This window comes from Apus apus, chromosome 2 (genome assembly GCF_020740795.1).
Source record: "Apus apus isolate bApuApu2 chromosome 2, bApuApu2.pri.cur, whole genome shotgun sequence".
NCBI lineage: Eukaryota > Metazoa > Chordata > Aves > Apodiformes > Apodidae > Apus > Apus apus.
Genome location: NC_067283.1, coordinates 85,313,316 through 85,601,673, shown reverse-complemented (window position 1 = coordinate 85,601,673; position 288,358 = coordinate 85,313,316). Strand labels below are relative to the sequence as shown.

Here is a 288,358-nt window from a genome sequence, read left to right as displayed (position 1 = left end):
TTGTCAGCACCATAATACAATGCATGCTTACAAGTAATCATCTGGTTATCATGAGTTTCAAAATCCACTGTAGAAACATGTCCATGCTAATAAAGCCTAAGCAGTCATTTAAAAAGGTCACATGAAAATTATCCTTGAAATTTGTAAAAAAGTTTCAATGAAATTTTTTCTGCCATTTGCTAATCTTAAGATTAGCACAAAACTTAAAAATTATAAAAACATTAGATGCTAGGAATTGTACTATAATCTGTTTCTGTAGAGAGCTATTTGAGGTTATAGTAAGGGAGTTTTTGTTCATTTTTGAAAGCCAAAATTATGTTACTTCACAGAACCCTTGCAGTCTGTTCTGTAATGGCTAACATTACATAATTTGAAAGAGCACAAGTCCAATCTTTAATTTTTTTTCCAGGCGGATTAAAAAAAATATCTCTTCAAATAGTTGAGCCAATGATATCTTTATATCTTTGCCAAAAGTGCTAAACTGTCCTTTTCCCTGTATAGATATGAAAAGATGTGGTCTTGCTGCTGGTGATATTTGCTCTGTGGGAAATAAGCTGAAATAATGTTCTAAACACACACTACAGATAACTTGGTCCTTTTGAAAATAACTCTCCCTGTATTGATTGACTTCAGGAGTAAAAGCCTATAGGACTTACTGAAAGTCAGCCACAAGCACAGATGAACCACTGCAGATTTTTTTAAGCAGGTAGCTTGAAGGCTTTAATAAATGCCAGCTGTGGATAGCAGGTAAGGGAGAATTACATAGCAGCTATGTATCTCCCTACCCCCAAACTTTTTTTTATTCTTACTCCTGAAGACATTGGTTTAAAAAGACCCTCTTCCTTTTTTAGGTCAGAGTTTTGCAATTGAGGATGAAATAATTGCTTAATAAAGTGATCATCCAAGTGACATAAAAAGAGAATGGTAACAAGGATTTTTAAGAAAACTTTCACCAGCGTTAGGGGCAGATATTTGTAATACTTAAATGCAGCCAGCAAATTACATACTTTGATTCCTTGAACATGCCTCTAACAGAGAAATTACTTTTTTTATAGAAAGACTGAATGTGAGCCTAATTGTCTGACTCACCACTTTAGAGAGAGCACATTGTCTCCAGAGCTTTTTGTAGAAACATAAATTCATCTTAGTTAATATTTAGTATGAAATCATATATTTAACTTTGCATAGCTAACCATTTGCTAGCCTGTTTGCTTTTTGCAGTGTAGGTACAGTTAAAATCTCTGTACCATTTCACACTGTGTACATATACACCCATGAGGCCTTCATATTTCTGCCCAACTGGGAGTCATGTTGAAAGACTGCCCCATACCAGTGGCCACACAGGTAAAATAACTGTTGCTTACAAAAAAAGGGTCTGATCCAGCTGAAATATTTTTCAGTAATCCAAATAGTCCATTACAGGGAAAGTAAGGACCAGAATCCTGCATGAGACTTGGATTCAGAAAGAGACAACTGCAAGAGTCATGGTGTAATTTTTGTGATTGAATTTGGAAAAACAAGGCTTACTGGTTCTGAGTCCAGTTTGATCAGGAAGATCTTAATATTTTTCATTATCAAATGCAATTTGAGATTTTACATCAAGGAGGTAAGAAAATTGTCACTTCATCACCAGTATGGATGACTGGTGGAAAGTATCCTACCTGTTTGTACTGCTGTGTTCCTTACAGGAGGGGACTGGAAGTCAGGCATCAGTCAGTTTATCTTAATTTAGACAAATACCTGTATAATGTAACAATGTTGTGTGCCCAGCCCTGTATCATCTGGATACTACAAAATCAACGTGTATTATTTAGATTTTGGCATGGTAGATGTTAGTGTTAAAGGTTCATCAGTCAGTATTAGAACCCCATACAAGTTTATAGTGTGAGCCCAGCTGAGACAGCTTTTCAGGTACAACTCTTCTGTCCTGTTCATTTAATTGTTCTAGTTCCTGTCAAGCTTAGGGGGGTACAACAATAGTAGTGCCTGCTAATGGATATATATACTTTTTAAAATTTACTAAAATTAATTCAGTAACTCAGTTCCTAAACTGAAATAAAATACTGTCAAATTCACCATCACTCAGCAGTCTTAAGTACAGGTAAGAAAGAAGTGAGGAGTAGGGGTTTAACTACCTTTCTGCAAAGACACCACTACTAACCCACTTTACACTGTCAAGTGATGGGTAATAAGTAGTAGTAAGATACATTTATTAGGCAAGCATGGAAATCAGAGCTTTATCTTGTAAGAGTTAATTGAGCAGGCTGTGTACTCAACATACAGTTACAAAGCACCATTCAGGCTGATACAGCTTCTGTAGAAATAGAAACTTAGATTTAATGACAGGGTTTCAGTGGAGAAAAGCCTCATCCTTGAATGGGCAGCAAAATCTGGCAAGTTTTCCAATTTCATCAACAGGGCTTGTACTCCTGATCAGGAGGAAAGAAAAAAAAACCAGAGAAATCTAAGGAGATTAAAAGCTGGCTTTTAAAGAGCATAGTCTCTTTTGTAGTCCTAACAAGGCAGACTCTTCTGATCAAGTATCTCCTTGCTCTGGTGAAATTCCAGACTGCTGAAGATCAAGGAGGAGAAAAAAAACCAACAACAAACCATCAATGGAAAAAGCGGAACAAAATTATGCATTTCAACCTGGGTTTGCAATTCTGCTGTCACTAGGGAGAATATGCAAACTGTCAGATTTCCCCATGCTAATAACCAAATTCAGAGGCTGATTGAAGAAGGGCAGAAAAACCAGGTGTCTGGGTTAAGAAGAATTGATAATAATTTGCCAGAATTTGAAACCTGTTCTTTCATCAGCAAAAGACAATTAAGCAAATTCAAACTTAACTGCTCTTGGTAATGAAAGTATTAGAGCAGCATAGATCCAAACCAAATAAAATCCACTCTTAACACTCAGGGCAGAATTCAGAATCACAAGGAAAATTGGTGAATTTCTCTAGGAAGAGAAACAAGACCCTAGGCAATGGAAACTCAAAATTGAGAAGGATGTCTAAAGTTAGGAGGAGAGTTCCCTGAGAGTTTACCTGCAGGTAAAGCTCGGAATTGGAGGATGAGAGCAATCCAATGCTTCCTAAAGTGAAGCAGTCCCTCTCAGACTTTCAATTGCAGAGCACAGTGAAAAGCTGACAGTTCAGGAAACTAAAGCAAAGACAATGGATTTCTTGCTGTATTTGTTTTGTCTGTAAGGAAAACTTACGTTCTACCAGGTAGACAGTATTTGCAGTAAAATACTGCATTGAGTTGTTTGAAAATCAACCTATACAGTGTCCCTAGCAACCAATAGCATTTCTTTGTGATCTGTAGTTTGGAGCAGGTAAGTTCAGAATCACCAGCCACAAAAACAGTGCTTGCATCTTTCTGAAAGAGCATGTCTTGCATTCCTAAATAGGAAAAACATCTTTGGACAAAACTGTAGACAGTCTCACAATGACAATACATGTTTCAACCCACAATAGACATTAGGCTTTGAGCTGCAATGTTACTGCTTGAAGCTAGCTGACAGATGGCCAGCAGCTGAGAGGAGAGGATGTGTCTTGGAATAGGGATGGTAGATGCAGGCCTGAGAAGTATCCTGATGGATATCAATTAGGAACCGGTAGGGTGCTGACGGATCATGACTCTAAGGAGGAGTAAAAAGGAGAAATGCAGGAACAGGGTGTGAAAATCCTTTTTTTCTGGCTGTCATGCATTATAGAGAGACTTCCTTTTTTGTTGTGAAGCTTGGCTGGTAACTCGACATTCAGGAGATACTGCAGCCACTAGGAATTTCCTTAAGAGGAATGAGTAACCTCTGAAGACCAGAAGCCACAGCAGTTGCTGATAACTGCAGAACAAGAGACATTCTATGACCTGAAAATATTAGTAGAAGGTGATAGAATAGCAGAATAAGAGCAGGATCCTTGATAGACATTAGAAAAGGTATGATGGCATTTTGGCTAACCACCACATCTCTGTAGTATGGTGTTACTGAGGGAATACTAACTATTGCACAGGAGACTTTCACTTCTGTGCCTTTATTGTCTTTTGAAGAGAGGGAGGTTTGTGGGGGGGGGGAAATTAAAGAAATACTCGAGAGTCATGAAAGCTTTAAATGATAAAGCCACTACCCACCTAATGTAGCTAGTTAGCTGACTAATGACGAATGGGGTAGAATTATGACAGGCAGAGAACATCCAGAATCTTAGTTGCAGACTGAGAGAACAATTTAAATAGCAAAATTGCAACACCAAGAAGTATTGACTGTGAAAGAGAGGGCAGTATTCCTCTTTTCCTGCTCTTCTAGCTGAGCACCTGCACGTTTAGTAATTGCTTTTTTACAGCACCGTTGTTATCATCAGAACCTTGAGCACAGACCACTGATGAAAATAAAATACTGGAGATTTTATGTTCTCTGGCACTCCTTGGTCAGGGAAGATTCCCTTCCCTATCCATATTTCATAAACAGTGATTTTGCCTAAAATTCAGCACACACTAAAGCTTTGTTAAAATGTTTGAGCAGTGCATCAAAAAGCTGCAAAATGCAAGGCTGGCAAAAGAGGATCCATATATGAGCCAGTGACAGTAATTGCTTGGATTAGCTAAGGATATTAAGGGTTATCTATTATATTCCCCATCTCTAGTTTCCAAATCAAGTAATAATCTTTATGGGTTTTGTTGTATGATTCTGCAGTCTTGTTTTTATAACTCTGGTCATAATGTTTGTTTATTTGTACCCTAAGTTCTTAAGAGAGTTCTCAGAACCATTTTTCTCCACAAAGAGCTATAGGAATATAAATTAAATGCTTCTGATGTATGGTATTCTGTGATTATAATGAAGATTAGTTGGTTCTTGTATAATTTCATTGTCACATTGCAGGTTTTGGTCACAAGTAGGATTTACTTTTATTTGGATATGTGATTTAATTTAGGAAAAACTATTTACTATTTAGGTAAAAATCAGAGCTTTCACTTTCTGATGCAGATTTTTGTGTCTGTTTTCTCTGAATTACCATCATCTTGAGGTTTACTCATAAGAATGTAGACTAAATGCAATATTCTGAAAAATGTGTTACGTGTGAGAGAGGCCTGCTTATGATGTGTCAAATACTAAAATCATGAAGTTAAACTTCTAAATGGAGTGGGTTGCTGTGTTTCAATGTAAAAAAAACCCCACATTGACTGAAATGTGTAAGCCTAAAACTTCTTCAAAGCAAGGAGCTTGTGATGTTTAAGTTGTAGGTTTTTTTATTTTCAAGGTAGGAATGGGTTTTCCTACCTTTGCTGATACTGAATAGCACCAAACACTGATCATTCATTTGTGGTTTCCCCTTGAGTGTTGCTATGCTTGTGTGTTACAATAGCATGCATAGAAGCTAGCACTGTTGAGCAGCTGATAAGACACATGCTTTCACCCCTGCTTATTCCTTCAGTAACTTGTAGCAGCAGGCAGAGGGGCTGCTCTTTTTTGAGGTATCAAAATTTCAATGCCTGCCTTGTGGTGGTAAATTGATGACACAGTCACAGAAATTTTTGTTACCAGGAACAAAAGACTTGTGGTTTTCATTATTTGTTCTGTTTCTTTTTTTTTTTCCTTTCTTAGCAACAATTTGCCTTCTGAGAAGCAGACCTGAGCAGACTTCAACTGGGACAGGCATTTGCAACACGAGGCGGGCTACCCAGTTTCTTACTTGGCTCTTAAATCTCTTAGTCTTCTGCTTGCCTTTTAATATTTCAGTATCTGCTAGCCCTTGGTCTTTACCTTCTACATTTGCATTTTTAACAAAGAAAATACTGACCTTGATGAAATTCTCCCCTTTTTTAAGCCAGGTACAGATTGGTTCATATGGATTTTCTCTGTATACATATGTTAGAAATCAAAGAAATCCATTCTTAAATTTTCAGTCACATTTACAAATATCTGATAACTGCATTTGCATTTTTGATTTTCTTTTGTTTTGTCCTGGCTTTTCTCTGAAAACCAGTACAGTTCTAAGTGCATTGATTTAATATAAGACAACTCAGTACTGTGCTGAATGAGTTTGAAAAATACAAGTAAAATACCATTTTCTACTTCTCTAAAGAAATTTAAACACATCTGTTTACAAATACTTCCTTATAGACATTTTGAACATGAAATGTCAGTGCACACATCTCTTAAGTCAGAAACTGGTTAAAGGCCAACATTTTATACTGTCAGAGTCTGACAAGTCTAGTGTTAATTACAATCTTGACATCCATGGACACACAAAAAAAAGAATGTGTGGTTGACTGGTAAAGCAGGAAATGTCAAACAAAACCCCACACATTTTACAGGTATTTACATTAAGACTGTTAAAAATACATTGACCATAAAGTAAACAGTACTAAGCTAACTGGAGAAAAAAATAGGCATTCATTAACGTTGTAGTTACGTCACCATAAGAATTGCGGGAAGAATTCACTTCTGACACTGAAAATTAACTGTTCTGGAACAAAGATATCTCATCCTGTCTTTCTAGAACTCCAGTAGCTGGAATGCTTTTGTGCTTAATTCAAAACCAGTTTGAGCATATAGCATCAGCTCTCCCTGGAAGGAGCTGGGACTGGGTTCTAAATTATAATAAAAGCCCCCACAAATTTAGCTTTCTTTTTTAGCACATGTATTGTAAATAGTATTTTGTCTTTTGTCTCTTAGATGTATGTTTTTCAAGTATATGAACCTATTAAAATAAGCACAGAATTTATCATATTTTTTAATTAAAACCAATAAAATAATGCCAAATTATATTAATTTCTTTATTCACTTTACATATTATTTTCAAGAATTGGAACCTAAATATATTGGGAATAGTATAGGATTAATTTAGCAGTGTATAACTGGTTTTGTATGTTTAAATCAGTAGATTTTTTTCTGTTTATTTCACCAAGTTATACCACCATTTAGTTGATATAATATAGCAGTGGATATGTCTCAGAGATTATACACAGTTTATTGTGACTTTGTGGTAGATAAAAATAAGGGAATTAAAAACATTTATGAAGAAGAAAACAACTCAACTCTGATAAAATGAAACTCAGCAACTTACTTTTGTAGGAAAGCGTTTGTTCCTTTCAAAAATGTCAAAAAGTGAATTACACTTAATTAATCAAACTCTTGAGTGATTCTCAATTAGTTTCCTACAGTTCCTTTGACAACTCTTTCCATTATTACAGAGTGTGGAAACAACAAGCAGAAGAGAATGACAGTACAAAATAGCCAGGAGAAATTTGGATATTACAACTTCATAAAACACTCTCTTCCTCATGCTCCAAATACTTATTTACATAAAAGTAAAAAATAGGTTTTTGTACACAAGCCAAGCAACATCTTTTTGGAATGCCTCTGGTAGCTTCTACCAGTGAAGGGACTGTCACAGGTAGTGACATGGAGTGCTCCCTTGCACCTATGATATCCTGCAGGATGGGAAATATAAAGCAATTTTCCTTTTAACTGAAATCTTATCTTAAATGTGCTCTAATTTCCCTAAGCAAAAATATATCATGGTTGGAATTCTGTTCTTGTTCTTGATCATCCTGCTGTTACTTAAACGGTGTTGTTAAAGCCAGTGAAACGACAGAAGTTGACCCTCAATATTTTCCTTTCTATCCTGTCAGGAACTGAGACGTTTCATCTAAGGTAACAAAACCAGCCAGGAAGTAAAAATGTAACTCATAAAAGTCAGTATTTACACAAATGTTAACTAAGATGAAAAAAATAGATTTGCAATATGGAGCCCATTCTTTCTACTGCATAAGTGGAATTTTTAGTTATTCTTTGTAGAATGTCAGCTCTGTCACTGAAGGAGAAACATTTCCAAAAAGGAGCTCTGTCATTTCCTTCTGTGTCAAATGTTACTGGTGCCTCCCATGCATGAGGATCACTGATGCCCTCACTTTCAGTTGCATCTCCCAGACTTGGACACTTCTCTGCATATATTTGTGCAAGTGCTTCAGAAATGATGAGCAGAAATCATTGTATTTGTTTTAAATAGTATAGTGTGCTATTGCCATTTCATGGATTTACTTTTCATTTTTCTGAAAGTGAAGACAGAATAATTCTGAGCAGTTCTAACTTATCTTTGCTTTTATTCTTTTATAAAAAGAAACTAAAAATGAATTTATCTTGAATGCAGCCTATCTGCACAGTATTTCTGATTCTCAATGCTTAATCATTGCCTTCTTAACCTTTAGCCGGTTTTAACAGAAGCATCCTTTGCACTATTGTTCTGGTTCTTGTGTTGGAACAGTTAATTACTATATGGACTGCATATGTGCTTGCAACCAGAATCTCATCTAAAAGTAGCATCTGGAAGTTCAGCTATCTTTCTTATTTTGTTCCCTTTACAGGAAATCTCTTACATCATAACCATATGTGCAGGCAACTTTCAAATCTCTGTCATTGACAGCTGCTAAATCTAGGGAGAACGCTGCTGAAAACACGCATTCTAAAACACAACTTCCTTACTAATCACAGCTTCTTGCTCAACAGTGTCTCCTCATGGAGCAGGATAGAAAAACATGGAAAATTAATTGAGAGGAAATGGACAAGAGGTGGCTGCAGGGAACCGCGTCATTGCCAGAGGAAATATTTCACAAATTATGAAAAGCTGGTAAAACTTCTGGAAAGTTCCTTAGGATTGATAGTAACAAGTTATTTGTTGCTTATCTTTCTTTGCTATCATCTGTCTAGGCAAGAATAAGTACCAAAACTGTGGTAATCAAAACTTCCAGCACTGGAATTTTCTAAAATTAATCAACTCACTTTAGGGATGTGACAATTTAGGTAGTTCTCCCCAAAGAACAAAAATATTACATAGTCACACTATGAACAGGTAGGCATAGAGGCAACAGTAACACATCTACATCAAAAGCTGCGGAGCACTTTGCAAATTGTGTCAGGACCTCCTTTCAGATGAGAAAAAGAGAGTTATGGTGAGAAGCAGAAATGTGTGTTGAGCCTACAAAAATAATCTGTTCAGTGAAGAAAGAGTGATAGGCTTGCAAATGTAGAGCAGTCTTGAACACTCAAAGTTTAGCATGGATTTGACCTAATAAAGTTATTCTGAATCCCTACTAGCTACCAGAAGTTAGTATCCTGAATACATTAAGTCCTAGATAGCACCCTCAGTGTGTGTTTAGTAGGGAAAGTTTCTCTGTTCAGTTATAAAGACCCTGTAGAGTTCTCCCATCTGACTTAGAAAGGATGCAGACCAGATGCAGCCACAGATTTCTATTGCAGTTTAATCAAGTCATGCAGGGCCAAACAGCCAAAAGTGGTCACTATTTTGGGTACCCAACATTAAAAAAAATAATAATTAAACCAATTTTCATCTATTCCAAATAAAGAATCTGGCAGAAGCAGAGTCAAACCTGCAGGATACTGACAGCTTTGACCTTAATCTAGAAAAGCACTTTGGCTCATAGCTAGTGTGACGCACGTAACAGTGTCAATAACTGCTCACCTAAACTGGATTATATGGTTTTAGGAAGAACAGGCAGAGAACTCTGCATGTTATTTCTGTTAATATTAATTATGGTTTTGTCCTCTTTGCAAGGATGCCATAGGCAAAACTGTTTGAGAACTGCTGCTTTGCTTTGAAGAAAATAAAAAAATACCAAAAAATGAAGAAAGAAAAAGGTTTGCCAAGTTAACTAAGGTCTTGGTATTTGGAAGAATTAATGTCCATTATCTAAAAACCTCTAGTAGTTGTCTCTCCTGTTATCCTCTGTCAACTCTTAAGTACCATTATTCATAACGAAAGAGCTTTGATTCTAGAATACACACTTTCTTTGAAGATCTCAGAATATCTAAAAAAAAGTAAACAGAGCTTTAAATCTTCAGTGTCTGCAGTAGGTAATAAAGATCATTACCATAGGGGAGGCATGCAACAGTTTTGTAGGCTGCTGCGCAAACATTGCCTGTAAACAGTTTCAGCCAGGGTTGCAATTAATTTTCATTTAACTGCAAACAGTAAGGCAAAAGCAAAGGATGTATCACTGGATTGGAAGCCACCTTTCCCTTTTTCTCCATGGTTTCTGGGACTTGGTGAAATTAGTTATATCTTTCATGGTAACAGTTTGCGAATGTCCATAAGATACACTTCACAGAATATAAAGTTTCTGAATTAAAAAAATGGGGGAAAATTTTACAAAAGTTGTTAGCTTTTTCTCAAAGAAGAGCTGGAAAAATATCTTTATTTTAGGTACTTCTCTGGAATGGCAGCAGTTTGCATGTAGTATCTAATTGAATGCGTATTCAGCCAGTACACTTGAACCTAGTCAGTGCTTAATAGACAATGTTTTGTGTTCCCATTTTTCCATATGATACAAGCTTTATTGTCAAACTGTCCCACCTCTGAAGAAAGATTTCAATCCATAACCATGTGTTTATTTCTTAACTATTTTTCTGTCTGACCACTTTTTTCTAATGAGTATTAAACTTTGCCCTGAGACTGAGAGAGAAACATACTGAAAAGATGGAATTCCTGATCAGATAAAATATTTTTTTTGTTTGATCTTGCCTACACTGACTTCATGCAGAACTTCTGCAGCGGTACTCTTTGTCAACATCAAAATACTTAAGGGAGAGATGATGGATTGGTAAATTTAATTAGTGTTTAATACTCTGTTACAGTAGTATCTAGAGACATCCATCTGCATTTGAGGACAGGGGGCTTATAGAAACTGTTAAAACTAATATTTGTCCCATGTAACTTGCAAGCAACAAAGAACCCTTCATTCAAGGCCTGTCACCCAACAGGGAGGTTTCCTGGGGACCACAGGTTTTGTGGGGACCACAAATTCCTGGCCTCTGAGGCCTCAATTCTAATGAAAAATGACGAAGAGTAATTGAGGTAATTATTGGCAGCATGGATATGGAGAGCTGCATTTTCACATGAGATCTTTCAGGTATTTATACACAAAAAACAGGTAGGCCATTTTTGTCATTTAGATCCAATCCTTCTCTAAAACTGTTTTTTTTATTTTCTCCATCTTTTCATCTACTTTGTTATTAGAAGGTCTTGTTATTGCCAGCCTATGTTGTAGCCTAACTTGTTTTGAGATGGCCTAGGGGTGGTAAGTACATAAGCCGGGAACTTCAGAGAAAGGTTAAGACTTCCATGTACTCATTCCACGTGTTCAAAGATCTTCCCTTTTTCTGCTCTTTTTTTATAGTATCACATGGATAAGTTAAGAAATAAAATATTTTTCTGGATAAAAAGCATTATGTAATTAAGAAACTGCATGTATATGGAAATCTGACACAAGTTAAATGAAGGAATACTTTTGGAGTGCATTTCCACACAATTAGAACCATCTAATCACTGAAGTTTGTCTGTAAGCCCGGATGAAGGAAAGAGATAACTACTGGGGGTGAGTAAGATTTGTGGAGGGGGAACAACTGTAAACAATACTTCCCCTTTTTGAATTTCATATATTCTCGTTAAGCACACACAAATGTGTATCTCAAACGTATTTTTTGGGGTTGTTTTTAACTTCTTGTGTTACTGTGAGAGGCTACATAAATTGGTATGTGATGTTGGTTTTGGGTATTCTGAGTGTGGTGTCCAGCAGCATGTGCTGAGTAATAGAATTTTAAGTGTACTATGTGGAAGATACTACAAAACTACAAATCCCTTTTTCTTCATGGAGTTTATAATCCTTAGCATGATTTAATTTTAGTATAGCTGTTTATAAGGCTATTTAGAACCTGATAGCAAAACCTTGCTATAAGCTTAAGCCAGTCTTCCCAGAACCTAATGGACAAAGAGAGGTAGGACTTGTGAGCATCATGGTCACATGGCAGGCGATCACATAGTTCAGTTTGATTTTATGCTGGTTCTGATGCCTACAAGCTTTAAGGGTGAGAAGATCTGACAAGAGTTGTATCATGACCTAGGCTGGAACAGGAGGCTATTGTCTTTGCTGGTGGGAACTATTGAAAAGAATTGCATGATTTTGGCAAAACTAGACTCAGTTGCAGTATTCAAAAGATAGTGTCTGGAATTAATTCCTTATCATAGAATGGCATTCTGTCTTACTCTGTAAAGGCACGGTGTGGTAGCAACAGTGTAGCATGGCTGTTTTTTAGGACACTAGTGCTTACTTACAGACTCCAAACAAAAGCACATCAAGTGCCTCTAGAGAGTTAGGCAATTAAAGGATAATGCTCAATTTATAGTGAGTTGAGCAAACAGACCTCTTTCCTACTCGTTTTGTCCAGTCCACCTTACCATAAAGGCAGGGCCAGCAGGCTATGGAATTTCTGGATGCATTTGTATAAATTCCAATACATCATCATCTTCTACTGTCTTTACAGAAAACTGTCCAAATCTTTCTCTCCCAATATCCAGCAAAGAAAGAATAAAACAGAATCCCAGCAGTCTGTAAATTGATAAAATCTGGAGAGAATTTCTTAGATCAAATATAAGCAAGGTATTTTGCAGTAATCTTTCAAAAGGAAACCTTAGTCCTAAAATACTGGGAAATACCCTTGAAAGGAAATGTTTAAAAAGTGAATTTGTTTTTCTTCTGTGCCTCTTTTAGAAAGCACCTAATTCTTAAATCTGACAGTTGCAGAAGACTTAATGCGCAGCAGATGTCCAACTCTAAAAGCCGCAGTCAGGAAAAACTGGCTTATTTATCAGCCCTTTACAAGGGGAAAAAGACCCTACAAAATTTTAATCTGTTCTCTTTATTTCTGTTTAGTTCCTTCTAACTTTGCAAAAATCTTTAGCTCCATCTTCAGAGCAGTAATGTACATTCACCTTCAAGTCAGAGAGGTAGGAATCTGTTAAGCTATCACAACAGGCTGGAAAGTAACAGCACAAATGCTTCAACACACAGTTGAAAACAGAATTTAAGCCAAGTATGAGACAGAAAACTTGGAAGTGTAACATTTCTCACAAATTGATCCTGATTCTGGCAGATACCTGTGCTAAGTTGGTTTGAGGAGTTCTCCTATGGCATAAACAAATGTGTCAATACTTCCTAGACATGATACGTTTTACCAGTGTGCACACAAAGATCACTGGAACTCTTGGCTGGGTTTCAGGGAAGGAGTAGGTAGTGCAGTGAAAAACAGTGATGTATTTAACCCAGTAAATTACTGGGTACTGAGCTGAGTGGCTTAAAGCAGCTGATGAAAGTTGACACTAGGCTGTTGATAGCAGAGGCTGAATACGTAGGAGCCTACTGTGTTTGAAAATAGGAAAGCCATCATTTGGTGGAGTTAATGGCCCTGTTGTCAGCTGCATGACAGCTGGGTTATAGAGTAGGAAGGCTGAGGAAGTCAGAGGAGTACAGAATAAACTAATACTCAGCTGAGAGTATAGTTGCTTCAAATGTCAGTACTTTAAAGGCATTTCATCATTTGGCTCTAAGTGCCAGCTCTGCTTTTGGCAATGGCTTCTCTTTTTTTCCACCCTTCATCCTACCAATGCAGCTTTTGTCTGAGATCAGGTGGAGCTAAGAGGTGTTCTGCTGAGAACATTGCATTTCCCCGAACTGCCAGTGATCACAAGGAAGTTCTAGTTCATTACTGTTTCAGTTACTTGGTTTGCAGTGTTTTCAGAACCTACTTCAAACAAATAATTCTTGCAGCTCATTAACCTATTTGGGATCTAGTTTTACTGTAACCACATGGGTGTTGAAGAACAGACTTAAATCCTTACAGGCTTGAGGTATACATACACATTCAGTTTTAATATGCTTCAAGTCTAGCCTTACAAAAGCAAACTTCCTCTTCTGAAAATTCAGGAAAGTATTTCATGCTGTAATTAAAAAGGCACTAAGGCTAAACCCCAAGAAAATTTATGTTTGCCTTGTTTTTTCAGTAAGGGCTGATTAAAGCAAATTTAAGTTTTAATAATAGCTAGGAGAACGGTACTTAAGACAATTCAAATTAAGCTGGACACATTATGTTCAAGGCAAGTGTCCCAAAGCAACCCTAAATAATTGCCAATTGTCCTCCTTTCTGCAAAATGTAATTCTTTCAGACTTAGGAAGATATATGTTGCCCTGGAGTTTGCTTGTGATCTCTGCATCTCTTCCTCAAAGTCAGACTGTAAAAAGAATAGCTTTAATGCCTATGAACTTGCTTTTGCTTCCGTTGATTTAGAACTGTGCAAAGAATGCTTGGATTGGTTCAATCAAGTATAAAAAAACAAAACCATAATCAGCTTGTGAGCTACATATTAAAATCTACTCCTGACATGCCATGCATATGATGTGTCAAAACAGCAGCACCTCTGGTAGCTCCAGTTCTATTCTCTATAGGTGCTGGATTGTGCCAAATACTGTAGGGACTACATTAAGTTATTCCTAAAAGTAGGCAATAGCCTACCAAGAAATAAAGACAGCAAGCACATGTATGGAAGTTCTCTGCTGGTTCAGAGCCCTGAGGGACAGAGTTTTAACAGAAGTACAGCTGCTCTCCCAGTCCTATGCTGACCTGAAGAAAAAGCATCCTCTCTTAGGAAAACACAAATTTATATGACACAAGAGCTGGTAATACTGGGAAATGAAGATAGTGTTCAGACAGTTCCCTGCCCTGAGACTAAAGCCAAACCATCAAAACTGTCCTAGCCAACAGAGAGAGCATTTTCCAGGATCTACCCATTCTCATCTGCTAAAATTCTCTACAGAGTACAGCAACTCCTGCCACGTGTAAAGTGTAGTAAAGGGAATAAGGATGGTTGAAGCAATGGTCAGCTAGGCAAATTATTTATACTCTGTGCTACTAGATGTGATACTCAAGTATTTACTGGGCTTATGTTGTATTTGGGTTTATTTTGTAGTCTTGTGGAACACTTTCTTAATAAGGGTCTTTCTGTAATTGTTTCTACTTAATTCTCAGTGCTGGAGAAAGTTCATATTTTGTAATTCTTAACTCTGGTTTTAAATAGTCTGAGCTGCCAATTCAATTATGTCAGCATAGTGATGTAAAATGAGAGGGATACACAAGCCAGATCCTGCAACTTGATGGCTAAGGGGTATTAATAGACACAGTTATGGATGTATTGTATTAGATATTATATATATATGATAGATATTATATATAATGTGTTATATTTTATATTATGTATTGTTACATAATATATTATATATTATTATATAGCTGAATATAATAATTTTAACATTCTGCTGACTAGTAGGTTTTGAGTGAGAAGAAGAATTCAGTAAATACTCTAGAGACACAAGAATGGAAAAAAATGGGGTTCAAACTGCTAAAGAAAATGTTTGTCTGGGTCAAACACTGCTAAATACAGCATGCAAATTCAGGTCCAATGAGACTAATTGAACTAGTCCTTTCCATCTTTTCTTATATAGAACAGATTAAAATTAGGGACCAGAAACTTTGTGGTATCACTTTTTCATATACAGTGTAATGGGCCAAACATCTATGCAGATGGTTTTGTATTACTTCAAATTTCCACCATTGCAGTATGCTATCCCCTCTATCAAGATGCATGAGGAACAAGGGAAGTCAGAAAAAAAGGAAAGTGGTGCCTCACTGTCTCATGGGACTTAATTGCCTGTGAGCTGCTGGAAAGCTGCATTGTCTCTTTCAACTCAGACACCTGGAATTTAGAAAGGAGCTCCAACATCAGTGGCTCTGCTGTCACAGACTACACTAAAGATTCAGCTTGCCATACTGGCTTGATGAGCCAGTTTCTGGAGAGTATAGACAATGGTTGTTAGCATTAGAAAATATCAAAATAGCAATATACAAATGCTTGTGTTCTTTGACCCCTTAATGTTCCAGGAAGAAAAGGAAGATGTAAGCCTTCAGTGGGCTATTTCTGGTTTTGACTACCACAAGTTCATTTTTACTTGAGTACTGGGGAGCATTTGCTCTCTCTCTCAGCTTTAGTATTTGAATTGGAGATGGAAACCCTGTCCTCATCCATGGACAGAGGAAAGAGAAATGAAGACATGTAAATGAATGTGAACAAGGTAATTCTGGAATTCATTGGAATAAACAGGAATAGAATATTGGTTTAATGGGACAGAGGATCGCTGTCTAGCAAGGCATGTTGCATTTCATTAAAAATACTTGTAGGAAGTACATCCCAGTTCAGTTGTTCAACATGACTGTGGGAAGGTGCTGCACTTAAATTGCCCATACTAAGCACAAAAAGGTGGCATTATTTGCTATCAGTGTGCAAGAAGAAACTGATTTTACATATTTATAGATTTTTTTTTCTGAGTGGAGCTGTAAGCATTCTGTGTATTCAATTATAAACATTGTAAATTAATAGAAGCTAGAAAAATGTGTAGTTTTTACCTGTGCTACTTTTCTACATATGCATATTGTGTATGCATTTAAGAGCTTTGTTGCTTTTTCCTCCTAGTAAGGACATGGACATGAGCTTTTACTAGTGTTCTTAGAATCGGCTGCTTCTGCTGAGCAGCATAACTTACAGCAAGTGCATAATCTCTCCTTACCCTGCTGAATTTATCTTGAGAAATTTCACACAGCTCAGCTTGCTTGCAAATATGGAATTCCTTTTGTTGTTTCCCCTGGTTCTTGCATTGTACCATGCATCATTCCATTAGTCCACAGCTTAGTGCTCATCAAACTATCATAATTCTTTTAGTGCTTAATAATGTGTACTAAGGTTTTAACAACATTCCTGCACACAATAACTGTAGCTAGCAAATGAAAAACACAGCCATTTCAGTGCAAAACAATTAGCTTTTACATATCCTTGAGACATTGCTGGTATTATAAAATGGAAGTTAAGAAGGAAGAAACCATGCATGTTAATTGGAAATAAACAACAAGTACATTACTGGTATGTATTGTGATGTAGCAAAATGTAGTGCTTAAACACTGCAATTAATAGGTTCGTTTCATAGAGAATATTTAAGTGCTTTATAGTCTTGCTTTAGAAGTCTGCAGAAGTCATTCTGCTCGTCATCTGTACTGTTGTAGTACTCCAGAGACTGACAGAAAATGATTGGCCCCTTTTTTTTCTTATTGCACCCAATAGAACTTGCACTCCTAGAACATCAATGTTCTTTGCATCCAGACAGGCAGTCTTTCGGTGAGACCAGCAGTGTGTATTCAGGGCTGGGTACTGGACACAGCCAGCATCACCAAGAGTGGCCCAGTACCAAGCTTTCTTTGAAGTCTAGTAGAAACCCTTTCAGAGACAGTCAGAACTCTATTCTGCAGAAATGCACAATAAATCCAGGAGGCAAAAAAAGCCATTTAAGTGGCCAGACATTCTCGTTTGCAAACCCTGGAGGTTGGAAGTGTGACAAACTGCTGCCACCTGCTGTTGGTTCATTTTCAGCCATCGAAGCTCCAGCAAACCGAATTCACAGGAGCCAGCGGAAATTGCAAATCATTCCGTTCTTCAGGGGAAAAAGGAAAGAAACAACCTGCTATATTTATCTCAGGAGTAGGCAGGCACTGCTTAGACCTGGGGCACTAGTACCAGTCCTATGGTTGCTAGCAGCCAGTACCTTGGCTTTTCTACCCTGCAATTGCTGCTCTGTCAGTGACTTAAATGTGTGACCTTGAAAAAGCAAATTAAGCTTGTTAATGTTATTTCTTGACCAGTAAAAAGGAAACAGAATTTTCAGTGTTTTTCAGAAGTTTCTAAAGGTCATTAATATAATGGTGTGTCTGTTCAGGAGTGTATTTTTGAATTATACATTCTTTCAGAAGACTATTTTAATAAAGCTCCCACTGTAAAAAAAAAATAGAGCTTTGTTAATAAGTATTAATAATCACCCGTAAGGCTCTAAGTCTGCTCCAGTCACACATGTAATAGGGTGAAAAGATCACAGCCTAAATCAGCAGGGGAAGGTTAGAGTTATACAATGCTTTAGTAAAGGTCTAAATCCACATATGTGGCTCTATGCAGGTGTCAGTGAGGTCATGAAAAAAAGGACAGTGTGTTTCTGGAGACCTGTTTTTTAAAGATGTCAGTAATCATTGAATTTAAAGTCAAAGCTCGAGTTGACATGTTCCACGTTTACTAATAGGTGCCAATTCATGAAGCCTCATAGTCTCCTAGAGGCAACAGAGTGAGTGCAGTATATACTTCATTAATACTTTTACCTCAGCTGAATATTAAAAACCACCAGAAATCCTGAGAAAATATAATCCTTTGAGATTTCCATGGAAACTGTTCATCACATGTTCATATGATCTGCAGAGTGGTTCAGCTATGCCAGTGAGACATCTCAAGTTTCTTGCTGGTAATCCTATTATGATAAAGTTTCATGCCCTCAGCCTCTAGTTTGAAAGAAAAATGCACTTGTCTGCTCTCTTGGGAGCTGGAAACAGCACTTTCCCAAGAGGGGAGAAACACACAGAAGCTGTTGGAATGTTGTGCTGGATCTCATTCCTTATTTTCTTTCTTTCAAAAATTCTTACTTGATAGTAGTGTGATACAGATTATTTAATTTCTGTTCATGTTACAAGGTTATATAATGATTCCCATCATGAGAGGAGCATGAGAGGAGTGCTTAGGTTCTTTCTTTATGTTTAAGTGGAATTTTCATAATTCATTTTGTGCTTATTGTGCCTTTTGTCCTGTTACTGGGCACCACTAAGAGTCTGAATCCATCTTTTTTTACTTCTTTCTCCATCAGGTCCCAGCTCTCTCAGCCTCTCCTATGACTGATGTTTAATTCCCTAATCATCTTTGTGGCCCTTTGCCAACTTGCTCCAGTACATTCAAATCTTCCTTGTGCTGGACCTAGACTCCAAGTGTGTCTCACCAGTGCTGAGTAGGAGAGGCGAATCACTTTCCTTGGCCTACTGGCAAAACTTTTACTATTTCAGGCCAAGATACCAATTGAGCTTCTTCACTGTGAGCGTGAATTGCTGGCTCATGTTCAACTTTGTGTCCAACTGGACACCCAGGTCCTCTTACAGCCAAGCTGCTTGTGAGTCACTCGGCATAAGCCTGTTCTGTAGCGTGAAGCTGTTCCTCCTGATTTGCAGGACTCAACATTTTCTTTTGTCAAACTTCATGAAGCTTCTGTCAGTCCCTCTGACTAGCAACACAACTGTGTGGTGTGTCAGACGTTGCTCTCAGTTTTGTATCCTCTACAATCCTGTCAAAGGTGCAGTCTGTCCAATCTGATTCAGGTAGGTGATTATACTGTTAAAGCATACTGACCTCAGCAATCCAGCTGCTGGGGTGCAGTGTTACAGACAAATCTCCTGCTGGAGTTCATGCCACCAAGCACAATCTTCTGAGCCTGTGAGGCTGGGCAGCTCTCGGTCCACCATATCCCTTTGCCTGTTTGTCTCAATCTAGGAAGAAGTTTTGAGAGACAGTGTGTTAATAAATTTGAGTTACGTAACATCCACTTGGTGTTTCATTATTTGAGTGTACTAAGTTTGAAATACAAGAATATATGAGATGCCATGGGGGAAAATGTGATATTGTGATGCATGACCTTTCTTACATTTGCTCACTCTAACACATACAGTGTTTTGGGATAGTCCAACTAGATTTACTGGCATGCAACAAATTTGCCTGATTATAACAGATGAAAAATATTGCCTAGACAATTGAAAGTGAGGGCTGTCAAGGTCATGGTTCTGATTATGGAATGCTTTTCAATGGCTCTCTCCGGATATGCTGAGTTGCTATAGTGATTATCCATCTGCTTTTACAGCAACTTCATAAACGTCAAGGAAAGCTAATCCATTTGCCTGTAATATTCATTCTGAATATTAAACTGTTATATGAAAGAGGCTGATACTTGACACTTCTACTTCATTAAAGGTTTCCCTTGACAGACCTGGAATGATATTACAGGGCATTTTGGGCTCTAAGTTTTTCAAACCTGCTAAGCAAGTAAGGAATCTACCCATGTAAACAAGAACAAGAAGCTGATAAAGGTTAGCCAGAATTCCTGAATGAAATTGTATGTCTATAGTTTATATGTACAGCCAAAGGAAACAGCACAGTGTGGTGTTTATTCTTTGCAGAATACTGTCATAAAACAGTTTCAGTGCACAATTTGAGATCATGTCTCTGTGTTAATTTAATTCAGGAACCCTGCATATTAGGACCTTCCATCTATTAACCGCAGATGGGTTGTAGCCACCTGGAAGATCCTGTAATTCAGGTAGTAGCACAAGGGTCTTAAAGGACAGGGATCCTTTTTTCCCTTGCCTTGTTGGGTTTCAGTTCCCTTTCTTTGTAACATAAAACGTAAATGATAAAACAAGAACTTTCTCAAGCTTCTGTAGAGCATTTCCATTATTGCTAATTTTTGATACATATTGCAAGGAAATACCTCTTCATTGTTGCAAATATAGGAAGGTGGATCCTGGAATCACAGCACATATATATGTATGTTCATGTATGTAGTCATACAGATACATTTTTTTTTCCTTTTAGAAGATTGGTAGGATTTTTTTTAGTTCTTACTAGTTTCTATACTTTTAACTTGAAACAACTCTTTGTAGGACTCTGGAAATAACATCTAAGATTTTCAGGTAACTCAGAAAAAGAAGTTGTCCTCTGACTAGGTAGTTTCACTCACAAAGAGACTTACTGGTTTTGTGTGTGGCTTCTCACACAGCAGAATAAAGTTCCAGAATGGGACATCCTGAAGAATCCTGTGATGTAATGAATAAATAATAGTGCCTGATCCAAAACCAATTAAAAGCAACTCAGCTTTAAGTCATACTTAACCACAAATGATAAATGGGGAACAGATCATAGCATCTTTCAATATACCCAACTGTTAGGTCTTGATAAACATTTTTTCCTAGCCAGGCATTTCATGACTTACAGTTTCAGTCCAAGCTCTTTAAGAAAGTTGACAAGAAACCTCTCAAAATGTAAATACCATCTCTCAGTCCCTAAAAAAAAAAAAAAAAAAAAAAAAGGAACCAGAAACACATTTTGGCAGGTTGTCAACAGCAGCTTGATACTTTGCAGCCTACTCTGAGGAATGTAAAATTACTGAAAGTGTTCAAACCGTACATCTAGAGTGGGACTGTGTAAAGTAGGATCACTTTAACGTATTAAAACATTTAAAATACTTAAGAAACAACAATCCTTTCTCTCAGTTAAAGATGTTTCAAAGATTTAAACCACTATGAATTTTAAACTTTTATATGAAAGACAGTGATACTTGACACTTCTACTTCATTAAAGGTTTCCCTTGCCAGACCTGGAATGATACTACTGGCCATTTTGGGCTCTAGAGAAAACCAAGAATATGTGGACATCTAACAAAGAGAGCCAAGTGTCCATGTTCTAACAGTAGCAAAAAGAAGTTGCTTAGAGGAGATGGGAAGAGAAGAAAACAAGATGAGCTTTTAGTAGCCCTCTAGCTTGTGTAGCATCTGGAAAAGCATTTGGATACCCAGTGGAGAGAGTATTTAGAAAAAAATACAAAGATCCTAGCAAATCTGAGACTCAAGTATCAGCAATAAGTTTTGTGATACCTGCCTATGCCTTCTTGGGAATTATGGCAACCAGCTCCTAGGATGAGGCATATAATAAATGTTTTTATTCACTACGAGTTTGCTACCTAGAAAGCACTTAATTCAGCACAGGACTAGGTATGTTGTTTAAGTGGAACGCTAAACAAAGCTAGCAAGATAACAGGCCAAAGATCAGATGGATAATCAGTTTACCTGGGCAGGGACTTGTGTGGTTTCTTCAGAACAAAATTTGAGTAAATGTAATAATTTAACAATGGGACTCATTGAAGCAACTAAGCTGTGTTCAGGCAGGTGGTGGGCAGATACAGTTCTTGGTGTAAGTGACTGGGCAGGTGGCTTTCTTGTAACTGCTTGGTGGCAGTGCTTTCCTCCTGACTTTCACTATGGAAGAATACTTATCCTCATATTGTAGAAATAGGTATTTACTTACCCATTCTGTTACTCAGATTTCAAGCAGGGGCTAAGAGACAGTGAATTGTCCTCCTCACTTAGGTAAAGGTTGATGGAAGAAAGATAGAGGTTAACTTAGCAAAGCTCAAGAAGCCAACTTGTTTTCTGGGGTTGACTATCTTTTTAGAGTGAGGAAGTCTCCTAAGACAAATAGGAAATAAAATAGCCTGTTCAGGTTTACACTGGAAATGTCAGTGCTACAAAGGCAGAATTCCGCAGATCCAGATCAGAAAATATAGTTTGTTTTTCTTCCCATCTATATGAAGGAAGCAGGTTTTTATGACTCAGTGCTTTGTTGTGGGTTGTTACGCACTTGAGCTGTAAGCTGTCACCGGTAAACAGCCTGAGACACAGTGTCACAACTGGATGAGTACCATTAAACTCCTACCTTTCACACAGTTCACATGCTCATTGTATTTCATGTTCATGAAAATACCAGGTATTTGCAGGTACCCAGATTCCAAAGTCTATTTGAATTTACAACATGTGCAGTCTTAATTTACAAATAAGAGTTAGATGGTTGTAAATACACTTTCAGTTGTACAATCTAGTTGTAAAAATTAGCTGTATTAGATAAAGAAATGGGTACTTTCTTAGCCACGTCTTTAAGATAGCTCATGGTTCAGACTTACCTTGGGGGTTTTTGTTCTCAGGAGGGTGGGAATGGGGAAGGAGCATTGGTGTCTGCCCCCTTGCAGGAGTTTCAGTAGCTGTCGTGCATTTTTTTCTCTGAGGTCCAATTTAGAATTTCCCTGAGATAAGTTAGAAGGGGGATTACAGCACTGTGTGAAAAAACAACTTGGCAAAATTTAAAGTTCTCTGACAGGAACTGTGGAAGTGGAAGAAATTGCTATATTGCACAGTATTATGCTCTATTCATAGTTTGTCTACCATACTTTTAAAAGCAGATAATAGAAGCTGAAGACGTTAAGGAGTTGTTGCCTGGGACTGTGTTGAAGGTACAATACACATTAAAGTGTCTCAAAAAACAGTTTGTTTGCCTCCTTTTGCACTTTATCTAATAATATTTTTCTGCCTCTTAACTGGCCTTTAAGGCCATTTATTTGGAGGATGACATGATAGCATTTTTTTGTGGTCAGAGGTCACCCACAGCCAAATGTCAGATTTCTTGTCTCTTCACTGGACTGATTGGCACTGGCACTCAAGGCTTTTGTTAGGGTTTCTGATTTCTTAACTATCTATCCATCAGACCCTCTGTTTATCGCCTTGCACAGCACTGAAATTGGACACTGAACAGTGCCTTTTGATGTTACATGTTTCAGAACAATGCAGCCCTTCCAAAGGGGAAAAAAAAAAAAAGAAAAAAAGAAAAAAAAAAGTTTTGGTTTGGGCTTTTATTGTTGGTATATTTTTAATGCTTTCATAGCAAACTCTGTATCCAAATCAGGTGTTTCAATTTTTCTGAGAACTGTTTACCCATGGTTCCCCTTTTGAACTTGATACAGGTCAGAACTGCTCAGCAGTGTTTTCCAACATTGTCAATAATTCACAAACTATAATGGAGCTGAGAATATTTTTTTATTGATAAAGCTTTTTTCTTGCATGGGAATTTCAGGCTTGGTTTATATATGGCAGGAATAATGTATGATGGGGTGTGAACTTTAATGGTTTATAGAGTATGCAGACCTCAGGTACGTCGTTCAGCAGAAGGCTGTGAGGCCACTTGCACTGGAGACGAGAATCTTTACTCATTAACACCACAGACCTGTACATGATGTGGCTGCTTACACAGTTATATTATTTCCACTGCATTGACCCTGTCAAGAAGTGTAGGCTTAACATCTCATCTGCCAGTCCCTAAAATGTTAAGACATTGTCAGAGAGAAAATCCATCAATATTGCTTTCCCTGAAAATACCGCACTGCCTGGTACTAATGGCTACTTTAAACTCTGCAGCAGTGGGCCTGTGAGAGCCCAGCTGACAGCACATGGCTCCAGGGTCTTCAATATCACACATTAGGGCAGGGAGCAATATGTCTACATGATATGGTCTTGTCTGGCTGCAAGGATGACAGGAGTCATTGACACCAATTTTGTGGGTTCTGATGACCTTGCACAAAGAGCACCAGATGATATACACAGGTCTGGCATCTCTGGGAGCTATGTGGCCACGCATACACATATTTTGGGACATGTGAGAAATCACCTTGTACAGTAGGGTTTTATTTGAGTGCATGACTAGGAATTAACATCTGGTTGACAGGAAACAGCCCTTCACCTGCGCTTTTCCCTCAGTTCATGACTGCCCGAAATCTGTGGTGTAGATTATGATCTGTAAGTGAAATCAAATATTAGTAATGTATCCATGTGTTCTCTACAGCTGCTTTTGTAAGAGATCAGAAGCCCTTAACCTAAAGGTGTGATTTATTGCGAAAAAATTTAAAACCAGGTGGATTTTACAGAGCCCATTTTGCCATTTATAACTGAGCTCTCTAGAAGAACTGAGAAACAACGGACATCACTGTTGCTGTATATAACCAAAAAGCAAACGATAAAATTCCCATCAGCTTAATCCCATTTAATAGTGAATCTAGAAAAGGAACTTTTGCAGCTGTCTGAGCAAACTAAGCAAACAAGAAGCTGAATGATATGTAACATTCTTTGCTGTAGAAAATAATACTATGTAATCATCAGTGATGCGGTTTGCAAAGACAGGTAATCAGTCTGTTATAATTAATATCCCACTGCTTAGAATCATAGCCTATGATTCTGCAGGGGAAGGTTGAACAGATTAAGCTATTCAGTTGACACATGGAGCTTAAGCAGGTCATCTCCCTAAAATTTTCATTTTAGTCAGTGGAGAGACATACTTCCTGGCAGCAATAGAGTACCAAAATCTCTTTTCTTCACTGAATCACCTCTGGGAGAAGCCAATTTCAAGTCTAGTTGCTCAAAATTGGGTGATCTTAATATTCCCCTATATTAAGTTACACTTAAATTTGGACAGCATCTCAGTGAATACTCCGTGGTATGTTTATTATCTGATTTAGACTAACTCCCTTCCGGAAGAGTAGAATCAATGAGGTGCACTACGTTAGCATCTGATGATACAATCCTGGCAGTCAGTTCCGTATTAACAAAAAGGAAGAATGGGGTTCCACAGTGGCAGTCTAAGCAAGGCTGTTTTCCTTCTGCAGTCCCCAGATGCTAGAATGCTGCTCCCCAGAGAAACACAGCAGGAAATGCTGACATTTTGTCCCCTACACTGGCAAGTAGTCACTGAAAATCGGCACATATTCTACTGTCAATCATCCTATTTAAAAAAAAAATAAGTTTTTTTTTTCAATCACAGTGCTGCAAAATCACCTTTTCTGCAATGTCACTTTCAGCTGTATTTTTAAGTGTTTTAATAGTGCTCCATATGTTGGATTGAGTGAAAAGGGAAAGGTTTCCTGTTTGTTTTTCAATAAATACAGAAATACGGTTTGGTTCAAATTTTCCCATTGAGTTATCCATTTACTGATGATTCACATGTATCAGGCCTTTGCTGAATTTCTGGGGCTCACTAGTTTATTTGGTTGGGAAATACTCCTGGACCATGAGTGAAAGTAGCTAGGGTCTTATGGGAACTACTATGCTTGAAGGCAGCAGACGGAGGGCAAGCCAGCACGGAATTATGGCTTCTTTTGTGAGGGGATTGAAGTAGCCTGCTTTGTCCATAGTGCCTCTAGTGACTGGCTACACATTTGGTCTTACAGGCCTGAAGCTAAAAAAACATTTAAGCATGTTGTCAGAGAGGATTGAGACTGCACGTAATTCACAGCTGGTGACAGGATAAAAAATAAGTTGCTTGCAGACTCAACCTGCAATACTAACATTCTGAGCAAAAAGGATCAGTTAGGAGACTGCTTTAATCAGATTCAAGTTACTCAACTTTTCTGCCTGTTACTAAGCAGAGAAGCTTGTAGTCAGGTAGGTTTTAAGGAATATAAATGCTCTTTGCTCTCGGACACAGTCAAGGTGAATGGAGTAAAGCATCCTGCACTAAGGAACTGTCCTGTTGTCCAGGTGCTAGTAGACAAAACAAAAAATCTCCAAAAAGCAGTAAAAATTAAGATTAAAAGCAACCCAGCAGTACTAAATTTATGGTTCCTGCTTTGTCCCAGTTTTTCAAAATAACCCCAGCTAGTCACCAATCCTAGATACTCTAAATTGTGTGTAGGTGTCCATCTCCCACAGGTTTCAGTGGGGAGCAGCCATCCATTGCTTCATGGCTCTAGGATTTAGTTTCTTCATAACAAACATATTCATTGGCATGGAATAAAGAGAATCATAGAATCATAGAATCATAGAATCCTAGGGGTTGGAAGGGACCTCGAAAGATCATCTAGTCCAACCCCCCTGCCAGAGCAGGGTCACCTAGAGTACATCACACAGGAAGGCATCCAGGCGGGTTTTGAATGTCTCCAGCGAAGGAGGTTTTCACTGTAGCCTGCCCTTCCCAGTATGGTATGATGAGGCTGAACAATGTGGAGCTGACTAGCTGACTAGCTGCTCTGCTGCAGCAGAGGAATCTTCCCTGGCCTCCAGTCCCTACCTAACCTAGACCTGCTCACCAAAACAGTGAAGAACATATCCAAGTGCTTTTCTGAATCATAGCTTTTGGTACAAATTAAGAGCAGTAGCTTTCATTGTGTTCTTCAGTCCTCTGAGAAAATGGAGGGACAATACTTGAGGTGAAGTGACTCAAGTAAGGAGATAAGTAGTCAATACCAGTGCACATCGGTATAGCACAGTCCCAGATTCCTTCTGTCTGGAAATACTAGTCATAGCAATCATTTATTTGAAAGTAGAGCAGCTGAAGGTTGAAGCAGCAGAAGGGAAAGCAGAGACCTTTTATTTTTATCTGTAAGATCACGAAATACAGTAACTTAGAAGAGGCAGAGGCTTAATTTTAAAATAAAGAATCATCATGTGCCTGTAAGTAAACTGTATGTTAGTCAGTGCTGTGCTGCTCCGAAGCAGAAGTTTGTGTCTTTAGTCACCGAGTTTTCGCAATGTTTGACAATGATATACAACTACTGGGTAAAACCCTTAAGTACAATGTTCTAAATCTATATTTATATTGAGGCAGATTATTTATCTTTTTGACAATATTAATCACCCAAAATATAATCTGTAAATTAAAAACTCTGTAACGTTGTTACCCAGAAATACTGCATCCTGCTGAGGACATTTGTCTTCTGTGTTGCTTTTCTATTAGAAAAAAGTTTCTACATGGTTCACTTAACTGTATCTCTATTAATGATGACCTAATTTTGCTATAATTTTCTCAAGTTTCTGTAAACTAAATTAAAGAGTTGTCTCCTTGATATCCTATGCAAATTCTGTGTTTTGAGATGGTGGGGATTTTTTAAGATTATACATATTACAAAGTGCTCAGACACAAATATTTTTAACCCTACTAATCTTTACTAAGCAGAATGAAACAATCTAATACAAAGCATATAACTTAAGGCTCTTGAATACATGTGCTAGTTAACATTCCCATGGGACCCTTTGATACCAAGGGCCTGGCATAAACTATTTCAACAATGCATCATAGATGCTGTTGCTGCTCTGCACAGACTTCATTTTCTCTATTTCTGCCACCAAAGCAGATATTCTGTAGTTGAATCCAGTAAATGACCACGTGTTGCCCTAGAGCAGTCAGCCACTGCAGGTTCCTTCCTGGGCATCTTTAGGATCACATCACAGTCCATGAAAATGTCAATGGGAAAGGAAAAGAACTAATAAAATTTGCAGGCTCTTAACTTGTCTCCAGAATCATCCAGTAGAAAGCTAATGCAATGCACCCCCAAAAAAAAAAAAAAATTTAAAAAATCACTGTGTTAGTGCTCTCCTAATCAGTTAGAATTTTATATGTAGCTGCACGGTAGAATTTGAAGTCTTTGCAAACCTAACTGAGAACTAGATTACAGAGAGAAAGTGTGATTAATTTGTGATCCTCAGGCTTATTGCACTAGATAAATTCTGATTCCTTTTCTTTAATTTTTTTCATTTTAATAGTAATTTTTGGCTGACAAATATCAAAGCCCTCTAAAAATTTCACAAAACAAGATTTATCTTTAGCTTGTGTAATATGTTAGGCCTATAGGCTAGAAATTATTATCAAGTGCCATGTAAGGTGGCATAACTTTTGTACTTTAAAAGTTTCAACCTCCCTATTCAGATGATTGACTATCAGTACGGCTATATTAATTCTCTAGCATAAAGAATTGGTTAGCTCTGGAAAGTATTTTTCACCAAGTTGGTTCTTTTAAATTTTTAACCCATTAAAAACCGCCATTTAGAGAGCCACTATAGAATAGAAGAGTGTCTTTGCTTGTCAGGTCCAGTTTAAATATCAAGCAAACTAATAGAAGGCATGTTTCATTTGTTTTTTCTACTGTGAGAGCAAGGCATTATTTTTCAGATTTTAATTTTTATTGCTTTTTTTTTTTTTTTGGCTTTGTTCCCTGCTGGTTTTCCAACTATCAGCGTGTGCATGGTCCTCACCTTCTGTATGTTTTGTATAGGTTCACAGAAGTCAATTGAACTATGTTCAGTTATTTAGTCTGTGTCAAATTTCATAGTTTAGTAGAATACGCTCTCTAAAAAAGTTAGAAGTCTTTTTCTATTCAGATTTTTGCTCTCCTGCTGCAAAAGAAAACAGAAGCCTAATTAAACTAACATTTGAATTCTTAGCAGACCACGAAACGTGAATGATGCTAGTACCTTTCCATCACTATATTTTTGCATTTTTAACAGAGCCTGCTGGGTGGAACATGAAGGCCCTCCACTGTGTCCACTAATTCCAGTGCTATAGTTTCATAACATGCCCTGTAGTCCAGGGATTTGGCTCATTAGCCCCTTGGTGTTGCTATCTGCAGTTCACAGGATTTGTTTCAAAGAACCGAAAACCTATCTTAACCCGATTGTTGATAAAATATTTCAGAGCTACCTGAAGCTGTCTGATTTTTCCCTTTTTTAATTCTTTTTTTCATTATTTTGAACAACAAACAAATAGCAAATATCTATATCATTAATTATCTTTTATTAGGCCTGATTCGGTTAATAATTTTACCCTCTGTTTTCTGGCTTCTCTGGTTCATTTTTCTCCAATGTAAGGTTCACCCCTTCTCACTGTACCTCTTTGTTCTGTACTCAACAGTTTTATTTGGTCGTGAGACTCGAGGTGATTCAGTTACATTAAATCATTATTTTATTATATTTGTTCTCCATGATAGATTATTGCATTACTCGCATGATTAGTTCTGCAAATCAGCAGTTCTCAAAATTTAACACCCTACAAGATCAGAAGTAGTTTGTGTATAGTTCTTCATTTTAGAAAGTAGAGTCATGAATAGTTATTGTTACACTGTGTTAGTTTTTAGTGCCTGGGTGTGAGATAATTGGGTTCTCAATAAGGGTTGGTCAAAAGCCCTCCCAGAAATCTCCCAGTAAATTCAATGTCAGTTTCACATAGGGAAAGCATAATCTACATAGAAAGCTAGACAATATAAAAAACACTGTAAAATTATTACTTTTAATCTTTTTTCTTTTAAGATGTGAAAGGAAAGCAGTTTATACTTAACTTGTACCGATAGGAAAAAAAAAAAACAAACAAAAAAAAAACTGTAATGAAAAACAGTATCTGTGCATGCATTTGTACTCACTACTGGTCAGTTTATGTAAGTGAATAAGACAGATTTTGGCATATATATACGCGCTTAGAAGTGAGGTGTCTAGTATGCTGTGTTTTTTATACTTCATTCCATAGCTCAGCTAAGCTGCAGTAAAGACTTGGAACTACCTAATCCGAGTGAAAAGCTTTTAGATATCCTTGTAGTTAAAGAAGATCTTATTAGAAGAGGTTCTTTTTGAATGCTCCAGAGATGTGTGTCCATAATTCACCAGGATCACAGGACTGAAATGATCATATAGGGAAGAATAATATAGATGCAATCTATGGCAGATTTACTCACAACAGCCTTAAAGGTAGAATACCAGGAAATGCCAGAAAAAAATAAACAGAATAAGCATCTGTATACTTGAATACTTCTTGCCTGCATTTTCAGAAAATAATGTGTTTAGTTTGTTATTGTCAGAGATATTCAGTTCTGTGACAATAATTACTGTCATGAGAAGGTATTCAAAATATTACTTTCCAGAACTTTTCAAAATTAGTGAGTACCCATGGAAAATAATTATCTTTTTCTCCAAGGTTTTAAGCTAGAGAAGAGAAAGAGTTAAACCTAGAAAAAACAAAACCTGTCTGCAGCTAATGGTGGGCAGCTTGGCATAGCTTAGTGAAAGAAGGGCACAGACCTGCCTTGGCCACCACTGTTGTAAACGGAGGTAAGGTCGGCTAAGAGACAGCTATATGCAAGAAAACTCCTTCAGCAAGAGTCCCTAGTCCCTGTTGGCCACATGGACAGCAGGGAATAAACTGCTTTATGAAAACAGGTCATATAAACTCCTCAGTTCTGTCTGTAAATCAAGAGCCAGGGAGAATTTGTAAACACACATTTCCTTGTTTGTTTTTCAGGTGGATTTTAAAGTCCTGCTATAGACCTTGAAGTTTTAACTGAATGTGACAAGGTAGCCCCACCTGAGGGCAGGAATATTTCAGAAAGGGCGAGGTAAAAACAGTGGTTATTTGGATTATGAGATTTCTTAATTGGGCCCTTGGCATCCACAGACTATTTAGTCACCTAGCAAGCAATCACTGAATTCAGAGACATTAAGCACCAAAGTATCTTTGATGCTGCTGGCACAGAGCAGGTATTAATAAATGCAGTGGCTAATTAGTAAATACAGTGCGACTGCTAACAGGGAGTGGCTTCTGTTTACAAAGAAGTGGGTCATGCCTTTATTGGAGAAAGGAGATGGGAGAGGTCTGGGGCATGAGGTTAAAAAGAGTCTAGAGATGGGAAAGAGACACAAAGCTGAGAGATACGTGTCTTCTTGGTTGCATGGCATGTGGATGAGGGAGAGGAACAGCCATTTAAAGGTATTTGCTGATTCGGGATTGATTTTAATAATGTGCATTCTTACTGGTTTGTAAGAAGATTGTGAGCTGCATAGGGTAACGTTAGAAATTGTTACAATTCCGTAACATCTCCCCTTTCTTACTGCTTTAGACAATTGTATCCATTGGAAGCCATGTGTTAACTTTGGACACAGTGAAGAAGGGGACTGGAGTCCCCAAACTTCAAATCAGTAAAACTTTGATTTGAACTCCCAGCTACCAGAAAAAGTTCATAGTCTATCTGTTACAAAAAGTCTGGAGAAAAAGGCAGGTATTGCTAAGAATTCCGTTCCAGTTTGAATTACAGATTTTTAATGCAAACTGATTAAACTGGACTGATTTCCACTGCTGGGTTCTGCCCTAGAATACTACCAATTTACTTCTCCATGGAAGCCAAATTTTTTCTTTGTTGGACTGAATTAGACATTCTGTAGACCTGTCAAAATGGTCAGTGTGATCAGCAGATGATAGAAATGTAGTTCAGGCTTTTCTTTCAAACTGGTCATCCGGAGACCAAGTAGTACCTCTAACATATTTGGTCTAATCAGTTTGATTTTGTGGATAATAAAAAAATGTGGAGCTTGGCTGGTACATTTGTCCTTTTCCCTTTCCAAGTCGGAGCTTGGTCAGTGAATTTTCTCAAAGGTATCAGAGCATAATAGACTTGATTTTTTGTAAACATTTTAGTCACCAAAATTCCAGGTTGAATTCAAAGTCTCCCATTCTTACATGTGGTAAAAGGTCATTTGAAATTGGATTTGACAAACTGAGGAAAGAAATCCCTTTATTCCAATAGTTCAGAGATTTAAACCCTCATCCAGATTATGGGAGACACCCCCACATTGGGAAAAAAAACAAAAAACAAAAAAAAAAAAACACCCACAAAAAAAAACCCACTTGAAACCAGCTTGATTCTGCTACGAAGTTGAGCAGGCAGTAAGACAGTGTGGGACATAGCTAATTCAAATGTGAAAGATGACAGGCTTTTCTGTCTTTTGATTAACACTTCACTCTTTGAATCTTGTGTTTCTCATGAGAATCACTTAACCAGTATACTGAGTTGACAAGTGAGGTTAGAGGTCAGAGATATGCTTTATGTTTTTGTTGATGCTGCCCTGTATTTCAAATGAAAACAAAACGAAACAAGTGTTTGCTCAAGCTGATGGTCAATGAAGTATCTTAACCCTCCAGCTTAAGGAAAAAAAAATATCTCTTCCTAACTGATGCTGCTCTCCCAGACTGTAATTTTCTGCATTTCTTTCTGTGTAATGCTAGCAAACTTTTAAAAATAGTTTTTAATTTAGATGTATAACCACAAAGTCATTTTTTCATAGAGATTTTATCAAAACCAACTCATATTGGCCTTTTGAAAATGTGTTGAAATGTATACCAAAATAAGTTCTTCAGTGCTGAGCATAAAGAGAAACACGGCAAAAAACACAAGATAACCACAACAACCACATTTTGTTGCATCTCATTAAATGGTCTGGCCACATACTGAGGAGCAAGGGTATTTAACTTTGGTAGGCAGGTACAAGACAGTGCACAGATATCTCCACTCCAGGGCAGAAAGCTAGGGAAGCGGTTTTTCCTAGGTCACAGTAGAACACAAGTGTCAGTCGTGTAACCATGCCAAAGCTGCAAGACCTGACAGATCTGTGTATACCTCTTTGTCACTGCTTTAAAATCCTTTTTGTGTTGTTTTTTTTTTTCAGCTGCAGCGTCTGCATGTGGTTTGTCCAGGTGTTGTTCAAGGCATGGCTGAAGGTCAGTCTCCACATCAGTCCATTATCACATCAAAGTGAATGATTGCTCTCAAGCTGGCCTGAGTCAGGAGTCAGCAATGAGCTACATTTATTTATCAGGCTGAGGTGTGTTGTGTGAAGTGTGGAGTACCAATATATGAGGAACATAAACTCAGTGTGTGTATAGGGTTCAAACTCTGACAAACATTGCTTTACCAATTGAGAAACCGCATTTATCCCTCTGTAGGCTAATGACTTACTAGTAAAATAATATCACATTAAGACATTCAAGAGGAACATTAGTAATTACAGAATAACAGAATAGGCAATAGCCAGGAAACATGAATATCCAGTTACTTCCTGCAGAACTTAATAAGGCCTCTTTAGAAAAGAAGGGAGAGACATGCTGGATTAGATCTTGGCACAACTAGATGCAATATTTGTCTTCTGTATGTTTTAGCTAAGTATTTTGCAACTATAATGTCCATATTCGGATTTTGTAACCAAGTTTTTATTGTCCGTGTACCTTAGTCCAACTTGTGATGAAGGTGATTTCAAGGTCATAGCAACACAAAGGTGTCCATTCTTGCAGGTTCATTGACCCATGTGTCAGGAGACTGGACAGGATGGCATTGCTGTGTAGCCAGTACTTGACACCAACTGACAAAACAGGCAGCTCCTCCAGGGACCTGGTGGATCAGAGAACTAGTAAACATAGAGCTTTATGTGGTAGAAATGACCTGTGTCAACTCTGTGGAAGCAGTAGCACAGTGGTAAAAGTGTCCTGGAATCCCAGCTCCCCTACAGAGTTTACTTCACTGGGGGAAAGAGTACAAAATGGCTGCTTTATAAATTAGAGCAACGGAAGATTTTTTTTTTAAACTGATAAATACTTGTAAATACCATCATTCTAGAGTGATAGCGAGTTAGAGGTCCTTTGTTTTAAGGGTATGCTAGACAACTTCTCCTTGAACTCTTCTGCCTTTAGATTACTAATAAGTCAGGATCTTAAAACCAGTACACTCACTATTACCCATCTCTTACGAAGGTCTAAATCATAGAGATAAATCATCAGCTATTGCCTAAGAGCAAATGGATGAAGATGGAGCTTGGTAGGTGAGGACTGTTCAGTGCACAGAGGAGCTGAAGCATCAGTTAAGGACTGGTATGTGACACAGGATAATCCTACACTTGCTCCTTTACTGCAGAAAGGTATGTGATTTAAGAAATCCTTGTGCCTCATCCACACTTTTAAGTATAGAATTGAAAGTATACTTTATTACTCTATTACTTCAAACTTGCCATCCTCTTGATTGCTTCATTTGCAGTAACTTCAATGTTTTTAACAGGAATTGACAGACAAGCTGTATACTTCACAGTATCTCTCTGGTTGGAAAAGAACTTCAAGATCATTGAGTCCAATCACTACCCTAACTGTGCCACATCCACCACTAAACCCTCTCCGCTGGCACCACATCTGTCTTTTTAGATGTCTCCAGGGACGGTGGCTCAACCACCTCCTTGGACAGCCTGGATCACCAAGTCCAACTCCCACCCCAGAACAGGACAACCCCAAAGTTCACACCATGACCCTCAGGGTGTTGGTCAAATGTTTCTTGAATATTGTCGGCTCAGTGCCATTACTGCTTCCCTGGGGAGCCTATTCCAGTGCTCCACCACCTTCTGGGTGAAGAATCTCTTCCTAATGTCCAACCTACTTACTCTTCATGCCCAGATCCTTACATATGTGTGCATATGTGCATATATGTGTGTGTGAGAGAGTATTAAAATTATGTATTTACTATAGTTTTAAATATTACAGTTTACTTTCTAATAAAATGCTATGTAGTAAAGTACTATGCATAGTGTAATACCATGTATGCATGTATAAGTTTTACTCTATTCCTGTTGTTAGTAATACTCTTGAATTATGCAATCTGAAATTAGATGGTTGAGCCTCTCATCTTAAATGATCAAAGAGAGTGGAAAGGTTGTAGCATATTTATTTTCTACATCAAACAGAGCTTTGTTGTTCTAAAGATGAGTTTGAATCATTTCAGCTGTTTATTCTCCCTGTGAAAGCTGCTAACCACTTATTTTACTGTTTAAGCAGGCACTACTTGCCATTTTCATTTACACTCATAGGTAGTGGTAGCATGTTCTATATTCAGCGCAACAGCTTCATTGCATTAGCTTGCCTTCTGTTGTTTTATATGGTTCTGCTCTTTCAAACACTTGTGTTTCAAAATGTATTTTCTTTTTCTTCTAACCTGAACCTCCTATAAATGTCACCTTTTGTTTGTTGATTCATAACTATCCTCACAAGGAGAAATTCTTCACAAAGGGTTATGGTCTTCACATTAATAAAATCTAGATGTAGGGATGCACAAGGGAAGAGCACCCATTTACAAACATCCATCTTCACTAATTAGGCACTTACAGGAAAACCAACCCTCAAATAAACGATAGATCCAAATGTTTCTGAAACTTGACTAAGCTCAAAAGTTCACTTCTAAAATATTCATCCTGCTGTCACAATTGTAATGATACCAAGAGATCGTTTTCAGAATCTATACCATAGGCATTGTATTTCATTCGTCTTTTCATTTCTTTTCCTTTCTTTTCTTTTTTTCTAAGGATAAGCACAGACTTTGAATTTCGGATGGTTATCTATGGACTATTAACAGAACAACACCTGCATTCAGAGGCTCACATAAGTGCAGTACCTTTTCAGTGAGTATATGGATTGTGCTTTTATTTAGTTGCTGCAACAGAAGTTGCAGCAATAAAGATTGATTGATTGATTGCATACACTGATTATACTGAAACAGGACTTAAGCTAGCATAAATTGAAGCAGCTAGACTAAGGACCTAGTCCATTAATTCAGAAAGCCTTTGTTCATTTTCCATACCTTTGGTCTACTGCCAATACACTAAGATAGCACTGATAACTGTATAAATTCAGCTGAGCAGCAACACAATGCCTAATTTAGAGCAGGTGACACAGAAGACCAGGAGGCAAGCAAGAATATCTATAGAGTTCATATGTATGTTTGCACAGTATGAATTTATCCATTAAGTAATAGCTGTAGTTGCTATTGGGACGTTACATGATTGCAAGTAGATGAGGATGTGCCCAGGGCAAAGGGAAAGTGAAGCATCCATTACAAAACATCTGCACTACAACATATTTGATGCTATTGTTCATATTCCTCTGTCTTTGATATTCTGTAAGTGCTTATTAAAAGACTAGAGTCGATTGTAAGGAAACTGCTACTTTCCAATTTCTAATTATTATGTTTGAGTGTTCACCTGTAAGAATTATAACAGAATTTGTGGAGAACATAAATTGCATTCTGGTATTTCACAGCAGTATTGGAAGTGCAGCCTATCAGGAATAATACATTAAAGGTAAAACAAACATGTTAACTGCATAAGTGTCGTAAATAGAAGTAGCTGTTGTGCTAAGTTGAAAACACTTTTTTAGATCCCCAAACATTCTCTAAAAAATTCAGCTTTGTTGTCAAATTCATGTTTATGACCCATACATTTACCAAGAGAAATATCTGTTCCTCAAATATGAATTTGAATAGTTATGTAAATTATTCATTGAATATTATGTTTTCACAAATAGAGGCTGTCAGACATTACCATACAAATACTAAATCCTCTGGAAAATATAGATGAGATGTTCTAAAAGTATTTGTGAATTTATGCTGAATGTATTTAATGTTTTCAGCTCAGAAAAGATGCTCTGTCATAGAAAACTGACCGAGGAGGAAATGTTTGAAAACTCCAGAGCCTTGGTGGTTGTGCTTGATGAGGGGAGAAACAGCAAGTGATGGCAGAAGGAACTGAAGGACAGTAGTGGGAAGGCTCAGCTCAGACTTCTGATATGACCTTTGCCCTCTTTTCCACCTATGCCATGAAGTGTATCACAGAGGTATGTTATTAGGATAGCAATTAAATGTTGTAAGAACAAGCTCTTTCTGAGTAACTGTAGAGAAGTGTGCTCCAGAACACCTTTAAGTGCTAGTATTAAAGTCTGCAGCATCAAGATCTGAGGTAGGGAAAGAGAATCCAGGGTTCTGAGTTTGACCTTCGATATTCATGCTGACAGACAGCAGAATTAATTTCTACACTGTTTTTCAGAGTATTTCAATTGTTCCCCACCTATTATGTTGCAGTGTCTGTATGCCTAGGATGATTCTGTTTTCTTTCTTCCTTGCTGCTTAAAAAAAGAAAAAAAATTATTAGTATAATTGCCTTTCCAAGTGGTTAAGGGGAACAGTTCTGCTGTCCTTCATAAAATGCTTTGCAGATCAAACAGTGTGACATGCAGTCAGCACCTCAGTAAATAAAGACGGTGATTATTTTTACTACATCTACAATTAGAGGCAAAATACCATATCTGCAGCAATTTAGTTCTTACTAGTAAGTACCATGCATATGAAACTCTATTTTTTAAAAACAGATTAAGTATTTGAACATATGTGCATACATATCCAGAAATAAGCATACGTAAAGTAGGATGAAGTAAATTTGCTTTAAGTCCTGTCAGTGTTGTTACAGCAGCATGTGATGTATTTATGATTGAGTTTCAGCAAGGTTAAACTACAAAATGCCTACTTAAACTAGTAGTTTGTTATGATTGCAAGCTCCTTATTGCAAACCACAGGCCTGATGCTCCTGTTATGCCAACATTATCTGATATTTCCATGTAGCCACTGCAGACTGACAGACAAATGAGAGTGAGCTATGAGCACAGAGCAGCAGCAGTGATAAAAATGGGGGCGAGGGGGCACTACACAGCACTGCAGCCTCTGCTGTGTGACAGCTAAATATTGTATTGATTGCTCAAGGGGACAGTAACAACTTGAGAGCAAAGCTGTATGTGCCACTACCCCTCTTGCTGTTTATCTTTGCCTGGCCTTTAAAACTAGAACTAGCTCTTCACAGGACTTGATTCTCACTGAGGTATTGAATTCAACTGGAATATAAGTAATCTAGTAAAAGTAATTGTAAAAGCTCTGTGAGAAAAAGTTACAGCTGATACAAAACACATTTTACTAAATCCTTCATATAATTCTGTAACCAGTGAAGAACTTCACTGGCTCTCAATTTATAAGTCCTGTGAAGAGAGACAGTTCAGCTTCAGCTTGGCCTTTCATACCTGTGAGATTTCAAGCAAACTGCAGACTATCAGCAGCAGAATCTCAAAGCTTGTTAATCAAGGCATTAGCATATTCCAACAGAGTGTTAAGAAAGCAGGGACTAAAATATGCAAACCAGTACTAGAAAGGAGAGGTTTCAGCATATTTATGTTCTGCAAATGCTAAATAGCACTCAGAAAGTAATTGCAGATCTCGGACATAATCCACAGAACTTGTTCTAGTATTAGAAGTGAATTGCGGTGAGTCTTTGTCTCAGGAACAGACTGATTAGGACTTCCTTGCAAAAAAAATGAAAGGCTTATCACCTGTTGCAGTTGTCTTATGCTTATTTGGCAGCTGCTAATCCTTTATATAAATTGCAAGTGAAGGGAATTTAGCAGCCAGGGTTGGTCTGTGCAGCTGAGCCTTTGTGGAATTGTTTATTAAAGACACTGCAGAAGGTTTCCAGCTGTTCCTGTCACCTGCTATAGTCTAAATCCTGGTGCAGAAAAATGGAAACAGCTGAGTTTAGATGCTCATTCTGGGATTCATTTCACCGTGGATCAGTACAAAGCATCTTGAACATATGAGGAATATGTGCCCAGTGTAAGGTGGCTGTCAGTTACCCATTTGTGTCCTCCAGGTGATGATGTCTGTGTAGGGAACAGTGAGAGAAATCTTAGCTGCTGATACTGGAATGTTGACTACCTTGGCCAACATTAAAGTGGTTTCAGTAATGCAGACTAATGCCCCCTAGTGCCATCAGGAAGGTAAATTCTGATCCTTAATGTGATGAGAACAGGTATGTAAATGGCATATAATCACTTCAAGGACTTAAGTAAACAAATGGCCATGCTGAACAGGTGAGTGGAATCAAGAAAGAGCCAAGGAGCATCCCCAGCTCCTTAGGTTGTTTCAAAAGCCATAGGTCCAAAGTAAGATTCTTACTGATGAAAAGTTTCAGGAGTATCTGATCTTAAAAGGGCCTTCCTGCGTGCAGAGAACTTTTTCTAGAAATTAAAATAACCGAAGGTGACTGCAGTTCAGTGTAAAGGAACTTGGCAGCAATTTCAGTTCAGCAGTCTAGATTGTCTGATTCTTCTCTGTCTAGTGAAATGTATAAGAATAGCTGTCAGCTTGGGACAAGATTATGTTGCTGTGAAAGGCAATCACACTTCCTTAATCTAAGGAGAATTATTAAATTGAAACATCAATGCCTGAAGCTTCTTGAAGAATACTAACCTAAAATCAGGGGTTAAAAATATGGAAAAATGAGTAATACAAAGCTCATAACCTTGTAGAAATTGCATGGGGATATAGGAGGTGTATGCCATATTAAAACTAAACCCAAGAAGTGATCCTTGCATTAATCTTCCATATCAGCAGCTTCTATCGCTACCACCATTAGCATGTGGCAAAAGTTGTCCTTTTCCTAGGGATGAAGAGACCATTTGCCCCTCAGATCTGGTATCCCAGTTTTTTTCCCCTGCGTCTATTATTTTACTTGTAACTTTGCTTTTCTCTCTCTGTTATTAGCTGTCTCTTGGTCTCCTTTTTCTATCATCTGTCTTCCCTATTTTACAGCCTAGTATTTTCACACTCTCCTGTTCACTCAGCATCTTCTTTGATTTTACTATTTTCTTTTGCTTTCTGATCTTTCTTCTCTCGAATGCAAACATCCTTTCATTACATAACCACTCCCTAATTTATGTATCTTGTTTCCCATTCTCATTTCCTTCTGTCTCATACATTGCTTTTTAATGTTCTCTTCTCATTGTAACTTACCTTTTCCCTGCTTTTCTGCCTGCTGCTCAGAGCTCTTTATATCTAGTGCATTGACTTTAACCTTTGCTTGGGAAGGAGTTGCCCAGAACTTACTAATTTTTACTTGAAAATAAAATTTGATCTGCTAATAGCTTGTTCTGTTTTAAAACAAGATCAAACAAGGTTTGGAAGTCTTCAGATGTAACTGAAATGCAGGTATTCTAGTAGGTAAAATAATTTTATTAAATAATCCTCTGTCTTCTTTAAATATTTAAAATCACTTTGCAACTCTTTCCCCACAGTATACAAGCAAAAGGCAAAAATAGCAGTCATTAACTTTGGAGATGCACTAAGCACAGCAGGTAGTATATATGATTCAAATTCAAACCATCACTTCCTAGAAGCAGTCTGAAGGGGCTATGGTTTCTGCAGTAGACAGAGGGAGTATCATCTGAATGCTTATAAAACATAAGGACTGATCCTTGTATCTTTATTGGGATGAGCAGACAAGAGTAATTTGGGACTTGAGACAATTATGCTTAAAAGGAAGAAAGAATCCTAATACAAAACCTAAAAAGAAAAATCTAAATTAATGAAATCAGCTAAATACTAGTTACCTGTATTACAGACTCTGTAAGGTGTAAAGTTGACCTTTGCAAATGTGTATATGGTAGGTAAAAGTCTTTAAAAGGTATTTTTATGATGGAAATGGATTGCTTCTGTTTTCAGTATGCAGAAGTACAGTATAGAATCATAGACTAGTTTGGGTTGGAAGGTACCTTTAAAGGTAATCTAGTCCAACTTCCCTGCAGTAAGCAGGAACATCTTCAACTAGATCAGGTTGCTCAGAGCCCCATCCAGTCTGACTTTTAATGATTTCAGGGATGAGGCTTCTACCACCTCTCTGGGCACCCTGTTCCAGCGTTTCACCACCCTCATTGTGTCCTCCTTATATCTAGTCTACATCTGCCCTCTTATAAATAGTTCAAAGCCATTACACATCATCCTATCACTACAGACCCTGCTAAAAAACTTGTCCCCATCTTTCTTACTGACTCCCTTTATGTACTGAAATGCCACAATAAGGCCTCCCTGCAACGTTTCCTCCTCCCAGCTGAACAACCCCAACTTGTTCAGCATTTCTTCATAGGAGAGGTGTTCTGTCCCTCTGATCATTTTTGTTGCCATCCTCTGGATCTGCTCCAACAGGTCCATGTTTTGTGCTGAGGACCCCAGAACTGGAGCCCCTGCAGGGCTTCTCCCAATTCTTTGATCCCCCAGCCTGTATTGATACCAGGCGTTGCCCCAACTCAACTTACACTTGTTCTTGTAGAACTTCATTAAGTTCACACAGGCCCATGTCTTGAGCTTGTCCAGGTCCTTCTTGATGGCGTCTTGTCCCTCAGGAGCGTCAACATCACCCCTCAGCTTGGTGTTCTCTGAAAACTTGCTGAGGGTACACTCAATCCCACTGTCTATGTCACAGCTGAAGATAATAAACAGTACTGAAATACAAGTATGTATTAATCCAATACTGTTTTAAACGTGTTTGATGCCTCTTGGGGAAAATATACATAGCTTATATTTGTAACAGAAGGTAAAAGAGTGTGCTATTGATTGGTCTTGCTGGCTGCACACTCTTTGCTATGTTAATTACAGCCACTGTACTTTTCTACCTGCTTCATGAAAGTCAGAATTTAAATTCCTGTCCAGTTCTTGTCCAAAGCAGTAAATAGAACCCATCTGACACCCCAAAAAATTGCTGTAAAGGTCAATTTTGAGTCCCTCATACCAGAGGCATGATCACAGTGCAGCTAGTCCCAGGAACCACAGGATTTTTGACAGGAGTACAGAGACTCCACATAGTTACACATTCAGTGGTGCCATTCAATGGTTTTATCAAGGGTAAATCATGTTTGACTAACCTCATAGCCTTCTATGAGGAAATTACTAGGTGGATAGATGATGGTAGAGCGGTAGATGTGGTATACCTTGATTTCAGTAAAGCATTTGACACCGTCTCTCACAGCATCCTTGTAGATAAGTTGATCAGGTATGGGTTTGGTGATCAGGTAGTGAGATGGATCAAGAACTGGTTGAAAGGAAGAAGTCAGAGAGTTGTAGTCAATGGGGCAGAATCTGGTTGGAGGTGTGTGACCAGTGGAGTCCCTCAGGGGTCGGTACTGGGACCGGTGTTGTTCAACATCTTCATCAACGACCTGGATGAGGGTATAGAATGTACCCTCAGCAAGTTTGCTGATGACACTAAGCTGGGAGGAGTGGCTGACACACCAGAAGGCTGTGCTGCCATTCAGAGGGACTTAGACAGGCTGGAGAGTTGGGCAGGGAGAAACATGATGAAGTTCAACAAGGGCAAGTGTAGAGTTCTGCATTTGGAGAAGAAAAACACCATGCACCAGTACAGGTTGGGGGCTGACCTGCTGGAGAGCAGTGTAGGAGAAAGGGACCTGGGAATCCTGGTAGACAGGAGGATGACCATGAGCCAGCAATGTGCCCTTGTGGCCAAGAAGGCCAACGGCATCCTGGGGTGCATTAGAAAGGGTGTGGTTAGTAGGTCAAGAGAGGTTCTCCTACCTCTTTATTCTGCATTGGTGAGGCCGCATCTGGAGTATTGTGTCCAGTTCTGGGCCCCTCAGTTCAAGAAGGACAGGGATCTGCTTGAGAGAGTCCAGCGCAGAGCTACAAAATGATTAAGGGAGTAGAACATCTCCCTTATGAGGAGAGGCTGAGGGAGCTGGGTCTCTTTAGCTTGGAGAAAAGGAGACTGAGGGGTGACCTCATTAATGTTTACAAATATGTAAGGGGTGAGTGTCAGGGAGATGGAGTTAGGCTTTTCTCAGTGATGACCAGTGATAGGACAAGGGGTAATGGGTGTAAATTGGAGCATAGGAGGTTCAAGGTGAATATACGAAAAAATTGTTTTACTGTGAGAGTGACAGAGCATTGGAACAGGCTGCCCAGAGAGGTTGTGGAGTCTCCTTCACTGGAGACATTCAAAACCCACCTGGATGCGTTCTTGTGTGATGTGCTCTAGGTGACCCTGCTCTAGCAGGGGGGGTTGGACTAGATGATCTTTCGAGGTCCCTTCCAACCCCTAAGATTCTATGATTCTATGATTCTATGATTCTAAATCTGTCAGTGACTACCAGGACGCAGAAGGTACTGAGCTGCCCAAGTTTGTTTCCTGCATGATAAAAACAACCAGGTTGTATTCCATTTAATTTCCCCTGGTCTCATGGAATCTCTGTATTGGCAAATATAAAAGCCACCACCACTGAAAGTATGTATGTGAAAGTAATCATGGAAATGTTAATGAGACATCAGTAAGGATAGGCTGGACCACAGGCACAGGTGGGTATTACAGAGGTGTGCATGTCAATCAGATGGGATTTCTGCAAAGCACTTACAGGCTTCTTTATAGGATCTGTGAGCTCCTCCTGTCCCCAGCCATAAGAAAAATGCTTTTGTTTGTAACACTACTTCTAGTGAAAAAATTGTGTACTGGCCTGGACTGAATTAGCATGTGAAAAAGGAAAGTTCTTTTAAAGTTGCTTAGTATCTAGGGAGTTAAAAAATACGTTGACTCTCAGTGTTAGAAAATTTTCCTGCTTACAAGCTCTTTGTAGTGTCCTCTATTATATGTGAGGAGTTGCTGATTCCAGTCTCCAGCTTAGCAAACAACTTTCACACATGAAAAAAAAAAAAAATCCCAGTTGATTTTAATTGGCTGCAGTCTCAACAAAAGTTCAAGGATTAAAAGTGGGGAAAAAAAAGAACTAGCCTTCTGCTTTTCCAGGTGCCCTGCCTGTATCTGGGAGGAGGGATGGTAGAGAGGCTGTTGGATAAAGTTCACTTGGCCTTATCCCATAGCTGCAGAACTATCTGTCCCAAGGAAGACTGTAAAGGACTTCACTGTGTAGGGATTTCAAGCATTCACCTTTCCTAAGCACTGCATTTCCCTTCTTGGTTTTTATAAATAATTATCAATATGCCATTGACTGTGGCATTGTACAGTAGCCTTCACCAAGTCAGGTCTTTCCATCTGTATCAAGCAAGATAATATATTTCAAAGTCAAAAGGAAAAAGGCATTAGGTAACATGATGGCAACTGTAACCCTTCTTGATCTATTGCACCATAAATACTAGGAGCCACCACAGTAGAGCTTTTATCAAATCCTGGGCCTTAATGTAAAAGACTGGCTTCCACAAATCAGAAAAGTGATAAAATAAATCACTTGTCCTGATGTCATATTATTCCAAGCTGCCATCCCTAAAGAACACAGGGTGGTCAATAGTTGATAAGACAACTGGACCAGCCACTGCAGTAGCATTGAGACATATACTCATCTTGGGTTAATCAATGTAAAGGGAAAAAATATCCAACTCTTTGATACAGTTATTCAAAGCTCCTGTTTGGCAGAATACTAAAATATATATGACTAATTTGGAATTCAGATTGCCTTCAACAGCAGCCTTTCAGTGCTTAAAAGTAGGCATGTATTTAAATGCCTTCCAGAAATGGAACTTAGAAGGGAAAATGGGCTAACAAAGATTTAGGTGTCTCAGATGACAGACTGACCGATTTGAAATTCAGATAAGGATGGTGCTTTTCATGTTCTAAGGGGGAAGGCACATATTGCTCATGTTTGCTACTTTGTAAGCAATCATATTTGCTCTGTTTGCACTGTCATCCCATAAATACTTCCCTTTTCCAATTAAGGCTGCAGCTAAAATTCTCCTTATAAATCTTTCTACCCCAGAAAATTCAGTTGCTCTTAGTCACCTCCACTGCAGTTGGCTGAGCATGCACTTTTAAATCCTGTTTCTTCCTCACATTCAAATGTGGGTTCATGTGCCGACTTTGAAATAAATTTTCAAGCAAAATGTAATTCACTGGCAACTCGGTTTCCATGAATGAACAGGATGTGAGCTGGTGTGACAAAGCCTTTGTGTAACCAAGTGCACAGAACAATAGCGATGCATTTAAAAGAAGCACAGAGATAGTTAACACTGTGTAAGCATTGTATAGCTGTGGCTAACTGACTCATCCATGGGCAAAGATGAAGTTATTACAGAGGAAAGCTTATTTGAAAAAAAAATAATCTTTCTGCTATGTTTTGAAACATGCAATAAATGAGTTTTTAAAAGGAAGAGCAGTACTAACTCTAAATAAGCTTTACAAAATCAATTATTTTCCAAAATACAGTTGGCAAAATAGCTATTGATAGCAATAGTTCCCATTTCATTATGTTCTCACTGATACTGCGCCATATTTATATGGGGTGAGGTGATTCTTTTCATTAGAGGGTCAGGCTACTGTGTATTTGTATGGTGGCTTATGTTTGACTAACACATACCTTCCAGTCTTCAATTCTTTTGGGGTTTTGCTTCAATGGCTATACTTTCTCATTACTTATGCATACTTCAGTTTTGAATGAGCCAGTCTTTAACTCATTTTCATCCTGAATTCTTCTTAAAAAGAACCAAGAACCCTTCGTTTTTCTTCCTGATTCATCAGTTAAAAAGAAAAAACAAATTCACTTTGCTCTGTCTTGGAGTGGCTCTTGCTTTGTGAACTTGTAGTTCTGAAATAAATTGGTTTATTAAGAAGGTGTGTTACACTGTTTAAGTATCTCAAGTGATTCCATAAAATTTATAAACATGCAATTATTTATATTGTAATCAGTGACCACTTTTAAATGACTCTAAAAGCCAGTAAAAGATTTTAGGGTTTAACATCAAAGTATTTTTCCTTTCCTCAAGTAATTTTGTCAACATTGAAATGCCTGAGAACTCTTTGCAAACCTTTTAAGTATTCACTGAGAATGAATGTGGTAGTAGGAGAAAGGAAGACCTTGAAAGGCCATAGCAACACAGAAAAGGTGGGAAAGGTTACATACACTTGTCTCTGCAAGACAGTTCATTTTGTCCACGGCAGAAATCTTGTATTCAGTTTTGGAGTCCACAGTTGAAGAAGTTGAAGAGAGGATTTTGAGAGTAAAAGAGGAAGATGCTTTATGAGTTGGTAAATTGCTCCATACTAACAAATTAAAGTGGTAAATATCTGAAGAACATGGGAAAACCTAAGGAGTGAATCGATCAAAGCTGCAGTATGGAACATTAAAGTGGTAACTAAAAGAGTCCTTCTGTTTTGCAAATTCAACAATATCAAGGAGCAAGACCCTAAGTGGTAGAGCTAGATAAACATCCAAATTATAATCATTAATCTTAAATTAAATATTAGTAAGATTGTGAATTCTTTCACTGGTAGTTCTTTCTATCAAGATTGAAAGTTTTTATTATAACTTAGGTTCTGCTTCATATATTGATCTTTAGCTATTTGTGGCATCTGTTCTTTAGAATATTGTTCTTTAAATACATGCTAGTGTAAAAAACCCTAACCTGAAAGCAAGCATTTAAGGTGGACCGTTTCCTTATTAAGTGTTTTTCAAGAGATCTCCATGTTCTCAATTTGTATTCTTTGCACTTGCAAAGCAAGATTGCTGCAACTTTTAAATTTTCTCTGAAAATGTCTGTTTCCTTATTTTTTATAAGCTCATTGAAAGAAATCTCCCTTAAAAGTTACATACTGATGGCATTTTGAAAAACATAGATTAACCACAGTGAAGTAGTAATTTATTACATATTCAAAAGAATGTATCCTCTCTATGTTTACTGTATTTATTGGTGCTCTAACCTTTGAAAGAGTAATTTCAAGTATGTTTGTGCTATACCTACACCTTTATGACACTGGATCTATCTTTCTTAACAGTTGTTCTTCTAATTAGTTTGTGATATATACTTACCAATATTTATTTAATGGCAGAAAGCCAAATTGGAAGGAGTAGGCTTTTCAGTCCTCAGTTCACAGCTATTATGGGAATTTCTTTTTCTAGGGGGTTCTCTGATTCATATTTCACAGTAGAAAGCTTGGCACTTACCTTTTCCTTTGTCCTTTACAGAGGTATGTCTATCATCTCTGCACATTCTGTGATTGTCTAAAAACATAAGTTGATTATGTGCTTTCTGCTAACCTTAGCCCTTTTTCTCCTCCCTATATGATAGAGTTCAGAGGCTTACCTGATGTTTGTTGTCCAACTTACTGGCTGGTGTTGCTTCATGTTGAAATAGTTTCTGTCTTTGATACTGAGACTTCGGGGTACCCACCCACAGCAATACCTGCCCTGATTCAGCTGAACTCTTGATTTTAATCATATTCCCAGATCCAGATAGTCTTTGGAGAAAAATTAGGTAAGGTTCTGCACAGCTTAGCTTGGTTAGATGTGGTTTTCAAGTTCAGTATAAACAAGCAATTTAAATATGTTTTTAGTCTAGTTATATTCTACACTGATTTTACTTCTGATCCCTTCCTGGTAAGCCAAATGCAGTATCCATGTTTTTACCTGTTCAGGGCAGAATCTAAAAGACTTGTGGAACTGGGGCATAACAGCCTCTCTTTGGGCAAATAAACTAAAAGACAGGCTCTGGGAGACAATAACTGTCTTACCAGACAAGCAGGAAATTCAGTTTCCAGGTGAAAAATGACCTTTTATTTCAAATGTTCCATTGCTGCATACCTTGACCTTTTTCTTGTCCAAGGACAGCAGGGTTTGGGACTCTTTCCCAGAGCAAAGTTGTTAATGAGACTTGGCTCAGGAGAAGAACAGGGGAAAGATTACCCAGAGCTAGAAAAAAACAGACACACCCCTTCCACGCCCCACCCAAAAAATAGGGACGCTAAATCCTTTCAACGAAGTTGAAACTGAAGTCTCAAGGAGAGAGACTGGTGCCTTATGTATTAACTGGAATTTTAGAAGCCTGCAAATATGAGAAGAAAGTCCTTTCTTTTGCATGGGATTTCAAGATTCTAAGATGTAGTTTCATTCCAGTGAAAGTTTGAATTCTGACATTTTCAAAAAAAAGTTAAAAATAAGAATCTAGGACAGCAAGATTCTTGATAAGGGATAAGGGGTGGTGGCTTACTGAATCTTTCCTGAATTATTCCTATGCTATCATCCCAGAGATTTCAGTTATCCCAAGATCATGAAGCAATGCTGTAATAAGGCATTGATGCACAGCACTCTGAATTGATGACTTAAATTTTTCTTGGTATATTCTTTCTGTCATATGTATTATGTAGAGTCAGTCAATTGACTATTTGGGTGAAGCTGTAACTACAGTCTGGCTTAGTTCAAACTATCCCTGTAACAGCAAATTTTGCTTTCAGTTTGAAGGCTCAGGCCCCATTTTCTGCCAACAGACTTTGAATTATGTATATATGTGTTATGTATATGCATATGGATATATGTATATATATGTATATAGAGACTATCAATGGGAACAGTACATACCACATATCTCTAAGCCTTTTAAAGTTTAATTTGTTTTTACCCAGAACTTCTGGCCTTTTATCAAAACTCGTGCCTTAGTAAACTGATAATCTGAAGATGGTTAAAAAGAAAAAAGTGTAAAATTATTGTAGTTAATGGACATATCTCCTGCCTCAGTGTCACTGTACTCAAAAGCTCTCCTGATTACTTATTAGAAAATAGCATTCTGTATGTTAAAAGCTGCCAGAAAAATAAGCCAGTCTAAATAATTTAGGTATTTCAAAGATACCACTTTGCAAGCAAAGTAGAAAGTTTCTGGAACTTGTGATACTGATAACAAATGCTGTTTGTTGAACAAGCAATTGAGTATTTTTCCAGTGAAGCACTGCTCAGAGCTGTTGCAGATTATTTTTAGTCCTCACAGACCTTTGTGTATTTTTCTATACCAAAAGGCAGTCAAGCAGTGACACCCAGTGGCTTCAGAATTCTCCTTTGTATTCTATCACAGGGTAGCCTTGTTTTTATCTCTTAGATTCAAATCCAGAGTTACTCAAAACGGGTAAATAATTACCTGCTGGAGAGGTAGCCAGAATCCAATAGTTAAACATGGTAATCCACACTTCTCTGCCTGAAAGAACTCTAGAAGAAATTATTTAGCTACTAGAAATATGGATACTTATCAACTCCAGGCACTCACGGAGTTACACAGGAAATAAATGGAAATTCACTCTGCAAATAAGCATTTAAATTAGCCTTTGAACAATCAAGGGTACAAAATCTGTACTTAAAATCCTTTACCTGTCAGAGAGAGAGAGAGTATTTAAACATTTTTAAAGCCTTTGAAATTCATTAATGGAAAATACAATGTAGATGCGAAATTCTATTAATATTTATGATACCAGTAAAAATAAATAAGGAATGGTATTAGTACTGACAGTTAGGATGACAGCTTGACATTCTCAAAGTCATCTGCAACTTAAACTGCAAAGCAAACCAAGATTCTGCCAAAACAAGTTTTCCTATCAAACCAGACTGAACTACAATTTCCACAGCAGCATACCTTGAAAACAAATTGTCAGCCTAACATAAGGAGTAAATATTATAAGTCTCATTTTGCAATCACTGTGTCTCAGAGATAAACAAATATGATGTTTTTCTTTTTTAAATCAATAGCCTGGCTTTATCAAAACAAGCAAAATGTGTTAGTTGCATAGTACTGGTGACCATAAGAACAAACTATTGATCATGTCTCTGCCTAGAAATTGTGTGAAGCATTTGTACCATGTGGAAGCTGCAGAAGAGGAATTCTAGCAGACTTCTTTGTTTCGCAGAGATGCTTCTCTACCAGTTCAGTGTAACCAGATGGGTGTATGGAAGTGAAGAGGTTGTGGACCTGCAGAGTGTACCTGTTTCAGCATATAGGCTATATGTTCTAATACAAGTTTTGTTAATTGAGTTCAGGAAAAAGATAAGGAAGTCCGTGTCCATTACACTCACACATGAGCGTTCTCTCAGATTTTCCTTAACTGCCCACTGCAGAAGAAGATGCAAGACAGGTACGCACCACAGCATTCCTGAAAACACCAATTAATGCCTATTTCAGGGGAGATTTGTGAACAGCAATCAAGACCCCATAGTCTCTACTCCCACAGTAATGGGAGGGAGTAGTTGCATCTACTTAGAAATTTGTAACTACTCCCAAACCAAAGTGTTAAGAATGCACACACTATTAAGATCTTTCCCAGGACATTTCCCCCCTTTCTTTAATGAAGGGAAGGGAAGAGAAGGAAAGGGAAGGGAAGGGAAGGGAAGGGAAAAGAATCAATCAATGAGAAGGTTCGGCCTTAAAACTAGATAACATAGCAATGGTGAACTTCAGACTGAAAAGAAGCCCCAGCACTTGCAGGCTTCAGGGACCTCACTCCGTGGCCTCCAATAGGCTCCTTGCATTGCACTGGCTCTACAGCTCAAAGGACTACAGGGCCATTCCTCCTCTCTCCCTTGGGGCTCTGTGCAGAAGAGATGGCACTTCTCCACAAGCAGGGACAGGGGACAGGGAAGAAGAATCCACGCAACACTTAGCAATCGTTAGCTCTTTTATGGAGTGCTGGGAGATATTGTGCAGGCCAGCTGAGCCTCCCTCTCCCGCCAGTGGGATGTCTGGATGCTTTACCCTCTCGTGGCCAATTTTGGGTGTGAGGGTCTGCACCACTTGCTGAGCACCAGGCTGGTGGGTAGTCGCTGAGGGCTCCTGACCCTTCTGGAGCACTGTTGCTACCATTTCATTCTCGGAACCCCAGGCATTGGATGAGAAGGGGGCCAGAGCCGTGGCATGCAAGGGAAGATGGAGAGCAGTCCCTGTGTCCAAGGGGCAGTAGAATGGCACAAGGGAGGGATCCCCAGGACAGGACTCCTCAGCCTTCCAGACACTCCCCGTTCTCCCACAGTAGGGCATTTTTAGGCCAAAGAACCTTCATCTCCCAGCAGGGCCAGAATTGGCCACTTTCATCTAGCAACACAGTGGTCTTCTGGTGTCACAAGCTATCTCAGTGCCTTCTGTTCTGGGCCCTATAAATAGAGGGACCCAGGCAGTTGGCTTGTAATTCAGTGAGCTTCAAAGCTCTAGGATGCTTCGTAGCAAGAGGCCTCAAGAGCAGAAAGGCAGGTGGCTGCCCACCTTCAGGGCAGCAGATATGTAACTTCAGGAACCGTGGTGTCAGAGGTGGGGCACTATCAACTATCAACTAGCAGTGGTGTTGAGCCCATTGAGGTAGGTCCACTTGAAGACCGAGAAGAGCCAATGGAAGTGGATCAACCTCCAGGATGGCTCAGCTGGCAGTTGGTATGGAGCCCATTAAGGTAGATCCACCTAAAGATGAAGAAGGGTCAGTGGAAGTGGATGAACTTCCAGGATGGCTCACCTGGCAGATGTAGTGGAGTCCATGGAGGTGACCTGAAGATCAGGAAGAGCTAATAGAAGTCAATAGAGAGTGGTTCTTTCGGAGAGGCAGAAAATGGCAGGAAGAAGTGCTGGCCTTCAGCAGTAAAGTGCCTTCTAGCTCCTTCATGAGATCTTTTCAAGGTTGGCCAATAAACAATTTTAAAACCCCACAATAAAACAGGAAAGAAAAAAAAAAAACAATAGAAATGCTTTCCTCTCTCATTTGGTGCTCTAGTGCCTGCATCTGGATCCCTCTGTTCCCTCCTGGTCTCACCAGTCCAGGAAGGGTGCTGGTGTGTGAGGTGTGGGCCCAGCCCAGGACCTTCAGTATGTTGAGGGGCTAAGGTGCACAGCACATGAGGGCAGGCTGAGGGAGCTGCCCTGGTCATGAGGGTGGGGAGCCCTTGGAGCAGATTGTCCAGATAAATTGTGAGTGTTCTCTCCTCAGAAATATTCAAGGTCAGGTTGCATGGAACTTAGAACAGGGGGGGTTGAACTACATAGTCTTTAAAGGTCCATTCCAACCCATACTAATCTGAGTGTATAAGTCTGTAATTCCTTGGTCAGCATCACAAAGAGAGTTTAGGGCCTGACTGGACAATATAGCTGCCTTCTGGGAGGGTCTAGAGAGGATGGATCCTGACTCTTGTTAGAGGTGCTCAGTGGCGGAAGGACGAGCGGCACCAGGCCAGCACTGGCAAACAGAGAAATCACAGATAAAAGGAAAGATTATCACCAAGAGGGTACTCAGACATAGAATGGGTGCCCAGGTAGGCTGCAGAGTCTCTGTCCTTGAGGGCCCTTGCTTCAGACAACCACCAGCATGGGAGACTGACCCATTTTTTTTAGATAAAAGCTTCAAGATCAAAGATGTCTCGGGCTAGAGAAACCATGTACTGACTGTCCTCTTCTTTCCCCTTTTCTCATAGCTAAATGCCAGAGGAGGCAGAATAGTGTTTACATAGCAAGTTGGTTGTAGATGAGGGCAGCTGTAAGGGTGGCTTCTGCAAGAAGACCCCAGGAGCTGCCCGCATGTTGGTCAGAGCCAGTGCCAGCCAGGTCCAAGAAGACTTGCCACTGGCCAAAGCTGAGGCCATCAGCAATTCTGGTCTCACTCAGAGCAACAGGAGGAAGTCGTTGCATCTACTTAGAAATTCCTAACTCTGAAGATGGAGGCCTGAAAATAAAAACAGACATTATTGAAGTTTTCCCAGGACATCTGACTCCCTCTTCTTATTTTTTTTTCTTGGAAAAAAGATTCAGTGGAATATTAGTATTGGACAACTGATGCTGACATGGCTTGTTCTATACTGAGATGCCAGCTGTTCCTCATGTTCTGAAAACAATGCCAAACCTGCCGTTATGAGACAACTTACAGTATCTTTTATCCAGTGATAGGTTTTTCCAAGAGGGCAATTACTCCCACTGAAGTTTTTCCTCTTTTTAGCAGACATTTGTTTTTACGCCAGAGGTCACTGCTGTTACCATTACCTGTAGCAACTGGATATTTGGAGGAATAAGCCATATGGCATTGTATAAAGCAGAAATACAAGTGAAGACCAAACAGCATTCAGCAAAAAGGGTAGTAAGTATTTCCATAACTGTAGCTACAGCTTCATCCGTAACTAATTCTACAAAGATGAGGGTTGTGGTGTGTACAGTGCTTTTAGTGAAAATTAGTTTGGCTTGGCAGAGTGAAGGCTCTTTCCCATGTACAGGAGTGATCTTTCACTAAAGTAATAAGACAGAACTTGTAGTGACCTTGCAAGAAAAGCATCAGTTTCCTCCTTTCTGCGTACATCTTCATGAACAACCAGCTCAGAGACAGCCTTCATACACAACACCTGATTGCTCCTTTCTCTCATTTCTAACTCTTCCCTTCCCCTTGTCTCATTTGTAACTAACACAACCAGTTTCTGGGCTGCGTTCAGTTATCTAACAGCAAGAGCTTGGGGCCCTTCCACAAAATCTACACGTATATGACCCACAGCAACTGCCAAATACCTGGAACCCATCCCACCAACCCTCAATTGTCTATTCACAACTCAGTCACTCCATGAGAGTAACTTTATTAAAACAGTGGTCATGATACTGAATGCAGACAGAGATTGGAAAAAAGACCACACAACTATAGGTAGATTAAAACCAAAAGGAAAATATAGTGTAATATAGGCTGTTCAGCAGCTGGTAGTAAAACCTTTTAATCTCAGAATATGAATTTCTATAATTCATATATCGCAGCATGGGGTGAAAGCTGCCAAGGTAATCTGGAAAAATTAAGAGTTGCAACATGCTTGAGAAAGTGTGAACAAGTTCTCAGAAATGAGATATTCTGGAGAAGCTTCTTTTAGAAAAAAAAATAGCTGTACTACATCACAGTCAGAATGGACTGATTGACAAGGCCATTGTTTAAAGGGAAAAAAATTTCAATCCTACATATAAAACTTGCTTTAGAAAAAGTTTTCTTCTTTCTCTTTTTCACTTTCTTTTAGCTAAAAAAGATATAAAATAGTTGGGAGACCTTCTTGTAATAAAAAGGAGAGGGGAAAAAAAGCTAATGGGGAAGAAAAATAAGGGAGAGGAGTAGTTCAGAGGACCCAGCTTATACAAGGTGCTGAATCCTTTTTCTCAAGTACTTTATAGGCCTGACATTCAGGTCGCTGTTAGCTAATGTTAGTTAGCTAGAAAATGCTACAAAATAAAAACTTAACAGTAACACCATTTCTCTGCATGATTTATTCTGTGGGTGGTGTTCCTCTTACCTGCTCTTGCTTAACCTAACCCTGAAGTCTTCCAGGTTAAGTACATCACAAAAGCAATGATTGTTTATAGTATCTGTTGCTCTTCTGTAATTGCCTTTACTCTTGCTAGTGAAAAATGGCTATGTATATTTAATATGAGTCCATTTACTACTTTGCTGCTTCATTCTTTTCATTTCTAGGAAGTTCTAATTGCTTTTGAAATGTCTTTTATGAATTATTCTGAAATATTGCTGTACCAATTTTGGTTTTTTTTAAATGCCCTGTATTATTTTATTGGCTGTGTTATAAGATCATGGGGATTTAAAAAGAACAGTAAAAGGGAAAAAAAAAACAAAACAGTTTATATAAACAGCTTGATATTTTTAGAGCAAAGGGTCAAGCAGATCAACTTTTAATTAGAAACAGATTAAACTTTGATCACTCCTGCAGAGCTCTCCAGCGTCTGACTGAGGGTAATCCTTACAGGCTTTGGAGTGAGCATAGTGGAGGTATCTTGCCAGTGACTTTGCATTTAGGATTAAGGGTCAGAAAGTCAAAGCAGCACATTAAAACTGAGAAGTCTTAGGTTCTACCAGGGCATGGACACAGATGATGTGCTGCTGGGGAACACAGAAGAAGGGCAGTCCAAGCTACAAATCGAATGCTAAAGTGCTCCTAAGCTCTGGAGGTCAGTTCACCTATTTATGGTAATGTATTAATGTCTATTTCAGAAAAACTTATATAAAACCAACAGTTATTGTAGTTCATATCTGAGGAATGGAAATATTTTTTTTTCTATACTTTTGGGTCACATAATCTTATAGTAGCTTCAAAATGCAACGGAAAGAGAGATTTGAATAACAATGTATATGTGTTTGTCATCTTAATAATATTTGAGGTGTTTATTGTGCTTCTACAGTAATCAGTTGCTTTAAATTGCTATATCCATGTGCCTCTTTGTACTTTAGCTTTTTTTCAAAAATATACTGCCAAAAAAAAGGCAACTTAAAAAAAAATAGAAGCCTCTTAAGGACAGAAGGATGTATATTTATTTGCAAGAGAAGCATTAACATTTACTGAAGAATATTCCTCAAAACTGCCATTTAAATAACATTATTAAAACAGGGTGAAACTGTAGTGGCAAAGATATCCCTGCAAGAAATTCAAAGTGATAAGATTGAACACAAAGCTTTCTCACTATGATTAACAGTAAAAATAAAATAATAAAACTGTTGAGAAAGCTCATTTTGAAAGCACAGTCATTTGTGCTTTATTTATTTTGTCGTGCTTTATTTAACTGTTTCTGAAACGTCTCTCTAGATGTTTAAACATCCTGCTCATGTGAGTGCACATCACTTAACATTACTTACTGTAAAATCTCACCGAAGTTCTCTTCAAAGCCATAGCAAGCCAGCAGACCTGAATTCTGTATGCAGCTCTGCTGGAATTCAGTTGAAACCGTTTTTCTGATTGTACTTACACTTTTTTGGGATACCTTGCCCTATAGGAGTACCACAGGCACATAGAATTTAATGGGATTATCTTGTTGGCAAATGATGTGATGAAGTATCTAACTGAGGAGCATCATGATTAGATAGCACAAAGGGGCAGAAGCAGTGGTGACTGCTGTAACCCTCTGCACATCTCCTCCAGGAGAGAGAGAGGCAGCCAGAAAGAGGCGAGCACCAGCCTTGCGGGAAGCTTTTTACTTGCCTATTCAGACTGAAATGTATTCAAATATTTATGATTACATAAAATTACTTTTGCAAGCAGCTTGTTTTTTACATAATTAATCGAAGGTGTGTTTCAATGTGTGTGTGGCCTGGCCCTGTTCTGTCAAGGTGCCGTAAGACTTAGGTAAGGCTACCTGGCAAATCATGTGTGTGTGCAGGAGCAGATAGGGCTAGAAGAGCATGTAGGTGTCTGTTCACATCCTAAAACCTGTTTGGTACTCAGCTTTATTCAGTTTAGTATTAATTTTTGAGATTTAACTTCTCCATATTAAATTGAAGTGAATTTAAGTGGGGTTTGTTTGGGTTTTTTGTTTTGATTTTGGTTGGTTTTTGTTTTGTTTAGTTTTGCTTTTTTTCTCTCAGGGCATCAGTCTTAAAATACATGCATTAGGGATAGAGTGTAGAAGTTCCTGACACTGAGCTTTCTCAGGGGAAAACTTTATTTATTTATTTATTTTCCCAAAATAATGTAGAAATTAAGACATACTGAATTCTAGGAAAACTTTTTTCTAGAGGAACAAATAAATATAAGCGAGAATATAAATTTTAAGTGCAAAGTTATTATTTTCCTAAGTGAGTTGATTGAATGCAGCGGAACTTTGAAAAACTGAATTGAGACTAAAAATCTCTTGACTTCACAGAAGCCAAGTGGTCTGATTAGTAAGAACTTCATTTTCAAGAATTTCTTAAACCAAATTTTCCAGGAAGACAGGAGAAAATCTCCAAGCAGAGTATGTGCACTGAATTCTAATTTAGTTTTTCAGTAAACATTTTAGAAAGGCACTGGGTGGGTAGACAGATGAGATGCATTTTTTTACTGTGTTGCAACTGTAAGTTGACACCTGTCCCTGGTCTCTCACACTGATGCGCAGTGACTGGCGTTTCACTGCCTCGTTCAGTGTCATACTTATATTTCTTAACAGCTTTTCCTGGCCTTGAGGCCTTCACCCCACCACAGTTCCACCTGCTAAAGCCAGGTGTGGGGACAGGTGACTGTCACTAGAGGGTGCTGCACGTCTACCTTTTATAGGATATTTTTTTCCCTTCCAAAGTAACTGACAGGCAGTAGCACTCTGGGTTGTGGTGTGTCTAACACGATTTGCTGCTGTTGTGGTTCTGAACTTTCGAGTAGTTGTGGGACATGTCTCATAACACTGATGAGAGAAAGATAAAACTTTAGGAAATGACTAGGAGATATTTTCTGCCTAGAGCTTGAGTGGAGATACTGTGTGACTATTACAAGCTCTCTTCTTGTTGAGCTTTGGTTAAATATCTGTCTGTCTGTGGCATCTTCTAGCTTTTGTCTTTAAAAATAATTAGACATGGATGGTTCCTTTTTTAATTCATTTTTCTTTCAGTAGTTGGATCTTAAATGGATTGATATGTTTTTATTTGATTCATATTTTCTTCCAATCATTTTTTAAAATAATTTTTGTGTAACCCAGCTGGATTTTCTGGTGAAGTGCAGAGTAGGTAAAGTAACAGGTCATGCTTATCATAATGTCCTACACCTGTAAATGTTGTTGCTTACTTGCTGTGAAAACCTGCTGGCACTTCATAACAAAAGCTGTTGGATATGCACAATGTAACTGTGATGTGCTGTGAAGCAAAATAAATATGCAACTAGAAAAACACCTGAACCCCCGTATTATTTCATTCATTTTCTGTCACCACTTGAAGCAAGTATTTGCCCTTTAAAGCAGACATTTGCAAGAGTGTGAATATGGCCTGTTCAGCATCATGTTAGAAGACACCCAAGTTAGCTCTCAAGAAGTTAGTGTGGCTGAACAGCATAGGCTGGCTCCTGCTGAGCCATCTGTAGGGAATTTAATGTAGTTGCCTATGTCTGAGATGAACTTGGCCTCTAGTAAGATTTGACACTTGGCTGCAGTGAGTTATATTTTAGGAAACAACTGATTGTCATACTGCATGGATAGAAGTGTTGGCACTTGGGTCAGCATGGCTGCAGGCTTTGTTTCATTGTTAAGCTAACTTCCCTGATCTTAGGGTAGTGTCTGGTTTGGGAATAGTAGGGCTTCAGCACCCAGTTATCTTGGAGCTTTTGTCACCATTTGAGAAATAAAAATACATCCTTATCACAGGACCCATCAGGAAGTTGGGTGAGGATTTTATTTCTTTTATCATGGTTATCCTAACCAAGGAACAGAAAGTGCAGGCATGCCAGTTGCTTCCTTGAGAGGGTAACACTTCTACCCTCCAGTCCCACTAAACAGAGTGGAGAATCTATGTCCATTCCTTTCATAGCTGTAGAGCTTTTCAGGGAAGTTTTTTTTAATGTCAGTATTAGGTGTTGCAAAGCATTCTGAGCTAGAAAAATGGCAGCAATAAGCCCACAAATTACATGTTTCTGAAGAGGGTTGAGGTTGGATATGCGGGCTTGCTGGGTATATGTTCTAAGTCACCACACGATCACTAGCTGAGGGATTTGGTGACTTCATGCTCCCTACTTTGCACAGGACCACTCTGAGTGTGCCATGGCTTTGGGGTGTTGTTAGAGAGAAAATACTGGATTGTTCTCAAACTCTGTTCTTTTTTGGATATGTTCTTTTCTGAAGACTCAAGCTGGCTGGAGAGCTGTGTTTTGGAAAATACTTCTTCCCTTCCAGCGTAGTCAGAACAGATATGCATCCCTTTGGTATAGAAATGAAGTGAGCATTTATCCAGTGAACTTTGTGCAGGATTGTTCCACTGGTGAGACACAACCGTGCTGGGATGTGCTATCCCACCTCCTCTTGGGTTCGGCCCACAGACCACTCTGTGCACATGAGCAGCTTGCGTCCCTGGTCATGTATTGCTTCTGCCTGGTGCCTCTAATAGGAATGGCTGACAAGAGGGGGAAAAAAAAATTTCCTCTGCTGGCAAATACTTTACAGTTAATTAGTTCTAATACAAAATGAATAGAGATCCTTTTTTAATGGGGCATAGGTGCTTCCCCCTGCCCAGGGGCTAATATTCTGCACATCTGTAGTGTACACACACACACACACACAGAGTCAGATGTCCATTGTATTCCTTTCCACAATAAATGCCAGAAGATATTTACATATTTTCTCCCCTTCAGCCAGAAGTCTGAAGTTGCTTTACAGCAATTGCTATATCCTGTTCCATTAGGTCTATGCCATGTAAGGTGGCCAGTTAATGACCTTGAATCAAAACAGACGTCATAGTCCCAAATATTTGTTTCCAGTGCCATTTAACACCCACTATTTGCCCAAAGATAGCAAGGGAGCTTTTCTTCTGGTCGTTTTTGTTTAGAAAAGCTCCAATTTAAACCTGATCTGATACAAAGAAGTAAGCTAAATCATGGAGAGGTTGCAGATAAAGTGAATGCATTCTTGGTGCCAAGAATAGCTTTGACAGGATCTGCATACCAAATCCTCCTGTGTCCTCATGGCTTAGAGGGGAAAAAGATTCAGGTGCTTGGTTAAGACTCGCCTTTGAAGAACTGCTTCAGAAACCTAGTCAGCTTGTTTCACTCTTACAATGGGAATTCTGAGGAGAGATTATCATCTATACATGATCTCATGGTTTAGACTCTGAACACCTGGGCAAAACTAAATCCAAGAAGAGAGAGAAGTAGGAGCTGCTCATGGTGCTTAGGGTTTTGGTTCTTGCTTTGAGTGTTCCGTGCTAGCAATGCATATTTGCTGAAGTTCAAGATCTGTCTTCTCAAATGCTTTTTATTTTTCCTCCAGAATGCAAGCATGAAGTAGTTAATTATATTTTCACTCGGGCTTTGATTTTGGATGAGGGGATATGTGCAAACTACCTCCACAGCTTGCAATGGTGTTTGCATTTGGCAACAGAGAAATAAACTGAGGTGAAGGAATTGAGGCAAATCTCTGATTGGTACAGTTGAAACTGTTGGCAGAAAGTCTTTGCCTAGGATTAGGAGTTTTGACAATTGCTGATCTTTATTACTTAAATTTTGCCTCAGACACTTAGTGAGCTTGTCAATGAAATTTTATCACTGATTTTTTTCATTACCCTCAGCATAATACTGCTTTTGTCAACTAAAGATTTTCTCTAATGAGGGCTTTTAAGTCCTAGTCCTTAGATCTTGTCCAACCCTGCATAATTTGAACCAATTTCCCATGAAAAAAGTATTTTATTTTTTTTTTAACACAGAAAATAAAATTTGGGAAGTAACTTTCCTCAGTATCCTCTATAATGTTATGTTCATCACTAATCTCTGAAAATCATAACAAAACCACATTATAGTTGCTAAAACACCACTGCTGAAACAGTGGCTTCCAATGCTTTTGCTAAAACATCACTGCTGAAACAGTGGCATCCAATGCTTAAAAATATGAGCTACTATAACTTTGGTCAGGTCAGTCTTTCTGCTCCAGTAGCATCCCTGCTTCTGCTATTTGGCTTCATTTCTCTTACTAAGAAATAGTTAATACTTCTGTTTGTAAGAGTACTTACAAAGATGCAGAAGGAATGTGTTTAACTCCTACTACAATTGACGTAGAGAAGTGCCAAACCTGTATTTGCATTTTCCCTGACAAGTATTTTGGGGATGGCTTTGGATTGGAGTCTACTAAGAAAGGGTGTTATAGCCATAATAAGAATTACAGATCCTTACAAAAAATATTCCATGACAAAAAAGTGATAATATCTCACTTGGGGAGGGGAGGATTAATTGGCCAAATCTTGTGAGCACCATTAGCTCAGGCACTAACTTTCTTTGATGACCTTCAGTGTATTTGGATATTCTTTGATTACTGTATTGGGACATCCCAAATATCTAACTTAGGACAAAATTAAACAGCCTCTATCTGATTTCTTCTGCTCCGATAGCTGGACAAAGAAAATTTGGTATTGATGGATGTCTGTGTCAGGAATTCAGGGTAGTGATACATGCTTCAAACATTACCTTTGTTTCTTGTGTATGTTTAGTAGTAGGCATTTTCATGATACCTTATGACAGCACATTACCTTGGTGACCTTTTTTGGCACAACACACTGCAATTCCTTAATTATTTTTAATCTCTCTATAATACCATTAGTGCAACTAGCATGTTCTCTACTGTCAGGGCAAGTGACCAGTGATAATCTTAAAATAGTATAGCCTGACTGTACCTGCTGTCTATTTTTATCATCTGTTCTTTTTGTGGGCCTATAAAAATTGGGCCAGGTAAGTGTTACAAACCCTGTCTGTCAGTTGGCATGGAAACAGGCCAGTTGCTCCTCAGGACTACAATGAGCAAAACTAGCTGTCCCTTGAAAAATGTCATCTCATCTGCTACCAATTCCTTTTGTGGTTCTACTCTTCAAAATCAGGTGGTATTCTTATGCATATGAGGCAAATGAATATTTTTGTCCCACTATGTAGGTGCTTTAATTTTTTCTAACTGAAGCAGAAGTGAGACATAACAAGTTTTCCCAGTCTCCCCCCAATAAAAAAAAAATAAAAAAAAAGAAAGCAGTTAATTCTCTTCCTGTCATTCGTATTTATCATTTTAGGTATTCATAAGCTATGAGATCAGGCTTGGTTTGACCAAGCTTAATTAATTTCTTTTACAGGATATACTTGGACACCTCAGTGAAAGGTTCTTTCTCATTTATTGTTTTTAATGACAGGTGCTGCTTTCTTGGGTTTTGGGGCTGGAGGCCTGTAGTTTGTTTCTTTTTTTTTTTTTTTTTTAAGTTGCAGCGGTTAAAACAATGGCAGAATTGAGATTTCTGAGAATCACGCAATTGTAATCAGAAAACCTCAGGATCAGTGTCCTAATTAGTACCTCTGAAAAAGAGGTGACTGGCCAAAACTCACTTTGCTGTCGCTTTCATTGGTTTGGTGATGTGAAAATAAAGAAATAAAAAAATGGTACTGCGAGTTCATCATATGGCAATCTTGCATCAGTAGACTAGAAATAGCAAAGGGAAGGAATAATCTCCGAGAAATTTACTTCAGAACAAAAAGACTTCTGAGACATCTGCTGCATCTCTAAACTAGTTAATTCTTTTGTCAAAACTTTTAAAATATTTTGGGAGTTTTTTTCAGGATAAGATTTCCTGGTATGAAGGGACTGGGTCCAGTTAGACTGTGTTCCTCTAGCCACATGTGCTCTGTTTTTTCCAATGTGATAGGCTTTGGTCCAAGCTGACCCCTCTAGGTAAAGGATGACAAAACCTGAAGAGAAGGACATGAGGGCATGTTTCAGCAGGAGACTTTGTACTGGAGGACTTGCTTTGGCTGCTTTAGTTCTGAGGGTCAAAAATCTGCTATTCTGTCTGTTGTATCTGGAGCACTGGCAGGGATATTTCCACTCCAGTTTACATACACATTCATTCCTGATGGCACATAACAGCAAGCAAAAAGCTGTGAAAATGAGCTTCCTTCACAAATAGAAACTTGTAAATTCATCTCCTTCAGAAATCCAAAGCTTGATGGTGCAGCTTTGAACACTATGTTGTCTTGTGAAAAGATGTCTTTGTTCTTCATAGCATCTGGAAGCCAAGGGTTAGAGGCCGAATTCTTCCTATGTTTTTTCTCAGGCTGAATCTCACCCAAGAGATTAACCAGATCCAGGCTTTTTGTTGGAAGCCCTTGGAAAAAAAAAAAAAAAAAAAAGATGAGTTCAACTTGGGAATGTGTGAGACAAGCCATGGGATAAATGAATGATAAGAGAAATATGAGGGAGAAAAAAATTTAACATCCATTTCATCTTTACATATAAACAAAGCACCTACTTGTTCATTTAGGATTCCTTTTTTAGCTTAATACCAAGTAATGGAGGATAAATTGTTCAGTCTCACTGAATGTGTTATCCCATTTCCTTGCAAGTGTGCCTCGAATACAATGTCTCCCCTCCAGTGCTACTCTCGACCCTCACATAAAAGCCCTGGGTCTTTGAAGTTCTGCCTTGCTTCTCAGAATAGCATTCCTTTTGTTTGGTTTCCCAACTGGAATGGTACCTGTGCCCTTAAGTATATTAGAAATGGCAGCTTCCCTTTTCACTGAAATAAAGACACAGTGCTGAAAGTCTATCACCAGCCTCTTTTGATTTTGATTCCAGCCTTGTTCTGCTACCTTTGAGCTTGACTGTCACACTCAGGCTTCCTAGAAGAGATGGTGTGTGTGTGTGTAGGTAACTGATGTGGAGGTAACCAAAAGTCCAAGATTTAAATTTAAAAGTAAGCTCATGTTTTAATTGGTATAAGCTGTGTGTGTTGTGCAGGTGTTCAAGGACTGTCTTTATTTCAGGTAATAGCAAGTGACATTTGAAGGTGAAATTTTGACTGCATCTTAGTATTTACCAGTAACTATTTTGCACTAACTTCATCTATTTATTTCTATTTTTTTGTGGAGTTCCAGGCTTGGACCATAATAAGAAATCTGTCCCACACTCAGGAAACATTTTGGTGTATTATTTCTGGAACTGATCCTTAGGGTAACCCTGTAAAGAAGGCACTCTTAATTTTCTGTGCATATAGCTTTCTGTGAACAAACTGTCATAAAATGAAAATATAAGCTCCTCTAAAATGATCAAAATGCACTTAGGGAAGGGCTTTTTACCATCCTGAAAACAGGACACTTGCCAACTGCATCCACTAACAGCTGCTCTGAACTTTTTATACAGCATTTTCTGAAAATGGTGTACTAGGTTATGTAGGACTATGCATTCTTATCCAAGTTCTGATTTTTCAGAGCTTAAGTAAATGGTTATGATGGGATTCAGAGTACTAAAATAGCAAGTAGAGTACTATAATAGTACATTAGCTAGTAATGCAGCCCCTTTGTATTAAGCCCAGAGCTGGAATTTAATACTGAATTGTAATTAAAAGGACAGTTTGGAATAGGTTACATTTATATATGGTAACATTTTCCTTTGCCTTGTAAAGTTTCATCTTAGATGCAGCATTGAAAACCAGTAAAACAGTATTTTTCTGTGGCTAGCTCCTTTTTTAGAGAAATGGTATGTGTGCACGTGTATGTATATATATATTTTAAATACTCATATATATAAATACATATTTCAGCTGTCATAGCACTCCCCAAAATTTCAATTGTGACATTTTTTGTGGAATTGAATATTCCTGGAAGTTCATTATTCAGCAGCTCCTGATACTGTTGTCATTCATACCTGAACTAAATCCTGAGGTGCTGGAGCCTCATGATTTTCTGAAAACTGAATCTTTCATATTTCATGTTCATGGTTTTGCTTTCTCTTAGTGAGCCCTGTGATTACAGAGCAAGAGAGTGCAAGGAGCTGTGAGAGCAGAAGGCATTTGTTGCATTTCCTGGAGTATGCAAATAATAATGCAAGGCAACATTAAGCCAGGGACCCTTTTTTTAGCACTTAACAGTGAGGATGATCACAATACAAAGTGAGGCATCGTTTGAGCCCCTCTTCCAACTTTAAGCTCATCAAGTCATATTAATCAAAAAAGAAAAAGTTTGGTTTTGTTTTGGGAGTCTCTTGGTAAGGAGTATTTTTTATAAGCATGGCAGTTTGTTTAAAGAGTGTCTTTGCAGGGAGGAGGACTAAGATATGCAGATTAAAGTCCTGGGGAAAGAGACCAAAACTTTACACTGAGTCTTACGGAAAGTCAAAATAGTCAGTGCATGAGTTTTATGGTAGAATGGCTTATGATTTTTTTTAAGCTTCTCAAACTAGTAATGTTGGGTCAAATTTGGCATCCTAAGCCTGTGCTATATATATATATAACAGTAAACAAGTTGAGGCCTGATGACAGCCTGGTGTTTCATTTTTACTAACTTGATCTACTCCCCTTCTAATTGCCATACGCCGTGAGAACAGTTATGCAGTTCCGGGTTCCCAGGTATCTGCTAGTTATGAATGAAGCTGTTATTCCCCCACTTCTATACATGGAATTGTATAGAAAACACAGTATGACAGACATCCTGTGACTGTCTCTTTTTTTCTTACTGCTTTTCTATGAAACAGCCTTTCAGGCTGTCAAATTAATGTGATTTTGAATTAGTAGCTTGTAATGTTTTCTAGTTGTTTTTTTTGTTAACAAAATTATTTAAATTAATTAAATTAATTAAATGTGCTATGGAACAACAAGCATAGGTTTTTTCCTTCTTCACCCAGAAAAAAGTACTGCAAGCTTACAAGAGTGCTGTCCAATCAGATTAATAGATAAAATATTGGGCAGGTGTTTGTCAACAAACCTTATTACCAATCATAAATTGCTGTATGCTGTAATTTGCTTTTGTCATTCTTTTATAAGCCTTGGGGCAAGGCATTGTGTGTGGGACAAATACTGCTTTATGTCCTTGCTGATGTCTGTCCTTTGGTTAACTTAAGGTGTTTAAACAATCTTGACTTGAAGGGCAGGTCCTGGTCAGGTGTAATTCCCAAGCATACAGTCAGAGAGAGTCCTTGTGAAAGGAGAAGGAAGAAAATGGCAGGTTCTTGTTCCTCTCCTGCCAACAGATACAGAAAAAGGGGCTAAAACTCATGTTAAAGTCTTCAGCATGTTCTCTATTGTTCTTGCTTACCAGATGTTTTTAAAAATATTCATTAACTATTGAGCTTTTGTACTGTATACTTTATTTCCTTTGAAAGTAAGTCCTTAAGTACCTTATACCCTCAGAAGAGGCTAGAGGTTTGTTTTTAGTATCTTTGTCAAAGCATGCTGGCTGCCAGTTAGACTTTAGATATCTGGAGTTATAAGCAGAGAAAACAAAAGATTATGTGAACTTGTGTGCCACTTCATGTTGGCTGCAAAATATAAAAGGAAGCAGGGAAGAGATTCAAAAGCATGTAGTAAAAAAATGTTTTAAAGACAGAAAATTACCTGTAATAGACACCAAGGCAAATATCCTTTAAAAACAAAGTAGGGTGGGGGAGGGGAAATGGTACTTCATGGTATCACTGTAGTCTATTGATCTTAATATATGTTCAAGGAGAACCTCAGAGCTGTGATAAGATTGGACTCCAGACTCTATCAGTGAGGATCTGAGTGCACCAGAGATCCCACAGATGGAGCTCCCCCTGCCTGTGGTACCACCCACCTGCTCCTGCAGCGTGCCAGCAGTGCTGAGCAGTGATGCTGGCAGCCTGGTGTTTGTCTGCAAGGATCAGCATTGAAAATGTGGGTGAACAATTCTTGTCAACAAATGTGGTGTCACCACTGACATTTAGCGAAGAGAGCACCTACCTGTATGAGCTGTCAAAAAGCTTCAGACTGACAGGTCTGTAACTGTTCAGCTGCAACGCTGAGAGTTAACAACCCAGACAGACTTCCAGTTTGCAGCCTAAAGGGATTTTCATATTTAACTTTGGTGTTCCTTATTTTTTACTCATTATTTAACCAAATTCCATCCTGACAATGTTTAACCAACTATTAAATCATAAATACAGACTATTATTTCAATAACTCTTCTTATTTACAGTAACTTTGTCTAGAGCCTTAAGATCCCCTGAAATAACAAGGGAATATCTTACCTCACTGAAACTTCCAAATTTAGAGGAAAATAAAATCTGACTTTTAGATTATAGTAGTCCTAGAACTATGAGGGTAACTCTTATGAAGGTGACTTCTAGGAAAGAGAAGCTAACAAATGAAATTGAAAAAGCAGTCAAGATTTTAGAGGACACATTTCTGTTTGAGAAGCCTTGATTTTTGATCCCAGATTGAGACAGTCTTAAGAAGACTGCTATGAGAAAAATACCCCAGCAATGTTAAACTGTCTCCATCTGCATGTTGAAGTAAATATGGAAATTCAATAAATAGCTAGTAGCTCTTGAAATGTCTATACATGTAATGGGTGAAGAGAATTTGGAATAACCGGAGAGGTGGGTGTTTCCACAGCAGTAGGGAAGATGTGATCCAGATCAGAATAAAAAGCAAAAGTAAGAACAGGACATGCATGAAATTGTATGAACATGATGAAACTGAAATATCACCCAAATCAAAGAAAAAATCTTGTTTACCTCTAGCTCAGCTGAGGTATGTGAATGGTGAATTAGGTGGGCTAAGTCACACTTGTTTATGCAGGATACTAACAAATAACTCATCTGCAGTGTTAACTGTGTACCTAAGGGGTGTCATCATGCCTTGCTTTCACAGGAGAATATCACAGTGCATTTCCATGGACACTAGTCAACACTTCTGAAAGGACGTAAGTGGCACCACATATTAGGAATACATATTTTACAAACTCAGATATTTGAGTGTGGCTTGAATCTTCTTTACAACTTATCTATTCAGGGTTTTTGTGTAAAACAGCAGTTGTATATATAGGAACAGGGAAAGGAGGAATCATCAAGTTTCTGTGTGGATTGTACTGTCTCACTTTATAGTTGTTTGTTTTTTTCTTGGCAAGAAATCTTCAGAAGAAATACAGTAATGTGTGTAGGTGAGGCACTATTACAAATGTGCCTCCTGAATAGAAAATGCAGAGTACCTTTGACAGCCCTCCAAGATTTATGCAATCAGCCAAATTAGTAGGGTTCCAACTAAAGCAAAAAGCTACATTGCCTGCCACATTTCACAGTTGTGAGATAGAGTCTCAACTGCTCATAGATGACCTCTATGGCTGCTGCTGCTTGGTGTCTTGAGCAAGCTAGCATTGCAGACAGCCAGGGGAAGTGGTGGCTCCTCCATTATTTGCTTCTGCCCCTGTCTTGTGTATCCCCAATGGACCTTCCCTCCAAGGGTCAAGAAAAGAAGTTATCTGGTTTGAGGGGTTGTAGGATTTCTTTTTATTATTATTTATTCCCTTGTGGTGGAGGGAGTGCCCCATACTTAATGCAGTTTGCAGTTTAACACATAAAGACAGAGAAACTGTTCTGAGTATGCAGAAATGAAGAAGGCTCTACCTTTGGACTCCTGAACTTGGATGTGTTGGTGCAGAAATAATTCTTCCTTAAGCCTTATGATATGACACCTATTGATGGCAGGAGCCATAGCCTGACAAACACATCTTTCCACAAAAATGTATTTGAATACTTAAATGTGCTTGCTTTGTACTAGAGCCCTGGTTGCATTTCCTTTCAACAAACACCCAACCAAGCAGTATTACTTGCAGAATATATCTGGGAACTCTTTGTTTGTAAGCAGGAATTTGAAACAGTTTCTAGAAAGCAAGACTTGATTTCAGAAAAGCAGCATTCTGATAATAAATAAATAAATAAATAAATAATGAAGGTTGGTTAATCATGTGAATAGGGTGCTTGTGTGCATTTTCAAAATATATTGAGAGATTCATCTTTCTCCATTAACGGTGCACCTAAAAAGGGTACTTTTCCAGAATGCCTACCTACACTTTAGAAGTGCTTGGGCTCCCAGTAGCAACTGATGAAACTACTGACAGAATTGTCTAATTGGAGAAACATTCCATTATGTTTTAATTCAAGTGGTTCTTTTTACTGAAAGAGTCCAAATGAACAATGTATTCTATTCACACTCCCAGCATGGGAACAGTCTTGGCACAGAAATGAATAAATCATTAAAAGTGTTTTTCCAGTCCATATTGGTCCAGATTTCAGCTAATTTTCTGCTTTAAACACTATTTTAGATTTTTTTTTCCTAAAAAAATTATTGTAATTCAAAATGTGCTGAAAAGATGTAGTCTCTTTGAAGATTTTCAAAAGTTAACTTTTTTCTTTGCCTAGAGGTCATTAGTAAAATTATTTTCAATGAAAACTGTCAGAAAACAATTTTAGATCTCAAAAGAATCCTTTACTTTCTGTGCTTCTTACAGGCTTTCATAAGTCTTCCCCTTTTCTATAAAACTGTAGGTGGTGAGCTTGGCTTCAATTATGCAGAAAGAAACTAACAAAATTTTTTCTTAATGAAAACAGTTTGGTTAGTTTTTGAGGTCAGTTTTGGTTTTGCTTAATCTAGTCATAAAGCCTTTTAAAAAGTAACAGTTAAAATCTTGTGTTGAGAAGCAAATTTCTCTGCATTCTTTTATTTAAAATCAAAAGTGTAGATTTTTTTTCTCCTCCCCGTTGAAGCTTTTATGAGAACCATAAGTTACTAATTTAAAGAAAAAAATAAGAACTGCTGTGTAGAAAAATGCCGGCCCACAAGCTTTAGTCTTTTCCTTGACTAAAGGTGTTATTTTAGTGACTTCCCCTGACCTCTCACAGGTGTTTCTCTTGATGGTTCCATTATGCTACTTTTGAAGTCAAAAGTTCTCCAACATTTTCAGCAAAACCAATATTTACCTGAAAAGTCTGGAAGTTTTTCAACACTTCTCAGACTAGAGCTGGGTATCACTGAGCAACCTGAGGGTAGTTCCCTTCTCTGCTCCCTCCCTGCCATGAATGAACAGTGGGATGCTCTCTGCATCTGGGATGGCAGAGATCCTGTGCGACCTTGCACTGATGCTGCCAGTGCACCCAAACCACAATTGCCCCATAGGGCCAATACCCTGGAGAACTCCCTCAATGCTGGGAACAGGGTGGCTTTGGAGCAGATTTTCTTGGATCATAGAATCATAGAATCATTAAGGTTGGAAGGGACCTTGAAGATCACCAAGTTCCAAACCCCCTGCCATGAGCAGGGAACCCTATCACTAGATTAGGTTGCACAAAACCTCATCCAACCTGGCCTTAAAAACCTCCAGGAATGGGACGTCAACAACCTCCCTGGGCAACCCATTCCAGTTCCTCACCACCCCTATGATGAAGACTTTCTTCCTAATATCTAACCTAAATCTCCCCTTCTCTGGAACCTCTCCAACAGGCCTATATCTTTCTTATGCTGAGGGCACCAGAACTGTACACAGTACTCCAGGTGGGGTCTCACCAGAGCAGAGTAGAGGGGCAGAATCACCTCCCTGGCCCTGCTGGCCACACTTCTTTTGGTGCAGCCCAGGATGCAGTTGCTCTCTGGGCTCCAGCACACACTGGCAGCTCATGTCAAGCTTCTCATCAACTACCATGCCCAAGTCCTTCTCCTCAAGACTGCTCTCCAGCCATTCTTCCCCCAGCCTGAATTTTGCCTGGGGTTGTGCCCACCCAGGTGCAGGATCTTGCACTTGGCCTTGTTGAACTTCATGAGGTTGGCACTGGCCCACCTCTCCAGCCTGTCAAGGTCCCTCTGGATGGCATCCCTTCCCTCTAGGGTGTCAACCACACCACACAGCCAGTAATTCCTATGAAAGAGGATATTGAATGTGTATCAGTCTATCACAATAAAAAGCTGGCATTTTAAAATTTCTTAATCCTGGTAGTTGAGGCTCATTATCTCTACAGTAGACTAAAAAAACAAAAAAGCAGTGATGGCTTTTTGGTTCTTGAAAAGAGGGGCTGAAAACAGTTGTGGTTTTTTTTAATCAGAATTTGCAGCATCTTTGTAAACATTGTGTGTAGGGCATCACAAATTTTGAGCTATGTGAAATTGTACCAATTTCTTAGTAATTGAATTATTTACATGCAGCAAAACAAGTAATTGCAAATTACAAGAATTAAAATGGGGGAAGAAAAACAACAGTGGGAAACAAAGACTTTTTGTGGGATGTACAAGAGCCAAACAGGTTTTTTTTAAAACCAGTTGGGCAGGCTAAATGTAAAGATGCTCTTTCTTTCAACAAGAAATCCCCGAAATTGTCAGTTGCTCTTAAACCCAGACAGTGAGTCATTGTCCACTGAATAAACAAAGTAAAAAGGCAGTTGTGAACATCGTGATAAAAACACCTTTGAGAAAAGCCCAGAACCTTGAGTACTGAGATTTGGGTGACAAACTGTGATACATCTCCAGCCTTAGCATTTTAGTAGCTTTCAGGTTTTTCCAAAAGGGTGGAGGTGTTCTCTCTCACTAAGGATTGTATTATAGTAACTAGCTGATTACTGGTGAATCAGGAGAGGAGGAAAAAAAAAAAAAAAAGTACCTGTATGTATGGTAGCATAATCTTTTTTAAGTTGGAGTGTTGATTTCACAGTTACTCCAGCTGTATGTTCACTAAATGTCAGGAATGTTTACATAGTGAAAACAATTTGTATTTTATGCTGACATGATGGTGCTGAATGGAAAAGCTTCAAATGATATTCTAATATCAAAAGTGCTGTAGCTGGTTCCTATTAGTTGATTGGTACTTAAGTCTGTTGAAAAAAGTATGAAAGAGATAATGAACTGTGCATTAGCAGTCTTGACGTAGGTCTTGTTAGATAGTTTATGTAAAAAAGCTTTTTTTTTTTTTCCTCCTCTCCCCCAGTATAGCAGTTAGAAGCGAGTGAGTACAAAGGCAAAGTACAGTAACAAATGACTTCGACACTTCTGCCCATTCTCAGGTGGGGAAAGCTTCTCAGCAAAAGGATGAGCTCTTCTAATTCAGAGGGCATCTTTTTAAGAGCACTGAATGGATAACAAGCAGATAGGCTATTTGAAGTGCAAACTATGCAGTCTTTTTGTAATCCATGCTATTTGATCTAGGAGAAATGAAAAACAGTGTTTTGCTGAACATCTGTGGAAAAATAGTAATATGTAGATTTATGTCTCTGCAAACTTTAAGACTTCTGCTTGTTAATGAATATAGTGAGCAGAAAGATAAGAACTTTCTGACTAAACCAGGCACTCCAGCACAGCACGTGAATTCATCCCTTCCTTGAGATGAAAGACTTCCAGTACATAGAGCTCCTGCCAGTGCATGAAAGCTTCTGTTGAAAACAAATACTGTGGTTGTCTAATGGGTGGACTCTGCATATAAAGTCAGAACAAAAATTTTCCAGTATACAGTCTGCTTCTAAGCAGTACCTATAAGCTATAAGAAAGGACTAAAATTGGGATAATGAAAAAGACTGAATTGTCTACTTTTTTATTAAAAATAAAATAAATAATTCTAATGTGCATGAAAGAGCAAAGAAGAAAAACATTTCTTATTGTAGGAAGAAATTTGGTTTTAAAAGAAAAACATTGGTAAAAGAAGCCCTGTTGAAGTATTCCACAGATGTTTTGAGAAGCACGAGTTTTTTCTTTGCATTCTTGATTCACTTGTTTCCTTGAGGCAAACAACTCAGGAACATGCATTTGACCCTCTCTTTAATTTTAGTTTAGCTTTTATGACAAATCCAGCCCTGAAGAGAGAGTTGATCAGAAGTCTGAACACCTACTACTGTGAGATTTTTCTCTATGTATATGGTAGGTTAATAGAACACTAATAAATTCTGCAATGAATAACAGAACAGTCAGCAATAAAACCACAATATTAAAAGCTGTCCTCAAACTACAGGCGTGACAGTCTTCTTATGAAATAAACTCTTCCTATACCCTACCCAAATTGTACGGTGCCATTAAAGATTTATGTCTTGCTGTGACTAGGTATTAAATTATGAAGTGAAGGCTGGAAGATATTATATAAAGACTGAATCTACTGTTTCATTGTCTTGTTCAGGCACCGTTCACCAGCTGATTTACTTATGCCGTGTGCCAAATTACATAAGAGCTTGTTGAAGAGATGAGTGGGTTTTTTTTTCTCTGCACTTGTGACTGGTTACAAATGCACCCAAAAAAAGTTTCCTGAGACTCAGATGCTTTAGTCTCTCTTGGGCATTTCTTATTTGCAACTGAGGTGAAGAGCTTTTAAAGATGAAACAGCAGTGGAGAAGTGGTTGAGAGGATGTAGTGGTTTTTTATTAAAAAGGGGGAGGCAGAACAAAACCTAATGTCAAGTGCTTTTAGCATTTTTAATCCTTGCTTGTAAAGTAGTTAATAGCATCCCATATGATAATGAGCTTTGCAAAAGCCATTGCTTTCCCTACATGATGTTATCTTTTACAATTGAAGAAAAGAAAATATTTAGTATGTGTATACTGTTAAAAAAAAAAAAAAAAAAAAAATCACCCACCCCCCCTGGAAGATCTTCCACTCCTGGCTTGAGAACCTGAGTTCTCTGCTAGCAGGGTCAGTCACCGTAACAGTTAAAGCAATACAAAAAAAGTAAATTCTCACGTGTTTATTTTCAGGTGCTGATAATGAGGGAAAACCAAAAGGCCACTCCATCAGATTTTACCAGGTACAGGTCTTCAGGATCAGTTCTTGGCAAGCTTAAAAATGTCCCACTTGTTTAGATGATAGACTTAATTTAATCCTAATTTAAGATCAGTTGCGTTAATTGAGAGCTGCTGGCTCAAAACTGGAGAGAACAGAGCCAGGTTCTTCTCAGTGATCTCCAATGATAGGACAAGGGGCAGTGGGTGCAAGCTGGAGCACAGGAGGTTCCACATAAGCATGAGGAAAACCTTTTTTACTGTGAGAGTGACAGAGCACTGGAACAGGCTGCCCAGAGAGTTTGTGGAGTCTCCTTCACTGGAGACATTCAAAACCCGCCTGGACACGTTCCTGTGTAACCTACTATAGAGCATCCTGCTCTGGCATGAGGGTTGGACTAGATGTTATTCTGAGGTCCCTTCCAACCCCTAACATTCTGTGATTCTAGGAATAATTTTCAGAGGTAGATAAGTATGCATGTCACAGGTAGTCAAAACTGGTTCAGAGTAAACTACGTCTGGCCAATGTGTAAGAGAAGTGTAAGTAAAATCACAAGATTGGTTATGAAAAGGACAGAAGAGCAGCAGGCTTGGGCTTTCTTCCTTTTGTTTCTATCTTGCTAAAAGTTCATGTGATACTTCTCTGGTTCTACATCAATTGAAGCAAACAAGATATTTTACTCCCAGGATGGTTTTCTTAAAATTGCAACATTTTCTATTTCTCTGCCACTTGTGTTTGGGAAGGCACCGATTGCCTTCTTTAGTTGTGTGCTATGGCTGTTCTGTTGGAAAGTGTGAGACTTTGGATTGTTTTATGAGGCACAAAGAGCTTCCTTTGGGTTGAGAAAGAACGTGTATTGCCTGCTCTAGCCAGTAAGACTTGAGATTCTAATGCATGATACAGGGCTGTCCTTTGCCTTATATGGATAAACTTCTGATGGGCACATGCGGTAAGTGTTCCATGTATCTTATACATCAGTGATTAAATAGCTGAACATCATGTGATTTTTGGATGCCTAACTCCTATCTAGCAACTAAATGTGGTGTTGGTCCAAACAACAGAAAACACTAAGAATTCATGTTGCTTGATCCGATTTTTACTGGTATTTCTTGTGGCCTGGGGTGATTAACCTATTTTTATTGGTTCTCTTTCCTCTTCTGTAAAGAGGGAGTAATTCTCAATGCCTGTACTATTGCATAAACATGTTCTAAAACTTGGGTAAAGCATTAATTGAGATGACTAGTAAAGCATATGAAGATTTACTGGTAAGAAGTGCAATATTCACTCTAGATATATTAACTTTTGAGGACTGTGTTTGTTTATTACAATGACAAGCCAGTGAGTTGAAGGTTAAAAAACATGAACAGAGGTCCTGTGGTATGTTTGTCTATAAATCAGTAGGAAGGAATAGAACAGCTAAAGAAAGCACTTAAGTAAAACCAGATTTCTCATTCCCTAGTGTTTTACTAGATATTAACATTTACTTAGAGCCTCTGTAAAGCTAACATATCAGCAAGATTGTGATGTTCCCAAAGCTTGCAGGAAGCAGTAAGTTACCATCAGATGAAATAGATCTTAGCCTTTAAAATGTTGTCTTCTTAGTGTGTGAAAAGTAGTTCCCTTCTTGCTGCTTTACCAGGAAATAATTGCATCTCTGGCAGTTTTAAATGGTTTTGATCCAAAACTTATATCTGAGTGCCATAGTTCCAGGACAGAACTTCATGCTAACTTTTTCCAGTGCCTTCTACGGTATTTTGCCTTTTTACTTTTTTTTCCTCATCACTTAAAAGCCATTAGTTTGTTTGAAACAGTCCCTCTTCCAGCTGAACAGATGCAAGCATCACATGAAAGCTCCAAGGAATGTTCCATGGCAGCATCTGGTGCTTTGCTTTAAAGCTTATTTTTAACACAAAATAGTTATGAGCATTAATTTGTAGCTGAAATGCTGTCTTCTCAAAGCAACACAATTAGGTCTGACCCTTCAACAGAAGCAGGAAAAAAATATGATGGCATGTGTTTTTAAGGCAGAGCTGTTACAAGTAAGCTGGTGACTTTGCTTTGTTATTCATTGCATGTTTGTGCAGTGGTGCATATCTATGTATATGAAATGCTAACACTTTCTTTGAAGTCAGGTTGTATCATGAGAGCTGCATCTTAAGAATCAAATCTTATCAGAAGCTTTGGCAAACTGTTGGGTTGTTGTTTTTTTTCCTGGAACTGTTTCTTATTGTAGTTTACAGTCTCCTTGATGAAGAAAATTTGGTGCCTTTAATAGGAATTTATCTCCTTCCTAATTTTAGTGTTACAGTGTCATTTGAATCATTGCTGCTATTGCTGTGCATAAAGCTGATGTCGCAGTGGTAGGTATGATGACATAAGATGAGAAGTGAGCTCTTGAGAGGCAGGAGAGGCAATACAACTGGCTTTGTGACAGTTCATAGGCCCTGGGGAGCCAGTGTGGTCTTCAGCATGGCTGGAGCACTAGGCATGAACCACTGTGGCAGCTGGAGCTGTGGGGTGCTGCAGAGCTGCTCTCTGCCCGGCTTCCTCAGCTGTGCCCTCTCCTTCAAGGCTGGGAGAAAAAGAGGGCCCTTTTTCTGCCTGGAGCCAAAAGGCAGCTCCCATCATTCAAAAGGGATTCCCAGAGCATGGCTTACAGCAGTTTTCCAGTCCTATGGTGCCAGGGACGGTGGAGCAGGAGAAAATCTCCAGCACATTATTTCCAGCCATGCAAAAGGACTGTCAGGAAACATATTTAAGCAGATGTCTTGGGTTTTAACAAAGTTTCAGTGAGTCATCTGCATGCCCTTGGGCATTCAACACACCAGACAGCTTTTTAATGAATGTGGCATCTTGCTCACAATATTATGCACACATTCCATACAGTTAAATTAAACCCACATCTTCAGCTGGGGAAGGTCTGTAACACTTTACTAACCTTGGTAAATTTGCTGTGCAACTGAGAACCTGGTACAAGAACGTGATGCCCGGTACAACCTCAGTCTGATTTGGTGTGGTTTTAACCAGAACCTGATTCTGGGCTGCAAGCAGCATTGCTGTAGGAATCTTTTGGGCACTTGTTGTCTTCAAACAACCCATGTAAACAAAAGACTTTCTGTGAGCTGGCTGTCAGCCTGGGAAGTACGTATGCAGCTGTGCACTGAATTCATTTTTTCCTTCTTTATCCCGACATGCCTCTTGGGGACTGACTCGAAGTGAAAAAGCAGTAAGATATTATTCAGATTAGTATTTCAGCTGCTAACAGCAGCAAGCTATTTTTCTTATATGGGTGCAAAAATTAATGTCCTCATCAGGTAAATCATGGTCTTGTATTTGACAATCTAGTGCAGCAGCTACTGCATATGACAGGGAAGTTTCTCTTTTCCCTCTGGCCTTTTGATACTCACTTGCATCTTCCTTCTCCTCCTGTCAGAAGTACAACTCCACGTGCTAGAGTCCCCAGTTAATGCCATCTCATTAATCAATCTTAGTTGCTAGTGTATCCAGCTAGTGATTCAGCTACTGAAAAGTCAGGGAAAATATTTACACACAACCATGGCCTGCACAGCTGACAATATACAACCCTGCCTGTTTGATCCCATACTTCTGGCCGGTCAATAAGCGTGTATGTGAAGCTGTGATTTCTCTATCAGCAGGAGCAAAGCAAAGCCTCACCTTAAATATTTGCTGGGATAATTGCAAAACACCTGTTTGCACATATGCTGTGTGTTTCATACATGAGATAACCTGATGCCATGAATTGATGCAAAACCATTCCTAGGAATAAACCCTAGCTAAACCAAAATGTGTTACAGGACCATGAAAAAAAAAAAAAAAGATGTAACAGTGACAACTTGTGTGAGAAGTAATGGGATCCATTTATGGCAATATGATGTCTAAACTGAATTTTATACCATGGCAGATCTGACCTTGGATTAGTATAATTTTGTGTTTATAGGCATACTTTCCTTGTTTCACACTATCAACTTAATCACTTCCCTTTAAAAGAGAAATAATGTTTTTCCAGCCACTATTTATTTTATAAAAATAGTTCTCCTCAAGTGTCATTTTTACCTATGATTATTATACCACACCGTCCATCTGTAGACACTGTTAAGTGTGCTGTGCTGGAAGTTATTTCAGGTAGAATCAAGCAGCAGGGGGTGTTTCTTCTCCAAGGAAACAAGGCCTCTTAGTTTCATCCTTTGATTAATTTCAGGCTAATTTTAGTAGACCTTGAACCTTGAATAGACTCTTCTCTGAACTGTGTGGAAACAATGTGCTGCTGCCTCAGTGTTGCTGAGTTTCTGATGTTTGCTTTCTCAGATTCTCTAGTGTCCTGCAGAAAATTCACATTGAATCCTAAATTAACAGAGATGTGATCTCACTTTCACCTAGATGTTTTCTCTTTGAAATCTCAAAATGCTGCAGCCTGTTCTGAAAGGCTTTGACTAGCAAATGCTGTTCCTGTATTGGAAACGGAACTGTTGCTATGTCAGAGGATGACTTGTCCTGCTATGTATGCTTTAATTTGCATTGTTATCAAGGAGAGGGGTGGAAAGGGCAAAATGTAAAGAGCATGGCTTTTGGAAATCTAATTTATTGCTGTTCTTGTGAAACTGAAGAGAAATAATTTCATACCGTACTACATTTGCAAAGTTTGATCCAACTTAACATCTGAGGTTACCTGTATGAATGACTCATGCCAGCATTCCTTACTTATGGTAATGGGCAATGAACTTGTATGACTTTAAGAGCCACATTGGTGGAACATAAAAGCATGATCCACATGAAGCCTGGCTTGCTATTGAATTCATTTGCTATGGAAGTAGGAACAACAATTCTTTCTTCATGTTGCTTGTGAGTTCTTCTCTTACTATAAGAAGAGTGTGTGTTGACGTAATTAGCAAACAGGCAGTGTAACTTACTCTACATGGTGTGTTTCTTGGGCTTCATTCTTTGGTATGAAACTAAACGGAGTACTAAAGCTCACACAGACATCAGTAAGCAAACATAACATATTAGAGACAGTCATGTATTTGACATTGTAAAAGATGAACCTGCATGCACCGGACAGTGACATCTCTGCATAGTGGCTGATCAACAGCTTCAGCATTACATCCTATATCAGAATTTTATATACCTTAGCTTTAATAGACATATTTGCATCCAAGCTTTTTTTTGGTAGCTGACAGCAATCAGTATCATATTTTTATTCTGACTCTGAAGATAGTTAGGAAACTTGGGTTTGTTGTTTTTTTGGCTAAGACCTATTTTCTGTTCATACTGATGACTAACAGGACTCAGTGGTTTAAATATTTTCCTGAAGGAAAAAAATACTCAAGATGTGAATTGCATTTACTCTGAATAGAAACCTACTCAATGAGGTCCTTGAGGACACTGTGGTTATTCACTGAGTAGGGTGATACTATGAATGTGTAACCTCCATCTTTTTCATATCAAATGTGGGCAAAGAGATATTGGCTCACTGACATTCTTAATCATTGAGATCCTGCTCAATGCTGATGGAAACCAGGTCTTTCTTTGAAAACAAACAAAAAAACCGAAACAAACACCAAAGCAAAAAAAACAACAAAACAAAAAAAACCCACCACCACAAAAACAACCCACACAAACAAGCATTGGACTAATTCAGCAATGAAAGATATACATGAAGCCTGAAGTATCCACAAAAGGGATATGAATGAGGAGGAATTTCCTAGGGCCTCTGTGAACTCCTTGTCACCTCACAGTAATGATATATAAAGTCTGCACAAATAATATAGCATGTAAGTATCTCTAATGCTTATGGAAATTCTTCAAAGGAAAGAAGGAGTTAATAGGAAAAGCAATATGCTTTAAAAATGCTAAAAATGCTAAGGAAGCAAAGGAAAGACTGTGAAGTTTTGCAAAATCCAAATATTGTAGAGCTATTAGTAAATTCTGCCATGGGTTTGAGTTAAAATGTTTAGTGGAAAATAACTTCAGCAAGATGCACTGTGCTAACTTCATTATCACATAAATTACATTAGCTGTGGAATCTCTTAACTGTATTACAAAGAAGAGCAATATTATTCACAACATTTATCCCTGTGCTGTTTGGAAATCAGCTGATTCTGGAAAATGTTAACTGGGAAATAAATTTTGTGGAAAGGTGCTTTTTTTTTTTAATGAAAATGAAAAAGAATCTTGACTATAGATTGAGTTATGTGAACAAAACCTGCCATGAAGAACTGCCAAAAAATGTTGTGAGGAATGTAAAAAACCCAAATTCTCCAATGGTTTGTGAGTGAGTAAGTACTCTTGATTCAAGCAGAATGGGGCTTATGATCCATGTTTCCCAACATCACCACCAGAGTCCTAAGCAAAGGGCTGGTTAACGGTGTATGGTGAAACAAGTCCCTCAGTGAAGTTTTCCTTCCAAAGTTGAAAAGGCTTAAGTTTCTAATGTAGAACATGAACACCTTTGATGTATTAAGTTAAGACAGAAATATTGTATCTCTAACTTTTTGCTAAGGACAAGGAACTGTTTGCTATACTCTTGCAAAGGTCTAAACGATCTGCAATTATGTACATTGAAGTTAAATCCATTCTGATTCTGAGCAGAAGGACTAGAGTGACAATTCTGTTCAATATCAGCAATTATTTAAGGCCCTTTGGTTTTGAACAGAATTGTGACAGTCTATCAGAAAGAAATTGCAACTGGAAGCATCCTTCTCTTTTCATATATGCAACAGGTAAAATTTGCACAGCTTTAACATGTAGCATGTACATTATATGTCAATCCTTCTGTAGAATCAAGGATTCCAGATCTGTAGGGTTGGTGTTGATCTCCTATATATTGTTTTCTGACAGTTGGCTGAAGATTAATCCACTTCCACTGTGTGAGTAACAGTAAGCCCTATATATGTATATAATATTGAAACTTTGCAAGAACTGGCTTGAAAGTAGCAGAAGGGGGTAGGGGTGGTAGGGGGTTTGGTACCATTTCCTGAAATGTGCATCTGGGATATGATGAATGGGTATCTTTTGGCTAGAAGCTCTAGCTGAGTGAGTTTGTGCTAGGAAGCTGTTCTTATTAAGTTTATTTTTTCTTTTTTTCTTTTCCCAACACAACACAACAACAAAGAACAGCCCCATGGCCACTCATTCAACTCCCCACACACACACACACACACACACTCTGGGATGAGGAGGACAAAGCTCATGGGTTGAGACAAAGGACAAGGAGGGTTCTTCACCGATTAAGGTCCCGGGCAAAACAGACTCAACTTGGGGGAAAAAAAATAATTTAATTTCAAACTCATCAAACACACCCAGGACACAGACAACACAGAGAGCAGGGCTTGCATATGTTCCCCACCCTTACCTTCTTCCCAGGCCCAAATCCCTTTGCTCCCGGTTTCTCTCCCTCCTTCCCCCAGCAGCACAGGGGGACAGGGGATGGGGTTTAGAGTCAGTTCACAGGCTGGTGCTTCCTGCTGCTCCTTCCTCCTCAGGAAGAAGGATTCCTTACGGTCCTTCCCTGCTTCCCCACAGGGTCCCTCCCTCCCATGGGAGAGAGTCCTCCACCAACCTCTCCCTCATGAGTCCTTCCCACAAGGTCCGGAGCTGCTCCAGCCTGGGCTTCCCACAGAGTCATGGGCCCCTTCAGGAACAGCCACCTCCCCTGGCACCAGGGTCTTCCACAGCTGTGCAATCAGAGTCCACTGGCAGCAAATCCACTGGCCACAAAATCCAAGTCCAGTGGCCAAGTTCACCCCTCCTGGTGCCTTCAGGGAATGTTCCACCACGTTCCTCCACAAGTGCAGCGGGACAGCTGCCATCTCGCCATGGGCTGCAGGGAAACTTCTGCTCGGGCACCTTCTTCCCCTTCTTCCTCACCAACCACCAGCACTGCTCTGCTTCTCCCTCTCCAGCACGGCTCTTCTCCTTTAAGTTCTTCTCTGCTCAGGTCTTACCTCAGTTCTTTTGTATGTTAATCGCAGAGGAGCATCTATTGTCCCTCTAATGGCTCCTTGGCTGGTTTTGGAGCAGGGGGAGCTTCTCAGCTTCTTACTAGAGCCACTTCTGGGGCCCTTCCCCCGCTACCAAAAAAACCCACCAATCCAGAATACCCTGTTTGCTTACACTGTCAGTAGTTGCTGTACAAAGGTTTCCTCTTCCATATTCGGATAGGTACCCAATAGGTCTGATGTTATGTGGATCTTAACATCCAACAGTAACTTAACCACTCAGTGAAGAGGTATTAAAAAAAATAATAATAAAAAAAATAATAATACCTTAACATAAATTTGTGCCATCCCCTCTGATAGAAATCCTTGAATTAGCACCTGTGGAATTAATTAGAGAACTGTTGTTTGCTAAACAGCAGATTTGGTTAATAAATAGCTTCAATTCTTTTCAAGTATTTTCACATGTGATTTTCATGCTTATAGCTGTGATTTATTTACAAATCAGGTAAGCTGACAAAGACTGTCTTTTGCCAAGCAAAAGCACAGAATAACAGCAAGGAGTGGAATTAATTGAAAGATGAGAAGCTGAGGGACAGGACTGCAACATTCAAGTTGTAGACTTGAATAAAGTTTCTTCCTTTTCTTACGCCTTTAAAAAACCTTTTGGTCTTAATTTATTTTGCACTTCATTTGGATTATCTTCCTTGCCATTTGATACCACTGAAATTACAAAGACATTACAGAAAATTTTGCTGGTTTTTAGGCAAGTGACTTGCCAAGAACTTCTATGCTGTTCTCATTCTATATCAGAAGTAGCTGGACTAAATTTTATAGGTCCTGTCCAGTTTTCCTCCCTGACATATACCCTCTCAGCTACCAGAATGGTATCTCCCTTATACTTCATGAAGGAGGAAAGAGGGATTCATCTTTCCGTACAAATCAAGAAGCTAGAGTGCTCTGAACTCAATTCCATCTCCTGGAGATATCTACAGTAAGAGAGGGTGAAATTAAAGTTGAATGCCTGAAGGTAACAATCCCATATTACCACTGACTTCAGTAAGAATTAAATATTAATTAGCACTAAAGAAGTACACAGGTCTTTGAGAGCTCCTAGTGAATAACTGAGATAACCAGCAGCTACCCTACAGCAAACAAGGGTTACTTTCAGAGCACTTCTACTTGACAGATACTTTCTTTTTCCTGTGGGAAATAAAACTTATTTCACAAGAAAACCTGAACTAGATTTACTGCTAAGACTAATGCAATCAAATACCAGCTCTGCAGTCCCTGTCGAGCCACAAGCACTATTATAGGGCAGGGTCACTGAGGGCATTGCTTTCCTCTGCTTCTCCCTTCTTTTTCTTATGCAGTAATTGTGTGAAGAAAGACTTTTTGCAAGCATCTCACACAGTCTAGTGGATTTTAAATGAGATACAGACTATCAGTGTTTAAAACTGTTCTGAATGTCCACCATAAATTTCACCTTACACATAAACATCTAAAGGAATTATTTTTTCCTTACAGCTTAAGAGGTGTCTTGTAAGAGAAACAGAGGTAAAATGGGTTTGTATGCAATGCTTCTGCTGCTATAAGGCTGAGCCTTGCAAGCTGTCTGAAAGAGTAGTGCTGAGTTCAGGAAAATGAGAACAGTGTATTATAGTTGTACTGAACCTTAAATGAGAATTATTCCTGTGAGCAAAGCATTGTCTTTAAGGAATGACTCTTGTTATACCTTCTGCCATTGTGTGTTTACCGAAAGTCCTTTTCAGCTACTTCTTTAGGGTCAGGGGGACTGCAGTCCATTACTGCAACTAAAGGTTGGTGTTGCTTGGGTAATCCAGAGGGTGCCTTTGGGATTTATGCATCTTGGCTTTTGTGTAGAGCTGCTCACACTTTTCAGCAGATATGTATGCATGCTGGAAAGACTGTAAGAAGAAAGATGGAAGAATGTGTGAGATGTTACTGTTTTTCTTATTATCCACTAAAGAAGACTGAGGACCCATGAGTATACATGCTCTCAATAAGGTGCATGGATTAATTACTGATAAAAAGGTTAAATATGACAATGCAAATGATCCTATCTAGTCATTCTGCTGTCTGACTGTTGATAACAGTTTCCCTGTTGATTTGGTGATCAGTAAGTAGTCACACACCTGGAAACACTCAAATGATCATTGTTCCTGTGCATGTTACAGAGAGCTACGGGGTTTATTTTTTGTGCTGTTTGACTGTTTCTCTCAGTATGTCTCTCCTTACTGCCACACAAAGGTGTTTTCAGATATGCTTGAAATGGGGCTACCCTCTATCAGCTCTGAAACCAGAGCTAGCAAAACTTAAAAAAAAAAAAAAAAAAAAAGGGGGGGGCAATTAAGCAGTTGAGTTTTGTTCTCTGTGTACATGTGGAGCTGTTTCTCTCTGACAGGCAGTGGCTGCCTGTGTGGAGATAATAATGCTAAGTTTGCTTTGTAGAGCTCAAAGTGATTTTGGTCAGGCAGTGTGGGTATCCTCCCCACTTACTAGCGAGGTGCCCTGCTGATGCTCTTAAGATCAGTTGTGGTACCTTAAGTGCTTGCCTGTTTAGAAAAAAAATGAGGGAGAAATGTCAATCGCCAAGAGCACATGACCCTCAGACTCTGCTAATATGCCTGAGAGACTAAGGATGAATAACTTCAGAAATGATATGAGCACTTCAGAGCTAACTGTGCAGACATGAGCCAAGTGTGATGTGATGTCTGCACACGATCTTATCTCAGTGCTCTTGGAGAGAAAGGGGGATTTTTTTCAGTTGGTGGGAATTTGATACCTAAGTCTCGGGAGTATTTGTTGGGAATCTTACTGAGACTTATCTGCTTAGGCATGCATTCAGACAAAATTATTTTTGTTTGGGGGGTTTTGCAGGAGGATTTTATCTGTCTAAGGATGGGAGCAGGCTAGGTTCCAAGTTTCAAACATATTTTTCTTTTAGATAGTAACAGATTCACTGTAATGATTGCAAAATAGAAACAAAGTCAGCTAATAAAATGTACTTTAACTGAAAATCTGCCTCTCTAAAGATACCTGATGCCAGTTAGAACACATTGCTACTTCTCTTATGGACACCTAAGACATGAGAAAATTGTGGGGCATGACTACAGTACCTTTTCTTTCCTTATGATGGACGGAGTTATAATTTGCCTGTAGCAAAATGTGTAACCTCTTTGCATAACTCAAACATTGGAAATGGAAACTATTTCCTTGGAGACAGACAATTTCTTATGTCTGCTCTGGTCAAATATGCAGTTTGTATCCAAGTAATGAAGTATGAAGAGAATGGTACTACTACTGTGACTGTAGTGATAGCAACTCTTTATATTATTTTTTTCCATGTGCTTCTGGATCCTCTCATTAAAAACATAATTCACTAAAGTGTGTATGTCTGGTTTTCTAGAGAGTGTAGAGAATGAAGACATAGAGACCTGTGAGCTCCATCCAGCAAACTGCTTTTAGAACCTCAAAGTGAAACTAGGATGTTGTTCAAACCATCCCTGCCACTTCTAAATGAAACAAAAGGGCTGAAAAGGGCATGGTAAAAAAGTTAATGGGCAAGAAAGGGAGATGCCACAAAACTTTATCCCTCCTTTCCACTGGGAAGGGAGGTATCTTACTTGTTTAGTCACATCGGTTGCCCAGACACGAGACAAAGCGGGTGTATGCAAGACTGTTATGCATATGAAAAGGTTCCAGTTCAAATTCTGTTAACTTTTTTCTGTGTATTCCCACTGATAGGTAGGAACTTTTTTCCTTTAAATTTGGATATTCTGGCTAGATGAGTTCCATTTGTCCTTAAATGCCATGAAGCATATGCTGAGAGTGTTATCAGTCATAGGAGATTCTTTTCTTAAGGTTGAACTTAATATTTCCAGAATGCTTGGGCATCCTGTGATGCTTGCAAGTGCTGATGCTTGTGTTAAGGCACCATATTAGCACATTGGCAATGTGCTCCAGCCCATCCATCACACTGTCAGGGCATCCATCTGCCTAGTAACCCTTCTCAAATTGAGGTAGCTGAGCAGCATTTATATTCAGATCTCATTTCTGCCTGAAAACAGACAAGTACAAGATGGTCATGTGCCAGGATTTTAAAAACAAAATCCCCTGTGGATCAGACCTGCTACCTTTCTGGAGGTTTACCTCCCTGCAGAAAATAGTGAGCAGGCAGTGTGAACTCTTGTCTGCAGAATGGAAATATCAAGCTGATCAACATTTCCGCATTGCTAGCAAGATAATCCTTCATTTGAGCTGCTTATCTGAAATCTGTCTCATGAATCTGATGGGAGGATTTATTTACCCTAAGAAGTTAATTATGGTATTGCTCCTTATTCCTTCACTTTAAGAAAAATCATGCAACTATAAAGACTGTAGGCCTCAATTAAAAACAAATGAAGTGTTATCTAGCTGAACACTTATTAAGGCACCTGAAATTATAATTTTACAGTTTTCCTGATCTTACTGTCTTCCCCAGATGCTCACTTTTGGTGGCCCCTGTCAGAGGGAGGACAGCAGGCTAGGTGGATTGTTAGTCTGAGCTCATCTGCTTGTCCTTAAAAAGTTGTGAAGCTTGGGGTTTTTTCTTGGTTTTTAGTATGTTTGGGTGTTTTGTTTGCTTGGATCTTTGAGCTGTCAGTTTGGTTTTGGTTGTTGGTTGTTGTTTTTTTGATCAGATCTTAGGGCACTCAGCTGGAGAATTCCTCCAAGTCAGGCTAAGCCCTGTCTGTTGTCCTGGCCTGAACTTGGCTGTGAGGGAAGTGCAAAGACAGAATAGAGACATTGCCAGATTAATTATTTCTAGGGCATGTGAGAGTCTTCTACTCTTTTACCCCAGCTTAAACTGCAAAGAGGAACCATGGTTAAGACATTTGTTTTTTAAGGTATTTTGTATCTAATTGAGATTTATGAGGAAGCTTTACTATGTTTTCAAAGTTTTAGTGCTACATTTGACTTCTAATGTGATGGTCATAAAGAACTGCTAAGACATGTTGTCAAACATGAAGGAAAAGTACTGTGATAATATGGAAAATAGTCTGGGGTTCATTACTCATGCACAAAATATGTTTTGTCCTTGAATAAATGTTTCACTGGTAATTTGGATTTCCCACCCAACTCTAGGAAGATCCTCTTTAAGTTCTCGTTGCACACCAACTTTATTTTCCCTCAGGGTGAGCTAAGGCAGTTAGGTCAATATATTTATCTTGGTGCAGCAACTGAATGAACATCCAGTTCCAGTGTGCAAGTGAGTCTGACTCAAGGTGGTCCTTCCTGTGTAGCTTAGCAAAACGTGCATCTTGTGACACATATAAGAAAAAGACTTGAATTTAAGTAATAAAAGGCATTTTCATACCATAAAAAAAAAAAAGTATCCATAAGGTTTAAGTTTTACTCAAACAGTTAGAAAAGCACTTGTTCTACTGAGCTGCTAAGTGGGACAACCTGTATTTCATGTGGTGGTGCTGCAGCCTCTTGGGAAGCTGTTGAGCCCAGCCTTCCTTGAAAGCTCTCCTGCCCAGAGCTGCAGGTATTGCTCTGTGTAACACAGCCCGTAGTAGAAAAAGGAGCAAAACATATTTGATTGTCATTTTTGATGCCCAGAACACACTCAGAGGCAAAAGTGGTTCCTATCCAACTTGCTCTCCTGTTGATTTCTATAAGAGGCTAAAGTTTCTCCTCAGAAGGTTTAAGACTTCTCAGGTTGCCTTTTATTAGCTTTACAACTGTAGCTTAATTCTGGATGAACCTCAGAAGTTCCAAATAAATCCTCTGGAAGCTTCAGTCTTTAGTATTTCAAAAGCAGAGGCATAAGTAAGAGTTTTTTGAAGGCATCTGCTTAGGCCTATGTTGTGTTTGTTGTTTGTTTTGTTTTTTTCTTTCCCCTCCTCCCACATTCATCAGGACAGGTGTTACATTGTTACCTCTTTCTCCTGTAAAATTTTTAGGAGCCTTTTGTTATGTAATCTATAGAGATTTCCCAAATGTGAATGCATTTGAATGAATCAATCTCCTGACTAATCCCTCCAACAGGCACTTTCCAGGACATGCTGAAGTGTTGTTGCAAGAGCTGTTCTTAAACCATGACCATAAGCTGTTTTCTTCTTCCCTCTGGATTTTGACAGTATTTTCTTGCACAGCATGTAAAATAACTGTTGCACAGGTCCTGGCCACTTATATCACCATGTACACAAGACCAAATATGGAATTATGGCAGATGTAGTATGAAAAATAGCTTCAATTTTTTGTTTACATTTAGTTTCTACTGAGACCTGGGCTCAGAGGTGTTACCAGCCCTCAGGCAGTAGGGTCCTATGTGTGTGACCAGTGGTTTGATGCGCAAAGAAGCTCATCAGTTCATGGAAATTTATGTTGGATCAGCTTGAAATCCAGTTACAGGGTTTTTTTAACTTCTATTGGTCCTTGCTACACCAGGTTGTCTTATTATTACAGTTCATTGCAGTTTTGTAACTTTAGCAACAGATCCCGCAAAAAGAATGTGAGGAAAGAAAATTAGTTTTCTCCTGCTTACTTGTACTAAGAAGTTATTTCCTAAGGCTATATACTTAGCTGCAGCTGCTGTCTGTGCCTGGAGATACTGGAAGAAAGGACATTATGGCTCAGCACAGTAGCTTAATCTCTGGTTTTGATTTCTACTGTATTTACCAGCAGGCCCTTTGGGGCCCTTGTACTTCCAAGATTGAGTAGATTGTTAAAACCCCATGCAGTGTCTGCTTTGTTTCCCCTTAACTGATTTTCATGGTTTGTGGCAGGAAAGCTTCTTGCCTCTCCTGTATGTGAGGTTTATGTAATTAATTGATCATAGGCAGTGCTCCCTCTGAACTTGTTCCAGGTTGGCAAAGCTTGGCTGTTCCTGAGTCACCACCACTCCCAGAGGAATTCTTCCTGGCTTCAGAAGTAGCGTGGTCAATTTCTGTCTCCTATGGGCATTATGAAAAATGTCCCCAGTGAGAATCAGGCTCTCAAATTGATCCTGAAATGACACTGTTGTTCAGGCACACTCAGAGGTTACAGAGTCTAAAAATACAGACCAGTTCTGACACTGGGACACTGCACTCAACTTTCTGCTGTGTGTGTTGTGCTTTGCTGAATGAGGTAGTATCTCTAAATGCATGTTCTAGATACCTCTGCCTGCTAGGGTCAGGCTGAATCTGCTTACACGAGTGTTTTAACACGTTGTCATTTATGTAATGTGTGTGTTTTTTCTCATGGCCACTTGTTTGCTTTCCCACAGACAAGATCTAACTGTATCCCCACTGTCCCAGCCAAATTGTCAAACTAAACTTTTCACCAAGAAGTAATAATCTTCTTGACAGATAACTCAACTGTCTCCTTTTCCTGGAAATATCTAGAAACTGAGCAGGTCAGCCTGGGATAACACTGATAAACAGCCAAAAACTCTGCAAATTGCAAGTTTGTCTTAGTGGTTACCAACCTGGGGCAGGCAAAAAGCAGAACGTACTGTAAAATAACAAGCAGTAAGTCCCAGCAGTTGCTAGAGGATGTGATATGCTGCTGACAGTCTGGTGGGCTTCCTTCACAGGCAATGGTTTTTACGAAGCAGGTGGTGAAAACTGGGTTGCCCTGAGAGGTGGTAGAAGCCCCGTCCCTTGAAACATGCAAGGTCAGGTGAGATGGGGCTCTGAGCAACCTGATGTAGTTGAAGATGTCCCTGATTACTGCAGTAGGGTTGGACTAGATGACCATTAAAGGTCCTTTCCTAAGACAAACTACTCTATGAAAGCACTCCAAAGTAGCAGGTCCCAACTACACTACAAAATCATCCTCACCCCAAAAGAACCCACCCCAACTGTGTGTGATTTGAACAGTGGAGTATGTTTATCTGAGTGTCCCTCTCAAGTTGTAGCTGTAGGCCAGGAAGGGTTGCTTGCTAGCAAGAAGGAAACTCCTTTTTTTCCTCTTTGAGTGTCTTTGGGAGTTTCTGATTCACTTCCTCATCTTTTAAGACACAAAGATAATTCAGCTTGTATCTAACTATTGCTGTGCACTTCCCTGGAGACATGGGCAAACATGGGTGTTCCCTCTCCTTAGTTCTCCATGGAGAATTTTCCTTCTTCCTCTCCACCAACAGATGGAGCAGGGACCTCTCATCAGGAACCCTGCATTAAAAATAGCACACTTGCTTGTTTGTCCGCCCAGAAATGATCCCCAATATTTACATTATTTGCCTGTCCTTTTCTGCCAACTTGCTTACATCACTTGTGTGTCTGTTCTCCTCCACTGGAAGAATGCAAATATACCAGATGGGACCAATCATCAAGGTCATTTTTTGTTCTCCTTCTAATAATTCAATGGTTGTAAGAGAAACTTCAAGGCACCCTTATTAACATATATAAATAAATACAGAAAGAAAATTGTTAACTCTTTAATGGGTGTAGCCCTGCATTTTGCATAGGAAACTTTCTTCCAGACCTATGCCTTGATCCTAAATTACTGAAAGAGTCCTTATAAATTGGTAACAGATTCAAACAGCATGTAAAAAGGTTGCACAACATACACATTCCTAAGAATTAATGTTTAACAATAGAGTGCCACTACTGAGATCTCTGTAAACAGTGCTTGTTTATATGAGAGCCCTCTGGCAGTGAAGAGCAGATCTTAGTGAAATTTACACTTAGGTAAGTATTTACAGTTGTTCAACTCTTCTACTGCAGGAGGAACGCAGCTTCCTGCAAAATGAGCATGTGACCTCAAATTATCCCAGGGGATGTTTTGTTCACCAGTCCTTTATTTGTAGTTTGTTTTAAAGTATCCTAAATGCGGCTGCAGTATTTCAGTTGCATTTTGTCTTGAGCAATTACCTGAAAACAAGCATAGATGTTCAACTGAGGTTATGCTCATGAAAATACAAACTTCAGGAAAAGCGGGACTAGGTGTATGCACATGGGCACATACTTTGGCTGTGTTTACTGAGTTCATTTTAGGATCCCTGATGTAGGATTAACAAATTCAAAACATAATTGAGGCCAAGGTTCCACTATAGTACCCAAAAACAAACACAGGGATGGAACGGTGTTGATATTTTAGTAAGCTGAATTATTATTTTTTTTAATATATATGGCAAAAGCACCCTTTTTTTTCCTCCATGGCTACAATAGATAGCATTTTGCTTGCCTGTGTTTGGACAAGTCACCAGTAGATCAGGGCTGATGGGCTGTGACCTCTAGAAGTTAATGTGTTACACACCAATAACATAAAACAGCATTAAGCTAGCAAATGCTGGAATTAGTGCTGACTCCAGGGCATTTTAAGCCCAAGTGTCTTAACTGCTCCCCTGTTTCACGGTACTCGGGGTGTGTTGCTGTACTGTCACCACTGCTTGAAGATGTCACTGCGTCATCCCTCCAACCCCACCCCAGACTGAACCAGGAAACCCATTAGCAAAACCCTTCTCTGTTGTTGATGTTTGGGGTTCTTTTTCCCCACTGTTCTCAGTATGGCTGTAATGTGGCAAGGAGCACAGGCAGCCTGAAAGTATGCTTCAGAGTGGTGGGATTGTCCTGGGCAAACCACCTGCCCTGCTGCATGCCACAGAGACAAATAGAGCTGCTCTGTGTGTGAAGGGAGAGGGAAAAGAGGAAAAAGGAGGGAATAGTTTGGCTGGGGACAGGCAGGTGAGACTGCTTCTTTCATGAACTGTGCCAACTTAGATTAGCTTGAAGTGACTATGAAACTGCATAAATTAAGTTTCATCCCATGTACCCAGAATTATTCATAATTATTCAGAGCCAAGGAGTCTGCTGGAGTCTGGGATAGTATTTAGTTAATTTAATACTTTACCCTTTTTTATTTCTATAATCTCCTTGTTCACTTCCTTTTCCCACTAATGAGATAGACTTCACTGCCTTAGTACTTCCTCAGACTGCATAGTCTCCATCTTACATACCAGTGGTGGCAGGGATCCTCTGGAAAAAGAAGAGTGTGGCCATTTCATGGAAACACTGCTCCTGTTGATCAGAGGAAACCCTCCTGCCACAACATGACTGGCAGCTACAAGGTCTGGATTCACATTGAAGGGAGTTGCTCTGAAAGTGGTGACTCGAGGACACACCTGGACAACTGGGAAAATTATACTGAACTAGTTGATTTTTCCTATTGGCAAACATGAATCAAACAGTTACAGTTTTTTTGTTTGGTTATTTTTTTTTTTTCTAAGAACAAAAACCTTAGCAGGTAGATAAAGAGAGTGATAGTAACTGACTCTTATAGTTAAAGAATAACTACAGCAGTTCATAGTCTTTTCCTCTAAGGGAGTAATTTCTAGGCTAGACCTTTCCCCATCATCTTCAGTAAGTGAAAGCTAAGTTTTATTGGGTGACAAACTGCTGTGTGAAGTAATGCTCTGCTAGCTGCTTAGCTCCCTGTGGTCGAGCCTCTAGCTGCAGCTCTGCCAATAGCCCCTCTGCTCTCAGCCAGCTGCTTCTGACCCGGCACAGCCACATGTACAATGTACTAAGACTCCTGCAGCTCGGCCAACAGATTCCAGGATTTCTACAGTGCTTCACTGCTGAGAAACACCCACAGCCATCAGCTGAACTGAACTGAATGGGGAACTGGGCATAGACCTTTGAGGAGCCTGGGAAATTGTTTTTTTCTGCCTCCTATGCTCATATAGTCTGCAGCACAAAATCTTGTGGCACCCTCCAAGCATAACTGCCAACGTGGCACCCGCTGTTGGACATTAGTTTTTGCCTTAGGCTGGAGTAGCCATTTACCCAGATACATTTCACAAAGCTACAAATCAATTGCAACACTATAAATATTACTGTTATAGCTGCAAACTTTTCCCCAGTTTGTAAACTCCGTTTCTCAGCAATGTCCCTCAAGTGGAGTAACACAATGTACAAAAACAGTACTTAGGGCATGTCTGTTGGGGCTCTCGCCCCACTGGATGGCAAAAGAGCATGTCCCTGGCTTCTCTCCCTGCTTGGGTTCAGAGGTGTCTGGGGTGGATAGTGTTCTTTGATTTTTCAGCCCAGCCATCAGGTTCAGGATTCAAACAGACTGAATTAAGGATCATTCTGCTGTCTGTGTGTTTTTCCTTTATTTTTTAAAACATAGAGTTCCTTGGAGTACATGAGACAAAAAAGACATGTCCTTCACAAGCAGCCACAAGTGCCACTGGCATGACAGGTGAAACTTCTGATTGCTGGTGGGTTCAACCATCCACTCATCAAGCAGCCACAAGCTCAGAAATTCAAAATCCTTTTGGTTATTTTTGTATGTCTCTCTCATTGAAACTGGAAGTTCCAATAACAAATCTACCCAGGGTGTCTTTTCAGCTTCCTGCTACAACTTTGCTTTTATGATGCTGTTAGCAGGATCTTTCAGTGTTCACCTCCCTGGAGCATCCTCTTCATGCCCACGCATTTCATTCCCATTTGAAGTAAAAAGTCAAATCTGTTTGGCTTTGTTTTGAGCATAGCTGGTGATTACAAACACAGGTATCATGATTAAAATAAAACCAGTCTGTTCTCTTTTCAAGGAGGTAGTGACACCTTACTTGCTTCATCACCTTGGCAAAGGACTTTACCCCTCCTTCTAGAGCTGTTTATCAGGACGATTGGCCCCATGTCCCTGGGGAACAGTGACAGAGTCTTCCCAGTGGAGGGGTGTTGGATACAAACGTTTTAAAGCCTAATTCTGCAATAATACCTTGGGGAATTTTTGTTGTTTTGGTTTTGTTTTGTTTTCCTGCTGCTTCCTCTCTTCCCTTTCTCAATCATTAGACCTTTCCAAACCTTAACCCAATAATTGAAATGTTATCAAGACTTGCCTTGGCCACTTTCTTATTACACATTGTCACAAGATTGTTGAAGAAATTATGCTCCTCAAAATTTCCTTCCCTGAGTTTTCCACAGCCTGTTTTTTGATTGTACTGTTGCTTACCAGCCCACTGCAGAACACATGATTTAATTTCAAGCTTCTATGATAAAAATTTAGACAAGGGAGGCATTCCTGTCTACTTTGTTTGTTCTACTACCCCAGTCTGTTTCCCTTTAAAATCTTTCATTTAGGAGTAAGGGATCTGAATCCTGGGATTCAGTTACGAATTGACCTCAAATGCCCTTAGTTTGCCAACAATGAATCCAATATTCTGACTTGCATGCACTAACACATATACCCAAATCCTCACTTGGGCATTCAAGAATCACACAGCGGTTTGGGTTGGAAGCAGCCTTTAAAGATCATCTAGTCCAACCCCCCTACCATGGGCAGGGATACCTGCCAGTAGACCTGGTTGCTCCAAACTCCATCCAACTTGGCCTCCCTTCCAGGGAGGAGGCAACCACAACTTCCCCTGGGCAACCTGTTCCTGTGTCTCAGCACGTTCATCATAAAGATTTTCTTTCTTATGACCAATCTAAACCTACCTCTTGTAGTTTAAATCTGTTAACCCTCATCCTGTCACTAAAGGCCCTGCTAAAAAGTTTGTTCCCATATTTTCTGTAGGCCCTCTTTAAGGGCCTCCAGTATTCCTGGAGCTTTCTCTTTTCCAGGCTGAACAACCTGCACTCTCTCAGCCTGTCTTCATAGGAGAGGTGCTCCAGCCCTCTTATAATTTTGTGGCCCTTCTCTTGGACCTACCCCAACAAGTCCATGTAATTCCTTTGTTGGGGACCCCAGAGCTGGATGTGGTAATCCAGGTGGGGTCTCAGGAGAAGCCACAGGTATCTGGAGCTTCCAAGTAAACCAGTATGCAAAAGAAACCACCCTAAAGAAAACAAAACTCTAGAATCATATAATTATATATGTATGCATAAATATATGTATTTTACAGTCTGTGTTACATCCATCTGAAAAGTCAAGGTCTAAGCCATATGTAGTTTTTATTCATTAGGAAGGAATGAAGCATTCATAAAGCAGTAGGGTAGCAAATACAGTTTTCAAGATCTGTACTAGACAGCCGTTTGGAAATGCAGTTGTAATGTATAAATGAACCACATTTTATAATTTGATAAGGAACCACCATAAAACTGAAAACAGAGGAACAAGATATTCTGGAAACAAACTACATTTGCAGTGACACTCTTGCGAACATTGTTTTTTCCCAAAGGGTTACAAATGCCACACCTCAAGTTTCACAAATATTCACCTGTGCCGTGACATTAAAATCTCAAAGAAGGAGAAGGTTATACCCGCACTGGGGTGACCGTGCACTGGAGGCCTACCTGTTATTTAAGGTACACTGTGAGCTTGGCAATGGTTCAGCTGGGATTGGGCAATCTTTTAGAGAAGGTTTTAGGTAGCAGCGAGCCAAGGCTGAGGTGAGAGAGAGCATGGAAACCTGCAGCTTGTGGCATGCACAAACATCCGCTGGCGGGAGCCCACCACGCTTTTGCATCAGTGCAGGATCCGAGGTTATCTTCTTCATTTTCAAGAACGAGAACAACCAGAGGTGCACCAGCCACCCTGAGAAACCTTCAAAGAAGTGATGACTTAGGCCAAAGAGGTTGCTGCAAGGCCCAGAGCTGGTTACTTTTGTGCATACCTACAGGGTCTGACCCAAGTGAACCTTTGCTTCATAACATTGAGCTGGCATGGCACGTCACGTGCAAGTACACAGGAATGAATGAAATGTCATTCTCTGGCCTTTCATTTTCCCTTGGGAGCTGCAAGGAACCTGTAGACAGTTTTCAAAATATATTTTGAGTGAAAGTCTACAAAGATTTCCCTGTGTGGTTTTTTTCAGTAGTACTCAATGGAGACAATGTGGCTTATCATAGAATCATAGAATAGTTTGGATTGGAAGTGACCTTTAAAGGTCATTTAGTTCCAACCCCGCAGCAGTAAGCAGGGACACCTTCAACTAGATGAGGTTTCTCAGAGCCCTGTCCAACCTGACCTTGAACATTCCCAGGGATAGGGCATCTATCACCTCTCTGGGAAACTTGTTCCAGTGTTTCACCACCCTCATTGTAAAAAATGTCTTCTTATGTCTAGTCTAAATTTAGCTTCTTTTAGTTTAAAACCTTTACACCTTCTTCTATCACTACAGGCCCTACTTTCTTGATCTCATCTTTCTTATAAGCCCCGTTTAAGTACTGAAAGGCTGCTATAAGGTCTTCCTAGAGCTTTCTCTTCTTCAGGCTGAACAATCCCAACTCTCTCAGCCTTTCTTCATAGCAGAGGTGTTCCATCCCTCTGATAATTTTTGTGGTCTACCTCTGGACTTGCTCCAACAGGTCCATGTCTTCCCTGTGCTCTGTGACACTTACATAAAAGGCCAACCAGTGCTGTGAAAGCATCTCCATAGTTGTTGCAAGCATTAATCTAATGCATTTTAGGAGGATTTACACTTTCACTTGTCATCTGCCATTAAAATAAAAAAAAAAAGTTGGTAAATTTGTTTCTTGACAATTTCATCAGGTTATGGATAGTTATAAAAATTAAACAAAGCATTCTGATCCTTTAAATCTCTACAGAAAGGTGCCTAGTTACTAAAGAGATTGTAGTTGATATTCTAGAGCCTTCATGGCTAGTACGGCCTTCCTGTGATAGTTGCATTGTGTGAAAAGATGGGTCTCTGTTGGGCTGTTGTTTTCCTCCCTTGTTACCCATCTGTGTTGAGAGAAGCTAAGGTGAAGAAAAGGTGGGGCTCTGGCTCACTTCCTACTCTGCTGGAAACTGGAGTTGTGCCAACAGACTGGGCACCAGCTGCTGCAGGGAGAGCTCTTGCTGTGGGGCCAGAGGAGGAACCAAGCACAGCCCTTTGCAATCGAGTTTGCTTTCTGGGCAGTCCCTGAAGCAGCACAGCAGCACACCACACCACGTAGCAATTTCACAGGAAGCTTTGTAATCTGCTTACTCTAGTCTGCTGCTGGTAGGAAATTGGTTTTCTCTGTTTAGAAGTTCAAGGTACTCTGTATTTATTTTTCCAAAGGAATTCTGTGGAGCTACTTTGTATTCTTAATGCCCTGAACCGGAGGTGACTTTCATGCTGTACATTTTCTGGATACCTGCAGATGACTCACCTGAAGAAAGGGAGTGTTGTTTCATGTTAATTATGTCATAATTCGTACCCCTCCCCTAGACTGAGATTGCAGGGTTAGAAGAGCTGGCAACCAGAAGACAGAGAAATAAAAATGTTCCAAAGGTTCATCAGTCACCTCATGTCAGGCACAGGCCATTTAAAACATAGGAGGAACTTTTTACCTTGATGTTGTCCTTTAGGGGCCAGTAAATGGCAGGGTCCTCTGAAGATTCATATAGCATCAGTACAAGTGGCTAGAGATTAAGATGTTCAAGAGAAAGAGGAGAAAAAATGAGAGAAGAAGGGTTGTGTAATATGCTCAGTCATTACTGCCCATGTTTGCAAGTGACTTGAAAGACTTGGAAAAACCAGTTGGAGACAGTAGAAAGCCTCCCATTAATATCAGTAGGCTTTGGATCAGGCCAGTGATGTTCTCAGATAATGTATGTTTCCTACACTCCTCTTTGCTGGCTTGTTTATCCAATCCCTTCCTTGTTAATTCAAGGAGAGTTTTTCTCATTTCTAATTATGTGTTGCTTACAGGAACAGGGAGAGGAGGTTGTCTGCAACCTTTTCTAAAGAAAGAAGAGTTACCCTGTCTGGTCCCAGTGTGACTGCACCTGTCCAATGATACCGTGGTGAACCAGCCGTGTACATCATCTCAGACCATCTCCTGGATTATTACCACAGGACAACTTCAGAAGATTTCCATTCCTCTTCTTTTGCCATACCCAGCTAACCCATATTTTCTGGAAAAAAGAGATAAGCATCAGGATTGGTCTCAAGGTATGTTAGCAAAAAGAGAGAAAAGTATTACTGTCTTGTCATTTATTGATATTGAGGTGTAAATGAAATACATGAAGGGAGAGGTGAGAAATTTTGCTGGCCTCAGAAGGGTGAGTGGTGGGGAAGCCAACCTCTGCACCAGGGATTGTGTCATGACAGGGTGGTGGCTAGAAAAAATTAGTTGTACATTATGTGAAACCAATATGCCCAGAGAGAATTCCTTGTTATAAGTTATTTCATTACTTATCCCCTCACATTTACATCCTGGGTATGAATTATATATTAGATTTCATGTACATCAGTCTTCAGACTTTGTCTGCCTCCTTCATATGCTTTCCTGACAACAGCATCCATTGATGCTCTGTCATCCAGGGGTATGAGTCTCATATTAATATAATTCAGTGATTTCAGAAGGTTTGTGAGGTCTGCATTTGGCATGGGAATGAATAAAAGGTAATCCTTTGGGGATGCATGTAGTAATTTAACAGCACATAGCACCAAGCCTGCCTAAGTTCAAGAAGTGTTTGGATGATACTCTCAAGCATATGGTGTGATTCTAGGGGTGCCTTACACAGGGGCATGAGTTGGACTCAATGATCCTGATGGGTGCCTTCCAACTCAGCATATTCTAATATTCTATGATTTTATTCAAGTCCCTGTTTGGTTTATGAAAAATTCTAGAGATTATATATTTGTCCACAAATGGTGGACAAACCAACTAGGGGAGGAGTGCTGCTGGATCTTGTACTCACCAACAAGAAGGGTCTGGTTGAAGCAGTGATGGTCAATGGCAGCCTTGGCTGCAATGATCATGAGATGGTGGAGTCCAGAATCCTGTGTGGGAGGAACAGAATACCCAGCAGGACCAGAACCCTGGACTTCCGCAGGGCCAACTTGGGCCTCTTCAATGAATTATTAAGAGAAGTCCCATGGGATAGGGTACTAGATGGTAAAGGGGCTCAAGATAGTTGGTCAACATTCAAGGACCACTTCTTGCAAGCTCAGGATCAGAGCATCCCAAAGGGTAGGAAATCAAGTAAGGGAGCCAGGAGACTCACATGGTTAAACAAGGAACTGTTGGGCAAACTCAAGTGGAAAAAGAGGATCTATGGATCGTGGAAGAAGGGGCTGCCCACTTGGGAGGAATATAGGACTGTTGTCAGAGGATGTAGGGAGGCAATAAGGAAAGCTAAGGCCTCCTTGGAACTAAACCTTGCAGGTGAGGTCAAAGACAATAGAAAGGGCTTCTTCAAATACACTGCAGATAGAACTAACACCAGAGGCAATATAGGCCCACTGCTGAATGAGGTGGGTGCCCTGGTGACAGAGGATATAAAGAAGGCAGAGCTACTGATGCCTTCTTTGCCTCTGTCTTTACTCCTGCAGACTCTCCCCAGGAGTCCCAGATCCCTAAAGCCCCAGAAGAAGTCAGGATGAAGGAGGAGTTTGCTTTGGTAGATGAGGATTGGGTTAGGGATCAGTTAAGCAATCTGGACATCCATAAATCGATGGGTGCGGATGGAACACACCCGCGGGTGCTGAGGGAACTGGTGGAAGTCATTGCTAGGCCACTCTCCATTATCTTCGGTAAGTCGTGGGCAACAGGAGAGGTGCCTGAGGACTGGGGGATAGCAAATGTCACTCCAGTCTACAAGAAGGGCAAGAAGGAGGACCCAAGTAACTATAGACTGGTCAGCCTGACCTCCATCCCCGGAAAGGTGATGGAACAACTTGTTCTTGGCACCATCTCTAGGCATATCAAGGATGAGGGGGTCATTAAGAGCAGTCAACATGGTTTTACCAAGAGGAAGTCATGTTTGACCAACCTTATAGCCTTCTATGAGGAAGTAACTAGGTGGATAGATGATGGTAGAATGGTAGATGTGGTGTATCTTGATTTCAGTAAGGCATTTGACACTGTCTCCCACAGCATCCTCAGAGATAAGCTAAGGAAGTGTGGTCTTGATGGTCAGGTAGTGATGTGGATCATGAACTGGTTGAAAGGAAGAAGTCAGAGAGTTGTTGTCAATGGGACAGAATCTAGTTGGAGGTCTGTGACTAGTGGAGTCCCTCAGGGGTTGGTACTGGCACTGGTACTGTTCAGTATTTTCATCAAGGACCTGGATGAAGGAAAAGAGTGTGCAAGTTTGCTGATGACACTAAACTGGGAGGAGTGGCTGACACACCAGAAGGCTGTGCTGCCATTCAGCAAGACCTAGACAGGCTGGAGAGTTGGGCAGGGAGAAACTTGATGAACTTCAACAAGGGCAAGTGTAGAGTCTTGCATCTGGGGAAGAACAACCCCATGTACCAGTAGAGGTTGGGGGGGCTGACCTGCTGGAGAGCAGTGTAGGAGAAAGGGACCTGGGGGTCCTGGTGGACAGGAGGATGACCATAAGCCAGCACTGTGCCCTTGTAGCCAAGAAGGCCAATGGCATCCTGGGGTGCATTAGAAAGGGCGTGGTTAGTAGGTCAAGAGAGGTTCTCCTCCCCCTCTGTTCTGCCTTGGTGAGGCCACATCTGGAATACTGTGTCCAGTTCTGGGCCCCCCAGTTCAAGAAGGACAGGGAGCTGCTTGAAAGAGTCCAGCACAGAGCCACAAAGATGATTAAGGGAGTGGAACATCTCCCTTATGAGGAAAGTCTGAGGGAGCTGTGTCTCTTTAGCTTAGAGAAGAGGAGACAGAGGGGCGACCTCATCGTTGTTTACAAATATGTTAAGGGCAAGTGTCAGGAGGACAGAGCCAGGCTTTTTTCAGTGATGTCTAGTGATAGGACAAGGGGCAATGGGTGCAAACTGGAGCACAGGAGGTTCCACATAAACATCAGAAAAAACTTCTTTACTGTGAGGGTGACAGAGCACTGGAACAGGCTGCCCAGAGAGGTTGTGGAGTCTCCTTGGCTGGATGCATTCAAAACCTGCCTGGACAAGTTTCTGTGTGATGTGCTCTAGGTGACCCTGCTCTGGCAGGGGGGTTGGACTAGATGATCTTTCGAGGTCCCTTCCAACCCCTAAGATTCTGTGATTCTGTGATATGTCAAAGGGTCTTACTTTTTTCTAAGCAATCAAACAATGTAAGTTAAGTGTAATATGCGCGAGCATATAAAACCTTGTATGCTTTTAAGGTGTTGCTCGACTAAGGAAATAATGAATTAAATAAGACAACAGAAATAGCAGCAGCGCCAAGCCTGCTACTCTGTTTTTGCACAAGTACATACATATTTGTCTTTATCTATAGCATATTAAATTTTATCTAAATACAGAACTAAGTTATGTTTTCATTTCTGTTGCTACCAGTCAGGATTAACTGCTTTAAATGAAAGGTGCATGAGAATGTGGAAGTGTGAAATGAGAATTACATAAGTAACTATGAATTTCTACCAGATTTATGTTGTTACTTATTCATCCCAAAACTCAAAAAAGAAACCTTGAGGTACCACTACCTCCTCATGATGGGAACTTTCTAGATTTCAGCAAAACACTGTACTGAAAAAAATCTGTTTAAAAGTGGTAGAAATTTTAACCTGGTCTGTGACCTAAAATACAGTTGTGGACTTTGTTAAAAAAAACCGTAGACAGTGTTGAATATTTATAGAGAGGACTGTGGGTGGATATAGTTCTTCTGATTATAGCTTGGCTGTATTATATACATGAGAATAGAAATAGCCTTCTTGAAATAGAAATCTTGCTATTCGGTACAGACACAGCTCACTTTAGATTTTTTTTCTAGGGGCATTTAGTCATTGCAGGGACTAACTTGCCTCAAGAGCGACTTCAGCAGTTAGTAGCTGAAGCCCCACATGAAAACCAGTATTTCAAAGGTGGCAGGAACCCCTGGCTGCCATCACTTGCAGCACCAAGTGTGTGTGCTGGGAGGAGAGCTGGGCACAAAGCATGGGAGAGGCACAGGCTGGTTGCAGCGGTGGAGCCATGTGGCATTGTGTACTCAATGTACTGCATAGAGAAAATTGGGAATGTGCATGACAGAAATTTGTTTTCTTCATTGCTGCACTAGACCACGCATGGAGCATCCCTCCTGCCATCCCCTTGTCAGGACTGCCCAGCTTTACATAAGCCTGGCTTGTCTGTACCCGAATGAGTGGAAAAGCCTCATGCCAAAGTAAAGTGCTCTGCTATGACTTCATGCCACTTCTAACTGAACTGTTTTTAAATCTGTGGAAAGATACTTATGCAGAAGTTTCCCTTTCTGCTAGTTCTGCTGGGCTGAGTAGTCCAAGAGCTCTACTTCTCTTCCATGAAAACACTTAGACAGTAATTTCAAGCATAGCACAACATGTTTTCATTGCAGAACGAGGTAAGGATGAAGGGAGTTGTAGTGGCACCAGCCTTTAGGAGGTGGTGAGTCACCTCTCTGAAATGCAGCTTTGACAACCTCAGTCTCTCCTTGGCGAGGCAAACAAAGAGCAAAAACCTCATAGTGTGGAGGGGTTGTAGCTGGGTCACCCTGACCAGCACACGGAGCAGGATTACCCAGCTCAGTACAGTGAATATGCATTTACATAAATTAGCTAATGTTTTTATTCAAATTTGGTTTGTAAGCAGGTTAAGCTGCTCAAAGATGGAGTTTTTTTCAGTCATATATAACATAAATAACATATAATATCACTTAAATACTAATGTTATATTTTCCCTGGATAATAGTATTGTCTTCTCTGACACTGTTCTCAGATGGGGAAGCATCTTACATTAGCATCTCACCTAGGAAGGGTGTCACCACAGCTGAGCCCAAAAACAGGAGCTCTGATCCAGAGGGTGAGGCCGGTAGTCTCTCCAAGTGAATATCATTTCATTAATGTCAGTTTAATTGCAGACTAGGCCTGGGGTTTTAAATAGTGAAGTGTGGATTGGATGATAGGGCAGTGACGTGGACTGGGAACTGGCTGAAGGAGAGAGCTGAGAGAGTTGTAGTAAGTCAGACAGAGTCTAGCTGGAGACCTGTGTCTAGTGAGGTGCCCCAAGGGTCACTACTGCATTCAGCCCTGTTCAGTATATTTATCAATGACCTGGATGAAGGGATAGAGTGCACCACTAGCAAGTTCACTGATGATACAAAACTGGGAGGGGTGGCTCACAAGCCAGAAGGCTGTGCTGCCATTCAGTGTGACACGAACAGGCTGAAGACTTGGGTAAGGAGAAACTTAATGAAATTCAACAAGGGCAACTGCAAAGTACTGCATCTGGGGAGGAACAACCCCATATAGCAGTACAGATTGGGGGCTGACCTGCTGGAGAGCAGCTCTGGGAAGAACCTCAGGGTTCTGGTGGAAAACAGGCTGACCATGAGCCAACAATGTGCCCTTTTAAACCAATTTTTAAAACAAAATGGCCAAAGGTCTACAGTCCTTAGATTTAAGACTGTGTCAGCATATTATATAGATATATGAGCTTCAGTCTGGGTTATGCTGAAATCTGCCATGTCCACTTTTAGCCATATTTTACATAACCTGGTTTCAATTTCATGATGGCTGCATAATTCACAGAAATTTCACTTATTTTATTCATGTCACAGTTCTAAACAGTTCCCCTATCTCCATTCCCTGCCCTAAATGTGTGCTCTGAGGTACTCTGTAAGGCAAAAGCACCTTCCTTTTGCAGAATGTTTTTACCTGGTGTGACAGTGCTCACACCCTCTGCCCTGCGGCTTCCAGGCATCAGCGTTGGGGCAGGGATGCATCATGCACCCACTCATCTGCTGTGCTGCATAGTCCCACTCTCCATCTCCCCACCTGCCAGACCACACTGATTTGAAGGCAGGAGGGGATGATCAAGCAGGGGTTTCCTCAACAGCCTTTTCATGCAGAGGCTGGGAAAGAGTCTCTAGCTTTCTCCATCACGCTTTCAATTCCTTTTTCTAGGTGTCTTAAGACCAAATGCCCTCCAAATTCTTAATTGACTTCAGTAAGTTATGGGAGATAAAAGAACAAAATCTCTGGAGGGATCTCTCTTTAAAATCAGAATAGATTGAGAGAGAACAAGGCAAAGGGAAAGCTCTAGTATTTCTACATAGGTGAAAAGTAATTACTTGACTGTTTAGAAGTAATCTGAACTATCTCAACTAAAGGTACGTAAACCAATATCCTTATCCATGTACCCTTCCGTATGGCTTCTTTGTCATGTTTTTGGATTATTAGTATCTTTTTTGTTGTTTTTTTTTTTTTTACTCTGGAGCCTCAATTGACATCCTGGATGTCTTACACTAAGTCTCTGAAACCATCAAGTAAACTAAAAATATCAGTACCAAAAACCCTAGGTTGTTCGGGGCAGGAGCTGTATGCTGTTTTCTAGATGCTGGACTAGTACAGTCTGGCACTGAGTCAAAAAGGAGGCTCCTTGGCATGACACAAGATAAGGAAGAGAAACAACAGATGAAGCAGAAACTTGTCAGTGATTTGCTGTCTGACTAAAGGCAGAGCCAAGCACAATATTCTCATTCTCTCTTGAATACCCCACTCATCAAGTCACGATGCCTTTCTAAAGCAAATTCAGCCTCTTCAGTGGTATTTGATAATGTTGTGTAAGTCTCATCTCATATGGACCAGCAATTACTTGGTATTTGTTCAGAACTACTCATTGTTTTTATTCATTATTTTGATGTGTTCATCTAAAATTGATATAATTTGCTCAGAGTTATTCCAGGTTGCTAATAAAAAAAAATAGCACCTGGGGGCCTAAATCCCAAAACAACCTTCTGAAGAAGGGTAGCTCTGGGATTCGAGGATGGTCTAGCAAACCTTGAAGATTTCATTTCCCTTCTTTTTTTTCTGCCTCTTTTTTCCTGTGACTAGCAGAAGAAAGAATTCTGTGAGCTTGGGCCTACACAGCTCCAATTGCTATAATTACAAAGCCAGGAATTTTTCAATGGTACAGTAAAACAAGTCTCTTTCAGGGACTAATGCTTAAATTGAAATTTCTAGATTGCTTAGAATGGGAAAAGGATTTATGTGGTTAAAAAATGTGTGTTTGTTATTAAGTGAACCTAACCACATTAACTAACTTCTATTCACAGTCTTTTCCTGCTATAAATTCAGGTTTGTCATATTTTTGTCTTGGTTTCTAAGCTCTAACTTGGTTTGCAATTCTAGGATGGTCCTCAAACACCTACATTGTAGGAAGACAAAAGTGCTAGACTACAGAAAAGGCTTGGTTAACTGGTGTATGTTGGCTAATGCTGAGCTAATTTTAACCTCTTTTTGATAGATCAGAAACTAATTATCTGGCATTCGACTTGTCCTACTAGATTCCTTACGTGTTCAGTTAAGTTTATACTACAAACTCAAATTCCTGAAACACCATAAACCAGTTTTAGCAGAAGAAGAATGTAGCCTTAAAGGTTTGATTCAGTAATATTTCTAGCAGTGAAGGTGAGGAAAAGTAGGAATAATATTTTGAAGACTGTATAAGAACAGAAATGTGGAAGTGCACTGGGGATTAACCTTTTAAAAAATTTTTTTCAAGGTCTAAACTATGTTACAGCAAGAATGTAGTAATCTAAATTAATTAATATTAGAAAATATATTAAGGAGGCCATCTAAATGGCACTGAAGCTATACAGACAGGAAAGGGTTAAAAAGCCAGTTTGGGTGGAACTGACCATGCTCAGTCTCATGGACAGTTTTATGAGATTGGCAAATGCTCATGCAGCCCCTCTCTGAACTAATGCCCTTTGCCTAAAATATGAGCATAGCACCCCGATTGTGAGGATTACAATGCACACTAGAAATGCTCCCTTTGCCCTTTTTTGAGAGCCAGGCCCAGTGCCAAAGAGCCTGGAGAAAAGCAGATTCCCGTGTTGCATCACAGAGTGCGCTCCCCACATTTTACCCAGTTTTTCCATCAGCTAAATGGGACTGAAGAAGTGGGGCTGTTGGCAGTCACTGCTGCTGCTCCTAGTGCTCTGGAGGTGTATTTTGATTATTTTGGTAATTAATAGGCTTTTGCTCATTTGCTGTGTTATATAAAAAGGAAGTGAACATAACAAACAAATTCTATTTTGTTGTTTTGTGCTTTGTTATGGCAGCCTCTACATACCTCCCAGAATAGTGTTTTGTAGGACTTGGAAGAGATGCTATCAGACAGAAAACGTATGCAGTGCTGATAGAGAATGCAAGTGAACTCATCAGGGATATCAAAGCTGAAGACAGCCTGGGCTGCAGTGATCATGCATGAGTACAGTTCACTGTCCTAAGGAGCATGAGGCAGATGAGAAGCGTAGTCAGGACTCTGAATTTTAGGAAAGCAAACTTCCAGCTCTTCAAGGAGTTAGTAAGTAGGACCCCATGGGAAACAGCCCTCAGGGACAAGGGAGCAGAAGAGAGCTGGCAGATAGATCTTTTAAGGATGCTTTCCATAGAGCGCAAGAGATCTCAATTCCCAGGTGTAAGAATTTGGGCAAGGAGGGCAAGAGACCAGTACGGCTGAGTCAAGACCTACTGGGTCAAACTAAAAAGCAAGATGAAACTACACAAGCAGTGGAAGTGGGGATAGGTATCCTGGGAAGAGTATAGGAACGTTGCCCGGTTGTATACAGACAAGGTCAGGAAGGCCGAGGCACAACTGGAGCTGAACTTGGCAAAGGATGTAAAGAAAAACATGAAGGGCTTCTACAGGTATGTAAACCAGAAAAGGAGGTGAAAGAAAGCGTAACTCCCCAATGAGCAACAGTGGTGAACTGGTAACAACAGACAAGGCGAAGGCTGAGGTTCTCAGCATTTTTTTTGCCTCAGTCTTCACTGGCAACCCCTCTCCTCATGGCCTTCAAGTTGATGGCCCACAAGACAGAGACCAAGTCCCTCACACCGTAAGCAAAGACAGGGTTTGGTGCCATCTGAGGAACCTGAACAGACACAAGTCCATGGGACTTGATGAGATGCATCCCAGAGTCCAGAGGGAACTGGCTGATGCAGTTTCCAAGCCACTCTCCATGATATTTGAAAAGTCATAGCAATCAGCTGAAGTCCCTAGTGACTGAAAGAAAGGAAACATTACATCCATTTTTAAAAAGGGTAGAAGGGAGGACCCTGGAAATTACTGACCTGTCAGCCTCACCTCTGTGCCTGGGAGGATCATGGAACAGATCCTCCTAGAAGACATGCTAAGGCACATGGAGGACATGGAGGTGATTCAGGACAGCCAGCATGGCTTTACCAAGGGCAAGTCCTGCCTAACCAACCTAGTGGCTTTCTACAATGGAATAACTGCATCAGTGGACAAGGGAAGACCCACAGATATCATCTATCTGGACTTCTTTGACACGGTCCCCCACAACATCCTTCTCTCTAAGTTGAAGAGATACAGGTTTGATGGGTGGACTGTTCAGTGGATAAGGAAGTGGCTGCATGGTCACATCCAGAGGGTAGTGGTCAATGGCTTGATGTCCAGATGGAAAATGGTGACAAGTGGTATCCCTCAGGGGTCTGAACTAGGACCAGTGTTGTTTAATATCTTCATTAATGATATTGACAGTGGCATTGAGGGCACCCTCAGCAATCCTGCAGGTGACACCAAGCTGGATGGTGCGGTCAATATGCCAGAGGGAAGGGATGCCATCCAGAGGGACCTGGACAACCTGGAGAAGTGGGCCCAGGTTAACCTCAAAGAGGCTCAACAAGGCCAAGTGCAGGGTACTGCAACTGGGCCAGGACAATCTGAGATATGAATACAGGGTGGGGGAAGACATGCTAGAGAGCAGCTCTGTGGAAAAAGACCTGGGGGTACTAGTGGATCGAAAGATGGACATGAGCCACCAACATGCAATTGCAGCCAAGAAGGCCAACCACATCCTGGGCTGCATCAAGAGAAGTGTGGCCAGAAGACAGGGATAAGTGATTCTGCCCCTCTACTCTGCCCTGGTGAGACCTCACCTGGTGTACTGTGTCCAGCTCTGGAGCCCCCAACAAAAGAAGGATGTGGACCTGTTGAAGCATGTCCAGAGGAGGGCAACAAAAATGATCAGGAGACTGCAGCACCTCTCTTATGAAGCCAGGCTGAAGGAGTTGGGGTTATTCAGCCTGAAGAAGAGAAAACTCCGGGGGGACCTTACAGCGACCCTCCAATATCTGAAAGGGGCCTTTAAGAAGGCTGGGGAAGACCTGTTCACAAGGGCATGTAATGATAGGAGAAGGGGTAATGGTTTAAAGCTAGAGAAGGGTAGATTTAGGTTGGATATTAGGAAAAAGTTCTTTACTATGAGGGTGGTGGATCACACTGGAACAGGTTGCCTAGAAAGATGGTGGGGGCCCCATCCCTGCAGACATTCAAGGTCAGACAGGCACTGAGAAACCTATTCTAGTTGGAGATGTCCCTGCTTATTGTAGGGGGGTTGGGCTAGGTGACCTTTAGAGATCCCTTCCAACCCAAGACATTCTATGATTCTGTGACATGGTGAGGTCACTAGGAGAGGGTGGAAGAAACTGGAACAGCAGCAGAACCATAGACATGTAGAGAAGATAGTGAGGTTGTGGCTTCACAAAATATGAGCAGAAGGACAGGGTCAATAGCAGTGAGTGTCTCAGGGCACACTGGTGGGTGCAAGAGGCAGGAATGGGAAAGGGAGAAGTGAGTGATATGTAGGATGAGCACACCTCCTCCACCTGGTCTTTTCACAACAGAGTGGGAGTTACAGCTGAGGCAAGGGAAGTTCCTTCAGGTTCTTGAAATAATTGCAGTAATGTAGTTTGCTAATGATCCCAATAAGGAAAGGTTTGAGGGTTTCTGTAGAGCTTTTAGTATTTATTCTAGGATAGGGAGGAGTCCATTAAATTTATAAGTAAGAAGAGGAGATGAAAAATGACTGAATAGGTTATGAACAGAACTACAAAATCAAGTTCCTGTGATTTAATAGCTCACCATTAATTCCTGGAGCTATGCTAACTGACAGTGTGCAGTCTCTGAACCAATCCACTTGCAAAATAAACTATGGAAGCTAGCCTATTTATTTTCATAAGGGCGCAAATTATCAACATGCACGTGGCTTGTTATCATGGCATGTGGCTCAGATAGCCTGGGTAATTACTGAACTGTGGTGGCTCAGTCAACTTCTACCCATGGTAACAGGGAAATTAAGAGATCAATGTTTTGCTTCTGCAAATTTGCATTTTTGTATCTCTACCTAGGGCTGGGACAGACAGCTGCCTCCCATGCCCTTATGCTGTGTATGTCAGGGATGGAGAGGATGGAAGGGAAAGCACCATTCTTAACTCTCTGCTGAGAAGATGGGAATTAAGGGGGGACCTCAGGCTGTCAAAGCAAGAGAAGACAAAATTAAGGATGACTATATTACAGTAAGTGTGCTGTTATACATTGTGGTAAAATACACAGAAACAGGTATTTTGATCATAATGGGAAAGCCTTTGTACAAGACAAAGGTGAGCATCACCATCAGTGGTCATCTTCCATTCATGTCATACAGGAAACATTAGTATGGCTGTTTTCTTTCTGTTACTTGCAAATTAATCTGATATCTGAATGTTTCCAAATACTTAAGATCTGCCTCGGGTGGGATACAACTTCTGACACAGTTTGGCCAAGTCTTGCTCCCTGAGGAGGGAACTCTAACTTTTAGGGCCGGAGAAGCTGATGGCATTTACTCTGGCAACTGAAGTTGAGAAGACACTTTTCTGATGGGCAGAGTATGCAGAGATACGAGCTCAAGCCTGACAGAAGGGAGGAGTTTGGGGAAAGGGATGACCAAGCTGTGCCAGGGGTGGTTTAGGTCAGATATTAGAAGTACTTTGTCACGGAAAAGATGATTAGACATTGGAATGGACTTTCCAGGGAAGTGGTGGAGGCACCGTTCCTGGATGTGTTCATGGAAAGGCTGGATGTGGCACTCAGTGCCATGGTCCGGCTGATGTGGTGGTGTTGGGTCATAGGCTGGACTTGATGATCTTAAAGGTCTTTTCCAACCTTGGTGATTCTGTGATTAATCAGAATGTGTGGGACTGTTGCCAAGGCAGCCAGGTGAAAAGGAAAGTCAAGCAGCATCTCCCCTTCTCCTTGCAGGCCTTCACCCGAGTTTCTCACTGTCATTTTACTCAGCCTGCTTGCTCCCATCTCCCTGTTTTGTCTCGTGGCCTGACGTGTCTTTCATCTTCACATCCTCCCAACATGGCCGGGAAAGCAAGGTGAAGCAGAGAGGCCTGAAGGGAGCAGAGAAACCCCTGAAATGCCCGAGGGAGACCAGGATGCCCCAACACGGGGCACATCCCAGAGCAGGCACACACAGACAGCAGTAGCAGAAGCCAGGCTCCCCGGCTGCCGGCTTCCTTCTCCTTTCACACACAGTTACTCTCCTGGGGGAAACAGCACAAGGGGCCAATTTCGAAAGAGCACACTGGGATTTTAGCGTGCGGCCCACACTGCTGCCCAGGCTGTGCCAATGGGCCCTGGATGGGGTGCCAACCCTGCCCGGGGTGTGAGACTGTGGGTGCTGAGGCCCGGCACAGGATTCCCGGGTGCTGGGCATGCCCGGCTGGGTTGAAACACCCTGGAGAAGCCTGCCTTGCTGTGCCTCCCGGTCACAGCCCTTCAGCCCCTCTCTTGACCGAAGCCACCACCAATTTTAAGAGAGCTGTTTGTGCCACCTTGAAAAAATACCCCAACAAAACCTAACTAAAAAAAAAAACCCAAAACAAAACAACCCAAACCAACCAAACAGAAAAACCCAAACCAAAACGAAACTCCATAAGAATAAAGGGAACAGGAATCAAGCGGTGCAAGGCCGTAAGGTTCAGGTGCTGGGCAGGGCGTGAGGCTCACGAAAAGCTTTCGCTCCCCGCGGGGCTCAGCCGCGGGGGCCAGCCACCCGGCAAGCTTCGGTTTTGCCAAGTTCGGCAAAAGAAGTGTAGGACGGTTTTCCGAGCTGGTGCTGGCCGTGGGGTTTGTCGCTCCCCTCTCCGGCGGGTTTCTCCATCTCCTCCTCCCCTCTCCTCTCCCCCGCCGCGGCGTGGGCGGCCGCCCCCGCCAGTGCCCGCCGCCGTGCTTGCATTTGTCCCGGCCAGTCACATGGAAACGGGCTGGCAGCGCCGCCGCCCCTGCCCCCGCCGGCCGCGCTCCCGGGCTGCCCGGGCGGGCAGCAGCCAGCCGCAGCCCGCACAGCCCAGCCGCTCGCCCCCGGGAGCCTGACCCCCGTCCCGCCGCGGCCGGGCCGAGCAGCCCCTTTCACCTGGGCTGCAGCCCGAGCTGTCAGTGCTTGCGGCGCGACTTGGCTTCCCTGCCGGCCCGGTAAGGCGGGCGGGGGGGGGGCTGCCACGGGCCGCTGCGTGCCGCCCCACCAGGTTATCCCCGCCCGCAACCTTCTGGGGAGCGGCGGCGCCCGAGGGCAGTGCCGCGGGGCGGGGAGCGGCGCCGGGCGGGGGAGGCGGGGGTGAGGGAGGGGGCGAGGCCGGCTCTCACTCTTCTCTCTTCCCTCCCTCTCGATCTACCCCCCCCCCCCCCCAACTCCCGCCGACCTTCGTCGCTGCCCCGCTACGGGACCGCGTCCGGCCCGGCCCGTCCCTTAAGAAGTGGTGAGGGAAGCCCGGCCATGGAGACCCTCGTCCCCCCCCCCGGGGCCAGCAAGCCTCCCAGCGGGTAAGCCACCCTCCGTCGCCCGGGACCGAGTGGTCGTCGCTCGCCTCAGCGGGCAGGAGCGGCTCCGAGCAGCGGCAGCAGCCGCGCTGGCCGGCGGGCCTCGGTGCCTTCTCCCTTTCCCTCTCTTAGGGCGGCGAGCCAACGAGATCGCAGCCGGCGCGCAGGTGTCCGCGTCCCCCCCGCGGCTGGGACAGCCCGCCCCGCGGGCGCTGGGGTGGCGGCAGAGAGGGGGCACGGCCGGGGAGCAGGGGGCTGCGGGACAAGCTGGGGTGGGAGAAGGTCAGGAGCGGGGAAAGGTGTCCGCTTCGCCTTTCCCCTTCGGAAGGGGCGCCCCGACCCTGCGGCCGCTGGTGCCTCTCCGTCGGCAAGGCCGGAGGGCTTAAAGGGCGGCTTTGGCTTTGGTGTTGGGTTCTTGCGTGGGCTGGCCCGGCGCCCCTCGGCCCTGCGGGTCGGCAGGCGGCTGTCACTTGTCGCTCCCGTCCCGGTTGCGGGCGGGGCGCTGGGCAGGGAGGTGGCCGGGGCCGCGGAATGGAGAGCCAGGGTGGCGGTGAGGGGAGCCGCTGCGGCTCTCGGGGCGGACCCGGCCGGCGGGCGGGTGCAGGGAAGCCCGCGGCCGCAGGCAGGAGTTCTCGCCTGTGTGTCCGCCTGTGTGTGTGCCAACAGGCAGCTGCCAAAAGCCTTGGAAAGGTTTATTCGGCCGCCCCAGCCGTGGGTGCCTCAGCCCCACCGCATAGCCGCGGCCGAGGAAGGGAAAACGCTGCCAACCTCGAATTACAAATGCTGAAAATTGCCAGAGGTTGGTTGGGGACCGCGGCACCGGCTGCTGGTCCCAGTGCCTCCCGACTTTGGTGACAGGCACTGCTCTCCCAGCGGTAACCCTAAACAGCAGTCAGCCCTAGTGTACACCACAGGTGGTATTTCAGGAGGAGAAACAAATACCGAATACGCCGGCGGTCAGTTTATTAGTCCGTTAATTAAACGACGAGAGCAACAGCGAGATGAAGTCCTAAGTGATCTCTTTTGTCAGAGCAGAAGCTGGGCAAGTTTAAAGAGCTGAGTTGTCTGCTTGCTGCAATTTACTGCTCTACTTCACACCGTCTGCACAGACTGAAACAGACTGTGATTGCTTCAGCATTCATTTTTTTTTAAATGTTTATATCAGATTCATTTGCAGCTTTGTGGAAAACAGCTTTAAAGTACATGCTGGTGGGCTACGCTACTTTTGTTAGGTTTAATTTCCCGAGTTGCCGTGTTTGATAGCAAGTCTCATAGTGCCCAACTCTGAAGGTGGAACAGAGAGTGATGGGTGAAGAAAAGATGCTGTTGCTAGTGCTGTAGTAATGAAGCCGCACATGTACAATGTTTCTTTGACTTGAAGAGCATAACATAGCTAGCTGCTTTTTTTTTGTAAATAAAATGCTTAATACCTGTTAAAAGTGAGCCTGTTTGGTTGTGACCTTTTAAGCTAACCTTTTATGGAAAGCAGTAGATGCAATGCGCCTCCCCTCTGTGTATTTACCTTATGTAATGGTATAGCTGCTTTCTGAAATCCTGATGAAGAGATCTAGAATGCCAGTTACATGTCTGCTTTGGAGAGTAACTAGCATTTCTCAAATGCAGTGCCGACAGAAAAGTTGTCTTGATTGCTTGGGGTACAAAGATCCAATAAGGAGTTTGAACTTGCGACGAGAAAGCATGTTGTTAGTGCATCTCAGAGGTGAGCACTGGAGTCTGAGGGTGTTTCTGAACAGAACTCATTAATCCTACATAGCCAGTTTCATCTGTGTAAACCTTTCTGCAGCCAGACATAGGAAGAAAAATTACAGTGACTGCATTAACTGCAGTCAGAGCACTCCTGACATGGCACAAGGAAGTGACTCGAGTTGTAATGTGAAGATAAGCTTGTGATATTTTGCAGCAAGGTGTGGGTGCTAATCCATCCTGTGGAAGCTGATGACAACACTGTCACGTGCTCCGACCGGGACTCCCTGTCTGTTTTATCTGAGCGGATTTCAACCTTGAGATACTTGTTGCCTTTCCTTGCAAGTCAGATGTCCCCAGCCTGGACGGTCTGTGCTGTTAGTAGTGGGCTTCAGTGAATGGCTTGTAATTCCCTAACGTGCTAACACCTGTACTGGAAACTATTGGATGTTTTGTCCCTAATGAGTTTTTACTCAGTCGTTGAGGAAACCTGCCAGGGCCAGGAAGCTGCAGCAAGAGGACAGCTTCGCGTGTCCTTCTTAGCTGCTGTATGAGTCCAGATGTGAGCTGCATCTATGGAGTGTGCCTGGGGAACGCTGGCTTTTAAGGCCACTTATGGCAGAAATACCTTCCTTTTGTGGCAGAAGAAATGCTGTTCGTGTTTCTAGCTTATTGATTGGCTTAGCTTGCAGTTACGAAAGCAAAAAGTTAAAGTGACCGCAACTTCACAATTTTTAACGAAAATTTAGGCAGAGCTGTTTTGTCTCTGTAAATCATTAACAGCAACGTTATGAGTTTCCCTTGTTAAACAGTGGACAAATTTAATATATAATTTGGTACAGGGTAGAGCAGGTCTGCTGTGTGCTTTACACAGATAAATTGCCCACATGTATTTTCATGGCACAGCTGCTCAAGGATTGCACATTTAAAAGTTATACTGTTATGTTTTTGTTATGGTTTTAAATGGCAAATTAAAAATGTGGTTTGTACTGGTGTTGCAGGGTTCTTCCCATTTCCCAGTTTCAAGTAGGCTTCAGCACCAAGACTTTTATTATTACTAATTGCTAGGCATTAGTTTTGTAAAGCTTTAACAAGTCCATGATGCAAGTTAACATTTCTTTTCACCTGTGAAGGTGAATTTAAGACAATCAGTAGCAGCAGCAGAAACTAGGATTTATTCTGTGATTGTGCAACAGGTGCTAGAAGAAAGAAATACACTTGTTTAAAACCTCTTGTTGTCTTCATCTGCCTTTTCTTCATTGGGGAGGGCAGAGCTAGGCCTCTGGGTGTCTGGAACATCTGATTGGTGACTCTTTTGACCATAATATGGCATAGTTGACATACTCTGCTCATAAATGGCTTAGCAGGCTCCAGCCTAAAATGAGGACTTACAGGATCAGTTCTGTTTGATCTGTTAGGAGCCTTGCACAGTGCACAGCTTCTTCTGTCACTGAAGTGTCTCCATCTCCCACCAAAACCAGTGGTTCATAGGTCATTCTCTATGCCTTTATAGCTTCTGCTATCGTCTCTGACAAATTCAAGGAAGGCTATTATGTTAAACAAGATGTATGAATGCTTTTGTTAATTAGGACCTTTAATTGCTGTGCTTCAGCTTCCTTCCCTATCTCACAGGGACTTACAGTAGTAACAGATCCAGGCAGAGACTAGCATACCTGCTTTGGAGGGACTTAACTGTTGGACTGAACGTGATGCTTGAAGTCATGTAAAGGCTGCAAAACATCAGTAATGCTTACACACAGAAAAGACCCCCCCCAGGTACAGAGCAAGTTGAGCATGTCAACTTGTTTAAACCTTTTCCTATTATTTTATCCCTACTCCACATAGTTAAGTAAGTTACTTTGTGAAGCTGCACATCCAGCTTTAAAAAAAAAAAAAAAAAAAAAAAGAAACAAAAAAATATAAAAATTGGGCGTTTGTTATGCTTATGTTTAGTGTATTATTTGTAAACCTTGCCTGGAGGGAACTGTTGTCATCTGAACATCTACATGAATGTCTGCATAGTAGAAATGTGGAGTACCAGTGAGGTACCTGGAATACCTGAGGTACCCTTTGAAGATTGCTGCCTTGGCCAGTTGCAAGGCTGGCAGTTGTGCTTTTGGCATTATCCTTCTTCTTGTGTCCACATTTGTATGTGCACCACTGATGAAGAATTCAGACAATGCTTCTTAAACACACACCTGAGACAAGGAGCTTCTCTGTAGTTTGTTTTCCTGGCACCATGGGCAGAATTTGTCCTGTCCTTCTCTCACAAGTAGTTTGGGTCCAAACTATTTCTTTTTTTTGTTACTGGAGATACATAACATTAAACAAAACTCAGGTAATGGCAATGGAAGAGTTCTGTTTGCTGTTGCATAAAATGAAACAAGGCAACTTCTGCTGTGTTTTGCACCTCTATATGAATATAACTGTAGACCTAATATACTGGAAGACATTTGTATTTTCAGTCATGACTAATATCTCAGGATTGCTGATGATAAGGAAGCTTAACTGTAAGAATAAGCTAAATGGTGAGATAAGCACAATGCAATCCAGTTCTGACAGCTGTCCTTTCTGAATTCCAGTTTCTCATTTCTCTTGTTTTATTTTCCGCCTTCCCTCCCAACCCTCTTACCTTTCTTTCAGAAATCTGTTAATCTTGTGACAGGGTAGAAGGATGAAATAGATGGCTTTTTAAAGTCTCTTTCATTTTTTGACTGCCCAGAATATTCAGGTTTTGTTTTCACTCTCTCAGTCTTTCAGTTGTCTCTTAATATGCCTTTCCCATGGATACCTGTTGTATTTTTTAATCTTGCATTGTGTGCTGCTCCTGCCACAGGTATATAAAATTGAGCCTTCTCTTTCCTACTGGTCTCTTTGGTTCTTCATGCTTTGAGCCTTCTCTTTCCAGTCTGTCGCTTTGGTTCTTCAAGTTTTTTCCTTGTAATTCCAGCTTAATTTTTCTACAGGTTTTGTTCCCATAAATTTGCACCTTAATCAAACTGCTTATCTTTATGAGAGCACCTTACTGGTTTGCAGGAGGTAGCACTATATTGTGGTGAGACAGATTTTACTTACCACCCTATCTTGGCAAGCCGCACCAATTTCCAGGATTGAATTACAGTGAATTTCCAGGATGCTGCACTAGATGAGGATGGGGGTTGGTAATTACAATTTTGAGCATTCTCAGGGGTGCACTTGTAGATGACCATTAAGGGAAAACAACTTCTTAAATATTTATTTTGAAGTCCATTCAGTAAATACATGGCTGCTTTGTGAGGAGTTAATCTTGCTGGAGAAGTGGTACATAGCTTTTTGCTGAGTAATTCAGATCACAGTACAACCATGATTATGGCCAGAATGCAGGGAATTTTTTGCCTTCAAAGAAATTAAGAGTTTTCTTCCATACGTGTACATATTATTAAATGTCTATGTTGTAGTAAATATTTCTTACAGCTCCTGTTGTCACAGGGTTGATTTGTTTTAGAAGCATTTATGAAAGTTCTTCACATTATTTTGGATTAAAGAAATGCATGTAGCAGAGTCCATTTTATTTATATAGGCAAAAGGCTGAACACATTTAGGTGACCTGCTCTGAAAGCTGCCAGGAGGCCTGTGGCAGAGTTAGGGAAGTAACTCACTTCTCCTGAATCGCAATTCAGTGCCTGAACAAGTATTCCCCTGTGTCTGGCCTTTAGCTACTACTCTTTTAGCATCAACAAACACTTGATTTTCTGGCAACAACTGTGTTCTGTATACTGCAGCTTTTCATGTTGCCCTGGCATTGATTTCCATGCAAATTGACAGCTTTCACACTTTAATGCTTCTTCTGAGAGATTCAGGGGTGTTTAGAAATTTATTTTTCTGTATTGGCTTAAGCCAGCTCCTGCACTATAGAAGGCTTAGAATCTGTGTTACCAGCTAAAATTGTGATTTAAGAATCTCTGAAAAGTACCTGCATTCCCACCTAATGGAAATTAAAACCCTTCTTAACATAATAAGTCTCTTAATGTATAGTGTTTCCAGAGCTGTTAGTTGCCCAGTGAGCCCGGCTGCTTATTGTTAAATGCTGGGAATAGTATATTGTTGTCGTAGTTTCAGCATGAGAGTGTCAGTGATGAGCCAGGGACTCAACCCATGCCAAGGAGTGAGTCACAGATATTGTGTGGCAGGGCCTCGCACATCATCTTTACCCAAAACGTCTTTTTGGTTTCATTAATCCCCCAGCTAAGGAGCTCTCTAAGATGCGGTGCATTTGTGCAGTGTAGTCATCATAATCAGAGAAATGGGAAAGCAAATGGTTTACTAATGTTTCTTCAGTTTCTTTTCCTTTCTTCTTACTGTAGCTTCCAGACAGAGTGTCCATAGGACAAAAAAATTTAATTTCTTACTACTGATCCTGTGTAGTTCAACCTGATATTCACATGCTAAGCTGTGCTTTGTGTGTTCCTTGTGATGTGTTGTATGGAAGAGAGTTGGTAGTCTCCTCTGACAGTTTCAGTGATGAAATTTGAGTTACAAAGTTTTTCCTGGCAGTCAAAAAATGATATAACACTGGTTTGCTTGCTTTTTTTTTGTTGTTTTTTTTTTTTTGTAAGGTGGTGAGCATCCTTAAAGCAGGTAGGAAAGGTGCATATGAAGTGAGAACTTGGTGTATAGTGGGCCTGAGGTACTTGCAGAGAGGTTCAGTAGACAGATTACATTTTCAGGTTTGGTTCTGCATTCTTTAGTGTAATTTTAATAATTACAGGTGATTGACCTGTGCATAAGTTATATGGTTAGTCTGTGAGTTGCTCAGCCTATCTATATATGTGTTACTGTGGTGTATGCAAAGAGAAACAGTTCAGGAAGGTGTGAGGATGATTAGGGAACTTGCTTAGAGAAAATCCACATTCAGGGACCTGCTTGGTGCAGGAAGGGCTGAAGATTAAACCAGTAGTAGCTTTTACTACACCAAATTGCCAGGACCACCCAGCAGCCTGGAGTCCTCCCTTTTTCTACAAGCAAAAAGTTGAATAAATGCAAGCCTTGCTATTCCTGAAGCTGTTGTGTTGCGGTTGATTCCATTGCAATTTCTAGCAGTGACTGAAAGGCTAGAAGAAAATAGTCTTTCTGAGACATGCTGGGGTTCTGGTGGTAACAGTGAAAACTTCATTTACTCAATAAAATAAACAGATGAGTCACAAAGTCATACGACTAGCATGGAGCTTGAGGAAGAAAATTACATTTTATGTTATCGGTGTTCTAAATATAGCTGCATTGTAAGGTTCAGCAGCAAGTACCAATCCAGAAGTACTTAATCAGGTAAGTGTTACTTGATCTTTTCAGCAACAGTGACTAACAAGCAGTACGGTTCTGTGTTTGCCATACCTGCTTTTCTTCAGGTTTTCTTTATATTAACACATGCTGATCCAATTGACTGTTACTGATGTTTTTACTCTGAAGTTGAGCCAGAAGGTTAGAGCTCTTGTTGGTTTTTCAGTAATCAAGGGTTAATGACTTTTTTTTCCCCTTCTTTTTTGAAGACCATACAAATACATAGAGATGTAAAATGGGTAGCATTGATGGTTGATGAGATACTTCCTGAGTTTTCAAACATTACTATAATAAACATACATGTTACTATTCATAATCAGACAGTATAAAACCTCTTTATATTACTGCTTTTTTATTAATAATTGTTGATGGTTTAGTTAGACTAGAGAACAACAAAATTCAAGAGCATGAGTATGAATGCACCACTGATGATCAGGGTCTGCTGTTTCTGAGGTCTGATGGTCATTCCTGTTAGTCTGCTGCTTTCCTATGAAAAGGCATTTTTTGGGGGGGGGAGTGAGACTGCTGGGTTTCTCCTTGGCATTTGTGTTACATAGTGTCTGGGGATCACAGAATCATTCTGGTTGGAAGAGACCTTTAAGATCATGGAGTCCAACTATAACCTAATTCTACTAACCATTAACCTAACTCTACCAAGTCCAGTGCTTAAACCATGTTCCTAAGCATCACATCTATATGTCTCTTAAACACCTCCAGGGATGGAGATTCAACCACCTCTCTGGGTAGCCTATTCCAGTGTTTAATTACCCTTCCAGTGAAGATTTTTTTTCTAACATCTAAACCTCCCTTGGTGCAACTTGAGCCCATTTCCTCTTGTCTTATTGCTTGTTACTTGGGAGAAGAGACCAACCCCCACCTCGCTGCAACTTGATGTGATTATGACACAGGAGGGATTTTGCCCTCCAGGGCTGCACTAAGGTCCTTGTGCTATGGTGTATGGAAGATCAACCAAATGCAGAATCGGCTAGGTCAAAGCCAAGTTCTCCAGGGACACAAGAGGAAAGCTGTAAAGAGCTCTGTTTTAGATTATCTAGATGACACTATTTTCAAAAGCTCATCTCTCTTCCTTCCTGTGGCCATTCTCCTGTGCTTGCCCTGGAGATCTCAAGAGAGCCATGGCAGCAGCTTTCTAGTGTGAGAGAAAATGAAGTAATGAATTCTGTTCAAGATCCTTTAAAATACTAACCTTAGTTTCTGTTGTGTAGAGCTGTTTTGGAGTGTAATAAGCATTATTGTTCCCCAAAATATAATAAGTAATTTTATAATAAAACATTTCATTTTTGTTCTTAATTCTGTGCTTAGATGGCTTTTCTTTCTGCCATTTTTTTCTTCGTTTTGCGTATGCCACAAAAATAACTACCTAGTCAAATACATCAAGGATGGCATGTCTGATCTTACTGTGCACAGGACGTGTCTTTTCGCTTCTGTTTTTGTCTTGGAGTGCCACAAGGGGAGTCTGCAAAATCAGTAAATAGTTTTGGCCAAATTTGAAAAATCTTTTCTGTGTTTTTCTTCGATCTCTCCTCCTGTGGCAGAGCTTTATTTCTGAACAGCACAGCAATCATTCTGAGTGTTGATGAGAGAATCTCTTTTGTCATTCCAAATTCCTGTTTTTTGTTTTTTTCTTCTCTTTTTTTTTTAATAACTTCTCATGATACTTGGTACTACAATTTCATGGATACTGCATAAATTACTCCCAGGTTGCCTGGGGGTGCAGCTCACGGGGCTTCTGGTGTGGTTGCAATCTCTCTGATGAATGCTCTGATCGATCCTTGCTGGGACTGGGCTTTCTCCTTTGGAAGGATAGCAACCTTTGGCTTCTACTGTGATTACAATCTTGGTACTCTGACACCTTCAGGTGCTCTGAAGACTGATTCTACCAATTAATTAAATACAGCTACAAATCGGTCAGATCATGTTGCTAAACTGCTAGTGTTGTAATTAACACAGTTATTTATTTTACTTGCTTTTAATTACTTCTGTTTCTCTGCCTGTGCTGAACTGAAGAGTCACTTGGTCACCTCATAGCAACACAGAGCAGCATTGCATGGTAAAATAATGTTACAGCATCAGATACGTATAAGCTTGTACTTTTTGAGACATGCAGTCTTTTTACTGTCTTGTTTTGTGGCTCCTTATTGTGCAGCTATTGTGCAGCTTGATTCCCTAGGTAGTGCCTTGTCCAAAGAGGGACAAACTGGGACCAGTCTTCTGTCCTGAGTGAGTCCCAAACTAACTCTTCCTGTGCCTGGGGAAGCTGCAGATCCTCCAGCACTGGGCTGTAGTGGACTTGCCTAAGGTCAGCCTGGCACGTGGACGCTGGGGAGAAACCAGTGTGCCAGGACATCCTCAAACTCCATAAGGGCTTTTATAATGCTGTGCTTACATGAGTAAGTCGAGGATTGCTGTCTTCAGATCAAGTCTGTTATTCCTGAATAAAATGTGTTACCGAAGAATTACTTTAATATCAATCTAGCTTTTCTAGTGTGAGACAAATACAGATATATCTGTGTGTGATGGACAGAGTCCAGGATCAAACTTAAATTAAAAAGAAGACATTTCAACAGCTATACCTCACCTTTTACATGGGTAATTACAGAAAAGTATATAATCTTAACTTCAGGCGTTTGTGGCTTCTCTGAATTTAGGAGGAGGATAAAAAGTTGTACTTAAGTTTTGAGTGATAAATTTAATTGGCTGTTTTGTCCCTCCATTTTGAGTCTTGTAAATTGCACCAACTTCGTAAAAGTATCGAGGAAGAGATTTACAAATTGTGAATTTTTGAAATAATCAAATACCAGTGGATGCAAGCTGTTATTTTATTTCTTTGCTTTTCATAGTTATATTTTACAGTAAATAAACAGTGTCTCATTAGGTTTTAGCACTTAATGCCAGGATCAAAATACAGGCTCTTCACTCTCTTGGCTCAGCTGTGTTTATATTTTCCTGTTGTGTTTTTTTTTTAAGGTTTATTTTCCTCCAGTCTCATATAGGGCAAACCAAGGTTTCATTTTTTTCTTAGAAGCGTCCTTCCTGTTTGCTTTCTTGTTTTCTCCTTTCTCTTCCTCCTTTTTTTCTCTTCCTCCTTTTTTTCTCTTCCTCCTTTTTTTCTCTTCCTCCTTTTTTTCTCTTCCTCCTTTTTTTCTCTTCCTCCTTTTTTTCTCTTCCTCCTTTTTTTCTCTTCCTCCTTTTTTTCTCTTCCTCCTTTTTTTCTCTTCCTCCTTTTTTTCTCTTCCTCCTTTTTTTCTCTTCCTCCTTTTTTTCTCTTCCTCCTTTTTTTCTCTTCCTCCTTTTTTTCTCTTCCTCCTTTTTTTCTCTTCCTCCTTTTTTTCTCTTCCTCCTTTTTTTCTCTTCCTCCTTTTTTTCTCTTCCTCCTTTTTTTCTCTTCCTCCTTTTTTTCTCTTCCTCCTTTTTTTCTCTTCCTCCTTTTTTTCTCTTCCTCCTTTTTTTCTCTTCCTCCTTTTTTTCTCTTCCTCCTTTTTTTCTCTTCCTCCTTTTTTTCTCTTCCTCCTTTTTTTCTCTTCCTCCTTTTTTTCTCTTCCTCCTTTTTTTCTCTTCCTCCTTTTTTTCTCTTCCTCCTTTTTTTCTCTTCCTCCTTTTTTTCTCTTCCTCCTTTTTTTCTCTTCCTCCTTTTTTTCTCTTCCTCCTTTTTCTCCCTCGAGGTGGGTTTGCATGTTTAGTTAATGATAGGTGAGTTCAGTGTCGGTATTCCCCTATGTTTTCCACTTGTGGTTGCTTCCCTTTTTTAAATGACAGTGAACTTCAAAAGTGCTGTCTTCCCGCTAGTATTTTACAGCTCAAGACCTCTTAGACACTAACAATAGATTATTCATACTGGTTAAGGGTAAAGAGGTTTCTGTTCTTCTCACTTGTTCTTTTTGCAAGACCAGATACTGCTAGTACTGTTTTGAAGAGCCTAATGTGTCATGCTAGTATGCCAGACTTATTTAAGAATACTGCTCATCTATATAATTGTTTATTATTGTGTATTCTTAAATTAGCAATAGTTATTTTGGAATGAAATATCTTTGCATTCAAGTGGTTAAATACCATACTTTCTCCCATTAAAAATGAGATCGAGGTCTACTGGAAAATATTTTACAAATATAAAATTGCCTGAAGTATTAAACCTGTTAATACAGATACCGTGGGTTTCTTGCCATGAAAAGCACCGTAAATTCCCCATGCAGCTTCATTTTCATAAGGAATTACTTGGAAAGAAATACTGCTTGGGGTGCATTGCCAATTATTTATATACTAATTTGCTACTGGAGAATAATTTCATACTTCAGAATTTGGTTTAGTATTTAAGTGATTGAGGGGGAAAACAGGTCTTAAATTACTTCACATTTTACAGTTTAGCTTAAATTTACTTGGAAAGAAACTGGCAATGCTGAATTATTTTTGGGGGGAGAATTAACCTTTTAAAAGAAAGTGGTGTATGTATTAACAGTTCTCAGTCATTATTTTTTAATGTGAATTCCCACTTACCTGTATTGTTACAGGACAATCAGCTCTGTGCTGCATATAAAATATTAAGCTGTCTTCACATAAATAGTCTCTGTGTGCAAAGCTTAGTTGCCAAATTTGGATAGGAGGCCAGGTACAGTGACTGGGGCAGAGCTCTGTTCTGCCGTCCTCAGAGAGGACACGCACGTCAGCCTCTACTGCAGATCCACCCTTTGAGTGAATGACCCAGATAGTTGGGGAAAAAAGGAAAGTGTATTCTCTTGCTTCTCTTTTATAGTTTGTTTTCAGCCTTTTGATTAATCTTGGAGAAATAAGGTAGCCTATGCTGTTCCTTTTTTTTCCTGAGGAGACGGTGACAAACATGTCTCTAGCATGGCGACTGAATTTTCTATCCCAGCTTGGCCAGGCATGGGTAGGCAGAGTTACTTGGGAAAACATAATGTGGAAGCTCGGATTGCAGAGAAACCCCTCATGCCCTGTTTAGCACCTGGCAGTACCTGTGCAACAGTATTCAAATATTTATATATATTTCATAAGCATTGTTTATATGAAGACAAAACCCCAATTCAACAGGGGTTTTCCTGCAGTAAGTTGCTTTCACCAAGCATTGTTTAAAATGAGAACCTTAAAACTCCCTAGGGAGAGTTTTCTCTAATTTTTTATGCCTTTTCCTTTTCTCAAGGATATTGTCCCTGTGTATAGAAAGAAAAACAGTATGTTAAGTGGTTTTCAGCTGTACTACAGGGATGCAATTAAGAGGGTAAAAATAGTATTGTTTTATCTTTTAGAAAGCAGATGAACGTCTTTATAAAAAAACTCAGGAAATTTGTTCTGTAGTGTTTATCACAGAAAATACCTCAGTTCTTCAGAATTGAATTCTATAGGTGTAGAGAGGAATCGGTTTTGGAGGCTGCTTTACCTGATGTTGGTGAGTAAAACTTGTGCAATTGCACAGGAGCTGTGTGAGGGAGGCTGAGGGTATAGATACTTAATGCACAGCTTCAGTCCTTGCATACAGGTAGTCTCACTAGCAAGCCTTTGTACCAGTGGGTAGCAAAAGGGAGGAGTGCATGGCACTGATCTATTTTTCTGCTTGTAGAATGAAATAGATTTTTCTTTCTTTTGGCTGGTTTGGTCAGCTTTCTCAGAATTTAAAAAGCCAATGTGTGACTGTTGTAGGATTCTTTGAAAATTGCAACCTATCTCTGGATTAATGTGTTTGTATTTCACATGGAGTTGCAGATGGAAGCTTAAAAGCTGTGCTTTGAGCAATGTGTGGGTAATACTCAAAATAAAAGCTACTATGTGGGACCTTGCTTTTGGTGCCAGCATGTCCACTGTCGTACAGCTGTGCCATTCCTTCCAGAATTGTTCTGCAGTGTATTTACATCGAGCAGATGTTGAAGTCATGAATGGATTTATGAGGATAACTATCTGACAGACTATGCAAGTTTATAAATTTAAAAATTTGCTGTCCATGGGGAAATTAAGTGTTCCACAATGAAACTTCCCTAATTTAGGGGGTTGGTGAGTTGAAACAAAATTTGGCTGGTGGCTTCTGTTCCTCAAAATGCTGATGGAAGATGAGGACTGAGGGATATCCATTTTTATTGCTGCACAGTAGAGCAGCAGCCGTGTTGAGATCTGATGCAGACTCAAAATTGCCTGAAATTCTGTATTGGCTTGTATTGCTCAGGCTCCCAAGACATGGTCAGTATGTTTCTATGGTTTGGCAATGGTGCCTGCAGATTTCACAAGCAGTGGAGTTCAAGTCTTCATGGTTTTATTAAAATTGTCTGAAAGTGCATGTATGTCCTGGGAGTTCAGAGCAAATAGAGCTCCCTTGGAGAAAACACATGGAAAAAATGAAACTGTCCCTTGATAGTGAATTTATTCCCGTGGCCTTTTTTTTTTTTTTTTTTTATTCTCTCTTGCATGTTTCTAATTTTATGGCATGACAGAAGAGAAGAATCGCGTACTTGCATTTTTATCTGGAGTAAAGTTATTGCCCCTCGGGGGCTGTGTTATAAAAGCACTGGAAGGAGATCCCTCTGCTGTGGCTTGCCATCTCATGGCTGTGCTCTGCTCAGTCTCCTGCTCTTTGGTCCTTGCAGGTCTCATCCACAAACCCCTAGCTCTGGCCAGAGCTGTGACTCCCCAGGTGGGCTTCAGCAGCTCTGTGATGCCTCAAATGGTCTCTACTGCTGATATGGGCCCAGAAAGTCCCAAATCCAGCAGACCCAGGGAGTACCTGTAGAGATGCAGCTGGGCATATGGTAAATGAAAGGTTTGGAAGTGCACAGCTGTGTAAATCACTTTTCTCAAGCCACTTGTCTTTTTTTTTTTTTTCCCTCACTACCTTTCAGTTCTCCCTGCTGTTTTCTCTCACCAGGGGTTTCCTATGCTGCAGAAAAGAGGGGAAAAATGTGTTCATGAAAGAACAAGTTAACTTGGTTAGGTATAGTAATAATCATAAAGTTTTACTACAATATATGTACATTTTACAACCAACATTAGACCAACCTTAGATTTAGTCTTATAGGTAGGATTTAGGTATGGACAGATTTACTTCTCTTTCTCACTTAGTCTGTTTCTAGCTATTTTCAAGCTTAGACAATATGAGTGTATTCTGATACACAACTTTGTAATTCTGTAAAATTGATAATGAGCCATATGACCTCTGGTTACAGATCTAAATATTGGCAGAGTTTCTTTTATTATGAATATGCCTCTGCCTAAATCTGTCTGTAATTCATAACATGCCATCTTTATTACAGTTTGCATAAAGAAATGTACTCTAATAGAACAGTATTTCAGTGAACGCTTAAATGAGAGAACTGAGAAGGTAATAATGCAGTTTTTTCCCAGGGAAAATGGTTTCCTTTTAAAGTAGCATTTAATACTTCACTGAATTAATTTTTTTTTTTGCCACAAAGTGGCTCAATTTTTTACACATATTCAGTAAATGGAGTTATATTGGTTTAGTACTTCAGTGCGTTAATTTTTTCTCCCTTCTCAAAACTTATTTATAATCAAACCAAGTAAATGTTGTGTAACTTTATAATATCATTATATGTCAAGAAGTTACATTTTAGTAATGCAATTAAATGTAATATACAAAGAGCAGGGACCTTTACCTCTACAAAACTGACTTAGTCTTGGGTGAAAAAGTTCAAAACTTTTCTTAACTGGTTGCAGCTTTGTTTTCCAGCAAAGCTGGAAGTAATGTTCTAATGTCTTAATCCAGTTATAGAAAAACCCCACACTTGTTAAAAACCAAGGTTTTTCACTTTTTACAGTAAAAATACATGGCATATCTTGCATGTTTTGGTCTCACAGGGAAGAAATTCCAGTTTAAATAAACTGCAGCAAGTTGCCTTATAGAGAAAGGGGAGGGGAAAATAGGATACTTTTCTCCCTGCCTAGATTAAATTCTAATACACAAAGCTTTCTTTCCTCTTTCAAATCTTTCCTGAAATTACCAAATAAAAAATACTTTTATGTTGTGGAGCCTGCTTTTGATTAATTTGATTTAATTTTATTTACCTACTTAATCTGAACCATGCCTCCTCCTTATCGTGTAAAGTCGCTTACTGTTGCTAAATATACCAGTGTATTTTAAAGAAGCAAAGCTGTGCGTGAGTACGACCCATTCAGAGTGGGGTTGTGGGGTAGGGAGGGGACCTGATGGTAACTTGAGAACAAGAGCAGATGCTAAATTAGCAGCTGGATGGTTAGTAACGAGTCCACAAATGTCTGCTGGGAAATGATCTTCTTCGGACGCATGGAGCGTGGGTGTGCAAGTTACTCGGAGTTTCTAGCATCTAGTTGCTCTCTACTCATGACTCAAAGGAAAGCCATGAAGCCACGAGAATTTTTATTTGTGGAGTGACTGGAATTTTTTTTCATCGAAAGTACAGGCTGCATTTATAAATTGTTATTACTGTGTGGCATTTTATGTTAAGGCATGAAATTGGTGAGTGACTGCAAGTGCAAGGAGATTGCTGGCAGTATTTTAGTTACAGAGTTAAATAAAAAAGCACAGAAAGACCCTTGGAAAAGCAAATAAATTATAAGGGCATCACTAATAATCCCAGGATTATGTTCTGTTTCCGCCTTTAACATTAATAGGTATTGACCATTGCCTGCAGTCAGAAATAGATCAGATTGTAACTGGATGCGACCCTAAATCGTGACTGAATAATGATGACTAGTAGGTGATGTATGTTAAGTGGTAGCCAAGCAGGAGAATCCAAATAAGTTAACATCACTGGGGAAAAAAGTAAGAGAGCTGTCAGAAAACTGCTATTTATTTGAGAGATGAAGCTTTAAATTGTCTAAGTCTGTTGCTAATATGTGGTTGAAATCTATCCACATGTTGATGTAGCTCACCGCACTTTGCTTTTTTGTGCCCTCCAACTACATTGCACCTTTCCCCTGTCTCAGTTATGATGACAAATATGTGTCTGGCTTTACTTTATGCTCAAAACAGATGCATTTCTTTATTCCTTATGCCAATGATAAGTTGTGTGCATCTACAAGTCACCATTTATGCCCATTGAACAACATGTAATTTCTGTTTGTTTTTTTTTAATGTAGTTTATCAATGTGGTGAAAATGTTTCAACTTTGATATAAACACGTATACCAGCTGACTAGAATGACTATACCAGTGACAGCTTTGTCATCAGGAAGATTATACTCAATAAAGTGAGTTTTTGGTATTCTGAGATAGTGGCTGTGATTTATAAACAAAAAATAAAAAGCAAACCAACCCCCTGCCCAAATGAACCCGCTCCAAACTCATGCCTAGACACCCACGCAACAGTGATTTAACATATGAAGGTGCTGTATCCTATTCATCTGGCCTCCTCTGGTATTTCAGCTTCAGTGCCAGGAGCTGACTGAAGGTCAGGAGGAAGGGAAGGCTTTGGGGCTGGCAGGGAGGTTTTCAGTTAAGAGGTCATGAAAGGCTCTGCATGTTGTAAAAACGATTCTGACAGGAGCCCCCTTCCATACTATACCGAAGCCTCTCTGCTATTTGAGACAGGGATACACAAGCTGGATCTCCAGATTGAAAATTTCCTATTCTAGAGAGGATGAAGAAGAAACCTTCAAACAACTTTTCATTTGTGCTAAACAACCTAGCAACTATATTACGTCTTCCCTCCTGAAAAATTAAGCATCTGTATAAAAGAGATTGAGTGAGTTGAAGTGACTTGAGTTTCTGTGCGAGTAGAGAAGACCAAGATAAAAAAGGTATAACCAGTTTTGGATTGTCTGGTAGCTATTTATGTAAGGCTAAGTATGGAAAAATGTTGAGTTCTCATAACTGGTCAGAAAAAGGCATAGATATTGTTTGGTTTTTGTGTGTATAAGTATACACAAACATAACATTATCAAGTTTTAATTAACATGTTAATGTATGTGGTAGAACACTACATAGGTGGGAAGACCAGACAGTGTTAACCAGCTCCAAGTACTTGCATGGGAGTGGTTTTATTTTGGGAGAGGAAAAAAAAAAAAAATCTACTCTCTAATACCATTTTTACAGGGAAATTAAGGAGTGTGATTCTTTAGTTGCCTTTCAGTGAGGAATTACTTTTCTATCTTCATACACATGACTGTAATTTAGCATTAATGGAAAAACAGAGCAGCTTGGTGTAAATTCTCCAGGCAGTACACCCCATTCTAGTGGGAATTCAAAATGTTCTGCTGCACAGCTGATGTGCTGGATGAGAATGCTGTCTTGTTGTGAAGCAAATGGGAAGGAGAAGGGAGAGACCCAAGCAGTGTTTGTGATCACCTGGCCAAGAGCAGTTACTTGTTGAGTGTTTGGGTTTTGGTGGATTTTTTCTCTTTTCTTTTTAATGTAATGTAATACTTTTTAAAAGTAGTTTCTGCCCCATACAGAAGTTTACAGTGAGCCTTTGTCACTAGCAAAGAAGATTCTGCAGGGTGACACTGATGTTTGGAGAGCGGTCAGGCTCCTTCTGTGTACTTCTGTACAGGTTAGCCAATTTGCTATGTATACTTTAATTTGCAGTGTTTTTCTAAATGGCAGTTCCCATGAAGCTATCATATATATATGCTTTAATGCTTTAAGCCAAACCAAAGGTTTGCTGTCTGTAAAATCCTGTAGTTATTCAAATACAAATAGGTGCAGCAAGAAATATCTGCTGTCTTATATCTAGTATGTTAGTTTTGAAGCTTTTGGGTACCATCTGGTGTTTTCTTATTTCCAGTGTTTAATATTGGGCTAAATATGAGAATGCATGTGTTTTTTGCAGGTGAGACAGTCTATATTACATTTGATTTCTGAGTTTAATTTGATTCTATGCACTTTGCTCAAGTCTGCACACTTCCAATATACCTTAACAATCATAGAACGATAGAATCATATAACAGTTAAGGCTGGAAAGGGCCTTAAAGATTATCAGGTTCCAACCCCCTGCTGTGGGCAGGGGCACCTCACACTAGAACAGGCTGTAAAAAGCCTCATCCAGCCTGACCTTGAACACCTCCAGGGAAGGGGCTTCCACAGCCTCCCTTAGTAACCTATTCCAGCACCTTCCTACCCTCATGGTTAAGAATTTCTAACCTAAATCTCTCCTCTTTCAGTTTAAAACCATTACCCCTTGGTCCTATCACTGTGCTCTCTGGTGAAAAGCCCCTTCCCAGCTTTCCCGTAGCCCCTTCAGGTACTGGAAGGTCGCTATAAGGTCTCCCTGGAGCCTTCTCTTCTATAGGCTGAAAAACCCCAACTCTCTCAGCCTGTCTTCATAGCAGAGGTGCTCCAGCCTTTTGATCATCTTGGTGGCTCTTCTCTGGACCCTTTCCAACAGCTCCATGTCCTTCCTGTGCTGAGGGCACCAGAACTGTACACAGTATTCCAGGTGGGGTCTCACCAGAGCAGAGGGGCAGAATCACCTCCCTGGCCCTGCTGGCCACACTTCTTTTGATGCAGCCCAGGATGCAGTTGCTCTCTGGGCTCCAGCACACACTCGTGGCTCATGTTGAGTTTCTCCTCTACTACCAGCCCCAAGTCCTTCTCCTCAGAACTGCTCTCCAGCCATTCTTCCCCCAGCCTGTATTTGTGCCTGGGGTTGTGCCAACCCAGGTGAAGGACCTTGCACTTGGCCTTGTCGAACTTCATGAGGTTGGCACTGGCCCACCTCTCCAGCCTGTCAAGGTCCCTCTGGATGTCATCCATTCCCCTAGGGTGTCAACTACTCCACACAGCTTGGTATCATCAGCAGACTTGCTGAGGATACACTCAATCTCGCTGTACTTGTCTCCAACAAAGATGTTGAACAGCACTGGTCCCACTTCTTGATCAATTATGTTTTCTTCATGAACAGGACTAGACGTTCAGTTTCAGAAAATTCCTGTTTGGCCAAATTAATTTAGTCTTGTTTGTACTAGTAATTTTTTAGTGCTTCCTAATTTAGTGTATGGTGTCTGTTATCAACATCATGCATGACCTATAAAGTTCCGGATCACCCCCTATGTCATTTTACAGTAGAGTGAAGAGGGAAGAAACAAGCTTTACTGTCTCCTCATTATGTATTATGAGTATTTCACTTTGAAATGGTGACTTAAGAGATAGCAGTCGCTGTTTTTTAAGTGATGTGGATTGTTAATGCAGCATATTAATATAAATTATATAGCAATTTTTAAAAGCACTATTAATGAAGAGAAAATGTTTCTGATTTTATCATAGTTAAACATCTCTTTGGGGATTGTGAGAGACAGTCTTGGAGGTCGGTCTCTTCAATCTGAGGCTTTGGTCTTCAACTCTTGGCTTGGATTGTGTACAAGAACCAGCAAAGTCAGTTAAGGAATGTGTAAGGACAGACCTTTTAAGATCACATAGGCATGAGCTTAAACAGCACTTGGGATTAAACTGTTTACCCAGGTGTATGCATCCATATGCTGTCAAATTTTATCTTCTTTGAAACTGTGGTTAAAGCAGACTGCTCCTTGGAAGTGGCTGATGGAAGTCAAGTCTCTCTGTAGAGTTTCATGTACAGACCCCAGGGCTGCTTCAGAGCTTCATCTTCTGGGAGAGAAGCAGCACAGAAATCAGTGAAAATGTGGTTTGATGCCTCCTTTATCCTTATCCTAGTTCCTGAGCTGCTGCAGAAGCTAAAATACCTGTTACGAGTTAGAGCAGCCCTTTGGAAAGCTTTATATATACATCTAAATGTTGTATATACCAATATTTTTTTTTTTCTTCAAACCCTTTGCACTGGGTTTGCAGTGGGAAATACTCTCCCTTAGCATATGACCTAACATTTTTGTAAAACCTTTGAAAATTAGAATTGCTGTGCAAGGACTACACTCAGAAATTGAGTCAGTTCGTGTCCCTAGGACACAGGTAAATTCTGAAATATAGGTGCAACAGCAGATGCCTAACGTGTGTGAACCCACGTCCTGCACAAAACCTGTTCCTGGGCCTGTCTTTTTTCTTGCTGGTTGTGGATAGGGCACAGATGATGCAGCTTTATTATGCGGTTCCGAGACTGCGAGGCTCAATTAAAGTAAGAACAATAACAAGCAAAAATGATTCCAATCCATCACTGCCATTAGAAAGGAGGAACAGTTTCCTACATTGCATATCTTTTAGTTTAATTATTCTTTTGTAGTATAATACTGTTTTGGACCCTTACCATGCGGTAAGTATCTATAACAGATTAGCAAAGGTGAGGTTTTTTATGTTGGAAATCACAGTGGATATTTCCAACAGATCCAGCTCTTGGAAATACACTGTAAGCCTTCACAAAAAATACTTGTGGTTTTTTTAACTCCTGTGAATGGAGGTGTTGAAGATTGAAGTAAAAAAATTGAGGTTTTATGCCACATCTAAGTTGTCTGAGTTCTGTTCAGGTTTCCAGAGTATAGGACAGAGGGCAAGGAGGCCTGACAGGCCTTAGTGAAGAGGAAGAGTATTAACAAATGTTCATTAGAAGGTGTCATAAGCCTCTGATTGGTATGGGAGTGTCTGCAGATGTTCCCTCCTTAAAGGCATTTCAGTGGTGTACCCATTTCACTCTGTTTTTTTTACACAGATCCAGTATGATGTAGTAGTTCTCCTCTTCCCCTGCTCCCCCCAGCATGTTTCATACCCTTTCAAGTCTGCGTCGTCCATCATGTTTCTCCTGCCGGCTACACCTCTCAAGCCTCCATCCTGCTTTTTTGCTGAGATGAGTTTCTGGCATGTCACAGCCTGCCAAGTTACTGCTTTGGCTCCATTGCTGTGTAGGAAAACCCATTCATGCTGACTCCAGACCCCTCAGCCAGGTTACGTGCCCCTCTGTGCTCAGCAGGCAGGCATAATAAGAGTTTGCTCCTGTGTGCAAGATTACTCTTGGCCAAAGTGTTTCTAAGATAACACAGGTGTTGCCATGTATAAACCCACTTCAGAGGGGAGGGCGTGAACTAGCTTTGAAACGAATGGGGCATAAACAAGGCAGATTCTGTGCATTTCTGTGGCACTGTGATCCCATGAAAACCTGCCCAGAAGTAAAGCCAGCTTGTGGTGAGATTGCTTCATGCTCTGTAAACTGGGGTTTGGCTCTGGGAGAGGATTCCTTTTTTCTTTTATTCTTTTTTTTTTTTTTTTTTTTTTGGAGGGTGGATCATTTCCCTTTTATATCCTTGGTGAAGGGAGACAGAGGAACTGTTGTGAGTTAGTTACCAAAGATTTGTTGATGATCAGCTACGAATATAAATCTGAGCTCAAGAAAAAAAAGTGGGGCTCCAGTCCCACTAAGGAAATGGTTTCTCTCTTATTGCCCTGTGAGGATGAGCAAAGGAGGCATGACACTGGAGCAGTTCAAATTAAGCTGCTGTTTGGAGTGAATTCAGGCAAAACTCTCCCCAGGTAGATCACATGGTGTACTGTATCTACCTGAAAGTAAAAATAGTGTTGTAAAGAAAGTAGCATAAATATGCGACTTCATAGTGGTCATTTTAGAAAAGAAAGGTGGCATAACTGGATTTTATATTTGAATAAACATGTACAGTGATATTCCTGAGATAGTAAGAGAAGGAAGTTTGTCCTTCTACTTTTTTACCGTTTCAGCTTTCAGGTTCATACTGCTTGTTGTAGTCCCCCAGGCAAGCAGGTAGGTGCAGAGGCTAAGGGCACAAAGGAAGATGCTTAAAAGCAAGCTGCTGCTTATCATAATAACTCATGTGGTTAGTACATATTAGATCTTCAAAGTACACAGGATTTGCATTTGGCTGGAAAGGGTAGTTGAAAGCAGAGACTTTACAGAGGTGTCATTTGCCAGTCTTGATTTGAGCAGAGGTAAAAGCACACAGGTAGTTAGCACAGGAGACCGCTGCTACCACAAAACAGAGCGGATAATTTTTGTTCAGCATCTCTTGTTGATGCAGCTATGAAAACTCAGGGATTTTATTTTTTGCTGTTGAATCTTCTTATGAGACAACATGAACAAGTAGCTTTTAATTAATTTTTTAGGCACTTTTTTTTCAGTTTGAGAAAACAATATACACGTGTTTTGTGTGACAGCTGTTTAGTGATGTGTCTGTCCCTTGTAATTTCAAATTTTCATCATATAATACAGAAGTAAAGATGAACTTGGAGATTATGGCAGCTGGGGACTATAAACTTTATATAGAGACGCAAATTTTGGAATCATTTTGAAAGTGGTAGTGTTCTGTATTTAGTCTGAGACCATAATTGTACTGGGAGTGAATTTGTGGCTCACTGCCAGGAATTCAATCAGACTAAATAGGACCAAACTTGCTCTGCCTATAGCAGAGTATCAGTGGCTTTTCTACAAGAATTTTATAATGATATGAAATATATTAAAAGCATACTTCAGTGGGATTCCTCTTATGCTCTCAGTAATAGCTCATCCATTACCTCATTGTGATCTGGGAATTCTTGTTTTAGCTTGTATTGTTCTTGGGGACTTGCATGTTTTTCACCTGCTATGTGCTTCATTGGTGAACTTCAATAGTTAAAAGAAGGCTGTTACTATCAAAAACAACTGAATTATTTTAACTAATGCTGCAACATGCCAACAGGGTTCTTCAGTTTCAAACTAGGGATCTCACTTGGATCAAATTTTGCGTTTGAGTGCATCAGAGAAAATGGTCTGGTCTGCTGCTGTAGCTCGTGAGAATGTTATTTCTTACCTTGGATAGATGTCAGATCTCTTTCCTTCTATTAGTCCATCTTTCAGCTTTTCTGCTAGTTAATTTTTTTTGAAGTTTTGTTACATGCAAGATCTAACAGCAGAGTGGGAAATAGCACTTTTTTTAAGGGTATCCCTAAGTGCAGAAAGTATTAATATCCTTTTTTTTTTTTTCTGCTCCTTTTTGAAGCTCATGTTCAAAGTTGAGTATTCTGTTAGTTTTCTGTGATAGTAGGTAGCATCAGATGGAGAGATCATGAGAAATCATGAATTATGATGCGGACTGACTTCAGTTCAACTACTGGCACTGCCAGGGTGTTCCACTATCTAGACCAGAACAGAAAATGAGTTAAGGATATCTAGTCAGGAATTAAACCAGATATGAGTAAGCTGATGTGAGGAGAAATGAACAACCACTGCTTCAGGATTTGGATCTAACTGTAGAGTAAGTATAACCGATGCAATACTAAGCATTTTTCTTTTGGTGAGCACTTTCTACAAAAATACTAATAAAACACACAGAAGCCAAATACGCTTAAGGAGTCTTTTTTTTTTTTTTAAATTCAGCAATTTCTTATTCTCAGTACCGTGAAACTGGATGTGCCCCATGATCTGCAGTTCCATTATGTTGATTGTAAAAGACCTCTCTTGTTTTCTTCTAGTTCCAAAATAGGGTATTGTAGAATAGTTACTGTATATGGAACAGGAATAGAGGCAGTAGGCTTTGTGGTTTGGTGTTTGTTTTTGTTGGTTGTTTTTTTTTTTTGCACACATTAGTTTACTTGTGGCACTGAAGATTAGCTCTCAGCACATTACTGAGAAAAAGAACAGATATGTTGGGTATCTGGCAGTACTGTTTCTCTGCAGACTCTTCAGCCAGAAAACAGCCTTGATTTTTCAAGTCTTCCATGCTTAAAAAATAATTGAAAACATAAAAGTGAGTTGTTTTAAACTGAGGCCCAAGTTGCAGAACAACAGACTTCTTATTAGCTAATGAAAATATTTGTAGGAGGTTAGGTTTAGAAAACCCCAACTCCCTAATCCCCCTGGGCAAAGCAGCAAAATCTAGTAGTTCATGCATCAAATTCTTCCAGCTGATTTTTGGAGGGAAGGGGCACCTTTCTACTCACTCTTATTCTCAGTTTCCATCTTAGAAAAAGGGATAGCTTGCCTGCCTGTTTTAAGTGGCTACAGATTTTGCTGAAAATGTAAAATGTTAGTCCTTACTAGGACACAGGTAAGAAAAGTGTGACAAGAGTGAGTGATTCAGTAGTATAAAATAATGTAAAATAACAGATGTTTTCAGAAAAAAGGAAAATGTTTTCAGAATATGTTTGTTTGTTTCAGAATGTTTTTCAAATGTTTCCAGAAAAAGTACTCCACAGTTCTTTTTCAGCATACCTTCTTACCCATGGTTGACAAGAGAGGGTTGATCTGGCAGGCCACATATCTCTTTCTTTAATTTTTACGTTCTTTAGTCCAACAGGTTATTTTTTTCCTCTTTTTTCCAGTTTGTACAAATACAGCTTTCATATTCTTTCTTTTTCTCGTGATGCCTTCCATCCCAAAGACATGACTCAGGGGCTATTATTCGGTCCCAGGCTGCCGGATTTTAGAAGGGTGACATTGCTGTTATTGTATCTTGGGTTTACTGTACAGTCAGGAAATGAGTATAAAAAATAAACTACTCGTTTCCCATTCCCTAAGTAAGAATAAAATGCTATAAATATGTTTCATGCATATTCACTTATATTTTTTAGTCATAAACATTTTTAGTTCTTTGTGTGTAATGATGACTGGAAACCTTTTTGAATCTTCAGGCCTTCTGTGTAGTTTCCTTTAATTTTGTAATATTTTTTTTTTAATATCTGTAAAGAAAAATGAAAGCTCTCAATTACACTGCTAGCTTGATGTGCAGACATTTTGCTCAGAAGTAGTTTTATTACAGGATTTTTGTATGTTAAAGAGATCCCAGGAGCAGCTTACTTACTTGGTTGAGGTAGGGTTGTTTTATGAATGTAATGGACTATGCTACTTCACATACAGAGGCAATTAAGCCTTTATCAGTGTTACTTCTGTAATGTTTTTTACAAAAAAAAGCCAGACCGCGTCGTGACCCCCGCCAGCCAGTACAGTCAGCTGGGATTCCTGTTTGCCTTTTGTGATTCGAGCAGGTTCGTTTTCTAACGACGGTGCGATTAGCCAAAGGGAAACAGCGCTGAGGAGTAGAAGGGAGGCGGCGTCTCCTCCGGGGCGCCGGAGCGGGGCGGGCGGAGCTGCGGGAGCTGCCGGTCCCGTGCGGCCGGTTCCGTGCGGGCCGCCCAGCCCGGCCCGGCCGCCGGGCTCCCCCGGGCGGCGCCTCCGCCCGCTTCTCACGGCGCTCGGGCCCCTGAGCGAAGCGTCCGCTCCCTAAAAACATTCACCGGCATCCAGACGAGTGTTCGCTATCCGTATTTTTTTTTTTTTATCTCCTTCCTTCCCAAGAGGCGCAGAACAGGCGTTAAAGCTCTGAAGCAATGTTGCAAGTGTGAGTTGTTGGAACTCGCTTGATGAGGTGTTACGCACCCAATTTACCGACAGGTGGCCACAGCGAATGAGCGGGAACCTCTTGGGTTCCTCAGGCCATGTTCCAGCCCCTGGAGCAGCTCTCTTCCGCCTCAGAACAGGGTGTGAGAATGTTAGCAGCAGGAGGGCTGCAGAAGTGCTGGTGCCTCAGTAACAGGGACAGGTACCTCTACATCATGAGTTGTTTTTTTTAAACAATGTGATGCTTTTGGAGATCCTGAGTTGAGCAGGAGTATCAGAATTTGGCTGTTTAAGGCTGCTGACTTAACCTGTGTCAGTATTTTAATGCTTACAATCCTTTGCTGTACTGGCATGTATGCAGTAGCGAGATAATTGAAAACCTGAAGTAAAAATACAGATGGGTTTTTGTAGATGGGCCACTACACAGAGCCTGGCTGACACCACCCAGATGTGTTGCTGCATCCCTGTGCTGTGCTGCTGTGAGGGGAAGTTGTAGTTTCCTTGATTCAGCCTTTGGTATTGAAGTAGCCATCTCTGAGTTGGCTTTAAGAAACTTCTGTTCATGCAGTTAACTTCTTTATGCATTTGACTGGGTGCTTGCTTATTTTATTTACATGTTCATGAAAGTTTCTTAAGTTTGTTTAAATTTGAGGGGTCTAGCTTATTTGAATGGTAGGCTTTCAGAGTTTGATTAAAGCTTGTCTCAAAGCATTCATAACTGATCACTTACGGGTAAAAAAATTCTGTATCACTAACATGCTAGATTTGAGTGAGGAGCAAAGTCAAGGCAAAGATCAAAGGCAACTTCAATTTTATTGAAATAATTGGAGATTTAGTGTTGGTAATGACTCTGTAGCTGTACTGCCAGTCAAAGCTGCAGGACACAGGTAAGGTTGAAGTCTTCTTGCCAAAATCCTCAGGCAGTGTTTCATCCTTTGATGGTGGCCTTAGAATGAGCAACTTGACCATCTTTGTACAGCAGGTGAAGCTTCTCATTGGCCTTCTTAGCTTTCTTGTGTGCTTTCATAAAGGACGTACTGTATTCAACATGGAGTGAGGGTGAACTGGGTGGCTCAGGGGGAGAGATGAACTGGCCCTAGTTTTGCACTGCTTTTAGTGTGTCACTGTCTTGGGCTCAGCATGATCTTGGGCTTTAGCAGGACCTGCTGATGTTGGTTTGTCTTCAATAGCCATAGACACTGTTGTCTCACACAAGACTTCTTGCATGCAGCCTGAAATTTAAACCACCTGTGGGTCTCAGGCAGCCCATGTCCTGCAGGTTGGCCTGTTGGGAGTTCAGTGGACAATTCATCAGGAAACCCTTTTTCTTTCCATTTCTACAGTGTCTGAGCACTTTGCTCTAGTATGTGTGTTGCCAGAGAAGCTGGATGAACTGGAAGAGGTGGAGGGATCTGCCTGGGTTATGGCGGGATCTGGCTGCAGCAGAGAAATGGGACCTCACTGGCCCACAAGTTCTATTTGTGCTTTAGCTGCAGGCTCCTGGGTGACTTTTCTTGACTGGAGAAACCAGATGGAAAGTGAAGCTTCTTCTCTGCTGTTGGGTGAGCTTTGGTGGGAAGATTAGCCTTTCTAGTTAGATGTGCAGGCCTTTATACATGTCCTTTAAATACTCTTCCCTTCCATCCCCCTTTATATCAAGAATATATCTAGGAAAATACTTGGAAATACGTAGCTTTGTTTGGGCTGTGTATGTCTGTGGCTATTCTTCAGACCGTGAAGTAGAAACTGCAGAGAGGTTGAATTAATTGGCCATAGAAGTTACTTCTTAAATAACACCAAATGAAGCCAGAATGATATTTATGTTAACACTAGTTGTTTCTTCTTTCAACAAGGAAGGTGTTTAAAGACTGACAGAAATACAAATTTTGTATGTGTTTGCATAATTAAAATGCAAAAGCACACTGCTTGTCTATTTGACGCGCAGTTCCTCATGGGTTTGTTTGCTGATTCAAGGGAGAGAATGCTAAATGAGGTTAAGGTTAGGCTATTTTATTGTTACAAGGTTTTCTTTTTCATGCTTGCACACTGATTCTTTAGTGTTAGTATCATATCCAGAGGTTTTTTCCCCATCCTAAGCCTGTCCCATCCTTTTCTGCAGCAGAAATTAAAAGGAGTAGTATGCTACGTGCTGTTTTCTCACCAATATGAGTGTAGAAAGTTTTTCCTTTTTTGTCTATTTCAGATTTCTTCTCTCTTTCAGTGCCATCTACTACTACCAGCAATGCAGACCAAGTGTGTGAAAAGGGTGTGTGGAATTACTTTGTAAGCCCAACCCAGATATTTTCAATTGTTCAGACTCTTGCAAGTTTAAAAATAAGTGGTTAGACTTGTTACATGACACTGTTCATATATATGTTTAATTTAGTTGTCATTTGTGAAGACTATTAACATGTCAGGTATTTGGTGAAGGATTAAACTTTTAATTAATTATTTACTTTGAGAGAAGAAGCAATGGTAAAATAAAATTCTCACTCTTCCTAAACCATCTCTTTGTACCTAATCCTGTGATCACGGACATCTGTGATAAAGCGTAGCTTGCTTTTGACAGCAGCATGGTCAGTGTAATTGGAATAAGGCTGATGCATTAATAAAGTCTTTAGATATTGACAGGGAAATGGGACTGGTTGCAAGTAGCATTTTGAATGATCTCCATATATGTGTGTATGTGGGCATGGATGAGTTTGGCTCAGGGTGGACTTCTTATGTTGTGCTTATGTCAGGCTTACGTTAGGAGTCATCTGCTTCCAGATATTAATTTGCTGCCTCGTTAAAAACACCAAAAATACATGATGCTTTATAGCAGGGAGCACAGTTTTTGGCACTCGCAGGCCAGGTGAAGGCTTCAGCATACTCTGTTACTGTGCTTATGGACCTAGCAGGCCCACCGCTCTGTCAAAAACAGCACATGCCCTTGTGAGGATTTAATATTGACAGTATAGTCAACAAATGACTCCATGATGTGTAAATGATTCCAGTGTCACTTTCCCTAGCTCTGAATGTGGGCAGTGATGACACACAGAAGGTTACAGATCTCTCAGGTCTTCCGTTATTGCGTTATAGTATTTTTGGCATATAGTAGCCTACTCAATCAGGATGGGAGAAGTGTGGTCTAGCAGTCTTCTGAACCCATCTATCCTGTACAGGCTGATCCTCTTCCCTAGTGCTGTGAAATTGAATTTATCCTGCTAGGAGGCCTGGGGTGGCTCCCTTTTCACCATTTGTGCTACTGTACTCATTATGGAAAACCTGTGACTCAGCTAGGACAGCAAGTCCCTTTGACTTTTGTTTTGGTAGATTTCACCCTGTGTTTCTCCTGCTGTCACTGTTTGACTCGGGTTCGACAGCAATGCTCTCGATTCCCTCTCACCCAGGTAGGGAAGGAGAGAGAGAATGAGAGAAAGACTTGGCTGGATTGAAAACTAAACTACACAGCTTTAATTTAACACTAATGATATAAGAAAATATACACAATTATATACAGATATGTTCAGATATGTTCAAAAGCCTCTTGCCTCCCCCCACCCCCAGCAACTCCCACCACACTCTCCTGAGCTGGAAACAGTCCCAAAAAATCCCAGAGCTGCTGCTGGAGAAAGCACAGAGTGATGAGGGTCAGGAGAGCTCGACGATGGCTGGATGGACCTGGGGGTTGACGATGCTGGGTGGATGGAGTCCTCCTCAGATGCCGGCCATGGATGGAAGAGAAGGGAAGAAGAAGGAAGTTGTCTTCTGTGATCTCTGACCTTCCTCTGAGCTTACGTAGGTACATGGAATGGAATATCTCTGGCCAGTTTTGCTGTCTGTCTTACCTCAGCCTCCTGGGGGGGGTCACAGATCTCCCCGTAGTGTCTGAGCTGGCAGAGTGAAGGTGCGACCTTGAAGCCCCAGCAGTTAGAAAAACATTCCATTCTTATCAGCCTTAGTTAGAACACACTGGTGCTAGTTAAAAGAAAGCTTTCTGAAGGAAAAAAAATCGGCAAAAGGAAAATTGGCTTCATCCTGGCTCAAACCGGGACACCTGCCATGCTGTTTTGTTTGAGTGCAGTTAGTGCTGGGCTCAGCAGAAGAGAAGTTTGTGAAGGAGCTTTTGCTGTGTAAACTGCATCCATGATTTTCCTGGCCAGGGAAGCCTGATAAACATCAGTGAGGATGCTAAGTCTGCTAGCAGTTGAGTGTCCTCATTTCTCTTTTGAAAGAATGGTGCCAGCATGTGTTTGTTGAGCAACTGTTAGGCTCTGGCTCGGGGTGTGCTCTTTGTATGCTGGTAATTTCACCCATTATCACTATGCTACTGACCTTCCTATTTCAGGGGAGGTGACCCAAGAGGTCATGGTGTGGCAGCTCTGACTTTATCTTGCATCCTCAGGTTTCCTTGACCTCTCTGACTGATTTTAGAATCGGAAATGATACAAAGTCAAGGTCATAATGCATAAAGACAGGTTTCTTTTCTTTTTAAAGTGATTTTTGCTTATCTCCATTTCTATTTTATTTTTTTTCATTAATTTTATTTGATACTTCAAGTTTTTTTATAAGATATAGCAAGAACATGAGAACTGTGCCTTTGCAGGTGTAAAAGGCAGCTGGTTGGATGCTCAGGGCAGTACCATGCAGTTGCTCGGAGCGACCCAAAGCTTCTTTAGGTGCTGTGCTGCTGTTGCTCGGCTTTGTCCTGTTGCTTGAAAGTTGTGTCCAGCTGGAGCAGGCAAAAAGAGGGGCTCTCAACACAGATGTGAAACTCAGCTCTGCTGAGGTTCTACCAGGTTGAAAACTTGGGATTCTGCAAAACTCCCATTGACTTCACCAAATCCAGCATTTCTTTGTTTTGGTTTTCATCTGGAGGAAGAAACTCTGTAGCTAAGCCCTTCTGAAATCTTCTGTTTTCATTCACTGTTCCCAGGTAGCAGCTTTCAGGTGGGACAGGCACCCTCGTTTCAACATGGTCTGCCAACAGCTTGTGTAGCCATGCAGTGCCAGATTTTAACTCGATTTTCATTTAAGATGAAGTTTATTTGATTATGTTCTTTGACTGTATTTTCTTGGAAAAAATGTAGAGTTTGTTGTTTTGTTGTGGTTTTGTTGGGGTTTTTTTTGGGGGGGGGGGGTTTGTTGTGGTGTTGATTTTTTTTCCAGTCATTTGTTTTATTTCTGTTTTATTAACAGAAAGAAATATAAGACTAACATAATAGCTTTTCGTAAGTCTCTGGAAAGTTGGTGGCTGGTTTAGAGGTTAGGCCTCACAACCACTCTATTGAGAGTCACCTTACTGAGAGAATAGCTTGCAGGAGAAGGTCTAGAGTTGAAGACAGTCATTAAATAGATGTTCCAGAATGGAGGAAAGCTTCAGTGAGATTTCTCACCTTTTTTAATATCAAAATCAGTCTGGACAAGACAAGGAAGCTGAAGGTAGTCAGACATCATTAATATTGCTGTTTGTTTTTGACAACGGGACAAAAATCTTTTCTCTAGGTTGAAAAGGCCGGCTCTAACTTATCACGGTTTTTTGGTGTTTGCATTTGAGTTATGTGCACCTCTTGCCATTTCTAGTCTAACTATGGCAGTTCATGTTGTAAGGTCTGCTTCTGTCCTGCTTCTTGGGTGGTTTTTGTAGGCTCTGCTGAGTTTGCCATTAGCTCAGGCATATGTACACACTCTTGCTGTCACTGCTGTGATGCCCCATCAGTATTTACAGAGCAGCCTCAAGCATGTTTCCATTGTTATCTTTGAGTAGCATTTAAAGCTCCTGAGTGGTAGATACTTCTGCTCTCCTGGTAATGTTTTCTCATTTACAACATGGAATAGCATTCCCTTGCCTTCCAGTCTGCTGACAGGGGTGACTCTAGGGCTTGGTTTTACTTTGTAAAGTCCGTAATGGTCCAGATTCTAGTCTGTCTGCTGTGTCCTAGCCAGTGCCACACATCAGTAAAATGCCCGGAATAATTCTCCTTGATTTGAATGCATGTGATAAGTAGGGAGGGTATTTGGCTGCTTCCTCTCTTCCTAGATACTGTCTGGGTGTGTTGATATGCCTCATTTATCAAGATTTCCTTCACAGTGTGCTCTAGTTTGGACTGCATGAGGCTGTTAAGTGTTCAGTTGATAATCACATCCTTTTTTTTTGTGAGATTGAAAATCTGTGAAGTACCACATGTGCCTACAGAATACATTAAACAGAATTTTAAATGGAAAGTACCTAAACAAATGGATTTTGCTGACGCTTAAAAATCATTAAAGAAAATCTGTTCTTACTTGATAAATGAAGATCAAACTTCAGAGTCCTACTAATCAGCTATTTGATGTTGTAAGTGTATTTTTGTATGTTAACATTTGCAATTTACTTTTTCATTAGACTTTCTGCTTTTATATTATTATAGGTCTCTTAACTAGAATTCAGAATTGGAGTAGGGCTTAGTATTTTGCAATTAAGTTTATTATTTGCTTTTAATAAATCAAAATACTGGAATTTCAATTCAAACTAAGAATTACTTTATTCCTGTGTCATTTAGAAAGAACAGAGTATCTTAAAAGTGAAAGCAAAATATATGTGGCTCTCATGAGTAATTTTATTTAGCCAATCATCACCTGGAAAATACATAGAAAATCACCTGAAGCAGTGGGATTTCCAGATGAAATAAATACAGGTCTGACAACAGTTAAGGCTGTTAAGACTGTTGTGTAGGATATTTCTTTATCTCATTCACACTGCATATTTGCTTTATTAATCTTTTTTAATATACTGATGTATGTGATTTCTTACTGTGTGATGGAGTACAAATTAAGACTGCATTATAAATGCTAATTAAGAAGATGATTAAGAGAGTAAGGAATGTTCTGGCATCTCTGATTCTATTCTCAGGATGTGAATGTAAACTGTATCTCTCAAAAATTCATCATTAGGTCTTTTAGGGGATTTCTTCTAGCTCTAAAGAAGCTTCTCAGCCCTATAGTTCTGGTACTGACTTCTTCTGTAAATGAAAAAAGGGTGTAGATTCCTTGTATGTTGCTCAGTGTTAGCAGCTCTCGACTTTTGTATGTATAGGAACACTTGGCATTGGACTTGGATGCAGCCTTTCTCTTCCCACCCCAAGAAATTTTATGTAAGGTCAGCTGCGAGAAGAACACAAGTGCTTCTCCAAGGAGACATGAACTTGAGAGGAAGCACAGAGACCCTCCCCTTTTAGGAGTGCTTAGTTCTGGAAAATATATGGCTTCTGTAAGTGGGCCTGCCATGGCTTGTGTCTCTCCTGTGTGGGACCGTCTAGCTTCATAGACTTAACTCCAGGTTTCAGAAAAAGTACAGACACCTTCTGGCCTGCAACCTGTAAAGACAGAGTTAGTTGCTGTTGATAACTTTTAACTTCTCCCTAGAAATATGTATTTCTAATGTTTTGGGAAGCCCTTTTGGATCTAAGGGGGGCTCTGGAATTGAGGGAAGACACTACTTTACTCTGTTCCACACCCTTGAACTTTTTGTTTGTGCCATCTTTGGTACATTAGGGTGTGTAGGTTTTCTGAAGTACGTGTGATCATGCCACCATATGTAGGCAGATGAATTAAAACCCTCTTCAAGGAGGTAGGTGATATAAGGTAGGTTTAATTCTGCAAATTCTCTTTCAACTACCATTGCCTGCCTGTTTTTGTGGCATCTGTATAAGAGAGAATGGGTGAAATGAACTTCGGTAGCATACTTCTAGAATATTCCCATGAAATGAGAAATTATGATCTTTCAGCTAATAGTTACTTGTGTTAATTTTTGCCATAGGTGTACTTAAGTAGATGATAATTCTAATTCTTTCCCATCTGCACATCAGATGGACACTGTTTTAAGGCCGGTTTTAGTTGAAACAGGTATTGATAGGAATATTTTTCTGTAGTAATATCAGCAGTTATCCACTGAAGTGCCCACCAACTTGTAAGCGTATCACAAAACTAGGAAATAGGGAGCACAGTAAATCGCATGAGAATTTCACTGGTTATGTGTGTGTGCTTTTTTCACTGATTCTTTTAAAAGCATTACATCTTCTGTGTCCCTTGTAAGCAGACAATAAAGAAAGCACTTTACTGCAGGAAAGCCTTAATCTACGGTCTTCAAGCCTCTAGAGGGTTGATTCTCAGTAGGCGGTAGTGAAGTTAAGAAGTTCGTGGGCACAAAAATAGAGCACAGTCGGGGATACATTTGCTCAGTAATACAGGGCAGATGTATCTTGAAGTTGCATCGTAATTGAAGGTGCAAGACACCACAGGAGATTTTATAAATCAGTGTTGCTAAACAATAAACCTCTGTATTTTTTATTTGAATCACCTTATTGAAAGTGATTGTTGGTAAGAGATTAAGAAAAGACAACCACACTGAAACCTGTGCAGCAACTGTAACTTCAGGGAACGTACTGTACAGTGTGAGTATTTCTGAGCTAGCTTCGGGCTTGCACAATCATATCTTTAGTCATTGACCCCTCTCAAAATAAATTACATTCTCATTGCTTTCATACTAATGTAATTATTGCATGATAATAAAACATATTCCAACTTACAAATTATCTTTCCAGACCTAAGAGTGTCAGTTAAGAGCTCAGCATGGAGTTGTGGCACAGTGAGTTGAGAGCTGTAGTGTCCTCAGAGAAACACGGCTGAAGGATAGTAGAGTGAGTACGTTTAAAGGATGTGTTTTTTCCCACAGCATGCAGAGGATGCAATGCCACCATGATTCCAGCCTGCTTAGAAATAGTCTTGGCTTTGTTTTCATGCTGGTGTTTTCCCACAGGTCGGCATGGTTAATAAGAAACCAGTTAGCTGACATGAACCTAACTTCATGAACAAGGGCATGTAGTGATAGGGGTAATGGTTTTAAACTGAAAGCAGGTAGATTTAGGTTAGGTATTAGGAAGAAATTCTTTGCAGTGAAGGCGGTGAGACACTGGAACCAGTTGCTCAGGGACATTGTGGATGCCCCCTCCCTGCAGGTGTTCAAGGACAAACTGGATGGGGTTTTGAGACCCTTGGTCTAGTGGGAGGTGTCCCTGCCCATGCAGGTGGGTTGGAACTAGATGATCTTTAGGGTCCTTTCCAACCCAAACCATTTTGTGATTCTATGAATAATGCTGAGAAATCTCACTGTTTCTCTCGCCAGTTAATGATACTTTAACCTTGTGGTTTTCACAGTTCAGCCGCAGGATTTGCTATCTGCAGGAAATTCAATGTGCAGTGGCTGTCTGCGTGGTTGTAGCCTGTCTGCTAAACTGAGCATCCTTAAAACAGCTCACTGTAGATCTGATAGCACTGAAAACATAATAGAGCCACCCGAGCAGTGGGGCTTGGTCATTTTACAGTATAAGCAGCAGTGTTCTGTATGTCACAAAGTATGTTTGGGATGTTAGCGTGGACCTGTGAATGCTAAAATGAGAATGCTAAAAATAGCATCATTCTCTTTTCTTATTTAAGCATACCATGCAAAGCAGCCTGATACAGGTGGGGGAACTGGACAGCATTTCAGATGAGCAACGTTGTGTTTCCCTTAGTGTTTTCTTTATTGTTAATATTATTATCATTATTTCATTTTTGCTTAGAATGGAATGAGACTGATAGCTCAGTACTTTACTAGTGGGGAAAAAAACAATGTGAGTCTGCGGATAACAGAGAAATAAGTAAAAAATACTGGTGAGAATAGGATTGTGTGGCTGGTCACTGAATGCTTTACACTAATCCATTTCTATTTTTGCTTCAGGTCACAAGCAGCCTTTTGATTTTGGTCAGTTGAACTGGCAGGTAGTTTTAGCTCAGATGCTGGTGGCTAAACATTTATGTCTTAAAGCCTAAATGTGTATTGCCTTTATCAGCATTTTGGTTCGCCTGAGTCTTCTCCTCTGGCACCCTGAGAAAAGAAAGGTTTCACCATCCCTACCTAGTGTGCTATTTTTCTGCTTTTGCTTTTCTACACCAAGTTTTTTTTGAAGGTGAGGCTTGTTAACCCAACCTCCGGTATGAATTGTTAGACATTTTGTTTTGATCACATCGTCCAAGCTAAAGAGTTAAAACTATTGGTTTATCTCTGGCTCAGAAATATGAATACCACAGTTCAGATAGCAGGATTTTAATGTTCCACAGTAGAGCAACTCATCTGTGCTTTCTTGCCTTTAACCACAAAAGAATTCAGTTTTTCTTTAGCGTGTATTTCAGCAGATGAGACGGATAATTGCGTAAAGCTGCTCTCCCATGTATTTCCTCTTTACTGCTGTGCAAACCTGATGGAGTTACACATGGTGGCACGAGCTCATAGTGTGGTCTTTGCCACACACTGAACATGTGGGTGGTATATCAAAAGTCCTGTGATACAGCTATTAGGCCAGACCTTGCAGTATTTATTCAGTCAGTGTTTTCATTAACTGCAATGGGCATCTATCCAAATCTTGGGATTTGGCTGGTTTTAAAAATATTTTCTCTAGGCCTTGTGTTTTATTTGTTTTTGGAAACTGATACAGGTAGATCTCTTGGGCTCTGTAGTGTGACTGTGGTTAATAGTAATAAAGTAAAAATAGTAATAAATAGATTTGTTTCTTTATCAGTTAAAGCCCATCTCATCTACAGATCCATCCTTGCTTTTGCTGAGGGCTTGCTAAAGTAGCAAGGGGGTGAATTGCATGGCATGTGCACTACAGGAAATCAGGTTATTGTGCTTATGGCTTCTTCTGGCCCTAAAAAATTACTGTATCATGAAACTGATACGTGAACTGCATTGTACTGGATCTTGCAGGCACGCCTCAATGACTGGAAAGAGAATTAGACTTTCATTGGAAGGTAACACACTCTTAATTGAAAGTGTGGGTGATGTAGAAAAAAAATGTATTTGAGGATACCAGCTGTAGGCTAACAGATCATTTGGTGTTCCTGCTAGAGGATGCACTCTTGATAGTTCAGCTACAGTGGCAGTGCAGGAGTCTGAGTCCCAGTGTGTTTTCTCTTGCTTAGCAGCTGTGCAGTGTTTCACAAGCAGTGAAGCAGCCAGGTTTCTGCTATGAGTTGGGACACATCTCATCTTCTCGTTAAATGGGTCAAATCTAGGGAGATGTCCCTGGTAGCAAATTTTACAGAAAATTTTATAGCAATGAGTTTATTCACTTGTACATTTGAGACTGGGAAACTGCGGAACAATGCTTTTTAATGATTGCTTAGTTAAGTTTGTGAAAAGTTTGAAATTAAGAGATACAACATTTGGAACTACTTCCATTAAACTGTCTCATCTCACCTTGACTCTTGTTTATTTTTCTTGAATTTTGCTCTTGGGCAGGCATGGTCATGTACTTCCATCTTTATTTCCTCTTCTACAAATGCTCTCATTCAGTTTGCTTGAGGTCTTTTTCTTCTGGCATTGAAACTTTCTTTTTAAAACATAAAGCTGTAGTGTTTCTCATCAGTGGAATCAAATGGAAGATCAAAAATAGAATTAAATAACTTTCATTTCTTTGCCAAAAACAAATTATTTTTTCTTGTCTATTTTGGGTGACTTTATCACCCCCGCAAGGAAATAATTTTCATCATGTCTGTCAGTGTGATCCTGCCTTAGAAACTGAATGATCCTTTAAAAGCAGTATGAAATTCAAATAAATGTTTGAAAAGAGACATGCATAAAATAATTATATACCCTAATAGCCAGGGAATTCACAGTAAAGGCTGTTTCAAAAGAAATCTTATTTAAGAACAACAAGAACAAAAAAAGAATGTAAGGAACTCTAATTGTTTCCTGAACCATATTAACATGGGGGTAATCCAGTTCATTAGATCTTAGTGTGTGCTGAGGGTTTCAGCTGTTTAGCAAGGGTAGTATTTTTGTAATATTGTAAATGTTAGGAAATGTAAAATTATACCAGAAACAAGGTACTGTAAGAGTAATATATTTTAGACTTGCTATTTACTTACTGTGTATGAGGCATTGATAGGTGTTTGTTACCTGTGTGTCACATACTTGTGAATCATTGTATGTTCCCTGTGAGATAGACTGAGTAAACTAGAGAATGTTCTTTTATTTATTTATTTTTTATTCTCCCCTCCTTCCCAACCCAAATAAAGAGCAAACCAAAACCTCCGTTTAATTGGTTATTTTAAGTGTTACAGATGGCAAACTGGAATGGAACTCTTGTTTTCCATGTTGTGCTGTCTGGATGAACTTCCTTTGTAGTAGTTAGTGACATCATGCTCTCCTGGTGTCTGTTCTCCATCTCTGTAGGATTTGTTTAACAGTTTTCCATTTTCCGAATTCTTGAGGTGGCTTTATGATAGTGCTAATCTGTTTGTGTTTCCTTTATGTTTGTGTTGAATTAGTTTTTCAGAGCATCTAGAAGCTGAAAGGATTTTACCTACAAAGGAGGAACTTGGCATACTATTAAATCTGTAATAGTGAATCATCCTGCCGTCTGGGTATTCTTTGCTTTGCTATGAGCAATACAGAGTGAAAAAGAAATGTTCTCTGAATAGTATCTTCTTTGCAGGCTAGATCAGTAGGCAGGAGTGACTTCTACCATACTATGTCTTGGTGGTTCAGAGTATGAGGTATGACTCAGGGCTGGGTTTTTAGCTTTGCTGTGCAAGTTGCTAGAGAGAAAGAATGAGTGAGAGAGAATGAGTGAATGAAGGTACTCATCTGCTTGCTTTTTTTTTTTTTTTTCTTAAATGGCATAGATTTTCTCTCAACAGATTGTAGGAGTGCAGTCACCTGAAAGTCAAGAATGTTTACTTCATTATCTCATGTTTTCCACTCAAGAGACACTGCTCTTGTGTACTCCACCTCATCGATGAACACTCCCTTGTTGGTTTATTCCTCCTAATTATCAATGGGTTTTACACTGCTGTGATGGAGAAACCCCCTGCAACTGTTCCAGCCTTGTGCACTGACAAGATTGCAATTGACTGGGTTGGAGATCCTGTGCTATTTGTTCACTATGTAAAAAATTAATATTGCCCATTATTCTGCTATATTGAAGACTACTCATTTTTTCTTTTATTAGTTTTTTTTGTTTGCCTTTTTTTTCCCCCTGTTTGTTTTGGCTTGGGTTCAGTTGTTTCTACTAAACTAATGGTTAGAGAGAGAACTGGCATAGAAAGGATGAGATTTTACAGTCTGGTATTGTGTGGAGTGTTTGACAAATTCCTGCAGATATCCGTGGGATGAAGTCTGCCCCCAGTACCTGTTAAGTTGCCTTTATCTTAAAGGAAAGAGTGGGTTCCAGAATTTTCTGAGCATAGTTGAAGTGTGTAGCATCCCTTTTTTTTTTTCCTTTTTTTTTTTTTTTTTTTTTTTGATGTTAGACCCTATGTGAAGAAAGACAATCTCTGCATAACACTGCTATGAGGGTGGAAGTGCCAGGGCCACTTAACAGGACCACTTCTGTTTGAAATAGAGATCATGTTTTTTCAGCATGGGATTGTAAAGTCCAGGTTGCATTCTATGGCTTGATAGTTACATATTAATAAAGTGTAGGTACAAAGGGCTTGTGTTACCTTTTCTTGAAGTTCTTAATCTGGTGAAACTTTTCTTCGTTGCCGTTGCATTTGTTCTACATGCTGTATTACAGAAGCACTGGTCTTGTTGGACAATCTGTGTGTTGTTTTTTCCATTTTGGGAAGCCTCGTGCTGTTGCTGAGAACAGTGCTGGTAGGTTATTTATGTATTCTGCCTGACTATTTCATGGCTATGTGCATTTTTGTCAGCTTACAGTAAAGTGAGGTAAACTATTTCGAGCCTCAGTAAAAGGCACTTTACATTGGTGTACTGAAATCAGATGGTTGCTTTTACTGTGTCTCCTTATCAAGGACTGGATCGAAGCATTCATATAACTGTGAATGCATCACAAGTTTGAAATGGTCCCCCTTGTAACTTCATCCACAGACTAATAGCAGGTAGGGGTGCTTAACTACTAGCTCAGTACAGACCACACTGAAAGATGTTTGTGGAAAAAAAAATCTCTTGAGCTGAATTTAGTTTGAATTTAGCTCATACTGAAGAAAGGTATGCAACTTATTTTACAGTATGTTGTGTTTATAGTGTGGAAAGTACCTGTGCTTAAAACAGGCTTTTAAGTTACATGCTTTCTCTGTGCATTATTTTAGTGGGGAAACAAAAATGCTTTTATTATGGAGTGCTTTTATATATTTTGCTTTATAGCCATAGTACTTCTGACAGAAAGCTGAGTTCTTATGGCTCATATTCAATAGTATTAACAGGCTTCTCAGCACCTTCTGACTGCCGTTGCTGGAGCCTGTCAGAAAGCAGCTGCTGGTGCAGATGCAAGTTAGAGCTAGTGCTCTGGATTTCGGTCTGTGGTTCATGAGTCAACTTTCTAGTACTGAGATGTTTCAGAAACTTTGCTAGGAAATGCAAATCTGTGCCATGTATCTCTCTACAAATGTGAACTTTAAAAGGATCTGCTTCTACTGAAGTAGTTTGAAATCTGTCATTTGGAAAATGTTGAAAACCAGGCATTTAAAGAAGTCGCAATGTTTCAAGAGAATGTGTCGTTGCTGGTGTGGAAAAGTTCATATGAGGTCACCTGAACGGTTACTAGGTTGGGGACTGTAGTGGGAATGTTTTCCCTTTTCCTTTCTCTGTTGTCTCTGAAGGAAACAGACATACACTGTCCTTTCTGCACAAAGTAAGTGAGTATTGTAGTATCTGAAAGGCTCTTACCATATAATGCCAAAAATAACACACATTGATACGTATTTTATGGAGGTAAAGTGAACATTGCGGATCAGTGTATAGCTGATGCTTCTGATGCTATGATGCCAGATTTCCTGATGCATGCCTCTGCCCCCAGCAATGTTGTACAAGTTGTATATCTGTAGAATTGTCTGTAAAGAGTACTTTAAAAGTGGCCAAATAAAAATTGCACTATCTCAGAGCTTAGTAGTAATAAATGGGTATTGAAGTGTCTGACCTTCTTTACTGTTCCTTCAGAGAACCAGATGCAGCTCGATGTTATTACTGGGGAACAAACACACTTGTGTAGCGTACTCCCAGTTTACCTCCAGCTCTTACACCAACTTCAAAACTCAGTAATTCACTTTTCCTCTGAAGTTTCAAGTCTCTTCAGTTTCAGCTGGTTTCAGTTTCATGGGTTTTTTTATTACCATTGCCTCTTTTTCCTCTATCACTGTTCACTATGAGATCTGGAATTTACAAGCCTAAGTAAATAATAATTTAAAAAAACTAGTTCTGCCAGTCTCAGGACACTTGCCTCCGTCTTTTCTTCCCACGCCGTTTGGCACTTTATACTGAAGATTGTCCCCCACATTATAGGATAAGTTAAAAAAACAACCAAAAAACAAACCAAGTTTATAAAAATCTTTGAAGCTACTTACATCAATGTAATTGATGTTGTGGAGGGCAAGAATTACCTCACTTGTTAATTGATCTGACATACTTAAAGGTTGCACTGCATGACTGTAATGCTACACTAGCACAATCTGGATTTATGCAAATTTCCTGTGTCTCTCACCACCTGCTTACAATTAACAACTTTTTTGTTTTATAGACAAGTAAATAACTCAAGAATCATAGAATCACAGAATGGTTTGGGTTGGAAGGGACATTATAAATCATCTAGTTCAAACACCCCTGCATGGGCAGGGATGCCTCCCACTAGATCAGGTTACTCAGAGCCCCATCCAACCTGGCCTTTAACACTTCCAGGGATGGGGTTTCCACAGCTTCCCCGGGCAACCTGTGCCAGTGTCTTATCACCCTCACACTAAGGAATTTCTTCCTGATGTCTAACCTAAATCTGCCCTCTTCCAGTTTAAAGCCAGTACCTCTTGTCCTCTCATTACAAACCCTTGTAAAAAGTCTCTTCCCAGCTTTCCTGTAGGCCCTTCAGGTACTGGAAGGCCTCTATGAGGTCTCCTGGAGCCTTCTCTTCTCCAGGCTGTACAACTCAAACTCTCTTGGCCTGTCTTCATAGCAGAGGTGCTCCAGCCCTCTGATCATCTCTGTGGCCCTTCTCGGGCCCCCTCCAACAGATTCATGTCGTTATTGTTTGACAAACAGTAAAGCCTTTAACTTTTTTATCATCACTTCCACAGGGAGGAATGTAGGAGCTGCAAGTTACTGACTGTTGACTATGAGACTCATTGGGTGCATATAGGATAAAAAGTGACAGTTCAGGAAAAATTTCCCATGGAAGAGAAATTGCTTTATGCTGGTAAATATGGCAGTAGCTCTCCCTGCGTACTTTTAGACAATGCTACTTGTTATGCATACAGGAAATGAAATAAGCATACTTACACTGACCTCTTACACTGGTCTGGCTGAAATGTGCATTTTCAGGGCAGTGTAGTAATTTTCTGCAAGTTGACAAATGTTGTAGAAACTGTTGGTCAAATGCAAATACTGATTAAAAAGTGTAGGGGAATTGAAGTGTTTCTGGACTTTTTTTTTTTTTTTTTTTTTGTGATGTGATGTCTTTTTCCCTCCCAGAAGCTTACACTGGTAACATACCAAATGGTGTGTTTAGTTTTTTTTATCTGTGAGAATATAGGTTATCTCTAATTAAAGAAGAGTTTGGTTTGGTATTAATCTTGTTCAGATTTATTTTTTCTTCCCCTGAACATGTTTGTCCCTTGGCTGACTCAACCACCAAGTTTTGCAGGCTTTAAAGAGTTAGAGTGGGGTTTTTTTTTTGTACTCTTCTTTTCTGGACCTTTGTTTATGTTGTTCACAGGGTGAAAACCATGTGCAGAATCATAATCTCTCCTCTTCCTGCACCCTAAAACCATGCAGATTAAAAAATGCAGGTAGTAAGCTTGGTTAATGATTTCTCAGTAAATATTCAGCTGCTTTCTGCATGTGTTACACTGAAATCTGACTTAAACTAAGCATACATCTAGTCAGAAGAGGTTACTGGGATATTTATCATCAGAATTAATCCTCTTAGACATATGCTTGGTATGAGGCCAGCTATTCAGAAGCTTTAGCAGCACACGTGTTGCTTATCTCTCTGGCTATTTGTAAATGAAGGAAACTTGGAGTTGATGGTGGGTTTATGTCTCTACAAAGTATGCTGCTTGTTTGGTACAAGTTGATGCAGCTTTTCTGTGTGTCACACAAGGCACATAGCCTGCTACGGAAGAATGAGTTCTCTTCAGGGTGCTTTCAATGAGCTATAGTCTCCTAGTGTTGCATGGCAAGAAGTGGTATCGTTCATGGCTGACCTTTTTGTGGTGCTTCCCTAAGAAGTACAATGAGCCAAATTTAATACTACTTACTCAGAACAGAGGAAGAGGCAATATTTCAAGTAGCGTAATACTGTGGAACCCAAATATAGCTGAATGAAACCTCACCCTGCCTCCACTCCTGCCGTTCTGACTTGGAGGAAACATTCATTTACGTAAATACAACTCTTTCTTGTCAGGTCTGGACTGGAATAGGCATTTCTGTTTCTCTCTTCGTAGGAGCATGCTTCATACTTGAGAGAATAGTGATTATTTCATATCCTAATTGTGGAACTCCTTCATCCCCTGGGGCAAGGAAAGCAAACTGTAGGAGTGAGTGCATCATTAAAAAATTAGTGTATTTTTAGGGAGGAGGTAAAAATAAAATGCAGCTCCATTGAAAAGTTCTGTGATAAAGAAAAATTACTTGCATTAGAACTACTCTTTAAAACAATCTGATACTATGACTAAAAGAACATATTTTCTTATTAATATATTTATCCTTTGCTTGCAAGAAATTCTTAATTTTCTTCTTGCCTTTATTTTTCAAGGAAAAGAATGAAAGCTCGTGCTCCTCCTCCACCAAATCAACCTTCTGCAGCAAGTAGAATTCACACTGAGCTGAAGTCACCTGCAGAGACAGCTGTAATTTCTGATCAGAATCTTGTGAGCCTGAAGGAGAACATGATAAACAGATCAGTGGACTTCACAGTCATTTTACCCAATGGGGTGGAGCAGAAGAGCACAGTACAAGGAAGGTAAGGCTTTGATTAGCTCTCACTTTCTGAAGCCCTCCATTCCCAGTGGGATATTTTCTGATGTCTCCATTTCTGAGTTGATGGGGTTTCTCTGCTGTGCTTCCCTCTGCATTTTATACAACTGTTGCACTAGAGAGTCCTGAGAGCAATGCATTAAGGACCCTCTCTGCTGAGGCAGGAAGGATTTAGCAGGTATTATCACTGTTTTCCGCATGGATCACCCTCAGGATATATATGGATCCTGTCTCTTCCATGTAGTATCACTGAGTTAGCCTTAGATTGCATCACATCTCATAATACAGAGAGGTTTTGCTGCAGACAAAGTAGGTGCTGCTGGATGGATGTTTCATCACATCCAGAGATCTTGCCCTCCTCACGAAGACATTGTGATTGTGTAAACAGCAAAGCATCTGCTGGTATTTAGGAAGCCTTTTTAATATAAAAGTGTATTGTTTTTTTTCCACAGAAGAAGGGGTTTGCCTTGTCACTGGGTATAATCGAAGGCAAATTGTATTGGAAAGGCAAATTTGAGATTTTCTTCTCCATGGGAGCTCTCTCTTCTCATCCTCTCTGTAACATTGTTTTGAAAGAGGGAAGCATACCATTTTAAGAAAGAATTTGGAAGAGTTTTAAAAATTTATTCAATGCTGTGATGGAATTGTGACAATGGTGTTGTCAGCAATAGTCAAAAAACTGCAGAAAATGATAATACCAGATTAGGAGAATATGTAGATTTTGTTGGTTAATCGGGGTGTGTGCTTACTTTACATTTGGGGCTTGCAGCAGTTAGTCTGCACTCCTGTAAAACTAGTCTTGGTCTAATGTATTAATGTGTTTTAACTGTTTGTCTGTTAGTATAGTTTGGTTGAGGAGGGTGCATACAGCAGGGTGCAGTCTCTGGTACTTCATTCTTCCCCTTTTTTCTTTTAGAAATTAATGTTCACTTAGCCACTCTCATGAGACTAAGTGCAACATGTGTGGGTTGGCTCCAAAACCAGAGTGGATGTTACAGGTTTTTAAGGAAAGCAGTGCTTATCAGAGCTCTCAAACTATACATTTAGTCATAGAGATTTTTAGGGGGAGATTTGAACTTAATGAGAAAAAGAAGAGAATAGGCCTGGAAATTAGAACAAGACATGAAACTCACCATTAGATCCCAAAGAAAGCTGGTGTTTCATTGGCAAGTGCAAGCTGCCTGAGAGCTACCAAGAAGCTGACCTTCATGCAGCATTTGGTGTAGAGTGATACATGATTGCCATATGGTAAGAAAATAATTTATTTTTCAAAAAAACCCTACAAAACAATCAACCAAAAAAACCTCAAACAAAACAAAACCAAAACAAACACTCCAAGAGTACTACAAGAGTAGTGTTTTCATGTAACCCTTTGAAGAACATACAAGCTACAGGAGCAGAGAACAAACAGAAAATCCCTTTGCAATAAACATTCTGTCTCTCACACAGATGTTTATTATCACTACCATTGCTAACACATACACTAGGACTGAGTATTTTGATTATTAGAATCCTTAATTTGTGGACTAAAACCTGAAGGAAATGTCAAAATTAAACATTAGACATTTATGTGGGGTTAATGGTATTGTTTCCGTTAAGCATTCTAAGCAGACAAAATGTTCTCTTTGTGGTTCTGTGAAAGTGCCCATTCTCTCCATTGGTTGCATGACAGGTCTAAGGACCCTGCTTTAGGCAGCAGTTAAAGTCTTGCTTTTTCGTATCTGCTAATCTGATTATCACCAGTGCCTAACACAGGTGGTAGGTGTTCTCCCTTAGCACTGTCTTGACACTTGGAATGGTTAGTGACAACTGTCAGGCATGGTTAGCCAGCTGTGGGAAGTAGAAGATTATGGAAACTCAGGATGGGAATAAATCATCCTAACAAGTTACAAAATATGGATACTCTCTAATGAGCACTATATTACAGTTGCATCAGTCTATGAACAGATCCTTGTGTGTTCTGCTGTTCTTTCTAATTACTGAAAGATGAAATTTTCTGTATATTAATACTGGTTAAGTTTTTAGGGTTGTGGAATACAAAAAATAGTCAAGAGCATCTGAAATTTGTTAAGGGATGGACAATTTTAACTCTCTGGGTTTGGGTAAAAGCTTTTTCATGATTTTCCATTTTTTGACATAGTGAACTGGACAGCTACAAAGTATAGTGATACTCAGAGGTAAACATTTAATGATGAAGATACTGGATTTAAAAAAAAAAAAGTGTTTTGTTTAGTTGGTAGCAAGTATGGGAACCAGTGCAGGTAATAAATTCTTTTCCTTGTTCACTCTTTTTATCTGTGGTGATATAATGAAAGGACATTTCAGACAAATCCTGCTGTTGTTTATAGTGCTATAAATCTTCAGTATTTTCATTGTCATCATTAAAACTACATTCTGCAAAATCTGTTTTTGAGTACCCTGGGGAAATAGCTTTTTTTTTTCTTTGCAGAAAAATTTGCAAAGTCTTGCCCTGGGCATTATCATAATGAAAAATGATTTTGTAATTTCAGGAAAGCAGTTTACAGCAATGAAGTACACTACAGGATGTTTGAAAATATAACTACTGTAGTTAATTAGTATCACTTAAGGTTATAATAAGTGAACCAAGTTTAAAGTAAAAATAATCTCTTTCAATCTGCTCATTGTATGTGAGCAAAGCATCATGCTCTTAATTTTAGTTTATTCTCTAAATAGAAGGCGTCTATGAATATCAGCAAGAGGGCAGAAAATTCTCAATAAATTATCTTGAAAGATAATTCAAGGAAAAATAGAAAGTGTGTGCTATTTAAAGATATTTTATTGGAATCTGGAATTTTAAAGTAGATTTATTCATAAAGTTAACTCAAGCTGCCAGTCTCTCTTAAAAAATGTATTGCCATCTTGAAATACACAATATACTCCAGATTTTGGAAATATGTAGTGCAGTCTTAAGGACAAAGTTGAGTCCTTAAGGAGTGTGTGCAGTAACAGAACAGTATTAAAAAACAATTTTCTCTTTTGAATTAGTTAATCTCTGTGATCTCTGCTGTAAAGCATGTGAAAGTATTAATGAAAACCTGTTAGCCTTCTCCCCCCTGAAAAGGATTAAAAAATACTTGCATAACTAATCTGTATTTGCACTGTTGTATGAGCAATGACTGATGTGCTGAAAGGATAGGCAGAGCATTTGCTACTGAGACATTTTATGCATATAGATCTGTGGCAGATGCACTCAAACTAACAAAGCAATGGCTAGACATTTACAAAGAAAGCAAGTGAAAAAGCTCACAAGACTTATTAGAAAGTTTCTGTTTGTGATGAATTTAAGAGTTGGTCTAGGTTAGTAGGTGGTTCAGTCCCAATCTTTTGCTGTCTTTAGTGGCTCTCTTCTGTGTGTGGCACATACCTCAGGTTACTTGAAATAAAACTCCCATTTAAAATCAAGCTGAAATGTATTATGGTTTAGAAGAAATTTTTTTCCAGTTGGTGAAATTGAAGTTTGGTAGAATAACTTCATTGCAAGGACTTCCCAGCTCTCTTACTTTCTCTGGAAATCTGAAAACACATGAATTTTGTTTGTAGACTGTTTTTTATTTTATTAATTTATTAATCCTTTTCAAGTTTTGTGGAAATTATTTTGCCAAATTTACATTTTGGCAAGAGCATACTATGCAGTTTGAAGTTGTTTCAAAAGCTTCAGAGATATTGCTTAATTTGTACTCGTGAATGATACAGATTAAGCCTGGGGATGCTTTTCATGGAACAGTTTTGCATTCTGAACAGCATCAGCTGGGATGGGATGTTGCCGACTTCCTTAAGTGTTTTAGTTAACATCCACCTCTTCTGTAATCAACAATAAGACGAACCCTCAAATTTGGATGGATTTTTATATTTTTTTATTGTCTGGACAAATCTGCTCAGCTTGCATGATTGTCTGCAACTTACTTTCTCAGATGGCTGGTGTGTATTCTAAGCTTGTTCCAGTGGGGGTACTGTTGCTGCTGAATGTATTTCCTAACTTAAGTGGAAGGTGCAAAATTTCTAAACTGTTCTTTTGACAAACTATATGTTTTTAAAGCACATGTCCTTTTAAAAAAGGTGGTTTTAATCACATAGTTTACCTGAGGTAAGATAATGAATTCTCACAATATTATGTGCTACAGAAATATATTGATGTTCCACCTTGAAGAGAAATGTCTAGCAAGTAGAACACAATGTGTTGTGGTTCTGCCGGGTTATTTGTTTTTCTCTGAAACAATAGTAATAAAAAAACACATGCAAATTTCACTTTAAAAGAGGTATGTCTGTAAACAGACAAGCTGAGATCTGTATCAGGCAGACTAAAGCTGACTACTGCACAACATAATGAATATTCATGTAAATATCAGTGTAGGTGGGGTTCTGCTATAGTTTGGTTTTAGTAGGTGTAAATGTTTCTGTTGGTTTGTGGCACATTACATATGAATTAAACGTGGTTGTGAAATACAGATGCTTGCAACTTGGGGACAGTGCCAGCATAAGATTACATGAAATGACCCCGTACAGTTCCAATTTAGAGACTACCTGTTTCTATTTAGATACTCTTCATGTTAGCAGTTAGGACAGTGCTCTATTTTTCTGAAGCCTTCTATACATATTAATGACATCTGTTTTCTTTGTTTTATCTTCAGTCATCGTCTTCTCACTGTGTTTGTCTCTTTTCAATGCAATCACCTATTTCAAATTTTCCACCCTTGCCACTTGTTAAGCTCACACTGCATAACTCAATCAAACTTGAAATAGGTTTTTGCAAAGAAGGTCTTTTCTCATCTCTGGCATGGGAAGAGCTGTCACCTACATGTGTTTTAGTCTTTTACCCCTTAGTAAGGGATCATTCTTGTTTTCCATTCTCATTATTGGACAGTGGATTGAGTGGATTGAGAACTGTCTAAATAATAGAGTCCAAGAGCATTGTGATCCATGATGCAGAGTCCAGCTGGAGACCTGTGACTAGTGGAGTACTCCAGAGATCTGTGCTGACTCCAGTCCTGTTCCACATTGTCATCAACAGCCTGGATGAAGGGACAGAGTGTATCCTCAGCAAGTTTGCTGATGATATGAAATGGGGAGGATTGGCTGATTCACTGGAAGGTTGTGCAGCCATTCAGTGAGATTTGGACAGACTGGAGAGTTGGGCAGATAGGAACCTAATGAGGTTCATCAAGAATAAGTGTAGAGTCCTGCACCTGGGGAGGAACAACAACATGCACCAGTACAGATTAGGAGCTGACCTGCTAGAAGGACCTTGGAGCCTTGGTGAACAACAAGTTATCCATGGGGCAGCCATGTGCCCTTGTCCCCAAGAAGGCCAGTGGTATCCTGGGGTGCATTAAGAGTGTGTTCAACAGGTCAAAGGAGGTTCTCCTCCCTCTCTGCTCTGCCCTAGTGAGACCCCACCTGGAGTATTGTCTCCGGTTCTGGGCTCTCCAGTTCAAGAGGGACAGGGATTTACTTGAGAGAGTCCAGCAGAGGGTTACAAGGATGATTAAGGGACTGGAACACCTGTCTTATGAGGAAAGGCTGAGAGATCTGGGCCTGTTTAGTCTAGAGAAGAGAAGACTGAGAGGGGATCTTATTAATATATATAAATATCTGAAGGGTGGGTGTCAAGAAGGAAAGGCCAATCTCTTTTTAGTCATGCCCTATGATAGGACAAGGAGCAGTGGATGCAAACTAGAGCACGAGAAGTTCCACCTCAACAGGAGGAAGAACTTCCTTACTATAAGGGTTACAGAGCACTGGAACAGGCTGCCCCAGGAGGTACTGGAGTCTCTTTCTCTGGAGACTTTCAAGACCTGTCTGGATGTGTTTCTGTGTGACCTACCCTAGATTCTGTAGTGGCCCTGGCAGGGGAGTTGGACTCGATGATGTCCGGAGGTCCCTTCCAACACCTGACATCTGTGATTCTGTGATTGTCTTACTTTGCTGTTAGCTCTCCAGGGTTCTTCACCAATTTTTTGAGCTGTTGTTGGCCAATAACATATACATAGAAAATGGGCAGGCCCCCCCAGAGTGGTTTCCCAGATGCAGACAGCTTGCAGTGGAAGGGCAGTTTGAGCTACAGATGTAATGGTGATAGCTAATAACTTGCAAAGGATTTTTTTTTCTTTGAATTTTCTTGCAGTTTGAATCTATATGCAGTTTTTTCCAGTTCACATGTTTGAAAAGGTGACTATTCCTTTGGCAGATATGCTGCATATGCACTTACTTTCTCTTTGGTTAGAAGAAAAATATCCCATGTATATGACAGGCTTAAGGTATGGCTGGTAATTTTTTTCAGCTTCTCGTGTTTTGACAGATAGTTGTTAATAAACCAAAACTTTTCAGAAACATAACTGGTTTTAATAAACCAGTTTTCTCTGATCTTGGATGGAATTTTAGGGAAGAAGGCTGAAAAAAAACCCCTTCAGTAGAAGAGAATTTCTGGGGTGCAGAGGAATATAGTTCCTATCTGCTGTGTCAGCCAGTATCAAGCTCCAGTGAATGTTGTTATTGTTACGAAATGGAGTACCTTCACGCAAAGACATGGTGTAAGACAGGAGTATCAGCTGACTTTTAACCTTGTGGTTTAAGAATCACATCTCCAGAAGGAGACCTTGATAATGCAAGTGCTTGAAACCATATGGGTTTATACTGGGTTAATATCCTTACCAAAATAAATATGGAAGGGGTCTCTTGTTCTTGGAAATTTTGCAGGTGTCAAGTGGATTTGGAGGAAAAGGAAAAAAATGCAGTTACAAGCTGGAAGAAAAGTCCTGTCTATCTTTCATTCCAGATGTAAATGCTCCATTTTTAATTGCTTTATGTGATGGTTCAAATCTTGTTTGAGTTTACCTTACCATGTGTGTATCAGAACAGGGCTTGAATTGGAGATTGTAATGTATGGATTTAGCAGATAAGATGCACTTTGTCCATTCTTGGTTTATATTTATTAGTGCTATTATTGGCACTGTTTTCTGCCTCATGGTGAATAGGTAATTGCTGCTCATAAAAACACACTGAAGTGCGAATGTATTTACTTCCTAGCAATTTATCTGATCTGTTTAGCATTTCAAAGCATTAACACTGTTCGTTCCCAAAGATGGTTAACTAGTGACACATCCACAGCTTGTAATGTCTTTTTTTCTCCCATATTAAAACCAAGGTAAATTTTGTAGTAACTGGTTTTTCTCATGCTAATGGTGAATGTCTTCTTCCCTACAGTAAAGCTGTGATGGATCTATTGGTTGATTTATGCAGCCATTATCATTTAAATCCATCCCAACATAGTCTTGAACTGAAGTCTTCAGGAACTCAACAACCTCTGAGCTACAAGCCAAACACTTTGATAGGCGCACTGGATGTACAGACAGTACTTCTGAAAGAGAAGGTCCCTGAAGAGAAGACAAAACGACCTCTGCCAAGGGTCCCTGAGGTTGGTACTCTGCAGGGCTAAAATGATGCCATGGAACATAATTTCATTCCTATTATTTCAAGCAGGTCTTTCAATCTTTGCAGCTTCAAACCAGATGAGAGAGGCTTGAGATGGACCTGCTTTACTAGCTGAACTGATTTGCATGCAGACTGGCAGGTGTCAATCTGGACTCCAGCATTTAGACAAAATGTTAGATAGTGTGTGGTTATATAGATCAAAATCTGTTCTTATAAAGACTTTTTTTTGACTGAGAACCGAGGTACTGAAATCTGCAGTGGTGGCTCTAATGAGCATGATGGGATTGTCTGGAAGTGGATTAAGTCCTGTTGGTATTCTGTGTGCCATCTTCATTGAAGACTTGGGAGAAGACTGTTAAAAAATGTATTGCAAAGCATAGTGAAGATTCAGAAGTAGCCATTTTCCAAAAGAGTTTGCTGAAATTTTGAGTATTCTGTCTCTTATAGCTGGCTACACTGTCACACCTTTCAAAGTAGTACTTGTAAACATTCACAAATTACAGCTGCCTCTGATTGCTTTTCCTTACTTGCCTGTTCTTGTGAATGTCTCCTCAGTGACATTTGAGTTCTAAGATTTTAAATTTTTAAAAAAATAATATTATTTGAAACAGAATGCCTGTTTACCTAAGAGGAGACAGAACAATGTGGAAGCTATCACGAAAGGAGGGCTGAGAGCTTGTGTTTTCTTCTGCAGAAGTCTGTGAGGCTGGTAGTGAACTACCTGAAGACGCAGAAGGCTGTGGTTCGAGTTAGTCCAGAGGTGCCCCTCCACAACATCATCCCAGCTATTTGTGAGAAGTGTGAAGTCAGTCAAGAGCACGTTGTTCTTCTGCGAGATGGCATCACTGGGGAGGAGCTGGAGCTTACCAAGTCCTTGGAGGAGCTGGGAATAAAGGAACTGTATGCCTGGGACAGAAAAAGAGGTGAGCTGAGCCTTAAAGGGGTCACTGCAGGGTTAAATGATGTGCTAGCAATATTATGGGCAACTTAAAAGCATTTTTGCTCTCATTCCTTTGGGGTACAACTGAAACAGCAGAGTGACATCTCAGTCCAGAGAGCAATGCAGGTCTGTTCAGTGAGCCATGCCCGAGGCAGCAGCCGGGACAGTAGCATGTGCAGCCATCCCTAGCTGCTCTTGGGCCCCATGCCAGGCTGGGCTGGCCCCTGGCAGGGTGGAGGTTGGCCTGGGGCAGGGCAAAAGGAGGAGCTTTGCTTCTTCCTGGAGTTGCTGTCAGTACAGGTGTGCATAACACAAGGGCCCCGTCCAGACAGAGCCTGTCACCTACTTATGCTGTGGGTTGGAGAGACAGAAAGAAGAGCCATGCCATAGTCATGGCAGCTGTGAAAGCTGAGAGGCAGAGGCGACAGGCTGGGGCTTATGAGAAAAAAACTGTGAATAGGTTCAGAGACGATTCCTCCAAAGACTGAAGTTACTGACAGCTTAATGAAGAGGAGCTGAGGTATTTGTATTTTAAATTTTGTTCCCTTCTTTGTTCAGCCTCACTTTATGTTCTTGTACATGGTATTGTAGCAGCAGCTTCTTTGGCTTGAGTTTTATCAGCTTGATTGTGTATTCAAATAGCATAATTATGTGATGTGCTTTAAAATATACCTGCCTTAAAAATAATCAAGTGCTACTTCCTTTGAGGTCAGAAAGTGATGTTCATTAAAATTGTCTCCTGCAGTTTGTCTCAATTGGTATCACTTCCAGCATAGTAAATGTCCTTATTTATTGTTTAGATAACATCAGTCTTGTAGGTGCTGAGCAGCAGCCTTATTTTTTATTTATACAGTTATTTATTTATGTTGACTTTCTGTCTCTTCTTTCAAACTCCTTTGGTAAGTGACAGTTATACCTCTATGTGAGTCAAATTTCAACTAGTTTAGACTTTTAAGTAAACTAGGTGTCTTCTTTTCCTTTGAATTGTTAGGGTGCTCAGAAAAGTGGCTGACAACATGTCATAACTCAATTGCATGTTTGTTTTTTTAAGACATGTTTACTGTAATTAAGCTAACCATTTTGGAGATATATGTTAGTTATACATAGTATTCAACAGGATTAATTCAGTATATTCCAGGGACAACTTACAGAGTAATTGGCCTAAGCCTTCCTCAAACTCTTTTCCCTTAACATGAAAGTGATGGTGTATATATTGGTGCATTATTGGTCCTTGAATCTTCTTGTAGCCTGCACAATCAAAAACAAGACTTTATTTCAGGACTGGGTTTTTAACAGCAAGTGATATAACATTTCATAGTGCTCTCTGCATCAATTTATTGGTTTGTTTGGTTTTTTTGTTTGAGTTTTTTAACCTTTCAGTATACCTTTGATTATGATAAAATCCCCCTTGATCCTGAGTGATTTCAGCCTTTGCTGCCTTCCTCTTCCTCTGTACCATGGTATCTGATGAAAATACGGGTAAATACACATAAAACTTACAGAAGGTTGCCTTTGTTCCAGCAAATTCCATCCTCATGTGTTCTCATCTGTTGTCTCCCAAGGGGAATAATCCTGTTGGTTTCAGTAGCAGTCGATCTATGAATTGTGCATTGAGTAGCTGTCCAGTCTATTTAGTTATCAGAACAGACATTTTAAAAACACATTCCCACTAATGAGTAAGTCATCAGAGGTGCTAAAAGCATAGGCTTTGCTTGTATGCACAGGTTCTAGAAAAACTTTGTGCTAGTCATTCTGCTGCTGCAGCACGGGGGTTGGACTTGATGATCTTCAGAGGTCCCTTCCAACTACTATGATTCTACGATTCTCCTTTACTGAAACAGAAGAACCAAGTGCTGACAGATTGTTAAAAGGCAAGCTCTGCTGCCACCTGCTTACATAATTTGATTTAGCAGCTGAAGCAGCTCCATGAGTAAATTAGTACAAACACAGCAACACTGCTTCTAGTAGCAGCTCTGCATATCTGCTGTTGGTCAACATTTTTTTTTCTGTAATGTTTAGGAAAACAAATACTAGGAATAATTAATGAATATTGTGGCTTACCAGGCTATACTATAACCTTAATATGTCTTCTCTTGTCCTTTCATTGCCTGCCTTTTCCAGTTCCTCCATCAAAAACTCAGTCTGAACCTTCTCTGAACTATAGAGGTACTGTACAATGGTGCTGAGGGAAAACGGGCTTTCCCTTCACACTACGTTTAATGTGGGCTTGGTAGATGAATCTTCCTCTACAGATGAGTGCTGTAGAGAAACAAGCTATTTTTTGTCTGTGCTGTCTTTAGTAAAATGTTGTTTGCATGTCTGTGCTTTTGGTGAGAACAAACACCTATCTGTGCATCCTGCTTCTTCACTAATTGTCATTAAAATGCCAGCAATTGACAAATCCCATCATTTAACTTTTCGGTGGTATGATATGTTTCCGTACAGTTTCCAAGCCTTCTTTAGGTTATCTAAAGCATGGTTAGTTGAATTCAGAAATACTAATATTTCAGAAGTCTCTTGGGTTCAAAGTTTATTTTCTACCAAGACAATATTTTGAGATCTACGAGGTTTTCCAATAATTTCAATTTACATGCAAAGAAACATTTTAATATCAAGCCTGTGTATACATGTTGGATAACTCAGAATAGATGTTGACTTCTGGATTGCTACAGTAGATGGAGTTTGATAAGGTTACGTTGGTGCCTCTTCTTCTAGATAAACAGAAAATGTGTATATTTAATATAGCCTTTTCCCTCATCTAGTCTGTTGTAATATGTTGATTAAATTAATTATCCTCAAGAAAGATATGGTTAATTTCTAGGTGGTGTTACTTCTTCACATTACCAGTAAACCCAACAAAGCCAAAATAAAATTGTGGATAAAATTTTCAGGAAAGAAGGAAATCCACCTCCGAGAGTTGACAGCCACTGAGTGAACCTTAGCTCATGGCCTGTTGCCTCTTGGCTTCACTAATGCCTAACCTGTCATTGCTTGCTGTGACTTCCTCTTAATCAGAGCACAATACCAGAGAGAATATCTACTGTATTTATTTAAGAAAAAATTAGACAGAGTTTTAGAGATTCGTTGTTGTTTTGAGATTATATGCTGTGTTTGAAGTCCCAGTTTATTTGGATTATACAATATTTGATGGTAATGTTGATGATCAGCTGTCACTGACATATCTTATGCTAGACCTTCATCATTATTGTTCATATTAAAAGACTATGTGAGGGCGGAAAACCAGCAATTTGTAGTGAACGAGCATAGGCAGGACTTAATATTTGAGGAAGGCATTAACTTATTACTGTATTTTTTTTTTTCAGTATTTGCAGCCTTTCTTGAGGATAGTTTCTTCCTGTTTTCCTTTGTTTTCATCACCTTTACTCTTTCTCCTGTGCTTTGAACTACTGGATGTACTTAACCTTCTAAAATTTAACATTGTTGATGCGCAGAGTGGTCTGTGTGAAAATAATGTGCTCTATGTGAAATGCAAATCAATTTTGCTGGAGTTGTGGGATTATGGTTTTTTTCTGAGGTAAACCTTTATTTTGTGTCAACAAACAAGTCATACTGCATTTGCTTCTTAATTGTTATTAAACAAATAAATATTTATAAGATAAAGCAATTTTTCTCTGCACATTGAACTTCCTGTATGCTAGTGGGGTACTCTGATGTGCTTGGAACTAGAGAGGAAGCTTTATAGCATTATGCAGTGTCCATTAAAAAAGTGGGAGAGTGTCTACATTGAATGGCAAGCCAGTGGTTGTTCCCTGTAATGCACAACCTCTTAAATGTTACTCACTAGCTTGGCTGGTGTGGAGGAAATTGAAGGGAGCCTGAACAATTTGAGAATTCATACAGTTCTTTAACTGGCTCAAGGAGGACATGCATGTTTGAACTGTTCCAGCCTGAGTATATATAAACTTGTCTGTCTTTCCACCTGAAGTAAAAGCAGCAAGGTGAAAAAAGATGAGCACAGCCAGCTGGTTTAAGTTCCAAGCCCTTTTTCCAAGGGAAAAGGTCTCTCCTCTTTTTGGAACTTTGTCCAAGTCCACATTGAGAGTCTTTCCATTAGCTTCATTGCGTGAAGTCAGGACCGTGAATTGTTAAAGGTATTCACCATGATCTTTTTGAAAAGTCTTTTTTTCAAGGTATTACAGCACACTATGAGTTTTAAGAGAGACATCTAACAAGCATTTCCAAAAACTAAGCAGTTTGCTTATGTTTTGCTTTTTTTATAAGGATTACTAAATTGTGATTGAAAACTTTCTGTAATTATTCCATTTACCTCCATTAGATTTTTGGAACAAAATCAGAGCAAATAAAAGTTAGATGAAAAAGAAAGTGCAGGGTCTGGAAGTTAGATAGTTCAGTTGATAGCATCTACAGCTCTTACAAAATACAGCATTAATGCAGGATATTTTAAAATACAGATCTTACGAATCTTTGTTTCAGAAACGTAAAAAATACTCCCTTTCAATTGTTTCAGAACCAAGTCAAAAGGCTTCAATAAGCAATGAAGCAATAGAAAAAGAAAAGACAAGACTTCTGGGATTGTTTAAAGCTGATAGAAGAAACAGCAAGGTAAGTGTTCAGCAGTGCTACCTCACTAAAGAGAATTGGGTTTTTCCCAGATATGTTTGAGCGTGGTAGGATTGGGGTTTTTTTGTTTTCTCTTCTGTTATCAGGTGAAAAAATTATTTTTACTCAGTGCAGCCTCATGGAGATACCAGCTGTTTATTGAAGGAGTCAAATGTGTTGACCATTTGGTTTTTTTATTTTTTACTTAAATATTGTGGGTTTGGTAGTTATTATCAAAGTGCAGTAGTTTCAAGCAGTTTATGTCCACTTAATAATGCTGAAACTACAAAATGTCTTTATGAAAGAACTCAAGTAATATAGAACGCATTCCTGTATCAAATAGAAATGTCTTACTGATTTTTTTGTGCATGGGTGATAATCTGTTTTAAAGCATTTCTATTGTTAGGAAGCTCTATGCAGTCACTCGATTGCCATCTTCAAGTCTGTACAACTTGTAAAAATGAATCAGGTGTGAGAAAAATAGCTTGCAATAATAAACTGAAGGATCAGTATCTGCTGGGGTGCATGATAGGCATTTTAAACTTTAATCTTGAGTTGGAAAATTGGAAAAAGAAATTTCATTTAAAACAATTATCTTTTGTTGAGATGCCTTTATGAAAATTTTCCCATTCATCACAGAAATTAAATACAGAAAAACTTTCTAATTCAAGAACACATTAAAGATACTGGGCTTTAACTTCATACATTTTGCATCCTTTGCTACAAATATGTGTCAACTGATTTTGATTATAAAGTATTTAATACTTCATTATGTCAGAGTAAAAAAGGAGTTTTCTTTTGTCTTGTTTAAAAAGCCCTCCATGGCTTTTGTAGTGAAATCATAAAATGTGTGTCTCATTAACTGCTGTACTAAGAAACATATGCTTGTTAATGGACCAGTGTTTCACTTACCCTTCCAGTCTTCTCAGTCCTGTTTTAAAACTGAAAATTTTCCAAAATCTTTATTAGTTCTCTTCTTTTTTGATTATGATCAAATTTGAAGTGCTTTTTCTGGGCAATAGTTTCTTTTATGGGCACTGGGAATTACTGCGTTGAAAGATACGATCTCTCATGGGTGCTGAGCTATTCCTCACATCTTGTAAAAGACTCATGGAAGCTGTGTTTTATGAGATAAGTAGTCAGTCAGTTTCAGAGTGTTTATCCTCTATAAGAACACATTTCCCATTAAGAAGGGAAGAAGAAAAGCATAACTGCAGCAAATAAGGCCATATCTGCCTGGAAGCATTGAGTAAACAAGGGAGCTCAGTTTGAGACTCTAGGCATGCTTCAGGGCTTTATTTCCTCTGGAAGAACCAAGTTTATTCCAGCACTCAGTTTTTGCATTATAGCTTGTCCCCTGATTCTGTTTTCCTGAACTTCGGTGTGTGCTTTTAGGGTTAAAACTCCTGAAGCAGGTCTAGATTTAACTGGTAAAATATTTGCACTTGCAACCTTAGAAAAAGTTGCTATGAAGCATCCTAGTTCTGTGGTTACTGTAGGGTGTTTCTCACAGCTGGCTTTAGGATGAATGTCCCAAGACTTGCAGGGTCCTCCCTTTTATTCTCTTCCTCATGCTTGTTAAACAGAAACATAGGAGGCGATACTCTGAGGTTTTTTAAAATGCAAATTTTAATAGATGTTAAGGATACTGAGGATCAATTAACAAGTTACAAGAAGTATTTACCTGGGAAAGCTAGGAAATGTACAAACAAGTACAAGAAATAGGTTCTAAATCTAAGTGTGAGTCTTTCTTGCTGCTAGTTCTGACAAGTAACTTTTCTTGGTCATTTCTTTCTTGGACTCTTGTTTTCAAATGGCTCTGTAGGAAAAGAAACTACTTGTTTAGTCCAGCAGGGAAGTAATTGTTGTCTTTTCAATACAAACCTCTAGGAGTTTGGACCTAAACAGGTGGAAGAATTACTGAAAACTGAAGAATAGTGCAGCACACAAGAGCAAGCAGGTGCTAACTGGCCATGATACATCTGGCTTGATATTGTGGAAGATTTCTAGCCAAAGCAACAGTGATACTGTTAAATAGACTTATTTAGCAGAATGAGTGCAAAATAATTAAGTTATTTTAAGAAAAGGATTTGATTAGTTTTATGAAGGGATTACATGATGGGATGCCCTGATTTCAGGGTACTGGGATCAGAAGCCCAGAGTTCCTAAACTCTGTTCTTTGTGGTTATTCTTAAATTTTTCCTCCTCCTCAAGACTTCAATTGCTTCTGCATATTTATTCTGTTATTTTTTTCTTTGTTTGCAGTATGATTTGCAGTGTTTCTGTCTACCTGTATTTTTGAACTAGTTGATAGCAAGAATTGCAGTCTTGCACAGCAGTAGGGCTGCACAACTGTAGGCGTTTACAAGGGGAAGGTGATTTATTTTGCAAGGAAAGGAGAGTATTAGTCTGTGTTGCAAAGTGTCCTGGATCAGGTGTCACTGCATGCTACATGCCTACGCTCAGATTTCCATGCCCACGCACATGCTTTATTTCTTAGCTAGCTCACTGAAAGCATAATAAGCATTGGGTAACAATACACTAGATCTAACTTTTTGAAAAAACTTTCTGCTGTATTAAAAACACAATGACACAGAATGAAAGCAGGGTCCTATTTGTATGGTTAATACAAATTTGTTGGAAGTATTTCTCTTGTTAACTTTGTACTGGCAGGCTTAATGCCAGATCAGGTATCATCTTGTTCTCTCCATTCTAATTTTATGCTGGATCAGTTACCCTCTGTTCTCCTGCAGCTGGCATAAAAAAACATAAAGGTGGCGTGAACTCCATATATTTTTATGTGAAATGTAGCCATGTGCCTGAGGCTAAATCGAGATCAAATTGGCACTGCTAAGCAATCCAGTAGAGCAGAGGTCCTGTGCAGACAATCACAGGGTCTAGGCTTAAGTAGGTTATATGCTAGTACACGGGAACAGTCCCACCATTGACAAGTGTCAGGGAAGAAGTTCTCTGCTTGTTCCTCTGTGTCTGTGGGTATAGCAGAGACTTGCGATCTAGACCCTAGTGCCACAGGAGTTGCTTAGTATCTCATCCTCTTTGCCCAAGAATTTTTTTATATTCTTGTTCTTAAATATTTTGCTAATGATTTCTTGCCTACGTCAGAGAAACTTTGCAGACTGAAGTTTCTCAGCAATCAGGTCTAGCACTACTGAGGGTTTGTCTTGGTTCTGTGATGAGGTTTCATGCTTTGCTGTGGCATGTTTTTGCTCTTTTATTTCCTTTGCTGCTGCTATGTAGGATACTTCTTTGTGTTGCAGACAGAAGAATATTTGATGGTGGACAGAGATTGTGGTGAGGAGGATGTTTTTAGTTCTACAAGTGAAGGAAGCTTGGATGTAAGTACTAACATGGCTTGTAGATGCTATTGCATTCCTATTAGATCCTGCAGTTTGAATAACCAGAAACCGCTGCAATTCCTGATGCTTAGCCAAGTAGAAGTAGCAGTAGTTTCCTTCTTAGCAGGCTTCGTTATGAGAGTGCACAGTTTGCATATTTTGATGAAGTTAAAATGCAGTGCAGTGTCTCCAAATAAAACTTGCTAGATTCTCTCTAAATAAAGTTTTAATTTATATTCTAAGCAGTTGTGAGCAAAAAGTGTTTTAACCAAGGACATAAGTGTTGTGACTATAAGACAGTGACAGTACTGCATGATGCAAGAGTATTTTTGCCTTATCAGTGACATGTAGAGGACACTTTTTTCTTCTAAAATGACACCTCTCATTTTTATCTCTTTACATTTCTTCTGCAGCATGGTAGCATTCCATTTGTTTCTTCAGTAGCTTGGGGGTAAAGAATACTTTCATTTTCAACACTGAAAATGACAGGGTTTTTCTTAAGTACTTGAGTAGGTTTTGGGCCACTAAAATCCTGTGAATCACATTTAGAAAAGTTTTTTAAGTGCCTAGCAGACTACTAAATTGTGAGGATTTAGGTATCTAATTAGGAAGAGTGAATCCTAAATATTTTTGTAAGGTTGTTTTGGTGGTTTAATAATCACAATAAATGGCGCGTCTTTTTGTTGCTTTTTTCAACTGCGCGGCTTTTTGTTATAATGTTTTCAAAACCTGGAGAAGACACTCTTGGTGACATGACAGAAGCCTGAAATCATAGAATTGTTTTAGTTGGAAAAGACCTTTAAGATAATCAAGTCCAACTGTTAACCTAGAGCCCTGGCAAGCACACTGCCAAGTCCACCACTAAACCATGTCCCTAAGGACCACATCTACATGGTTTTTAGATATCTCCAGGGATGGTGACTCCACCACTTCCTAGCGTCGTTATCCTCCTGATCCAACTCTATATGCGTTCATACATGTCCCTTCTTGAAATGGGACAAACTGTATACTATTAAGCTCATCTGAATCCCCTTTTCACAAACAAGTATATGGAAAAATGAGAGCCTGTGTGCAAAAAACCTACAGCTACACTGGCCCTGTGGCAGAAGGGGTGACAGAAAATTGTGGAAAAAATGAAGGAGTGAGAGAACAAATCTTAGATAAAAAGGATAATACAAAATAGGTCAAAACGGAGAAATAGCTGGAGAAGTGGTTGGCTATGAGGTTAAAAAACAATAACTCTGTTCTGTTTCTCCTTTTGCTCTTAAGAGCATTTGATCTTCAGGAACAATGTAGCTTTTGCTCAGTGTTTACATCTTTCACTTCTGGCTTGACATCTGTATTTGTATGAGCAATCCAGCTAAGACATGAGTACATACTTAAAGGAATGTATTGACATAGTTCCATTTAGTTTGGTACTATTCTGTTAAAGCTTGCAGAAGATGTACAAAAGAAGTCTAACATCTACTCAGCAGTATGAAACATCCATCCTTTGAATAGGCTAGATGGGCTTCAAGAAGAAGGTCAACAATTGTGATGTCTTAGGTGAAAAATTCTAAAATACTGTAAACTAGGCATAGATAGTGGGCATAGAAAATTTTATGTTAATGTAAGTTCAAGTGGAAATGCCAATGAAAGCACTTTATAATTTTTAAAATCCAGCTGAGCAGTTCCTTACAGGCTAGACTTTAAGACCCTTTATCATTCTGAGTAATTTTTTTATTCCACCTGCTCGACTGATGTGCTCTTATTTACTTCACTTGGAACTGAATATCCTTATTCAAAATAAGTAGTAGCTTACATAGCCATGTATGTGAAATACGTATTTAGAGCTCATTGTAGAAAAGCTTAATTGAGCTAAGGTAAGCCTTTAGGCAAAATGTCATCCAGTAGAGGTTTCCTCCTTTGCAGGTTTTCAGGCCTACTTTCTGTTACTATTTTGGGTCATCTTGAAAGTATTTTGAATTACTGTACAGGAACCAAAGCCAAAGTTTCAGATTTATTTCTGAAAGGAAAATAGTTTGCCATTACCTTTAGCATAGCACCAGGAGATACACTGGCTAGATCAGGAAAATTTTTCTTACCTATAGGTAAATAGGCAACACATGAAGTACACTGAGGTAAGGACATCAATTTTGGTATGCTTAATTTAAATCATTTTCTCAGGATTATGTGGCGGTGATGTGCACTGAACAGTAGAAAAAGTAGTTATTCTATTCTGGATATCATTTGGGGATTTTTTTTAAAGCAGGGCAATATGAAGGAGTGGAATAAAGGTGTAAGACATAAGAGATCCTTAGGATGTCTTCAGGCACAAGTTGTATTTCCTTTTTAAGCACCACACCATTCTCAGTGCCATATTGATCTAATTATTGTTTGAATTATTAATGCTTCTAAAATACTTTGTTGATGGGGAAGCAGAGTTTCAAAGTCAGGATGGGAAAGCCAACACTTATGCTTGAGGTGAAAAGACATTTATTCACAGTATCAACAAAAATAAAGGTGAAGAAAATAAGAATTTGTTAACACCTTGAGAGATAGTGTAAAAATGCAAGAGAAGAATTCTCCGTGACAATCTCAGAGGGCAGCGTTCATGATACCACATGTCAGTACAGGACCTGAAATCTAATGATATATTTTAAATTATGCAGAAATATTTTCCCTTTTTCTGTTCCTGTTTTGTGCTAAGCTGGTGAGTTTTATATGCGGGTTAACTTTTCACAGATCAAATACTATTGAAATAATTTGGTGTATAAATACAATATACAAATAAAGCAGTTGGAAGTTGTAGCACAGTTGACCAATTCTGCTTTTTGTGTGCCAAATGCAGACAGAGCTAAAATTTAGAACAGCTGGGCAAAGTGAGAGTTTTAAGTCATCTTTGCCGCTTGGTGTCACTGTCCTCAAATAAACAGTTGATCAAGCTGAAACCCGATATTTGGAACACAGAACTAAAATTAGCTGTTTTTATTTTTGAGGCCTTCATGTTTTCATAAATCAAGAGCAAAAAAACACATCCTAAGTGCTGAACAACGTGTATCTCTGATGTGGAATTTGTTTATGTAATAAATCAGCTTGGGACAAAAATATTTAGAAGTACAGCCAGGGACACTTATCAGAGGGTTTGAAACTTCAGCACTAAATCTTATCACACAAGGTTTCTTTAGTTCAAACAATGCTTCAGCCGAGCAATGTCAGAGGATTTTAATCAGGACCATTTTAAAAAAATCTGGTCTTCTGTGTATGTCAGATTATAGGTGTTACTCATAACAGGATCAGTGAACCTAAATGAAGCAGATAATCTAGTAGTTGCCTGCTATTTTTTATATGTTCATGAACAAAACTATTGGAGAAAAACAATGTCATTTTAAATTCCAAACAGTTATCTGATAAGTTTTCAATGGGTGTATGTTTTTTAAATTTATTTCATACTACCTGTATAATTGCAAGATACATGTTCCAGAAGAAAAATACTGTGCTAATGTTTGAAAAAGTCATAGGACTTCTAGTGCATTTTTGTAACCTTGGCAGTCACTTCTTAAATGGTTGGAACAGCTGTTTTCCGTATAAAGGCTTTTTATAAAAAAATGCTTTTTCAGGGCCTAGTTTGTTCTTAATGTACTCTAACGTTTATGCCCTCCTTGATGACAGGAGTTGTATAATTCATAATATACTTTCCCAATTTAGAAGTGGTTGGAAGAAGGATCAAGTACAGTTAAGTGAAAGTGATTTGAAATGTGATTTCTCTTCAACCAGGTCAGGGCCCAGGTAATAAGTTAATAACACCTGCTGTTAAGGATTTCACCTCACATGGCCAGGTACAGTTTGGAGTAGTAGGAATGAGAATACTGCTTATACAATCTATATGGAAGTTAACAACTATCTACTTTTAAGATTTCCTTTTGTCTGACAATTGCATTCACTTTCACTTCCTGTTTTAATCTTGTTTCTTGGTCTTCTGGTAATGCTTAGGTTAATGTTGGTTACTTGTGTTTATTTGTACTGACAGGGTCAAATTCTGGAATAGTTCAATTGCATTTTATACGGTTAAAAATATCCATGTGCACTATCAAAGGCATAGGTTGTGATCTGGCCTTGAAACAATTTTGTTTAGTGTGAATTTGTTTGCAGAATGGAGAGCTCAACAAACTGTGTATGGAGAGCTGTCTATATACTACAGCAAACTAGTCTGTCTGTAAGCCAGTAGTTAGATACCAGAGGATGACACTAGAGAAGATACGGTATAATTATAATTTTTTTTATTTGTGCAACTGTGTACATTATTAGACAAAAAAAAAAAATATTGACTACCAGATATCTCATGATAAGGTTCACCATCAGTGAATTGGTTTTGGTTTTATACACTGTGATAGTCTCTGAAAAAAAAAAATTTATTTCTTAATTTTCTTTAATTTTTGCTGAGAAGGGTTTGGCAGATCCATCTCGCTTGTGACTGGCATTCAGAGAATTCAAATAGGTAACAGAGATGACAGAAATCAACTTTCTTTCTCCTTTTCTACTAAGGGCAGGACATGATGTAATGTGCTTTACATATAGCAATGAAAATTTAACTTAGATTTTAGAGGGGAAAAAAACCCAAGACAACTAACTGCACTGAAGTTTCACAAGGGACAGGTTATGAAAGAGACTGAAATCCTTATCTAATTGGTAAAACCTCAAAAAATGTCTAGACTGAGCTAAACATACTTGATTGTGTCTTGGAGCAGAGGGATAGATTAGGTGAACCATGAAGTTGCCTTTCAGACAGATTATGGCTATTGAGGAGATGCAATTGTGCCCATCTTCTTTTGGGTTGTGCACTTACAGGGTGTTATGTGTCTTCCTTCATGTGAATTACAGATACTTTTACATAACATAATATCCTTAGATTTTTCTTACAATATGTGATAGTAGAAGTCAGGAGCCTGAAACCGTGGCTACCTGCCACCAGACTTCAAATTCTTGCTCCAAAGTGTGGTGGTACTAGACCTCTTCAAAGAAAAGGTTGTTAGAGTTTGTGTAAAAAAAATATATAAAAAAATAAATCTCAGAACCAGCTGAACTACTCTGGCTAAAAAAAAAAATTAAAAAAAATAGCCTGAGGCAGACACCTGGAATGGAAAGTCTCAGCATCTATGGTTAAAGCATTGGTAAAGTTACAGGCTATTAAAACAGTATCTGGTGAAGAGACATGTCATCTGACCCCTGTTGCATCTGTGCTACTTAGCTTCTACTACCACAGATTGCCAACTTCATGCATTCAAAAATCACTTGTCAGCTCTTGCCCTCCCCACACAGAAGTGGCTTAAGATCATGAGATTTGAAAACAAATAATTTAGCGTAGGCTTCTTTTCCCTCCATTTGACTTCTGAGCATTAGGTTTGTAGAGTTCTCATTTCCAAACATTTTTCGAAACCATGAAGGTTTTATTGAAAACAAAATATGATCACCTAGTCATTGATTGCCAGAACCTGCATTTTTACAGAAAATTGCATGATTCAGAGTAAAATCATCACAGCACATTGCATTCAAGTTGTTGCTTTTAAAAAGACAACTTGGAAACTTCAGTACCTTCAGTGGCTTTTGCAGGATGTTTTGAAGGAAATATTCTCAAGAAATGTTCTGAGATGAACAGAGAGAAATGGACCAAGTCAAGTTGAAAAGGCTTGAGTAGGGCCATATCTACAAGAAGAGTGGGGCACAACTGTTCCTGGCAGTGCCTGTTTTGAATACGCAGCAGTGTGGGCTTCTGTTGGATGTTGGATCTAAGCATCCCAGAGTCTGATTTCACGAGTTTTGACTCCACTGCGATCTGCACAGCAGCAGCTGAACATGAAACTCTGCCCACCTTTGGTGTCTGCTACCTGCCTCTGCTCAAGACTGAAGTCTTGAGTCACCTGCTAGATTTAGGTATTGAAAGCTTTTACTGTAAAAGGTTACCACCTACTCCTGTTAGCCAGCATGAGAGAGAGCTAAGTTCAGTTCCCTTCTCTGCCTTTGGAGATACCAGCCAATCTTCTATGATTCTCTCAGGACCTTTATTGAGAGAAATATTTCTTCCTTTGCAAATAAAACCAAAATACTTGCTGGGCTGGAGAATGCCTGGAACAAAACTATGAGGTATTATTGATGTGGGAAGCACCCTTTTGTAACAATACCCAAATATTCAGTGACTCAGAAAGAGAGAGCAAGAGCAAGCTTAACTATTCAGACCAGTAACGAAACAACTTAAGTGTGGTGTCAGCTTTCGGTTCCAGTGTCAGCACCAGAGATGTTTTTCTACGTTTTATGCTAAGCAGATGTTAGGTCCACCAAGTAAGTAGTCACTGAATCTAAAACTGGAGGAGCCAAAAGACTGTTGCTCCCTGCCTAGATGACTCCCCTAATATCTTTCTAGCTAAATTCATGTATGTCCTTGAACAGAATAGTGTCACTCTGCTCACAAGAGGGGGAAGTTTGTTGTTTTCTCAAGTAGAAGGTTTTGAACCTGGGTTAACCATGTTCTCACTGAATCATTGAACTTGGGCCAGGAGGAGGGACAAAATAGGAGAGAAATATCATGGCTGCCCTTTCTAGCAGCTATGTTTTTTGTGGAGCCAGGTTTCTTAGTTGTGTTTTAAGCACACCTATTGAATCAAATCTCTTGGCTGATGAAGATGGAGAGATTTGTCAATTTTATGGATCCTGATGAAGTTTAGGCAGGAAGTTAGAAGCATAGTTTCTGAGAAGTTTTCACGCTCAGCATGCCCAGAAAGTATGCACCAAATTCAGACACCGAAATGGAAGTGAGAACATCAGAAGGATATGTCAGGCTTATTGAAGGGATAGCCTAAAGTGTGAGTAAGGGAGACCCAAGCTAACAAGAGCACAGTAAGTTAGGCTAGTGTGAGGCAGTTTAGCTTCCAGACCTGGGCTGCATGGCATCGTTCTATATATGGTGGATATACCTAGTCATTCTGGAGTAAGTTGGCTCAGATATCTCCCTCGGATGTTTAATTAAGACCTGGTGACACACCCTTAACCACCCAAATCCTTTTATGTCTGATTCATCTTTTGTTACTGATTTCACTGAAAAGTTCTGAAGTTAACTCACTGGAAAAAAAAATAGAATAAAGCAGCAGCTAATAAGACCAATGGCTTTTAATTTGCATTAATAAAAGGACATTAAAAAAAACTAAAGACAAGCTTAAATTCCATTTGAGATTTTTCTAGTGACATCTCAACCACTCAGGCTTTACTTCCTTGGTATTTAATATTACTAGAGCCCCTTAATAGTGTTTAATAGCCTTGCAATTCATATTCAGTCATAATTTATTCAGCATATTGCTCCTACTATAACTGGCAAGCACGCAGTCCTGTGGAAAATACAACCTCTAAAGAAAACTTTATCCCAGGATCAGACTTTTTGGCAGTTGGATAAGCAGAGATGTAGGTCCTTTAAAAAGTGTTTCACATGTTTCTGTGTACATAAAATGCTTTTTGTGTTTAAATTTGGGATGGTCTGAGAATGAGTCAGGGAATTTTTAATTCCACTGCAAAGTATATTTCTGTTTGATTTAATGATGGATATCCAACATATTTCTTGTAAATCTTTCCAAATGTAACTACTGTAATGAAAGGATTAGAGTGTAGTAATGCCAATGTCTTAAACTAGATGAAATCAGAAATGGTTAATTGTATGCCATCGACTAAATATTTCTAATATACAATGGAAGAAAAAATCAGACAGTAACACCTGGTTTTGTAGTGGCATAATCTAAATCACACATAACCATAGATTTGTAATATTATTCTAAAATATCCTATTAGCATATGTAAATTTTAGGTACAGTGAAGATTTTCAACATTTGTTAATGTATAATTTCATTTCTTTTGCAAGCTTTTTCTGAGGCAGAAGCACTAATAGGATTTGGTTTTTCTCCAGCCTCTTCTGTGGACAGTGAAGACTCAATTTCATTAAAAGTAGTGGCAAACAATAACATTTCTTTTAATTAGATGATCTCATGATTTCCACACATTTCCAAACATTTGTTCTGTGTATTATTGTTCGTTGGCAAAACTGAGCTGCTTGGTAGCGTGTGAAACCAAATGTCTCAATAACTTCTTACAGCAGGTGAGGGAGGATTTGCAAAACAACATTTGCTGACAGGACACAATGCATTTTACTTTGATGGGGAAGTTTTCCAAATGAACTTTATGGCTTAGTTCTCTCATGCAAAGTCAACCTACATGAGGCTTAGTGGGCCTTACAGGTCTCCCTAAAAACTCAAGGAGGAGTTGTGGGTATGAAGCAAAGACTGTATAGCAGTTAAGTGCTGTGTGTGCTGCTCAGTTGTTCAACACTACAAAAAGAAACTTCCTAATGCTTCTAATCTGTGTAGTTGTTTCATGTTCTTTTTTCTTTTTTAATGAACTATTAAATTAGGCTTTATTGGTCTTTTACCTGCAGCTCCAATACTCTTTTTTCCCTTCTGAGCTTAGCAGAAATGATTACAAATAATTTCAGACTTTGCTTTTTCTATTACTCTCCAGTGTTTAATACTGTATTTGAACTTTCGGCATCATTTTGGGACACAAGCTGAAGAGGGGAAAGAGTGTGACAAATGGTAGTCAGTCTTCCTGAAGACTTCTACAACAACATGAAGTAGTAATACCTTCAATGAGATCCATTTTCTTGATTATTTTTTTTAAATTTATTTTTTTATTTAAATATTATTTACACTTTTAAGCAAATCTCAATAATTGAAGCTAAGGTTTCAGGTTTTATAAATGGTCAGCTGGAAGGCTGGAAGAGAAAGCAGATGAAGACGAACAGAAAGATGTAGCCCTGCAGAGTTCTTAAATAGATGAGTAGCTGTAGGCATAGGAGTTGGACCCACTGGCTTTTTCAGTGTCATAGCAAGCACCTGTTTAGGTGTTTTCCTGGTTGGATACCTCAGTGACCTGGTGAGAGATCCAGGTGCAACCAGTGTCTAGGACACGCGCTGTGTAGGCAGTGTCTGAAGTATACTGACCTAGTGAGATGGAGAGATTACTGGGAGATTGATGATTGTTAGTGTTTGGTTGCCCCACAACCCCTCCTCTGATAATATTTTCTTCTTTCCATCCCAGCAAATGCTCAGTCAGGTGCACATCTTGATTTTGATCTCTTCCAGTTCCAGCACAGACATGGTGTCATTTCATTGACTCTAAATGGAGGTGGTTCTGATTTAGAGTTGTTTGCACAGGACAAGAGTCAGGCCAATAAAGTGTGCTGTGGAGGTTTATCTTGTAAAAACCTGATGGCAATGGATTTGACAGAGGGGGGAAGGGAAGAAGAAACATTTAACTCAATTTATTAATCAAGAATTCCAGCAGCAAGGCTTTTCTTGCCTTGATTCTGGCAAATGTACAGATGAGAGATACTATGCAGACACCATTTCTGCACAGAGAAAGCCCTTAAAATATAAACATTCAAGCAGCTGGCATGGGAGATTAGTGCAGCAGCAGTGGGAAGGGGGGGTAATAGTGGATAGTGGTGCAGTCTAAATTTAACAAATGTTAAACAAGATCCTTGTTCAAGGGTTACAGGTCAGAAAGACAATATCGACTAAAAATACTATTAATTGGACAAGTCATTAACTAGTATTTAATTAAAAGCAACTTTCCAAAGTTGTGACACCTTCTTTCTACCCCCCAATTTTTAAATTTTTTTTGTAAATGATACGGTTTTGAGATAAAATAGTCTATGCAACCTGTTTGAATTACAAAAAATCCCCACTTTCCCATCTGTGGAAAGACATTTCTTTGAGACTTCTTAATGTTGTTGCTTTGGGTTGTGAACTTTCTTAATATATTTTTCTACTTTTAATTTCCTGTGGCTGAATATTACATCAAAAGAAAGCATCATGCCAGGGGTGAAAGTGGTGTAGGGTCTGTTAGCTTTGTGGACATGTGTTCATATGCTGTTTAACATCATCTGGGGAGGGAGAAAAGGGGGGGTGGCTGTGTTTTGTTTTTTTAAAGCCTCATCAAATATTTACACAACTAGGTGATATACATCACAGTATCTGATTGTGCATTGGGTTTTTTTGGTTTTTAACTTGCATTTTGATCATGCTTTTAAAACAGCTCCTTGCCTATTGGTTGTGATCAGATTTACACATGCTTTGTTGGAGCTGCTTTTTTCTTTCTTTATATCTTTTGAAGTAGAGACTAAAGTATGGGTATCTGGAGCCAAATTTTATGTTTAAAAAAATCAGAGTTATGCTTTCTCTGCTGGCACTGTTATAATTTTCATTGAGTTTAAAAGTATACCGAAGAAAAAGTTTTCCTGGAGAAATAGCAGTGGCAGCATAGCTGAGCATTACTGTCTTTTGGCATTGTAAAATTAAAGTGACCATCAGAGACCTGATGCAGAACTCACTAGAGCCAGTGGAAAAATTCCTGCTCATTTCAGCTGGCTCTGGACCATGTTCTTTATGAGCTGTTAGCCATTCTCTACAGTAGGCCCTTTTAAAATCATTCTTTCATATGCTACTTCAGGTTCTCTTTTGCATGGACAGAGATCTTCTGACACTTTCACTGTAATCTTTGAAAACATAAGACCTTTGTTCCTTTTCAGTAGATGGTTGACACAGATAAATCCCTTGAAGTTGCTTAATTTATAGAGCATTTTCTCACTGGGGAAGGAGAAAACCCCAAAGCAAACATGCTGAGTCTTGTAGAAGATGAACTGTGAACGGTGGCAAAGGGAGGGAGTGACTTTCACCAACCAATAATTTGCAAAAGCAGATTTTTCCTTGTTATCTGAAGGAGTGAATACTCAGAGAGGTAAGCAGAATTCTCAACACTTCTTGCCCTGTTGAAGATGTAGCTGTGCCAATAGAAGTCCAAGTGTTGTATCTATGTCCACAGTTTTTAATTTTAGTGTCAGTTAAATTTGGGACTGAGTGTGAAGTTTCTGCCACAGTTGCTCAAGTTGGGAGTGCATTCCAGTGGATTGTAATATTCCAGTCAGTAGGAATAAATAGATCAGAGAGCTATGATTTCTCAGTATTTCACACTAAATTCACAAAGTAAACAAGTGGGAACAGTACATAGTGGGAAAATTAGTATCCTAGGAATAACAAAACATTCACAAGTCAAGCTCTGGTGTCCTAAGGACGTAGTACTGAATTTTTAGACTTGAAGAAACTTAGTTGGCTATATGATATTGCAAAGGAAGACAAAAATTTGAAATCATAGTGGGAAAAGGCTGGGGTTGCTTGGGATGCAGCACAGCTTTATTTCCAATCACTTTGCTGTGTCTTATATTCTCAGTTCACTTTTATTTAGAAGGTGGGCTGACATGCACGAAGTCAGAGTTAAAATTGTAATCACAGAATCACAGAATGTTAGGGCTTGAAAGGGACCTCTGGAGATCATTGAGTCCAACCCCCCTGCCTGTACCACCACAGAATATAAGGCAGGTCACACAGAAATGCATCCAAATGTGTTTTGAAAGACTTCAGATAAGGAGTATAATCATAGGTGTTTTCTATCAAAATTCTTATTCTCCTTAATAGGTCAAGCTTTGTTTCTGTAGGTATTGATCTTCAGATGTTATGAAGCACAAGATGGATGTGTGCAACACCAGAATGTGCTCTATCCACTGTCCAGCAGGAGAACGTTGCCTCTAAGCCTTCTCTTCAGTTCAATACTCCTGACCACTGATGTTGATCTGGGACTAAATACTCATCTGTTACAGTCCAAAATGCTTTGTTGACATCAATAGCTGAGCATCAGGCTGTGGACATCATATGTCGAGTTTGTCTTTTGATTTCATCTTCTGCAGCAAGCTGTCATATCTCCTTAAAGGACTAGTCTGCTTTAGTGCCATTGCTTGCTGCCTGAAATTCTCAGCATGGAATATGCTTATACAGTTCAGGGGCTTGTTTAGGACACCTCTTAGGGTTTCAGACTCAGCCTGTTGGTACTCAGTGTGTGTAGGTATGTGTACATACATGTGCAAGTGTGCATACAGATGTCTGAAAGAGCTAATTGAAGTGTTTGTCTATGTACATTTGTGTGTACACACACACGTGTGCATCCAGACTTCTGAAGGAGCTGACTGAAACAGTAAAATTCCTGGCTGTAGACTTCTCTTTCATGTTGTTAGAATCCTCTTAGTGACTCTGTAATTAGGATTTGGTTAAGATTTGCACTAATTTCAGGGTTCAAAAGTGGATTTGTTATTCTAATTTAAGTTTTTAAATCTTCAGAGGTTGCATTGTCTTTCAGTAATATTTTTGGCAGTGTTTTATGATTAAAAAGTGTAAAGCTTCCTTTTTGAAAATTTACTTTGACAGTTGGATGATTTTATTTGCCTCCCTTTAGCTAAACACCTAGAGTTGCCATAGACTTCAAAGGGAAAAGCAGTTACACAACTTCATCCTAAATTAACAAAGTATTTGTGTGGGAATTGGATTCTAAGGACTGGAGGTAGAAGTCAGTTCCCTGAGCTTGAGTAAATCAGAGCAACTCCTTTGACTTCAGAGAAGCTCTGCACATCTTGGTGGAAATTCACCTTCGAATTTCAGTACAGATTTTCTCTATTTATCAGCAGCTATAATTAGTAGAGATTTTCAAAAGTCATGTGTCAGAATTTTCGCAGACACTGAAAGATAATGAGAAATTATCATTAATGTTTCTTGCTTCTGGAAAACTTGCATAAGGACAACACTTTCATTAAAATAAAGGAAAAACACTTTTTAAATTTAACTGGAATAAAAATACTTTCAGTAAAACCCAGGAATTATTTATTCAAAACCAAACAAATACACACCCAAAAAGCTCATGCCAGGAACTATTCCATTCATAATTCCAGCCTTCATAAAAATTGGCTATGCAGACATTAGTGCAAATATTTTTTAAATTGTATGTTTTATGTGAAGTTTCCATCTCCTTCTCCAGTATAAATTGGCATATTTACAATGACAATATATCGAAGATGATAACACTGGTGGTTTGATAGTTCCTTTATGTTAAAAGAATTTATTGCAGTAGTAGTTCATCTTAGTATTTTTTCAAAATATTTTGAATTTCAGTACATACATTTTGCAAATGCGGCAACTCCTGGCTTTCATGAACCAAACACATTGGCTGGTTGATTTTAAATAATTACAAGCCTAGAGAAAATAAACTCTTGCTACAATGACAAATTAATTTAGTTCAAGACCCCTGATCCTTTTTTTTTGTTATTTATGATTGATTAAGGCTTAATACCCGTGGAAATGACGAAATTTTTTTTTGCTGTTATTGGTCATTGACCTTTTGAACTTGTAGTTTCCTGAAGCCTGTTGCCAGAACATTAATAAAGACATATTTTGTTTCTGGCTTGGTTGTTCAACACTATTTGCTTGACCTAATCTATTTTCACTTAATACAAAAGTGTAAGTGAAAGGAGAAACCAGACTTAAAAAAATTTGGCTTCTTCCATCTTTACTCTTCCAAGATTACTCTCACTATATCTACTAATGGCCTTTGAAGGCCAAGTGTAAATGGCCTCTTTTCAAATGTTCCTTCCTTGTTTCTCCCTCTGGCTTGATATTTTATGATCTTCTTTCTATACTGGGATCAAACTGAATTTTGGAGTCCATGGATTTCCTCTGTAATTTGTTTTTGTTCAGATTTCTTTAAAATATAACTTTCTATTAGGGTCTATCATTGTTTTTTTTGATCTCTCTTGGTAGATTTTAAGATGTTTCCTTGATTATTTTCTCCATTCTGCCTAACTCTATGTCTTTGTATGTATTAAATCCCTACTACAGAAATATTTATTATATCGGGGTGCTTTAGAAAGGGTGTGGTTAGTAGGTCAAGAGAGGTTCTCCTCCCCCTCTATTCTGCATTGGTGAGGCCGCATCTGGAGTATTGTGTCCAGTTCTGGGCCCCTCAGTTCAAGAAGGACAGGGAAGTGCTTGAAAGAGTCCAGCGCAGAGCCACAAAGATGATTAAGGGAGTGGAACATCTCCCTTATGAGGAAAGGTTGAGGGAGCTGGGTCTCTTTAGTTTGGAGAAAAGGAGACTGAGGGGTGACCTCATCAATGTTTACAAATATGTGAAGGGTGAGTGTCAAGAAGATGGAGTTAAGCTTTTTTCAGTGATGACCAGTGATAGGACAAGGAGTAATGGATTCAAATTGGAGCATAGGAGGTTTAAGGTGAATATCAGAAATTTTTTTTTTACTGTGAGAGTGACAGAGCACTGGAACAGGCTGCCCAGAGAGGTTGTGGAGTCTCCTTCACTGGAGACATTCAAAACCCGCCTGGATGCCTTCCTGTGTGATGTGCTCTAGATGACCCTGCTCTGGCAGAGGGGTTGGACTAGATGATCTTTCGAGGTCCCTTCCAACCCCTAGGATTCTATGATTCTATGATATTTACAATTATATTATATACATATATACATATATATACGTATATGTATACATATATATATATATATTATATATACACAATATATATTAATTCCCTTTCCTTTCGGTACTGAATCTTTATCAGTTTGAGTTCTGTTCACATGACTTTTCCCGTACTGTCTTCATGTAAAGGAAGTGAGAATTAACATCACCGTCTTTCTCAGCTAACATAAGAGTAATCATTGAGTTTTCTTGCAGAATATGGTTTCTGTCCTGCTCAGTGTCCTTAGTTCATTGTCCCTTCCCTAGGGTATGAACCAGTACTCTATCATCACATTCACTGAAATCTTCTGCTTTTTGCTTTGCTTCTCTCCTTTTCTACATTTTTGTCTTTGAATTTCTGCAATAATTTCCTCTCTGGTCAAATCTGGTGAACATACTTCATTTTTGCCATAATTACTGTGCTTTTCTTTCTTTCCTCACTTCTTCCTGTGTTCTTTCCTTCTGCTTTCTTGTCTGCTTTTGTACCACTTGGACCCGAAAGGGACTTGTAGTGTTTTCCATGGTTTTTCCCTTTTTCTTTTATAACTCACCAAAATCCCTGCACATATCTTGTTACAGGACCATCTTCTGTCCCCATTTAATGAGACATTTCATCTCCAATAGATAAACATTTCCTTTTATTTAAAAATTAACTCTTCTGAGTTTTTTCTTGTTTGACATAGTAGCTAATAAATATTTTTCTTTGTCATCTGTCTATTGCACTATCAGGCAAGGATGCACTTACTTACCATATGTGCACATGGCTACCAGAAACAGCACAAGGGCGGCAAGTAGCTGAATTTGCTGACTGCCTATTTTTTGTCAGCCATTCCATTTTGGGAATATTTTTCATTTAATCTTTCTCCCCATACTGCCTTTGCATATTTGTATTTTTGACAGTGACAAAAAATCGATTTTCAAAATACTGTCTTTTTTTTTGTAGGCTGAAACATTTTGGCAGTGCATTGTGACAAAGAGTTGGACTCATTGAAGTTAAATTGTTAAGTCTAACCAGAAGGATGTAAATCAGCCCTGAGAGGGTGCATTTTATGTAGAAATGTATTCTGGTATTTTCCCAAAACAGTATTAAAAAAAGGAAAAAAAAAAAAAAAAAAAGTGGCATTCTAGCAAATGAGACACAAAGTTGCCACACAGTTCTGAAAGTCAAGATAAATCATATTACAGTCATACAAAATGCAAACAAACTTTATTCTAAGCATCTGCCAGCATCCCAGACGGTCACCTGCATTTTAACTTGACTTTGGAATTTACTTCAGATTGTGTTTGCAGCCTGCACTCCTACCTTGCACTCAAATGACGGACAGTAAACTTTTCATTAAACTAATAAGTAGGATAGAAAATATCTGATGCATAAATGTTTTTAATGATTGTTTTGTCTCACTGGGGTCTACTTACGCAAAACAAAATGCATTTACATTTTATGGGTTTTTCAAAATGTGTCTGTCATCTGGAAATTTTTTTAAAAAGCATATACTCAATCAGGACAGCTGTCATCCAGCTTGGTAGTATCAGGTGCATAGTGCAAGAGCATGAAGGAATCTGGCGTGTTCTGGAAGCTATTACAAGGAGCCAAGGAAGCCAATGGTATCTTGGGATGCATTAGGAAGAGTATGGCCAGTATGTTGAGGGAGGTCATTCTCCCCCCTTAATTCTTCCCTGGTAAGACCACATCTGGAATAGTGTGTTCAATTCTGGGCTCCCCAGTTCAAGAGACAGGGAACTGCTGAAGGGAGTCCAGCTGAGGGCAACAAAGATGACTGGGGGACTGGAGCATCTCTCTCATGAGGAAAGGCTGAGAGAGCTGGGACTCTAGCCTGGAGAAGAGAAGGCTGAGAGGAGACCTTATTAATGTCTATAACTATCTGAAGGGTGAGTGTACGGAGGATGGAGCCAGACTCTTTTCAGTAGTGCCCAGAAATAGGACAAAGGGCAACAAGCATCAACTGGAACACTGGAAGTTCCATCTGAACATGACAGAAAACTTCTTGATAGTGACAGTGACAAAGCACTAAAACAGGCTGTCCAGGGGGGTTGTGGAGTCTTCTTCTCCACAGGCAAACTGGATGCAGTCCTGAATAATGTGCTCTAGGCGATCCTGCTTTAGCAGAGGAGTTGGGCTAGATGATTTCTAGAGGTCCCTTCTAACTCTGACAATTCTGTGATTTATCTGTGATTTCCTTGTGAGGTGTCTGTCACTTTAATGTGTCATTTTAAGGGAGTGGACATGCATGTGTTTAAAAAAAAACCCATGGTGTTTAAACATTGGTTTATCCGCTTAGGAAAATGTCTGTAATGCACACTTACTGAATCTTGTGACTGTTTCATGGATGTCATTGGTTTTATACCGATGTTGAAATGTAAAAATAATTTTGTGTTTCATAGCTTTTTAGCTGTATTTCTGGAAATTGAGAAACTGATGGAAAGTAGCATATTAAGTGGAATATTATCTGGAATATTCAGTGGAAAATATATTGGATTGTGTGGTTATGAGTTGAAGTTTGCCTTTTTGAACACTCACCTTCTTGCTTTGCCCATTACACTTGTTTAGAAAAGAATGTTTCGCAACCTAGACTTTCTTTCATTTGTGTCTGAACAGCTTCAGATTTCAGTGTAACATTTTTTCATCTGTCACTGGAAGTACAGTGATAGAAACTAAGCAAAATATGCATTGGAAGGATTTCTACCAATGGTATTTTCACTGCCTTGAGTTGAGCCTGACTTGTCAATGCTAACAGCACTAAATCCAAGCAGATGCGTTTCTCTTCTTTTTAAAAAATTCCTCAATTCTGATTCACAAGGTTCACAGGATATCTGCTTGCTGGTTAACTGCAGTGACCTCAGTGTGTTCACATCAAGAGGAGAGCACACAAATAATTTATGTGCACCTTCCAAACATTGTTTTATACACTGGTCTTCTCAGCAGCACCAAGCAGCAATCATGCTTCCCCCATCTTCAGAGTTCTTCAGATACGGCTCTGCCTTCTTTTTCTTTGCCTCACCATTCAGTAAAGGTGTCTACCTTCTCCTGTGAACAGAGGTTTTTTTTGCTAATTCTCTTGGGATTTTAGGGTTTTTTTTAAACTATGGACTTACTTGAAACACACTATAATTTAAACAAATTATACTAGCATAGAGATGTAAATCAAGTTAGCTTGTCTTCCCTTTTCTTCATCTATTGCTGTGATGGACAAAAATCTTACCATCTATTCCCCTTGATACTGTCTTCTTCATTGTAGCAGAGAGACTTCTCAGATTGACATGAGTGATTTTGGGTAGCAAAGGCTTTGTTAAGCATAAATAGTAGCATGACCTGGGAAAATCTGAAGGGTGAAACATGGAAACAGGATAAATTATTTAAGGACAATACAGTGAATATTAAATCATCAGAAATGATTGAAAAGCTTCTATTTTCAAAGCACTGAGGAATCACATCTGTATACATCTGATTTTCAAATGGAAAATGAGTTTTGACTATTGCTTCACACACAAGAAGTATAAGAAAAACTATTGAAGATTCTTGAAACCCTCTGTGGTTAGACACCCTCTGTGTCCACCGTGTAGTGCACAGGGCTTGCTTTAATATGCACATTTGTTGCTACCTGGAGATTCTTAAACAGTGAATCTAAGCCCCTTGGTCTGTTTCGGAAAGCTTTTCTCCTGGAAACCACCCTTCCCTTCCTTGGGTGGTTGTTCTTTCAGGTGTTCTACTGGGAAAGAGGTTGGACACCCCAGAAGGTACAAAGTGAACATAGATCAGTTGGAGCTGGAAATAAAGGTTGCACTCCTAGCTGTAGAGACACAGAGATACTTCACATCCCATGACCTTACCTAAGTGAGAACAAGAAGTAATCAGATAAACTTCTAGGAAAGGAAGTTACAGGTAAGGTACAAAGAAAAAAAATATTGATAAGGATAGTTAAGCAATAAAACTGCATAGTTGCAAATGTTGTGGACATGTATCATATGAAGGTTTTAGTAACCTCTGCAGGGACAGATCAGTTATGCTACTTCAGTGGAAAGCAGATAACTTTGTAAAGAAGAGGTGATCTCCTTGCACCTGACACTGCTAGGATTTCTGATCAACAAACTGCTAAAATGAGATTAATGTGGATGGCCATGATGAGGCAAAACTGGCCGGGGCACAGGATAGAGAACATTCTTAGGCATTTCTTATTCTGGCTATGTAAGTTCTGGTGTCCCTGGCCCTGACCACAAAATCTAGAATTGCTAGCTAGATACTAAAACAGACTTACACAAGCATGAGATAGCATTGTAGTTGTACAGACTTCAAAGTATAACTGAAAACTTTCACAGTAAAACCTTGAAAGCTTACCAGACATAGAAAACCAACATGGTGCTACTGCCTGTGTAAGTTACTGGTGTGGAAATGAAATAGTTGCTTCTCATTTAATACTGTGATGGGTGACCAGATAATTTCCTACCAATAGCAAAATGCAACAAGGTAACAAAGTAAATTGCATTTAAGAGTGTATTTTTTTAGTTTAGAGCAGGAACAGGTTAACTTTTTTCCTTTGTGGCCACAGGCTGCATACAAGTACCATAATCACAAGTGCCTCATGGAGTACAAAAACCAAACTGTATTCAGTGTGGCTGGTTAAAGAGGAAAATCTGAGTAGACACAATTTTGTTTTTTGGGTGTTTTTGTTTGTTTATTTGTTGTTTGTATTTTTAGGGGAAAAAACAAAACACAAAACTAAAAACCAACAACAACTGTGTCTCCAAGCAGTCTCATGCCCACAGTATTGTGCTTTGATTTTGAAGCAGGAGCTTGGATAAATTCCGTTTCAGTGTTGTCAAATTTAGTGCTAGTATAAGGAATTTCAGTATAATGTTAAGGAAAGCAACCTGCAACTTTAATTTGTGTAGTATGCCTGACATAACCTGTCATTTTAAATGGCCAGTTGTGATCACTTATGGTGTCACTCAGCAAATCAATAAGAGTTTGCATTAATGGAGTTTAAATGTCCAACAGGCATACATATTCTTGCTGTCACTCAGTAGATGGATTTGTCTGCCTGCTCTAAATCTCACTGTTCATATTTACCTGTGATACACTTGCAAAAACAATTATTTCCTTTATGGCACTTTTATTCTTATTTTATTTTCTCTATTTTGGAAAAATAAAAACCTTTATATTTTGCTGATACATCTGGTACTTCGTGTGCCTAAGAACAGCTCAATTGATTACCTTTGATTTAAAAACTTCTCAGAAGGAAATTGCATAACAAGACTGGGAGCTCAAATATGTGAGTTTTGGCAAAGAGCTGCGGAAGAAAGGCCTGGCTATAGCAATCTCACAAGAAAAGAACTTGACATTTTGAAAAATTTTTATTGACCGGTGTGGACAGGGAACGGGAAGTAAGATCACTCTCACAGACAAGCTGCAGTCTCTTCCTTGCTGACCTTTAAATGCCACTTAGTATCATCAGAAAATCAAGGAAATGCTAATAACAGGGCTTGGGTAGGAGAGTTATGTATGAGGGCTATCTTTTGAAAACAAACATAAGCCGGCTTCCATTTTTTGTACACATCTATTTTTGTAAAAGGAAACTCTCACAGCAGTACAGTTATGCTTTTACTAGATGAATCTTGAATTATTTTATTAATAGTAACATTAAAATGTTCAGTATTCATAAGGTACCAGAACTTCTGTTCATCCTTCAAAAGGAGTACTTTGCAAAAGGCATTTTATAATAGCATTCTGGGTTGATGATCTTTGAACACAGGCTGGTCTGTGCTTTAGGTTCTTAATCGAGCTTGTGTTGAGTTCAGCAGGTTATAAACCTTGTAGAAAGTTGACTTCTTGGTGTCTTTTGAAAATAGGGCTGGTATGCCTAAGTCAACAGACTACTCTGAGCCTTCTGACTTTTTAACTCATACTTCTGAGTTTTGAATAACCCGTCTTTGGCCTTTTAGAACATTTTTGAAAGCTAAATTTCAACTAGAAGAACTAGTAGGAAAAGATCCTAAAATTAAACTGCTTTACCCTAAAGAAAGCATCTTGTACATTAGAAAAAGAGAAGGTTTCTGAGATTTCAGAAGTTAGTGAGAGTTAAAATGAAGAAGTTAATGAGAGGAAAAAAAACTTATCTGGCAAGTATAACATGAAAAAATGGATCCTTGAAGCATGGTGGCACTGTATGTAGGTACTGCAGCTGTTTCTTGCCTCTTTCCAACATCTATTTCATGAAATTGAAATGGCCTATAGTCCATGGTTATGGTTCAGTATATGTTCAAGAACCTTGCTTGACTAGATTATAACTTCTGACTTGTGCTGGTGTATCTGTGTTCATTTCCTTTTTTCTTGCTAGTTTGCTTTACTTAAGTGTTGTTTGAACTGCTATCAAAGTGCTCTAACACTAGTGGTCTATGAAAGACTATGATTTTACAAGTTTTTAAAAGCTCTTTATATAAGTCATTGCCATAAATTTGTTTCATGCTAACCTGTTTGTCAAATGAAACTGAGGAGAAGGGCTGACTTTTTTAGCCATCTGCATTTGCTGCAGTACTTTAACTTGGCTTTCCTCTGCCTTACACAGCTGTAATTTGAGTAATCCCGCTGTAATTTGAGTATGCCCACTGAAACTGATCCATTTATAACAAATTAAAATAAGAAATGAGAGATGGTTTGGGTAAATGGCATGTACATATCAGGTCCTTGCAAGTTTACTAAATTAATGTTGCATGCTCTTAAAAGTTGACTTGCTAACATGCCTGAAAACAAAACCCCCAAAATCCAGTGATTTGGAAGGAAGCTGCACTGCGTCTAACACGACATAAAATATAAAAGCTGGGTAAGGCACTGTCTCTCTAGATTATAAAACAAAGGACAAGTCACACCAGAAAAACTCATGTCAGTGGTTTGTGTTCAACTTTTTGTTTTCTCTTAAAGCTAATGAAAAGGACTGCACCCATAGGAGAGTTTGAAGGTCTGCCTACAGTTAGAGAAAGCTCTCATTACTACTTTGAAGTTGTCCTCATTCCATTCCCCTGGAGGCCATGGCAAGTTTTTATTTTAGGCAAAGAGTCTTAACATGAGCATTCTTGAAATGCTCACTCAGTAAATAATGGGCTTGATATAAAGGTTGGGACTTGGAAAAGAAAACAGATGAATTTGCAAGGTTTTGATTTTTTGCTTTCAATAAAGTCTTGTTATTACACACTATTTATAGTGTCGTGTAAGTATTACCTTTTTTTCCTGTATCTTCTGGTAGGAAATATGAGGGTTTTAAAAAAATAAAAACAGCTTTGAAATGTTTAGTTGCTCATCACTGTATTCCTTCACAGTGATCTGTTGCCTTGAAAAGGATTCTGACAGTTTTTCAGTCACAAGATTTTGAGGTGAAATTGAATAGAATATTAACTTAAAACTGGATACATCATATCTTCCTACTGGTACCCTGTATTTGTAATGCTGGGAGGGAAGTCTTAGGGGGTTTTTATTATTTGTATACATCTTTAAATCTCTTTAAGAAATTCTTTATCTCTATCCAGCAAGGAAAATCAAAGAATTAAAACAATTACAAAAGCATACCTGTAGAATACACTTTTAAATTATTTTGTTCAGTCATTTTATAAATGTGTGAAGACAGAGGAGGCTACTTTGTATTTCACCCTGTGAATCTTGTCATTTCTTTAGGAGTAAACATGGCTTAAAACCCGTAGGTTACAGATGAGAATTTTTTTTTTTTCCACTGGCCAAGATACAGGGCCAAGAAAAGAGTATATTTGTTCAGAAGATGAGACCTAACATTTTGAACTCCACCTTTGATTTTTCTTCATTTGATAGAAAGGTGAAGAAGCTATCGATGCTATTCAGCTCAGAGAAATTGGTGATGAAAAAGTTGTGGCAAATAGTATTTTATTCCTTCAGTAAAACTCCCGTAAATCAGACGAGACCAGTAATACGCATGCCCTATTTGTGCAAAATACACTGTTCCAAGATGAAGTCTGCTGTGCAGTGTCCAACATAAAAGATATCAAAAGCAACTAGCTGATAGTTGGAAGTCATTGATAGTTAACACATGCATAGTAAATGGAAGACCAGACACAGATCAATTTGCTGTCTGCATTTAGCATTTTCCATTGCTTTCACAGGAATTGACAGAACATGGAACTTTACCAGGCAGTCAGGAAAACCTGTATTACAGACATCTTTTTGCATTGCTGGTTTTTTAGCTCTTTATGCTTCATCATTGCTTCTTCAGCAGTTCAAATATTAAATTAATTGTCCTGTTGAGTGTGCTGACCATGCTTTTAATTTTTACCTGATTGCTCTTGACACTTGTGGAAAGGAAATATCATGCCATGTCACAAGTCAAATTCACTGCTACACTTCTATAGAAATCCAGATATCCACCACAACAATGAGGGAGCCACATAATAGAGACAAAGCATTTTCCAGCACTTCCCAGGTTGGAGAACTTGGGTTCAAAGAATTACCTCTTTTATATGGAAAGTAATGGGATTTGTGGTGGTCTTCAGTTTCGTACCAGTATGTATTCTCTGGTCTTGGGCAAAATTCCATCTGAGAGCATTATCAAGGAATCACACAGAATCACAGAATGGTAGGGGTTGGAAGGGACTTGTGGAGATCATCTAGTCTAACCCCTCTGCTAGAACAGGATCCCCTAGAGCAGATTACAGAGGAACACACCCAGGAAGGTTTTGAATGGCTCCAGGGATGGAGACTCCACAGCCTTCCTGAGCATCTTGTTCCAGTGCTCTGTTACCCTCAGAGTAAAGAAATATTTTCTTATGTTTGGGTTAAACCTCCTATTTACCGGTTTGTGACCATTGCCCCTTGATCTGTCACTGGACGCCACTGAGAAGTCTGGCCCCATCCTGACATCCACGCTTTAGTTATTTATAAGCATTAATGAGATACCCCCTTAGCCTCCTTTTCTCTAGGCTAAACATACTGACCTCTCTTAGCCTTTCCTCATAGGGCAGATGCTCCAATTCCTTAATCATCTTAGTGGCCCTGTGCTGGATTCCCTCCAGTAGTTCCTTGTCCTTGAACTGGAGAGCCCAGAACTACACACAGCACTCCAGGTGAGGCCTCACCAGGGCAGAGTAGAGGGGGAGGAGAACCTCCCTCGACCTGCCAGCCACAATCTTCTCAATGCACTCCAGGATGGCATTGGCCCTCTTGGCTGCAAGAGCACATTGTTGGCTCATGGTCAGCCTGTTGTCCACCATGACTCCAAGGTCTTTTTCTCCAGAGCTGCTTTCCAGCATGTCACCCCCTAACTTCCATGGTACATGGAGTTGTTCTTCCCCAGATGGAGTACTTCATACTTGGCCTTGTTGAACTTCATTAGGTTTCTCCCCACTTAGCTCTCCAGCCTGTCCAGGTCACTGTGTCCTCAATGGGTGAGTTCTTCAAGTGCAGTAGCATGTTCTGTTGTGAAATTAACAGCATTATCAACCATGGTCATCAGTCTGTCCAGAACAGGTATGCTACTTCAGCTCACAGTCACTTGGTATCAGTGGTGATTTTACAGACACCATTTCTGTGAATCATCTCATAACTTAATTAAAAAGTAAGTCTTCAGTTTAGTATGAAAGCTTCTCTTAATTAAAAATACCAAGAAGTGACTCACAGGTTTTGAGGGAAAACTTTTTGTAAGATCTTGATTAGCAGATTCAAAAAATAAATTATTTTGAATTTAAGTGCCAAAACTAAGTTAAAAATGCACATTTTCAGGCAACGTTTCCTACTCTTTCCGATTTCTAAGTTTACTACTATATGACTGCATATGTTTCTATTTGTATATTAACATAAAAATGTATTAGAACCTTGATCTGAAATCAGTGAAACTTCTTCAATTAACTTTATTAAGTTTTCAATGAGAACTAGAGTAATTTTACTAAAAAATAATTATTTAAATAGTTTCTGCTTCTCCTTTCATCTGGGCCTGTTAAAATCCAGGGTGATGCCAGTCAGAAGGACTTCTTTTGACCAGGTTAAATGGTTGCTTTCAGTAGATTGTAAATTCTTATGCTTGATTGTGGATGTAAATTGGAAATGGTTCAATGGGAGTAGAGTTTCTTTTATGTAAATCTACTCAGGTAAGTTAGGGGGATTGATAGTAAAATAGATAAGCCTGAGACACAGACATGATTAATACAGTGTTCTCATTTAAGAATAAATCTTACTTTCAGAAATATGTATTACTTGTGTAATTTAAATACAGTTGCAGATGCATCTGGAAGACCGTAATTGTGTCTTGATGAAGCTTGTATTTTAAACAGCAAACTGCGGTAGTGTTCTCATCTATAGTACTGTTAAACTGCTGTAGGTGCTCATTGTGCCCCCTGACTTATTAATATTGCCTGTAAACTTTGTTCTGGTTGAACTTTAGAAGCTTTCAAAAGTTACAGTTTGCAATTCAGCAAGTTTGGCAGAGGAGCATATGTGATTATTCATATCATTGTTTAAACAGTAACCAGATGTGTCTTGTTTTTCTTCTTTCTTTCCCATGTTTTTTTAAAAACTGATGTTAATTCAAGATGTTAATCCATTTACAGGGTTTTTCCACAGCACCAAATTCCCCTTTGGTGAATTCTCGTTCCAGTACCCTGGGTTCATCACTGTCCCTTGGTAACATCTCAGGAATGACAGCAAACCCAGAAGTGAAAAAGCGCAGAGCACCTCCTCCACCAGTTGTGGCACTTGCGTCGCAGAACATGGAGACAAGTGGACAAGAAAAGCCAGCAACACAGGTAACAGTGACACCACAGAAGGGGCTTCTTTGCTTGATGCACTGGCTGCCAGCAGTTCATTCATCAGAGCTGAAGTAATTCACAGATACTTCCTTTAGCCATTAACTACACTTCACCAAAACTCTTGAACTTAGAAAAGGAAATTATCAAAAGTCTTAGACTTTCCTAGATGTTTATTTGTGTTTATTGTACTGTTGTGTACAGTTCTGGTGCCCTCAGCACAAGAAGGATACAGACCTGTTGGAGAGGGTCCAGAGAAGGGCCGCCAAGATGATCAAAGGCCTGGTGCACCTCTGCTGTGAAGACAGGCTGAGAGTTGGGGCTGTTCGGCCTAGGGAAGAGAAGGCTCTGGGGAGACCTTACAGCAGCCTTCCAGTACTTGAAAGGGGCCTACAGGAAAGCTGGGGAGGGGCTTTTCAACAGAGAAGATAGTGATAGAACAAGGGGTAATGGTTTTAAACAGAGAGGGGAGATTTAGATTAGATATTAGGAAGAAATTCTTCACTATAAGGGTGGTGAGGAACTGGAATGAGTTGCCCAGGGAGGTTGTTGATGGCCCAACCCTGGAGATTTTTAAGGCCAGGTTGGATGAGGTTTTGTGCAGCCTGATCTAGTGGTGGGTTTCCCTGCTTATGGCAGGGGGCTTGGAACTTGATGATCTTCAGGGTCCCTTCCAACCTTAATGATTCTATGATTCTGTGACTCTATGATTGAGCTTTCTTGAGACTGCCCCAAGCTTTCTCCCATGTCAAGGATCTTTCTAAATCAGAATTGTGTTGCGAGGCATTCTGGTAAAAAGAGGGTGGCAAAAAAGTGAGGCAGAAAAGGGGGAAATGGTATAGGGTGATGAGGTATCTTTATTGTCCGTGGCAGATGTGGAAAGTGGGTGACAATTCTAAAGGGTAACAAAGATCTTCAGTGCTCTGTTTTGCCAAAGTTCTTGTCAGGTTGTTGCTTATGTTCTGATTTCTAGTGCTGCTGTGGGATACCAGCAGATCTGCTCTGCTTTCTTGGTTGTGCTGGGTGACCTTTTAAAGTGGTGCTCTGTTTTTGCTTTTAAAAAAGGTCACTGTTCCGCAAGACAGTTACCGAGAATCAAACAAAAATGGGGGGAAACCTTTCTGAGGACCTAACCCTGTGAAAATAATAGAGTTAAGGGAAAAGGAAATGGTTCTTGTTTTTATAGTGACATTCAGGTGTGTATGTTACCAAACATGAGCAAGCACATTAAGACTTCTGGTTCCACCATTAACAAAAAGTATTACATTCTAAATGTTAACTGTAAAAGTCAGTGTATAAAGTTGTATATGAATGCCAAATAAGAATGCAAGGAACCTTCAAGGTTGTGTAATGTGGACTTACACTATCTCCTTGGGGCTTGTCACCTCTACAGCAGACTGATCTTTGGAAAGCGAGCTGTATTGGTGCAGAATAGAGTCAGGAAGGAATCTTTAACTTCAGTATAGTGGAGGAGGAGGAGCCTAATGCTCGTTCTCCCTCCCTGTCGCTCTTTTATTTATCTGCACTAAGGCATACATTAAGTGCCTTCTCCAGTGAAGCATTGTTAAAGCAAATTTGTTGCATGCTTTTGTTAAAGAATCGTGAAATATTTTTGTCCCATTCTTAGGATATCTAAAAGAGTAATAGTTGGGAGATAGCAGTGTTCCATCTTTCAAAATTGGAATAGGTGCCTTTGAAATAGCATTAATTTATAGACACAACTGAAGAGAAACAACAGTCTTTTCTTGCATCATTTGGTGCACTTTTTAAAAAAAAATTTCTTTTTAAATTAATGCTATAAATATTATTATGAGGTTTCTTGTGTCCACCAGAGTTCAACATTTAATGTGTTTAAGATAAATAGATCTTTTCATACAAAAATACTATGACGTTATAACTCCTAAGTTTATACAAGTATGGTCATCACATGCAGTGTTATTCTGCAGGTCTGTTAGTTTATCTCCATGCAGTGTGACACTGAGATTTTAAATTTTGTTGCACAAAACCACTGAGAATCTATACTCTCTTTAAATGTGTTAACTTTTCTATTTCCAGCATTGCTGCAAATAGATTGGAGTGCTGACTTTCTCAAACCATTGAGAGAAAATTGTTTACTTATCACAGGTAGCATACAGTTCAGTGTCAATCTCAAATTCTCTTACTCTAAAGGAAAGCTATTTTGAAGAAGGGAAAGAATTGAAGTTTACATCAGAAGATTTTCTGTTACAGAGTTAATTTTGGGCAATAAAAGTGTCAGTGTAGTTGACAAAACCTGTGAAGAGAACAGTGTGTTATAAGCACAGTTACTAGGGACTGCTTGGATGCATTTTTTGGGTAAAGGACATCTTTCTGAAAATGGCTACGTGGGTCAAAATATCAGTTATGGTGTGCTTTTGAAGCTCCCATTCTGAAAGCTACTCACAGGCTGCCCTGTAGTTCGAAAACGAATGTGGAGTACAGTTGAAATGAAGCAAAATATCTATGAAGCAATCAAAACCTGAGGGAAGAGATTAATTGTTCAGTATTATGAGGCAAGGTAGCAACAGGGATATTGTTTATAAGAGAACCCAAACAGTTCTATTTTATTTATGTGCAGACTATCCAGTTTGCTGTGAAAATAGAGTAAAAGCTCTCGGGGTGTAAGTTTATTTCTTTAGTTTATGGGAAAGAATTAGAACTGATCTTTTCTTTCAGGGAAGGGCGTCAATTCCTTATTAGTGGACTTCCTTCCATAAAAAGATAAGATGTTTGTTTAGAAAACTTTATTTATGTGCAACTGTTACTAACAGGAAGATCCTGCAAAAGGAGAACATGTTTATTTCCAGTTAAGGTCGCACATTAATGAAAAGTGAAAAAGGTGATGTGGGAAACTGTCCTTTTCTTCCCCACATAACAGGTGGTATTCTGAACTTCCAGAAAGTTTCTTTCTTTAAATTATTTCATAAAGTTGTGTAGAAAAGACAACACTATAGCTGTTATGCATACCTGTAATTTTACTTTCCAAACTAATAAGTCCTTTATTTTTAACCTGTTATTAAACCCCGGGGCATTCAGTTTTCTTTACCACACAGATGATTCTTTAGGAATATGTATCTCATCTTCCTGCCTAGTGGTTGCAATCAGAAATTTCCATGTGTATAAGGACTAGAGTGTTTTAATTCATGTTATAGAATTAGATTTTTACTCCACTAACTTTTGGATAGGTGGATTACTGCAATATTACATTGCAGCTTTTGTTTCTGTGAGGCTTACAGTAATTTACCTCCTTGAAGGTAAGGCACCTGCACTAACTTTAATTACTTTTTAGTGCAGCATCATTAGTTTTCCATGACTATTTAAAGGTAGTGTTCCCTCTGTAACTATTTTAAATCTCTAAAATAATGCCCATTTCTGTTCAGAGCACAATTGAGCAATGTTTCAGAGTGTGCTGAACATGCACTAAGTAGTTTGCAAAGGAATGCAGAGTCAAAGAAATGAGTCTAAAGATTCCTTCCTTGGAGATTTTCCTCCTGTTTTTTTTTTTTAAACAACTCTCAAGTGATGCTATTTAGAATAATGAGAAGTCATTTGAAAAAATATTCTTCAAAAGGCCAGGGTATGGTAAAGTTTCCAGTATGAAATCCAGAAGTTTGGATGCTTTAGAAGCAAGGAGGTCCCTTCCTTGCTTAACTTGCAACATGGAGCCCACACCATGCAGAGAGTGGAGCAGAACAGTGCAGGGGGCGAGCAAAAACTGAAACCTTTTTGCAAACAATCTCTATTCTCTGTCACAGCACTGTGGGTGATGTACTAGCAGAATTGGGGGCTGCCTTACAGTAGATATAAACTGAGTCCCCACCCCAAAATGCATGCACCATACAGGCAAAATATATGAGAAAACCTATATGAGTATGCCATTTTAGCACACACATGAGCCACACATGAAGTCAGGCAGATTTCAACACATCTCAGAGTCTTATTCAGTGACCACTCTTTAAAAGAAAAGGAAGTGTGTTTGGAATTTCTTGAAAGAGCTGTGGAATTGACTGTTGGAGTCTTCTGGAGATCAAGAGCATTGTGCACTGGTGAATGGGTTTATGGGCATAGTTACTTCTTTCTGTTTTGTTTTGTGGTTTTTTTTAGCTTCTATGGGGGAATACAGTGAGGGGAGATGATAAGGAAGGCTTTGGGAATTTTCTGTAAGAGTTTTTTCTATGAAATGGAGTGGTTTATTCAGAACAAAATAGTGAGGCTTTTTGGAGGCATCAGAATTAGAAGAGGGCTCTTCAGTGCCTTCATCTGTATGAAGCTCTGATGTCAACTTCAGGAGCCAAAAATGCAACTTGTAGACTGTGATAAAGGAGCTATGTGCTATTTCAGCTACTGCAATTTTCAGAACAGAAGTACTTCTGTATAATATGTAGATGCAAAAGGAGGCATCTGGGATTTGTTACTAGCCCCTCAAATTTCTATGCTAACAGAGGAATATGGTGATATAACAGATACAGTATTCTAACATTCATTTAATAGATATTAATCTTAGTTGCCATATGGCAAGGACAGTGGGTTTAATAAAAATTATGCAATTGTTTTTAATGCAGGTGAGGAACTGGCCTCACACTTTCAGAAGGTTCCAAAAACCTTCTTATAAACCAGGACAATTTTCAGGTTTATTTCCATGCTTGTATTGATTGCTGGAGGTTGCTCTTGACGAAGTAACTTATGTGACATACTGCAGGTTTTGCCCTGCTTATGTTCCTTTCTTCTCCATGTAGATCTCAAACTTGGCTTGCTGAGGACAATTGTTGACTCCCCATTCTTGCTCAAGGCTGTACCTTTAGAGCAGACTACTTGTCCTCAGTGTTCTGTTTTTCTCACAAAGAATTACTTTCTCATTGAAGAGGCTTACTCACATGAATAAAAATGAGTATTGCAGCCAAAGAGATTAACAGGCTTACTTAGAACATCGCTCTCAAGTTTCCTCCTCCCTACCTTCAGTTTATTTTTGACCAGTGTTATGCCTAAATGAGAAGTTCAGCGTTAACACAATCATTTAACAAGAACAAATATAAACGAGACTTTCATATCTTCCCTGGAGCAAACAAGGTACACTCACACTAAAAAATTCCCAGATTTCTTGTTTATAGAGGAGATACTTTCAGTATTTGCTGTATGTCTTATGAAATGGAAGGAAATTAAAAATGTGGAAATACAGAGGAAATGTTGTTTTTGCCATCTTAGTCGATGATTTCTAATACTGACCACCACATAGAGTTTTTCTTCTTCCTCTTTTTTTTTTTCCTTTTCAAGAGCTTCTGTACTCCTGTTGGAGACATCATCCTCCTGTATCGTATGTTTCTCTGTCATAGTCCATATTGCACTTGAAAGAGTTATGATTCTGCTGGCAGCCACTGGTAGGACTGCAGCAGAGCTGGCAGGACACTGGCTTAGGCATCATAGCCATTTAATAGCATTTTCATGCCTTCAGTAGGGTTGTCTTTCTCACAACACAATTTGTGTTACAGTACTATCCACTGTCATTTTGTATATAAACCAGTATACATAAAGTAAACCAATAGATGGAAAGCTTAGGTCCTCTCTGGTTGATGAAGTATATTAAGAGATATTAAGGGAGAAATATCCAGTGAAATGCCCTGCTGAAAGCCAATGAATTTTTGCCTATCTGCAGGCAACCCTGAGATACTTTAAATGGCATTGCAAATAAGCACAGTATATAGTGAAAACTTACCTGGAATTCATTCTGCCAGCAAGAACAGAATAATGTTCATGTATTAAAAATAAAGAACAGGCAGTGAAAGAAATGTATTAATAAAATTATATTGAAATAATAGTTAACATATTGATTTTTCCTGTGATATTATTAAACCATATGTCACCATTTGACTCAGGTCCGACAACAATGCTCTCGAAAAGAAAAATTGGCTTAATCCTGGCTCAAACCAGGACACCATATTCTAACACAAATTTCCAGAATCGGTCCCAGAATTTCCAGTTCTTAAATTTCCCACGTGTATGTGCATATGCTACAAGCATGGAATTGGAAGCCACTTGGAAATGTGACTCATTATCTTCCCTAGAAGTAAAATGTATTTTAAAACAGTGGCCAAGATTTTTAGAAATCGTTAGCTCAGCTGTTTGTAATTAGAAAGCTGAATTTGTAGCTTGATGTTTTCTGAACTTTTGAGATGTCAGAAGCTACGTCTGGTTGCTCAGCAACTCAATATCTGGCCACTGTGATTTGATGTAGCATTCTTCACTTTGCACCTTCTGTTACAAAAGGAGTTGAAATTGAGATTTTTAATATCAAAATCTGAGCAAAACAGGCATTTCTTCTGCTAATGTCCCCCAGGGATAGAGGATTTTTTCCACTGGTACCTTCCTTGCATGTTTGCATGAAGTGATAACCACTCTTCCACCTTATTTCTTCATAATCTAATGCCACAGATTTCTGGTTAGCTGACTACAAGGGTAATCTTGGTTTGTATAAAATCATACTGTTAATTCTGTTCTCCTCAGGTTTTCAAAATGGCATATTTCCTCGTGGATGCAAATAAAGCCCTAAAGCAGTGGATACAGGTCCTGTAGAACAGTGTAGAGTAAGGTACGTTCCTAATATGCACAGCTGTGTCAGTAAAGATGCCATCAGTAGAATTATGTGTGCCCTGGGAGTTAAAGTTTCTTGAATCTGCTTGGTCCCTGGGTATTTTTGGATAAATTTGGTATTTCAAATAGTAATAACTCTACAGTTGGCTTTCCTTCTGAGAAACAGCTGAGTACTTAGATCTTGTGTTTGTGTGGATGATAGCTTTTTTTCCTCACAAATTTTCTTGGACTATCAGAATTACCATTTTACGGTAATAAGTGATACCAGCCGGCACTGCAATTGCAGTAAACGGATGGACAGAAGAGTCACAACTGGATGAGAACATCTGCTAGAGTTATATACAAAACTGAGATATGTTGTAGGTGAGTGTCTAAAACCTGCTTTATTATCATCTGCTGTGATCACCTCTATAAGCACTGTACTCTTACCATCTTACTGTCTTCTACTACTTTTGTGCATCTCCTGTAATTCATTACTATGAAGGCTCCACTCTGATCAGTCCTGTCTCCCAAGAAGAATTTCAAATTGCTTTGGATCTACTTAGTTGATTGGTCCTACTTTTGAACACATTGTTATAGTCGTACTTGGGGGAGGACTTGTTTGTGTTTCATACTGCAGCAGAATAGCCTTGTGCTGTAGGTATTTTCTTCCCTTTTACCTTATATTTTTCTGTACTTCTGTAGAACATGAAAGTTAATAAATATTTGGGACCATCTGACAGTTTATTCTGTTTTAATAAGGAGCCCAGAATTCAGCAAAAGGGTGGATGGACTCAGATTAGTTATCTTCCTTTCATAGGTTACACCTAAGCCAGAAATGTCTACTAAAAGTCAACAAGAAATGAATGCATGTTTTTTTTATCATCTTTCAGAGAGGAAGGGAGTTTTCTATTGACTCAGAGGTCTTCTGGGTGAGGTCTTCTCAACCTTTCTCTTATGACACATTTCCTTAAGTGTTCTGTGAAGGTATTTTTGTTTTGCTTTGTGTTTTTTTTGGTGGAGCATCAGAAGTCTCCTTGGAGAATAGCAGATACTTTTTAACGTTCTGAGGAAGGATGCAATGAATCAGATTCTGCTGTAGGAAAAAGCTGTTTTTCAAAATGTGTCTTTTACTTCTACAAAATATTGCATCTTTTAGGTCAATTCTCAGGTTTTTTAAGTTCCCCGAAGATAGGAAAGCAGGATTTGTTCCAAAGGAGGGGGGAGCACACTTGACTGACTTTTAAATGTTTAAGAATGTTGTTTAAAAGGAATTTAATTACTGCGTTTGTATAGTTTATTTTGTTCTGGTTTGGTTTTCTTTTTGTGTTAGAAGGCAGCTTGAAATGTGAATGGTGTCTGTTATTTTTAAAAGTTATTTTTTCTTTGTTCATTAACTGAGGATATGGGTGTTAGCCATGATCTTTTCCAATTTTGGTGGCAGACTTGTTAAAACTCTCAGGTACTGTGCAGTATCTCTCAACAGCATTTTTGTAATGAGGACAGGGGTATGGAATCTTTAGTGAAGATACCCTTTCTCCAGAATCCTGTTCAGGTGTCCAGTTTGTGTAAGCATAAAAGAATAATTTTATGCTTACATAAAATAAGCACAAAATTATATTTCTTTTATAAGATTTTTAAAATTCTGTAAAGTCAGCAGGTAGTCGAGAATGTATGAGATGTCTTTCATGGTTTAAGAATAAACCTAATGCTAATTTCCAGATTTCCTGACATGATAGAGAGGTAGAAGAGCTGCTAAGAACTTGGTAAATCATATTCTTTTTCCTAGTTTTTGTATTAAGAGTTTGTATATTAGGTACTGGAGTGCACACTGTACTGCTGTGTGATACCAGATCACAATACCAGATGCACAATAGGTAAGAGGCAATATTTTTATAAGGTCAAAGAGTAGCCAAGTCTGTCTCTCTGTGTTGATACAAATAGATTATTAACGGATAAGCCCCTTAAAAATAGAAACCCATTAAAAATGGAGATTCTCTGTTTTGGTTTTTGTGTTTGTTTGTGGGTTTTTTTTGCATTTCACATCAAATTCATGTTGTAGTTGCTTATTTGGGATGTAGTAGGCTGTAAATGGTAATTACTAAACGTCCCATTAGACTTTTAGTATCCATCTCTTTGGGACTTTTATTCCAGTCCTTCTATCTGAAATTTTAATTAGAAGCTTATTTACTTCATTTATGCATTTCTATAGATGTTGAAAGTTTATGGATAAGAGCTTTTTCCTTTGCTCATACAGACATAGAAAAAAAATATTTTGCCATACTTACATAAGCACTACTCTTTGGCTAGAGAATTGCCTGTGATTCTTCTAGGATGATAAAACAGTTTAACTTTGCTTTACATTTTTTGCAGGTTAAGGTTACCCACACAGGCAGATAAGGAACATCGACCTGGTCCAATAACATAGATAAGGAATGCACTTGATTTTCTTTGTCTAAGGAGTGCACACTAGTTCCTTTGTCTGAGCAGTAGCTGTGCAAGGTAGTTTCAAGATGATGCAATGGAGACTGCAGTGCTATCTGAAATTGAAAAGATTGTATAAAATCACTGTGTCTGTATTAAGTCTCTTTCTATTTTGTAGAGCAAGGAAATAGAGAAAATAATATTTATGCTATTGCTCAAAGCTACCAATGCCACACTTCGGGTTTTCATAAAGTAATTCAGAGAAAAAAGGTGGAAGTAGAGTTGGTGTTTGGAAAATCTAAGGGTATTCAGGAGAACTATAAGCCCCCTAATGCGGTTTATGTACTAGAAAACTTTACAGTAGAAATTAAATAGATAATTAAATTAGTTGTAGTTTCTATGAAGGTAATGAATAGGGTAAATACAGACTTAGTAAAACATAAACACTACCTTTCAGCTCTCTCAGAATGCTTTTGATGCATTCAGCAACAGATGGATATGTGTGATCTGGTTGATACAGTCTGTCTGGGTTTCCACAAAGCTTCCACCAAGGTCCCTCACCAGGGTTTTCTTAAGGAAACCAAGTCTCCATTCCTTAAGAAGGAAGATCATCTTACTCTTGAATAACTGACAGTAATGAGAAGAGGGACCGCAGGTTAGGACTCAGTGGTGCACCCCTCTAGTGGTGGAATGTTGCAACAGCTTTGGGGTATTTGAGGGTCCATGTTTGCCATACAAAGAAATGACCTAAAATAAACTAGTAAAGTGGCAAAGTTTGTTGCTGGTACCTGTGTTATCCAGGTAATAAGGACAAAGGCTGAATATGAAGAGCAACTGTTGAAAAGACCTCACAAGATTGAGTGCTGACAGCACTTGCAGGTGAAAGCAAATAAAATTCTCTGTAAGTATGAAGTGATATACATGAAAAAAGACTAGTCTAATTCCCTAATACCTTGTAAAAAACTGGTGTGTCTGCTGGCAGTAACCAGTTTGTAAGATCTTAAGATCACTAGGCCTTCTTTGAGAAAAGTCAGCTTAAAGCAGAACAACAATCAAAAAAAGCAAATCAGGTGCAGAGCATTTTAGGGGAGGAGCATAGGATAAAAAGACAACTTTATTACACCCCTATATTGTGAGCTTTTTTATGCTATCTTCAAGACTGTAGTTGTGTTTCCTGTGTTACAGAAGGGTATTACAGAATGGGAAGACCGTCACAGAAGAGCATTGAGGTTGATCAGAGGTGCGTAGTAGCTTAATACAGGGACAACTGTTCAACTTAGGTAAACCATGATTATACATCTTCAAAAAGAGGCATAAAAGCTACAGATAGGGAATCTGACTGTTTAACTAGCCATTGCAAGAGCATTGGAACCTGGTAGGAAACAGGCAAACCACACAAAACCAGAGTGTGTTTTTTTCTTCATGCAGTAGTAGATTAGCGGAACTCCTTGCCAGGGATTCATGTGGGTGCTATAAGTTTATGTGAGCTTAAGAGGAGACTGAAAAAATGCTGCAAGGATGACAAATCTGTTGTGAATTTTTAACTGCAAACCATGCCAGGAGGTCTCTGACATGAAGATGGTTGGTGTCCCTTTTCTTCTGCGGTTCCCTAGGTGTTTGCCAATCTGATACAGAAGCCTTAACAGAACCCTTGATCTATCCCAATACAGCTACTTCTGGAGAATACTGAAGAATATGTACCTAAATATTTGTCTCATATGATCTGATACTACTCCGGGGAAGTCACTGGCAGCATTCTCAATGACTTCACTAAGTCTTCTTATCACTGGTAATTTGATAACCAGGCAGCATGTCTCCTGTTAAAAACAGAAACAGCTGTCATTGGTTGCTGTTTCCAATTATTGCTGTCTTTGTTTTGTTCTCAAGTGCAAAACTTTGCACTTGCAGAATAAGGCCATAAATTTTGCCAGTAAATCATATAAGCAATAGAATTTTCCAGCATGAACCTTAAAGCAACATACCTGGTCTATGTGTTACAACTTAGTACTGTAACTGCAGTACCAAAGAGCCCTGCAGGACTCTGAGGGTCGTATTTGCAGCCCCTCTGGGTGGCATCTTAAAATACAGAGATGCAGGTATGCAGCTGAAATTACAGGTATCTGGGAACTGTATGGTTGATGTCCACTGCACTCCACCGGATACGTGTCTTTCACTGACAAAGTAAAAAGCAGCATGAAAGACTAGATCCCATTCCATTAGAAATCAGTATCAGATCCAGGTCCATGCCAAATAGTCTCTAGAGTGCAGCAAGTCTTCTGGTGGGACAGTTCTGTCTTGTGCAGTGATGGGGCTATTGTTTTGCTTAGCAACTGATGGTATTTCTACCTTTCAGGAGATAGAAAGCCAAATTGATCTCTTATGGCATGCTGCTTTCCTTATCTATCCAGTTTTGCCCAAAGAATTGGGCAATATATCTTTAAGAAAAGTGTATAAGGCTTGAGCTTTTTTTAGTGACTTTCAATTAATTGCCTTGTGTTGAAAAAGCCATGTACAAACTGTTGTCCTTCACAGAGACTAAATTCTGTGATGACATACATTAAGTTTTACAGAAACAGTGGCCTTTGTAACTGGTCATAAACTTGTAAAGTTTTATCTATTTAATATTTCCACTGGTGCTGAACCTGGCTAGTGCTGTTCTGCTATAGAGTCCATTATCAAGATGTACCAGAATCAAGTACTAGAAGCAGGAATGAGTAGTAAAAGAGGTCTGTGGTCCTTAAAATGCCCTGCACCACAGTAAATTACTGAGAAATTAGAACAAAGAACAATTAATTTTCAATATGAAGGTGATTTGTTAATTTTCCCTAAAGACCTTTAAACATGATATTCAGTTAGCTGAATGAGAAGTATCCAGACATGTTCTTTTCATGTTTGACAAGACAATGCTCAGATGGCAAACATGAAACCAGCTGACAACATCAGATAATATTTGCTGTGCAGCCTAGATGCTTAATTTAGCTAGACCAGTACACTCTAGTTCAGATAAATTATACAGGCCCAAATTAAAAGAAAAGAGAGAAAAGTATAATGGTGGCTGAAGGCTTATCTTGCTGTCATGTACAGAATAAAATTTAAGAAAGCTCAAAAAAAACCTGCTGGTGAAAGGAAGTAATTTGTACCTCTTTTATGAGAAAAACAGGTCTAAAAATTAATTCTGGTGTATGCATATTTCATCAAACTTTCACTCTTTTAAAATAATTATCAAAGGATTCAGCTAGATGATTCATGCTCTATAATGACTGCTTTCTCTGTATCTTCAAAGAGTATCATAGAATCACAGAAACACAGAACAATTCAGGTTGGAAAAGACCCTTGGGATCACTGAGTCCAACCATCATCCCTACTCTACAAAGTTCTCCCCTAAACCATGTCCACCAACACCACATCCAAATGACCCTTAAACACATCCAGGGATGGTGACTCAACCACCTCTCTGGGCAGCCTATTCCAGTGTCTGACCACTCTCTCTGTGAAGAAATTTTTCTTAATGTCCAGTCTAAACCTACCCTGTTGCAGCTTGAAGCCATTCCTTCTTGTTCTATCACTGATTACCTGTGAGAAGAGACCAGCACCAACCTCTCAACAGTGACCTTTCAGGTAGTTGTAAAGACTGATGAGGTCTCCCTTCAGCCTCCTCTTCCTCAAACTAAACATTCTCAGCTCCTTCAAGCGTTCTTCGTAAGATTTGTTCTCTAGGCCCTTTACCAGCTTCATTGCCCTCTGTACTTGCTCCAGCACCTCAATGTCTCTCTTGAATTGAGGTGCCCAAAACTGGACACAATACTCCAGGGGTGGCCTCACCAGTGCTGAGTACAGGGGGACAATCACCTCTCTACTTCTGCTGGTCACGCTATTTCTAATACAGGCCAGGATGCCATTGGCTTTCTTGGCCACCTGGGCACCCTGCTGGCTCATATTCAGCCGTTTGTCAATCAGAACCCCCAGGTCCTTTTCTGCCAGACACTTTCCAGCCACACTTCCCCAAGCCTGTAGTGTTGCCTGGGGTTGTTGTGGTCCAAGTGCAGGACCTGGCACTTGGCCTTGTTGAAGCCCAGACCATTAACATTAGCCCAATGATCCAATCTATCCAAGTCTCTCTGTAGAGCCTCCCTATCCTCATGCAGATCAACACTCCCACCTAGCTTGGTGTCATCTGCAAACTTACTGATAATACACTCTAGGTCCTTATCAAGATAATCAATACAGATGTTAAACAGAAGCAGTCCCAGCACTGAGCCCTGAGGAACACCACTTGTGACTGGCCCCAGCTGGATTTGACTCCATTGATCACCACTCTTTGGGCCCAACCAGTGCTTGATCCAACAGATCGTGTGCTCATCCAGGCCATGAGCAGCCAGGTTTTTTTTATGAGAGTTCTATAGGGAACTGTGTCAAATGCTTTTTGGAGGTCCAGATAGGCAATATCCACAGCCTTTCCCTCGTCCAGTAGTTGAGTCATCAGGTCATAGAGATCAGGTTCGTCAGGCAGAACCTGCCTTTCATAAACCCATGCTGACTGGTCCCCTGGTTGTCCTCTGTATGTCTTCTAATGACACTCAAGATGATCTGTTCCATGACCTTCCCTGGTACTGAGGTCAGACTGACAGGTCTATAGTTTCCCGGATCGTCCTTTCTGCCTTTCTTATAGATGGGTGTTACATTTGCTACCTTCCAGTCCACTGGGACCTCCCCAGTTAGGGAGGATATGTTAAGGATAGTTAAGGTTATGTTACATTTTAATATACTGCAGAATTTTCTTCTCTATGCATCTAAAGAAATTCCATCTTTTCAGTCCCAGTTACCACCCATCCTCTTTAGAGCTCCTAATTCTTAATTTTATGTTGCTGCACGTTTATTTATTAGCAACATTTCCCATTTTAAAAAGCAAAATTTTAGAATGCTTTTTTTAAGCAACAAGCTTATTCTCCAGGATGTTTTGTGTCCCACCCTCCCCGTCCCTTTTTAATTTATTTTAATTAATATACTTATTTTCCAACTCTTTTTTCCTATAATTTTAAATAGAGTAAGGTGTGACTAATTAATTAAAAGGAATCTTAGCTTTCTCAGTCAATAAGTGATTAAGTGCAGTTGATTATATTTTTTTTGCTGAAGTTTGGCCAGTGTGAACAAGGATGTTAGTGTAAAGTTTCAGTAGAGGCTTTGATGTTAGCCAGAAGGTGCAGCATCTCGGAAGTGCAAGGGGAAGTAAGACTGCCTTTACACTGGCCCTTTGAGAATCTGTCATTTCTTGGACAAAGTTCATGGTCAATTAATAGGTTTTGCACCAGAGAAACTTGGCATTTTAAAGTCTGCTTTAAAATTATGTCTATTTCTGAAAGGAGAATATTACTTCTTTTGCTTGGGATAAAATGCTGTTGCTGCACAGACAGTCTGCTGTGTGGCTTGATTGCATTTTTAAAAGTAGTTACTTTTTGCAATTTTGTCCAGGAAATAGCAGCAATGTCAGCTTAGCTTAGTAGTGATTTAAATTGTTTACATGATTTAACTGAAGGCTGGATGGACTGTGTGAAGTGCTGAGTATTTCACACTTTGATTTGTCTGGGTTGTTACTGTAGAGGGATGCAAGAATATAATCTACAGAATTGTCTAAGAGTCCTCCATGGTCTGCTTCCTGTAGTTCTCTGCACAGTACTCCAGCCCTGCCATTTAACGTGTGTATATATAATCTCTGAATTTAATTCAAAGTTAGAGTGACCTGCTCATACATGTACAAGAATGCAAGCAAGGTGATCTTGCACTGTCTTTACTATTTATTATACATCACATAATAATTATGCAAGAATTCAGTATTTGTTTGAGGGTTTCTGATTTAAGACAGCAGTTCATAAAATAGATACCTCTATTTTTTTTTTTGCAAGAAAACTTACTTCTTGAGAGTTGAGCCCTTGAATTACATGCAAGAAAAATTCTTGGAATAGTCATTTCGCCAACATCAATAGCATTCTTGATCTTTTGCAATAATCCAGTTGCTTCTGGCTGTGAGTTCATGGATCACCTGCCAGCTGTTTCAGAACTGACTATACTACCTGCCTTGGGAATAATACCACAACTTACCATCTGGTGAGATCATGATAGTGTCACTTGACCTCCACATGTGGTCTCTGTCAAGCACTTCATTGAAAACTGGCAAGACATCAGGGTCTGAACATACTGTTCTGTGCAGCCCTGAATTTTGGCAGGGTTGCAACATTTAGCAAGTAGGCTTCATCTGGCTTGTAAGTCACAGACAAATAGGACAAGCTGATGTCATTGTAAGCTTATAACTCTCATTAAAGAGAAAGTATGTGTCAAGTAATTATTAGGCTTTGTTGGGCAAGGTATTTAGGGGAAGTTAGTAGACAAACATAATTTTAAGCAGTGAGGCTTCTGAAGAGCTGGCATTCAGTAAGCAATGAAAATTACCCTAACACTGTGCTTATTTTAGAAACTGGATTTATGTTGCTTTCCAGACTTTGCTTGTAAGTCCACCCTTCTTAGATTCTAAATTAAAAAGGTAAAAAAAATATGTAATAGAAAAAATAAGTAAGTAAATGCATGCTTGTGCAAATCAAGTTTAATTTAATGGCTTAAGAGCATTGCATTCAGGTCATTGTTTAGCCAGATAAGAAAGCAAGAAAATAGATCACACAGAAGTATAATCTAGTAAAAAGTGTTCTCTGCTATGTAAAGCTGTGTTTCATTTAGGTTAATTCCCAGTCATGTCCCAAAAGTAATAGAAGTGGGGAGAGAGGAAGGCAAATCCAGTTTCTCTGACTGCATACCACTTCAGTTCTTCACCTGTTTAGTGGATGGGTGGTACAGGTCACCAGGAGAAACTGGCACCTCATTTTTTTTGTAGTGTGCACCTTCATCAGATTATAGCTCAACAAACAACCCCTGAGCCTTGCTCAGCTCTATGTCACTGACGCTTCCAGGCGTGGATAGCAAGCAAAGTGCCATGGTGGGTTTCTGTAACACATCTTTGCAGCAGAGTCTGTTTGTAGTCTTGGATTATGAAGATCTTACACTTGTGAGGATTAGTTTGATGTAGAACGATGTTACGCTACAGACCCTTGTAATACATCTTATTGACACTGTGGTACCACTTTGCTTTCCCCCCTTTTCCTTGTTTCTGAAGATTGTGGAAGTAGGGGCTTCTGGCTGCCCCTTGGAAGTGCTGGAAGGAACTAGACAAAGTGGAAACTTGCAGGGGGCAGTGGGAAGGGATAGCACAAAACTACCACTTGATAATACTGCCTAAACCAGGTTTCTGGGGCATTCTATGTGCCCACAGATTCAGAGGGCTTAAATAAGGGGGAATTAACACTGGAAATAAGTAATGTATTTTTTTTCTCTAAATTGAGAAGATTTCTGAGGTGTTTGCCTAACATTTAGTGATAAGCACTATATATTAAACTTGGCTACCTCTACAGAAGAAAATTTTCAGTGTAGCAGAAAACTTAAGCCTTAGGGAGGTGTGTCACTTAGTGGCAGTAGAAAGGGTGGCTCTTGTTCCTGGTCAAACATTTCTGTGATTGCCTTCCAATTTCTAGCCCTAGCAAGTTTTAGGCTACATCCCATCCTTTTGGCAGAAAATTTGACAGGGATACATAATAAATTTTGCAGATCTTCAGTTGGCTCATAACACCTCTCAGATTTGTAAGGGTAGAGCAGGTTTGTAAGCAGACCAGCCAGTCAGCCAGCCTGTAATTCTGAATGTGAGCTTGAGGAAGAAAACATTAAATATGAAATCCTTACGCCAGTGCCTTTCCCAAAGGCATTAAAGGAGATAACATGGATCATGTAAAAGAATCACAGAATCACAGAATGGTAGGGGTTGGAAGAAACCTCTAGAGATCATCGAGTCCAGCCCCCCTGCCAGGACCACCACAGAATCCAGGGCAGGTCACACAGAAACACATCACAGTGGGTCTTGAAAGTCTCCAGAGAAGGAGACTCCACAACCTCTCTGGGCAGCCTGTTCCAGTGCTCCATACTGCTCACATTTTTCCTCCTGTTGAGGTGGAACTTCTTGTGCTCTAGTTTGCATCCATTACCCCTTGTCCTAGCACAGGGCATGACTGAAAAAGAGATTGGCCCTTCCTTCTTGACACCCACCCTTCAGATATTTATCTATATTAATAAGATCCCCTCTCAGTCTTCTGTTCTCTAGACTAAACAGGCCCAGGTCTCTCAACCTTTCCTCATAAGACAGGTGTTCCAGTCCCTTAATCATCCTTGTAACCCTCTGCTGGACTCTCTCAAGTAAATCCCTGTCCCTCTTGAACTGGGGAGCCCAGAACTGGACACAATACTCCAGGTGGGATCTCACTAGGGCAGAGTAGAGAGGGAGGAGAACCTCCTTTGACCTGCTGGACACACGCTTCTTAATGCACCCCAGGATACCACTGGCCTTCTTGGGGACAAGGGCACATGGCTGCCCCATGGATAACTTGTTATCCACCAGGACTTCAAGGTCCTTCTCCACAGAGCTGCTTTCTAGCAGGTCAGCTCCTAATCTGTACTGGTGCATGTTGTTATTCCTTCCCCACTTATTCTTGATGAACCTCATTAGGTTCCTCTCTGCCCAGCTCTCCAGTCTGTCCAAATCTCACTGAATGGCTGCACAGCCTTCCAGTGAATCAGCCAGTCCTCCCCATTTCATATCATCAGCAAACTTGCTGAGGATACACTCTGTCCCTTCATCCAGGCTGTTGATGACAATGTGGAACAGGACTGGAGTCAGCACACATCTCTGGAGTACTCCGCTAGTCACAGGTCTCCAGCTGGACTCTGCACTGTTGATCACAACCCTCTGGGCTCTATTGTTTAGCCAGTTCTCAATCCATCTCACTGTCCACTCTTCTACCCCACACTTCCTGAGCTTGCTCACAAGGATGGTAGGGGTGTCAAAAGCCTTGCTGATGTCAGGGCAGACTACATCCACTGGTCTCCCTGTGTCTACCCATTCGGTCACATCATAGACAGCTATCAGGTCAGTCAAACACGATTTCCTCTTGGTAAATCCATGTTGGCTACTCCTGATAACTTTCTCCTCTTCCATGTGCTTAGAGATGACCTCCAGAATGAGCTACTCCATCATTTTTCTCAGGATGGAGGTGAGGCTGACTGGTCTGTAGTTTCCTGGATCATCCTTCTTGCCCTTTTTGAAGACTGGAGTGACATTGACTAGTTGACAAAGTTGTCAGAAGAAACACTGCTCTGCAGTCCTACTATGTGTTTTAAACACTTCTTAGTCATCATTTGTTCTGTTAATTGTTTTGCTCTAACTAAAAAGATACAAATACAAAATTAAAATTTGGAGGTGTTTTTTGCCCTTTTTATTTAACTTCTCTAGAGGACAAGTGAATCTTAGTAGCAAAGCAGTTTATGGTGGTTTTAAAACATGATTTTTAAGTGTTTGAGGATTTTTTGTTGTTATTTTCCCCTCTAAATGAAGACATAAATGAGGAGGATTACATTGTATTCAGAGAAACAGAGGAAGTTCAATTCTATGCCAAAGCAAACATCCGCAGACTTGTGTAGTCTACGTATTTCAATGCATGTGAAAATATTTGGTGTTGTAGAGTGACTTCCTTGAGTGGAAATAATGTTGCAGCTAGCAATGAGATTTTGCAAAAGAAGGAAATCACAGCTATCTTAGTAATTTAACATCTCAAATTTGTTTATGGATAGTTTCCTGTCTGACACATTTAACTGAACAAGTTAAACTGTTTAAAGAAGATTAGAATGGCATTAATTTTTAACTGCTCTTGACTGTGACATTTCACAAAGGGTGTATTCAAGAAAAACAGATGGAAAAATGAGCTTGCCCCTTCACCTTGTAGTGGCTTTCTGGTGTCAACTGATTCAGCTGTCTGTTGCCAGTCAGCTGATTATTCAAGGACATCCTTGGATTTTGTTGTCTTCATTTTATGAATAAAATAACGTAAGAGCATAGCAATTTGTGTAAAATCCAGTAATGCTGAGCTCTTTGTCTGTTACTAATAATGAGATTTTTTGCAGTCACAGCTTGATTTTTGATAATGTGTACTAAATTTCTTTACAAAATTCTGTTTTAATATCAGAATTGTATAATAAGAAATAAAATAATTTGAAATTAAGCAGAATAAAAGTAGGCAAAGTGATATGATATTTTGTGGCATCTGATGAAAATGTTAATATTAAAGGTATTTGCAGAAGGGCAATTCAATTGTATGCAGTCTAGTTATATGCCAGACTTCCCACTTAATGCAGTGCCTGAACACCTCCAGCAGCAAAGCAGCTTAGAAGCTAAGGCTGGGAGTAGGGCTGAGGCATAGCCATCATATGGGCCAAAGACAGTACAAGGAATCATGGTTCAGAGCTTCAAACTCGGAAGGAAAAACCTTGATACAGAGCAGCATTATGTCAGCACAAAACAAAATTACTCTCCTGCTTGAAGAGTTGTTAGTGGATTTGAACTCATGTTGACAGTAGCTTGGGAATCTCCCCATCTAAACTTGTTCTATATGAGAGTGGTGTGTCCAGAGTAACATGAGTTAACAGATCTAGTTGGTCCAAATATCATTCTTGGTATCACAGCATGTTTATTTGTGTGGCTTGTGTAAAAATCTCCCTCTCAGATTATTATGCATTTTATTGTCAGGTTTGTGCGATCCAGCACTGAAAATTAAAGATGCACAGAACTACAATGACTGGTCCAGAGAAATCACTTGCCAGTTTCTAAAGTGTGGTTATTGTTATGAATTTTGTCAACAAGACAAGTTTTTCAAATAGTAACCTCTTTAAAGCTATTTCTGTGTGCCAGATTTTTACTATCTCATTGTCTGTTGTTTTTGCAGTATGTTTTTGCATTGCATGGGATCCTAGTAGGAATTTTAAATAACCCACACAAATGCATTCTACAGTGTAAGGACATGTTATTGGGAAACCTCAGGCTGCTGTCTTTGAATGTCATTCATAATGAACCATGGATTAAACGTTGAGTTTTTAATGAAATGAGATGGGGTAGTGCCCAATAAGGAAACAAAGTAAGGAACTTCAGTGCTGAGTAGCCAGTTTAATACAATGTAACTTACAGTGGTCAGCCTCATTAATTGCTCATACGCCCAGTTTCTCTGGGAGCTCCCTGAATTTTCCTTTGTTAGTGTGTGCCAGTGAAAAGCCTAATAATGTATGACCTATCCAGGGAATATTAGGCATATGAGTAAATGTTGTCTAAGACATATTAATGTTCAATTGGGACTTTTTGTGGTTTCTAATGCTAGGCATTTTGAAGCATCTGTTGCCTTGTGAAAATGCAGAATCAGCTGGATAGGATAGCTTCTATATCATCAAGTTTAGTGGACAGATTTATGTGTCTGTTCTGCAGCTGGAAGATTTATCTCTCTGATTTTCCTAGAATGGCTTCTCTTGGATCAAAATATTTTCTTCTCAACAGCTTTAAATTATTTACAAAATCATAACAAAATATTTTTTTAAACTTTCAAACCAATAAATCTTACCTACATACCAAGCTACTGCTTGTCTTTCATACAGTGGTATAGAGGCACCAGTGCAGTTATGGTTATATCAAGAGTTTAATTTTGGTTAATAAAATATGTGCCTTTTCTTTTTACTTCTTGAGCTTCATGTAAAATGGCTCTTAATTATTTCAAGATTCCTTAAAATTCTTTGTGAGGGGAAGAGGGTTGGGATGGTCCCACACATAGTTTGGGGCAATGCTGTTGTTTATTTGGTTACAAGTTAGTTCATAATATTTCTGGGGACCATATTTAAACACTCCTGTAATTCAATAGGCATTCTGACTCTACACGATATCCTCACCAGCAGGTGTGTCAGAATCTGGCTTGCTTAAATCAGAGTGCATGTATAGGCAGTTTTGGATGATGGAAACCTGTTTGTAGTCAGGGCATGCCAGTGATTGAATCCACATGGGTTTTTTTCCAGTCCTTTTTATTTACTTCTAAAAATATTTTCTACAGTCACTTACAGTTGCCCCAAGCAAGGAATTTTGTATACAAATTAAAAGTTGCAACAGTACAAGCATTGTATAAAACAACAAAAGATCCTGACATATAATGTTACATAAAGAGGAGAAAGAAGCAAGAGAACATATGACCTTTCTTCAAAAAGTTTATATCACATAATAGAATCATAGAATGGTTTTAGTTGGAAGGGACCTTAAAGATCATCTAGTTCCAACCCCCCTGCCATGGGCAGGGACACCTCCCACTAGTCTCAAAAAGCCCCATCTAACTTGTCCTTGAACACTTCCAGGGAGGGGGCATCCACAGCTTGCCTGGGCAACCTGCCTCAGTGGGAATGCTAAAGAACAGAGTTCACATTGGGAATTTATCAGAGAACCTCCTTGTCTTTGAATGCTTAGTGAATTTTTGGTCGTGGTAGCCTTTATTTCCTTGGGCTTCAATTAATATTATTCATTAATTCATATTCAGTGCAAATGCAAAAAAAATACTTTTAGGCACGATGAAACTCAAACTCTATTTATGGATCCACTCTTACAGCATCCATAGCCTTTTTGCAAGTAAGGTGACTGTCAAATGTTACTGGTTGAAATTTTCAAGCATTAGTCTTGTAGGATTCTTTCCTATACAATTTTGGCTCATGACATCCCTATGAAGCTATTGTTGAGCTCTAAATAAATATATTCTAAAATCTTATCTAAGGCTCTAAAATTCTAATCAAGAATCAAAACACATTCACCACATTCCTGAGATATTTTATCTGCAATATTTGAAGTGTTTTTCAAACAGTAGGTGAGCCATGACATGAATTTATGGAAAACTGTTTTTTTGTGTCATATGTGATGTCATCAATACGGGAAACAGAGTGACTGTTTGTCAGACTTAGGTCCTTTTAGCCCACTGTATTCATCTCTAGCTCAGTAGATGGTATTCATTGTAGTCAGAGAATACTTAATAACATCTTTAAAAATATATAAGTTACATAACAGAAGCTGACCTAATAATTTCAACTAGTTAAAAATGTTACTGAGCTGAAGCATAAGTGCTAAGACTAGGAAATACTGTTATGCTCAGAGAGGGGCTCCTGTAACATCATTCAGGTGCAAAATTACTTCAGATAATGTTGCTAAGTCTTGATTTCTTTATAAAAGAAGCAGCCAGCCATAACAAATTATTTTCAGGTTCTATTGGTTTGTTACATACAATTGCAAGACAGAAACAATGTTCTTTCCATTTATGTTTAGCCTACAGGTTTACTGAACTTAACATTAAAGAACTACTTTGAACAGTTTTTGTGGCCTGGTGTTGAACTAGACACTTCTTATATATGTTGTAGCATGGCTGACTTTAAACAAGCTTTTCATCATCTTCGTTGTGTTTGTGAAGTATACTGCACTTAGCTGACAGTATGATAAAAGCATTTTTGTGTGTATTTGACCGGACTTGCATTATTGCAGTTGTGTGTTTTCTAGCCTTTTCTCTAGCCGTAGAAGTGTGTTCATCCATAAATCTAACGTTTCTCAGAAGATTCAACTAATTAAGAATGCATTGAGCTGAAAAAGATGAGCTGGCTTCTAACAAGAATCCTTTCTTCTTAGTAAAGCAGTAATGTTATCTTTGAGGAATTTGACTACACCAAACTAACATCTTTCACTCATCTGGTACTTGGGGAAGGGTGATCTCTATCATTTCAAGTGAAAACACACATTTCCTTACTTTCTGCCTTGATTCTCAAGATTTCCTAGACTTATCTTTTAAATCACTAGCCCATCCATTTTTTTGTCCTCAGTTAAAATGGCCCTCCTGTCTGGAGAGAAAGTAGTGAATGTGGAAGCTTTAAAACACCATTAAAAATGGCAAAAGTTGTAGCTTATGATTTTGAAGTGTTGGAGAAGTTCAGATGCTGCTGTCTCCCAGATGGGGGGAGTTCTCCATAGCTATTGAATTTTGAAGACATTGTAGTCAGCTTAATTGAAGTCCCAACTTTAATAATTTTCTTTTTTGTAAAGTAGTACCCTGAAAAATCAAGATACATTATTAAATGTTCACACATCTGTAGTTATTTAAAATGCAGTGCAGAAGAATGTGATTGTTTTTTCCAAGTGCCTTTTTGCCAGTTGCTCCAAACAGACATGGAGAAGGATGCAGCATTAGATAGCTGTCCTCCATGTAATTCCTCCTCTCTGAACCAAAACCTGATGAGTGTTTCACTGAACACAATATCGGGCATTCTGGTTCAATAAAAATTGGGCAGGTGAGCGGGGTAGGATTCAACTTCAGTTACAATCAGTTCCTAACCACTGTCAGGCAGTTTCTTTTTTCTGAAAGGTGTTCCATCTTAATATGATTAATATCTTTGGCCAAAAAGTTTTCAAAGGAGCTCTAAAGTTTTACTGTATCCATTCCTGAACATTTGGCATTCATGAAGTTTGATGACCAAAATAAAAATCTGGAAAATCACTGGTTGCTATTAACATTCTTGCCCATTTACTATTGCCTAACTTGTATCTAGATTGTCCTCACTGTCTTAGTGGTGCATTGTATCCTGTAGACAAAATGCAAAAATAATTTATGGTATTAGGAAGCAAGACCAGGACATGTTTATTTTGCACCCTCTGTCCCCTCCACCTTGTAGAAACTGGTATAAAGCAGCTCATCCTGGTTAACATTCTGACATCTAGTGTAGTTACTGCCAAGTTTCTCCATACGCAGGACGGGGGTTCACCAAGAATGGGTGGAGAGTGTCCAAATGTCACATGGCACAGTGGTTGTTAAAGCATTCTCCTGAAAGGTGGGAACTGAATGTTTATGTTTTATAACCTAAGACCTTCCACAGTCCTTTTCAAAAGGAAGGCTAAGTCAGGGAGGCTCTCTTCATATCCTGCACTTTTAAAAATTCATTTATTCTCAGAGATTTCACTAAACATGGGAAAGGACGCATATAAATGAGCCTCTTCCTCTGGCTCAGAATTCTGGTAATAGCTTTGAGCAATGTGAAGCTACTACTTGTTTAATACAGATGTACTCAAGGGTTCATTAATCCTCTGGATTAAAGGAAAGATTATTGTTAATATTGTTTAGGCCTTTGAAATATTAGGAAACCACCAGGCAGTTCTGTCTGTTAGATATCTTCAGCTATGGGGAGTATCAGGATGGACAGAGCAGTGGAGTGATGCATATGAGTACTGGTGAATGCCAGCAGCACGCCCATGCGTGGGCAGCTCCCATTACCCTCTGTCTCAGCTAAGCCTGGTTCTGTCTGGTGTTGTCAGTACCTATCAAATACAAAAATTCAACAGATTTTCTTACATGTTTTTCATTTTATTATTATTACTTTTCTGGGAAAAGGAAATAGAGCTAAGTTCCAACAAGCTACAGAAAATATTGTGCAACTTAGTGAAAGCCAAGTCGCTCATAATTAAACTTTTTATATTTTTAAAAGCTGCATAAACAGTAACTAAGTGTTGGCTTGTTGCAATTATTGGAATCCCAAGTGTTACAGATCTTAAGAAGTATGTCTGTGAAGTCCAGTAGATATAGAGTGCAGTATGATCTCATATCATCATGCAAGCAAACTCTCAATTCTGATTCTTCTCTCAGAAGTCCTTAAACAAGAATTTGTGAAGAAAATTAAAAAATGAGCATGAGCTTATTACCTACACATACTTATTGCAGTATTTAACCATAATTGAAGGTCTGAAGAAGTCAATGGAAAAACAAGATCATGTGATGGCTTAAGCTTGACAGCACATGTAGCATCATACTGATGTTGCTGAATGTTGGGCTCCCTAGTTCCATTTTACCAAAAGCATAAAATGTCTACCAGACGGGTATTTCTGCTGTGACATCCATCTGCAGTTCATGTCCCTTTCCTTCTCTGAGTTTACCATACCCCTTCTGATCTGTCTTTTTAAAATCTCCTCTTGTCACTATAAATGCTCATTACACTGTGCTGAGAAATTAGGTCATATGACAATCACTTTTTTCTTTTTTGTTACTGACAATTCACAACATCAGCAAAACGTATCCTTTACTGTGCCTATTTTTCAACTTTGCTAGATTTCAAAAGGAGCATCACTAAACGATTTACAGAAAAAGAAGAGGCGTGCCCCTCTTCCACCAACTGCATCTGCTCCACCGACTCCTGCCATGCCAAACAGGACAGAAGAGATCGAAGACAAGAGGAAGAGCACAATGGGTGAGAGGCATTCTTTTCTCCTGTGTAATCCCATGCATGTGCTTTCGATGCTCATTCTTTGAAGTTTTCTTAATTCTGTTATGCTGTGAGTTTGAAAACTTTTGTAACTGGGGGAAAATAGGCGTTCCTCTGCAGAATGAAAGTCTGGAAATAAATGTTTGTGTATTACCTCATTTTTTTTTAATGGCACCATTCAGAGCAGAATGCCTTAGGGTAGTAAAAGGTAGCTATCTCTCATCAAGTGATCTGAATTTTGGTACAAGCTAGATATCCAAAAGCACTAGTTCTGGGCCTATTCTGTGCTTTTAAAGTCATCGTGCTTTAGATAGTAAATGGAAATGGAACTGGTAATGGAAATGCTAGTAAATGGTGATAGGCCAAGCAATACTGAATGCCATGTTCCGAAAGTCTGAAGACATTTTAATTTCCTGTAGTCCTCCCACAGTTTGAAATTAACTGACCATGTTCAGTGACGTTTTCTTTTTAATTTAGTCCTCAGTTTTATTATAAATTGATCTCTGCTGAGTCTTTAGCTTTAGTCTTTAGTAGAAGAAAAGAACTGGTGATCTCAAAGGAATGCCCTGTTTAGCTGGAGACAACAAAAGAAACTCCAGTCTTCTGCTCTGTCTGTCACCACAATACTGTCATACAGGAAGACTGAAAAACATTCTCCCAGATGTCTGTTGCTATCTGACTGCTAGTTTATTCAGATCAGTGGGAGCTTTGCCTGAATGAAGACCCCCAGATTATACTTTTAGCAAACAAAGTGATTTTATGATGGGGAAAGATGAGATAATAACCCCACATACTGGAACTCATTTTTCAGTACATTAAGAGAATCATTCTTCAAGTGCTGTAATGCACTCAGCGCACTTCAGTTCATGCCTTTGACCTCATGTTTCATAAAGTGCCTAAGACATACAGATATGACATCCTGTCATACATAATTGCTTACATTACAAATGCCTCACAGTTTAGAAAGAAACCTCTTGGCTTTTTTCCAACATTTATTTTCAGTAAATGCTTCACATTTAATGCCTCAGCATTTATGTAGCAGCAGGAGTCCATTATCTTGTGACATGTTCGGCTCCATTGACATCTGTTATTTAAACCCTCTAAGGGGAACGTTATCCCTGTGCCCTGTAACACAAGAGTTTTTAGCATTTTAACCGTTGCAGATGTCATAGCCTGTCACCCCTCATGCTTTGCCCTACTCCTGGTCACTTATTGATGACATTTAGTGCTTAACTTTTTCTAAGTGTTCATCTTACTTTGTATCAGTGCTTGGAAAGTTACAGATGAAGTAAAGCAGAGCAGAGCCACTTCTAGTCCCTTCAGTACTGTGTACATAAGTGCTTGCTGGCCAAACTCTGCTGATGTAGGATGTATCGTTTACTTTAATGGAGGTTTATTAATTTACACCGGCAAAGAACTTGTCCCACAGTAACCCTATCTTCAGCGCTTTTCATTTTCTGCTACTTTCTTGAATGAATGCATTCATTAATAAGAAAAAATGTCACAGCAAGAGAAGGTTGGTAAAACAGCCTCTCTTCGGGGCCCTCGCAAGAAAATGATGAGAAAGCACAGATGGCTCTGAAAGCAAGAGAGAAAAGCTGTGAAAAAAGCAAGACTGTAGTGAGGAGAAAAACGTGCTGCAAGAAATAGGCAGCCCTCTGATGGAAAAAGGATTAAAGCTACCTATCTATCTCCCAATTTAGCCACAGGAATCAAAGCAAAAGATCCTATTAACAATATTCTCAGACTTGTCAATTCACTTCAGTATTCAATATTGAAACATTTATTCTGACCCCAAAGCATTGTGCCCGGTTTTCTCAAAGCAGTAAAAAAGGGTCTGCACATTTGCCAGCATTAAGTTATGCCTTGAATCACTGGAAGCTGGTGACTCCTCAGTAAGAAGTCAATAGTGGTTTAATCTTTTTTCCTCCCTCTTGGTGCTGCCTCACTCTCAGCAGCACTGGAGCATGAGCCTAAGAGTATAGGAATGGTCAGAACGGATCAGACCTGAAGTCCCTCTCTGCCAGCATCCAGCTTCTGCAATGACCACAGCAGATGCTTAAGGCACAGTGAGAGCAGAACGAGCAAGCAATCATAGTGCCTTCAGTGCCTTCAGCACTGAGTTTTGTTTCAGCCTCTAAGGACATTCCAAAGTGCAATAGCAAAAGTACACTGCAAACTGGCAGCGGCTTCTTAACATTGCAAATAGAGTTAGTAGAGTGTAGTGCAGAAGCGCGTGTATTTATTTAGTTATTGCACATAGTGTTGAAATAAGCCCCCAACCAAAGTTAGGAGCATTTTCTTTGTTGGATTAAAACACTGCTTTGCAAAAAAACTGATAAATGACCTACTTCTCCACAATGTCAACACATCCAAAACCTAGTAAAATAAAAGAAAAAACCTGTCAAGATACCTACGTCAAAATACTGACCTGAGGCATCTTTCCTTTTCTCTCTGAGTCAGGAAAATAGTCACATAAAGTATCTGAGAGGTCAACAAGTTCAGGCAGTTTGGCACTTAAAAAGATGAAAATTAAACATATTTTTTACATTTCCATACATAGCTTTTTTCAACTTTTTTTTTTAATATTTTTTTTCTAATTCTCCTTTCTTACGTTTGTTAAAAGTGGTGATTTTAACTGCTAGTTGTGATGTACACATATGTTCTGGGCCCAGTTCTGGACCCATTGCTGTTGGTCTAAGAGAGACCTAGTCTTTCCATCTCCCTTAATTATTTGGCGGTTAAATAAGAGCAGAATTAGATCCACAGAGACTCTGGATGTGGGTGAGGGAATATCAGTGTGTGTTTAAAAATTAACACAAAACAGAGAGATCATCATCTTGCAATGAAGTAACTAGTCAATTGATCCCCCTATAGGTGATGGACGACAGGTGCCACAAAAGCCTCCTAGAGGCACCACTCGTGATCCACCCCAGTTAGTGATTCCCCCACCCCCACCTTACCCTCCTCCTGACAGAGACATTGTGGATCCAACAGTCTGTTACAGAGAAGCAGATGTTACAGCACCAACAGAGCTGGTACCTAAACGTATGTTTGAAAATACATGTATTTGCATTTCCACTCTTTTGATGGTTACTTTCAGGGGTAGTTTTTCCAGACTTTCCTCTCTGCTCTATAGACATACATTTCTGTTTTTTCCCTTTTTTTCCAGCCAGTTGTCTTTTAAAATGTGCAATGCAGTGTAACAAATTAATATAAAGTTAAACAGTTTGGGGGCAGGTTTGCAGATGATACCTGGCCGTTGCATGAAAGCATTAAAAAAAAAAGTATCAAACCTTGTGTCTTTGTGCAGCTGGAAGCAAAAATGTGTTGTCTTGTATTAATTCTCCATGTTTGTTTTGCTCTACTAATGTTTTTACTGTCTCTCCAGAGACAAGTTCCTTTAAGAGTCAGTAGGTCTAGCAGTCTAGGTTGAAAACTATGACTGCTTTCCCTTAGGAAAATGGGAGTTTACAGGAACTGTATATTGTTAAAGGCCTTGCTGCCCTACTGGCTACATATTCCTTGCCGTCTCTGTATAGTCCTTTGTGTGCTCTTCCCCTTTGGGCATAACTGTTATCAGACAAAGAAATAGGATATTTTCCGCATTGTTGTGTATTTGTGAAAAGCACGTTTTCATGCTACTTTTTTTCATTATCGTTTGACTGTTTTTAAATCTTTGTACATGATCCAAGTCTTTGATCATGTATTATTTTCCCTGTGGGTTTGCCCTGCACACCCATGTAGATCCTGTAAAGGCAGCAAAGCTCTGCACATTATGACATCTCATGGACACACTTCCTTTGAAGGTTAGGAGGGTTAAAGAAATGTCTCCATTCGCTGCTAATTTGACAAAAGATCTTTTTCGAGGACATTTTTCTTTATTCTGCAGGTAGCAGTTACTCTGATATATTGATTTTGTGTGTGCTGTTACATAGCAGCTAAATCTAAAGCATTATTTTTCAAATTTGTGCTGAGAAAATACAGATTGACAAGCTTTATGAAGGGAGAAGAGGAGGAAATTAAGGAGATCAGTGCTAACAAAATACTGGAATCTTATTGAGGATTAACCATAATTCATTTTTACCAGCATATGCACAGAAATAATATCATACTTAAAATCTGTTGTGTTTTGTTGTGTGTTTTTTTTTTTTCTTTTCTAGATACCATCAGCTTGCCTACAATGTTTTCTTTATTAAAAATCCATTGTGGCCTTCTTTGCATTAATATTTCTACTTCATTTGCGTTTCTACCGCTGTTATTTTGCAATGCTTTCCTGATCTATTTTGGTGATCAAATACCCTTTAATCAATGCAGCTCTGATTTTATCAGCCTGATCATTTGCACTTAAACAAACACAATATCCCAGCCAAAAGGATTTGAATAAGCTTGTACATGGAAACACAAGCTTTTATTATCCTCAGTTTACTGAGAGCAAAAGAACAGTAGTATTTAGAGGGTACTTTTTTTAGACTTACGGCACCAGTGTTGGAGAGGGACAAATTTACCTTTTTTTTTTTTTTTTTTTCCCTCTACCAGGATAAAGATACAGGTATAGATTTACGCAAGAGAAATGTGTATGGATGTACCCATGAGAGAAAGAAGCATGTATGACAGATGCTAATTCTATTGCCTAATGCCATTCTGAAAAGTGCTTAGGGATCGAGCAGTGTAAGAACAGAGTTTTGCAACAACGCTTGTTATTGCCTGAGAATGCCTCCAGCAGTGCAAATAGGGTTTTGGTGGTAGATTCAAAGGACAGTTTTCAGTCTTCTAGCTCTAACATCAGTAAATGTGTTTTTTCATTGAACAAGGTGGAAAGAAGGATAAGGAAAAGCATGTTTGTTCTGAAATTGCTCTCAAAGCAGCTTTCTCTGATGGGTATTGTGGTCTTCCTTTGCTGAGTTGGTGACTGTCAGCAGCAGTTTGTCTTTCACAAGATGAGATTCCCATTCAGAAGCTAAAATTCAGTGATCATGTGAAGTTTAGATTATTGTTCCTTACAATCTGTCACTGTTTGTGGCACAACGTACCTCACCCCTCATTCCTTCACCACAAACAGACAGTAGTCCTATTGTGCTCTGGGAACCCCATGTTGGGGAATTTTCATTTCACAGAGGATGGTGGTAATCACATTTCACAGACTTTTCCAAACTTAGGTGGTGTATCATGACAAAAGCCATTAGTAAGATACTTGGGCTTTTTTTACTCTAATGGTAAGAATCTCATAAACAAGTGCAATTGTTCCTCACAGTTTTTACTCTTTAATATTTTTATTCTCATTCCATAACCTTTCCTCTTAACTTTTGGTCTGCCAGACCCTTAGCAGCATGTTTTGTGCATGTCTAAAATACGTTTATGGGGTCCTTTCTCCTTCTTTATCTTACTAATCAGATTGTTCATGGCACGTGATTCTAAAATTGGTTGCACTTTGGGAATACAGAAAGGGAGACTGTCACCTCTGTTGCATGACGTTTGTTTATGTGACGTAGTTTCTGAAGGTCCCAGTAAATGAGTCAATAGTAAGTTCTGTGCTACTTACTCAGGTACAGAATCCACATGTTGAAAGATTGCTGCACCTAGACAAGCAACTAGAACATGCTGCCTTGAAATGTTTTTAACTAGCTCATTAGAATAAATGCAGTATTCCTGTGAGCCTCCATTATAAGCTCTTTATTTGACTTGTTTTGAACTATCATTAAGAAATGCAGTAAGAAATGAAAAGCTGTTTGAAAAAGAATAAATAATTCAGCTTCTTGTGAAGTGAGATCCTGAATTTAAATTCTTCACTCTGACACTGGGTAAAGTACTAGTGAATTCAGAGTTCACGCTGGATGAGAGCTTGACTGCTGATCGATTTTTGAATTTCAGAAAGTTTTCTATCTTTAAAGAAGTGAAATCATGATTTGAACATACCTTTGTTTTTAACTATAGATTAAAATAATCACTTAACCAGAAAGTTTGAAAGGGAAGAAAGAGTGAGTATAATCATTTCACAGTTATTTTGTATAGATTACATGTATAATACTAGTTCATGTGTAATACCAGGTTAATTTTAAGGAACAAGGAGAAGTCATGTCCCCATGTCTAATTTTTGTATGTTTTTTATTATATCATTGCTATGTTCACAGATAATATAAGCAACTTGACAAAAGCTGTGAAAATTTCACACGACAATTCAGTTGTATTTCTTCAGTCACCTTAGATATATATACCTCACAGTCATTAGAAATAGTCTCTAAGAGATGGAGTTAACTTGAAGCAAAAATAGGTAGAGAAATTCACAGAACATTAAACATCATCTATCTTACATCTTATGTAGAATTGAAATTCAGGGCAAGTAAAGCAGAATTAGTAGACATGCTGCATATAAGTAGGTGGTGTGCTGTTTGGGACTGAGTTAGCTTATACATGAACCCAAAGAGTTAGTCTCAGAGTATCTGTGGGATTCCGAATTTTAATACCTGTGCCCACGTACATGCACCTCCTTTGGGCATCTGATTCTTTAACGTTACTGAGCATGCTAGCCATTTTACCGTCTGACCCACATAGTGTTTATAATTTTATCATTTTACTCTTTTCCCCCAACAGTTTACTGTTGTGCGTCATTCCCTTCATATACCAAGCGCGTCTGAAAGGCCTTGCCTCTTCCTATGACCTTCATACCTCTGAACCTCCTGTTGCCTCTGCTACCCTGATTCTTCTGTAGCCTTCCTTCCTCCCCTGCTGGAAAAGAACCTTTTTGTCTGACTGAGATTTTGGCTTCCTTTCTTTTTGAACTTGCACATTCTCTTTTGATTACTATTGATTATTTTTGGCCATGGTTCATACTCATTTGTCCGATGTATGTTCCCAAAATGAATGCTGTGTTACATAAATCTATATATCAGCCTCAGAAAGATTATTCGTACATTTGTCTGTTCTTTTTTAAAAGATTCTCTTTATTTTGAGCCATGGTTTAATTTGATTTGGTGTTTCAAAGAGTGTGTTTTTGGAACAAAGTGCATTACTTCCAATACTGTCTAAAGATTTAATGAAAACTTGCTAAAAATATTTTTCATTTTATTCTTTTAGCCTAGGTATAACATTTTACATACTATACCCTTCATTGCATGTTTTATTCCTTTGGAACAAAACTAGAACTGGGCATGGCCTAGTCAAGTTGAAGTGCAAGATTCTTTCTTTATCTTGGCTATCAATCAAGCTACTGAGAAAAAAAGAGGAGCAAAGATCTGTTGAATCTATAAGGGGCCTAAAAGGAATACTGAGAACCAGTACCAAATGCACTGATTCATAGGCTTTACTTCTGCTTTGATCCTGGTGCTTAATATGAGTAATTTTATCTTGATGCTGGAGACATCCTGTGGAGATCAAGGTGTGCGTTCTGTTCTCTGTAACAAAAGATGCAACACTGTTTAGTCAAGATAAATCTTGTTCCACAAGCCTCTTTTTTTTATTGTTGTACTAGGAATAGTCAGTGAATTATAATTAAAATATCAGCTATAGGACTGTATTTACCAAAAACTTCTTTGCGCCAAAGAAAGTTCATGTGAACGGCCCATAAGGCATGTATTTTTAATCATTCTGAACTATAAACATAGGTTTTATGAGTTGCAATGGTGCACACACCCAAAACTATTCTGGCCTCACACATACTGTGATTTAAGACATTTATGTTATTTAAATGGGTGAGTTGCAATACATAACTCTAATTTAAATGATGAAAAATTATTGCTTTACCCTCAAGCAAAAAATCATGTTAATCTTGAATCCTTTCCAGGTAGGCAAATGGAGACTAGGAAAGCATAACCTTCCTACAAATAATGTGAAACATGACTAAAAAGAGTTTTGACAGTTTTTAATACAAATATGACATGTAGTTAATAAGTTTTAAGTGGTGCTTCAGAAAGTATACTTAATACCCTAAGGATCTTCTAATAAAAGTGGAGTAGAATTGAACTTTCTGAGCTGCCAGGTACTTTGTAATAGCTTCTTAAGACAGGACAATGATTTAATTGTAATTCTTCTCTTAAAAAAAAACCTAGTAGGTGTTCACAATGTGAAGATTAAGAACCTAATTTACCCATTCTCATTATTCTATTTACATCCTATTTGTAACTCTACATCGTTACATGCCCTATGGAGTTCAGACTAGTATAAAAATGGAATAGTGAAGTGGTGAAACCAAGTTTTTTGTATTGAGTACAGTGAAGAAGTACTGTGTATTATAAAAGCAGTTCTTTGCATCTACACTAGTTTAGCTTAAAGGAGGGTCAAGTTTTCAACACAGCTACACTTTTGATTAAAAATGTTCTTAGCTTTGAAGTAATACAGCTGTGAGCCCTCTCCACATGGCTAACAAGTTTGCTATTAAAAGCTGTTTCTTTTCAGGTGGTCTGCTCAAGCTTTTGAAAGCGCTAGGTAAAAACTTGAAGTTCATTACTTTTTATTATTATTATTAAAATGCAGAATTTGCCTCTAAAATATGTGTATGGCAATTAACATTTTCTGTGAAATTCATCTGTAAAATGTTTTAATGACCAGTTTAAGCTAACCAGCTCTGCCTTTTTTGAATTGAAAAAAAAAAATTCCTTGCTTAATTGCTAGCTCATATCCTTTGTTTCTTACGATTTTGTAAGTACCAGGTACATATATAGTATTAAACAGACCTTAAAAAAAAAAATCGCTGCATTTTTAAAATAAATCATCTTAATTATAAGAAATTATACTATAGTATTAGCATGTTTAAAGCCTCCCATTGCTATACACAGTGTTGGGAAAGAACTTTCAGTGATACTTATTAAATCCAAAATCTGTTCGGTGGAATTGCATGGATACTCTGTTTCACAACTGTTAATTCATTAATAGTGTGTGTGCAAGGGGGTAAAGTGTTTAAGCAAAGTGTGATTATGGGAATGTGACCTCATTGGAAACTTGGTTCATGAGCAGCAGCTCAGCACTGAGGTACAGTCAGAGAATCCCTGCTTGTTCCAGGCTTCAACCCAGGATTTCTAATGTCACCTTGATTTGGCTTCTGAAAGAGAATGAGTTTTTCTGTCATTTTCAGTGAGACGAAGAAATGGTCAGTTTGAATGAGTCTTTGGTTAGCAGTGATATGAAAGGACATTGGCTTGCTTTTACTCCTTTTATTTTAACCATGGAGACGTTAGACATGTAATGAGAATGACATGGAGAAGTTGATAAGAAATTGACTACTATACTACAATTTTTCAGCAAAATGTGCTTACCAGAGTTAGTAAGAAACACATGTAATATATTCAGGATTTTTCTGCAGTGCCAAACAGCATTGTTTAAATACTGTCCTTTGTGGTAAGATGTCTGGGGTGAAAAACAAACAAACAAATCCCCCTCCCCCCCCCCACCCTGTTTGGAAAATATTATTGAGCAAGTAAATGCATAGATACCTTATAAATCAAAACAAATACCAGTGTTATGAATCCAGTGTCAGTGACATTCAGTGCTTTTAGGAAATAAGGACAGATATATAATTTATGATTAAAGCAGTTCTGGAGCACGATGAGTGTGCTGAATCCCTACAAAACTCAGTGAATTAGAAACAGATTAAGCTTCCTGATGCATGTATTTTACTAAATGCCCATATAAAACTTTGTTGACCACCAGAGGGAGCCGATGTTGTTGCATATCTGCAGTAGGTAGCCAGTTACAATAATGCTAATGATGAGTTTTAAGCTAATAGATACCTATTTATACAAAGTTTTTCAGTTTGTTTAGAATATCATAAAATTAAACCTAGCTGACTGAGTTGTTTTGTTTAGTGAATAAAAATACATTTATTTTTTGTTCTAGATTTTAAACAATCAGTTTCATCACAAATAGGAAAGTGAAGATAGAATCATAGTTCTAGGTGATGCCACTGTGGTGGCATCAAAGGTATTGTCTGAATTCTTAGGGTAGCTGTGTTCAAAATGTGAAAATTAGTGCATATGCCTGATGTGCTTAAGAACAAATGCAAGGAGTAGGTCAGGTTTAGTGCCAATACAGAGAGAGGTGATCTGCTAGAAAGGTTTATCAGCTTGAGTTTTAGCATTATAAAAGCATGAGTAGATTGTTTAAGTAACTTTCCTCTTTTGCAGACAAGTTACTTTGTTACCAGCGATTCAGTCACTCGGAGAGTAAAATCTAGGAACATCCTTCAGTGTCTTTTCTATGTGGAAAGCTTCCTCTTTTTTTCCATAGGGTTGAAATGAGTGTTCGTGTTGTCACTGAGCAGCTCTGTTTTTTTTTTTTCTTTTCCAGTGATAGGGCTGTAGAATACTAAATTTTGAACTAATTTCATTTTTTTCTTTAAGAAACATGCTACTGGTTCGGAACTGAAACTTTTTCTCAACAGGTAAAATATGGAGAGAATATTCAAAGTATATTAATAGAAAAAGGAAATCTTTCTCTTTTTGTTCATTTTTAACTGTACCTCTTTAAAAGGTGTCCATGACATCTAGAATGCTCAGTTGGTAGAGAAATTATCCACTCCAAATTGTATTAATTGCAAAGGACTATGATGCATTTATTTATCAAACGTAAGGCCATGCAATCTATCATATGCCCCTGTGTTCTGCATTTGTAAACTCTGTGGTCATGATTCTCATACACTCATCATTTGTATTTACAACCACTTCACTCCCGCTTTATTGTTCTGTCCCAGTATAAAAGTGCCTCGTTGTGAGAGATGGGCTGTGTGTGTATATATAAGACAGCAGTTCCATCTTCCAAAGTTGGCTTCCAGTCACTGCCATGACTCTCGATATATATTTAGTACATGCAGTAGGCACCATTTAACTTTCCATACTAAAATACATGTTATTTTAGAAGACAGAATGTAACTTATTCCATCCCTCCAAAATTACAGCCATGTTGTGTTTTAATGTCATTGCAAAACTATGAACTCCCCCCTCAAGGACAGTGAGACAAACTTGCTGTCACTGTTTGCACACTTCTTATTCAGATATCTCATGTATAGTATGCAGATAGGCTTCTGTGTAGCAACTGTATGGCTAGAGAAGTCCACTGTTAAAATTCATAAGAAGCTGACATAAGAAAAAAATAGCATAATAAATTCTTTGTTTATCCAGAAGAGCTTACACATAATAAACTCTGCTGATTTTTGCTGAGGTAGAGAATGGGGGAGGTGTTATTTTATTTTTCTATGCAAGAATCAGCTGCTTCATTCTTGCTTGCATATTGTTTTGTGATGCTTTGACTTCAAGTGGTAAATGAGTGTTGAAAGGATCAAGCCCAGTAGCAAGAGTGAACTACTTTAGATGTTGATAACATACTGAATAGGTATCAACTACTGAGTCCTTTGTATCCCTTCCCTTGAACATGAAGGACACTTTTTTTCCTGTTCAGTTCTCTTAAGAAAGTTCCGAAGAAGGAGACTCAGACCTGCGTAAAGGTAACACCAGTTGGAAAGGAGGTATTTTGTATTCCTTTACATGTTTGCTCTGCTGCCAGCCACAGTATTGGAAATAATACCTGTGGTCTTGCAAACTTTGAGCCAGAAGTCCTACTGTAAGGGAGCATAATTCCTTCGAATATAACAAAATATCTTCTGGTTACATTAAGTATGGGACTGGACTCCAGTGAATCAAATATTCTTCCTAGCCTCATTTCCTGTTATTTAGGTTTTTAACTAGTTATTTACCTATTTTGTAGAGTTTGGAATAAACCTTCTCATTTCTCATCCTGACTAAGCATAAAGACATTTCTAATTCCCTAGCAGCCCGTGTCTGCAATCTAAGTGGTCTGTGGATAAATTGTGAATGTTTATTCTAACTTAAAACTCAACTCCCTTTTTTTCCTTTTTCTTAGTCAAAATATGAGCAGTTTAACTCTGTGAGCTGTTACTTTAGTAGCTGAGTGGCATCTTATACATACTCTGTTGTACTTGAACAAGCAAATACGAAGAAGTCATCACACCCATCCAAGTAGAGAGACATAACGCTTTACAAGGTGGACTGAACATGTGTCCAGCCAAATAACAGGCATGTGATGTGAATGTGTGTGTGAGAACTGTAATCCTGGGTATGAAATTGAAGTTATGCTTTATTTACACAAAATACATATGGGACACATCCAACTGGAAGGTTAGTGTGTGAAATGGCATTAAAATTTGTACTGCAAGGTCCTACTGATTTAAAGGCAAGCAATGCACAGGGAGCTACAGAAGGCAATCTGTTGAAAATTATTCCGTTCTCTGTTCCAGGCAGGTGATAATACCCATACCTAAGTGCTTGCCCATCCTTAGAGATGCTCATACTCAGCTTTTCCTATTACCACTTCTAAGCCAGTAAACACTGACTAAAATGCCTGCCTGCTTTCTTCTAAGAAATTGAGAATTCTGGCCATGCACATTCACTTCTGGGTTTTAGGGCCTGAGGGAGCAAAAGGCTGAGAGCAGAGACAGAGTCTCTTTTGTCAGCTCCTTTTGTGGATTCTATAATTGGATCCTGGCATGGATAAAATAATTACTTTCTAACCTGCTGTACCATAAGCAAAGGTGGGGTGCAATGGAGGACAAAGACGTAAAACAGAAGAGGAATGAGGAAAGAATGAGAAAGGCAGACTATAACTGACAAATATTTTTTTTCTTTTAAGACTCTTGTGATGAAAAGGTGAAAGTAAAGTTGCTAAATACATGGTAACCTCCCATAAACAGTGAAGGACTGGTGGAGGAGTATATACTTACTTGTTAGAGCAAAAAAACAGTACAACTAATATTTTACTTCAAGTATCTAATGAAAATTATTATAGATATCTGACTCTTAAAGCAGGTAGGTTAGTATTTTTCTTCTTTTCTCTCCCATGATTGTTTTGTTCCTCAGTTTTTTCACTTGACAGGAAGTTAAAAACTAAAATAGAAAATATGTTTTCAGATTGTAAAAAAATGGAAATTAATGGAGAAATATTTTCCATTTTTTTACTTAAATAAAAACATGCAACCAGCTCTATGTAAAAGCTGTATCTGTAGATGTAACAGTAAAAACTCAATGGTCAGAATTTTAAGAATTCTTATAATTCTTAAACTATAAGAATCATGAGGAATTATGTAACAATTATAAGTAATGTCAGAAAAACTAATCTACTGGCTTTAAGTTTAAAATAAGAACTTCCTGCATGTGAATGTTACTCAAAAGAGATGGAGCATTTTGGATGCTAAACACACTCTTGACACGCTATACAGAAAGCCTCACAGTGGACTGCCAAGGGCTATAAGAAGAGCCAGCCTGTATCAGTTCCTGGTATTGCTGGAAATAGAAACTACTTTGGGGGCTATTGCAGGAATGCACTGGTATTTCGGTTTTATTCTGAAACCTTTTTTGGGTACTACCAGTCTCTCAGCCATGTTAAATCAATGCTCAGGATCAGTGAGATTTTGTTTTACTAGGTAAAACTTGTGCTTTCTCCCTCAAAAAAGGAAAGACTTTAATTTTTTTTTTTCCACAAGAAATCTTATTTCAGTTAAACACAATGTATGTGAACACTTTACTATTGAAAATATAAATATATATTTTTTTATTTTTAAAACCCTTCTCTACTTGTTTTCAAAAAATGAGAACAATATGCTGAATAACTTACCAGTCAGTTAAAGAAACTTAGAGGTTTGAGTGTCCAAATTTTCCAAGTGAAAACATTTGGTAAAAAAAAAAAAAGCATGCATATACTGTAATTTGCTTGTTTGCTCCACTCCCTTGTGGACATGCCCAGCTTCCTCTGTACCTGGCAGCTTTCCTATTCTGTGTTCATGAAGCTAATCAGTGGGATTCAGATGTTCCTTAAATAAAATAATTTGTCTTCAGTTTGCTCTTACAAAGGACACAGAAGGCTTTTCTTCATGTTCAAGGCACAATAAATACATGCTGCTGTTCACAATACAAGGTTTTGGCAATGTATCGATTGCATTTTTTTACACAAAAAAATCCTTGCACAGGGAAACTCCTTGCCGTTTGTCCACGGAGTTAAATTAGTGCCTCTGAGAAAATTAGCAGACTGAAAGCAGTGGAAACACAGGACTTTAAACTTGCGTGCTGTAATGGGCAGAGTAATAACAAAACACCAGCTTGATTCTGTGCTGCTCTGACAGGGGCCACTCTAAGGTGAGAGTTTTTCATGCTGAAATTATGAGCAATCAGGAGAAAGAAGATAATGTTTGAACATTACTGTACAAACTGTACTGTACAAAGTGGAACAGTGGCCAGTCACACCTGCTAAAATTTTTTTGGGATACAATCCTTGTGTGACTTTTTAGAAAAAAAAAAAAAAAAACTGGTTCTTTGTAGTGTAAAGAGGAGGTGCTTTTTTTTTTTTTAAGTTTTTTTGTTAAGGATAAGAAGGGGAAAGAAATGGGAGAGTGAAGAGATAATAATGGTTAAAAAAGGGAAAAAGTACATGGAGGAGAAAATCGCAGAAACTTCACCTTCTTGCATTCCAAAACCAAAACAGATGTTAGAATTCGGGAATTTTACCCCTCCTTTTTTCTTCTTTGTTGTCTTCTTCTCCCTCACACCCCATTAAGTAGTTCCTCAAAATATTTCTTTTGGACTTCTGCAATAATGACTCAGTTCTCTGGTATCTAAAACCCATCACACTCTGGGTGTGAGCTAGTGCCCATAATGTTCTTCCCTCAGGTACCCCTGGAAGATAATAGAGCATGAGCTTTTATGTCAGCACATACATGAAGAAAGTCTCCTTGCTCTGCCCTTCTACCTTTTCAGGAAACTTTAGGAACTGAACTTTAGAGTGCTCTTCTTCCTGACTAATTCAGGAGAAGTTGGCAGCCAATTTAAAAGTTACTGGAGGGTTTCATAGACAGCCTTACAAACCTACAACAGTGTGACCTTCTCAACCTAATTTCTGTAGGAACTGAAGCTTAAAAGCAAGAAACTTGAAGACATTTACGAATTTCCCGTAGGAAAAATGACCTTTTACGCTGATCCTAATTAAGCCCATTAACTCTGGTGAAAAATTCCCCCAAATAGCTTGTTTTGAGGGTATGATCATAGTGAACCTTCAAATTCTAGAAATGGCCCTGCTCCAGCAAAGCACTTAAGCATGGTTAATCAGGTACCCCATTATACAGCATGCATGTTATTACTGAATGAGCTGTGTAAATGAAAGCTTTTAAATGCTTCACATGAATAAAAATACAGACAAATCTTCCCTGTGGGGATTCATCCCATGCAGGAGATATCTACAGCTTTGCATTTTGATCAGTGTGCGGTCCAATCCTGCTCCCACTGAAGTCAGCGGCAAAACTCGGCTGCCAACGTGGAAGCAGGATCTGATACTAACAACACAAAATATGAAAGTGGAAAATTTATTCCAAGTGGGCGTTCAGATGATGACCCATTTCTCGCATGGCTACTGTTCACCATGGCACCAGAGCTGACACTGCCATTAACATTTTACTATCCACAAATCAGTACAGAGCATAACATCCAGTTACCACTCTTGCATGTTTGCATTTCTTCCTCCTGGTATTTCAAGTTAATAGGGAAGGAGAGCTCCAGGGCAAAACATGATTGATGAGATAATGGGCTTCACAAGAGGACTATGAAAGAGCAGGCCAAATTCAACTCTGACTTAAGTATTGCCATCTCTGCTTATGTCTGAAATAATCTGATCTAGTCCATCTGCTGTCAAAGAGGAGTGGTGGCATCACAGTGGAGCTTTCCTCTGAGAACTTTGTTCTCCACCTGTCTAATACTGCCCTCCATACTAGGCTCCCAGGGAGAGCTTCAGTGTGTGCTGCTGAAAGGTATAACCCCATGGCTAGAGCCTGAAGTGGAGTTGATGGTATTCTGCATTTGATTCTTGCCCCACACAGTGATTTCTTGGCTATGTCTGGGTTGCTGGAAAAGAAGTCCGTCTCTTGCCATCCTTCCGTACAACCAGTTGCCTTTATGGGCTTCTGCTGTGTGTCTGTGGCTATTTGCTGCTAGCAAAGCCTCAGGGTGCCTGGCAATGTTTTAGGTGGTGAATGTGCTTGACATGCCCTGTCCTGCTCACTGCCCTCGATTTGCCCTCATCCCAGAATGGGAGCCTGGTTTTCAGAGTGCCTAGGAAATGTCCTTTGAAAGTGGTACAGTGTCCCTGTGGAGAATATTGCACAAGATCTTCAGGGAGATACGTAGTCTGGTCCACAGTTTTGTTCTCTGAAAGAATAATTCTTTAATGAGGAGTATCAGAGGGCAAAATGTCATAGTGATGAGAAATGTTCAGGTACTCCAAGGAGTGTCTCTCCAGGTAGATAGTTCCATTAACATCATTGGACTTCTTAACAGCTATGAGAAATTTGATGGCAGTGTAACAGAGTGTGAATTTGCAGTAAAAACTATAGTAACTAAATTCAGAAAAGAAGCATGCTTTTTTAGGGTAAAATATTTCTAGAAATACTGTTGCCAGAGTAAAGCACCAGCCAAAGTACATTGAAAAGCCTGTTGTTTGAACTTCGGAGAGGGAAGCAGGTATTCTTTTGATCAGGAGGTCCAAGAAGAGTCAGTTAATGTGCATCAAAATGTCAGAGTAGAGCTTTGTGTCTTTATAGCACAGAGGTGCATGAAAATGTTTTCATATCTATATTTGGAGCTAGCTACTGAAAGTCTTCTGTGAAGGTATTTACGTTATTGGTGGTTTGGCTGAAGCATGTTTTGGCCAATTAAATGGAGTTATTTTGCGCCATCCTAATTGTAAGTTAGACAGGTGGTTTGTGCATGAAACATTTAATTTTCTCAGGGCTCTGTCTGACTGAAGATGATACTATAGATACTACCCTATATAAAGATGAAAGCTGATGTAAGGGAAAATGATGGGTGCACTGATGGGGGAACTGAAGGACAACATCAAAGATCTGAGTAGAATGAGATGCCATGAGGATGGGTAAGAAAAAAATCTGCAAGAGTGATGAAATCCCATTTTGTTAACCACCACTCCTGCCTGGAGTTCACTCTTAGCTTTTGGTATTAAGCAAAACTAGTATTTGTTGCCAGTACTGCCTAGTAAGTCTGCATTATTAGGAGGGTACTAAAAGCATTTTTCCTCATTGATGTAGTGGTTCTCAACAAACGTTCTTATATCTCCAAGGCAGGTATACTTTTATCTTCATAAATTAAAAACAACTGTTCAATTTTTTGTATTATTTTTAGTCTCTAATATCTAATGGCTTCAGTACAGATTGGCCTGATTCTCTTCCACACTTCTTTACTTTCAAATATCTTTTAATCAGAAATAAATGCACAACTGTGACTGGAATGGTGTCTCCGTATGATGGAAAGAGCTCTTAAGTCCTACAAGTGTGTATGCATGTATGTGTTTGTCTTAGGGTTGGGTTTTTTTCTTCTTTGCTGAGTTTGCTGACAGCTACTCTCTGGACCAGGAAAGCATAATTACAGTGCAAAAGTGGTTTATGTTTTTCTCTGGATTATTCTGGAAGTGTGAAACTGGAGTAGAGATTTTACAGAATTGTTAACAGACAAACAAAGGAAGATAATTAATTGATAGAACAGAGTGCATGAGGGAGAAAATGGTGAAGTTTAAAAAGACTAGTTGAGCAAATGGCATTTTTTTTTCTGGCGTCTTTAAAATCACCTAATAAAACATTGGTTTATTACATGGATGCACCAATAAATTCTCGTTTTACTCATTACACCACATACGCTTTTCAGGCAATTTTATAGTGTGTTCTCTAAGGTGGCTCATGAAAATCACCTTCACAGTCCATTTGTTTAGATTCTGCAGTGTGCTTGAATCAAAGCCGACCACCTCTGTAAAGGATGCATATTGCCAAAATCTATCATTTAAGACTAATAATTTCCAGCAAAATGTGGAGAGTGGTTTATTTCTTTACCAGGCTCATTATATTGGCTTGAGTCTGGTTTAGATCTACATTTTCCCTTCCCACAAAGGAGTCCTACAAGCCCCATTATCTATCACAGCATGTTACCAGTGCTACACAGGATTATTTATGAAGTGCAAGTCTGAAGCTATCTCTTATATACTCTTAAATATATTTTTGTGCTGTCTTGCTCCTCTAACCAGTGGTGTCGTCTTGTTCATAGTCTTTTTGAACTGCACAGATCAGTCATGCTGCCCCCCTCCTCACACCAAAGTAAAGGACCAACTAGAGCCTTGTAGTCATTCTAGGTTGCTGTTAATCTTGGATCATGAACACCAGGAAATGTTGCAAAAGTCTCCCCATCATACTTTGTTGTGTATAAAAGGAAATGAACAATTCACACTACTTACTCATTTTTTTTAAATCTGTCCTTCTCCAAGCCAAGTGGCGATGTTCTCCGGTTAATCAAGAAAAGATCTGCGTTGACATATGATCCTTTTCCTGCCAAAGAGCATTTTGCTGTTTGTGTTGCTTTCATGACATCTGATCCCTTTGAATAAGGAAGACTGGTTACTGGCTATGATGTAGAGTTGTCAGAGAGTCCAAACAAGGCTTTTATAAAAGCAGGGAACTAGTAGGCTCAAGAGGGTGCCAAAAAAGAGAGGATGAAAAGCAGTTTAGCCACAGCAGCAGGGTTCTAGGTCAAATGGGCTTTGGAGGGAGGTCAGAGAAGCTTTTTCAGTCATTGAAGAAGGAATTGTGGGAAAGAAATGGGGATAATAAAGCTCAATATGTTAATTTTCCCATCTTAAAATATGTATTGCTGTTAGTTGAGAATTTGTTCTTTGTTTGCTTGTTTGGCAAGTGTTAAAAATGAGGGTGAGGTTAAGCAGACATTTACTTGAAGTGGTAGTTTCTTCTGAGTCCTTAAGAGCCAGCAGACAGTCTTACCTAGTGTTGATTTGAGGGAGAGTTCACATTTTTAGCAAAGGTTTGAAAGGAAAATCAAACATGAATGCACAGACCTTCACAGTCACTTGCACATAGGAAAAGCAATGGAGGGGCTGGAATAGTCTTCAGTTCTCACTTCTTGGCTTGATCCTATCTTGTATTGCCTTTGGTGTAGGAAACACTATTGCCAAAAAAGCTTTTGTAAAAGTTACAATACCTTTGTTTTTCAATATCAACTAACAGCAGACAGGTTTAACCTGAAGGGAAGTGCTTAACTACCTGGAATTGCTAAGGCAGGTTAAATCAGTCCACATTGCATTTCTTTTTCAACCATAGGAGAGTAGATCTAGATAGCTAAATTAACTGTGATTACCTTGAGATTGACTGTGGAAATGCTGAAGACTCACAGGATATATATCTAATAATGCTCTATATGTACCTTTCTGATATGTCTGGCGGGATGTATCCTTTGTGAGTCTTTTTTATTGGCTAGCGTGTAAAGGAATAGATTTACTTCTGTTTGCAGATTTTGTGCAGTAAGAATGCAGTAACAGAACCTCATGGAAAACATGAGCGTGGGGCATAAGACTGGGAAGGAGACTGAAAATATCTTATTATGTGAGAACTGGGAATCACATGCAGGACTGTGTGAGTCAGCAATGTGCCTTTACAGTGATGAAGCACTAACCGCAGACTGGGTTGCACGAGCAACAGCATAGCCAGCAGATCAAGGGAAATGATTAGTCCCCTTTACTTGGCTGCCGTGAAGCCACGTCTGTGCCCGTTGTCCGAACGTGGATTCAGTTTCGAGTTCTGTGGAGCAAGATACCGACAAACTAGAGCAGAGGCAGCAGAGGCTGGCGGAGGCATCCAAACATGTACTTGAGGTCGCTCAGGCAACAGAGCTTGTTCAGCCTGCAGAAGGGAAGGGTAAGGAGAATTTGAACTCTGTCTTACATCTGAAGGAAAGGGAAGAGCAAGCCAGACTTTTCTCTCTCAAGATCCGCTGCAAAGGATAAGACTGCAACAGTAACAAGTTGCAGCTAGAGAAATTTAAATGTGGCATTAAAAACGTTCTTTATGGGGAGAAGCATTAAACATCGCTCAGGGAATGATTTCTGATTTCCCAGAGAGACTGTGGAGTCTCCGTGCTTGTAGATCTTCAAAATTCAGCTGCTGAAGGTCCTGAGCAACCTCATCTGAGCTGAAGCCTTGCTTTGAACTAGGTGAACTCCAAAGGTTCTTTCCAAATTAAATTACTTTGTGATTCTATGACTTAAATGAGCTGAGACAACATTAAGCTGCTTTACATTCTCATTTTGGAGGAGGGCTGGAGCTGCAGAGCATGGTTCCACACCTCAGCATTTCCTGGCCTCTCCTTCTGTTTCTGAAGGACAGTTACAGGAATTGGGAGAGGAAGTGCCTCGGAGCTTGATTCATTCGCTCCCCCCATGCTTTTGTTATTATACAACAGTGGTCATCTCTTTGTTTCTTTTAAGTAAAAAACAAACTGAAACAACCACAAAACAACACAGAATGTATGTAGGTTCAAATATGCGAAGAAGCATTATTGGATTAAAAGAGTCTTAGTTGCAATAAATAAAAGTCTGCCCATCCTGTCTTGCGCTTTAGCTGCTTGCTGAATGGTTTTTAACACCTGTCTCTAGGTACAAGTTTTTTGATCGATGAGTGAAACAAATAACATGTAACCAGAACACATTGTACCTGTGTGAAAACTCTTAAACTAATCCTATGATGTTCATTTTCATAATTTCTGTTAATCATTGCCATAATAAATGTTTTCTTTTCCCATTTGTTCCACCAGCCTACTTCCAAGTGTATGAAAAATTGTACATTTACTTCTTTTATATGATCTTTTGTGACAATCTAACTTTTTACTGCCAGTACAAATAATTAGAGCAGTGTTTCTTTCTCTTGCTAGAAACTTTAGGTACTGTCAGTGAAATAATTGTACTGTAATTTGGGGATCATTATAAGAATTAATATTCTTAAATGTTATAAAGTTTTTAATATTTCTTATAAATTCATTGTAATAGGCCACTTGAACTACAGCAAAGCAATTTTAATCCATGAAAGGTAGGTTTTTTGGCAGTGGTACAAGTGATGAAAGACATTGGAAAATAATTGCCAACCTCTTAGCAAAAACTCAGAGGTATTAGAGGAACTCTGCATTTCTAAAACCATTATGAATTTCAAATTATTCACCATGTGGCGGTTAAATCAAGTGTTGCCTTTTTAAAAATTGTTTTGGATGTACTGATTCTGTCATAATTTAATGTGACAGTAAACAGCCAGCAGTGCTGCATAAGCAGAAGGTCGCAGCACTTAGCAAACAGTTACAGCATGACAAGACTTACATACACCCTGGTGCCCATTGGACACAGGGAGTGATGGCTTGGGCTTTGGTGACTTTGTGAGTTAGGTAGGATATGTGTCTTTTGAACACTTAGTTCCAATTCTGATATCATTTGAAGCTGGTGGTGGTTGTTTCCATAGGAGTAATCAAAGTGAGTATTTTACCTGTGGTAGTCTTCATTTCATTACTCTTAAATATTCATTTCTGAAAGAGCTGATTAGCATTTAAACCAGATGAGGTTTATCTGTCTCCCCATCATTGGCATTCTGTAAGAGTAATGTGTACATATATGCAATATCAAACTGCATGAGTGTAGATATGACTCCTCTAAACTCTAAGTTCAGTGTTTTCCTAATTACTTACAGCCTATTGAGATTAAAGTGACAAGATCTCTTTTGTGTTAAACAAGAAGCTTACATTCTTTAGTGATGAGCTACTCTCCTCTTTCCCTCTTGATAATCATGGGCAACATTCTTGCAAACAGACTGTCCCAGTCCCTCCCTAAGAAAGCCTTTGTAACTTGTGGTTGACCTAATTGTGCAGTGACAGCATTGCTGCTGCTAAGCAAGGGAGATCACTGGTATGACATTTACTTGGGCTTTGCACAATCTGCAGCCTGGAGCAGGACGTAGGTAGGTGGCAATGTATTGAGGGTCACTCTCTGATTTCATCTGTGGGTGAGAAGTCCCATGGAGACTTGAGTATGACTTAGGAGACTGCAGGCTGAGTTTTACTCCCCTTTCAATATCACATCCCACTTGAAGCCAGTGGGCAAGGTCATATGGTCCTGATAAAAAGATATTGGCATTGTTACACTTTTGGAAATGCAGAGTCTTCCAAGGTACATCAGTATTTCAGTTAATATATTACCTGTGTTGATTGTCAGGATTGTCTGTGTCCAATCCTGAAGTACTTGCTGAATATTCTGTCTTCACCTGGATGTGCCTCCATGAGATCGTGACGATCAGAGCACATACAGAAACGTTCTTAGTATCATGACAGAGAAGAAAGAAACAAATGTCAATATCTTTCTTTACTCGGCCAACAAACAACCTCAGTAGCTGCCATCATTGTGATTGTGCTGTGCTTAGTGTGTGGTGGTTTTCTGCATATACACTCCTCTGAGAAAAATTAGGCAAAAATCACAAGGTAGAATCACATCTACTACTGCATATTAACCAGTTCTCTGTGTATAATTAGAAAGTTACAAAAGGTATTTGCTGATTCCTGGAGTCAAAACCACTCAGTAAAGCTGAGGTAGGCTTTTTTCATGTCATGTGTCGTTACCCAGTAATGCTCATCCATCTTCAGTTTGCACCAGTGCAGACTTAATCAAGCATGTAGAAGGAAGAATAGTTTCTTACTTAATTCAACCAAGGATGGCTGAAAATTCTCTTTAAAACAGGGATGTTTCTTAGCTGCAACAGGGTTGTTAACATGACACACAACTGTAGCAGTTGTGTTTTCTATGTTTGGTTTAATGTTCAGATGAATAGTAGTGGCAGACAATGGTTTGCCTCAACCAGCAACTCAGTTCAGTGCCATGTGTTAACTATGTTAAAAATTAATGGACCTTCTCAGTGAAGATAAAATATTAGGGCACTGCTTTGGCAAACTGATGGCTTGAAGACAGAGGGACATCCTGGTTTTGCTTGAGCACAGGGAACTTGTTGAATAGAAAGATGTCTTTCTGTAATCTGATGCCTCAGAATAAAACTGACTTTGGATGAGGAGGTTCTGACACTGAAATCAATGCTGAGATCCAGAGGAAATGTAGGGATTGATTTGCACATGGATCCTGATAATAAAAGATTTGGTTTTCATTTTGTTTGTCAATACGTAGGAAGAATATGGGGGATGGAGATCCTCCTGGGGAGCAGCTTGCTGTGTCACATCAGGGAGAGACAAGTGTTACTACAGGAGGCAAGTAGGGCTATGTGACCAATAGGATATAAATCCTGAGCAGAAAGATGCAGGAAATAGTTCCAGGCAGGCGAGGATGGGATGAGGAAATGAGACAGCTGAAGAGGAAAAGCCTGAGAACCTTGTGTCAGGAACTGGAAATAGGTACTTTGCTGTAAATTGCTGTGCCAGCTATAAGATGGAGGTCATTTATGGCATCCTGGTGACAATAGATGTGGCCTGTGTTAAACAGAGGTCTCTCTGTATCAAGGTATACTGCATTGTGCATTACTTCAAAATCTTCCTGTGTGCTTCCACTCTTTAACTTCCACTTTTTAAATTGATTTATTTACTATCCTACCTTGCTCTGTTTTTAACATATTGTAGTTTTTGCTAGTGCTTTGGTGGTGTGTTCTTACTGGGTTTTTTCTTAGTTTGTTACCTGTTCATTCACTATGTATTTTTGTGGAGTTTTATTAGGTATTTAATGTCCAATTATTCATATTTCTCCTTGAGTGTTTTCCTAACTGTAGGCCTGTCATGAGCATACCCCTGTCCTCTCAGTGACACATACTTTATTCCTGTAATTGCCGTTTTTAGATGGAACAATCTCCTGGATTAAATATGGAACCTAGAGCTAATGTTATAGAAAATAAGGTCAAAGAAATCAAATAACATTACTTCTGAAGTTACAATAGAGTCTTTGGATCGTCTTCAGTTATTAATATCGATGCTTGACAGCACTTACAACTTTAATCATGATTTGTAACCCTCTGAATTTTATTACTTCTGGTATCAGAAATCAATTTCAGTACTTAATGGCATCTTGTAACCTCAGTCAAGGAGAATGTTGGTTTAAATTATTTTTTTTTAATTTAGTTTTACTCAAAGCTTCACTTCTAAGATACACCCTTACAACTTTATTTCTGTGACATTTTTAACAAAGATATTTTCAGTTCTCTGACTTAAAGAAAATACTTTTATGTATAAAACATAATACAGAAGTATTTCTCTTTATTTATCATTGTTATTGACCTGTAGCTTCATGTATGCTTCAAAAAAAATTGTAGATTCTGACCCTAAAATACAGCGAAGTGTATGTTTAATCTTAGTCACTCTTGGTGGACCGGGGACTTCTCATATACTTAATATCCACCACAAGTGTCTACAAGACCAGACTATGAACAGTTGTTTAATCTTCCTTTTGCTTGCTGAGGTTGAAGAAGAGAACGGAGCACACTTATCATTTCAAATTAGACATTTAGATTAGTCTTTATTGATTCCTTTTGATCAAAAGAAGTGTGTGTGGATTGATTCTGTCTTCAGTCATTTAATAGTTTCAGTCATTGGAATTACTGAACTTTCTGGGAGTTCCCATTCTATGGCATAACTGCAGGATATAGTCTAGAGTTCTACATTGTTTAAGGGAAATAACCTAAATTTCATTTTCCAGAAAAAAAAAAGCCACCCAAAATAAAAAAATACCCAAGTAGCATAGGAAACAAACTAAAACATAGTATGAAAAATTGTACAATGTCTAATCTTCTGTCAAAATTTATGTTTATTGGAATTAGACATGTAAAGGGCATATCCCTTGATCTCCTTTATAAATTACTAAATGTTGGCAAAAGTTCTGATTTAAGCATTAATAGTGTCTACTTTTCTGTACACTTACTCGTAGATTTTGTGTGCTTTGAGAAAGAGATTATTGTTACTCTCCCACTTAACACATCGGAGAATAAAGTGACATCCACTCAGCCAGTTCAGTGTCCTGACTGGGAAATGCTGCCCCTTATCACCTGTATATAGACTTCTTATTGGAAATTCCATGGTCTACTTGGCAGCATGGAAGAGTTAAAATGAGATTATGCTGTCAGAAACAATAACAGGAGCGATTTCTTGCACCACATCATTTAAACTTTCATCTAATTCTGCAAGAAACTGGCCCTAGAAAGTTGCTTCTTCATAGAACTGAAGTTATAAAACCCAAACTCCACAGGACAGGCTTAGCAACCTACCTATCTGAAAGCAAAGAACAACTTTTTTTGTCACTTCTCAAATCATTTTTATCCTTTATACAAGTATTGAGCTCCATCCTACTATTTCTAATGAATTTCATGTGCTGTTTTCCAGTTACAAAGGAGTAGCTCTCTGTGTTTGATTCATGTACTGATGACTTTCAGCTAACTTGCCTTGCTATATTTCATTTAGAGAGCCTGCTGCCTGCACAGGATAATGTTTATGTAGTGGATGAGATGGTTCTGGAGCTATCAGAGGTGGAAGAAACGGCATCAGAAAGCAGCTGTTTTGCGTCTGAGGACACCACAGAAGACTCAGGTGTTGTGAGCTCCCCCTCTGACATTATATCTTTGGATTCACAAAATGACAGTGTGAAGTTGAGAGACATCAAGCTGGTCAATGGCTACATGAACTCAACTGAGGCAGATGTGATGCATGGCACAGAGTCGTGCCTTGTAAAGAACGCCTACTGCCATAGCATGGGATCTGACAGTGCTCCACAGAGGTAAGTATTTTTTTGCAGCCAGCTCTTGGAAAATACCTTGCATGTCCTCCTTGAAGGGAATCATTTAAGAAAACCAACTTCTCTGCTTTCTTCTGCTCTTTCATAAACCAGTACCAATGCCAAGTGACTCCTCCCAGTGAAAAGCTGACTGCCAAATCCCCTCCAGTGACATGCTTGTAGCAACAGGCAAAGGTCACTTTTCTGTTTGAACTTGTAGTTACATTTCTTGCAAAAGACCGCTGCCCTCTGGAGTTAATTTCTCCAAAAAGTCTGAAATAATTTTGTTACAGTTCTGATAGCATACAAAGTGCTTAAAATGTTACTATATATTGATCTAGAAAAACAGCATGCGGGTTATAAAATGCAAAATTCATAAAATGGAAAAATGCAAGCTATTGAAAGCCAGGTGGAAAAGGACTGTATTCAGTGAAATTTGAGGTTGGTTTCTGGGTGTGTGCATGCATATATATGTTCACCTAATGCTGACCTCCACTGGCGTTATACCTTGGAGGGTTTTTTCAAACATATTTCCTTTTTTTTTTCTTTTTTTCATAAACAAATGTTTTCCTGCAGTTTAAAAAAAAAAACTGCAAGAAGCTGAAATTGAACTAGAAACTGCCTTCAAGCACAAGTGACTCTGACACTGTTTGTTTGCCAAAACTCACATAGTTGGTGGCAAGACTGCAAAGGAAGCCCAAAATTTATAGGACTTCGCAAATATGAACTGGCCAAATAGGAAGCTGTGCCTCCAGCAAGGAGGGTGGCCTGGTAATACTGACAGGGATCTGCTCTGTGTGATGCTGCAGAGTCATGGGACAGGGGCCAGAAATTCCTCTGAATTCTCAGTTGACACAAAGTCTGTGCTTTCTGGTCTCTCTCCATTCAGCTGCTAATCTGTAGCCCCTTCATAAGAGCATGTATCATGACCTAGTTATTTCCTTCCACACATTTCTGAGGCAGAACTTCGTCTTGGATCATGGAATGGGCAATAAATTAGGGATGTGTTAGGCCAAAGTCAGTATTTAACATATTGGAATGATCTCAGGGCTTTTCTTTACCCATCAATATCAAGGGGGACAAGGTCAAGCGTCACTTAGATACTTGCTCAACAATACGTTTTTCTTGCGATTTGTCCTTTTACAGTTTTTAAAGTCCTGATACAGTCTCTTGTTTGATGGATTAGATACACTAGTACAGTAACTGCAAATAACGTTCCAGACCTGATCCAAAAAAACAACCCATTAATTTCAGTAGACTTAGATTGGGCCTTGTAAGATCGCTAAGCAGTCCCAATTTTCCTCAAAATGCAGGGTCTAAACTGATCAGGAAACACAGATGCACACTGGGGCGGGGAGAGACATTACCCTGATATTGAGCAAAGACATCAAAACAGAGCCCTGTATGAACGATCCTAATCAGCATTAATTATTTTGGACTTTTCTGTTTTCTTAGTCAAATAAAAGAATGGCCATAGGTCATTAAGTGACACACTCCTGCTTGGAAGTCAGTATTTTCTATATCTTTCACTTCAGCCAAGGGTACATGTTCTGTACATTCCATCGAGGTTAACCTTTGTCACACAAAGAAACAAAATTTTTGATAGTTGGGAAGTGTGTACACAACGGAGACAATTGGACATTTCCTAAGCTGGTCAGCAGGACTGCTGCTCAGGGGTCTCACTGAGCATGAGGAGTAGAAGCTGGAAGGGTAGTTTGGTGGTGGCAGTCAGGGATGTGATTACTCTCCCTGCACACCACTGAGAGGCCAGTTCTGTCGTACCGTGTCCAGTCTTGGACCTCCAATCCAAGAGAGAGGCTTGCAAACTGGAGAGCATCCAGAGGAGAGCCACTGAGAGGGCTGGGATGCTGGAGCATGAGAAGTATGAGGGGGAGTGGAGGCAACCAGGTTGTTCACCTTGCAAAAGCTATGTGGGTGAGGGAGGACCTGATTGCAGTCTTTTCCTAAAAAAAAAAGGAGGGCTATGGGGCTTCTCAGGGGTACACAGTGAAAGGACAAGAGGCCACCATGACCAGCTGATGTAAGAGAAATAAAAATTGAATTTAAGGAGGAAGATCCTCAAAATGGGAGCCAATAAGCAGTGGAAAAGATTTTCCAATTTTCCAGAAAGGCTGATGAGTCTCCATGCTTGGAGGTTTTCATTACAAAGCCTGATCTGGCAAAGTCTTGAAACTAGCTGTGCTTGGAGCAGGAGGTTGGGCTATGCTTTCAACTTAGACTTTTCTGTGATTTTTTTTCTGCGATTTTTTTTCTGCTAAATATTCTGTATTTATCTAGTATGTCCATACTTTAAGTAGTGGTTTTAGACTGAAATAGGAAACTGAAATTGTTGGTTTAGGACTTCAGTTATTTTTCATAGATTCTGATTATTTTTTAGGCTCTGTGACAGCAAAATTATTTCAGAGCGACTTTAGGTTATAGCAGAAACATTTGTGATTTATTTTAATCTTACGTCAGCAACTACTTGGGTTGCCACAGGAGTGATGCTCATAGTAGTGTCTTTTAAACTTTAATGCTGTGAATATGCCAGTAATATTTGAAGGTAAATCTAATTCCACTCCTATGTTTGTAAACAAACCAACTTTGAAAACAGTGCTTGTATAAATCCTTTTTGAGGTCAACTTGCTAAGTTTTCAAAAGCCACTTCCTAAGTGTAGAGGGAAGGAAAAAATAAGGAGTTTTTTTAAACCTATTTGTATGAAATTCTTGTTTTAGTGGGATTTAAATCAGTTCTGAGTACAATTTTGAGAACAGTCAAGTTTGGAGTGCAGCAGTTTTGACTTCCACTGTCAGAGCAGCTGCCACCCCACTAATAAAATCTGTTGGGAGACCTGAGATTGTATCTAGTTCTTGTGATGAATGGGCTACTTTCAGGACCAAACTACCCTCCTAAATTCCCAGACAAATCCAAGTGTAGTTCATGTGAATAACTGATACCAAACTATACAGAGTTTAACTAAGTTAATATACAGTTTATGAATTCTGTTCTGTCTTCTATGCACCAAGATGCAACTCGATTCTGAAAGGAAGTAAGGAGCAAACGAGTTGGGAGAATATGTTACTACATTAAGGTAGCAGGGGTTAGGAGCAGTGGAGTCCTCCTGGAGGCTGAGCTCCACTGAAGCCAGAGATTTTATTTAGTGACTAATTTGGCTGAGGCTTGGCAAAAAAAGGTTAAAAAGAATAATGGAAATACTTAGCTTGTTATTTTATATTGTGAAGCTGACTAAAGCTTGGGCTTTTCACTTGTTGGAATAACTAATTGCTAAGGATTTATAATGCTGTATACTGAAATGATTTTGTGCTCTCTAGGATTAAGAAGTACCCTTAAGGTGGAATGAAGTTGGTTTTGGAGTATGAATACCAAGTGGTATTTTGCATGTGCACTGTGAAGAGCAGAAGCAAGTCTGCAGTTCTTACCTAGATTTGGTCCAGAGGCTTAACCTGTGCTCCAGATCAAAAGTATTTTGACACGTTGCTTACTTTGGTTAATTGTATCTTTAGATTTAATTTGACTTTTCTTAGAGTTTCTGGAATTGTGTATTGGGTGGCCTGGGTGTTCTCTCTGTAGCTGGAATGCCTGATAGCATTACAATATCACAGCAGTGTCTGCACCTCATCTGCTACTGAAGTCAAGGGAATCTGAGCATTCAGGTGTACCGTCTTCGAGGTGCAGTGGGTTTGTCTGCACACAGCAGCATAGCAGGGTGGCTGGGTCAGAAATAGCACCTACAATGGGCTTTGCACACACACAAATGACAACCACAGCAGAGCTCAAATCTCATTCATTTCCCAGAGTAGAGAAACAGAAATTTCTAAAAGAAGGTCCCCAGATTCCAGAGTTTCCAGGCAGGGGTCTTTCCTTTATGGTTTTGTTTTCCAGTAAATGGGAACAATTTGCATGTGCACTCTTATTTTGTTCTCTTTCGAGATTCTTGTTCAAGCAATCTTAATCCAAATACACATATTCATTAGCATGTAGAATATCAAATCAAATGTTAGAACACTAGTTCTGCCCTTGGCTCTGCTTCTAATGTGTTATACCTTCTTTGTCTCTCTGCCTCTGATATTCCTTTCAGCTACCAGCTGTTTTTTTAGGATAAAAATCATAATGGAGCTATCATATCTCACAATATGTTTGTACAGTTCCTGGTAGAGCAGAATCCAGACTTCAGCTGGAAGTGCCAAGGACTAACTCCATATAAATAACTCACTACATGCAACATTTGGCTGTGAATGTTTTAATATTAAGTGCTGACTGAACACTGTACTACATAGTTTTCTTCCTTCATATCCTTTCTTATGGTTGATTTCTTTGTGTTATGTATCTGTTCATTGAATTTTAATATATAGTGTTAAATGAGTAACAAGAAAACCACAGAGAAGCTGAAATGTTGCTTATGTGGCATTTAGTACATCTCATGATCTCACAGTGTTGCAACTCTGTCCTCCCGTACCCCCTCCTTTCCCATCCCTTGTATGGTGTCATCATGCAAGCTCCTAGGGGCAGGGATCAGTCAGTTTTATATGCCTGTAAAGCATCGTGCACACCTACTGTCTGGAACTTTATAAATAATTACATGTTAAAAATTATGTTAATATTATTAGGGATGCTAGGTCACGAGCTCAAAGTTAGGTAACAATATTAAGGCTGTCTGTGTAACCTTAGCTTCCTCTCTTTAACCTTAATTCTCCCTCTTTTGTGCAGTATCATAACGTCTGCTGTTAAAGTGATCATACTCTGTTTTGGTTTATTTTCTTTCTGAGTTTCAGAGCTCAATTAATGGAGCAGGTATATAACTGTTCATTCTAAGTTCAGAGTCTCTTTTGGAGACAGGACTATTTAATTTCCTTTTGCTCTTTTTATCTAACTCATCACACTAGTATCCATGTGCCATGCAGACTTTAATTAATTTCTCTGCACAGTACTCACATGAGATGAAAATGTGGCATTATTCTATTTTAGAGAACAAGAACTGATGTACAGGGTCAAGGCAGACTAATGACCAGTTAGACCACACAGGACCTCCTTTTTTCAGAGGACTGGACATTTAATAGCTTTTCATGTATCAGAATGCAGCTCTCCTTTTCTTCCAAACTCTGTTCTTGGAAGACATTTAACTCTTTTGGCTGAAATAAAATAATAAAATGATCATGGGCATGATATAAACTGTTGCATTTGGACTGCCACCTAGCAAAGATGTATAATTTCTCAAAGTTCTAAGCAGTGGAAATCAGGGGTTTAACAAGGGTCTTAAGAGTGAGTGATTCCACCATCCTCTCTCACAGCAGGAAAAACACTTTAAAATAATTTTTTTATTTTTTATTTTGGAAAGGTTGTAAATGTATTAAAATATTTGGAAAATAAATATATTTTAAAATGTAAAGAGAACTTGGCAGTTAAAAAGATAAAAAAATACAGATTTGTCTAGAACAGAAAGATAAAATGCCTTCCATAGGTCTGAACGGATTTTACCCTCCCTTAGGTTGCTGTTTCAGTAGCCATGAGAGAGGAATATTTTTTCACGTACAGCTAGTGAAGGGCGTAGGGTGGGGGTGGGGGAACCCTCGAGACTGGTTCATGCTGTGGGTCTGGACAGGGGTAATCTCATTTCCTCTCTCTCTCTTGGAAGAATTTGTTACCTTTGGCTGTGGCTGGGGTAGTTGAAGCTATTGGGAGGAGAAGAGTCTCTTCATTACCAACCTGAGAAATACTCACTGTTTGCGACAGAACTGTTAGGGTTTTGATGAGTTAGTTTAAAACAAAAGCTTGAAAGGATAGGGGCGGGTGAACTTGTTCTGCTTAATTTTCAGCCCTTTCAAATTCAAATGTTACAAGGTTTTGTATTCCACTTGGGAAGGACAGGAGGGAAAGAGAAGGTAGCTGGAGAGAATTCAGTGATGAAGCTGGTTGAAGGAAGAAAAAATACAATAGTGAGTGGCAGAAAGCAGACAAGAAGGAAAGAGAAAAACCGTAATGAAAAGTAGCAAAGCGTGTGTGTATTATATATGCCTCTATGCACAAGCACCTTCTATGTAATTACATATCACTTGTAACTATCTCTTGAGAAATGTGAGAAACTTTTATTCAGTCATTTCTTTATGGGATAGGTTTTATTTTAGCTGGGTAGGCATGTGTTTTACTTTTTTTTAAAACAGAAATGTAGTTTTGAGGTGGAGGGAGGTAGAGAAAGGATTAAAGTGACAGGGAGAACTTCAGGGATGAAAAATTACTTAATTAAGACTCAGATGTCTGACAGATTTGCAAGCCTCTGCTTCTTACATAGTTTTGCTAATTTCCTTTCTTATCTCTGGCTCTCCCTTTTCCCTTGTTCCAGAAACACTCTAAAAAATTTGGATACTCTTATGCATTTTTTTGCTGGCAAATCTTCATGGAGGGAAGATACTAATGATTGTATGGTTAAGTAATAGATACTCTTAAGTCGTTATAGAGCAGGGATCCAGATTAGCCTTTCTGTTAAACTCATCGACTGGAAAAATGCCGTATACTTTGGAGCTGTAGAATATTTTACATGTTAGGAAGTAGCTTGGGTTGCTAAGATGTAGTGCTGGCTTCCAGGAGAGAAAGGCTCTGGTCCTTGCTCTGTTTCTTATTTTTCTGTGTAAACCAAGAGAAGTTATTTAACCTCACTGTGCCATCTTTTAACTCGCAACGTTATGTTGCACAGGTGATGTGACTGTATTAAGCTTTAAATCAAGCTGGTCCACTTTCATGACTATTTCTGGCAATGCTCTCTGCCTGCGGGCTTTCCTGTTGAGAAGCTGTTGCCAGAGGCCCAAGCAAGGAGGAGGGAGCAGGGGCATGCTTCCAGCTGTATAGCAACTACAAGCTGCTGCTCCGGCAGCAGGACCCTGAAAGTGACATATGTCAGGGGACTCAGGAAGCTTAAATCACCCTGGTATGTAACAAGCCTAGAGATTTCTAGCATCTAGCATTAAAACACAGAATGATAGTAAGTGAAGGCATTTTCATTTGCTTTCTGTTTAGATTTTTTAAGTTGGTTGTTCAGTCTACAGTTTGGCATTTTAACAGGCTTTGGTCATTGGAACATTCAAACTTTATGCTCAAGTTCACAGGAGGCAGCACAAAAGGAGAATCTCATTGCTCAGGTCATAGTTTAGGTGACCAGCAAGTCCACCACTCACACTAGCTGCTCTCATGCAACTCTTGTATTTCTTCCTCAAAAGGAAATAGGAACGAGTAATGTAGCTTTAAAGAATATAGAATGGAAATAAAGAATAAAGAATGGAAAAATGGTCCCTAAGATCATGTAAACTATTGGCTTATCTGGAAAGTAGTTGCCTCCACTTTTGAAGAGTACTTAGCTGTCACAAAAACAAGTATTTAAAGACCTCAAGTTTAATTAGTGTCATCTTTCTGGTCTTGTTGAATAGAATGTTGTATTCAAAAAAGGATGCATTTTCAGCCACACTTTCTACAACTTAAAAATTTTCATAATCAGTCTTTTTTTTTATACCTGGCTTGATTTATACCCGAAGTGGAAGTATTTCACTTTCCAGCATTTATGTATGAGGAGAATATTGCAGATTGATTTTGAAGAGGATAAATTTGGATACACTTGCAAGGGCTGAAGTGATTCCCCCAGTACTGGACTGAGAAGACTGTCAGACATGGGAGGCACACTCCAAAGCCCAGTCAAGAGTAATGGCACCATCAGCTTTCCACATTGGTCGGTCCCTGTTTGCTGCCTAAGACACGTGAGAAACTGAATGCCCTCAAATGCCCATGAAACTGCCTCACAGTAGTCACTGCTTCCCTGCCTCTACCACAATATGGTGTGCCTGTCTGGATTTGACTCTTATTTACAATGGCTCTATCATCCTTCCCCAGCTAGTAACAAATGTACAGGGACTGTGTTCTCAAGTCTTGTGATGTAGCTAACATAGTGCAAAATGCATGAGACTTTTGCATCACATTCAGTTAATCCGAGAGGTATCTATTGAATGGCTAAATTAGGTTATAGTTAGTGGATTTAGGTTATGGTTGGACTTGGTAATCTTAAAGATCTTTTCCAGTCAGGATGATTCTGTGATACATTTGTTCTTTTTATATTATGTCTTACCAGCTCTAGACATAGTGAATGTGAATAATCTGCAGTATTTCAAATGGCACCAAGTGCCCAGGTTTAGATAACTGAATCTCTTCCTCAGGTCTCTTCTCTGGAGTTTACACAGGTCTGTGTTGTATTTAAACAGTTATGGTGGGACTTGCAGTCTCTAGCTCTAGTACCATGCATTAGGCTCTCTAAAACTCCTGAGAAGTACTCAAAGACACTTGAGTTAGTTTTATAATTTGCAGACTCCCAGGTAAAGCTACTGTTAACTGGCAGATTCTGTCATTGCAAATCCATTGTCTTATTTCTGGTTTGGGTTTCTTTTTAGTGCAGCATTTCCAGCTAGGTTTATCAGAGAATTTTCTCTCTTTCTTAGAATGTAAACTTTTTCATAAATATCCATCTCCCATGGCACTAATTTGGTGAAAAGCTGCTGTAAGTTTCATTTTGTCTCCAACTGTGCAAATGATTGCTGAGGAGTAATTGTGTGTTGTAGCCTGAGCTCTGTGGAGAACTAAAGGCTGTAGTTCAGTAGTCACTTCGCTCCATTCTGTGCTTTTGCACAAATCTCTGCTAATCTACATAAGTAATAAGTGCTCAGGATTCCAGGAACTGTGCACATTTGCCGTTCTGAGCTTGGGCTGAATGCTCACCAGTGTTGTATTTTTAGTGCCTCACATTTTACCAGAAAGGCAGCATAAAGGTTATCAAGGTCTTCCCTAAGTCAAAAAAGTGTGTGTGAGAAAATACCACTGGTAATGTTTATCCAGAATGTAAAATACGGTATCACAATAAGTCATATTTTTCTTGGATTCTGGCCAAAACAGAGCTGTCAACAAAAGAAAAGTGTGTAGGGTTAGAAGAGAAGAAGGCTAGGAAAAAAACAAAAGAAACCCTCTTGTTTTCCATTCCCAAGTACTGTTGTGAGAAAGAGTCTTTTAAAGCATATTTATTAATCCTGTGAGCTACTGGAAGCAACCAGAACTTTGCCTCACAAAATGTGTCACATTTTGAATTCCCAATGCTTACAATTTTAACAAGAGCTCTGTGATTAATCTATACCTTCTGGTTTGCTTTGTAGGTAGGTGAGTTTGGAGATGAATTGAGCAATAGATCTTGTAAGAATTTGGAAATGTAAAAGAAAAGATCTTTCTCTGAAGATCATTCTGTAAGAGCAAATAAGAATCCTTTCATTTTCATTGCATTGTTCTATTTCCTTCAGAAAAAAAATCCTTGAATTGGATATTACTATCCCAGTTGTTCAGATACAGAGATTGAAGCAGAAATTGAGAGGCAAATTCTATATAGTCACTGCATAGATACGTAGAGGAAAATGAAAGAGACCTCTGTTGACTGTTGCATCCATCAAGGAGAAGATAATTTTTCTAAGTCATTGGAAGATTCCCATTGATTGACATGAGAAAAGAGCTGGTCAAAGCAATGGACCTGTGCTGCATGTTTGGAGTCCAGGAATTCCTGTTCCAGTCCCAAATACGTTTCCCTAGATAAATTACTGGTAAAATTTTCAAGCCAGTAGTTTCCATTATTTCCTGGAGAAAGCCCAGCACAGACAGCTTTAGTAACGAGATCTGTAGCATGGGGATAAATGAGGAGTTACAGATGTGTGCATGCCTGCAGGGCTACTGGCATCACGGAGATGTGGTGGGATGATTCCTATAACTGGCACATAGGAATGGGTGGATGCAAGTTCTTTAAGAAGGACAAGTGGGGGAGGAGGGAGTGTTGCCCTCTTAAATCAATGACCAGCTGGAGTCCATGGACCTCCATCTGGGATGGACAAGGAGCTGACCAAGAGCTTATGGGTCAGGGATAAAGGGAAGACAGAGGTAGGTGGTATCATAGTGGTGGTCTGCTACAGGCCACTTGAACAGGAATACCAAGCGGAGGAGGTCCTCTATAGGCAGATAGGAGCAGCTTCATATTCATGAGCCCTGGTCCTCATGGGTGATTTCAGCCACTCTGATACCTGTTGGAGGGACAACACAGCAAGGCACCAGCAATCCAGGTGATTCCTGGAGTACATTGACAACAATTTCCTTCTCCAAGTGGTAGAGGAACCAACAAGAAGTAGTGCTATGCTGAACCTTGTTCTCACCAACAAAAACGGGCTGGTGGACAACATTAATTTTAAGGGCAGCCTTGGCTGCAAGGACAACAAAATGGTGGAATTCAGAATCCTTAGGGAAACAAGGAGGGTGCGCAGCAAGCTTGTTACCATGGGCTTCAGGAGAGCAGACTTTGACGTCTTCAGGGATCTGCTTGGTAGGGTACCATGGAATAAAGCCCTAGAGGGGAGACAAGCCCAAGAGAGCTGGTCAGTATTCAAGGATCACCTCTTCCAAGCCCAGGGGCAACGTGTCCCAACAAAAAGGAAGGCAAACAAGAATGCCAGGAGACATGCATCGATGGACATGAAGCTTCTGGACACAGTTACATGTAAAAATAATGTTTACAGAGGGTGGAAGCAAGAACAGGTAGACTGGAAGGAGTACAGAGAAGTTGTCCAAGCAGCCAGGGATCAGGTTAGGAAAGCTAAAGTCTAGATAGAAGAGACATCGAGAGTAACAAGAAAAGCTACAGGTATGTCAGTGGTAAAAGGAAGACCAGGAACAGTGTGGGCCCTCTCCAGAAGGAAACAGGAGACCTGGTCATGCAGGATATGGAGAAGGCAGAGGTACTCAATGACTTTCTGCCTCAGGCTTCACAGGCAAGAGCTGTGGCCACGCCATCCAAATCACAGAAGGCAAAGGCAGGGACTGGGAGAAGGAAAATCTACCACCCACTGTAAGAGAACAGTAGGTTCAAGACCATTTAAAGAACCTGAAAGTGCACAAGTCCATGGGGTCTGATGAGATCCATCCACAGCTCCTGAGGGAACTGATGGACGAAGTTGCAAAGCCACTGTCCATTATATTTGAAAAGTAGTGGCAGTCTGGTAAAGTTCCCACAGACTGGAGAAAGGTAAACATAACCCCCATTTTCAAAAAGGGAAAAAAGGAAAACCTGGGGAACTACAGGCCAGTCAGTCTCATCTCTGTGCCCAGCAAGATCATGGAGTAGATCCTCCTGAAGGCTCTGCTAAGGCACATGGAAAATTCAGAGGTGGTTGGTAGCAACCAACATGACTTCCCCAAGGACAAATCATGCCTGAAAAATTTGGTGGCCTTTTACCACGGTGTCACAGTGTCAGTGGACGAGGGGAGAGCAGCTGATGTCATCTACCTGGACCGTGCAAAGCATTGCACACTGTCCCACATGACATCCTGGTCCCTAAGTTGGAAAAATATGTACTTGTTGGATGGACCACTCAGTGGATAAGGAATTAGCTGGATGGTCACACTCAAAGAGTTGTGGTCAACAGCACAATGTCCAAATGGAGACCAGTGATGAGTGGTGTTCCTCAAGGGCTGGTACTGGTACTGGTGCTGTTTAACATCTTTGTTGGAAACACGGACAGTGGCACTGAGCGCACCCTCAGCAAGTTTACTGTCAACATCAAGCTGTGTGGTGGGGTCAACATGCTGGAGAGAAGGGATGCTATGCAGAGGGACCTTGACAGGCTTGAGAGGTGGGCCCATACAAACCACATGAAATTCAGTAAGGCCAAGTGTAAGGTCCTGCACCTGAGTAGGGGCAATCCCAAGCACAGTTTCAGGTTGGGTGGAGAATGGATAGAAAACAGCCCTGGGGAGAAAGACTCAGTGGTGTTAGTTGATGAGAAGCTCAACATGAGCCTGCAAGATGTGCTCGCAGCACAGAAAGCCAACCATGTCCTGGGCTGCATTAAAAACATGGGCAGCAGGTCAAGGGAGGTGATTATCCCCCTCTACTCTGCTCTTGTGAGACTCCACCTGGAGTACCATGTCCAGTTTTGGAGCCCCCAACATGGAGCTGTACGAGCAATTCCAAAGGGGGGCCACAAAAAGGATCAGAGGGCTGGAGCACCTCTTCTATTAAGACAGGCTGAGAGAGTTGGGGCTGTTCAGTCTGGAGAAGAGAAGGCTCTGGGGAGACCTTATAGCAGCCTTCCAGTACCTGAAGGGGCTATGGAAAAGCTGGGGAGGGACTTTTTATAAGGGCTTGTAGTGAGAGGACAAAGGGGAAATGGCTTTTAACTGGAAGAGGGTAGATTTAAGCTGGACATTACAAAGAAAATCTTCACTGTGAGGTTAGTGAGAATGGAACAGGTTGCCCAGGGAAGCTGTGGATACCCCCTCCCTGAAAGTGTGCAAGGGCAGGTTGGATGGAGCTTTGAGCAACCAGGGCTAGTGGGAGGTATCCGTACCCATGTCAGGGATTTGAAACTAGATGATCTTTGAGGTCACTTCCAACCCAAACCATTCTGTGATTCTATTCTATGATTAAATTATTTTGGTTCTATTGTAGAACAGTCAGGCAATAGACAGAAAGATAGGATCAGGTACCAGAGAGATGGTGAGTTGGCATGGTCTTATGAAGCTTAGGTCTTATTTACTGATAGATACAAGTTTACAAATTTTTCTTCCAAGGCCTTGGAAACATCTTCTTCCCAGTACCTTAGACAATGGGTCTCATTGTGTGTCAGTAGTTTGCTTCCAACTATGGACAATGATCCTGCAAGGCCAGCTTTGTAGAGAAGAAAGCAATATTTGCCTTCTACGTTGGATAGACCTTTTTGCTCAGCTGGTGCAGTTTGAATATTTTTCCATCAAAAATATTCTGAGTTTGCAAATACATTGGTTTAAAATGCACTCAGAGGAGAGTAAATATTTTTTTATTCATTTTGGAAAACTTTCCACTGCAAAACCAGTATGAAATTCAGTTGGTTCATTCATTTTGCCACTTTGAAGTTGAACTTTTTTTTTGCCAGACTTCTGTCTGAATGCTGCAGCATAGTTTTTGTCAGATTGTTCAGATGAGTAGTCTCATTGATTTGTATGTCTGTGTGTGCTTCAGGATATGGGATTGCAGTCTTAACATCACCATTTGCCTCTACTGGCGACTCTGATTTATAGCACCTTTATCTTAATCCAGCAGGAGGAAAATACAGTTTACCACAAGTCGTGCAGTGTGGGTGCTAGGCCTGAGCATCATCAGTGCAGGTTGGCTGCTGGGGATGAAGAAAATTGTATTTCAGTTGCAGAGCACTTTGTCTCCTGTATTTAAACAACTAATACAAATTTCTGTCTTAGATTCCAGTTTGGGACTTCTGCAAAAGACATAAAGGAAAGATTAATGCAGAATAAATAAATAAAGTAAAATAAAATACCTGATACTTGAACATGTTCCCTGCTAGGAGTGAGGGAAAAATCAAACGATAAAATAGCAAAAAAGGAAGCTACACTGTTAGACATAATTTAAATCAATGTCAGGAAACATCTGTGATTTATTGTCTCAAAGGGCAGCAGAAATGTGGCATTTTTTAGGTAGCATTCAGTTAACTACCAAAAAAATACATTATCTGTTACTGTGTGAAAATAAGGGTCTGATCTTGGAAAGGACAAATCTCCTTCACCTTACCATTTAGTTTAGGTGTGGCTAGAATGGAAAATTATTTTTTCAATAGGCTAATCACAACGGCAAAACTTAGATACAGTGTCACAAACAACAATTTCTTCAATTCAGATGAAGAACAGGTAGATGGAAAAAATTGCCCAATGTGAAACCCTAGCTTCAATGATTTATGTAGAATAAAGCTCTGCTGGTCAAGATTTTTCATCCTAAGAAACAGAATGTCTGTTGTATAACAGGTTGCCATACTTTTTTTTTTTTTTTTTAGTTATTTAGTTATTTTTTGTAAGAATTTTTCTTAGTTTCATCTTTTTTTCTTTTTTTTTTCTTTTAATAAGGCAAGACAACACTTGGCACTCATTCTGATTTCAGACTTGTTTTAGATCATTGTACAACTTCATCAAAAACCATGGTGTTCTTTTCTGGCAAAATCAAGCTCCTTGATATGCTTCATTAGAAACAGCTCTCAAGGGATTAGTTTCTCTTTTCTCCTTCCCTCCCTCCCCTCAGGATGTAGAGTGATTTGCTAACACTACTTAGCTGTATTTATTTTTTATCGCCATGCAATTCTTATTTAATTAAGGTGCAGATACTCCGGCACAGCACGTGCACAGGATGGCTAGTGGTCCACTTTAAAATTGTATGGATATGCAAAACCTTTGCCTTGGCATGCACTGCTTTTCTGCAGCCAAGCTGAAGTGTGTACTTCACAGTGAAGCCAGGCTATTTCTTCGTGACAGGCTTTATTAATCCAAATCTGTTGATCAGCAACACACTGAGTATGCTCAGGCACCATAGAGACCCTTTCCTAGACATGGGTTTGTCAGTGTGGTGGGTGGTGTGTGTCTCCAAGGCTGCATATTTTTCATACTTTGGGGAATGAGTTTCTGAACCCCAGTGGAATGGAAGGGGCTGAAATGATAATGAATGTCAGAGCGACAGTGCAAAGCAAAAAAGTGGTAAACTCAACCTTTTTCTCCTCTTTCATTTAGCAGGAGAGATGAAGAAATGGCTTCAGCTAAGCATCAGAATGGGGATATATTCATTGCTGCACAACTCCAGCAGGCTTTGGCTGGACTGGATGAAGATTTAGAAGGTAGGAAGGAGTTTTAACTCTGAAGTTCAAAAGAGAAAGGCATAGCCATAGATGCAGGGTCATACTCTACTCTGAGACATCTGCACATTTCTCACTGAGATCATTGAGAGCAATCCACGGGTCTAAGGCAGAATGTGCTCAACCCAGAGTGGCTGTTCTCTCTTTGCTTCTGAGGCAGCCACTCTTTACAGATGCTCACTGAATATTTTTCAAGCTGCTTATCAGATAGTTGTTGTATTTCTGTGTCTGATACCAAAAAGGGATGAACAACAGTTTATGGACACATTTTATTAGCCAAATTTGGTATGATTTCATTGACTTCAGACAGGATGAATCAGTTGTGAATTTAGCTCCATGTTTAATGAACAATGCCTCTGTTTTGTATTTCATTATTATGAAGTGAAGAAACAGGGGACATCTTTGTACCCAGTGCCTCTTCTGAGTTAGCAGATGTATCTTAAAGTTAAAATCAAAAAATATTAAAAGAAACAGTGGGAAGAGATAAAGTGTGCTAATGTGCTCTTTTTCCTACTGTAAATACAAATATTTCTCTCGTAATGGTTTGTCACCAAATGATGTCGACTACTTCTTTAAAAAAATCTCATCTTTATTTAAGTACTTCTGCAGTGAACTTGATTATGATTTAATTTCTGTGAGTTTTCTAGCACTGGAATTTCTTAACTTCTGTGTTGTAACCCTTGATCTATACCAGCAAATTTGAGAGGAGAGTTAAGCTTGTTGCACAATGAGGCTTCTGGAGTCCCTGGTAATGAAGGGTGAGAAGAATGGAGAAAAAACACAAGTACTGTTTCTTTGTTTGCTTGCTGAAGGAAATCCTTCAGCTGGGCTGTTATTACTAACCAGGTCTGGGAAACATAATTTGGAGTTGCTTGCTGTTTCTCAGAAATGTTTCTCCTTTGGAGTCATGTGGTGAAATGTTTATCACTGAGAGAAGTTAGTCAAAGATAAGGTATGAACAATAGATTAAATTCTGCTTTCAGCTGCATTTGTATGTTTCCCACTGGCTGAAGCAGGAGGACTGCAGGAATATTTGGCTGATCCTAATCAGCAACCAGACAATAAAAAGGACCCAGATATCTCGGTTTTGTAATACAGGCATAAATAGATTCCTGTTAGTGTAACTAAAATACCTGATCTGCTTAAGCTCATACTGGCTGTTTGTGTAATTTAAAGTCATATTGCCTAAATACACCTATATGTAATGTTGTATTTTACAGCAGTGGATGGTATAAGTAGCTCTGACTCCGAGTACATCAATGAAGTGTTGAGCCCACATGTAAGAAAAGTTGAGGTTGCCCAAGATGTTACCATTTCTGTTCCAGTAACAGTCATAGATGATGTTCCAGAATTTAGCACCTCTGGCTCAGCTGGAAGTCAAGAGACAAGGGTTTCACTAAATATCTCAGCTGACTCTGTTAATACAAGAAACTTTACGAACAAAAACAACAATGCAGGTTCCTTTGATAAGGAACATACAGATGGCGGAGCTGTATGCATATCCAAGGACCTAATACCTCAGCAACCCTCTGGAAATGAATTCAGTCACTTACCTGTGGAACAGAGAAGAGATATGTTTGAATCTCTCACATCCTCCTTTGAAAAAAGAAATGAAAAGAACTCAAGACTGGAACCCCCCCCAAAACAGGGTGTGAAATCTGAGGAATGTAAATCTAAGCTGACTCCATCTCACTTCAAGTTCACAGCTGAAGTCAGTACAGCAAAAGAGAGGATAAATTCATTTAATGAATATAGTAACAGGGAAAGAGCTCTGAAAAAAAGTAAATCAGAATTAGAAATCAAATGGCCACCAGCAAAAAAAAATGAAGTAGAAGTCCCATCAACACCCATATGGTGTCATCGTGCCCAGAATTCAGGAACAAATTATGAACCTAAAATGGGTTTGACAACCTTTAAAGTCATCCCTCCCAAACCTGAAGTAAAACATTTCAATAGAGGAGTTTCACTCTCCACTGGTGCCATTAAAATAGATGAACTAGGCAACCTTATAGGTCAAAACACTGGTGTCAGTAAGCACATACCAGGTTCCTCTATAGATGAAAGTGAGGAAATTCATCTTGGGAAAGTGAAGGCATTCTGGAGGTCAAGTTCTATGGAAAAACAAAGTGATGATTCTGCTGAGCATCTTCCTAAAAGGTCAGCAGTCACCACAAACTCTAAGCCCTTTGCTGTAAAACATGAGTACAAACCTGTCTGTCTTGCAGCTCCAAAACCTGTAGCACCACAAACTGTTACTAATCAGGTGGCTGAAAGACAGCCTGAGAATGAAAGGACCAAACCACCTCTTCCAGTTACGCAGTCTCAGGTAACACCATTAGTGACACCAGCCATTAGTAAGGACAAGCTGGATCTTCCATTTCTAAAGCCACAGAGGAGAACTTCAAGTCAATATGTTGCTTCTGCCATTGCAAGACACATCAATTCAACTACCTTTAAGTCTGAATCTGTGGAATATCATGAGAAAGATGAAAATAAGCAAGGGGCGGGAGAGGTTAAAACTGAAGGAGAGGTTTCACCAAAAAGATGTATTATTGTGGCCAAATACAGCCCAGTGGAAACAGAACCATCAGAAACAAAAGAAATGTTTTCAAGTATTTTTACTTGCAGTCAAAAAGCATCCCAGAGGTTTACACCTGGTGATAATTCTGGCATGGAAAACAAAGCAGTTAACATCAGGGCACTAAATCAAGCAACTCCTGTGAGTTTCTATAAAAAGAATACCAGTGTCCCACTTACTAAATCCTCTTCAAAGGATAACAACAGTGCAGATGATGATCATGGTTTAAACAGCAAACAAAGCATAGCAGAGAAAAAGATGCTGTTTGACCAGAAATGTGAGACTTTGCCCCATACTAATTCAGCCTCATCTCTCAAGTCTCCTGATCTCCAGGGAGTCCCACCCTCTTTCAGCTCACCTTTGCGAGGCACTAGATGGCCTCCTGCTAATGGTGTACAAGGTAGTCCACTTAAAGCTTCACTGGAGCTAAATGGTGCAGCAGCAAACACAGAGTCAGAACAGGAAGACAAACCGGATGATTCGGATATTAATGCAATCAGTGAACTGGATATTAGTGTGCAGACCAATATCTTTGGACCAAAGAAGAAGTTCAAACCTGTTGTCCAAAAACCAATTCCAAAAGACACGTCACTGCACAGTGCCCTAATGGAGGCCATTCAAACAGGAGGGGGAAAGGAGAAACTCAGAAAGGTAAAGTGGAAACTATTTTTTATCCTGTTCAGAATGCAGAGCCCTGTATTCACCCTGTCAGACACCAAAGGTTTTATAACTTGTTCAGTTGCTGGTGAGCTGGAGAACACAAGGCATTTGAAACATTTATAATGGCAAAATACAGACCAAGCCACTGCTTATTCTGCATATCCTGTATATTATGCAACACCATTGCTACTGTACTATCTAGAAGAGGCAGAGATGGCAGAGATTCAGCATAAAGGCAAGGTAATTGAGGTTAGCCTTAGAGCCAAACCTGCGTTTCAGTGTGTTATGTAAAAACAGGAACTCACAGCATGCAGAAAACTCGTCAACACCTGCTGTGAAAGAAAACTGCATTTTGTATTAGTAGGTGATACTAGCTTGCCACTGACTTCATGCTCAGGGGGTATGAGACTGCATTGGTAAGTACAGCACTACTTTCTACACATACCCTCACTGTTCAGTGTGAGTAAAGTTGGTAAAAGCAGGCCCAAAAGAAGACAGACTGATTAGTCCCCGCAGCTTGCATTCTGGTACAAGTGCCAAAAATATTTTTTAAAGTGGTTCCAAACTATCTCTAAGTAAATATCTAATAACAGTGTGAGGATGTTTGGATTTTTTTATATTGTAGGTTTCAGACTGTGCACTAAATGGCAATCACAGGAAACCCTCATATGCTGAGCCAGAGAATGAGCGCTCAGCCCTACTAGCAGCCATTAGAGGCCACAGTGGCATCTCAAAGCTGAAAAAGGTAAGAAATCAAGATGGTTCATTGATCTTTTAAGTGCAAGCTGTTCCTACTGGGTATTTTGAATAAACAGAAATATGCCACTAACTAAACATTGTGCTGCAAAGAGAAATGCTGAGGGGCAGGTAATAAGACACAAGACCAGATCTGACTTAGGCAGATGGCATAGTGGGTCCAGTCCTAGCCTCTGCTATAAAACTTAACACTCTTTCAAATTGTGTGCTCTTAGCAGAGAAAGAAGCATGTAGAAATCCAAATTAATTACAGGAAATGTACATAGAAGACATAAAATGTTTGTAATTTTCACATTTAGGTGGAGGGATTTTTTACTTTAGGAGTATGCAGTTATATTAATACATTTGTATTACCTACAGGATGCATCCATTTCCAGTTGCCTGAAGGGCGCCTGCAAGAAAGCTGGGGCAGGACATTTTGCACGGGCGTGTAGCAAAAGGACAAGAGGGCAATGGTTTAAAACTTGAAGAGGGGAGATTAAGATTAGATACTAGGAAGAAATTCTTTACTATGAGGGTGGTAAGGCACTGGAACAGGTTGCCCAGGCAGGTTGTGGAAGCCCCATCCCTGGCAGTATTCAAGGCTAGATTGGATGGGCCTCTAAGCAACCTGATCTAGTGGGAGGTGTCCCTGCCTACACAGGGGGGTTGGATCTAGATTATCTTTAAGATCCCTTCCAACCCTAACCTTTCTATGATTCTCTGAAAATACACTAGGGCTTCTTCACACATGCTGTTTGTCTTTTAACATGAGCTGGTGCATGCCAGTTGTATGCAATGAATTGATGTTGATGGAACATTAGCTTTCACCAGAGCAGGATGATTCCTTCTGTCTGAAAGATCTACCTAATCATTAAAACATCTTTTATTCCCAGTAGCCAAAACTTGCATTGTTCTAGCCTTAGTTTTTACTCAGTTCACTAATCCAACCAGGAATGTGTATTTCTAAGGAGGTTCCCATTTCCCTTGTGCAATGACTCAGGTCATTAGTACATATCCAGATAGCTGGCACTAGATAGAAAGAACCTCTTGCCTGTCTTGGGAAATTACTTTATCCCTCAAAACATTTTACTGCCCTTGCTGCAGGTAGGGTACAGCCTCCTCTGAGCCTGAGGGCATGACATGCTCCACAGCAGCCATCTTTACACATACTTAACTGCATTCTGCATTCATTAGTAAAAAATGTAAATTTGTGTAAGGCTCTGACAATGAAGCGGCGAGTGTATTATCACAGAGACTTTTTGGAATGCTCTTCTCCAGCAGAGAAGCTTTTGCAGTAATTTTAACGGAAGTTGCCTAGAAACTGTCTGGTTCTTTTTCACACCATGTCACCTGTGCTAGTTAAAGCACCATGTTTGTATGTGTACAGGGCAAGATATAGATGTTCTATGATGAAAGGGCTGTACCTTTCATGTTATCTTAGATGTTCATGTTTTATCTGACATTACATTATTCCCATATATTTTGAGTGAAAGAGTAGAATACAGGAGCTCTCTGAATGTGTATTATTCGATGGGTGATGGATCCTTTCATTTTCCATTAGAGAAGTTTTGTGCCTCAGTTTGTCTGAGAAAAGAATGCTAATGCATCTTTTTGAAAACCTCCAATTTGGCACATGATACTGTATTTCCTAATAATAGACAAATCATTGTAATTACTAATAATTTATCATGAACATTACTAGTAATGTTGGTAATGGCCAAAATATTTGTTGAGGCAGTTGACGGAAAAGCTGGCTTAGTCTGAGAATATGCCTTCTCCCCCTGCATTCATTTAAAGCAGGATGAGTTTCCAAGCTGGTAATTCATGCAGAAATTTTAGTTTCAGAAATTCCACTGAAACATGCTTGGAAGAGCAGTCAATTGATTTAGTTCTCAGTGCTTTCATGTAGTTCTCTCTGTTCCTTTTTTTTTTTCTTTTTTTTTAGTATAACTGGAAACTTTAGTTTTAATGGCATTTTTTTGAATGAAGCTCAGATCTAGAAGAGTGTCCTTGTCATCTGAGATTGCCTGTTCAGCCTAGACTGAAAAAAGTAACAAGACTCCTGGGTGGCTTCTGCAGCCTTAATACATCTTCCTGATTCCAAAACCCTTGTGGTTGTTTCCAAATGAATACCAAGTCCAAATCTCTCTCTTACCTTATGTGCCAAGAAGAGTTACAGGATGCTGGAGCTCACAGTAAATAAAGATTGAGTTTCTGAGGCAATGCCAAATCCTTGATGCTGGTAATCAGCCCGGCTGAGTGATGTGAGTGAGTAGTAACAGATGTTCAACCCCATGAGCAAACAAAAGTTCTATGTCTTTTACATCATTCAAGTAAAGTGAAATCAGGATATTGAAAGTACATCAAATGTCAAATAATTAGTTTAGTCATGCGTAATATTAATTACCTCCTTTCGACTGCATTATGAGCAGGTGTCCTCACTGGCATCTGAGGAGTTGCAGAGTCTTAGGAATGCAGAACTGTCCTTGCAGAAGGTGGAAGACCCCCAGGAAGAGCAGTGTTGTATCCCACCTGCCCCTGCCCATCCACCACCACCGCCTCCCACTCAGCTGTCAGCAGCACCTCCTAAATTCTCTGCCATGGCTACAGATAACCCTGTGGATGCAAGGCAAGCCCTACTGGAGGCCATTCGCTCTGGAGCTGGAGCAGCAAAGTTAAAAAAGGTAAATGTACTTTTATATTTTACTGTGGATGAAAATACCTAGGCTTGCTGTGCTTCCAGAGCCATTTATAAGCTGTTCTAGCCATACATTTGTTTCTTCCATCAGAAGAAGGTACCTGCACTGTTTTCTCTAACTGAATCAAAGATCGGGAGTGTATTTCAAACCTTTAAACATCTATTAAACCATACTATTAAGACTAAAATACTGTTGCATACTGTATGCAACAGTATGAATGGTCAATACTTTTTTTTTTTCAGGAAAACGTGAAGAGCATTAATATAATTTCAGAAAGCATTTTCATGCCCTTTTCATTCTTGTAAATCTGAGATAATACTGGATGTCCTTTAGACAGGGTTACCTAGGAAAGACCAAATGTGAGACACTGACTAGAGGAAATGGCCTGAAGTTGTGGCAGGGGATGTTCAGATTGCATATTAGGAAAAATTTCTATACTGAAAGAGTGGTCAGGCACTGGAACAGACTGCCCAGGGAGGTGGGGTAGTAACCATCCTTGGAGGTACTCAAGAATTGTGTAGATGTGGCACTTCAGGGCATGCTCTGATGGCCAAGGTTGTAGGGTGTGTGGGGTTTTTTTGGGTGTTTTCTGCTGGGGTGTGTGTGGTTGGTTGTGTTTAGGGGGCTTTTTTGTGTTGATGGTTGGACTCAGTGATCTCAGAGATCCTTTCCAACCATGACGATTCTGTGATTCCCTCCTCCTTTAAGTATTATGTCCTAGACCTTGATTCCCAACACTTACAGCTTTAACACACATGCTGAGAACTGTCACTAAAATTGTGGGGTCATTTTAATGTCTGAACCAATTTGTTTGTGCCATTTGTATGATTCTGTGGAATAAATTGATGTTTCAGGGAACTCCACATAGCATGCGAACAGAAACCTGGATGTGCAGTTATTTTGCTTGTGAAAAATTTTACTCTGCATCCTGTTAGGAGGGGCGGCTGAGGTCACTTGGTTTGTTCAGCTTGGAGAACTGAAGGCTGATGGGTGATCTCATTCCAGTCCATAACTTCCTGAAAGGTGGCAGTGGAGGGGGAGGTGCCAATCTTCTCTCTCTGGTGACCAGCAACGGGACACGAGGAAATGGAATGAGGCTGTACCAGGGGAAGTTCAGTCTGAACGTCAGAAAAAGAGTCTTCACTGAGAGAGTGGTTGGTCACTGGATCAAGCTCCCTATGGAAGTGGACATGGCACCAAGCCTATCAGAGTTCAAGGAATGTCTGAATGATGGTCTTAGTCATATGGTTTAGTTTTAGGTAGTCCTGCAAGGAGCTAGGAGTTGGACTTAATGATCCTTAGGGGTCCCTTCCTATTAGAAATAGTCTATGATTCTAAGACTACAAATCATGAAGAAATAATACTCCAGATCAGGCCTTTATTTCTCCACTTCAGCAGATTACAGAAAAGGGGGATTTGGACATCCAAAAATACTTCATGCAGGTGTTTTTTAGATCTTTCCAAATTCTTTCCAAGTTCTTCCAACTGCATTACTGCTGCAGCAGTCTCTGAGGAGAACCATATCTCTACTCCTTCAAACAAGTCTATCATATCCTTAGGGATTTATTTCAAAACAGTTGTATAGCCACTGCAGACCAATAAAGTTGATACATTGATGTATTCTGCTGAATACTGTGCCCATCTTCTTTCATTTTTCAAGACAGTGTAATTTTTCATAGTTTTGACATTGAAAAGACAGAAGACTATATCTCTCACTGTATCGTTTTTTTATGAAAATAAGAGAGAGCAGCAATTTCTTCAAGACAGAGTATAATTGTGTTATTATTGTGTTGTCCTTCATGATACTGGATATGCAAGCTAAGTCTTGTATACGCCAAAGACATCATATCACTGACATCTGAGATCTCATGCCTTTGATCACTGATTAAAGAAAAATGTTGCTAGATTTCTCAGAGAGTTTCTATCCAGGTCATATAAACATTAGTGTTTGGCTCTCATTTAACATAGCAAATCCTTCCCTGCAGTTGGACACCTTGTGACAGCAAAAGGTGAATTGTTAGAGGACAACGTGATAGCAGGTTGTCAGGGATTTCTTCTTTTACAGCTGAAGAAGGTGTCTCCAAGGAACACTAAATTTTCGGTAGAGAATGGCTGGCAGGTGGTTTTGTGCCAGCGCAGAAACAAGCTTTTTTCTTTGTTTTGCCTCCGCTGTCAAAGATCTTTGATGTCACAATTATGAGGAGTGAACACAGAGCCATTTTTGGCTTTGCTTCTAGATGATTTTGGTTGCAACTAGGCAGTGGAGTAGGTAGTTCAGTTCTGAAATTGTGTCTGTTTCTCTTCCATTGTCTTCTCGAAGTTTGCTGGACCAAGGGCTTCTTCTGGTGAAGTCATTTATTTAGCTAATATTATGGGGAACTGGGAAGAATCTGCATTGCTTAGTTATGTGTGACTCAGTTTGTCCTTATTTATGAGGGGTTGTTTGCAATGGAAGTAGATCAAACGGGGCTGTCAGTGGAGCAAAGTATAAAAAGCAACCAATTGCCTAGATAACGAGCATCCCAACGAATATTTGAGCTCTATTAATATCTGTGAAAAGGCAACTCCTCCACTCCACCCCTGATTACACAGCTGTTTGCTAAAGTCATGAACTTTAAGGTTAAAAGATCCACTGTGCAGGAAGGGAGGAGAGAAATGGCTGCAGGCTGATCCTGCCTTGCTGAGAGTCAGGGTCTGCACCACACAGGCTGTAATTGGGTCACCCAGAAGAAACCAGAGGAAAAATAAGTATTTGTGGGTAATGCCAAGTATAGGTAAGACAGCAGGCACACAGGTCTCCTGGCTGTTCCTTAATCCATTTCTTGGAGTACTGTGCCTGTGTTGGCAAATAAATCATACTTTGTTTTGAAGAAACGGCTTCTGTTTTATTGCACACTTGCTGTCCACAGACTCCTAAAGGAAAATTCTTGTGGGTGCCAAGCCCAGTTGAGCCCGCTCAGTAAAATGGTTTATCCTCAATGCAGTGCAGTACAGAGGCCTGCCAGAAGGTGCATAGACTACATATCCAACCCAAAGGGAACCGAGACACAGACATGTTATTGGAAAGGAATGAACTTTCCAAACTGGAAAAGACCTGACACTGTATAGGAAGTAACCTTTTTCTTCAGTTCTCAAAATGGTCTTTTGAGGAACCTGGCAGGTGTTTAACACATCCAGAGAGTAGCAGCAAGTCAGGAAGATGGCATCAAGTAAAGCCATCAACCAGGATGGCTGAGCTAGTGCCTTTGGTGCTTAATTGTCTTGAGAAAGGAACGCGTCTCCCTAGCAAGGAGCCTGCTTTCCAGCCATGCAGCGTGCTTCATGTACAAAGGAGAATCAGTTGATCTAGGAAATAAACAGCTGATCTGAGACCAAACTTCTGCTAATTCTTGTGATCAAAGCTCAAGTCATAGAGCTGGACTGTTTGAGCTTCTGGTGTTAAAAGAGAACTAGTGTTTCCCATAAATTGTATGAAGCAACTGTAATCACAGATTCACATACTTGAGATCTTTATGTTTTGTTTTTAAACTTTTTATTTCTATCTCAGAAAATGCCAAATAACCCAGCTAGATTTCTGAAATTCTGTATATCACTGCATGTGTATTTTTGTGTCTCTGTAGCTTGCCTTGGGATTTACCATGATTATCTCTGGAAGAAAACATAACTACACATGCAAATAACCTGTTAGATGTCTAGCTGTAGGTGTAGTTGCAGCACAAGCCCATGCAGGATTGAAAATTTTACCCAACAAAGGGAAGCTATAAAAGTTGCCTTTGCTTATATGCCATCTACTCATCTTAGGTAGAGTTGTACCCAGGGATTTGCTAGAAATATCACAGGGGAAATGTGTCTGCACAAGGTGGGGAAGGCAAGTTGTATATCTGAAGAACAGGCTTTTACTCATCATAAAATTACTTATTTAGACCACATTTTAATGGTATATGCAAGAGAAATTCTTCACGTTTTCCAGTGAAGGTTGGAGCTGTATCCACAGTAACCTTTTATGTTTACTTGCTGCTGTTTTAAAAAATTGATGTGTCTCCTTCACAATATCCACAAGTGTTCATGCTAGTGCTCAGCATCAGCATTTGGTCACATGAGCTCTGGATACGTGCAGTGTACCATTCTGTTGGCAGCCAGAGGACCCAGGTAAGGTGATTACTGCCATGAGTCCCGGCATTGGGATAATTTGAGGTTGGTTGCCAGCAAGTAATGCTTCAATCTGTACTGTGGCACATTGAGTGTCTTCTACAAAGTCTGGCCTAGTTCCATACCTTTATGTCAAGCAGTGGACTATTCTGCTCACATAATCAGAGAGATATAATTGTGAATTAAGAAACACTGTTTCTTATCATCCGTGTCTGTGGGAGCAATGGCAGAGATTACAGACTCACAGCCACAGCTGATGTTGGCATTTGTATGCTGGAAGTGGGGCAGGAGGCCTCACTAAAAGGTTGGCTGAGCTTGATACACAGGTAGTCAAATGAGCCTATAAAGTGATTCTAGTTCCCATGCTCAGTGAGAGGCAGTTGTTTGCATGCTGTTACTCTGTTTGAATTGAAAAATAAAATTTAATTTGAACTCTTCACCTTGCTAATAATTTGTATCTGGCCTGTTTCTTTCCCCAAGAGTAAAGCTTCTGCCACAGATATTAAGGCCAACATGGAAAGTTTAGACTTGATCAAATACACTATTCCTATTTAGCTTTTGTGGTGATCTTAATGTATATCTCTCTGATAGAATCAAAGCTCAATAACTTTGATTTTGGAAGAGCACCCTAGCATACCTGTTTAAAATTAAGCATATGCTTAGATGACCTGAGGACTAGGAAGGAAGATAAGCATTTGTTTAAGTATTTTCCTGAATCAAAGCCTTTGGGAGTTTCCATCATTCAATCAGGAAGCAAAATGGTAATTGATTGTTTTTTATGACCAGTAACAGCTCACTGATACTGAACAGATTTTGGCTGTCAGATGTTGTGTATTCACAGCCTGGGTTTCTGTTCATTCCACAAAATTAAGGAAGTTTGTATAAAAGCATTTCACCTAAGTTCTAGTAATCATGTGGTTGCAACCATAACACCTAAGGATGTATGAGGTGTGGGGTTTTTAGGGAAGGTTAACACCTTTCGTTAGAATAACTGATACAGCTAGAAAAAAAAGCAGATAAGCTTTAAGTAGTCTCAAGGAGCTGATGAAGAGACCAAGCTTGAAAACAGCCCCACAGTAGAATGGTTGGTTCACAAGGTCAGCAGTTGGAGGTTTAAAAATATCTTGAATGATCATGTGCTTTTCTTTGTTATAGGTCCCTCTGCTTGTTTGAATCATGTCTAAAGAACAGGTAATTGGAGAATCTAACCCTGTATGCGCCCATAATCATCATTGAAGGTCTGAAGTGGCAAAAAACATCAAGAAGTTTAGTTTATTCTTTGTCTACAAGCCAAAATAAGTTGCAGTTAATTTTCTGTGTTCCTGCATAATGGTTCTAAGGGGAAAATATGTTGCTCTGCTGTAAAGCTTCTGTGCCAAGGAATTGTGTTTTACCTCTGAATATTTAAGGTTGCCAATAAACTGTTCTTGTTGGCAGGTTAATAAGAATATAAACACTGCAGTCCTGTGTTAATACTTAATAGTGTTTATGGGCAAAATTAAAGACTTTGCTAGCTATCTGAAAAGTAATACTAATTTCAATTTGTTAAATATATGTGACTATTTCAAACTAATTACTTGCTTCTGGTTTGATTTGGAAAAGGGCTGTAGGTGATTAGGATGAAAACAAGAGTAAAGATGTATTTTAAAAAATCACAAGAAAAAAGTTATGGTACATTATGAAGGACTTTAATTGTATGCTGGGGTTCCTATCTCTAGTAGAGCTCTGAGAAAGGCAATCAATAATGAATGTGAGACAGTATCTGTTGAAAAGTTACTTTTGGGATATGATGTATAGAATGCTAATACACAGAAATATACTGAACCCTAGTAACATTCGTGGCACTCTAAAAATATTGAGACACCTTAAAGGATCTCTCTTTGAAACAGTCTGTGAAGGTTATAAATAGGATTCAGAGTACTGCATAGAGATCCAAAATTTACAGTTCAGTCCTGCACTGCAAAATTAAGTGAAGCTGGTTTATATCATTAAACAGCACTTTGGTTGTCTCTTGTTTGGGTCATGCATAAGTTGGCCCTTCGTTTCCAATTCGTATGGCTCTTGTATGTTGTCTCACAAGTATTTATAGAAGCATCTTTTTCAAATATTAACTACTTTGGTAGTTGTTGTACATATTTTGAAAATATCTCCTTAAATTGATTAACTTGAACAAATGAAAATGCTTTTTCACATTTCCTGCATTGTAATGAAAATGAAGAAGAGGAAGTTTGTACATTTGCATTTTTATAATCACAGACCAGAGTGGTTGCAGATTCTTCTTTTTTTTTTTTTTGAGCTGAAATTTAAACTGTATAGCTATGTGATGTTGAAAACAGGAGAATATTTAGTCATTTGCATTTAATGTGACTATATATTATATATTGTAAAATATTGATGTCTGTTAGTGCCACAAATAAAAACAAAATCAAAACCTGACATGACTTGAAAGCCTCTTTTAGCTAAATATTTTCCATTTACAGAAAGAAATCAGAACTAGAGATGGATTGAAGCAAACAGTATGCTGTGTTTGATATCTTAGGTCTAATATAAAATGTCTCAATCCACTAAAAGGCTCACAACTAATGATCTGGGAACATGGTCGGAATCACCAGATAGAATCAAGATGTCAGAGTTCTGTACATATTTATAATATGTTACTGATAATGCACCATTACTGATGATGGTGCATTTCCTCGTTAGGAATATATTCAGAATTAAGGTGCTCTGTCACGCCCTAGGATAAATAAGCCTTCTTTTGCCTTAAAGGTCTTCCCAGTATGCCTTATATCAGATATGTTAACATTTTTAAAATGCTATCTCAGGAAGGGATTCAGTCGCTCATAAGCTTGAATGTTGTAGATAGTCCCACCAGCAGTGAATAGTTTGCTTGGTTAGGTGCAGTAGAACAGAATTCAAAGCATTCAGGTCATCTTCTTGTTCTTAGTATTGCCTGAAGGCCCTAGCTCTGTATCCCCTCCTTACTAATGCCTCTTTAGGGTAAAAAGTTGTGTGGGTAATTTCAATGTAAGGGATCCAGAATTGGATTCTGACATAGTAAGGTCCTCCAGGTTTTGCAATGCAAAGGTTCTGGGTCTGCGTGCTGACACTGCATGGAACTGAAGTTTACAAAGGAGTTATTAATGGATAAACTCCTGAATAACAAAATGCCATGGGTAAAAATCTGTACGATTAAGAACAACTGTAAAATGAAATGTCACCTTCGCTGTGATAGCAAAAAAGTTACAAAAAATCCTTCTGGCTCAGTCACAGCTCAAGCTAAAAATTGAGAGGGGGTTCATCTGCCTACAGTAAGAAGTATGTGGGTGTATATTCCCTTCTCTTGTTGATGGAAATGTGTATGGTGTTACATTATCATCCAGGTGCTCTTGAATTCCCAGTAGCAGTTTAATTTAACCATAAATGAACTGAACTTTTTATCACATAGAATGGTTTAGTTTGGAAAGGACCTTAAAGATCATCTAGTTCCAAGACCCCTGCATGAGTAGGGACACCTCCCACTAAACCAGGTTGCTTAAAGCCCCATCCAGCCTGGCCTTGAACACTTCCAGGAAGGAGGCATCCACAACTCCTCTGGACAGCCTGCTCCAGTGTCTCACTGCCCTCATAGTAGAGAATTTCCTCCTAGTGTCTAATCTAAATCTTCCCCATTCAATTTTAATCAGTTATCCCTTCTCCTGTCACTACAAGCCCTTATAAAAAGTCCCTCCCCAGCTTTCCTTTTGGCCCCTTCAAGTACTGGAAGGCCACTAGAACATCCCCCTGGAGCCTTCTCCTATCCAGGCTGAACAACCCTTACTCTCTCAGTCTGTTTTCATGGGAGAGGTGCTCCAGCCCTCTGGTCCTCTTTGTGGCATTCTCTGGACTCGCTCTAGCAGCTCCATGTCCTTCTTGTCTTGGGGCTCCAGACGTGAACACAGTACTCCAGGTGTTGTCTCACCAGAGCACAGAAGAGGGGCGGAATCACCTCCCTCGCCCTGCTGGCCTTGCTTCTTTTTATGCAGCCCAGGATACAGTTGACTTTCTGTGCTGCGAGCGCAGCTTGCTGGCTCATGTTGAGCTTCTTATCAACCAACATGCCCAAGTCGTCCTCAGGGCTGTTTTCAATCCATTCTCCACCCGACCTGTAATTGTGCTTGGGATTGCCCCTACCCAAGTGCACGACTGTGCCCTTAGCCTTACTGAACTTCCTGAGGTTGGCATGGGCCCACCTCTGCAGCCTGTCAAGGTCCCTCTGGATGGCATCCCTTCCTTCCAGCGTGTCAGCCTCACCACACAATTTGGTATCATCAGCAAACTTGCTGTGGGTTCACTCAATGCCACTGGCCATCTTGCCAGCAGCACCAGTCCCAGTACCAACCCTTGAGGAATGCTACTCGTCACTGGTCTCCGTTTGGACATTGAGGACACACTCTTTGAGTGTGACCATCCAGCCAATTCCTTATCCAATGAGTGGCCCATGCATCAAGTCCATTTTTTTTCAATCTAGGGACCAAGATGTCACATGGGACAGTGTCAGATGCTTTGCACGAGTCCAAGGAGATGACATCAATTGCTCTGCCCTTGTCCACCAACACTGTGATCCCATCATAGAAGGCCACCAAATTTTTCAGCCGTGCTTTGCCCTCAGTGAAGCCATGTTGGCTGCCACTAACCCCATCCTCAGTTTCCATGTGCCTTGGCAGAGCCTTCAGGAGGAAGTAATGTAAACCTGTTCTTAATAAAGTCTAGTTATAGGAATGACCTTCCATACAATAATTTATATGAATGTTCTTAGCAGTCTTCATCTGGGAAGTAAACAAGTGTCAGTGTTTTAGTGCATGTCAGGCAGGTGCTTTGTAAGCTCTTCACCCCATCATCTCATCTTTTAGGACTAAGGAACTGGGTTCTTGCTGAATTAAATTTATTCAGGAATCACACTCCAGCACAAACTGGCATTCAGTCCATGGAACCAGACTGGAGCTCATCCTAAGTTAAAAGAAAAGCCCTGAAATGTGTCTGGTAAAGACACTTTCTCCTCAGCACCAAGCATTTTAATTTATGTATCTGCTCCTATTGGTCCACAGTGTTTGCTAGTGCAGACGCAGCACCTGTGTCTAGAGGTATGCGTGCCACCTAGGTTAGTCCCTGACACGTCCCTTTGTGGCACCTGTACCTGGGCAATCTGCCAACTGGTTTATTTTTCTGAAGGACTGAAAGGAGCATAGTGAGCTGCCTTTTCCCCCGGTGTATCTCTCAGCCTCATTTTTCCTCACATGCTCTTACCTCAGTCCAGCCAGAGGAACCGCGCTGGAACTGATGTGTGCCCAGCTCCTGTTGTGTTTTGGAGTGAGATGTTGAAATGAGGTGAAAAATGGTATCACCAGGGCAACTGACTGAAGAATTTGGATTTGGTATCTTTATTCCTTGCACAGGAATCAATGTTTAAATAATCAAAATTAGAGAAATCTAGTCTCATGTCTCATAAAATGTCTCCCATACCCTTTTTTGCATGTTTTTATAAACTATTTTTTTTACTGAGCTCAGAGCAGCACTCAGCCATAAAGCCAGCAGTAAATTGCTCTGATTAGATACTTAATTTCAAATAATACTGGTTGTCTGCATGAGCTGGTTGACTTACAGGACTTTATTATAGATTCTTTTTTTTTGTACAGAGAGCCTGCTAATGCTGGTCATGCAAAGTATTGGACCAAAAAACCTTTTGACATGTGCATCTATCTACAGAGTTTCAAACGTGGCAGGATTCAACTTCCCCAGCTCACAGAAGTGATTTGCACAATTTATGCTACATTTACCACAGCCAAAAATTGGCACTTCATCAAGTGTGTAGGAAAAAGGAAGGGGACAAGAGATGCATTTATGAAACAATGACAAATGCCATCTCGAGATAGCTTGTGATGTTTCCCCTCTCCAGAAAAAAAAGAAGTAGTTCTGTTGTTCAGTGCTGCTTGGCATTAAGTACATGCTTTCATTTGAATGCAAAAATCTGCAAAAATCTTGACTGGAGTCAGTTTGTCTGAATGAAATATTCGTAAATTGGTTCCTTGTTGATGCAATATGAAAAATAGTTGTCCTCTGCAAAAGCTGATTAGCAACTTTTACATATTTACAGTATTTACTTGTGTGTATTGTTTTTCTACTCATCTCTAACCCTCTATTGCTTTGCCTGTGAGACTTTGTTAAGATTTATGAGACTATTCCTATTCTTACTCCATTTGTTGCTGTTGAGCACATATGATAAAATATGCCACACTCCTGCTGTAGCTATAGCTGCCATAATGTTTGCATTTCCCTGCTTGTGGAAAATTACCTTTGCAATGGCAAAGTTCCCTTCATTAAAGAGAAAATGAGAAAAATGAAATTCCTGATTTTTCAGTAATGTTCACCTGGATTTGGTACAACATTGTTCCTATCTGCTTTTCTGCTTTTTTTCTGCTGAGTAGGGTGTGGAGTTTGATTCATTGATAATGTCTTCATTTGGCTGGAGAAAGTTTCCATCTAGTTGAATTCCCAGGGTTGTTCATCAAAATATGCTAAGATGGATGAACCTTTCTACGAACAAAAAGGTACTTTTTTTGCTTATTTGTTATTGTTGCTAATAATATTCAGTATTTGGTAAAGAAATACATTTTATTAAGTACTAATAGCCTATATGATGCAGCATGATGTAGAAAAGTCACAATCTTGTGTTTGCCTACCAATTTGAGGATTTTTTTGTTGTTCTTATTAAAACATTTTTCTGATTTGTTGCAATATTTAAGACTCTTCAAAAAAGAGAGATAAATTAGAACTACTTAACAGAAATATTGCATATTTTTCACATTTAAGGAATTTAAGAACAAGCTTGCTTCTGTTGTCTGCTCCCTTCCATCTCTCACTCTACATGTACAGGAGCACATGGACAGAGAGAGACACACACAGTCTCCTTCATCGTTTCAGGAAGTCAGGAATAGCTTAAAAAGCACCTTTACCATGGGATCCTCTGCTGTTTTTAACAGTAGCTTTATTTGTCCTGTAAAATAGGAACTTGCAGAAGGGTACTAAGTTTTGATACAGTCACAACAGCCATGTGCAGTCACTGGTGGAAGCAGTGTCAAAACCAGTTCCAGATAATGCAGCCTTCAACCAGTTTCTTTTCATTTTGCTTTTTTCTCTTCTTTACTTTTTTGTCTATAGACTGATCAAAACATGTACATGCCGTCTCTTTTTCTGAGGACGTCATTGTGCTCGAAGCCCTAAAGGTTTCCCAGTGAACAAAGCATAGTGTTGTTGCAGCTGAACATGAGGCGAAGGAGGACATTATTCACACACAGACACCACTGTCCAGTTTGCAATTCAGGAGTTGAAAAAGGAAACGTTACTGAAAAAACAAGAGTGTGGAACATCATTGTCTTCTACATCGTAACCTGTGTTTACTGCAATAGGAACAAAGCAAACACAGTGCAAATATGCATGGGTTTCCTTTGTCTGGTTTCATGCATTCAACAGAGGAGTTTCTGTCAGAAGCACTGGGATCTGTCCCTCGTAGTGCTTGGCACGGAGAAGTGGGTCACAACTTGAGGGTTCTGATTTGAGTGGTACCACTGATTGGTTGTGTCCCTATTTTTTTTTAACCTTGCAATAAACCCAAATGTGGTACTTAGAATCATACAATTTTAGAATTGTTGGGGTTGGAAGGGACCCTAAAGATTATCTAGTTCCCACTAGATCAGGTTGCTCAGAGCCCCATCGAGTACTTGAGATGGCAAACCAAGAGCTTCCACTATGGTAATGAGCAAAGGCTCTTCAGGTGAACAGCAGTCAAGGTGGAGAATGGTTCGTGGTTCAGCATGAGCACAACTATAGTACCCGGATCCCGGGAGCCAGTAGCCTGCACAGTTTCGTTCTTCAGCCAGAGGTAGTGACGTAAAGAGAGATGGAAATGGGTGTGTTTGCCCTCTGACAAACCTAGGAGTGAAGCAGCTATAACCCAAAGAACTGCAGCCCTCCCTTCCAAAGAAATGTGTAGTTGCAAGTGATGTACAAGAGGTACCTTGTTAAGCAGTAAGTCCACAAAAACCCCTGATACATCTGGATCTTGGAAGTGACAAAATCACAGAATTATGGGAGTTGGAAGGCACCTCTAGCAATCATCTAGTCCAACTCCCCCGCTAAAGCAGGATCCCCTAGAGCACATGACTCAGGGCTGCATCCAGGAAGGTTTTTAGTGTCTCCAGAGAAGGAGACTCCACAACCTCCCTGGGCAGCCTGTTCCGGTGCTTTGTCAACTTCATACTAAAGAAGTTTTTCTTCATATTCAGATCGAATTTCCTGTGTTCCTGCTTGTGCCCATTGGCACGTGTCCTGTCACCAGGCACTAGTGAAAAGCCTCTGGCTCCATTCTCCTTACACCCACCCTTTAGATATTTATGTAAGGTCTCCTCTCAGTCTTTTCCTATCCAGGCTAGGTAGTCCCAGCTCTCTCAGCCTTTTCTCGTGAGAGATGCTCCAGCCCCCCAGTCATTTTTGCCCTCAGCTGGACTCTCTCCAGTAGTTCCCTGTCTCTCTTGTGCTGGGGAGCCCAGAATTGGACAAATTCCTTTTGTGGCCTCCCTAGGGCAGAATAGAGAGAGGGGATGACCTCCCTCAGCCTTCTGGCCACACTCTTCCTAATGCATCGCAGGATACCATTGGCCATTTTGGCCACAAGGGCAAATTGCTGGCTCATGGTTAACTTACTGTCTACCAAGATTCTTCTCCACATGGCTAAAGAGATCCTGAGACTGCAAGTATTTCTGCTAATACAACTACATGGTTGGTTAACGTGCCCAAGACCAGACTCAGTTATCTGCAGTGCAGACTCTGTGCTGATAAAATGCAGCCCTTGGTTCTTCAGTCAGCCTTGGCAGTGGGTGTACCCAGCGCCTTCCCTTCCCTAACCAGCTGACACTGAGCACAGAGCAGTGGTTTGGCTGCCTGCACATCGCGTGTTCCCTCATTCATTAGCCTGACTGCTAATGTTCCAAACTTTCCAGCTCATGGAAGGAACTGTCAGAGGCAATTTGCAGATCGCCAGTGCTGCAGAAGTGCGAAGAGTTATATTTTTATGTGTTGGTGAATAATTTAGCAACAATTCTGTGTTATGTAAAATTACTGCTTTACTGCTGCTGGGGCCAGTGTTTGTACAAAGTGTTCTTCTAAGCCCAGTTATACAAGTTAAAGCTTGCTAGTTTTATCCTATGCATCTGTCATTAGAATTTTTCCAAGTTCCAACTGGGAATCAGAACAGGTCTTTCATTCCAGGAGAGGGCCATTCCCCTTCCTCATTCTCATTTGTAGTCCTGATCGTCCTACCTATTTTCCAAATAGTTTTGCACTAGGTTGCATATAGCAATTAGTGCTGGCTTTCACCACAGAGAAGGATGCTGTGTAATGGTGTCATCCATCCTCACAGGCTTTTGATTTAGGAGCAAGCTAAGACACATTTCCTTGCAGAGCGGCCACGTTTCATCCCCCTACCCTGTAGATGAAGCCTGTGCACTTGTGTGGGTGGGGAGCACAGAATATGGACAGATTTAGGCATATCTTACTTTGGTTTCAGGTTGGAAATTGTCCCTTTGAGAGTCTACTTCTTCTGTTCTCAGAGTGGGATTGAAAGATGAGGGAATAAAAACGAAGAGTGGTGTTATTGCCACCCAAATGCACCCTTGCAAGGATAAATTGAGAATGAAGAGTTGCTGTAATTCAACACCAGAACACATCCAGAAAAGGAGATACTCACAGGTTTCCCTAGGAATCTGCATCTCAGCTACTGCTTCTGCCATATTTTACAAGTGTTGCCAAGAGATACTTTGTTGAAAATGCAAATATGTTCAAGGCTGAAGGATCAAAGAGCAATTAAATTAAAAACTGCTGACAGGTCAATCTTAATAGTCATTTCCATGCTGAAATAAGTCAATAAATCTTAGCCTGCAATAAATTTTACCACATAAAGGTGGGCTTGCATAACAGGAAAATGTAGTAAAATATAGCAATATATTTTATGCAAATGCTTTTCAAAAGTAATGAGCACCATGTTTTATTCATCTTGTCCTGGCATCAAAGCGGTCAAGAAGACATTGGACTTCTGCAATGGGTTAATCCTTTGCAGCAGCAGTGTGCTGAGCAGGCAGAATGTCCCCTGTTTGTATTACTATTTACTTCTATTTGTAAATAGAAGCCTTAATTGAGCTTCTGAGCGCTGCTGTGTTTGGTGCTGTGCAAACACAACGTGAGTGACTGTCCCTGCCCCAAAGACCTTTACAAACTAGAAGAGTCAGAAGAGGAGGATGGGAGCGAAGCAGTCAGGTGACTCGCCTGAGGTCACCCAAGATCTTAGTGGCGGAGGCAGAACTCGGGACTCCTGTGTCATATTTTGGCCTGGTTCTCCAAGTCATGCAGCTTCCTGGCCTATATACTAAATGCAGTAAGTATGAGTGAAATAAGAAACAACCTCTCATGGTATAGTTCAAGCTTCAGAGAGGCAGGGAAAGCAGCTGTTCAGCTGGCTTTCATGCCAGACGCCTTAACGTACCCTTGTGTTTTTATTCTCCCAATTACATCAAGTATGGACTACTAGATAATGTTCCTAGGAACTTCTGTCTGTAACTAGACACATCTCCAACACATAATACAAGAGCCAGGATACAGCTACTAAATTTAAAACAGATTTTCTAGGTGGTAGAAGTTCCCTGATTGTTAACAAGCTTATATCCCTGTTGCAGCTTCCTGCCCACCTGTAGCTATACTCCCTGCTATCCCCAAGGGAAGACCTGAAAGGAAAAAGTTCCTGATACTGCTGCTTCAACAGCAGCAAGCGCTTTAACAAGGATCTTTCTATTAGCCCCTGTATACACACAGGATGGCAGCCCAGGCAGGCAGCTCCGGGTGGAGGGAGCACGGACCGTTTTAAATCATTTGCACATTCTAAATCATTGGGCACGATCTGTGAAAAAGTAGATCTTGTGTTACATACTGTGCTTGGGAGGCAATGTAGACTATTTCAGGCTAATAAAATTCCTGACAAGTGACCCAGCACAGGAGAAGTCCTGTTCTCAAGGAAAAGCCTTACATCAGCACCAGCTCGCAACTTGCCCTTCTTTTCACAGTGGAAAGACAGGGGATTTTAATCCTGCTTCTAAAACAAGTCAAAACTTGGTGAGTGCAAAAATTGCACAAGCAAAAAAAGGGCTTGGGGACAGCTTGTGCTTTCCCCACCCCCTTTTTCTTTCTCTTTATTTTTTCCCCATTGAATCAGAAGAGCTGTTCTTAGGTTTGTGTGGTCTCTGGCGAGATGCAGCACCTCACTTCCAGGGTGTTTTTTCTGGCGCTAACAGACGGCACAGAGCCCCAGCCCAGGGTAATAACATGCTGCATGTTCCCAAAACCAGGAACAAAAGGTGAGGATTTCTTCTTTTCCTTGGATTGGTGTTCTCATATTACATTATTGAGGATGCAGTGTGAATGAGATTTCAAAACTAACTTCAACTGGGTCCCTTCATGTACCTTTTCCTTTCACCAGAAGAAAGTTTTCCACTATCATCAAAAATGGGAAAAATGCACATTTTTCCTCATATGCCCAAAACAGTTGATTGTCACCAATAACCAAGGTGGCACTAGTAGGTTCATTTTCAATGAAGGTTTCTCTCAAAAGCAGGTAGCATTATTCTCCAAAGAAGCAAATAAGTCCCCCACTGGCGTCTGCCAGTGAAATATCAAATGGAAGGTGTAAATCTGGTTTTATAAGAAGTACATCCCAGCTCTTCCTGACCTGTGCCTAGGAGCAGATTTTATTTTTCAGTGTGTGAGGCAGAATTATTGGAGATGAAGAATCATGAGTCAGACCCGCAAAATCATGAGACTGCTCTCCAGCATGATGAGGGTTGCATTTTTTCTGTTTGTAAGGGAACAGCTTCTGCTCTGTGGTTTGGTCTGCCTGATTTCTGAAGCTCCTTTGTCCGTGGGGTGTGGGTACAACTGTCAGCGCCATCATCTCCCTCCTTCTTTCCCCAGCTGTGCTGTGGGGCAAAGGCAGCAGAGTCCAGGAGAAGGGATGTTGTGTCGGGACAGTGCTCAGCCAGCCCTTGTGAGCACAGTTCCTCTGTCAGCCCCCGTCCATGCTCGTATCTCCACACAGGGTATTAACTGCTGCTTAAAAGGGAAAAGAACCAGAATAAGCAGGATTAAACTACAATATTCCCTGTGAGCATTGTCATCATGCCAGGAAGCCTCCCTGCCTGTTGGTCTGCTGAATATTTGACCCGTGTGAGCACTGAAACATAGTTCAAGCTCAAGAAAATTCAGCTAGTTTACTTATTTAGATGTTTTTTATAGTATTGAAGGGGGAAAAAAGGAGCCTGTCTTTAAAGTCTGGTCCACTTACAGGTTTTGTACTGGTATGCTTGTTTCCATTAGAGGTGTGATATTTTTTACTGAAATAGATAAACCAATATAACCACTAGTTGGGGGATGCTGTTGTACTGGCACAAAGATGCTTTATACCAGTACAGCTTATTCGCCTTCTTATATGGAAATAGAAATTTCAGCATAAATAAGCATCTTTATACTGGTACAGCTGTTACTACCCTAGGGAAATGACACAATTTTTACTATACGAGTATAGTTACAATTTTGTGTGTGGCCAAGCCTTTGCAGTGGCACACCTTCTGTTCAGAAAAGCCCTCATGGTGACCAGTGCCTCACTGTGCCAAATAGATGCGGAAAGTCAATGAGATTATTTCAGGTATTACTCTTACAATGTCTGCCTTAATTCATTTTACAGAAGAGCAAAGCTTTGGTAGCAGAAGGGTGTCACTGAGTGTGTCTTTGCTTTGGAAATGAGCATCCTTCCCTTGCTCACCCATGGGAATCTTCATTTCACCTCAGCACAGTGTAGAAGCAGAAAGCCATTATCCTATGAGAGAACAGCCTATCCAGTTGTCGTCACTTACAGACAGTATGCTTTAAGCAAAGAAAAGGCAGAAACACAACTGTTAAGTTGTGTCAGCAGTTATGCAAAGCATTTCACCTTAAAATGCCTTGCAAACTCTAATTATATTTAAACTCATGTCACTAGCGCACGTATGTGCGAGTCTTATCTGTGTGGGAGCTCTGTCCTTTTTTATGTGCTCTACATAAACATACAAGGCAGATAGGCAACACTGTGGGTCAGTGTGTGTAACAGGAAACTGAGTGAACTGTGCATAGCAGTGGTTGGGAAACAGTTGAGCTCCTGCTGTCAGGAATACTGTGGGAGGGGAGGAAAGGGAAGGACATTGTCATACAGCCTCTTGTTGCACTAAAAAATGCACTCAGCTTCTCCAGTTATGTGTTAAGAAAGGTAACTTGGAGAATAGGGTGGAAATTATTTTTTTAAAACTGCTGACATTGTGATTACTTACGGTATTATTATTATGTACAAATGCATGGTTTTCCTTGCTTTACCTTTAATAATTTAGAGATCATTTTGGCAGTGTGAAAAAGAGATTAATTCACCTGCTGTCCTGATGGCCATTATGAGAAAATCACAAAGTCAGAGCAGTAGCTTCATTTTTATGACTGAAGTCTTCTGCAGACAGGAGTCTATTATTCAGCTGCAAAGCTCTCTGGCCCTTGAGGCCAAGTTGCAGGGGTGAAGGTCACTGCTCTGCCAGTAACTGTGTTGCTGTTACACGGAGTTTTAATCAGCAAATACTAGGAAAATGTAGCTCTGGTGCTCTTGTACTGTTAAATATAATTTGCCCCACAGATGATTGTAGGTCCTCATTGTTAAATCAGCTTTGCCCATTTACCTTTCAGCTCCAGCTTAAACATGAAATGTACTGTAATCCAGCTTTTCCCACATCAGAGGCATGAAAAAACCCACTTTCCTGTAGCATTGCGTATAAAGAGGTAACATTTCTTCATTTGCCTCATATATCAAAATTCAAGATAATCATTCATTCTACATCATAAATAATACATGTACCCAACCAAACACAAAAGGCTGTACTTCTGTCTGCTTTCCCTCCACACTTTAATAAGATCATCTGAATTTCAAGATGAAATGTGCAGTCTCATATTTAAATCATTAGGTCCCAGTGTGGTATTTCATCTCATTTTTGCAAGGTCTGTGTGGCCAACGTGGTCAAAGAAAGAAAGAAAGAAAGTGTCTTTATCAGCAGAACAAATGTAACTGGTTCATGTTGAAGAAGAAATAGGTGACCTACAGAGGCTAAAGATTTGCTGGAGATTCACAAGGGAGCTGTAGATCAGTGGTTTCAGGCCACAGTGAGGTGCACCTTCCCTGTGGTACAGTGTCCCACAGTAATCAGCCCTTGGCTCCTTTGTTGGCCCTTTCCTGCATTTTGATGTGTTTTGCTGAAACGATAGCAGCCCAACTTCCAAAATGCATATGGCAGTTTATGGGTAACTGGAACAATCACTGAAAGGAAAAAAAAAAATCACAATCTCATTATGTGGCTAGGAGCTAAAACCTGCTGGTTTCTGAGCAGTTTCTGGGCATGACTCCCTCTTTGGCAGAGAGGTTGGTCCTGAGACCCAGCAAGCCTGAGTTACATTTTGGCCTCCTCACAGACTTCCTCTGTGACCCTGGGCAAGTTACTTCATTCTTGCATATCCCAGTTTCCAGGTCCTTTGTTTGGACAGGATATCCCCTCTGCTGGCCTCCCCTGTCGCATCTGTTTCAAAAGAAACCTGGTGGAGAGCAAGGAGGCATCTGAACAGCTGTGCATTTGTGATCCTCCTAACATATCACTGTTATAAGAAGAATGCAGTTAATGTAACCCATCTATGCTAGCTTCCCTGGATGTGAAATTGCAGGTATTTATGTGGGGTTGCTGACTTATAAACGTGGTGTGGGTAATGTTTGTGAGGCACTTTGTTGATTAAAGGTGCTAAGTTGTCTTTATTGCCAGAAGATCTCAGCAAGAGTTCATATAAATGCTTTGGGCACAGGCATTATCTAAGTAAATGCTACAACTCTTAATAGCTTGAACACAAGCAGGAGCAGGACCTCAATCACAATCAGCTTCCAAAAAATGTAAGACAAAAATTTGGCAGGCAAAGTATAATACATTCTGCTGTCATCTTTATATAACCATTTGGCCAAAAAAAGAAAGTCACCTATAAATCCAAATAGGCCCAGACAGCTGAACTCTTAAGGCTAGTTTAAAGAAAAGGTTTCCAAAGCACACATGGTCCTGTATGAGATTAAAAATGGATGAAAATGTTACTTTGGACCACAATAACTTGGACAATACCAGGGACCCCTCTCAGCAGTCACAGCTTAGGCACAGAATAGCTGCAGAAGTGCATGATTAAAGCATGTAGAATGGGCAGCACTAGCCAGGTGTCGTGCCTTGCCCCCTAGCTATACCCATGGTAAATTTTTCCTAGCTAGTGAAATCTTCTACAATGCCCAAAGCTGCTCTCCTTCTATGATGTGCCTTGTAGGAGCTTTCAGGTAGCAGCGAGAAGATCAGAGATAGAGGACCTTTAAGGGGACATAACTAGGCTGTGGAGGACTACCAGCTGCAACCCCAAGGCAACTTTAACCCAAGTAAGCTCATTCAGTAATGGTCCAGCTTGGGCTAGTTGTGGTGTTTTGGACAGGTAGCTTGTCCCTTCCACCATATCAAACTAGTCTAGGAGCCCACTGGCGCAGCGCTGAGCTGTGTCATGATGTGCTTTGCTCCCATCATCTTGCAGGCAGCCACATTTCCAGCTGTGATGCTGGAGGCAAGAGCAGACCTTGGCAGCGAGGATGAAGCTCATGGTGTCACTGCCAGAGGAAGAGGTCAGAGATTTTCAGAATTTCATGTCTCCTCGCAGCCAGTGCAGCCAGACCACAGTGGTCAACAGACCACGGACCACAGAGCAGTCACTGGCCCACGCTGAAGATTATTCATGAGAGGAATAAGTTGTTTCCCCCTCCAATTATGTCTTTATTGCTAAAAGCAAAAAAAGAAATAAAAATCTTTTAATGATATGTTTTTTTCAAGTCCATGGTGCAAGATAAACTAGCAGGCTTAAGAAAAAAAACGTCCATAGAGGACAAAGTGAAGAATTATGACTATACAAAAACACCACGTATTCTTTCCTACTGCTTTTTCTCTCTTCTCTAAGCTGCTGAAAGAAGACAGGCTGACAGACATGTTCCTGAACAACCCTTTGTACGTGACGTATCTAGAAATTAAAATAAATCTGTAGAATGAGTTATATTGAATGCCTTATATCTAAATTAATCACAACCCAGATGGAATGGGGAAGATGTTACACAGTCATGCACATACACAAGCAGCAGTCATACCTCCTAAAGGAGGTTAAAAAGGAACCTGCAAGTGATGGATGAAAAAATAAGAGTCCTCTCTACATTTATTTAAATATGTATCCTCTGCAGTGCTTATCTGAAGCCTGAGCTCTTAGAGGCACTGATAAGCAAGACAGACCTATTAAAGCCTCATTTGAAAATCTCCAGAACATGCACCCAGCTCTGTGTCAGCTGAAACCCTGTTGTCCCCAGAGCCCCCAGTCTCATGCAGAAGCATTAGCAATGTCTAAAAAAAAAGCGTGGTGTGTTGCTTCCCTGTGCCTCACCCCTCCCTGGCTCTCCTTCCGTAACCAGTGAGAGTCCACAGTTCCCCTCTCTCCTCTGCGAATACTGCTTAAGCATCAATAAATATTTTCTTGTCTTCAGATCTTGACTTCCAGCCCAACTTCATCCCTGGGTCTTACACCACACATTTTAAGGCGAAGGCTGAGGTTTTCCTCCCTAGCTTCCCTTGCTCTTCCTGGCAAGCAACCAGCTCATCTGCCAGGATAACCCTTGCTCCTCCTGGAAAACAACCGAGCCTGGCTTTCTTCCTCCTGGAGACAGCAGGTTTTTCCAGCTGCCTTGATGGCTCAAGCTTCCTAGATGGATCTTTCTGATGCTCAAGCAAATCTTAGGGAGGAAAGAAGGAATAACGAGCAAAGCAAGATGCAGTGTCCCTCCTGGAGCATGGTGGGGCCTTTTGAGGTGGCCTCAGAGCCACTCTTGCTGTCCTTCAGCAAGTGGATTCACTGGTAATGGACTTAAGAGTTTTTACATGCATAGTCCTAGAGCCAGCTGGGATATGGGCCAGGTTCTGGAGTAATTATAGTCCTAAGAAGTCATTTGACAGAAGACAGTCAAAGTGGAGCAGCCCTTTCTTAGTCTCATCTAAGCACAGTCCCAGCAGCTGAGGGTTAATGAAGGAACTCTCCATGACCTGGGATCTCCCTTCTCTGACCCTACCAGAGGCTGATTAGTTAAAACCCCACTGTGACTGGTTTGCTTTACAAATCAACTCCCCTGAGAGTGTAAATCTTCCCCTCAGATTGTAGACAAAATCTGTCAGTGTTACAGCTCTCATTTTGCTCCAGCTGTATATAGATGACTGTGAGGTGTCATTCCCTTTTGCCAAGTCTTGCCTATGTCTTTGTCATTAGCCTGTGAGCTTTCTAGTGCAAAATTGCTGGTGGAGATGTAGAGCTGCAAAGGTTCTT

The 288,358-nt window shown here is 39.6% G+C and overlaps 1 protein-coding gene across 7 annotated transcripts; it reads left to right on the top strand.

The window, feature by feature from the left end:
• The first annotated feature begins 109,154 nt into the window (after positions 1-109,154).
• Positions 109,155-273,232, top strand: COBL (cordon-bleu WH2 repeat protein). Of its 7 annotated transcripts, none has more exons than XM_051609927.1 (17): positions 109,155-109,330; positions 109,613-109,678; positions 152,645-152,851; positions 160,087-160,297; positions 161,009-161,237; positions 163,376-163,420; positions 165,744-165,838; positions 169,114-169,191; positions 194,186-194,380; positions 219,457-219,595; positions 222,488-222,658; positions 244,921-245,233; positions 259,851-259,954; positions 261,193-263,201; positions 263,836-263,955; positions 266,381-266,632; positions 271,952-273,232. In XM_051609927.1, the coding sequence occupies exons 2-17, from the start codon at positions 109,632-109,634 to the stop codon at positions 271,967-271,969; spliced, it is 4,233 nt and encodes a 1,410-aa protein (XP_051465887.1). In that variant the 5' UTR covers positions 109,155-109,330; positions 109,613-109,631; the 3' UTR covers positions 271,970-273,232. The 7 variants fall into 7 exon arrangements, with proteins under 7 accessions (XP_051465887.1, XP_051465886.1, XP_051465888.1 ...); XM_051609926.1 differs by having other exon boundaries at positions 109,610-109,678; XM_051609928.1 differs by lacking the exon at positions 109,155-109,330 and having other exon boundaries at positions 109,531-109,678; positions 259,854-259,954.
• Positions 273,233-288,358: the final 15,126 nt, after the last annotated feature.

Bases quoted from the DNA above. Each gene is read 5' to 3' on its own strand.
- COBL (XM_051609927.1), top strand. From the start codon at position 109,632: ATGGAGACCCTCGTCCCCCCCCCCGGGGCCAGCAAGCCTCCCAGCGG. The intron at 160,298-161,008 runs GTTGGTACTCTG...TTTCTTCTGCAG, and splicing joins CTCTGCCAAGGGTCCCTGAG to AAGTCTGTGAGGCTGGTAGT. The intron at 263,956-266,380 runs GTAAGAAATCAA...CATTATGAGCAG, and splicing joins GCATCTCAAAGCTGAAAAAG to GTGTCCTCACTGGCATCTGA.